This window comes from Nannobrachium achirus, assembly GCF_963921795.1.
Source record: "Nannobrachium achirus genome assembly, chromosome: 16".
Lineage (NCBI taxonomy): Eukaryota > Metazoa > Chordata > Actinopteri > Myctophiformes > Myctophidae > Nannobrachium > Nannobrachium achirus.
In genome coordinates this window covers 41,946,860-42,198,965 of record NC_137823.1, presented here as the reverse complement: position 1 = coordinate 42,198,965, position 252,106 = coordinate 41,946,860, and the positions used below count along the sequence as shown (strand labels likewise).

At 43.4% G+C, this 252,106-nt stretch overlaps 6 protein-coding genes across 6 annotated transcripts; 3 read left to right on the top strand and 3 right to left on the bottom strand.

Annotated features, from left to right (window-relative positions):
- Positions 1-33,435: 33,435 nt before the first annotated feature.
- On the top strand, positions 33,436-87,132 carry bach2b (BTB and CNC homology 1, basic leucine zipper transcription factor 2b; the record flags this gene model as incomplete). Its single annotated transcript, XM_080744183.1, has 5 exons — positions 33,436-33,684; positions 61,961-63,208; positions 63,893-64,204; positions 81,924-82,130; positions 86,605-87,132. The coding sequence occupies exons 1-5, from the start codon at positions 33,442-33,444 to the stop codon at positions 87,130-87,132; spliced, it is 2,538 nt and encodes an 845-aa protein (XP_080600309.1). The 5' UTR covers positions 33,436-33,441.
- A 10,006-nt stretch (positions 87,133-97,138) lies between these two features.
- gja10b (gap junction protein alpha 10 b) lies at positions 97,139-100,290 on the bottom strand (the record flags this gene model as incomplete). The annotated part of the gene is made up of 2 exons (XM_080744947.1): positions 97,139-97,177; positions 98,908-100,290. The coding sequence occupies 2 exons, from the start codon at positions 100,288-100,290 to the stop codon at positions 97,139-97,141; spliced, it is 1,422 nt and encodes a 473-aa protein (XP_080601073.1).
- Positions 100,291-102,141: 1,851 nt separating this feature from the next.
- On the bottom strand, positions 102,142-116,375 carry casp8ap2 (caspase 8 associated protein 2). The gene is made up of 10 exons (XM_080744946.1): positions 116,039-116,375; positions 113,836-113,919; positions 113,519-113,590; positions 113,100-113,200; positions 112,334-112,408; positions 111,749-111,864; positions 108,222-111,259; positions 103,760-106,580; positions 103,492-103,591; positions 102,142-103,390 (listed from the first exon to the last, which is right to left on the bottom strand). The coding sequence occupies exons 2-10, from the start codon at positions 113,873-113,875 to the stop codon at positions 103,328-103,330; spliced, it is 6,426 nt and encodes a 2,141-aa protein (XP_080601072.1). The 5' UTR covers positions 113,876-113,919; positions 116,039-116,375; the 3' UTR covers positions 102,142-103,327.
- A 653-nt stretch (positions 116,376-117,028) lies between these two features.
- Positions 117,029-213,406, top strand: mdn1 (midasin AAA ATPase 1). Its single transcript, XM_080744022.1, has 104 exons — positions 117,029-117,283; positions 118,026-118,252; positions 120,979-121,203; positions 121,686-121,793; positions 122,319-122,511; positions 122,774-122,983; positions 123,988-124,119; positions 124,958-125,061; positions 125,505-125,619; positions 126,078-126,271; positions 130,488-130,569; positions 130,958-131,053; positions 131,885-131,997; positions 133,472-133,620; positions 135,257-135,317; positions 135,871-136,082; positions 136,463-136,566; positions 136,690-136,834; positions 137,164-137,260; positions 140,689-140,802; positions 141,209-141,356; positions 141,461-141,568; positions 142,072-142,223; positions 143,623-143,801; positions 144,846-145,054; positions 145,321-145,467; positions 145,561-145,702; positions 146,680-146,814; positions 148,308-148,446; positions 148,978-149,110; positions 150,911-151,041; positions 151,352-151,490; positions 151,905-152,019; positions 152,158-152,418; positions 152,840-153,037; positions 153,475-153,683; positions 154,178-154,300; positions 154,635-154,832; positions 155,074-155,181; positions 156,154-156,342; positions 157,500-157,589; positions 157,875-158,138; positions 158,726-158,984; positions 159,514-159,673; positions 159,890-160,006; positions 160,149-160,357; positions 160,652-160,800; positions 161,267-161,466; positions 161,940-162,163; positions 162,728-162,841; positions 163,360-163,489; positions 163,708-163,814; positions 164,339-164,481; positions 164,885-165,051; positions 165,214-165,334; positions 165,547-165,760; positions 165,962-166,205; positions 166,771-166,894; positions 167,323-167,487; positions 168,105-168,319; positions 169,824-170,211; positions 170,496-170,608; positions 171,733-171,916; positions 172,435-172,629; positions 174,657-174,962; positions 176,190-176,351; positions 183,529-183,805; positions 184,694-184,938; positions 185,527-185,622; positions 186,338-186,432; positions 186,589-186,713; positions 187,215-187,382; positions 187,786-187,895; positions 188,133-188,206; positions 188,793-188,976; positions 189,540-189,687; positions 190,169-190,315; positions 190,573-190,699; positions 191,014-191,119; positions 191,247-191,362; positions 191,690-192,115; positions 193,040-193,266; positions 193,769-193,912; positions 195,536-195,726; positions 197,623-197,784; positions 198,324-198,461; positions 199,535-199,670; positions 199,810-199,988; positions 201,352-201,486; positions 201,868-202,018; positions 202,395-202,699; positions 203,019-203,186; positions 203,478-203,579; positions 204,022-204,220; positions 204,796-204,966; positions 205,556-205,710; positions 205,843-205,932; positions 206,406-206,521; positions 206,780-206,954; positions 207,222-207,295; positions 207,837-207,951; positions 208,919-208,985; positions 211,008-211,150; positions 211,654-213,406. Exons 1-104 carry the CDS (start codon positions 117,188-117,190, stop codon positions 211,837-211,839), a joined length of 16,677 nt encoding a protein of 5,558 aa, XP_080600148.1. The 5' UTR covers positions 117,029-117,187; the 3' UTR covers positions 211,840-213,406.
- A 528-nt stretch (positions 213,407-213,934) lies between these two features.
- lyrm2 (LYR motif containing 2) lies at positions 213,935-219,177 on the top strand. Its single transcript, XM_080744628.1, has 3 exons — positions 213,935-214,025; positions 214,978-215,118; positions 216,577-219,177. Exons 1-3 carry the CDS (start codon positions 213,981-213,983, stop codon positions 216,655-216,657), a joined length of 267 nt encoding a protein of 88 aa, XP_080600754.1. The 5' UTR covers positions 213,935-213,980; the 3' UTR covers positions 216,658-219,177.
- Positions 219,178-219,519: 342 nt separating this feature from the next.
- ankrd6b (ankyrin repeat domain 6b) lies at positions 219,520-250,046 on the bottom strand (the record flags this gene model as incomplete). The annotated part of the gene is made up of 15 exons (XM_080743958.1): positions 219,520-221,865; positions 222,239-222,533; positions 223,946-224,059; positions 227,484-227,636; positions 228,479-228,652; positions 229,052-229,165; positions 230,533-230,637; positions 234,818-234,895; positions 235,478-235,576; positions 236,522-236,620; positions 240,130-240,228; positions 241,040-241,138; positions 242,366-242,464; positions 244,694-244,792; positions 249,921-250,046. 15 exons carry the CDS (start codon positions 250,044-250,046, stop codon positions 221,270-221,272), a joined length of 2,349 nt encoding a protein of 782 aa, XP_080600084.1. The 3' UTR covers positions 219,520-221,269.
- Between the last annotated feature and the right edge of the window lie 2,060 nt (positions 250,047-252,106).

Here is a 252,106-nt window from a genome sequence, read left to right as displayed (position 1 = left end):
AGGGGCCTGGAATTATTTTGTACTTTAGCTATTGAAAAATAGCAGATTATACAAGCTTGCAGCGCGGCACCGAGTGCTGCGTTGCAAGCTTGTGTATCTGCTATTTTTGAAAAGTCGTGAGAATGTGTGCAAATTTTTGATTATATGTATTTTTTTGGGTGAACATTTGTAACTCAAATTTTGCTTCTGGGGGGTCCCTGAAAAGGTTTGAGCACCACTGACATAGAAACATAGGTTTCTACAAAAACCTTAGAAGGATTTGAAATATCTTTGAAAAATGCACACATTTTCCCAATTTTTCAAAAATAGCAGATCTACAAGCTCGCAGCACGGCACTCGGTGCCACGCTGTGAGCTTGTATATCTGCTATTTTTCAATTGTTAAAGTACCCAGGGCCCAGAATTTGAAGCGACACCCCTGACAAAGAGAGGTGAGAAAAGTTCACCTTAATGACGGGGAACGGTACAGAACAGACCAGAGGTGCTGTCGGGTCACAATCATAATACTGTTTCGTGCCCAGACAGCTCTAGCGTATTACTATAGTGTTTGTTACCTTTTTGATAGGGAATCAGGTGGGCTCCTAAAAGGCCAAATCTAAATGACTGATGTACATTTATAAACTGGTGGTTATTACAGTATATTTAATTGAACCGTGAAGCAGTTACTTCTTTGAAAACCGATCCTGATATGAAGGCCTTGCATTGGGTTCCGCAAATTCTGTACATTTTTAAATGTCCAAATTGTTTCCACCCATTCATAGAATTTTTGTCACCAGACAGACGTATTAGTTGGCGAGGATCCCCGATATGTCTGGCTACACAAGGCCTAATTGTAATGAGGCTGTAAGCAGTGTATGTCACTCTGTCCAAAATGACTCAATAAACTGTCAAATCCCAACACAAGACGATGAGCACCATGTCTCACTCCATATCTGACATAGGTTGCAACAGGGACGTGCAGAGAATGTTAGAGAGGCAGGGGCTGAAATGTCTAAAAGGGTCTCTTGGTGAAAATATTGAAAATAGCAGACCTAATAGACCTTGGCTATTTTCAATATTTGATACCACACTAAACTAAGCATAATCAAGTCAATACTGGAGATATGTGACGTACAACTTGGATTTCTACACAGAGAGGGCAATTATTTCAACATAAGATGCTGCATTCAAGTTCAGGAGAGTTTGGACAAGGCAATTCTCTTGAATGCTGCCTTCAGGTATGGCATGGAAAGAGGGCATTTGCATTTCTTTCACCAAAGTGAAAACTGCATTCATGGTCTGGAGAGGGCACTTTTTACAGACGGGTAAAAGGGCAGGGGCTCAAGACCCCTTTGATGTCTATGTGTGCACCTGCCTGGGTTGCAATATAGAGGTGAAAGGTCAAGGTCGAAGATGAGCCATGCAGCTCAACTATGCACACCTCTAGTCTGCACCAGGTCCTGTACTCATAATGTATAGCGTAATGTATGTCTACTTATCCCTGCATAGATGTCAATATGTTAAATTCATGTGTGGCCACTGTACTTGGCAAAGAGCTTGATTACAAATAAGCCCCATGTATCAGTCCTCTTAACATGAAACTCATATTTTGAATGGAAAAATGGAGTGAATCACACTTTCCAATTCCATAATAGTTCAATCTGGTAGTTCAATTCACATACTGTACCATGTTGTAGCATATCACTGTAAAATAAATCATCTGTTATTTTATCCATTTGTAACTCTGAGAGCGTGCAAATGTGACCAAATTAACCCTCCATTTGGTTACATTTTGCATGTTCTCAGAGTTGAACACAGAGTTTTACTGTAGCACGTGTGTCCATCCCCACAGTGGCAGAGTGCACTATTGAGCCCATACAGGCTGCAAATCAATGGCCGGCGTTGCATTAGCTCCCATGTACATGAGCCATGTGGGCTGGTTGGAACTGGGGTGACAGAGAGCAGCTTTCTCCACGGACAGAAGACAGGGCACTAGCCAGAAGTGGTGGAAAGTAACTACATTTACTCAAGTATTGTACTTGAAACATTTTTGGTACATTTACTCGAGTATTTCCATTTTGTGACGCTTTAAAAACACTACATCTCAGAGGCAAATATTGTACGTTTTACTTCACTACACTTAAGTAGGCTATTATTACAATTTTTTGATTGATTGATTGATTGATTGATTGATTGATTGAATACTTTATTAGCATGTTGCATAGGAAAAGCACAAGACTGTACAGTTCAGTTACAAGGTCTACCAATAGGATTTAAACCCAAGAAAGCATTATGGCTTGTATACACATTGGGGTGTACTCATTTAATTGAGAAACATGAGAAACATGTATTTACCTCCTGGCACTACATATACATATATTTTGATGCCAATAGTTTTGTTTCACTTGTTCCTGAGTATTTCCACATTGTGCTATGGCTAAGTATTAAAAAAGACATCTGAGTATTTCTTCCACCACTGGCATCAGTCAGACAGAGCAGCTTTCTCCCAAGGACAGAAGACAGAGCACTAGCCAAGTTCTAGAGGCTCAGACAGGCTTCCTCGCCGCTGCCCGCTGGCGTGCGGAAGAGGGTCCATTCATCAAAACACGGGGCAAATAAGTCACCCACTATCAGAGTCATCTCAAAGCGCGGGCTGTTATCAGCAGATGCAGCGTGGAGAGTTTAGATGAGGCTTTTCATCCCCAGGCTATCTGATCTTCTCTCTGCCGCTTCGGTTTGCCACTGCTGGGCCACATGGTGTCAGAGCCCCTTCACGTGTCCCATACAGTGGATGCAGATGGATTTGTCTCGGTGACATTAGTTCAGGGATATATCGACACTCACGTAATGATACAAGTACATATTGATGTGTGTCGCGAAGTGACAACGGGACCTTACATTTAGTACTTAGTATATAGGGTAGAGTGCGGGACATGGAGTAGAGTAGACCATTGATCACTCTTTCTCTCCATATACAGCACTGTATGTAGATCATTCAGTTGCAATGAGTGACTTTGCAACAGCTTTGTCGTCATGAAATAGTCTGACTTTGGCTGTATTTTTATAACGTTTTTTGGGGGGGATATAAAATGCATGAAATAGATGTCTAATCGTTGGCATGTGTTAATGTTGGTTTAGTACCAGTTTCTCCATGAGTGTGATCCTGTGAGATTAACAAGGAGATGTGAATGAAGGCCAACATCAAAAATGAGAATGATCCGCATCTGGCTTCCATGATACAGGTCTGTGCAGCCAAAAATGTTTTCAGATGATTCATTAAATATTGAAAGCTTTTTTGCTGATACTTCTATACCCTGCACCTGAACCCAGTTGGCTTGGATCAGCACCACACCGGTAACCTTTCTTCAAGGCCAATGGTTGATAAAAAAAAAGGGATTTTGTTGCAGGAGGGCAATTCATATCCTTGTTGGAAAAATCTGAGTTTGGAAAATTAATGACACAGGATGTCCCTTCCCTCCTTCAATAGCTACCATTAATTTGAAGACAACCAGCAGAGATGCCAAGCCACTTAAAAGGGGCGGTAATTTTGTAGTTTGTGAAAACTACAACATATTGCATACATTGCAAATGTTCTGCCAATCAGGAGGAGAGAGTACCCATTTATCAGCTTCAGTTTTATAGTGTTCCAGTTCCAATTTTGTCTGCTCATTTCTTTGCATCATAACTTCCAATTACACTTGTTTATCCTTCCTGTACAAGTTCTCTCTCCTGATGGGATCAAATTGGTATCCTGACCTGAAAATGCATTTTCTGTTTTTTTAAAGAGGATATCACTTACCCTACCTTTAATGAACATAAACAAGCTTATACCGGTAATAATATGTCCCAAAATAGGGGCGCCAGGTTGAAAGAGGCCGGGGACGATGGGTAGATCAGGGGTTCCCAAACTTTTTGGGCTCAGGGCACCCCTATAAATATCTTTTTCATCCAAGGCACCCCTACATTATATTATCACCCACTTTGAAAACCCCTGGGGTAGATGACTGTGGTCATACCAGACTGATCCATGATTGAATCAATGAACGTGTGAGGCTAGGCAGTAGTCACTGCTGAAAAAGGAGTGTTTTTTTGCAATTAGCATGCAAATCATTTTCCCTGGGTAAATAAAGGTAGGAAAAAAAGAAAGAAGCATGTTTACATCCCCGTGCCCGGGGGCTGAACGGATTCATAGGAGGGAGGGGGAAACGATTAGAACAGTTAGTTCCTAATAAAGGCCCGAGGAGGACAAAGCTTGCACGCAGTCTGTGTGTGGTCATCTTTATCCCTCGCCCTCTCTCTGTCTCTCTGTCTCTCCACTTCAATAGGGACACAGCAGATTAGCCGCACCATTACAGTCTAGCGGGGCAGAATGTTCAGGACCTGGGGATGGGGAGTGGGCTGGATGGATGGATGGAGGACAGTCAAAGAGACAGTTATGAAAGAAAATTAATCAGAGGCTGGACTGGAAAGGCTCTCTGTGGGAGAGGAAAAGAAAGAAATCCCCCCCTCCAACCCCCCCCCCCCCTCCCCCCCTCCCCCTACAGTTATGATTAATCATACATAATAGTCATCATGGTCGATGTCCCAGAAATGTTCTTGAGTTGGATAATATGGCTCACACACTGGTTTTTGAACACTTATACTTTGTTGACCGGGGTTGCCCAGGGATCATTCCTTGGCACCCTCCTTTTTTCCCACTGCACCAAATCTCCACAAGTCTACAACATGTCACGTGACATGTTGTGAACCTTGTAGGTGGGCTATTTTCACCAAATGTTAGACTATTTATTGCCAATTTTGACATTCCCAGAATAGCGACGCTGGGGTTCAAGTGGTTAAACATGACAATGTTTTTATCGGTGATTAGTCGTTGGCACTGGCCCACAAAAATGCACGTATCTTTCTGCCATTCTTTTCTGAACAGAGGACATTCAAGGCGCAATGACAGATTAAATTAAAACCTAGTGAACCCACGTTAACATGAAGCCTTTTGATGTTGTCGTCTTTTTTTTCATATGTTAGTCTGGTCCATTATAAATCCATTGAAGGATTAAAGCAGGCTAAAAATAGCCTCTTATGACTGTGTGTGTGTACAGTATGTGTGGGTTGGGGGGGGACTTAGCGCATAGCTTAAACCATAAACAAACAAACGTCCGTCTCTCCAGCGCTGCCCTGTCTGCCCCGGCATTTCAGGGAGTAATTTGCGGCATGCCAGAGGATGACCCCGCGGCCAGGAAACCGGCGGGTAGGATAAAGATTGAGGCCGCCTAAATCCCCGTTTTGGGAGCTTTTTAAGAGTGGCCCTCTCTCTCTCTCTCTCACGGGCCACGTCTAAGCCTCGTGGAGGAGGGCAGCTGCATGGCCGCAGACACAGGCTAAAACGCTTTAAGATGCATGGACGTGGCTCGGGCCAGCGACGTGCATCAATCACAGCTTTCCAAGAAGTGCCGTTCCCGCTATAGGGCTAGGCAGCGAATGTCCTCCCCAGACCTTCATCCTGTCCACAAACAACATGTCATTTCAGCCGGCCGGGCCGGCCCGGGGCCGAGCCAGAGCTCGCCTAGCAGCCTCTCCTTGTCTGCAAATAGCAACAAGTCTGCATCTGCGTCTGCCGTCTGTGCCTTTTCTTTTTTCACCTTTATTTATCTGGGGGAAAGTTGACTTGAGAACAGATGCTCTTTCACTCGGGCTGTCTGTTCATTCATACAGTTAATATGCATTAGGGTACATCCGTTCGAGCCTGATGATATCAGTGCTGCTGGCTGGCTATAGCGAGCAGCAGCTCCACAGGGGCAACTGGGGTTTAACCAATTAACCCCTGCATGCATTGTTTTGGAGGGGTGGGGGGAAATTATGAATACATTTATTTGATTTGATTTGATTTTCTATTTGATTTTTTATTGATTTCTGTGCGTGCGTGTGAACCTTTTAACCCGTGTGGCCCGAACTGTGGCGTGTCAGTCGGGGCGCCTAGGCTCTCAAGTAGCCTGACAGTGCATTGCGAGTTAATTTTCCGGGTTACTGCATTGTGTATTTCTCGCTTCAAATGTTTTCAAAAACATTCCTTGATTAGACAGAGGTCTGTTGTTGAGGTCATTATCCAGAAATAACACGCATGTAATGCATATTTAAAGTACTTTGAAGGAAGATATTTTATAATGTGCAATTTACCAGTTTAGTCTTCCTTGGTTTCTTGGACGAACTCTCTAGACCAGTGTTTCTCAAAGTGGATTTCAGGGACTCTCTAGGTTCCTTTATGGGGGTCTAAATTGACCTTTACAAGTCTGTAACTTTGGAATAAATGGAACCTAATGGACCCTAACGGGTCCATTTGGTTCCATTTGTACACTGTCAAAGTTAAGGGGAGACCTTCACATTTCAAAGTTTGAGAACCACTGCTCTAGACGAAAAGCCAGCATTGGTCTGTAGTCGTCATTGTAGTTTTTGCTCTGCACTTGACTTCAAATGGAGAGGCGGTTTATGGAGAGTGACCTTTGAGGAGCATGTCAGGTCAGCCTGGCCCTGCACTACTACTCTACTGCCATATCTGTTCCATGCATTTCTTTCTGCTGCACGTCATATTCATTTTGTTTTGAGCTGCAAGGGGCTAGCAGTCTGTAAGAGAGTCTGTGTGTGTGTGTGTGTGTGTGTGTGTGTGTGTGTGTGTGTGTGTGTGTGTGTGTGTGTGTGTGTGTGTGTGTGTGCGTGCGTGCGTGCGTGCGTGCGTGCGTGCGTGCGTGCGTGCGTGCACGTGGCAAACTTCATTAGCACACTGCCAGTAGGCCAATTTAGTACATCCACACATTTTCTTTCACATTTTATATTTTCTTGCATTAACATTCATTTTATAATGGAAGTGGAGGCAGATTTGGCTGAGAACTTTCATCATCATCATTGAAATATTTAACTTGATCCATTTTGGATTACGTCATTGGTATAGATTCTTTCAGGGACAAGCCATCCATAAGGAAGTGAATGGCGGTCGAATCGGGCTGAAACCTCTGAGACACTCTGAGAGTGTATGGACCCCTTGCAGTTGCATTTGTTTCCATTTGTACACTCTGAGTTACAGACCCGTAAAGGCCCATTTGGACCGCTGGTGGTCCCCGGACCAGATGTTGAGAGCCAGTGGTTTAACTGAATATCTCACCTCCTCAGTGATTCTGAGGAAATGGCTGCTTCTTTCTTTAATCGTGTTGAGATCAGTTGCTTTGCACTTCTTGTCATTCTTAACACCCACTACCTACCACTACAGTTTGCTGCACATGAAAGAAATGATTTGAATATGAGTAGGCTTTAATTCCCCCTTCATTGAACAGTGAATAAAACATTAAGAAAAATTCCTCACTCTTGCTTTTTCGCACATGGGAAATTTGCGTGCAGAAAGAATAGATTTCAAAGAATCATGTGTCGACTGCAAGATTTCCCCTCTCCAAATGTATGTTTGCGCGTGGAAACTACACACTAAAAAGAAATGTAAACGCTATAGTTCTTCCAGTTTATTTAGTTTTTTTTTCTGTGATCAGAATGTTTCCTTTTTTCCTCGTAAAATGAATGAAGGTGCATTAAAAATGAAAATAAATCAAAACTGCACACCATTTATTGTTTAGTTTGAGTAACGGCTCAACATTTGTTTATTCATAAACATCTGCAAACAGGAATAATCTGGTGTGAGGATTTTGTGTATTTTTCTTAAGAACATTCACCAATTCAGCCGATCTACAAGCTTTATTTGTAGTTGAGTAACATTTGACCAGGAGTGTGTATACAGTATACGTACACCTTGACTCAAGTACTGGAGTACTGAGTGCTTTGTCCACCTCTTATACTGCCTCTCACGCAACTTATAGCTCATAATATCCAGTTGAGTACGGCACTTTATAGAGCTGCCAATTGGCCTTGAATATGATTGAAAATGATTAAGGATCATGTGATTATGGTAAGCTTACATTTCATATCACACTCCCCATACCCATAACTTTCACTAGCCCCCCTCCTAAAAGCAAAAAAATAATAATAATAATAATAATTCTAATATTAATTTTCATATTCGAATGTACATATTATTTCCATATTCGAGGAATATTCAAAATTTGTATATTAATTTGTCAGCCTTAGCGCTTTATTGCTGATTATTCAGGTCGGGCCCTTCCAGACCTCAGTCAATTGACACAATTTCAGCCAAAGGTGAAACGATAATATGCAAACAGTCAGCTCTTAAATGAGTGTCAGATAGAGCCGCGAGGGCACAGAATGAAAGGTCATGGTTTGAGAGTCTGCACAGATGTGACATAGAATGTGGTTTAGCGGCTTAGGGCTGCAGTTTTGATGACTCAATCCAAGAAGAGAAAGCCGTGCCTATTGATTAGACCTATTTGCACGCCCAAGCAGCTTGAGTCATGCTGGAAATATCCGCAGGCACAAGAGCTACAGTATATTACTGATGATGAGTCATGAAAGAATATTTGCTACATGTGAAATTACAATACGTATACTGTATACTGTATATATACTATAGAGTAGTACTGTATAAGAGCATTGATAAGAGGTGATAATGTGGGACTTTTTCTTGTGCAGTCTTCACGATGATGTGCGTAATTTGATGGGTTTGTATCATAACTCAACATGTCAAATTTCCCCCACAGGACAGTAACCACTCGTAAGCCCTATACTGTATATATTGTTGTGCATACGACCAATAGTGAAAACAGCTGATCTACAAGTTCACAACGTGTCGAAATGTGATGCATTGTGATCTTGTAATATGCTATTTTCAAACATGTTGAACATTTAGATTTTAGCTTTTTTTTTTTTTTTTTTTTTTTTTTTTACTAAACTGGCATTTACTATATTAGCATTTAATATTTTTGGAATAAGCTGAACTTCAGTTCATTTTTGTCTCAATTTCAGCACCTTGACTCCACACAGAGGATTGCGTGGTTACCACCACCCTGTTGAGAAATCATTCGCCTTCCTTTCACTTGCTGATATCGTGCTAGACGGAGGAGAGATTCTGTTTTTACAGCATCCAATGACAAATAGCCTGTCTTCTCATTATCAGTGATATGCGGCGCCGAGAGCCGGGAACGTAAAATTTGATCTCTCTACACATGATGCAACGCAGAAACATGTAATTCCATAAAATACTGCCCATAAATTTACACTAAAGAATGCATAGCCCTTACAGGTGAACCTCTCCGCTGTTATTTCAAAACATACAGCTGTGTGCTTGCACAACCATGGAAGATGACCATGTATGCAAAGAAACATGTTGTTACGGTCTTGGCTCTCTCCAGAGATCAATATTTATCTTCAAGGCTATTGATTCCCTCTTGATTAAAACACTGCATCTTAACAAGTTCAAGGAGAGAGGGCATGGAGTGCAGGCCAGATCCTCTGGACTGTAATGCAAGTGGAAAACCAAGCCAATATCAATACAACACACAACACAGTAGTAGCAGCACAGAACAGAAACTGGTAATGCAGCTAGATTGTGTTTACCTACGCATTGTGTGCGTGTGTGTGTGTGTGTGTGTGTGTGTGTGTGTGTGTGTGTGTGTGTGTGTGTGTGCGCGCGTGCGTGCGTGCGTGCGTGCGTGCGTGCGTGCGCGCGCGTGTGTGTGTGTGTGTGTGCGTGTGTGTGTGAATGATTTTTCCATCATGCTTGGTTGAGATGACTGTAATCCAATAATCAGCAGAAAGTGCCATATGTACAGTACTATAGGCGGTGCTGCAGAGAGAGAGAGAGAGAGAGAGAGAGAGAGAGGCTGTGAAGTTCTGCGTTCTGTATCGATCCGCTGTGTCTGTAATGTAATGCTTTTCACACTGAAGACACCAGGCACGTTTCAAGGAATTTCTCCCGGAAATGAGCAAAAAAGGCTTAAGTCAAGTGTGCTATCAGATATAATACAGTATAGAGATGTTCTCAACCATTTAAACACTACATTCTTTGTTGGCCTTTCTGATTACCAGACGTACACTCTACCCACTAAGGTACAGCCTTGTACACCGTAGCATACATAGGTTGATAGGTGAAAAAGCTGAAGTGTTCCCAGCTGCACATGCAAACACAAGCGCAGAACCTGATTATTTATTAAGAGCCGTGAAGTTCAATTTATTTTCAAGGACCCTCAGTTAGGGTGGCCTATTAGGACACAGGCCCCCATTTGATACCATTTGTATTTAATGACTTTGAGAAACAGCGGATAATTGCGACCGTAGGTCGCACTTACTACAGAAAGCTCCACCAGGTGTCCGTGCGTCAGTCAGTCAGTCAGTCCGTCCGTCACACGTCAGACGTCACACTTTTGCCCTGCTCATATCTCCGCAACCGTTGCCCCGATCCATGCCAGATTTTGCACACACACACTCCTTACCTGCCAAACTACCCCCGGAGTTCCAGGGACCCCCAGGTCCCTGGGGGACCCCCAGGTGTAAAAAAAATACCAAATGTGCAAAAATGACCAAATGACCACCCCCACGGGGCTGCTCACGGGGAATTCCCGGGGACCACCCACTCCTGCTACTCCAGAACGGATGCAAAAGTGGTGGCGCCCCCAGTGGAGGACCCCCTCCACTGCAGCTCACATAAAATGCCCTAACTCGGCCTAGGAGCGTCCGGGAGAGCCGGGGCCGGTACCTATTCGTCCGCCAAGGCAACGCGGAGACCCCACCCCTCATTTCTCACATGGCCCTCTTCTAGCGAGACCTACGGTCGCTTATCTCCCGATTAGGGAGTCTTACTGGTAAAATGTTGTTATGATCATCAGGATTGCAAGTCAGTGGTTCTGTTGAGGTGACTGGCTACACACAGAGCCCGCTTCCCTCTCCCTTCAACACAGACACACACGGCTGTGTGTGCACGTTATGTTTTCACCCTCACATCACGTTCCTAAATTAGCTCACTCTCCTGGCTTGCCTGTGGATCACCTAACCCGCTATGGCCATTCCCCTAGGCTGGGTAATGTGAGCTAGCTTTAGCTGGAGCTGGGGACACTTCACGGGTCGGAATGTGTGAACGTGTCGCAAACCACCTCACACCCCAACCCCCCCTGGGGGCAAAACCCCTCTGTTGGCAAAACCCCGCGCCCGCGGGCAGTGAACTGGCAGTAGCCGGTGTGAGAGTTATCCCCTGGACAACCACACTCACCTGTTGGACATAATTATGTGACCATATTCAATCACCTTGAGATGGTCGAACCGACCCCAGTGCTGCCAGGATGTGCCCCCTCCCCACCACACATGAGCCTTCATTGTCATTCTGTGAATTACATTTTGAGCAAGCCGGAGGTGTTAAGTCTTAATCTGAGTTAGTCTAAAAGAGGAAATGCTGGTTCCTGGCTGCGCCGTATTTATGAATCAGAGCTGAAGAGTGTATGAATAGCCCTGCTTGTCCACTATGCGGTAGTGGGAAAACAAGAACTGCAAAGTGCTTTGATGAGTGAGATGAATATGGCAGCTTGCCTTTATTTTATGTGTCAATGCCTGAAAGACATTTTATGAGAATCGCTTCAGATGAGCACAGTGGTTTCCCTCTTTACCAGAACTGTTAAACAAGGCACAAAATGACAGCCGTATGTACGCTAAATAAAAGGTTTGCTGCTGTGAGAAACGGCGTAACTGTCGTGTCGCGTTTGGCTGGAGGCCTTCTCCCGTGGAAAATTATGCATGTTTCTGGTGCGTTTGTCAGTGATGCATTACAATCAATCATTTTAGTGGATCGTGTCTTTTCATCTTTCTCCCGGCTTGGCTTGCCAGCGCTTTGATCTCAGCAGGATATCTACAACATGGTCCTGCTTTGCACATTTATGCATGCAGCTAACAATAGCAAGGGCATTCTGACAACTTAGATATGATCTCCTCAAGCGGTGTGCTGCCTGTGAGACAAGTCCAGGTGCGTCTTGGTGATTTTGTAACAACCACACATTATTATTGTAATATAGATCGGTGGTTCTCAACCGATTCTGGATCAGGGCCCACTTGAAAGTCTCCAGAGTGTTCGCGGCCCACCCATCTGACCACATGGCTGCTTACTGACTGCCGTGTTATGTTGTAAGATGGGTGGGCTCACTGGGCTGCATGTATTTTCAGGGCATGTTTTCTTTATGATCATTTAATGAATTGCATTCCGGCTTGGATCAATGGAACTAATATAGTGTACTTAAATTCCTATTCCTATTTATTATCACAAATAATTTTGTTTTCAATGTTTAAAGAAACATACCATATGATTATTTATTTGGTTATTATTTGGGGGCCCGCTTATATATCCTCACGGCCTTGAGAATCACTGATAACTATACAAAAAGTGTATTTGCTATATCAGTACTTTGTGTGTCACACTACAACGTGTTGTGAGCTTGCAATTCGGCTATTTGCCTTGTTTGCAAAATGTGTGAAAACCATACTGACGTACACATGTCACAGCTTTTTCTTTCTGCCATATCACAAGATATGTCCCTATCAGCCCACTCACACACGCACACACGTGCGCGCGTATGCGCACACACACACAAACAAACACACACACACACACACACACACACACACACACACACACACACACACACACACACACTTGTGGCTTTTGGGTTGACGTGGGAGGTGTCTGTGTGTCAACGCTTTCCTGCGGGGAAACTTTCCACTTGCTCTTTTTCCATGAACAAACAAGTTTGATCTCATTGTTTAAAAAAATACAATTTATTTTCTTATTATTTAGTTTATGAATCGTATGTTTTGTACTATTATTTTGCACGAAACCCCTTACATTTTCCTTGGATTGCACAATATTGATCTCAAATTGATCTAAATTACTATATTGACTAATACAGTCAGTATCCATATAGCAACACTGATATTTCATAGAAGGAAAACGTTAAAAGGAAACTTTCCAAACAAAGCGTTCTGGTGCTGCGTGTAGTCGCTAACCAATTTGCATGACAGAGGAAATCTTTCATCTTTATTCAAATTGTGGCGATAAACGTTCATGTTCCTCTTCTCCCAAAACATGGAGATAACACTGTAATGCACAGTACAGAAACATGTGTCAGAGTTCATACAACCACAAGACAATATAGAAAATATCACTATGTGGTTTTTGTACTGTTCAGCAGTGGTTCTCAAAGTGGGGTACGGGGACCCCCCCAGGGGTCTCTGAGGGGGTTCCAGGCGGTCCCCTGCAAAACGAGGAACAGTTTAACCACTTTAACAGTTCAGTATTTTATGCTTTGGCTAATTGAAAATAGCGATCCACAAGCTCACAAAGTTTTGCATTGTCAGCTTGTAGATATGCTATTTTTGAAATTAACAATGGATTGACAATCTTGAAACAATCGTGGAACAATATATAACATTTCCAACTAACATCTCTTATTGATTTCCCTGGCATGAAGTCCTTTCAGATGGGGATCTGCAGGTAAATGCATATAAATTTGAGGGTCCTTGTCAATGTCAGTGCTTTACAGTATATCTTTCCCTCCTCACTCCAGCCCCCCCTCCCTCCCAGCTGCTTCCATTGTGGCCCCATTAATAATGCAACAGATAATCCCCATCTTGGACACGTTTCTGTGGTGGCAGCCCCTCGCTCTGCCAATCACCGATCTAATTAGAAGGAGAGCTCCTCTTTTCTTTGGCTCTGGTGGCACTGCAGAAATACCTCCAGATATGCAACCCCCCCCCCCCCCCCCCCCCCCCCCCCCACCACCACCACCACCACCACCACCACCACCAGTGCAGCTCCTCGAAGTCCCCCTGTCCCTCCTGGCAGTTTCCAGGCCTTCCGTCGAGCTTCAGTGAATCACGTGTCTGTCGCCATGTGGTGGGAAATGTACTCTGTGGTGTTTTACTTAAGTAAAAGTCCTGTATTCAGATGTTCACTTGGGTAAACGTACAAAAAGCATTGGCATCCAATTATACTTACACTACCAAAGTAAGAGTAGTCAAAACATTTTTGTGCTTTTTTAGATTGGGTATTTTCAAATAGCCAAAGTATAAAGTGCTTAAGTGGTTCATGTACGTTTTGAAATAATAATCTAAATCTGCAAGGTAACCAGTTACTAGAGCTGTCAAATAATTGCGGTGCAATAAAAAGTACAATATTTGTCGCTAATGGAAATACTCGAGTAAAGTAAAAGTCACCTCAAAATTGTACTTAAGCAAGTACTACAGTACTTGAGTAAATGTAGCGAGTTACTTTCCACCTCTGATCACGTGTCACAGGACGTCACTGGCGTTCTGAGATTGCCCGCCTCGGTCGAGGAGGGTGTCTGGTGGCCTGAACATTGAAATTCAGGAGGATGGATTTCTCATCGATTTAGCTGGGTAGAAGTTCAGGCGAGGAGACGTGCGTGCACGTAGAATAGTGCTCGGTTCAGCAGATCGCTGGAAGGATAAGCAGCCCATTGTTAAGGCAAGAGTACAAGGTTCAGCGGCGTTAGAATAATCACGTCTGGAGAGTGAAGTGCAGGTACAAGCGGTCAATAAAAAAAGAAATAAGCAAGGAGAAGGTTTCAAAAAGTACAGATGGTCATCTGCCGGTGTTTGCAAGCTAGGCGTGTTTTCATGTGATGTATGCATATGTGTGTGCACTGTAAATTATCTGTGGCATGGCTGTATCATTGGCTTAATCAAAGCCACCTCTGTCAACCGAGATGGTGGGTGGATGGTGACTTTGGTCTCTGTAAGCAAAGGGCCACCAAACATATTTGAGCCTAACCACTTTCAACCCTGAAAATAGTAAGTACACAAGCTCACAGCTACAACTTCACAGCGTGGCACCATGCGAGGCACTCTGAACTTGTAGGTATATAGGCTATTATTATCGAAACACAACACCATCGTAAGACAAAAGGGCCGGGGACCAGTTAAACCCTATATGCTTAGTTTTGTCTGCACTGAAAATAGCCAGTCTGCAAGTTCACAACTTGACGCAGCGAAGCGGTTTGTGGGCTTGTTCATCTGCTGTTTTCTCTGAATGTGTGCCCCAGAACAGGGACGCTAGGGTTCGTGTGGTACTGTAGTTAATGAAGTGAAGGTAGAACAAGTTGAGATCAACACTAAAATGGCGGGTAGATTCATTCCAAACCTTTCTGGAAAATAAACACACACACTGAATATGAGAATTAGCTGGAGGCAAACTAGACCTAAGGCCGAGGCCTAAACTCATAGCATTACAGCTCTGCCTCAGACATTTGAAAGAGAGAGCCGAGTCTATAGATAACCAAGTGTTTCTATCACATGTGCAGTCTGTTACCATATAAGCCGGCAATATGACTCACTGCTCCTCGCTGACCTACTATGTGGGAAGTCATGATTCATGCTAGCTGCATTTAAGCAGGCAGGACCCAAAAATACTCTGGCATGCGCTGTCACACATAGACGACCACTGAAACGCATACACAACACAAGCGGAAGCACACACCCATACACACACACACGCGCGGGCACACGCACACGTACCCACACATACACACCTCACTTGCTCTGTCATTCTCAGCCACCCACAGACTCTGATATGCTCAGATGCTCTCTGTAACATACTGTGAGAGACGTTGACAAAGTTGCTACAGCGCTGTTTGGAGTTACAAGGATGATGACTAGATCTGCCTGGATGAGGTAATAAATCTCTTGGCAAACTTCTAAGGCTTCTTGAAAAGGGGTTTCTCTAGGGCTTGGTCTGGAACTTAAGTTGAGTAGTTTGATGAGCATGCAGTATTGTACACGGACGGAGAGCGTTGCACAGCATTACGCAATAGGGTTCTGTCAGTCAAGCATTCTGACTGGTCATTGATTCCACCCGTGCGGAATGATAATACCCATAAAGCATGACTTGTCAACTGCTGCAGGGGGACATATTTAGTGTCCATCTCCCTTGTTCTTTGTTGTGTTGTGTTGTGTTGTGTTGTGTTGTGTTGTGTTGTGTTGTGTTGTGTTGTGTTGTGTTGTGTTGTGTTGGGGTGGGTTGGGTTGGGTTGGGTTGGGTTGTAAACAGTGTGTTTTGCATTTTTTTACAGTGTGTCTACAGTACTTACTGTGTATTATGTGATCTGTTAACTGCTTTGAATTATGTGTTAGATCTGCTCGGTGGCAGTTTTTGAATTTTTTTGTTTAATTGAATTTTGAGGTGATTACTCAACTCGGTTTAATTTCGCTGACGGATTATTCCAATTAATACTTGCAGGAATTTGTCAGGCAGTCCATGACATAATGAAGACATCAAAAGACCGTAAACATCGCCGTACAGGTAGCAGTCCTGCTGATAATGAGCGTCTTAGAATAATAATCCAGCCGTCTTTGATGGCTTCCCATAGCATCCTGCTTTGCTCTAATTGTTTCTCTTAAAAGGCAAATCCCCCAGGTGGTTTTACTATTGATTCACATGGGTGAGGTTACGGCCTGGATAGTATACCACTCACTAAAAGAGACATACTAGGTCTGCTGTTAATTAGAGGCTTTGCAGACCTGCACAACGTGGGTTTTGCTGCTCTTGTGGGTCTTGTGGACCTTTAGACTGAGGCGAAAATCTCAGCTGTGCTGGCAGGAGACAGACGTTATTATAGGCCCATTCACAGTGGTGGAAGAAGTATACTCCATTTAAGCCCTATTTTATATTTAGGCTATTGTTGCAACATTTAGATTTTTGATTAATAATTTGATTAGTAATCATTTAAATCCACAAAGTAACTAGTAGAAGAAACGGAAATACTCAATCAAGTGAAGCATAAGTACCGTCAAATTGTACACATTACTTGAGTGAATATACTTACTAGTAGTTACTTTGCACCATTGCCCATTCATCACTGTCTAGCCAGGAAGAGCACCAGGGGCCTGGTTCCTCAGGCTCAAAAGGGGCCCCCAGGGGACTCATCACAACCCAAGTGCCTGTATATACCCAAAACGCCTGCTTGCCATTGCATTGCATATATCCCAGGGTCACTAAGGACATATGGATCACATCGAATGGACTGTAAAACAGTCCATTCCAAAGCCCCTGCTGCTCACACACATTTTAATTATGAACGTGACACATTCCTGGAGCCCCGTGGAATTCCCTCACATGAATATTTCAGGTTCAGGTTTGAGCCCTTTTGTCGGGCCGGGCATAAAAATTGATGATGTGCTGTTTTTACGCCGGCTCTGGGCCGGCCGGCGGCGCGATCGAAGCGAAAAGGGAGACGTTATTGATTTCCGCGCTCGGTGGAAGGGTGGCTCGATCCATTTGCGGATGGACTGCGGGAGGGTTTAATGACTCCGAAGCCGTAGCCTCATTTGACTTCCATGCCGGGTCTTACCTTGAACTTACCCGCGCCCCCGCCAACCTGCATGCCTCAGCCCCCCCACCGCACCGCACCCCACCCACAACCCCATCCTCGCTCATCCATCTTAATCGTTTACTCCGCCTGCTGCTCCTGCAAGCACTCAATATGACCTGGTGGAAGGGAGCCAGGGCTTTCGCCTCATGGCTGCCTCATTGACGTCGCACACTGCTGCTCCCTTATGTCCATACAGCACAATCACTTGATGAAATGCCTTTGGTCTTAAAGTGGAATGTAGTGATCATCAAAGTGGAATACAGAAGGATTTTGTTGCATATAGATTGTATATCGTCGTTCTCCGGTGGAAACCTTGTATGTCCAAATCCGTTCGTTTTGTGTTTATCATTTTAAAAATTGTGTAAACTGGTGAAATGGTACAAGACGCTATTTTCAATAGTGTCGTGTGACAGTCTTGGATGATGAAGCAGGAGCAACATTTTGGTACGATGTTTCTGCTGACAGTGACGGTATCTTAAACCACCAGCCGATCTACAAGCTCGCTGTGAGCTTGTGCATCTGCTTACTTTCCAAAGATGTGGGGACAGGTTTGTAAAGAATTGGAACATGTTCACCTACAGTATGATGACATGCCCAAAACATGGACACCAGGCATGTTTCAGTCATTTTAAAATAATTACATGTCCAACTTTATCGGCTGCACTAGCACACATACCGCTAAAGCTAAAGGCATTTGTTTGCTCATTATTTTGCAAAGGGCAGCATTGTGTCTCAGCTGCCTGAGTTCTGCATAAATTATCTCTCAATCAATATTAGCAACCCGCTGACCTCCTGAAAAAGCCCTAAAGACTGTCTTTCCATCCTTTATCAGTAGCCAGGCACTGTGAGTTATCTGCGGTCACTATCTGTTGGAAAGCCCCACACGGCGTGTTGCTTTTAATCTAATAATAAAGCAATTGGAAGAGTAGCCCAAAAACTGTCCGCAAGTTACTCCAAAATAACAATGACTCAAGTACTGTACAGGAGAATTAGTCTTCAAATGTAGCCAAATCGATTTGAACAATGTTACTTTTACTCTGGAGTAAACTGGAGTGGACTTCTTCCATCTTTACTGGATGATTGGGCAGATTTAGCTATTCAGACATCAATTCACTGCTTGTCACATTATTTAAATTTCCATTCCATTGAAACATTATGTATTTTTATTTGAACTGTATCAAAACAAGTAACAACATATGACCCCCATGGCATTTTCTTTTACCGTTCTTTTAATGTTTCAAATACAGCTTTCCTTACATTCACTGGGGATTATGAGTCTACAGTGCTTTACTCTTTTCTGTCTACTCAATATGTTACTTGGTCGTCATGGTTACATAAAGTACATCAGTAGGCTGGTAAAAATGTCCCTGCTGGGCATTATGGCATATGCCGGGAATAATGGTTCTGCGGCTATACAGTATGTGTTAGACCGTGACCGACAGTCTTACACTGTTACTGATAATCCGCTGATAATGTTTCAGTTCGGCATTCTGAATTTTAATAATCTTTTCATTCTGTATCATTATATACAGTATATACAGTATAGCCATAAAACATGGAGTAGGGTTAAAAAGGCAAAGGGAGAGAGAGAGAGAGCGTCTAGAGATAAGGAGCGAGCAAGAGAGAGAGAGAGAGAGAGAGAGAGAGAGAGAGAGAGAGAGAGAGAGAGAGAGAGAGAGGCGGCAGTGGAACCACAAGGTTCCCAGTTCAATCCCGGCTCCCCCAGAGTTAGTGTCGGAGTGACCTTGAGCAAGACCCTGAACCCCTCATTGCTCCCGATGAGCAGCCATCGGTGTATGAATGTGTGTGTGAATGTAATGCACAATCTATGTAAAGCGCTTTGGATAAAAGCGCAATATATATGAACCATTTATAATTTTAGAGAGAGAGGAGTGGGTAAGAATAACAGTGTATACCTATGTGCATGTGTATACAGTATACCGTATATCAGTGGTGCTCAAAGCAGGATCCAAGGACCTTAGGGGTTCCAAATGGCCCCTTACGGGTCTGTAACTCTTGAGATTGTAGAAATGGAACCTTACAGGTACATTTGGTCCTACTTTATTTTGCTTACTCTCCGAGTTACGAGGGTCCTAAACTCAAAAGAGAGAGAGAGAAACTTTCATCCAAAAGTTTGAGAACCGCTGGTATATTATGTGCGTGGAAGCCAGGAGGGTCCCGTCCTCTCTCTGACACTATAATACAGACACAGAGTCATCCCCTGTTTAATCAGCTCCTATCTCTGATACCCCACCATGTACCTCCCCTCTGGTTGTCATAATGTCATATAATGAAGCGTTGATGTCGCTGTATTATGCAGTGGACCTGATTACCACTGTGTGTCCCGGGAATGAACGTCCTCAACGTTTTGATTAATATTGAGGAAGCTCCCTCGTGTTCCATCAAATGTATGACCTATATCTAGATCACTCGTCTCTCTCTCTCTCTCTCTCTCTCTCTCTCTCTCTCTCTCTCTCTCTCTCTCTCTCTCTCTCTCTCTCCCTCAACTCTGAGAATGTTGTACATTCTCAGAGTTACAAATGGCTAAATTGACAGTGATGAGTTCACTGTGTAACTCACTCTCTTTTTCCTCCTCTTTCGCTCTCTCTCTCTCTCTCTCTCTCTCAACCTCTCTCACTCTCTTGATTACATTTTCTATGCACACTGACGCAAAACAAACCTGTAAACCTGCCGGATTCCGCTGGGGAAGAAAAAAACGAATCCTCGTGAGTCGTGACAGAAGCTTGACTTCATCACCTATCGCGTATTATTGACGTTCCTGCGTCTCTCTCCCTCGCTCAGCTCCAAGGTCATCTGTTGCCGTGGCCTAATTTGATCATTCCAATTAAAAGCGTGTTCATCCTTGGAGTAATTACAGTCATCTGGCTGGAATCCTCCACCCCCTTAATTGCACACAGTGTTCATGTTTGTCTGCCATTGACTGTACCGACCGAGCGGATAATGTTATTAGAGTGTGGCCTAACCTTATTTACTCCAGGCAGTTGCAGAATATGTGTGTCTAGACTTTCTTTTTAATTTATATTTCTCTAACATGATGCTCCGCTTGGGCTGTGTGATGAATGATATAGGGAAGTAGTAGGGAACAGTTAATCGAACTAATCAATTTAATCGATTATAATAAGAAAAACAATAATCAATACGAAAAGTATCAATCCATCCCTATTTTGGGCATGCTATTTTAGGCAAAAAAGCACACAAAATGTTTCCCCCAAAGAATCTGAAAATAGCCGTGTAAGCTACCTCTACATCTGATTCCCAGATGATGCCCTATTAGGGCAACCACTGCGCGACCTCGCCCTTTCGCGTCTTACATTATGTTGCAATAATAACATTTATTTGTCACAAAATCCTTATAGGCACACCTGCACTTGTCTCGTGGGAGTCACGGCACACCGTTTGGAAACCACTGGTATAAACCATTCTGTCAATTCTGAATCCCATTCCGCTTATCTAATCAAAATCTTTTCGGGTGAATTTGTCTAAATTGTTCTCCCTTTGCAAAATTCTCTACAGCCCAGGGTTGTTAATTGACACGGCACGACAAGCAAGCACCGAGTGAATATTCCCAGAGCGGCTGGGCTGAGCGACAGCTAGGTACAGAGGTGTGCGTGCGTGTGCATTTGTGTGTGCATGTCTGTGCGCGCGTGTGTGTGTCACACACAGCATTGTCAGCATTTAAATCACCTCTCTCTACTCTCATTTACCACTTAAATATTCTATGTCGCTTACGGCAACAAACAGCCTGCTCATAAGAGTGCAGAGTAGGCGAGAGGTGCACGTAAAGGCCGCACTGCGGGGCGCCAGCTGAAACGTTTACATACTGTAGGAGATTTGACTCTGAACTTGTCGAATCCGGGTCATCCGCTCACTTGGAACAGGTTCCTCAACGGCAGTCCTTTTTGTATGTGTTTCCTTTTTATTTATTTTCATGCATGGATTGGACAACCAACCAACTTATATATTTAGCCCTGAACCCCCAGAGTTTGTGCCAGCCAGGGACCTCGTGAGGACATTTGTGTTTTAATTCTGAGGTTCCTGTTTCTGCTGTTGGTACTACCCCCCCTCATCCCCCCGTCCTTTACTCTGTTCTCTGCGTCACACTTTTCCTTCATCTTTCCCCTCCTTCCCCTCCTTCCATTATAGTTCTTTCCTTTATCCCTTCCTCCCTCCCCCACTGTCGCTCTCCATCCATCCATCCATCCATCCATCCATCCATCCATCCATCCAACCAACCATCCATCCATCCATCCTTTGATTCATCCGCATATCCTTTGCGCTTCTGACAACGTTTTACACAAGTAAAATTCACGCTTAGGATTTCACTGTGTGCTGCTGCGCTGTCCCTCTGGAGAGAGACACAGAGAGAGAGGCATGGGACACACATCACAGAGCCTGTGATGATGCTGTCATTCAACCCCCTCGCTCTCTCTGAGCACCAGGGCGAGTCACGTACTGCGGTCACGTCACCAGGGACTCCGATGAGCTGCTCCTCTGTCCTTTTTGCTGCCACATATCCTCAAGGAAACGTTGTGGTGTGTGTGTGTGTGTGTGTGTGTGTGCGTGTGCGTGTGCGTGTGCGTGTGCGTGTGTGTGTGTGTGTGTGTGTGTGTGTGTGTGTGTGTGGAAACATCCTGTTGTTGTAGGGTTTTCCTTGCAAAGCTGCCGTTTTACACCACAGCAATTTAGTTGACTGTCTCAATTCACGTGGACGAGTCCAGAATCTTCCTCAAGGATATTGTACTTCAACGGTACACCCATCGGTGCTGAGTTGTCCTCAGACTTTTTCATTCTAAGTTTGGTATGTATTAAGACCATGGACCCCCATAAGTCTGAGAGTGTACAAAATGGAAGCAAATCCATTTGGTTCCATTTGTACACGCTCGGACCGGAAAGGGTCCATTTGACTGATAGGATAGCTTATCATTAATTTAGCTGGGGACGCCCAAGAACCTACTCAAGGACCCCTGCTGGGTGTCCCCCGGACCCCACTTTGAGAACCACGGCCGTAGGGATCGAATCTGTGACTCTCTCATTTACAGCACGGCCCCTTAAGAGCACCCTATGCCTGTCAGAGCGAGGAACAAGTTTGACCTTCTGGCAGGTGGGCTGCTGTAGCAGTGGTAGTTTGTTAGCACGTAATCAATGGCTAGTGCCTGAGGAGAAACAAGCCAGTACAGTCAGCAACTCTAAAACATATAGTCAGTGCTGCTGACACAGACTCCATTCAGCCATACCGGTAGGTGAATAGGAAAGTAACTAAATGGTAAATATTGCATTTATATAGCGCCTTACATTTCACCCATTCATATACCGATGGCAAAGGAAACCATGCAAGGCACAAACCTGCTCATTGGGAGCAATTAGGAGTTCAGTGTATTCTCAAGGATCGAACTGAACCTTCCATCTCCCAAGTAGCCGCTCTACCTCCTGAGCCATTTTTTAAAAATTTCAATAAATCAACAATGAGGATATAGACTGAATGCGAACGTGTAGATTGTATATTTTCTAAAAAGTTGTACAACATTTTTGAATAATTTGACTACTTTTACTTTGGTTCTGTAAGTATATATTGATGCCAATACTTAAGTACTTTTACTCAAGTATTTTTATATTGTGGCATTGATCCTTTTAGTTAAGTAAGAAATCAGAGTACTTCTTCCACCGCTAGCGAATAGGATGAAAACACAATGCATATTTCATGTAGTTCTACCTGCAGCTGTGCAGCCATCATGGTCTACTAAGCCAGGCGCTGTAGCGTAGCTCCATCAGCATAATATAACCAGAGAGAAGAGGATCTCCTCCTTAGCTTACCCACTGAAACCCTATATACTAAACTACTTTAACTGGGTTTCCCCCAAGAGTCTATAGCCTACTATACTATGCTCTTTGTCCCTCTACGCACCAAATGTATTCGCCAAAAATAGCCATTCTATAAGCATTGTGATGCGTTGTGCGCTTGCAGAAGGGGTATTGTCTGTCTGTTTACTTGATTGTTCGCCTATTATGACATGCTATAGTTCATGTGGTTAAAGGTGCAAGTCATGTAAATGTATTTTCTGTCTGAGCTGAAGATGGAGAGACCCCTGTTATTGAACACATGATGGTTACGGAGTGTCATCGGAATATAGAGCTTCAACTATTTAACAAAACACTTTTTATTTTTTGAGCGGTGCTAACTGCTCCTACATCTGGCTATGTCCGCAGAGCTCAGCATTCGCCAAGTTTCGCGGGACGCTTAATGAAATTAACTCATAGAAGGCACCGCTCACTTCACACTGGGTGTGTTTTTTACAAAAAAACGTATCACTTCACAGCGATGAGGCTCTGTAGTGGCCGATGCTAGATGACTGTTTTGGCTCTCTGCTGTAGCAGCTGCTGGGTGTGACTGTGTGTAACTGTGAGTGTGAAGCCGCGTGTTGCTGCTATAAGAGCTTCCCGGCTCTGTCACCCTCCCCCCAGACACATGTATTAAAAATAGAACAGTTGTATGAGTGGTAGGTATGCGTTGACAATACGGGTCACTAGACATGCTTCACTGGGGGGCAACGATATACTGTAGCCACGACACAGCAAAATCCACTCTGGGAGGGCTCCCAGGGCTAGGTTGAAATGGCTACGAAAATTGAAATGACGGATGCTCGGGTGGCACAGGGGTAAAGTATAATATACCTAGGACATGAACCCTAGCGGGTTCTCAGGGCAGAGCTACTTCAGAAATCATTGTGCAATTTGTTTATGTTTTTACATTAACTTGAACCCTTGCATCCCTATCCTGAGGGGAACATTAGCAGATTTACAAGCTCTCAATTGAGAGCTTGTAGATCTGCTATTTTCGGCAAATACGTTTGGTATATCTGCTTTTATACAAGTAGTGGGGGTCTCTGCTTATAATCTCTCTCTCAGCTAAGTGGTCCTTGGCCTGAAAAAGTGTTGGAGACCCCTGGTCTAGGGCTTCGCATCCATGGCAATGCATTTGGTTTGTCTGAGTGTCTGTCTATACAAACATAAGGAGCTGTTGAACAGGAGGAGTAGGATGGAGGCACCACGTTCATCCCAGTGGGGGCTCCTCACTGGCAGGTGAGCCAGGCCCGAGGCCCTACCCGCCCGACTAGTTAGCATACATTTTATGCCCTACCCGGCCCGAAAACGTCGTGTCGGGTATGGTCGTGTTTGGAAAGAATTTGAGAACTCTATCACAGAGTAATAGTAATAAAATAATAATGAAACTATATTTTCTTTTTTCATTGAGCCCAAGGCCCTATCCGGCCCGACTAATTAGCATACATTTTAGGCCCTACCCTACCCTAAATGTCGGGTCGGGTTTGGGTATGGTCGACTCAAGTTAGGGCAGAATTTGAGAACTCTAAATAGCAGTGGCAACATAGAAATGTGTGAGGAGGAATGAATTGGCAAAATGACTAAATTGGGGTAAAAGAAAATATTTGCTACTGAAAAGAAAAAAGGAAAGAAATCCAAAATGGGAAAAGAAACCACTTCCTCTCACTCAGGCCATTCCTGAGTGAGATGTGCACCGTGCGTAGCACATACTCGGACACCAGCTCCCCGTGGCTTTCACGTGGGCATAACTGCTGCATCAGGGGATTCGCAGAGGAAACATTAGTTTTCATCAGCGTTGCTCCAGCCAGCAGGGCTCTTTCCAGGAGGGACCAGCAATACAGTGAGCCAGTGATTCTCAGACCTTTCAATTTCAAAGAACCTCTGTTTGGTGAGCATTACGGCCACGGACCGCCATAATGTACAAATGTACATTTGTACGATCTCAGAGTTACAGACCTGTACGGGTCCATCTTGGTTCCTAACTATCAACCGTTTAGCTGGGGACCCCCTGGAACCCCCTCAAGGACCCCACTTTGAGAAGCGCTGTGGTAAGCAGCTGACGTCAGCTCTGGTGGTGGCTGGAGTGAAGCCATGCTGTTCTTTTGATCCATGGAATGTGGTACGGCTACCCAGTCATGGAACCATTTAGATGCATCAATATTAGCACGCCGGGGGAAAAGAACACAAAAAAGCAAAAAGGGGGGAAAAAACAAGCCGAGCTGCGGTAGCCAATGAAAAAACAGTTTTGCGTCCTTCAGCAGTTCTCATCAGAATGTAACCATAGCCTGCTATCTTGTGGTTTGCGTGTGTTTGTCTGTGTTTGTGGATGCGCGCGTGTGTTTGGGAGGGTGTCTGTGTGTGTGTGTGTGTGTGCGCACAATTGTGTTTATGTCTGAGCGTGGAGGTCCAAATGTGTGTGTGTGTGTGTGTCTGTCTGCATGTGTATTCACTTGTCTGTGTGTATGTGCGCACGCAGCGTGCGTGCGTGCTTCCTTGCGGCTTCTGTTAGTGTCATCCTTGCATTTTCCCTCTCGAAAACTGCAGCGTGCCCGTCCGAAAAGTCCAAGCGAGCGGCACATTCCGAGGGGGCAGAAATAGCATGTTTGGATTGCCGTGAACCTTGCAACCGCATCTGGAAACATTATTCTTGGAAGACAGGTCATTATCCCAGGAAGCCGACTGAGAAATGCTCGATGGAAATAAGCAAGCTATACAACGATTGCAGGCCGAGTCCACTCAGACAACCACTGCTGGAGCTGTCTGGACAGAAGCTGGTGGTTTCTGTCTGGCCCTGCACCGCACTCTGTAGGACCGGAAACACAGCTTATGGGTCTGCAGCGCGTTGACTGACCAGATGTCCCGGTTTGGCCGGGGATTGTTCCGGCCTCAAGCCGGGGTGTCCCGAGTTCCGACAAATTGAAACCCGGTTTTCAAGGTTCAGTTCAATTCAAAGGAGCTTTATTGGCATGAGAAAACATACGTTTACATTGCCAAAGCAAGTGTCACTGTGTCACAAGTGTTCACTCTACCAAATTGTCCAGGCTTTCACCCCAAATTGAAATAATACTACTTGTTTTGAGTGCGTAAATAGATGTGCTTAAGTAGATGTTTACAGACATGTTCTGTTCTATCACCAAAATAGCAGATCTACAAGTTCACAGCGCTATTTGTTTTATCGGATCGGAAAATAATGGTCACCCTATTGTGGGCCTACAGTGCCACTGTAGGCTGCTGGTTTAAGAGTGTTCATCTCGTGCCTGAAGCATATCAGCTTCAATACCCATCAGTGGATGTTGAATGTTGCTGCAAAAACGCCTGGTTCATACTTGGATTGCGCCCTGTGTTGTGCAGCGAAAATAGCTGAAAATAGCTGGATTTGCACCGACACCGGCATATGACAGAGTGTGCAGGCATATGTCTCTCTGGATGAGTCTCTCTCCAGTGTGAATGACTGCACTGTCATACAGTATAGTGAGCACTGTCACTAGCTCTTACATAATACTTGTTCCCATAATACCAATTCAAGCAAGTACAAGAGAGAATGTGAAATATTAGGGTGTTACTGTATGTTAGAGCCATCAGCCTAATGCCCAGCTGTGCCAACTTTAACATAAATCATGGTTTACTCGTCTGAAGACTAAACCACATGAAGTCTAGCGTATTCTGGGCATCTCATAATAGACGAACATACCGCGAAAATATCTTGTAGGTTGACTATTTTCAGCTACTGTAAGTGATTTGGTGTAGAGGGAAAAGAGAAGGTGACCAAGTATAAACCCAGACAAAGTGCTTAAGTGGTTAAAAGCCCTAAGACCAGTGAAGTATCCTTAAAAATTCCTGGACATGGGTATTGCAACCAGACTTAATATTTTGTCCGCTCCGCAGTGGTTTCTTTCTTGGAAATTATTTTTGGCGAGCGATGAAGTATAAATTAGGGTTTACACTGAGGATGAGGAAATGGAAAATACTTAACTCCTCCGTCCAAACCTCTGGCTGGTGAAGTCGAGTGTAGCACTCCTCTTGTCTGACAGTCTGACCCAACAACACTGATCACAGCGAGAATGGTGAGAAGTGTGGAGAACTGTAGCTCGCTGCGTAGAACCGCATGAAGTCTAGGGCTTTGTTTTATACTGCGGGCAAATCTTGAAATCTGATCTTTTAGTACTGACTGTGATCAGTGATCAGATCAGAGTTGTGTATTCAGACGTCGCCCACCTATCTGCATTGGTTGCTGTGGTAACGACCACGCAATGTGTTCCGAGCTTGTAGATCACCTTTTTCGGGGGAGCGATACTGGCATATACAGTACAGTTAGATGAAGTATAAACCACTAAAACCAGGCTTCTGTTTGCAAATATCCAGACTAAGACTCATCTTTAGAAATTACATTTAAAACACATTTCAAACCACCTAGGAATGTGGCTCAAATCTGCTGCGCAAAAATCTGTATCCATGTGTGTGTGTGTGTGTGTGTGTGTGTGTGTGTGCGTGCGTGCGTGCGTGCGTGCGTGCGTGCGTGCGTGCGTGCGTGCTGCGTGTTTTTGGGCTGTTCAGACTCAATTCAGTCTCATTCCTGCAGTTGGCCCACCCCGGGTCTTGAATCAGACCCGAGGCTCTTTGCTGCATGTCATCCTCTCTCTCTCTCTCTCTCTCTCTCTCTCTCTCTCTCTCTCTCTCTCTCTCTCTCTCTCTCTCTCTCTCTCTCAATCTCCCTCTCTCTCTCCCTCTCTCCTGCCTTTCCTGTCTCCCTGCTCACGGTGAAATAAATACATAAAATTAACAAAAAGAATGGTGAGAAGTCTTTTGGGAAATGGTGAGACTTTCCATTAGCTGGAGGGACTCGGGTCTCCATTTCCAGCCGTGGACTAGAAGTATCCCCCTTTGTGTGTGTGTGCGTGCATGTGTGCATGTGTGTGTGTGTGTGCTTGCGTGCGTGCATAGTGTGTGTGAGGATATAGGATCCATTGGCTCCTGACTGTCCTGGCGGATGGGAAACCGATCCCGAAAAGTGGCAGTGAGTCAGAGGCCGTTGAATGCATCGTACAATCACAAGGTCTCATGTGGTGAGATGTGAAGTGATTGCTGTGCTGTGCTGTACTGTATGCGCAGGCACTATCGGCTGTGCCTTTCCAATACCCTTTTTTCCCACCAAATTCCTTCATTTGCTCCCACACAATCAGCGGTGGAAAGTCTCCAGTTTGATCCCCAGCTCCCCCTTAGTTAGTGTCGAAGTGTCCTTGAGCAAGATGCTGAACCCCAAATTGCTCTCGATGAGCAGATAAGGTGCCTTGCGTGGTTTCCTCCTCCGCCATCGATGTATGAATGTGTGTGTGAATGGGTGAATGTAATGCACAATCATTGTAAAGCGCCATGGATAAAAGGCGCTATGTAAATGCACCATTTACCATTTATATAAAGGCACCATTTACGGCTGGGGGATATACTGCTACTGTACATGAATGCCTCCTCACGCTAAGGAGGCAGCTTGACTCGGAGGCCCCTGACCTGTGGGCCACATGGCTCACTGACAGTCACACGGACCATTGGGTCCCAACTAGGCTACCGCTCACAGGGGCACTCTGTAGGTGTTTAACCACATGAACCCTAGCATCCCATGTCATAATTGGTGAACGACTCATTTAGAGCTTGTAGATCGTCTGTATTCGGTGAAGAGTTTTGGTGTTGGTGGCGCTGAGGGGAAAAAGGGAGGAGACCAAGTAGACCCCTGTTCAACGAAGTATACAGTATACTGGTAAGACGCCTCATGGCGACATGCGACCTCGCCCTAAAGGGCGAGGACGCGCCAATTCTTGGCCATCTGGCCAGTGATGTATATCGGACCAGTTACCCATATATGGAGACCCCTGCATGATAGTCAACAATGTCATTTCAGAACATGCCCATTTATGGGCATTAGCAAATATGGGCATTTCAAGATATGCGCTTGATATTGATGGGATCTCCATATGGGCATAAAACGGACAAGGACGTAATTAATTTGCAAGTGTGACTCGTGATGACATCAGCAGTCTCCATATATGGGCATAAAAGGGACATCAAGCCAGAGCGTGATGCCAGAGCGGAAAACCCATTCTGTTAAGAGTGGTTCCCCTGACATCACAGTGACATCAGAGCATGATGTCAGAACGACAAACCCATAGAACCACAGACAAACCCACAGAACCACAGTGTCAGGCGTGACGTACAGACAGACAGAGATGTGCAGACAAGATGTGCCGGTTTTCATAGTAAACTTGCGGTCGCAATAAGTGGTTAACAAAAGGTAGGGATAGTTTTTGTGCTCACACATTGCACCAGGAATAAGCCCAGCAGAGTGCTGCTTGGTCCTTATTATTATTCATGTATTCTTCCCTCAGGTTACCTTGCTCAAACAATGATGCAGGTGAAGTGTGACGAGGAGTTAAAGTACTCCAAAGATGTCCACTAACGGTCTAGTCAGCACAGACCTGTAATACACTGGCAGTTGTTTGACTACAGTAAGTGCTGTGTGTGCAGAGTGTCTCTTGTGAGAGCTCTCTGGGAAGATGGCCCTGCGTCTGTCATAGGGCTGGCCAATTAACCCAAAATGTACCGTATAACTGACTTAATCTTGCTCATGTTGAATAATCGAGAAGGAGTTATTTTTTCCATTATTTCTTTAATTGATTTCCTATGATCAATTAAATCTATTAGACTAATTATCTACTTAACCCAAGTATTAAACATTATTGTACAATAGTGGTGTACAAGAAATAATGAAAATAGTATATCTGCAAGCCCACAACTGCTGCATCACGTTGGGGTCTTGTTGATGTTCTATTTTCACTTATTTATTTGTGTATTTTATTGTGCATTACTCATAAAGCAAAAGTTTGACATAATGGTGATATTGATTTGTAGTCATAGCCCTAACCTAATAGTACAGTGGCAGATGTTTGAGTCCAGTATAAGTGCTGCGTGAGCAGTGTGTTTCTAGTGAGAGCTCTGGGGAAAGATAGCCCGCCGTCTGTCATCACAGGCCCAACAGAACGGAAAGTTTGGCAGGGGGGAAAAAAACATGGCACGTGTGCCTGTTATTTTCCCCAGACCTGGGTTTCTTGGAGTATGTGTTTTGATGGAACTGTGGAGTTCTGCAGCGCACTGACTTAACTGAGAACAGCCCTGTGGAATGGGAAAACATAAGTGTTTATCGTCATGTTGATTTGTAAATGTATTTTAAATTCCGCATAGCCGTAGACAAAAGTTGCAGTGGCGGTGTGTTTTCTTTTCCTCGCAGTACGCTTCTTTCAATTATCCTTTCACCTTTCCTAAGTGTTTATTGCTGTGTTGATTTGTAAATGTATTTTAAATTATGCATACTCGTAGACAAAAGATGTTGTCGGGTTTTTTTCTTCTCACAGATACAGTACGCTGAGTACGGTTCTTTCAATTATCCTTTCACTTTTCCCAAGTGTTTATTGTTGTGTTGATTAATTGTAAATCTATTTTTAAATCCTGTATACTTGTAGACAAAAGATGCAATGGTGTTTTTCACAGATTGACAGTTAGGGTTCTTTCAGTTGCTCTTCAGTTTCACCTTAAAGGATTCTTTCTGTCATCAAATCAAATGTTATGCAACGTGCATGACATTTTTGCTATTCACGTTTACTCAGTCATACCAAGGGGCTTGCATCCGGCTTGTAAGTTGAGGCATATATAGAAAGTGACAGTTCATATGAATGGCCTCTAGTGTCGCTGTTTATCAGAAACAATAACTCTCTATTCAAGTGGATGGATTTTTGCAGAACTTTACACTTGATTGTATTACCTTAATAAACATTGTCATAAATACGTTATGCTTCCAGTCGCTAGTTTAAAGCCTTCTTTCAATCACCAGGATATGCGTTGTGTTAAATTATGGTCCCATTTATTTTAAAATTGATAATTAAAGTAATAATGCTGGAGAATGGGCGTGGCTAGCTTGATTGACAAGCTCCCAACCAATAGCATTTATTGACCCACACCCGCTCTGTCCTAACCAATCCCAATGTAGAAAGTAATCGCTCCAAATGAGGCTTCATTTACGGTCTGTAGAGTCTACGGGCGTAACACGGTCCATTCATTTTTATGGTCTATGAGTCATACGGACAACTGACTTTGGACAGACTATAATGTACTTGTGTTTGTGCGCACTCTGAATTAGCATACAGATGCATGCACTCTGCGTGCCATACATAACAACAGCTTGTATGGCTGTTGTCCTTATCTTTACAATGAAAACACATGTGGGCTTTTATTCTCCTCTAGAGTGACAACACCAGGAGCTGATCGAGTGCCTTTTATTGCAACGTCTTGAGAGCGTGTGTAGTGCGTCACAGTCTACGTTGTGTTTACACGTTTGCAAAAGCAGATGTGAATGAGCGAGAATGGAATGAACACTCGCAAACTGTGTGTACGTTTTAATGGGTGTGAGGATGTGTGCCCGTTTTTGCACATGCAGGTACAAATATAGATGTACAATTTACAGTACAATCTAGCTGGCATTTAGCAGATGCTCTTACGCAGGGCAGCAGGCAAGTGGAAGTAAATGTCATGAGCCCTAAAGAAAACAAACAACAAATATTCACATAAGTAGAGTGTAAAGAGAACAATGCATTTGCTTCAAAGAAACTAGGACACCAGGTAAACATGAAAACATCAAACCTAGCATCTGTCTAAACTCTAAACGACCTGCTATATGAATAACATTCTTAGCATTTGTGAATTGTGATCAATCATCAAACAAAAACAAATCTAAACTAACGTGTATTATAATAGTTGACAAAAAGGGATACAAAGGAAAGATACTGTATGTCTGTCTCAATACTGTCTGTTATACATGAGTAACATAATCATTATCATATTGTGTCTTGTAGAAACCTTGTACTACCAAAACTGCTACTATTCAAGAAATGGGAAAAATAATCTGTCTTCCAATAGATCCAATGTAGTTATTTAATCTTGTTAATACTTTTCCGTTGGTTGCATTTCTTTTTTAACCACAAAAAGAGATACAAGGTTTCCTCCCGACATCAAGGAGTTCGTCTCTGTCGGGCGGAAACCTCCAATGTCCAAAACTGTTAACTTTTCAGGATTCAAATTCCAAAACAGCGATTGTGGCAGATCTACAGGCTCGACACGTTTGGAGCTTGCGGATCTGCCACTTTTGATGCTTTTTTGTGTGACGCAAGATCTGCTATTTTTGAAAAATGATATGTATTTGGCCACGGACCCCCATCTCAAAATATTTAGTTCCAGGGACCACCCAAAATTTTAGTTACAAACGTTCGCTTTGAAAATACATATATTCAAAGATTTGCACACATTTTCACGACTTTTTTTCAAAAATAGCAGATCTACAAGCTTGCAGCGCGGCACTCGGTGCCGCGCTGTGAGCTTGTATATCTGCTATTTTTCACTGGTTAAAGCATCGAAAAAAACACAAAAACGTAAAGATATGGAGATATTAGGTTTCGGCCCGACAGCGACGATATTCACATGGGGTCCTTTCAGGGGAGAAACAGGGTAAATGAGCATGTGAATGGCAGTGGAGAGGAGACGGGCGGTCAGTCACTGCTGCATTGTTGAATCATGGGACTAGCTGGATGGCTGGCTGGCTGGCCGTAGTGGGGAGGTGATGTCACCCCTGCGGTATGCGCGCCTGTGCGTGTGTGCGTATGTGTGTGTGTGTGTGTGTGCGTGCGTGCGTGTGTGCGTGTGTGTGTGTGTGTGTGTGTGTGTGTGTGTGTGTGTGTGTGTGCGTGCGTGTGTGTGTGTGTGTGTGTGTTTGTAATTGCATTGGTACACTTGTGAGGACCAAATGCCCCTACAAGTGTGGTAAAATGTGAGGAATAGCGGAATTGTGCAGAAAGAATGTTCTGGTCCTCACAAGAGAAATGGTTGTTTTATGGTTAAAAAAAAAGGATTTGGGCTCAGAATTAGGAAAATTAGAATTAGGAGAATTAGGGTTTAGGTTGTGGGCTTGTGGTTGAAATTAAACGCCTGAAATGTACTTTTGTTGCGTACCGGTGCCATGCACAATAGGCGATCTCTAAGCGCGTGAGTTTGTATTCTCGCCTCTAGGGTTACGTTTAAAAATGTTACACTAATAAAATCAGCGGCCTAAAATGTTGATGTCCTCACGAGTACAGTAACACAAACATGTGTGTGTTTGTGTGTGTGTGCACTCGCCAGACCACTGCTGAAAGCTAACCAGCCCCCCCCCCCCCCTCCCTCTCTGTGTGTTGTGTTGCTTCTATTTCCAGGGCGTAAGCGGAATGTCCGTGGATGAGCAGCCTGAAGCCCCCATGTATGTGTATGAGTCGACAGTTCATTGTACCAACATCCTCCTGTGCCTCAACGACCAGCGGAAGCAGGACATCCTGTGCGATGTGACGGTGCTGGTGCAAGGGAAGGAGTTCCGCGGGCACCGGGCCGTGCTGGCGGCCTGCAGCGAGTACTTCCTGCAGGCGCTGGTGGGCCAGGCGGAGAATGGCCTGGTCGTCAGCCTCCCCGAAGAGGTACGTATCGATTAATGGATCGATGTTTTTTATTTTTTTATTTTTTTTGTAATAATGGGATCCCACGCTTTTGTAGTCGTAGACCGTTTTTTTATGGGTCGGGGTCCTCGGGGAGTATATCGCCACTGTAGGGCAGAAACCTTGTGTCTCCAAGTTTCAAATTTGTACATTTTTAGCCTTGCTTCATCATTAAGGCTGTTGCACAAAAGTAGTGAAAACAGCAGATCTACAAGCACACAACGCCTCGCGGTGCCAGGCGTTGTGTGCTTGTAGAACGGCTGTTTTCACTAGTTTAAATCATTTTTAAAATTAAGACAAACGGTTTTGGACAAGGTTTCCACCCGACAACGATGATATCTTGTCTGTATTTTTGAGCAGTTCTAACCTCTCCTACTGTACATATGGCTTTGTCTGTTTGTCCCACGTCTGTTTGTACGTATGTCCCGCCCCATCCTATATTGGCCAACAAGCTTTAACTCACTTGACACTGGGTGTAATTTTTAAATAGCTAGAAGCTCACAACACATCGCGATGCATTTTGAGCTTGTAGATCGGCTGTTTTCACTCGTTGTTTTTACTGTATATACTGTATATTGTAATTTTGCGTCCAGGGGAGACACCAAATGTATCTTTTGGGTTTTGTGCTGAAAGCTTCGGGAGAAGCTAGGATAGATGGATGGCATACAGTATGTCAAAATCTTGTCAACACGGAAAAAAGGTGACTTTCCTGAAGAAGAAAACGTCTCCCCCCCTCCTTGTACATTTCACACATCTCAATCAAAAACATTTTCATTTCAAGTGAGAGACAGTGGGTGGGAATCCTGCCCTTGTAGACAACGCAACAGTCAAACCCCTCTGCTGAAACCAATACAAAGGACTATGCTCTCCTCTTGGCAGGCTGACAGCTCCTCTAGGCGGGGTGCCCGCTTCCCTCCTTTCCTGCTCGGTTTTGAAGGGAAAACATTGATACACACATCCATTTACCCTCCCTAGCAGTGTCACTCGCCTCCCCCTGTTCCCTTCTCCAACACTGTTGTATCACCCGTGTTTTTGTTCGCTCTCGACATTGCGATCATTTTTCTGGGACCTTGATTCTTTTTTTTTTTGTTATTTCCCTACCAACTGTGAGAAGTTCCTTTTTTCTTTTCTTCTTTTTTTTTTGTCACACGAGAGCGTGAGAGCGAGCGTTGTCAGCCTGGCAGTGTTTTAATTTGATCTGTTAAAATTCTGATTGCCTCGGGGATGCAGTGTGTGTGAGTGTGTGGAAAGGGGGGTGGGGGGGGGGGGGTGGCTGCATAATACAGGCTGTTGGGAAAGTGATTTGCCAATTAGCACGTCACCAATTCACCTCCATCGCCGCTAGCAGGTCGCACTTCACCGCGAGATTAGCGCCGTCAAAGCCTTCAACTCCTCAACTCCTCAACCCTTCCGTAGCAGGCTTCGAGCCGCCTCACTTTGGCGCTATGGCTTTAAAACCTGTGCCGCGGCAGCCGCGCCCCCCTTTTCTTTCGGAGCCATACTGTACCCTCGGCTGACGAAACAATGAAAGAGATCCTCTGATGGATTGATGTCACACAGCCAACTGCCGTACTCACGCATGCATAGAGGAGCACATACCGGTATACAGTACATGTCACTGCTGAAAAAAGAAACCTTCTATCTCCACATTTCAACTTTATACATACATTGATATCGCCTCACTTCGTCGTCCAATAATGTCGTGCGAGAGAAGCGTCAGGCTCACGACACATTGCGTCGTGACGCGTCGTGAGCTTTTGACCGAAAAACACTGGATCCATCGGAACACAGATTGATTTCCTGAAAAGTAACGGTTTTGGACATACAAGGTTTCAGCCCGACATCGATGACATACATGTGCTGTGGAAGAAAAGGAAAAAAAAAGGAAACTGGGGCAGGCAGGCGCCACACGTGTGCGGTGGAAGTTGTGGAGCTCCTTCCAGGGCCGGCAGCATGTATTAATAAAGCGCCAGGCTGTCAAACGTCAGCGCCAGTGCCGCCCGCTGCACACACAATGATATTGTTGATGTCGAAATCCTGTATCTAGAGATTTATAACTTTTATGTTTTTTTATTTATTTTTTATAATTAATACCCTACTTCAGAGAAATGAAATGCTGGACCGTTTTTTAGCTTGTAGTTCGTACAGATGCCTGAAGAAGGTCTATGCGACCGAAACGTTGCTTAAATAATAAGTGTTCATATTGTGCAAGTGCAGACGGTGTGCGGGTCATTTTGTTTTATTATAAGTTGATCCCTGCCTAAGCACTCATCTCTGAGCTGATCAGCATAAGACTTTGTTTCCTATGAGCTTGTAGGTCTGCAATTTTTGCTACTTTCAAATTTGAATCCTGTAACGTAACAGTTTTGGACATATGAGGTGTCCACCTGACAGCGACGATATAGAATTTGCTGTCTAAAGATCCTTCCGGAAGATTAATCAATTTTAGTCTTTAAGAAAAAAAGAATGTTATGGTCTTTTTTTCTCTCTCCTCTCCTTAACTCAAAGGATGACTCCAGGGAATGGCTCACCCACGTTCAAAGCGCAAAAAGAAAAAAAAGGAAAAAGAAAATCCCAGCATCCCTTTCATTCACTCTTTCCAAGGCCATGAATTATGCATGAGCTGCTGTGTATTTCAGGTGTGAGAAGGGAGTGACATATTGCGAAGGGCTGGTTCTTTAATATGCCTAGGAAAGGAGTTTCTTCTGCTGGGGGGTATTTCTACCCAGAGCCCCCCGTTCTCTTTGTCCACGCTGCTAGATTTGACAACATTCCAGCGAAGCTGTATCGTTTAGTATAAATAGACAGCAAAGCGGGATATAATGAATATTGGCTTTGTTCTCTCAAAGGCAACAAACTGCACACATGTGACTAAATCCTATTCCACTATGAAACATAGTGGTTAGGCCTATATATATATATAAAAAATAGAAAATCACTTTATATATCGTCGCTGGGTGTAAACCATAATGTGTGTCCAAAGCCGTTACCTTTCAGGGAAAGAGCCTGTGTTCCAATGTAACCGATGTAGTTATTATTTACTCACAAGCTCTTGTTAATACTTTTCATTTAAAGGTAAAGTAATATTTTTTTGTTTAAAACAAACAAGCTAACACACAGGAATCAGGAAGAGAGTCCCAGAGGAGAGTCTCAGAAACTAGCTGTACTACAAAGAATTGTGCCTGTCCCTCAGCGCTTGGAATGCCTGGAAATTAGCTGGCAGTCAAATTAGTTATTAGCAGTTAAATTAACTGATTTAACTCAGAGTTAAATTCATTCTGAGTTAATTTAACCGAGTTAAATTAGCCACTTAAACCCTATATGCTGTATTTTTCGTTGACCTGAGTCCCCCAGGGCAGAAGTCTATCCTAGGCGCCCTCCTTTTTTACAAGTGAACTTGTAAATCTGTTGTTTTCGGCCAGATCTTTCAGTACTAGTTGTTCTCAAAGTGAGGTCTGGTGACCCACAGTCCCAGGGGTCCTTGAGGAGGTTCCAGGGGGTCGCCAGCTAAATATGTTAATATAGCAGAAAAATCAGTTTGACCACTTCGATCAAAATCAAATTCCTTTTTACATCCATTTTTCATTTTACATCAAGAGCAACCCATTTTGCTCAGCAATTTAGAATAGAATAAGTTACAGTGCAAGGACAATAGGACATACATATATTGCCTGCATAGGTGCAGAACACGTGCACGTATACATCCACAATCACCCCTACACTTCCTGTCACTTATTTCCCTTTTCTCTTTTTGTAGTTGTACACCAGTTGTACACTTTAATCATATATACATCAGCTTTTCGAAAATAGCAAAGATCTACAATCTCACAGCCTCTTGTGAGCTTGTAAATCTTCTATGGGGGGATGTATTTTCAGATGGGGCGGTCCTCTGGCCAAATACATTTGGGGGTCCTTGACATGAAAATGTTTGAGAACCACTGATCCATCTTCTCTGTCGGGTGGAAACCTCACATGTCTTATTACTTTTCAGGATTCAAATTCAAAAGTAGCAGATCAACAAGCTCAAGCTCGAGCTTGCAGAAAAATATGGAGATCCCGACAGCAACAATATATCGTCACTGTCGCCTGTCGGGCAGAAACCTTGTATCTCCAAGTTTCAAAGTTGTATGTTCTTTTGCAAAGTAAAGCCCTGCTTCATCGTACAGGGCCGTCGCACAAAAGTAGTGAAAACAGCAGATCTATAAGCACACAAAAACCTTGCGGTGCGAGGCGTTGTGTGCTTGTAGATCGGCTGTTTTCACTAGTTTAAATCATTTTTAAAATAAAAAATGCAAAACAAACGGTTTTGGACATACAAGGTTTTCACCCGACAACGACGATATGGTATTACGTATCTGTACCTCTGCCCTGGGAAATGACATCTCTGTCAGCGTGGGGACGAATCCCACTCTCAGCTCCTCTCATAGATGGCTGTCATATTGTTGATGTGGTCTGTGTAGTTTGATGGTCCCCTGGTGCCCTGTGCGTCACACACACACACACCCCATGACTCATACCTGCCCGTGACACATCTCAAGCCTGATGTGTGTCTTCTTCCTGAGTGGCCCCACTGCACCAGACCTGCCAAGTGCCAGCCCTCCTGGATCCTCAAGGAGACTCCATGTGTCTAAGAAGTGATACATTGTAATTGAAAATGATTGCAATCATAATCATTTTGCAATCATAATCATTCATGTATCGCTTCAGTCATCTAATCAGTTTCTGTGTAGGCCTATATTTAGCTTTTTAATGGATGTTAGTAAAGCCTGGTAAAAATATAAAACTCCCAATACTGTAACATAGTATTTCTACATTGCAGTATTGATACTTTTACTTAAAGGACACCTATCTTCATATAATTTGTCCTCACTAATGTTCATGGTACAATAGCAACAACATTAAATCTACTCTGTCTGTGTCCCAGAGGAGGGCTGTGGGCAGGTCCGAAACCCATCGTCTTGTGACATCATCGATGGAGAATCCAAGCTAATAGAAAATGCAGGCTTTCTATTCCTGAAAAGTTGCAATGTCAAAGTGGAAGCCATTGTTCTCGCGATAATAATATATAAAAAAAGCAATTTTATTATGAACATTAGTGAGGACCTATTATGTTATATCTATTGAAAAGTGGCAAAGTAAAACACGTGAGTACTTTTTCCACCACTGCCTGCTGCCCTTCTTTGGTGCCCTTGAGAACATCTGCAAAATAACCATAAAAAACAAAAAGAGTAAGACGCTGCTGATGGCTGCCACCTACGCATGACAAAAGGTCAAATATGAAAAGGGTCTTAGAGAGAAAAAAATGGGGGCAGATATTAAATATGAAATATGAAACAGAGACCACCCTCCTGACCCCACACCTCCGCCGTGCAGCTTCATCTACATCCCTCCTCCTCCCTGATATGACCTCGCTGGCCGGGCCGGGTCTCACCGCGGCCCGGAGCCCGTGGGTGGCCCCGCCAGTGACATCATCCATATCTAATGAGATTGTGGTTTTCCACAGAGAGAGAGAGAGAGAGAGAGAGAGAGAGAGGGAGGCATACAGAGAGAGAGAGAGGAATACAGAGAGAGAGAGAGAGAGAGAGAGAGAGAGAGAGAGAGAGAGAGAGAGAGAGAGAGAGAGAGAGAGACGTTTACACAGTGAAATTATCAGTGTCAATTCTTAACTCTGAGAATGTACAAATGTAACCAAATGGACCTTTACATTTTGTCGTTGTCGGGTGGAAACCGTATATGTCTAAAACCTTCCTTTTTTAAAAAACAATTTAAAATAGTGAAAATAGCCGATCTACAAGCACACAACACCTCGCATCGCGAGGTGTTGTGTGCTTGTAGATCGGCTATTTTCACTACTTTCGTGCGACACTTCTATATGATGAAGTAGGACTTAAGTTACGAAAAAACATACACATTTGAAACTATTTGCACATTCTCTGAGTTAAGACAAAGAGAGAGAGAGCCTGTTAATCAAGGCTTTGTTGGGGCATCAGATCAGGGAAACAGAACAATCCTGTTTTGTCTGTCTCCCTCAGCAAACATACCGCCCAGCTCCAGCCAAGAGTGAAGGGGAAGGGAAGGGAAGGGGGGGACACTTGGTTTTGCCTGGGACGATAAGGGATGGCTATACGCTCGCTTTTTCCCTCTACATCACATTTCTCGGGAGTCTCCGCAAGAAAACAAAAACAATAGGGGGATTCATGGGACGTCCTGCGTAGATGTGAGACCGCAGCGAGGTCGACAGGGAGGGGATTCAAAGGGAGCCCTCCACTGGAGAGAGTGGACACCACCAGGGTGGACTTGACAGATAATTCACGACCACACCAACAATTCACTGTGCTGTCTATGTGATTGATTGATTGATTGATTGATTATTTTATTAGACAAAAATGGAGAACAGCACAGGTAGTCAATACAATTGAAATGTCGTACAGTACAAGTACACTTAAACACCCTGCCTAAAAGGAACATCCCAAATAAGACTTTTTACGGTCTTTTTTACATTGGAAGCCCGAGAGAGAGAGAGAGTGTGTGTGTGTGTGTGTGTGTGCGTGTGTGTGTGTGTGTGTGTGTGTGTGTGTGTGTGTGTGTGTGTGTGTGTGTGTGTGTCTTTCTCTATATATTTGCCTACCGTAGATGTACAGTAGATTCTTTATTGTAAACTGTGACTTTAGTTCTACATTTAAGAGCATTCAGTTCCAAAACGAAATCACAGACCTACGGCTCTAAAAAAAACACTATATGACCTGCGTGGCAAAAGAAATACGATCTGCAAGCTCATAACGTGTTGCATCGCGGCACATTGTGACCTTGTAGATCTGCAATTGTCTATGTGTGACACTGCCTATAATGACATGCCTTAAAATAGGGACCCCATAGAAAGTTACTGTCACTAAACATTAAATAGTTCTGTATATTTTGCGAGAACTTGCAAACGATTATTTTACCTAGTGCTTTTTTTCTATAGCTTTTTTGCCAGACCCAGGGGGTCGGCCTACATAAGGCTTTGTCGGTCTGTCGGTCTGTCTGTCGGTCGGTCCCTCTTTTCCTCAGTGTGCCTGTGTTTGCCTCTGACTGCTCATCTGCCTCTCCCTTCCCTTGCTCGGCTGATTGCCTTGAGTGCCGTCACCTGTACGGGACCAGCTGAGTTGAGTTGGCTGACGAGCTGCTGAGACTATAAATTCCTGTGTGTTCATGTGTTAGTTCAGTGCTGCAAAACATTTGCCCCACAGCCATACTAGTGAAAACAGCCCATCTACAAGCTCACAAACATTTCCAGCTGCTCAGCCTATAAAATCCTGTGTGTTCATGTGTTAGTTCAGTGCCATACTAGTCAAAACAGCCGATCTACAAGCTCACTACGCTTTGTTGCTGAGACTATAAAATCCTGTGTGTTCATGTGTTAGTTCAGTGCCATACTAGTGAAAACAGCCGATCTACAAGCTCACTACGCTTTGTTGCTGAGACTATAAAATCCTGTGTGTTCATGTGTTAGTTCAGTGCCATACTAGTTTTCATTGCGGGTCTGGCACAACCAGGTGACCTGGTCTAGTTTCTATAGCAATGTTTTTTTCATTGTCAGTGATGGCACATGGTGTGCATTTTCTTCCCATCTACTGTAGGCCTCAGAGGGAATTACTCCTTTCAACTGCAAAACATTGCCAACACCGCTGTTCATGGTGGTGTTGTGCAGGGTGTGAATCTGCTTTACCCTGGAACAGTGTGGTCCATTCACTATAATAATAATGCAATAATGCACATGGGTCTGCATATGGAACTACTATATGCAGAGGTTACTACGGCAGATCAATTCAATAATGAAGTGGTAGACCGCGAGAGGGGGGAGTGTCACAGTACGTGCAATAGCATCTTGACTCTGATTCGGTTGCAGGCTTGACTCAAAGCCACACTCGTCATCCCTTCCTCCTTGCCCTCCCTCCCTCTCTCTCTCTGTCTCTCTCTCTCTCTCTCTCTCTCTCTCTCTCTCTGTCTCTCTCTCTCTCTCTCTCTCTCTCTCTCTCTCTCTCTCTCTCTCTCTCTCTCTCTGTCTCTCCTCTATGTGATGAAACCGTATGTAAATTGCCGGGGCGTGCTTCAGTCCTCAGCTCCCATGGATCGGAGCGCCCTGCTGTCACGTCATTGACAGTGATGTCAGCTTAGCGATTGGGCTCGGTTCACACTGAGCAGTGGGACTCTTTGCTTTGTGACTTTACACCACGCCCCCCCCTCCTCCACGCCACTGCACTGTACCACGCTGTACACTGGAGTGCAATGCCTCCACTTGCAGCACACTGTTTGTAGAATGAACATTTACAGAGTAGCTGAGACGACGAAATAATTGATTGCTTAGCACACCGATATACAGTAGATAGGTAGATACATACCGGTAGATAGATAGATAGATAAATAGATAGATAGATAGATAGATAGATAGATAGATAGATAGATAGATAGATAGATAGTGTAGATTACAGATATACACATTCAGTTGTAAATATTCATGGATCTATACAACGTTGTGTTTCTTTGGTTTGTCCAAACGAATGGGCTACTTTGTTCAGTAAATGTAATGGTTCAGATGAACATGGCAGTGAATAACGGCCAGATACCAAACACTGTTTCTCAGTGTCAGAAGCAAAAGGTGGTTCTCCCAGACAGTGCTCTAGTGTTAGTACAGCTAAGCTAATAAAACAAGTAAAACTGATTGCTGCAAGGGGGGAGTATAACGGCGGATGGATGGAAAGCGTCATCCTGGGTGACAGTGGCAGGAGTAGCTCAGACAGTTTGTGGTGCTGAGCTGTCAGTAAGTATACCTTCCCCCCTGACAGGGGATTCAATCAGATAGTGTACTTCCTAATCCTCTCCTAGTGGAGCTTACGCGACGTGACCAGACACTGGGGAGGACATGACCCTGTACCGTAACTCTCCATCGCTTCACTGCATGAACCACACCGTCCCTATTCTGGGCATGTCATAAAACAGGGATCTTCAACGTTTTCAGGCCAAGGACCCCTTAGCTGAGAGAGGGATGAAGCAGGGACCCCCAGATTCCATATAGTTTAATCATTTGACAGCACAATCATCAGTGTATTTTGGATTCATGTCAATTTGTGTCATCAGATATGTAACCACTTGAAACGTCAATACTTAATACATTTGACCTTTCACTCAGTACTTAGTCTGCTCCCTCTACATGAAACCTCTTTGCCGAAAATAGCCGATCTACAAGCTCACAACGCCTCGCAGAGCTTGTAGATCTGCTATTTTTGACTAAAGTTCTCAGAATATGGACGCTAGGTTTCAAGTGGTTAATAAAAAAAAAGTGAAAACGTTTCTATCACACAAAGATTTGGAGGACCCCCTGTAGTAACTCTGAGGACCCCCTAGGGGTCCCGGACCCCCTGTTGAAGACCCCTGTCATAATAGAAGAACAATTCGGCCAAAAGAAATAGCCGATCTATAAGCTCATGTGTTGCAACAGATGGGTGGGCCACAAATGCTTTCATTTCTTTTCAAGTGGGCCCTGATCCAGAATAGATTCAGAACCACTGGTGTAGAGGGAAAAAAACGGAGGGGGACCCAGTATAGACCCCTGGGGGACCCCGGTCAGCGGTTGAATTAAAGACACAAGGCTTACACTGCATTACAAGCACCGGTTTCCCAGACGATAAGCCACTAAAACAAGAAGCCGTTCTCGAGAATCAATGAACGTTGTTATTCAGCGAAGCGTATTTACTTGCACTATAACAACACCTGTGTCAAAGTGTTCAAGAGGCTAATTGTGTGCGTTCTGCAGGGTTAAATACATAAGAGCGCAGCCAATGCAGGGATCATCCCGCGGCGCGCTCTTCTCGACACGCAGGCTGTCTGCGAGGAGAGGAGAGGAGAGGAGACGTGCCGTTTCAGAGGGCGCCTCCTCTCCCGTGCCATCCCTCCTCTCACGCTCAAACAAAGACCCCTGGAATCCTTCCTGTCAGCTTAGAGAGAGGGGATGGGACCTGCCCTTGCGCTGGCAGAGAAAGAGAGACCCCCTGCCGCTCCGAGAGAGGGAAGGGGGTAGCATGAGCAGCAGCAATCTCACCACAGTGTATCCAGCTTCCACCCCCTATCTCTCTCTGTTTCTCTCTCTCTCTGTCACTCAGTGGCGTCAGTTCAGAAAAAGCTAAGGTATGGCAACATGACTGGTGTCTTGCACGCGCACCTTCGCGCGCGTGCAAGACACCAGTCATGTTGCCATACCTTAGCAACAGGTACATGATACATTTATTTTAAGAAGTACATTTTATTTTCCCCCCGTTTCTACGGTTTCTTGGGCTGGATATGGCAGCCTGGTACGGTTGTTCAAGTGCAGCTAAACTTGGCATGTTAGTAAACGTGCCACAATTAACAATAATGAATTGCACCTGTGCAGCTGACCTGCGGAACCTGCGGAACCTGGGAATTTACCATTTTGTCAAGATGGGGAGAATATACTGTAATTATAATACCTTGTTAAAGTGACCATTTTGTGAAATTTTGCATTTGTAGTTATTTTACTGTAATTTAACAACATAATAACCAGCACAGATAGACAAAGAGACATTCATGGATTTATATTTAAAAGTAACTTTTATTTTCCCCCTGGACCCAGGGTATGGCAGCTGCATACCCCTGCCATACCCAATTGACGCCCCTGATACAGCTTCCCCCCTATCTCTCTCTGTTTCTCTCTTTCTGTCATCTCACCTCCTCCTCCAACTCTTCCTATCTTCTTCTTCTCCCCCCTCCCATGTTCAGCAGAGAGGAGGCTGCAGCTATGTGCCATCTGCTCTAATAAGCTGTGTGTGTGTGCAGATATTCTCCGGTCGGGTGCACTCAGCCAGAGCCAGCAGCATCCTCTCTACTCCTCCTGAGGCTGAGGCTGAGGCCCAGCCCAGCCCCCCCTCCCAGATTAGCCGCCATTGTGCGGGAGCCGAGACCTGGACAAGTGTTGCGACTGCAAAGGTGGGATGTGGGGGGTTGTCGGTTCTGCCCTAAAACCTCAGAAAGTGTAACACTTTTTCGTTTTCCGTCTCTGGGCAATTTAAAACTCACTCTCTCTCCAGTTCAATTCAATTCAATTCAATTCAAATTCAATTCAATTCAATTCAATTCAATTCAATTCAATTCAATTCAATTCAATTCAAAGGGCTTTATTGGCATGAGAAAACATACGTTTACATCGCCAAAGCAGAAGTGTATCAGGGCCCACTTGAAAATCTCAAAAGCGTGCACAGCCCACCCATCTGACTACACGGCAGCCTTAATGATCCGGCTTGAATTATTTGGAGGCGCACACTTGCGATATCCTCATGTCCCACATACTGTCTGTATGGGTTGAGAACCATGACCTAACCTTGCTTGTGACAAATCCCAGCCAATCCTTTTCTGCAAGTGGAGATACAGTAAAACAAACGATAAGCTGCCTGTGACTCAGTGCCTCACTGATGGCACACTGGTTGATACGATACCCCCTTCCTGGCCAGAGCTTCTGGTCCGGCCCTACACACACCAGGAGCTCCCAAATATTTTGACACCAAGGACAACAAATTGCCATGGCCTCTGGCTCGTTGTCAAATACTGTATATCGTCACTGTCGGGCAGAAACCTCGTATCTCCAAGTTTCAAATTTGCATGTCTTTTTTGTAAATTAAATCCCTGACTCATCATACAAGACTGTCTAGTGAAAGACCAGTGACTCGTGACTAGTGAAAACAGCCGATCTACAAGCACACTATTTGTGCGATTTTGGACCGACAACGACGATATGTATACAAATAGCTCACGTATATTATGCTCACAATGTGTCACGGTGTTGAAAAAGTTATTGTTATTGTCAAAAATGTTCATGACCAAAATAGGGATGCCAGTTTGAAAGTGATTAAACTGGCACAATAATCTTATGAACTTGATTTGATTTATTGATTAATTTAATCTACCTCCTCTGTTACCAATTGGCCCCCATGGCAACCCCGCTGTCGGCCGCGGCCCCTATTCTCGAGAACCACCGCCCACCACAGGCCAGTCCCGCAGCTCGCTAAGAAAAACACCAGAGAGAGAGAGAGAGAGAGAGAGAGAGAGCGCTACAAAATATGCAGTGCTCCCTGGCCCGTGACTAAGGGAAGTGCTCGCAAACAGGAGGTGGTTTGAGGTCTGTGAACCAGCCCTCTGCTGAATCACAGGCAGCCACCGCCGCTCCCCTTGTTGTTTTTTCCTCCGTTCCCTCACCGGGTTTTTCAGAAACCAAGAGGAAATCAGGGCCAGAAGATAGTTAGGGCCCACCACGCCTCGCTCCTCCACCAGGCGTCCTCAAACGTCCCCTTTCTAAGTGGTCTGGAATCAATCACTCCACACAGCCCGCTGCACTGTGGAGCCCCGGCGCAGGGTGCGTTCCTTTCCCATATACTGCCGGCGACAGACGCTCTGGAATGTGCAAACAAGTGGAGAGCGCGATCAGTCCAATGAATCCCCTCTGTATCGAACATTTTAATTTCATTTCAAGGACCTTGGTATGCATATTCTAGGCCACAGACCCCCATAACTCTTGACAGTGTGCAAAGTGGAACCAAATGGACCTGTAAGTTACAGACGCGTACGCAGCCAGAGCCTTCCCATACTGCCGGGAATAGGAACTCTGCAATGTGCAAATAATCAGAGAGTGTGATTGAAGTTTAGTTCTATGTGGGTCCTTAAAATTATTTTAATTTACCTTAAAAAATGTGCAAGAAAGAACCCTGTATTTGCTGTGTCTGCCTGGCTCAGTCTTGCTAAGCCAGTGATTTTCAATCTTTTTTTATTCCCATCCCAGTTTCATATGCATTATGCACCGGACCCCCATTTGGATCGAATGTCGCAGTTGTTCAGGCTGTCACTGCAGTCCGGCTGTTCCCCTGAGCTCAGCCACACAAGTCTCCCTTTATTCTCATTCGCTGGCAAGCTAACTCATACACCCGCATCAATCCTAATGGTTCTAATGAATCTTAATGGTTCTAATGAATCTTTTGAGCTAATCACTGTTCACTCTTCATATACTCTAAACACCGGTCACAGCGCCGCTCCCATCGTTTTGTCAGTGATCAAACTCCCTCCGCCTCCCCAGCCTCCTCATTCTTCACTATGATTCTGATCTAAACTTATGCCCTTGAAGGGTTCAGTGTTATGTCCATGTAATAACTCTGCTTCATGCTTTGTCATGCTCACGCAGATAATCTGTAGTTAGGGCTGTCACGATATGACATTTTATCTGACGATTAATTGTCACTCAAATAATTGGCGATTAACGATTTAATTGTGTTTTTGTCGTTGATAATTACATTTCTGTTTGGCGTTTAGGCTTTGAAGTTGTACATGGTAGATATGACACATAACCTAAATATACAAAGAAATTACTGACATATTTGACAACTTACTACTTAAAAAATAACTTTGATGGTGGAAATAGCCGATCTACAAGCTCACAACGCGTTGCGATGCGACGCGTTGTGAGCTTGTAGATCGGCTATTTCCACTATTTCGGACATTTTTCAACATTCACGATTATGACGATTATGACAAAATAATTGCGATAATGTGAAATAATCACGATTAGACGATTATGTAATAATTGTGACAGCCCTATCTGTAGTATCGCAGGAGCAGCGGAGTCATACCACTAAACCCAATACAATAAATGGTTCATCTTGACGAACGTATCAAGACTGAATACAATTTGTTAGGTCTGTCTGGAACCCCCGACTCTACACTGTGCTAATTTAACTCTGAGGGCATACTAATGGAACCAAATGGACCCGTAAGGGTCCACACGGTAAGAGCACAGGAATCTGTATTGGTCACACAAACTAGTGCATCAGAACAATGTAACAAGAGCATTCTTGGTCATCGTTTGATTGAATAATTGATTGATTGAAGACTTTATTAAATTTGCATTGGAAAAGGTACAGTTTCATGACAGTACAGTACACTTTATGTACCTCATATAACATATGCAGAGGATATCATCAATAGCAAAAAGAAAAAACGGTCGTAAAACAAAAAAATCAAATAAAAATCAAATAAAAAAAATCAAATGTTTTTACAGTGGTGATCTTGTAGATCCGCTATTTCAGCTGACTGTCCTCCTCTTTATTTTATGACGTGGCCAGGATAGGGACTCTAGGGTACATGTGGTTAATAAATTGTATGCCTGCCCCAAATATTATCAGCAGGGGGCCTTGGCTTTACATTGGCGTTTTGTGCTCAGTAGCCATGTTATTATCGCTGAGCGTTCCCTGCTGTCTCCCTTCAGCCCCCGCACCCCCCACCCTTTATATCCTCGCTGTCCAACAGAGAAACCTTAGATCTCCACCTTTCAACTTTCTGTGATTATTATTTATTTTTTTTGTAAATGATTCCCAAACACTGGTTTGGGACCCATTAAAGGGTCACGGACCAATTGTTATGGGTAAAAATCCCATTCTTTTACCTAATAAATATTTATTTCGAACCGTTTTTTTTTGTAATAAAAATATACAAAGAAAATGATATATGGCCTATGTTAACACTTATGTTGCAATGATTTTTTCTCTTCAATGTCTCGCGTTGCCATGGTTACCATAGACTTCCATGTAATTGTGCAATTGTGTAAAAAGTGCACGCCCATGCCTAGATGATGCACCACGTGTGTAGATGCTGTTCACAGCTTTCAAACAAAAAAATCCGCTTGGAAATCCGTTCAGGCATTCATGATTTATGGGCCATTATGTTTTCTTCAGATGTAAACAAACATGGCTGCCATGTTTGAAAGAATGGGTTGGTATGGGGGTTAAACATGCAATTTCGCGATCGCGATCATGCCTAATACATTTCTGGAGGTCCAAAAAAAAATTTTGAAAAAAAAAAAAATGATTTTTTTATTTTTATTTTTTTTCAAAAACGGCCCAAACTCGGGAAACTCGGGGTTGGCACAGCGTTGGTATCAATACAAACTCGGGAAACTCGGGGTTGGCACCAGATGTGTTAAAACAAACAAACCAACATCTAAAAAAATACAAATAAATCAAGAAGTAGTGAAAATAGCCGATCTACCATCTCACAACGCGGCGCAATTTTCTAAATAATAGGAAAAGGGAACAGTTTTGGACTTAAGAGGTTTTCCACCCGAGTCACTCCCAAGTCCCAACAGCGGCAATATTCTAATGGCCCGGTGGTGACATAGTGTAATGGACTCATGGAGATAGCCTATATACAGTACTGTACCTACATTATAGGACCGTCCTTTTCCATTAGTGCCATGACTCAGCTGACTCCTTATTCTTTGTCTGTGTGAATGCGAGAGGTTAATGTCAGGTTAGTCAGCATAGAGAGCTCTCTCTTTCTCTATCTCTATCCCTCTGTGGTGTTTTTCCTCTCAGCAGCCATTGTCACCGAAGCCATGTCCCCTCATTAGGATGCATGACATGCAGGAATTCGCTGGAGAACATTTGCATAAATTAGCCCTCTCTTGCGCGGAGGCGAGAAAGGGGCCAACGTGGAGAAAAAAAGTGACAGCGCTCCACGAGAGACAGACAGACAGACAGACAGACAGACAGACAGACAGACAGACAGACAGACAGATAGACAGACAGAACCGAAATTCGTTTGGGGAGGAGGAGGAGGGGCGCAGAGGGGCCCACAGCCTGTTTATGAAAGGATACTGTATTTAGCAGGGCTTGTTATGAAACAAATAGGAAAATAAGTCAAAGGCATTATTGGCCAAAACATGTCTCCAGCCGGTCAGGCGCTTGCTTCTCTGTTCCTACATGTCTTGACAATTCATCTGTTGTTCGTCAGAACGAACACAACAGGCGTTCATCTCCCAGTGAGGCAACGGTCCACAGTACCAGGCCTCTATGAGAGAGAGCAGTGGTAGATATAGTAACTAAGTACATTTACTCAAGTAGTACTAAAGTACAGTTTTTCTTTTTTTCTTTACAAATTTCTTTATTGTTTTTTGGCAGATGAACAAGGTAAAAGATTAATCACAAAAATGTACATATCTGCATTTTTTTTTAGTAAAGTACAGTTTTGAGATATTTTTACTTGAGTATTTTCTGTCCCGCCCATCCCACATTGGCCAAGCTTCACGGGACGTTTAATGAAATTAACTCATAAATAGCACCACTCACTTCACACTGGGTGTGATTTTTTTTTATACTTTACACTTCTACTCCACTACATCTATAAGGTACATGTTGTACATTTATTTTATTCGACTATGTTTATTTGATAACTTAAGTTACCAGTTACTTTGCAGATTTAAATTATTCAAATTTAATAGGATTTTTAATTTAAAATCTCACAATGCTCGCATCGCGTTGTGAGCTTATAGATATAGCTAATTTCAATTAGTAGAAGTATAAAATGAAGTCTAAAAGTGGTTGATGATCAATACTTATATTCAATAATTATATACATGATGATTCTGAAATGTCCACTCTCGTGTGGCCATTTAAAAAAACAATAAAATAAGTTATTATTTATGACAATACTTTTGTACTTTAAGTAATATTTTTAATTCATGACTTTTACTAAATAATATATATTTGTTTTGGCTACTTTCACTTAAGTAAAAGTTCAGAGTACTTCCTCCACCAGCGAGCGAGAGACACAGAGAATGAACAGTGGTAGTTGGCGGGGCTCCCAAGAATGTCATGTGAAATGTGCGGGCCCCGCCAGTGCGACACAGCGCAGGGCCTATGATTTCCTGTCCCATAATGATATCGCTCACTGCCTGTCTAACCCAGCCAACCCACACGACGCAGGGCCACCCGCTAGCCTAAAACAGCCGCTGACGAACTGTCACGTTGATTAATTCATCTCATTGTCTTAAAGTCGTAACAATGAGGGCCCCCTGACAGCCCAAAGGCTTCTTGTGTCATGGCTGTCCGTCGGCAGCCAGGAAATACGTCATACATATACAGCCTTTCCCTCTTTAAACTCCTTCGCTGAGTCTCTTCCCAGAGTGTCTGCTTCCCCCCAACCCAATGAGCAGTGTTTCTCAAACATTTTCATGTCAAGGACCCCCAAATCCATTATGTATAGGACTGCGGACCCCCATTTGAAAAGATATTGTGCCAAGGAGAAGATTTGTGTACACATTTTCACAATGTGTGCACAAATCCTGTTTGGAGCTTTGAATAGCCAAAAAAAAGTAATAGTGTTTAAACTGTTCCATATTTTTGTGGGCACGCCCTGCAACCCCTTCAAGGACCCCTGGGGGGGTCCCCCAGACAGCTCTTTGAGAAACACTGACCTACAGTACCACGTCCTGTCAACCTCATAGGATGGCTATTTTTGAATAGCTAAATAACTCATAACTTGACTGGGATGGGCAGATTGGAAGAAAATATGTGAATTATGTTTATAATGGTGTGCTGAGGGGAGTGGTTGGAGCATGGCAGCAGGTCCCTGGTCCGATTCCTTGACGTTTCCTTGCCGTTTGCTCCCCTGCTCGCTCTCTCTCTCTCTCTCTCTCTCTCTCTCTCTCTCTCTCTCTCTCTCTCAGTGTTCACTGTCTCTCTACCCTGTGCCTCCCAATCAAGGCTCAGAAAGAAATACTTTTAAAAAGGAAGAATACAGCCTGGACTGCTGGCCTAGCGGTCCGGGCACCTAGGCTCCAATTTAGTCTGTCAGCTTGTTGTGGGTTCGAGTCCCAATCCCGACGGCCTTTGCTGCGTGTCACTACCCATCTCGCTCCAGTTTCCTGTCTAAATAAAAGCATTTTTAACCCATATTCTTAATCTCTAATAGCTGAAAATAGCTCACCTACAAGCTCACATTGTGTTGCAACGCGGCCGAATGTTAACCCCAGAACAGGGATGCTAGAGTTCAAGTGTTAACCAACCGTTCATGCCATTTTTCAAAAGATTGTTCAATACATTTCATGTGAGCCTGTAGATGGGCTACTTCCCCACAATACACAAACCAAAGGCTTTCTCCTTTCTCCCTCCTCATTTCCCCTCTCTCTCCTCCTCCCTGCCCCTGCCTTCATTAGACCATGCTGTGCGGCTTGTAACAGTGCAGTAATCACATATGGTGCAGGGCACACACACACACACACACACACACACACACACACATAAAGATGCGCTCCCGCGGGCGGCAGCTGCTGATACTAGCTGAAAATAGATCCCTGTTACGCTCAGCACTTTTTCCCTCCTGCGTCCCGTCTCCGCTGGAGGCAGTACTGTATGGTATGGTACAGCACGGCACGGTACGGTACGGTACAGCGTGGTGAGATGTGGTACCTTACGGTGCGGTGAGGTGCGGTGGCTCGCTGTTTATCAGCAGCGGATGCAGCGCAGGGGCCCAGAGCTACAAGGCATGCATGGCCTGCATGCATGCCTCATGTCAATGCAACATACCACGTCACCCTCATCCAACAACTGGCTGGATCCATATATCGAGTGACCGTGTGTGTGTGTGTGTGTGTGTGTGTGTGTGTGTGTGTGTGTGTGTGTGTGTGTGTGTGTGTGTGTGTGTGTGTGTGTGTGTGTGTGTGTGCGTGCGTGCGTGTGTGCGTGCACACGTGTGTGTGTGTGTGTGTGTGTGCGTGCGTGCGTGCGTGCGTGCACACGCGTGTGTGTGTGTGTGTGTGTGCGTGCGTGCACACGCGTGTGTGTGTGTGTGTGTGTGTGTGCGTGCGTGCGTGTGCGCGTGTGTGTGCGCTCACACGTGTGTGCCTGTGCCTATAACACTGCAGACATGGTAGAGCAGATATTGCTGTGCTCATCAGCCGAGCAGATTGTCCACTCAAAGCCTCTCTCCCCTCCCCCAGTCTGCTACGCTCAGCCTCCCACCCACCCACCCATACACACACACACACACACACACACACACACGCACACGCACATGCACACACACACACACACACACACACACACACACACACCACCCCCACACAGATATGGAGTCAGCAGCTTCCTCTTAACAATGACGGATAGGCCCAGCGTGGTTGTACTGTCTGTTACCTCGGCTGGGATGGATGCCCGCAAGACCAGCGAAAATATAGGTGATCCACAAGCTCGCAGTGCATCAACGCAAGGACGCATTGTGAGCTTGTAGATCGTCTATTTTTGTTATTTACACTGTACGACAAAGTTCATACTATACAGTACTATAGGGCTTTAGGGGTTAAAAGCATTCTAGGGATGCAAGGGGAAATAGAGATCTTCGGCTTTGTTTACCGATACAGGCCTAAAAAATACGATGTATTATTTTGCAAACAAAAGAAAAAAGGCATTCCCAAACAGAGTCTGGCAAGGAGTCTATGTGGGTTTCTAGGAATTGAAGATGAATGAACGGATTGTTTATACGATGTTAACATTTTCAAGAAAAGGAATAGAATAAAAAAAGCAGTAAGGGAAAAAGACCAATTTTTGCAGGTGAGAGCGAACACAAATTCCCATAACACTGCGAGGAAGGCAAAGTAAAGAGCCCAGCAGTCTGCAGTAAACTCACTGCTTTCAAGGAACAGAGGGGCAGAATACATTTCACTTTGGGTTTATTTTCACAATGATAAAGCATGGCAGCCCAGAGGAGAGGCGAGAGAGAAAATACAATAACACACAGAGAAAAGCATGAACGTGAAAAAAGAAATAAAACGAATGACAGAGAGTTTGTGCAGGTGAGATAGAAATCCCATGGTGCTGCTGAACAGATTCAGCCTGGGACAATGCACACAGTGTGGAGATATGTTTGGTTTATTTATAACAATGGCAAAATGTAGCCAACGATGCAATTATTACATACGATGATCCATTGCTGTTAAAAAATGTATAAAATAAAAACACACAGATAGATTAGAACAGTTGCTCTCAAACATTTTAGGTCCCCCATAACTCTGAGAGAGTACATATGGAACAAAATGGACGTGTGTTGGTCCATTTGGTTCCTTTTGTATGCTCTCAGAGTTACAGACCCGTAAGGGTCCTTTTGGAACTCAAGGAACCAACCAACCATGTGGGTTGCTGCTTGACTGCACTTTGAGAACCATTGAATTAGAATTAACCACACAATCCTTAGCATCAATATTCTGGGCATATCGTAATACGTCAACATTCTGCAAAAATACAGTAGTGCACATTCGGCAAAAGAATTGCTGACCTATAAGCTGAGCTTGTAGATCGGCTATTTTCCGAGGGGCCCTTGAGGGTGTTCCAAGGGGGCACCCAGACAAATTAGTTAATATATGCCTAGCACAGTGACAGAGCATCCTCTATAGCCCATTACTATGCTGGGAACAGCCTATTCAAAATATGTTTGTATGCGGACAGATGTGTATTTAGCATAGCCAACATCTGCTTAGAGGATGTAGGGATGATGCCTTAAATCATAACAAACATTCAACATATGCCTCCCGTTGTTCCATTTGTATCTAATGATGTAAAGCAATGTCGTCAAGTTTCTAAAGATTTCAACTCAATGTAGACAGGCCTACACCCTGAGGGAAACAACAACTCAATACATTGTAATGTCATTTGTATAAAAAGATGTATTGCTGCTGCTGCTGCTGCTGTTGATTGAATGTTGTCTGTACATGAATGTGCAACTTGTACTTCACAGTCACAGTCATGAATACTGCCTGATTTATGTTTGGTTGCATACTACATATAGCAGATCCACAAGCTCACAACGCTCCGTGCTGTGGCTTACAAATCACCCTAACAAGTGTTGTATTTGTTAGTACAATAGTCACGTAATACACATCTTGATTCTTAGATTTGTTTGCACAAATGATCCGAACGTGATTTTGATAGCATGTTATTTAGACAGATGTTAGGTCCATTGATCACATCGTATCCTATAGTTTCAGATGTACTGATTTTTTACTGACTTATTTAGATAGCATTAATATAGCACCTTAATAGCACACAGTATATGTGCAAATAGCTACTTACAGTATAAACTAGTATATACTGTATAATGCAAACATAGATGCATGTACATAATACATGTGTATGTATTATTTAGAAGTAGGACGCATGCATAGAGCAACTTCAAGCACCTCAAAGTGTGCAATGATTAATGCTTACTATTTGTTATTGTTCTTAATTATTTATTACTTGCGCCAGCAGAGCTCGCAAGTACTGCATTCGGCTGCGTATGTACCGGTAGGTATGTACTGTAGGTAGGTAGGGGTAGCTGTGTGAGTTTGAGCCCGGCTGTTAATGATGGCATCATTAACAGCCAAGGAGGAACCAGCATTCCTGGTGATGCCAGAGGTGATGTCAGCAGAGTTTGGTATATAAGAGCATTCCTGGTAATGTCATCATTAACAGCAGAGCGCACCTCCTGGCACGCTCTGCTGGCGCACAAGTAGTCCATATGGCCTACTTGTGCACAAGACACAAGTTGGCACCTCGACAGAGTGCAGTTCTAGTTTTCATATTGCTGCCATTGCTGCTACAATGTTGAGGAACCAAAAGCAAAACATTTTAATTTTGTGTACTTGTATATACAATGTAAATCTAAATGAGGTTATATTTACTATTTATCTTTAGGTAAAGATGAATGTACTGTAACTTGATAGTGATTCAGAGGGGTGACGTTTGAAGCTCCTTTGTAGTCTCTTCCCATCTCTGCTAAGACTGGATTTGGATGTTGCTAATTGTGTTGCATGTCATTCCCTTTTTTCTTGTCATTCTTTGCAGAAACAGCAGAAACTCATCAAAAGAATCTCTAAAAATAACACGAACAGTTGGTAGATAAAGGACATTGAACAAAGCAATCTTAGTGCTGTATCCTATTCACATATTCTTCTGCATTATTATACAGTAGCCAGGCAAATCTGCCCATCCCACTAAAGTTGTGACTCACCATTGATTCACTGAATCACTATAACTATGTAAGCCCTATGTTATAGTTTAGGCTATTTGGTTAGCACCGCTCAAAAATACCAGGGTTAGTTTGTAGGAGTTTGAGGATATAGACAAGCATGCTTTAATTGATTGTATAAAAAAAAGAAAAGAGCACAGGTCTTCATCAGAATGAAGCTATATACAAAATGATCCATAGTCAGTATGTGTGGATGATCATCACTTCACAGCAAATTCAAGTCGATACTGTTAATCAAGCAAGGGACATTTTTTATCTTTTAGAGGAAAGTGAGCAGTCCATCCCCCTTTAACATTAGTGCTGAGGCAGACAGTGAGACTGACTGAGAGGGAGACAGCATACACACAGTAAGATCCAGAGTGTTACTTTAACTCACAGACTGTGAGCAGAACCGTTCTGACACTCAGTTACATCAGCGCTCAGTGTTTTACTGTGTAGGGTACGCTAGGCACTCGCCAGGAGGCTCGCATGTGGCTTCAGAGACAGCGATCTTAACCGCTACACCACCATTAAACACGGGGGGAATCTCTTTTTCCCCCCTTCATGCCGTTTTACTGCAAATCAAGTTCAGTGGCTCCTGGCAAAACGGTAAATGTCTCACATTTTGACCTTTAATTATACTACCTCCATCTGGTCAAATGGGGTAATAACGCCGACGGAGAGGTGCGCTCACATCCTTAACCACTTAAAGGCTAAACACTTTGTCGAAAATAGGCAAATCTACAAGCTCACCACGTGCCACAGTGCAGCACGCCGTGAGCTTGTAGATCGGCTATTTTCACCCACCCAGCATAAAGACGATGCCCATAATAGGAGACGGGATGCCAGGTTGAAAGGGGTTAATCTTGTTAAAAAATGTCAAGCCTCCAGTATAGTAAATCATGGGAATGGAAACAAAGCCGTGATGGGGGAAAATATAAATGGGGGGAAAAACAATAAAGCCTTATAAAGACAAGGAAGGGGAAGAACTCAAACCCAAACATTTATCCTTTTTCCTAGAGGATCCTGTTGAAGCCATCCATTCAGACTCAATCAGACGACCTCAAGGGATTTTATTTCTCTTTCTTTTTCTTCTTCTTCTTCCTCCCGACATATTTGTGTTTCCTCATACATGCTGCGTAGTTTTGTTTTTTTTCCCAAACGGAAAAATCCATAAAGCAAATCCTGTGGTTTTTGGAAGCTTGATTGCTAAGCAGGCAAACTCCTGTTTTACTAGCAGGGTGTCTGGTGGTGTGTACACTTCTGGGACCACTGGAAGCCACACACACACAAACGTGAAAACACACACTTGTGCACACACACAGTCACACGCACACACACACACGCACACCACCTAGGATAATTCATCTTGTGTTGTCCCCCCCCCCCTCCTTCCCCAACACAACAAAAGCAGCTAAACAATCAGTAAACAGCAGGCTCATTAAAATGCCATCGTGCCCCTGTTCTGCACACCTACATCTGTGCCTTCACTTGTTATGTCTTGTAAGGAGGACTTTGCATCACTCAGCCCCTGAAAAAGGTGCTTTGAAGGATGAACAATATCTAGCCCCGAGATTCAAAGTGAATCCACTGTAATTGCTTTTTCTAGTACACCTTGATGGTGTGTGTGTGTGTGTGTGTGTGTGTGTGTGTGTGTGTGTGTGTGTGTGTGTGTGTGCGTGCGTGCGTGCGTGCGTGCGTGCGTGCGTGCGTGCGTGCGTGCGTGCGTGCGTGCGTGCGTGCGTGCGTGCGTGCGTGCGTGCGTGCGTGCGTGCGTGCGTGCGTGCGTGCGTGTTTGATCACGGTCCCCCGCTGTCTTCACAGACATCACCCAGTGGCAGGAGCCACTGCGGGAATGGTGCATATTGTTGCTGTTGTGAGCTTGTAGATCGGCTATTTCCATGGCGACCCAGTGTGAACCCTATGCACTGTATGCAACCATCCAAACAGTGAACAAGCTCCAGTAATAACCTCTTCATCCCTGGAGCACCTATTTCCAGCATGTCATTATTAGTCTCACGTAGCTAGCCAGACAATGAAGCAATATTAACCAAAATTGACGTCACCAGATGTAACAGTAGGCAGAGGTCTCTGATCGTATGCAAGTGACGCTTTGTAAGCTTGTAGGTTGGCTATTTCAGAAGATTTTGAATACCATTTTAAACTTGTGAAATGGGACATTCTGCACAATACTTGAACTTGGATGTCACCGATTTGTCCCACTTTGTAGTGAACCTTGGGTTGAATTGATATCTGGCTGTGATATTTAAGCCCAAACATTGATATCTGGCTGTGATATTTAAGCCCAAACATCCAGAACTGATAAGGACAATATTTGGACATACGATAGCCAGTTACCCCAAGGTTCCACCAAGCAGTCTTACATCAAACTATGGTGCTGAACAAATTTAACTTTAGAACCTTTAAACCTGGTGTTTTTTTAACATTAGAACTTTTAAACCTGGTGGTTCTCTCTCTCAACATTTACTTTTGGTACTTTAAGTACATTTTGATGCCGATACTGTTGTACTAATACTGGACTTACTACTTGTAACAGAGTATTTCTACATTGCACTGCACTGATACTTTTACTTAGAGTAGAACATGTGAGTACTTCTTCCATCCCAGGTTAAAGCCAGCACTGCCCTGTTGGCCCTGCTTTCTCTCTGTTGTGTCTCTTTGTAGCGGAGAACGGTGGCCAGCAGCAGACTTGTGCAGGCTCAGGAGTTTACCTAATTATCTAGCATTAAGTCCAAATGGAAGGCTTCCCTTGCTTCCCTCTCATCCCGTGCCACATGGCTACAATGAGGATAAGCCGCATTATTACAAACCGTTAGGCTTTACAGCCACTTTGTCTTGGGGCTGTCGGCCTGCGCTGAGGCAGACAGTGGGACAAGAGGTACTGTAGGTGTGAATCTTCCGTTCAGGACATCGGAACCAAACACAATCATAATTTACTTTTACTTTTCGTCACTGTCGGGCAGAAACCTCGTATCTCCACGTTTCAAATGTGTATGTTTTTTCGTGAAGTAAACCCTGCTTCATTCCAGGCCGTCGCAACACAAGTAGTGAAAACAGCCGATCTACAAGCACACAACGCCTCGCACCGCGAGGCGTTGTGTGCTTGTAGATCGGCTGTTTTCACTAGTCTAAATCATTTTCAAAATGATAAATACAAAATGAACGTTATTTGGACATACAAGGTTTCCACCCGACAACGGCGATTTGCTATTTATCTTTATGTGAAACTGTACTGTAGGCCTATGTACTGTACTGTAACATGATGAGGGTTTCAGAGAGGTTGTCTCTTTCTATCAACTGTATTGTCACATCACAAGATTGCAGGCGTAAAAGAGTGCCTTTGCAGTTTCGGGAAGAGAATAGGGAAAGCGGGAATAGAGAAGAGAGCCACACCGAAGTGCAAGATGTTCATATCAAAAGATGTTTTAAAACATTAAATGAAATGTTTTAAATAAAAGACTGAGGCAGAGATAACTTGCTTGCAGGGATCTCAAAACAGGAAGGCACAGTCAAATCAAAGTCCAATACACAAGGTGCATGAGCAAATAATACACATACATTTCAATGGAAAGATGGCACTATGGAATCTGAAGTGCTTCTTGTGCAGGTGGAAAACATCCAGTTTCATGTGCAGAAAAAAGAAAAACAGAGCAGCAGGTGTAAAATCATCAATGTCAACATGGAGAAGCCATATGGGAACAGAATAGACTCATAATTATCTGCTGTGGATGATAAAGTGGAATTCTGCTCTTTTCACAAACTCACAGCGATAAAAATGTTATGTTCCAGTTCACATTATAGCAGAAAATGCACCCATAAATGGTCCTAACAATATACTATCTTCTGTAGCAACATGTCATCTTCGTAATCCAACAAAAAGACAAAACTTCATTGTCTCTCAGAGTCATTTTTTCACCAGAAGCGTAATTTCAGAAAATAAAGTAGGAAAAACGACATGAGCCCTATTTCAAACATAGCGAAAATATCACATCTACTGTATAAGCTCACAATGTGTCACATGGCAATGTGTTGTGAGCTTTTGTGAAAATGTTTGCATGCCCAAAATAGGGACACGAGGTTGAAAGTGTAAACGTATGGTTGCAGACAAGAAAACACGTGTCTACAGTATATCATAATGGTACATGTCAGATGAACTGTAGATGGATGGGTGTGCATTGAGATGCACTCGGCACCAATCTAAAATCTAATTAATCTGTGAAAAAGTTTACAAAGGTGGAGAAAATATGCATGAACTAATTGAATTTGAGGTTAGGGTAAATGCGAATGCTAGGGGGTGGCAATTTCCATCTCCTGGGACCCCAAAAGGACGCCCCTGTTTTTTCCACTACCGGACCACTAATGTTCTCACTACTGTTGTTGTTTGGCTCTTGCAGGGCTGTGTGGGCTGCTGCTCCCAGATGGGATTGTGTAACTGAATTAATCAAAGACACAATGAGAATATGTGTGTGCTCACTGCTCACATGACATATCTTTGGCCAACACAGTTAAAAACTAAATAAATAAATACCCAGCACTGCAGTAAAGATGGTTTTTAGCATCCGTCTGTCTGTCTGTCTGTCAGTCCAAAATGTTCAACCAGATGAACCCTAGCATCCCTATCAAGGACATGATGTAATTCTGTGAAAATAGGTGAACATTTGGCAAAAAATAGCCGATGTACAAGCTCAAGCAAGTTGTGTGTTTGTAGATCAGCTATTTTTGGTGAAGAGATTTTATGTAGTGCATGGGTCTTCAACAGGGGATCCGGGACCCCTAGGGGTCCTCAGAGTTACTACAGGGGGTCCTCCAAACCTTTGACAGTTTTTTTCTTCTTTTTTATATTAACCACTTGAACCCTAGTGTCCATATTCTGAGAACTTTAGCCAAAGATAGCAGATCGACAAGCTCACAACGCCTCACAGTGCGAGGCGTTGTGAACTTGTAGATATGCTTTGGTGTAGAGGGGAAAAAGAGCAGACAGAGTGAAAGGTCAAGTATTTACATATACGGTTCAAGTGGTTAAATATCTGAAAACTCAAATTGACGTGAATCCAAAATACACTGAAGATTGTGCTGTCAAGCAATGAAACTATATGGAATCTATGATAAGGTTGCTTCATCTCTCTCTCAACTAAGGGGTCCTTGGCCTGAAAACGTTGAAGACCACTGATGTAGTGGGAAACAAAGAGGGGGCCAAGTATAGCACCCTGTCAGACCGGTGTCAAGCAAGGCTTCAAGTTCCTAAGTGCAAAGAGAGAGCTGGTGGGAGCTCATCACAGACATGCTTGATTCCACTGGTCTCAGATGGAATCCCACCACAGCCCCTCTCTCTGCTCCCGAGCCTGACTCCCTGCTCGCATTCCAACTGTCTGTCGGAATTAATAGAAATGGCAACGGGGGAGTGTGCCGTGTCACTCATGTTATAGATGAGAACATCGGATTCCCTTACATAGACAACTGAACGGAACAGAATCTTGGATGTTGGACAAAAAAAAGTCAGTGAGAATCACGAACACGCGTGAGACATGAAACAGATGACAGGAGGGGAGTAGATTAGAAGATTAACCAAATAGAGCCTGACTGATGCATTGCTTTGGCCGATATACAGATAGTAGCCTTTATTTGACTTTTTGGACAATTAGCGATATTGGTGATCGTGCAGCCGATTTTTTACTGATAGCTATTTATGAGCATTTCTGAATAAGCGGTAAAAAAGAAGAAAGAAAAAAACGAACCAAAAACCTCAGTCGGGTGGAAACCTTGTATGTCCAAATACTGTTAGTTTTGTATTTATCATTTAAAAAATGATTTAGACTAGTGAAAACAGCCGATCTACAAGCACACAACGTTGTGTGCTTGTAGATCTGCTGTTTTCACTACTTTTGTGCGACGGCCTTGTGTGATGAAGCGGCGCTTTACATCGCGAAAAAACATGCACATTTGAAACTTGGAGATGCGAGGTTTCTGCCCGACAGTGACGATATATTCAGCTTAAATGTTTCAGTATTTGGCATTTAAACAGAAAATGGGGATGGGCATCAGAACCTAAAGTGGGTTGGGTTCTAGTACCATTATAAGGTCTGAGCTGAGAGGAGAGGCCAGTAGACCACTACCTACAGGACAGACAGGGGTGTGTGCGCTTGAATGAAAGGGTTATTGTGATGAACATGAGGCTGCAGTAGTGCATACACAACCTGCCAGTAACCCACAAGCACCGTTTTTATTTACCATTGTAAAGAATGTTCGCTGCTGACCCGATGAAAGATTAAATGGTACTTTACAGTGTTTGTTTATGGTCATTAGAGCTGTCGGGTTGTCTCAGCACACTCCGAGGGCCGCGAACAAAAGCTGCGCTGATCGTAATGCTGGCAATTTCCCTGTTTTTTCGCAGGTCACTGCCAGGGGATTCGCCCCATTGTTGCAGTTTGCCTACACCGCTAAGCTGTTACTCAGCAGAGACAACATCCAGGAGGTCATCCGCTGTGCCGAATTCCTGCGCATGCACAACCTGGAGGACTCCTGCTTTCGCTTCCTGGAGGCCCAGCTGCGGAGCGAAGACGACGGCCTCCTGCTCTGCCGCAAGGTCGCCGCGGGCGAGGCCAACAACTCGGAGGACGAGGACATGCAGCCGGAGGTGGTCAGGCCTCCCATCACCTCCTCCTCCTCCCCGAAGTCGCGGCGGCGAGCGGACGGCCTCGCGTCCTTGCGGCGGCCCGACGACGAGTTGCGGCTAGCGGCGTCCGCGCCTTCGGGGGGCTTCGGGTCCCCGGACGGACGGCTGGACTACGACCGGCACGGGGCGTCGTCGGACCTGCCCCGCTGCCCCAAGTACAGGAAGTACCAGTGGGCCTGCAACAAGCACAATAACGACACCTCGTCACACACCAGTACCTCAGGTTTTCCAAGCACATTAAAGGAGAGCGGTGCGGGCGACCCCTCGGCGCTGGGCCCGAGCCGGCTGCCGCTGACCCAAATCAAGGTGGAGCCGCGGGCGGAGGAGGTGGCCATCTCGCTATGCCTGTCCGGGGACGAGCAGGAGGCCGGGGACAGGGACGGCGTGACGGCCATGGAGATGGACGGCCCCGCGTCGGCGGAGAGAACCAAGAGAACCAAGTCTCCCTCCTGCCTCCGAGCCTTCTTCAAGAAAGGGGCGGACCTGCCCGGCCTGCCCAGCGTCCCGCAGCAGCTATTCGCCAACAGACTCGTCTGCCCCGCCCAGGACAAGGGAACCTCTCAGGGAGATCACAAAAACGACTCGGGGCCCTTCGCCGGGGAGCTGGGCCTGTCGGTGCCCTCGCCGCAGGACGTGGACGGCTTCCCCGCCGGCCTGTCGCTCAGGTCCGCCTCCTGCGACGGCGTCTGCAAGCAGGAGGCGGAGCTGGACCGCCGCAGCAGCGTCATCTTCTCCTCGGGGGCGTGCGAGCGCCTGGGCACGCCGGCGCACTCCTACCCCGGCGGGAACTCGCTGGAGATGGAGCTGTCGGAGCACCACGCGCCCAAGGGCCTGTGGGCCGGCGCCAGCCACTCCCTCCCCAGCACCCAGACCTACTCCCCGGGCGGAGGCGTCACCCCCTCCTCCACCGACCCCCCGCTCCTGTGCCGCCCGCGGCCCAACACCAGCTGCCCAGTGCCAATCAAGGTCAGTGGTGTGAAGTAACCAAGTACATTTACTCAAGTACTGTACTTCTTTTTACATTTTTGAGGTATTTTTGCTTTACTGGAGTACTTCCAATTTCCAGTCATCTCGGAGTAGACTTTGAATTCCTTTGAATTATTTTTTACTGGTAACAGAGTATTTCTACACTTCAGCATTGATACTGTTACTTAAGTCAGTGGTTCTCAACCTGTGGGCCGGGACCCCCAGAGGGGTCCCCAAATTACTTTGGGGGTTCCCCGAGTTAATGTGCAACATTGTTTTCTCACTCAACAGTAAACAAACCAACATAACGTTTCAAGTGTATAGAGGCTATCTACACATTTCTAAAGTGACAATTTAAGGACATTTTAATACCTCTAAAATGACAAATGAATCATATTTTGTTCAAATATTAGAGGCAGAAATTGTGAAAATAGCCGATCTATATGCTCACAACGCCGCGAGGCGTTGTCGCGAGGCGTTGGGAGCATGTAGTTCGGCTATTTTCACAATAGAACCGCGTTATAAAAAATGTAACGCCTCAACTCTTAGTGCTCGTGAGGGTGTGTGTGGGGGGGGGGGTCCCCTGTTAAAATATGATTATGTTGGGGGCCGGTCTGTAAAGGTTGAGAACCAATAACTTAAGTAATAAACCTGGGTACTTTTTTTTCCCCCACCACTGTCCAGGTGTGCCCGCGCTCGCCGCCCTGCGAGACGCGCACCCGCACCTCCAGCTCCTGCTCGTCCTACTCCTACGCCGAGGACGGCAGCGGAGGCTCGCCGTGCAGCCTGCCCCAGTTTGAGTTCTCCTCCTCGCCGTGCTCCAACAACGTGGCACGCTGCCTCAACCCCGGCGACCCCGGCGCAGAGCAGATGGGGGTGGACGCGCTCTTCGGCCGCCCCGCCAAGATCAAGTGCGAGCAGTCGTACGTCACCAACTCCAGCGACGAGTCGGGCTCCTTCTCCGAGGGAGACAGCGTACAGGAGCGCGGCCCAGAGGTGAGTGTGTCAAATAAATGCCTTCTTACGTCAGTGGTTTCCCTAGCACAGTGGTTCTCTTCTCAACCCGTGGCTTGGGACCCCAGATGATTAACTTAATGTGCAACATTGTTTTGTCACTCAACAGTAAACGAACCAACATAAGGTTTTAGTGTATAGAGGGTATATGCACATTTCTAAAGTGTCAATTTAAGGACTTTTTAATACCTAATGACAAATTAAACATTAGCCAAATTGGCAAATATTAGAGGCAGACATTGTGAAAATAGCCACTGTCTGCCTTTATGTTCTCAACGTGATAGCAGTCCAACTAGTAAGTATAGTATTCAAAAAGGATAGGAAATAGCGACCTACAAGATCACAACGTGTCATATCACACAATACGTTCTGAACTTGTAGGTCGGCACGATCATTTATTCAAAGCATTTCTGCACCAAAAAGTTGTACAAAGAATATAGCATTAAGGGTTAACATGTCTGAAAAACAGATGTATGCGTGCGCACGTGCATGCACGGGTGTGCATGCTCGCACGCGTGGAGGGTCTCCGCTTTTGTCCAATGCAAGGAGGGGAGAGCTCAGAGGAACAAAAGATTGAGAAGAACCACTGTCCTGCCATGTTAATTAATATATAACGTAGCTGTGGCAGTCTGTCCCACCTCGGCTAATTAGAACGGCGGTGGCTCTCCGTGCTCTCCAGGTCTGCATTAGCAGTCATTAAATCATCGTGTAACAGACGAGGGGACTGTTAGGTATGAGATTTACAGGCACCACCAAAGGGCACAGATGTGCTTTGATATTATTAATCTGCTTTATGCACCGCTGGATATCTGTGTAATGAGTCTGAATGTGTGAGAGATTCCAAATGCAGCCAGAGAGGATTCTGAGGCTGCACAGCACACACACTCACCGGAGAGGAGGCGTGTTCCCTTCCGAGGAACGTGATTGGTGGAGAGAGGCGTTTGCGTGCATGCGTGCGCACGTGTGCTGCGTACCGTATGTGTGTGTTGTTGTGTTTCTCAGCCAGAAGGGTCAGGATTCTCTAAGGGACAGACTGGCCCTCTGATGTTCTTCCCCGCATCGCTCTCTCCCTCTCTCCATCCCCCCGCCAGTGCCAGCCCACCCCTAACTAGCTCATGTCGGCCCCCGCCACAGACCCTGACATCTATAATCCGCCTCTCATAAATATGCTCCTGATCATCCTCACGGTAGCTGCAGCGTGCCAGCGTTGGGCACTGACATTTGTGTGGTTGATCACCAATTAGCTGCAGTGCTGCAGTCGCTGCGAAGGTGTATATGGCATGTCACAAAGAGCGCACAGCCTTTGAATTATTGCAGTGACACGTATGTTCGCCTGTCACAATTATGATATAGGCCTATAAAAACGTCTGGATGAAATGAACATAATGTGTCATATCAAAAAAAAAAAAAATTTGGGGGTCACAAAATCTTTTGTGAGCTTGTAGCTTGGCTATTTTCGCAATTCTTTTATGGGTTAGGGTTTGAAAGTAAGTACAGTATGTATGTGGCCTGTTTTGGTGATAGTACATGAGGCCTATTCATTTGAATTATTTGTACCAGTCATTGTCATTTCTTTGTATGTTTCAGTAATCAGCTTTTTATATTTAAAGCTTCACTGTGGACTGTGTAACTTTCCTCTTCTACCGCAAGTTCTGAAATGTGTAGCATTGAGCTAATAGAGCCCATGCCTGCCTGTTTGCTCCAGGGATAAATTGCCTGTTTGCTCAGGAGATAAAGGAAAAAGTAACATTTAATACAGACCTTTTACTTGTATTTTTCTATTATGGTATTGCTACTTTTACTTCAGTAAATTCCTCCACCCCTGGTGAGTGGGCAGAGAGGTGTGGACAGTGTGGTGACCAGAGCGCAGCGCTGTAGCACACGTACGCTACAGTGCTGACGAGGATGGATGGACGGCCAATCCTCTAATCATCATCCCACTAATCCTGGCAGGCCAGACATGCTCAGGGCTGCCCGCTCAGCCAGACGACTGTTGTTGTTTACTTGGGGAAAGATCAGTGCAGGACAGACTAAACAGGCAGTGACAGTCACTTGTGTAACAGTTTAACGCCTTTCCCTTTGCCAAGGGAAAAATGAGAGACCGGCAAATTGTCGAGTATGTTGACGGGTTATAGCGCTTTGATGCCCCCGCTCGATTCCACCTTCAAAACGACATTACATTTACTGAGGGGAAATGAATTGGAAATGTAATTTAATCATTTAAATCGTTAGAAGAGCCCTGATACTGATAAGGCATTGGGGTGCGTACCACACGGGTGCAATGCCCTGATCAGAGAGACTGGTTTGATTCCCGGCTGGCATGGACGATTGGCTTGCCTTTTCCCCTTTTCCCTACTGTCTCTCTCCACAGCTCCTGTCTTTCTCTCCACTATCGCTGCCTTAAAGGCTTAAAAATGCCTCTCCCCTGTTAGGGTTGGGGGGCGGGGGTATCCCTGATAAATAAGAGCTCAATTTTACAGTGTGAAACGTAAAGGAAAACTGTAGGTGTTTAATTGATGCTCTCGAGCAAGCAGGTACACAGAAGAGTGTTCATTTACATATGAGTAAATGTTTGCACTTTTCAGAATTAAGTGAAAAATCGAACCTCTGTTCGAAGTGGAGCTGTGTGTGTGTGTGTGTGTGTGTGTGTGTGTGTGTGTGTGTGTGTGTGTGTGTGTGTGTGTGTGTGTGTGTGTGCAACAGCGCCCCTCCCTTAACATGTGTGGTCAGAAAAGGTTACTGCAGGCTACAGACAGACAGACAGACAGACAGACACGGAGACAGACAGACCCACACACACGGCCACGTATAGGGAGCTTGTGTTCCACACAGCTCCAAAAACCCCACAGGATATCTGTTGTATCGGGAGGGGAGGTCCACCCGTGCCCGGTGTATTCCAGAATGACTTACCATGACGAGCAAGCAAGTAGACATTCCTTGTCGTCACTGTCGGGCAGAAACCTCGTATCTCCAAGTTTCAAATGTGTAAATTTGTTCGCAAAGTTAAAGCCCTGCTTCATCACGCAAGGCCCACAAAAGTAGTGAAAACAGCCGATCTACAAGCACACAACGCCTCGCGGTGCGAGGCGTTTGTGTGCTTGTAGATCGGCTGTTTTCACTAGTTTAAATCATTTTAAAAACAAACGGTTTTGGTCATAAAAGGTTTCCACCCGACAACGACGTTGTCTTAGCTCAGTAGGACACACTAGAGACATGCTGGACCGTTTTGGGTTTTCCGACCTCTTAACTGCTAGTCTATCCTTCCATCCCATAATTACGCCGACCAAGCCCATGTTTCATTCGAGGTAGCAGAGATCAGAATTAGTTTTGATGTTGCCTGGCTGCATGGCGGAGAGGCGAAGGATAAGGTGCTCCGCTTCTCTTGGCTAAAGTGCACAGGGGGTTCTGAGAATAAAGACAGAGAGAGAGGAGTGTGTGGGGGGGGGGGGGTGGATGAGAAAGAGAGAGAAACTGGTGCGTTGCCATGGTGATCAGATCTCATAGAGCAAGTCCCCCACTTCACCAGGAAGCCTGGTTTATGCTCCGTCGGCACGGCGGTGCCGCACGGCGAAAATAGCCGACCTACAAGCTCACGACGCGTCGCGGATGCGCCGCGTCGTGAGCTTGTAGGTCGGCTATTTTTGTTGCGCGACAGAGTATGAAACCTGGGTAAAAAAGTGCTGGAGAGGCATGACAGGTTGGTGCCTCTGACCGCGGGGAGAATTGCACAAACACTAGCACACGCACACACAGCACTGCCAGATATAAAAGAGATAGAGAGAGAGAGCCCCGCTGGTGATAATGTAATTATTACCTTCATAGCCACGCTCGCAGGCATGCGTTTAGATTTATAGACCTTTTGGAACAAGCGGCGGGGCCCCTTCCTTGCCTTGCTGAATGAATGCTGCCACTGTGTGTGAATCACACACCGGATTGATTTACACAAGAACTGAGCTGTCACCAAACCCAGGAGACCTGCCATGCCCCCACCACCACCGCCACCCCCAAAAAATGACTCAGAGACATCTCACTTCCCTTTGTCATCCCTCTGTGTGTGTGTGTGTGTGTGTGTGTGTGTGTGTGTGTGTGTGTGTGTGTGTGTGTGTGTGTGTGTGTGTGTGTGCGCGCGTGCACGTGCGTGCGTGCGTGCGTGCGTGCGTGTGTGTGTGTGTGTGTGTGTGTGTGTGTGTGTGTGTGTGTGTGCGTGCGTGTGCTTGTAGGGCTGCAACTTTTGATGATTTAGATTTAGATGACTTTCTAGATTAATCGAATAACCGAGAAGCCCTTTTTTCATCAACAAATCAACCTGAAAAAACAAAACAAAAAAACAAACACAAATTGATTTTTATAATCTATTAAATTGATGAATCTGATTAACCACTTAAGCCCTATATTTTGTCCTGCAACAGTGCAGCACAACCATAGCAATTGTTGATTAAATCGTCAATAGAGGGTATGCGCGTGACATCATCATCATCATACCTGGAAGTTATGCGGGAACGCCTACTGAGTGGCAAAAAACTACTTTCTGGCCTTGACAGCCCATACATGCAAGCAGAAACGTCCTATCTGATTGCACTAAACGACGTTAAACAACGTTAAACTCACTCTGCCACTCGGTTTGCCACTCGATGTGCCATTCACTTTATGCATGCGCATCCCTCTATTCGGTTAACGGTTGTACACCGCGCGTGTGCGTGCGCCCGTGCGTGCGTCAAAGGGCACAATCCCGTTGTTGGCACTGCGTTGCCACGCACAATATCCTGCTGTCCAATATGTGTTGACTCACATGCAGGGTTATCTGCCAGCTTTCCACTGTGCTATCACTGGGGCCGCTGATAAGATTTATTATGAATGAACGTTTCCCAGGTCTCCTTGCCTCCACTGCCGACGCTGTTTGTGGCCTTATAGCGGAGGTCAAGGCAAGGAAGGTGCTCACAAAAGTGAATAAAAAGGAAAGAGTGACTGTACAATACACGAGTTCCCACTTTTTTTGGTGATATTTTTGTAATGTTTTTTTATTGAGTCTACTTTTATAAATCCTGTTTTATCCATGATAGTGGAGCTGTCCAATAATATGTACTTGACCAGTGCATCTAATAAGTGTCAATTAAACTGAATGTGGTTGTCAGTGAGATCAGTGTCAGGTTACCCTCCTATGCTCCTTCCTTTTAGCCTTTATCTGCTGCAGTGCTTTCCAAACAAGTGGATCGGGACCATTCTTTGGGCTGCGGACCCGTTTTTAGTTACATTTTGCATTATTATTTTGTTTTTAAATAGATTGTTATTTAAAAAGATTTTAAAAAGACAAGCTATCAACACATTGCTATGTTGCACTTTGGGTGCTTTTAGATCAAGTATTTGAAATATTTTCAAATACTATTAATTAGGGTTTGAGTGGTCAATAATTATATTATTCATATCTTTATTTTGTCTTTGGGTCGCGGAAAGACACCAAATTTCTCTTTTTGGGTCTCGAGCTCAAATGTTTGGTGAACTGCTGATCTGGTGAAATAAATGCCGCCTCATGCTTCCTGGGTCTCTCTTTTTTTCTTTTTTTCTCTGTCACCCCTCTGAACCTGACTGTAGGGCTGTACAAACAAGCTCAGTGCCCAGGGAGAGAGCTACTCTCTGGGTGTGTTTGCAGAGTAAATGGCAGGGCCCCTGGTCCTGGCGGGGCGGCAGATACAGCCGCTATCGGGAAGCGGTGAACTACATGTAATTAACCACTTAAAGCCTACACTTGGTTGATCGGAATCCCTCCGGGCTCTGTTTTCGCTTTACATTAAATATCTCTGAAAATAGCTGAGCTACAAGTTTGTAGATTGGCCATTTTCTGCTAAAGTTTGCTTAGACCTTTTGACTTTGCCGTACGATCTTGGTGTCGATGTCGCATGGCGGAATAGCTGATCTACACACTCACACAACATGTCACAATGCAGTGCGTGAAATGTGGAAAATACCTCACGTTCATATTTGCATAGTGATTCAAGTACTTAATTTACTTTCTTTTTTTGCCATGTTTGTGCAGTTAACTGCGATACAATATAACATACCTTACTAGATGGGACTGTTTTGTTAAGGACTGGTTTACTGTCGGGCTCAAGGGTATTCCTGGAAGCTGTATTGCCAGCTATTTTGTTTGTCAGATATTTGGCTATTAAGTTTAGAATGTTTTGAATCTGACAGGCTATAGTTTAGAATGTTTTGATATTAGTCATAAAGTAAGTGATTATTGTTATGTATTAACAGTGTAGATGTTGCATGCTATTTTACCTGGCTAACTGATATAGAAAAGTTGACATTCCTTGTTAACTTTATTTTTTATTTAGTTTTATGTATGAGCTGAGAACAAGTGGGCACTTTTGGCAATAAACCAAATTGAGTGGCATTTTCTGCTGCCATGTCCCTTTTTAATTTCATATCACATACATTGTCAATTTGACCTTTTTTTTGTTTAATTTTTTGGACAATGTAGTATTATATCAACTCCTTGTTCCAAGTAGCAATAGTTAACCAAATTATCTTTCTCCAGAGCGTTGCTCTGCTGTAGTTCAACATGCTTCTAGTGTGAAATAATTGGCGTTTTTTTACAAAGAAAGAAAGCTATTCTTTTTCAAAGTAGCTTCCCCATTTCACTGGAAATAAGGGCATGGAGGCGCTGATAAAAATAGCCGCTCTGAACTCACTGGACACAATGAATCCCCCTGGACGGGGAAGGAAGTTGTTAAACCGAAGCCTGCTTTGACCCAAGCAGCGCAGTTCGCTCGAAGGTGGCCCGAGTCACGTGAGGTCTGTGGGGTGGCGTGCTTGTTGTTATGTGCCTTTTGCTTGAGCCACATAATTATGTGTTAAGCCTATAGTTCAGACCGAAGAATTTGCGATGAGACAGAACTCTTTTAAGCCCGATTTATATGCTGTGTGCTTTAACCACTTGAAACCCCATGCATGACTATTCTGGGGAGGGGGGGACATTCGCAAAAAATAGCCGATCTACAAGCTTGCAATGCACATTGTGAGCTTTTAGATTGGCTATTTGGTGGAGAGATTTGGTGTAGACGGAAAAAAGTGGTCAAAGTACAGCTGTAATTCAAGTCCGGTTCTCTGAGACTAGAGGGTTGGTTAAATTAGCAGATCTACAAGCTTGTAGATCAGCCATTTTCAGTGCACAACACCGCCATCTCTGTTGTCTGAATGGATACAGGATAGACATCTGGGCACCTCAATGTAAAATTGGCTATTTTGCCCAAAATGTAAAAAATAATAATAATAATAATTAAGTATACATGATGTGAACATGCACGGTACTTCAATTTCAGACTTAATTTTTTCCTTCAACTTCTTGCTGATGCCCCAAAATGAGTGAATATTCAGGTTTTGTAGCTATTGTAGAAATATTAGACCTTAATTGTCGAATATCTTTACTTTACTTTACTTAAGACCATTTTTCAAATATTAAATGTTTTAACATTTTGGACAAAACATCCAATTTTCCATCGAGGTGCTCCGATGTCCCTAGTGTCCCCCCACCTATCCAGTTACCATCTGAATTAGCCCTGCAGGCCCCTTACACACACGCACAACACAGAGAACTCCCATTGCTCAGGAGTTTTCGCGCCCATGGGAGACCAAACATCAGCCTAAGGGGATTCCCCCCCGCCCCCCTGGCTTAGGGAAACATTAGGCCTCTCTGGGCTTCACAGTTGCATTCACTCCCCTTTGGCCCGCCACCTCCATGGAGCAACCTGATCCCCGAGGAGGTCCCCAGTGTCACCACCTGGATTCAAACCGTAGTCTCCCTCATGGGAAACCAGACGGCTACACCCTTCCCCCCTGTAGGGAGATGGAATACAGCAAGAGAGCAGAAGGAAACAAAACAGTCAAGTAAAACTGTATGAAATAAACGCCAATCTAAAAAGTGAAAACAAACGTCAGCACTATAAGGCTACGTATGCTATAAGATTGAGGTTCAAGTGCACATGTGTGTATGTAAATGAACAAATTATATAGTTGCTGACTGTCGGGCAGAAGACGTGTATCTCCATATTTCAATTCTTTGATGCTTTTTCATAAATAAATGAATGTTTTCTTTTTCACACAAGAGTTTTACGCAAAAGTAGCAAAAAATAGCTGCTTTTCTCTCCCCTTCTCCCCCACATATAATTTAAATATAGTGTCGTTGTCGGGTGAAAACCAAAACCATTCGTTTTGCATTTTTCATTTTAAAAATGATTTAAACTAGTGAAAACAGCACACAAAAAGCACACAATGCCTCGCGGTGCGAGGCGTTGTGTGCTTGTAGATCTCCTGTTTGATCACTACTTTTGTACGACAGCCTTGTCTGATGAAGCATGGCTTTACTTTGCGAAACGTACACGTTTGAAACTTGGAGATACTGTACAAGGTTTCTGCCCGACAGTGACGATATATATATATTTTTTACATACAAGGTTTCAAGGTTTCTATGCGACAGCAGCTACATATTGCTGTGTTGTGTTCCGGGCGGCATGCTACAATACATGTGTGAAGACTGACCTCCACAGTGACTGCCACTGTAAAAATGTAATGGCTGTGATTCTTTTTATGGCCGTGTTTGAATGGCGTCTGAGCTGTGCCCAATGTCAGGTCTCTGGGTCAATGAGGGTCAAGAGATCAGAGACGTTGACCGGCTGAGAGGTCAGTCAGTGTGTGTGACAGACTCCTTCAAACCACCCACACACAACACAGTGCTCTGAATACTGCAGCAAATCGTTGTTGTCGGGTGGAAACCCCGTAAGTCCAAAACCGTTAGTTTTGTATTTATCATTTTAAAAATGATTTAAACTAGTGTAAAATAGCCGATCAGCAAGCACACGTTGTGTGCTTGTTGATCAGCTATTTTCACTAGTCTTGTGCGACAGTCTATTATGATGAAGCAGGGCTTTAATTTCCGAAGAAAAAAATCATATGTTTGAGATACAAGGTTTCTGCCCGACAGTGACGAAATACTGCATGAACCTCACGGCGACGAGGAGAACGTAACCACTTAAACCCCTAAATAGGTACTATGTGTAAATATGTAGAGGATTTGTTTGTTTTTCACTGGTTGATCTCTCTTCTCCCTTAATTGCCTCCCCTAGCTGCTTCTTTGTCCCTTTATTCCTTTATGGAAATAACAAAAACTGTGGAGCTTGCACAAAATTGAATTTCACCCACTGTTTTACACCTGTAAACCTGTGATGTGACAATTAAGTTGTCTTCTGATTTTGATTTTGATACTTGAGCCCCCCTAGGGGTCTACACCAGGTCCCCTCCTTTTTTCCCTCTACAGGCTAGGGCTGTATTTTGATTGTCTTAAGTACCAGCTCTTATGCCTTAACTTAAAGGCCTGTCCATACTGTCTCCGACCACCAAACTTTTCGTCAGAGAGTTCACACTTTCCGACGTGCAGCTTTACGAACTCTAATTCGGGGTAATGCTTTTCAGAAGATGCGAGTGACGTCATTTTGTAGTTCAACCGGACCTTTACGACAAAGGTTTGGTGGTCTGAGACAGCATGGACAGGCCTTTAAGTTAAGGCATAAGAACTGGTACTTAAGACAATCAAAATAGAGCCCCATGATGATCTAGGAGCTCACTTTTTGTTCTTTTTGCTAAATGTTCACCTCTAGAATATGGACACTATATGGTACACTGTGGTTCATTTGGTTAACTGGGTCCGTAAGGGTCCCCTACTAACACTGAGGGTTTTGCTGTGCAGTGCAGTGATGTCTATTCAATCAATCAATCAATCTTTATTAGCGGACTCAGGTCCATAAAACAGGGTACAAGACATAAAACAGGGTACAAGACATAAAAGAAACAACAGGCAATAAAAATCAATAAGAAAATGTAAAATAAATAGTACATAACTTAGCCCACAGGAAAAACACACAGGCATTTTAGCCAGTGTACCCTTAGTCTGGATGATAGTGTGAACTGCTCATAAGGGGGCTTAAAAGCGTCTTAAAAGCATCTATTGAGCATCTCTTAAGTGAGTCTATTCTCTCCCTGTCTCCCTCCATTCCTCTGCATTTCCCTCCTCTTTCTTGGTTACTTTCTCTGTATCTCTTCCTTTTCTGCTTCTCTGTTTTCCTTTGCCTTTCTGCAGTGCTCTCTCTCTCTCTCTCTCTCTCTCTCTCTCTCTCTCTCTCTCTCTCTCTCTCTCTCTCTCTCTCTCTCTCTCCTGAGTTTCTTCTCGTATTTCTCTCCTAACCCCCCCTCCCTCCCCACCCCCTGCTCTTATCTCTGTCTCTCGGTCTCTCTCTCTCTTTCACTCTCGCTCCCAGTGCAGTGTGGGGGCGTTAAGCTCGTTTCTAAGCGTATCGTCTGGCGGTTGCAAATATTGATCGCAGAGCAGAGCCGAGTGGGAGGAGGAATGAGGAAGCAGTCCTGAGAAATCAGCACATTGTTCTTTATCAGGCCAAACATGAAACAGAGCCAATGTGTGTGACAGGAAGCTCACAAGGCCGGATCAGTTCCGCTGTACAACAGACCCTTTGCTCTACTCACTGATATGATGCGTCTTGTGGCCTATATATATATATATATATCGCGTGAGGTTCTCAAACGTTTTCATGTCAAAAAATTGATTTTGGCTGCAGACCCCCTTCTGAAAACATTTTGTGCCGGGGAACAAACATTCTCAAGACTTTTTGAAAATGTTCAAACATAGCAGAGGTATAATCTCACTGCGTGTCACAGTAGCCAAAGTATAAAATATGAATAAAGTGGTTAAACAAAAGTGATGCTACCGGTATATTAACTAACATTACTGGGGACCCCTGAGAACCACTGCACTTTGAGAACCACATGCTCTGTGTCGATTAGCATTAGAACTGAACCAGACCGATGTATCGGTTTGGACATATTGTCCATTATTTTACTTTTGTGATGATATATATTGGCAGCAGATGTGATTCTGTTTTATTACTTTCAACCTGGCATTTGGGCATGTAATTATAGGTGACATTTTTTTGAATGTATTCATAACGATTTCTACAATAGTCGATCTTGAATCAAATCTATGTTCACTTTTTGACAATATATCGGTCAAAACATCATAAACTCTCCAAAATTGAGATCGGCATAAAACGTAAAAATCCCGCATCATTGAGTCAGACTCTAATTCATAACGTAGCCACTCTTACCATCTAGGTCGTGGCGTATAAAGTATAAAGTGTTTTTGTTTGCACGAGTTTGAGTCGCCTACCACTATTGGTTCCGAAATTGACTTTGTGGAAAATACAATGGCCATTTGAGACTGTCTTGCAACCTCCTGATTGACAAACTATTTTATATACACAGTGAATGTAAAGCCTGAAGCCTTAGTTAATGATTATTTCAACAACAAAATGCTCTTAATACTAATGAGCTCCTTCTTAAAGTTATCTCCTCCCAGATGAATGCAGGGGTGAGGCATTTATTGTATAGCTGTGAAGAAGATAAGACAGAGTGCATCTAGCCTTGGGCCCTGTGTGGACTGCCCTGTGTGCAGGTCAGAGCAGGACTGCATGTTAGCATCTGCAAATGAGACAACACAGAGCCTTGTGATTGGTTCACACAGCTGGAGTTCAGTTAGAGAGGCAGGGGGCTGACATTTATAAAAGGGCCTTTTGGTGCTTGATACCACACTGAACTAAGCATAAACAAGTCAATACTGGAGATGTGGCGTAACGGCATGGATTTCTACACAGAGAGGGCAATTCTTTCAACATAAGATGCCGCATTCAAGTTCAGCAGTAGTCCGGATTTTCTCTTGAATGCTACCTTCAGGTACGGCAGGGAAAGAGGGCATTTGCATTTCTTTCACCATAGTAAAAACTGCATTCATGGTCTGGAGAGGGCACTTTTTTACAGACGGATAAAAGGGCAGGGGCTCAAGCCCCCTTTGATGTCTATGTGTGCACGTGCCTGCTGCTCCCTCCCAGGTCACACCAACTTCCACTACCACTTCAGCATCACTTTTCCACGCAGGGTAGGGTAGGGAAGTCCCATACTCATTTGGTAAACATTTTCAACTGGAGCCCAACAATGTGCAAGCTATTTTTCTCTTTTTTTTTTTGTAAGTTCATTGTGTTGTTTTTTTTGCTCAGCAATTGCTTCATCTGGGATTGGATGTGTGTGTTCTTGCTCAACAACTAATTGAGAATGAGACAATGTTGCCATTAAAACACACTGAAAATATGATCAAAAACTAAAAAAGATGGCAGCTGCAGGTCAGTCATGGAGAGAAATCTGGTATACAAAGATGAACGACATGTTTGCCTAGTGCGAGTTGACAATAATTGTCAACTGTCAACAATATTATTGTCTTCTAAACATTTCTTTTTAATATTATTATAAAAAAAAAAAAAAAAAAAAAAGAGAAAATGAGGAAGAGTTCTTGGTAACAGACGAGCCCTATTTTCTTTCTTCTTCTTTTTTCTCTTTCGGACCCCATTTGCAGCATAATGACCCAGTGAAAGGGAGAGTGAGGGAGGGAGGGAGGAAGAGGGATGGAGGAATGAAGAGAATGGCTGGGGAAGAAAAAAAGGGCAGCGGCATAAATCCGGAACAGTTGGGAGTGAATTTATGACCAGTGGTGAAGCGTACTCTGTCATCTCAGCCCTTGATGCCAAACTGCTTCTCCTGGTGGAGTGACTAAATATAGACCCACCGTCCCCCCCCCCCCCCAATCCCCCTGCCCCCCCACCGCCGCCCCGCATACGACTGACTGCTGAATGAGGGGAAGAGGAAAGAAAATGAACCACACACATACGCATACGTTTGTGTTACTGGTACTTCTGAGAACGTTGCCATTTTAGGACGTCAGTTTTCTGAACGCCACTTTTTGTTGTTGTTGTTTTAACCCTATTCCTAAAGCCGAAAATAGCCAACTTACATTATTTTCGGTGCGCGACACACATTAGAGGCATAGCTCCGACACTAAAATCTAACCTCTGAATGCCTAAGCCTAACACAAATATTTTCCTAATTGTAAGCCGAACTCCCCAAATATTTTATAGCCATAAACAAATATTTCTCTTGTGAGGACCAGGGAAGCTGTCCCCACAATCTCCACGTAATCTCTCAAATTCTGCTACACTATTTGGCCCTATACAAGTGAGTATTCTGAGTAATACAAGCACACACTTTTGAAAACAGCAGATCTACAAGCTCACAATGCGTCGCGATGCGACGCATTGTGAGCTTGTAGATCGGCTATTTTCAAATGGTCGAAATGTAGGGCTGAAGTGGTTAATGTGTGTTTTGTACTAATAATCAAAATCTACAAAGTAACTAAAGTTGTCAAATAAATGTAGTGGAGTAAAAAGTTTGAGATGTTGTGGAGAAGAAGTAAAAGTATTGGAAATTGTAAATACTCAAGTAATGTCCAAATACCTCAAAAAAGTACAGTACTTAAGTAAATGTAAACACACACACACACGCACACACAGCACACACACACACACACACACACACACACACACACACACACACACACACACACACACACACACACACACACACACACAGCACACAGCGCACACACACACACACACACACACATACACACACACACAAACACACATGGTCGTCGCTGCGAGAAGTGGCACCTGCCTACTGCCCTGCGCATAATGCCCCCCCTTTGCCCACCTGCCCTCATGGTTGCCCGTTTCACCAGCCCTCAGCGGCCATCAGTAATTTAATCGCCAACAGAGTCATCTTCTCCTGGGCTCGAGACGGAGCTGGCAGCTTTAGTGTGATAGTGTTTTATGGCCCCCCCCCCTCCCGCGCCGCGCGCGTGGCTCCCTTTGATGCCGCTGGAGTAGTTATGATGGTGATTGTGGCGGTGAGACAGAGAGAGAGAGAAAGAGAGAGAGAGAGCCCGCTCGTGGCCTTGAAAGCTCTGTCCATTATTTATTCATGTGTCTGCATGCAGATGTCAAGTCGAGATGAGAAATAGGGCTCCTGGGCCGAGATAGAGAGAAAGGGAGAGAGAGATAGAGAGAGAGAGGGGGAGAGCGAGAGAGAGTGAGAGAGGAAGAGGGGGGAGAGAGAGAGACAGAGAGAGACAGAGAGAGGCCCAGAGAGCTTCTAATGAGGAAACCCAAGCTGTTGTCTCTCCCTCTCTCTCTCTGGGATAGATTGACATCTAGATTTGCTTTCTCTCTTCTTTCGGCGGGCGGGAGTCATTTCGATTCTGTCATGAGTAGGCACCTCGGTTTATCTCCCTGGAGTGCGGCGCTTGCACCGGGGGTGACGCCTTCCCTCCAGTCACCGTCGCCACTGTGTGTGTGTGTGTGTGTGTGTGTGTGTGTGTGTGTGTGTGTGTGTGTGTGTGTGTGTGTGTGTGTGTGTGTGTGTGTGTGTGTGTGTGTGTGTTTGTGTGTGTGTGTGCGCGTCTGGCTTTCCAGAGGGAGGGAGAGAGAGAAAGAGAGAGAGAGAGAGAGGGAGGGAGAGGGAGGGGGAAGAGGACGGCGGCTCCGGTGTGCGATTGTCCTCTACTGCAGGTGTTTCTTTTTCTCTCTCTCATCAGCCCTACAGGCATTCAGAGGATGCTGGGAGTCTCCCCAGGGACCACCTGGCCCCTGCTTTAGTCAGCCAGGTACACTGGTACAAACCCCCCACCCACCCCCTCTTCCTCCTTCGTTTGACTTTGTTCTTCCCCGAGCTCCAGAGACGGAGGACGGAGGCAGCAGCAGCAGCCAAGGGGAAGGGAGAGAGAGAGAGAGAGAGAGAGAGAGAGAGAGAGAGAGAGAGAGAGAGAGAGAGAGAGAGAGACAGAGAGAGAGAGACCTGAGAGAGTAATTGTTCTTAAATGCTTAAATGTAAAAGGATATATCGTCGTTGTCGGGTGGAAAGCTTGTATGTCCAAAACAGTTTGTTTTGTATTTATCATTTTAAAAATGATTTAAACTAGTGAAAACAGCCGATCTACAAGCACACAACGCCTCGCACCGCGAGGCGTTGTGTGCTTGTAGATCTGCTGTTTTCACTACTTTTGTGCGACGGCCTTTAATGATGAAGCAGAGCTGTACTTTGTGAAAGAATGTACACATTTGAAACTTGGAGATACAAGGTTTCTGCCCAACAGTACATGACGATATGGTTCTTCATACGAAGGACCGTCACCTACTGAAGAACCTTTTCATTCAGTGAATGGTTCTTCATGTTCCTCATATGGTTCTGGAGAACCCTTTTTTCCATGGTTCGTTGAGCCACCTTTAACCACTTTCAAACTCTAGCGATCCCAATTTTGGCCATGCATGTACAGTAGTGGGCGGACATATACAAGCTCAGCACGTGCGTCGTGCCGTGATGCCACGCGTTGTGACTCGCGAGGTTGTTGGTCGGGCTATTTTATACAAAGACATTTGGTGTGTAGAGGGAGGAAAAGGAGCGGGCCAAGTGCAGACCCCTTGGGGGACACTGCTCGATGAGCAAATGCCTAAATTGTCATTTGAAGTACAGTATATCGTTTATATCAGGGGTCTTCAACAGGGGCTCTGAGTTTCTACAGGGGGTCCTCCAAATCTTCCAATCCTTTAACAACTTGAACTATAGTGTTCATATTCTGAGAACTGTAACCAAAAATAGCAGATCTCACAAAATAGCAGAGCTCACAACGCCTCGCACTGCGAGGCGTTGTGAGCTTGTAGATCGGCTATTTTCGGCAAAGAGGTTTGGTGTAGAGGGGAAAAAGAGCACACTATGGACAGAGTGAAAAGTCAAGTTTATTAAGTATTGACGGTTCAAGTGGTTAAATATCTGGAAACAAAAATGTACATGAACCGATGATTGTGCCGTCAAACAATGAAACTGTTATCTATTGTGGGGGGTCCATGCTTCATCTCTCTCTCTCTCTCTCGACTAAGGGGTCCTTGGCCTGAAAACGTTGAAGACCCCTGGTTTATATAGTTTAGGTCTCTCTCTCTCTCTCTCTCTCTCTCTCTCTCTCTCCCCTCTGACTCTTTGTTAAAGCCTCCGCTCGGTGCTACTATCCTGTTTCTCTCTCCACTCGCCCGCCTAAAGCGAGTCGACAGCTCCCTGGTGCACACAGATACTGCTATGGGTGGATCTGCCTGTGATGTGCTTATGAGAAGGGTTGCCATCACCTGAGGCACAGAAAAGAGACCATGCTATTGTTGCTCTCTGAAATGGGCTGTGGAAGAAAAGAAGGAAAAAAAAGAAACCCAGAATAAACAAACACTCTAGATGTTTTTTATATCTAGGGGAAATCACATCTCTTTTTTCTGTTTCTTCACATCTTTATGTCTTCCTTTTTTCCTGTATTCCCAGCGCTGAATTCATTGTTGCGTTGCATTTTTCCAGCCACAAGTCTTTTGTTCTCCATCCTCCCCCTAAAGCAGCACTGCTGGTACTGTAGTTGCCATTGGAGATAGTCATGCATTTAGAGATCACCTGACATGGGCTTGGATGAGGCTGAGAAGTCACCCGCCCCCCCTTCAAAAGAAATCTGTCATATTGGCCAGGGGTGTCGCACCAAATTTTGGGCCCAGGGTACAAGGATTCACTCAAATGTTTTGCTTTAACTATTGAAAAATAGCAGATATACAAGTTCACTGTGAGCTTTTAGATCTGCTATTTTTGATAAATCTATTTCAAATCCTTCTAAGGTTTTTTGAATGTTTCTATGTCAGTGGTGCTCAAACCTTTTCATGTGAAGGACCCCCAAAATGATATGTATTTGGCTACGGACCCCCATCTCAAAATATTTAGTTCCAGGGACCCCCACAGAAGCAAAATTTGAGTTACAAGTGTTCGCTTAAAAAGTACACATTCAATTGACGACATTTAAAAAATAGCAGATCTACAAGCTGTGCTTGTATATCTGCTATTTTTCAATAGCTAAAGTATAAAATAATTAAGGCCCCTCCACCTTGGGCCCTGGTAACACAGTCCCACTTTCCCCCCCTTGTGACACCCCTGCATATTGGCACCTCGCCAGACTGGAGGGGACAGATGGAGAAGGAGGAGGTCTCTTTTATCCGATCACCTCTTTCTACCCCCCACCCCCTCCTTGCTTGAGAACGGGCCAAATGTTAAATATGAGGTTGAGAGGAAAGCTGACAGCTCACCAGTTCTGCTGTGTGTGACTCACTCGAATTGAGAAGACAAGCGTGCCCTCTTTCTCTCTGGTGGTGTTTTCCTGCCATCTTGTGGTGAAATGTAGGAATTGTCTTGATTACAGTGATACAAGTCAATAGAGTTGTGTCAACAGACAATGTTATAGTATGAATAGGGCTGGGCAATATATTTATAATCAATATTGTCATATGAGACTAGGAACTAGATCAGTTGAGATTTGGATATAATAATATTGTGATATGGCATAAGTGTTCCTGGTTTTAAATCTGTAAACCCGTTTGTATATTTTAAAATATTACAAAATGTTCAAGAGAGATTTTTTTTATTGCGAAAATAGCTGATCTACAAGCTTGTAGATAGGCTATATATATTATTTTTTACATTTTTGAGGAAAAAAGTATTTTGTAAATAAAAACATTGTGATATATTTTGTCCATATCATCCAGCTCTGGTAATGAATAGAGTTGTGTTGATCAACGACCCTCAATGAAACACATTTTTAAAAGATTGTCTCCTCTTGTCCTCTGCCTTGCACCTGCCATTGACCTGCAATCTTTCTATCTCTCTCTCTCCCTTCTTTTTTTTTTAGGTGAAGCTCCCTTTCCCTGTAGATCAAATCACGAATCTTCCACGGAACGACTTCCAGATGATGGTAAAAATGCACAAACTGACCTCAGAGCAGCTGGAGTTCATCCACGACGTGAGGAGGCGGAGTAAGAACCGCATCGCGGCCCAGCGCTGCCGCAAGAGGAAGCTGGACTGCATCATGAACCTGGAGGTGGAGATACGGAAACTGGTGAGAGGCAACCATGATCTGGGAGAAAGCCTGCAAATGGCAGATTTCTCAAAACATCCGCTCCATTCCCATTGAAATGCACTGGCAGAATCTGCTTATCAACTGGCAACCATACTGGTCCGGTCCCACCCTAATTTACAGTACAGAATAAAGCCATAATAAGAAATAATGTGTTTGTGATTAGAAATAATATGTTTTCATTAGACAGAAACAAACACAGTTATACCTTAATTACCCCTACATTATGTTCTAATCATTTAACACGGATCTTCTCAGGGTGAGCAACCTCTTTCATACTGTATGTCCAGTTTGCAACAGAGCCAAATATCAAATGCTAGATATCTAGAAACGCTCGGGAAGAAATCGCCGAGCGCTATAATCGCAGCCAGATCTTCTCGCAGCGCTTTTCACACACAACGAGCAAAACCTTGGCGAGCATCCCGATCTTGCGGCAGATCGGCGTCTTTGTTGGCAAGCGCCAAAAATGGTCGGCGACAGCGCAATCGGCTCAAAAAGTCGGGCAGTGTGTTCAAGCCCTTATTCGAATTCTAATTAGAACATAATGTAGGGATAATTAAGGTATAACTGTGTTTGTTTCTGTCTAATGAAAACATATTATTTCTAATTACAAACACATTATTTCTTATTATGGCTTTATTCTGTCTTATTCTGTACTGTTGGTCTGACCGGTATGAGAGTGGATTTTTTCATGGTAGAATAAAAGTGCGGTGTGACCGTGCTCTATAAGTACAAAAGTACTGGTATCAAAATGTACTTAGTGGACTAAAAGTAGAAAGTATCTATTATGCAGAACGTCCCATTTCATACGTTTTCAAATGTATAAAATCTTTTGAAAATAGCAGATCAGCTTGTAGATTGGTTATTTTCAAATGGCCGAAATGTATATAGGGAAGTGGGTAATGTATTATCATAATAATCTAAGATTCTAAATCTACAAAATAACTAGTAACTAAAGTTTTCAAATAATTATAGTGGAGTATAAATCGGTATAATATTTGCCTCTGAGAAGTATTGGAGTAGAAGTACTGAAAATTGGAAGTATTCCAGTAAAGTAAGAAGACCTCAGAATTGAGTACAGTATTTGAGTAAATGTACTTATATTAGTTAGTTTACACCACTGGCCAATGGTTCTCAAATTGTTTCATGTCAAGGACCCCCAAATTGATGTATTTGGACCCCCATCTGAAAATATCTTTTGCCAGGGACCCCCCACAAAATAGGGCTATTTGTTTCAAAATGTTATAAAATCTCTCACATTTAATGTGTATAGGTTACTGATTTTGATGCTATATTACCATATTTTGCTGGGGAATGTTCCTTTCCTTGCACAAGTGAGTATTATTATCACACAGAAAATAACAACGTTTCCAGTCGCACTTGTGCTAAAAATGTATGACCTCACAATAGGTGGTCCGGATGAAAGTGACTACTCAATCTTACCTGATGCAATACAGCCCTGTAGGGGATGAAACCCTACCTAGCCGTCAGTTGACTATTCCAAATGACTGCCCCCTACCTGCCATGTTGGCAATGCACAGTGGCTATCAGTAGGAGCTGGGAGGAGCTGACAGCTGATGTGTTTTTTGTCACTGTCGGGTATCTCCAAGGTTTCAAATTTCTATGTTTTTTTTTGTAAAGCCCTGCTTCATCATACAAGACTGTCACACTAAATTAGTGAAAATAGCAGATCTACAAGCACACAACGCCTCGCACTGCGAGGCGTTGTGTGCTTGTAGATCGGCTATTTTCACTTGTTTAAATCGGCCACACAAGGTTTCCACCCGACAACGTGTTGTATTGGTGGAAGCTGCAATGAGCTGTTTACCAATACTATACATTGTATATTGTCACTGTCAGGTGGAAACCTTGTATGTTCAAAACCGTTGCTTTTCAGGAAATGGAAAAAAAAAAGAAGTGTGTTCCAGTGGATTTATATCCATTCATTTGGACCTTGTGATGGAGGCCCACAACCTGTCAGGCAAAACCATTTGAAAGTGGTGGGAGGCCGGGAGCCAACACATGTGTCTCCATAGACTGTCTAGTAGCCAACATTAGGTCATAACATCCTGTCGAGATTTACCTCATAAAACTGTTTGGCAAAAGTAGCAATGATATCCAGTTCTACATTTCCCTGTTTCCATTTACCTTTTATCTGTCTTAGGGGATCGTTTGAATAGATGATGAAAATGAATCTGTGAAATAATCATTTTGGGGGGAATGTGTCCCCCCCAAAATAAAAAATAAAAAATAAGTGTTTTTAATCAAATCAAATAAACTTAGCAGATATACAGGCTCACAAGGTGTGACATCGGGAAGTGTTGTGAGGTTGTAGGTCTGCTATATTCAGTATTTTTTGCCTCAAACCATTGTAGGACGAAGAATAAAATAGGGTTCAAATGTTTCATCAGACGAACTGATCTTCCCATCGATTCATTAGCGTGCAAAATAGAAATATAAAAAAACATACTTTATATTATCATTATTATTATTTGATTCGTCAAAAGAACAATCTCTAGACTAGAGCAGTGTTTCTCAAAGTGGATTCCAGTGACTTTGTGGGTTCCTTTATGGGGGTCTAAAAATTGACCCATGCAAGTTTGTAACTCTGACAGTATACGAATGGAACCAAACAGACAATTGTACAAGTCCCTCTGATCCGAGTCCAAGTCGAGTAGCAAGTCATTTGGTCCAAGTCTCAAGCAAGTCTCAAGTTTTTTCTGTTGTGGGCAAGTCAAGTCGAGTCGAGTCACAAGGTTATGTCAAGTCAAGTCGAGTCGAGTCACAAGGTTGTCATGTCAAGTCGCGTCGAGTCAAGTCGCGTCGAATCAAGTCACAAGCTTGTCAAGTCAAGTCACAAGGTTGTCAGTTGAGTAAGTCACACGCTTTTCAAGTCGAGTCACAGGTTATATCTCAGGTTTATATCTTGAAGAGAGAAACCTTTCTTCCTAAAGTAAATGTCAAAAAATAGCATGCAGATTAGTCTGCAACTCTGCATGAATTAAACCAGTATACAGCTTAAAAGCTATTCATTTATCCATTACATGTCTGATCATTTAGAACCTAGGTAGATGGCAAAGGATACACATTCCATTAAAGAAATGGCATGTTTGACAAATGTTTATTTTCAACATTTTGCAACATTTAATACTTCTACAGGCCTATTGCTTTAAAAACAAAAACAAACAAGACACAATAATCTTAACGTGCATGCTTTGTACTACTAGTACTGTATATTAATGTCATTTCTCATCAGGCACAAATTTAGCTGCCTATACTCCACTACACATGCATTTGTTTGGGGTCCCACCATGTTCCAAAAGGATACGGGGAAATCTCACTTTTCCGAACGGACATTATTTCGACCATAGAGTCGGGTGTCGAAAAGATGACATGTAGTAACAGCGACACGCTCCAGCGACAAACTGGAAAATAACAGAGAGTGGAGTGAACTAAATTCAACTCTAGCTAAGCAAAACTTGTCGGAGGCTAAATGAGAAGGAATAAAGCTTTTGCGTGGGAGTTATTTAGTGAAGTTCTTAACCCTGCTGACGACTGGATGTATGTTATGAAAAGTGATAAAGTGTTGGAAGACGGAGGCTTGCTACCATGATGGATAATTGGATATTATTATTTATGCAGTCACAGATCAACGTTCGTGACAGTGGTGAGTGACATTGTTGTCTTATTATTAATGTTCAAAATTTTTTCGACCGACAGTATATCACCAACACACACATGCACACGCGCACACACTTCTAATAATGTTATGTTCTTATGTTTGGTTTCACTTCTCTTCATGCGCCGTCTTCAAGTGGCGGACAAAGTTTGACGTCGTTCCCTCTTTGTCTTTGAGTTTAGCGTTGCATATCTTGCATTGAGTGTTCCTCTGTTTACCATCGGAGTGGAAGTTTTTATATGGAACTGCAGCAGCAGAACCGGTAGTAGCTGTATTAGGCTGGGGGGCAGCAGTATAGCCATTCGTGCTGTGTGTGTGTGTGTGTGTGTGTGTGTGGTGCCTCCGTGGCTGCAATCAATCAATGAATAAAAGTGTGAACCTATAGCGTGGCGTTCACGACTGCTTTGGTGGGTGGCGTAGCGGCAAGTCGTCCGAGTCAGCGTGTCTCAAGTCGAGTCGAGTCGGAAGTCATTGTCTTCCAAGTCAAGTCAAGTCTCAAGTTTTTGTCCAATATGTCCGAGTCAAGTCCAAGTCGTCAAAATATGACTCCCAAGTCAAGTCAAGTCGAGTCATCATGACTCGAGTCCAATTGTCTGGAACCAAATTCACCCTGACGGGTCCATTTGGTTCCATTTGTATACTGCCAGAGTTAAGAGGAGACCTTGAAATGTAAAAGTTTGAGAAACTGCTCTAGAATAATAATTGTAATAGGAAAAGAGTCAATAGTTGCTGACCGTCCGTGGGACCTCTGCTTGCGTGTGTGTGTGCTCCACACAGGTCAACGAGAAGGAGAAGCTGCTGACGGAGAGGAACCAGCTGAAGGCGTGCATGGGCGAGCTGTGGGAGAACTTCTCCTGCCTGTCGCAGGAGGTGTGCCGCGACGTGCAGCTCAGCCCCGAGCAGGTCCAGTCCCTGCACCACTACTGCCCCGTGCTGCGGCCCTCCTCCGCCAACAACTCCACCACTGCCAGCAACAACAACGTCCTCAGCGCCGACCCCGCGTCCGCCGCCAGCATCGACCTCACCGCCGCGCGCTCGGGCTCCGCCACGCCGGAGCCCGGATACCTCAGGTCGCCCGGCCCCTCGGAAGGCGAGCCCGAGCCCGCGGCGGTGAGGAACGGGGCGGTGGACGGCGCCGGCGGCGCCAGGGAAATGGACGGGCGTCGGGAGTCGTCGTCGTCGTCGTACATGGAGTCCGGCGGCTCGGAGAAGGTCAACAGCCCGACGGTGACGGTCGATTTTTGCCAGGAAATGACTGACAAGTGCACGACCGATGAACAGCCGAGGAAGGACTGCGTGAAGTAACGGTGTTTTTTCTCTGTGTTGGTGGTTGTTGTTGTTGTTCGTTGTTTGTTGGTTGTTGGTTGTCGTTGTCGTTGTTGTTGACATTTTTTTGTTTTGGTTTTTCGATGTCATTTTCATTTTTTTATTTTATTTTTAATTATTTAATTTGTGTTTTACTCTTCTGACAAAAGAGGGGGGGTCGTCGTCGAGACGGTCAGCCTCCGCCAGTGTTCATTGAGAAAAAGAAAAAGAAAACAAAAAAAAGCTTTGTTTTGTATTTATGTATTTTTGTGCTGTTTTTATTTTATTTTTTACTTTTTAATTTTTTTTAAAGGTCGACACTAAAGTTGTCTTAACAGCAGCAATACTGTTCTCCGGGTATATTCTCCTCAGTCTTCATTGACAGAGTGGGATCTTCTCTCCTCACCAAACCCTTACAATGGTGCTATGTATTCTTCTCCTCGCCCTCGGCAGCAAACCTCCGCGGTGGCCTCACCGCTCCTCATGTGTATAAAAGCCTAATTTATGCTCCGCGGCACGAAGGCGTCGCGAGTGGCGGGAATAGCCAAGCTAGTACAAGCTTGCGCCGCGTCGTGAGCTTAAAGCTCGGCTATTTCCGTTGCGCAACACCGTCGTGCCACGTGGTATGAATTGGAGTTAAAACAGTCGTCTCTCAGTGACACAGGGATGGAACACGGCTTGCATCTGCAAGTCGCACCTCAACGGACCTAACAGACAGCAGCTCACTTTGTCTCCTATCTCTCTCTCTCTCTCTCTCTCTCTCTCTCTCTCTCTCTCTCTCTCCATCTACCTGTGGTGTAAGATTCTGCCTTTTTCTCTTTTACCACCTCTTGTTTTCTCTCTGTCTCCCACTCTTTCTCAATCTTCTTTCTACCTCTATCGCTCTCTCTCTCTTTCTCTCTCTCTCTGGCTTTGTTCAGACTGCAGGCAAATCCGTTTTCTTTATCAAAATATGTTCTTTAGGACTGAACGTCCACACTGTAACTTATAAGTGATCTGATTGGATTAGTGGATTCAGACATGGTGGATCTGCCTGAACTGGTTGCTGTGGTGGGGACGTAACAGCATATCGACACTGTCTGGCCAAAAGCTCTTAACTCCATTTTTGAGGTTTTTGATTTTTTTGGCATAAATCAGGGCTATTGAACACCCTTTACATCTGAGTGTTGGTTAAAATAATATTGACTCCACACTTTCTGCCAAACCAGCTAACTCCACCCGATTGGCCCTCTCTTTTTTCATAAATATGTGCTATTGAACACCCTTTACGTCTGTGTGTTGGTTAAAATAATATTGAACCAACGAAAAGTAGTACAAATCCCTGCGGTCAAAACCTAACTCCACTTGAGCTAATTTTCCCGAAAATGAACATTTTGGAGTTAGGAGGTTTCGGCCCGACAGCAAAGATATGCACTTATACTCTGTCGTATGATGGCATCACTCGCCGAAAATATCCGATCTACAAGCTCTCTACTAGAGCTTGTGGATTACGACAAAGTATTAATCAGGCTTCAGTGTCCAAGCGTCCAGAATGAGACAACTCTTTAGACATCAGGTTTGAATCCCTCTTCACAGAGGAATAGATGATAAGCTAAAACCTCACTGTGGGGTTTTTGCTGTTTAGACTTGATAAAAAAACAAATTGATTCCAATCTGGATAGGCCAACATTGGGATTTGGACTGCCATTCTGAACACAGCCAGTTCTCTCAACTCTTTCCTCTCTCTGGTTATCTTATTATCTCTCAGTGGCCACTCGTCACCGCAATTCAAACTCAGGAATATAAAAATAAAAAAAACACACAAACAAACAAACAAACAAAAAAAATCTGAATGTTCAATTCATGGAAGTACCGTGAGAACACAGCTTCTTCTGTACATGAGAATTTTCTACGATGCAGTCAGACTGTAAAATGTTCATATGCAAAAAAACTACAAAAAGAAAACGAAAAACAAGAGAAGAAACTGTCTTTCTTTCAGCGTCTCACATTTGTATTTGTGTACGGCAGATGTTTTGTACAGGGCGGTTTCCCCAAACATTCCTCCTCTTGGCCTTGCTCTCAGCACTGAATCGAAAAGGGGAAAGAAAAAGAATGCATCTTTTTCCTCCCCTCCTTCTTCTTTTTAACCACTTGAACCCTACGTCGTCTATGTTGACCATCGGTGTTCCCCAGGGCACTATCGTAGGTCCGCTCCTTTTTTCTCTCTCGTCTAGACCAGTGGGACCCCTGGGGGGTCCCCAAATTATTTTTTTGGGGGGGGGGGGGGGCTCCCCAGATGATTAACTTAATGTGCAACACTGTTTTCTCACTCAAACGGCAAACAAACCAACAAAGTTTAAGTGTATAGAGGGTATCTGCACATTTCTAAAGTGACAATACCTCTAAAATGACAAATTAAACATTGGCCAAATTGTCAAATATTAGAGGCAGAAATTGTGAAAATAGCCGATCTACATGCTCACAACGCCTCGCAACGCGAGGCGTTGTGAGCATGTAGATCTGCTATTTTCACAATAGTACCATGTTATACAAAATGTAATGCTTCAACTCTTCTTAGTGCCCGTCAGGGTGGGGCAGGGTCCCAGTTAAAATATGATTATTTTGGGGGTCACTGCCTGAAAAGGTTGAGAACCACTACCCTAGAATATAGGGACGCTAGAGTTCAAGTGGTTAAAGATGTCAGTTGAACGTTCCCACGCATCATCAGCAATACCATTGTATTTTGGATGTTGTGAAGGTGACTTTGAAGTGCTCTACATGGCAGAACGTGTAATGTATATATAGTATGAAGCATGATGACTGTAAAAGTAATGTTGTACAGGTAGAGGCTTTAGACGTATTTTTCTTTTTTCACCCGGGGGTTCTTATCAAAGCACCTTTTTGCTAAGGGAAAGAAGAAAAAAGAAAAGAAAAGATTACATTATTTTACTTTGCTGTTTCCTGTCCTGCCTACGGAATATTTGCCATAATGGTGGGTGTTCTTCTACTCAGGAAATCAGCTCACACATACGTGCGCACACACTCACACACACACACGCACACACACACACGCACACACACACACGTACATACGGATAACACATAGCCTACTTCAGCGTAAAGATATATTGATTTCGGAGCCCCCACGTGCATGTATAAAAAGAAAGAAAAAGAAAGTTGACATTCATAGCGAGGAAGTGGGTGTTTCAAATCTGTTGAACTCCTCCTCGACTCCTCTTTAAAATGTGAAAAAGAGTTTCCCGCCTTGTGTTTTGTTAGAAGAAAATCTTTTTTTTCTTATCAGTATTTTAAAGATGCTATTATGTGTACACTCTCATGGAATTTCTCCAGTGTTACTGTTCAATGTCTTTAGATGTTTCATCAGGAAAGGCTGAGGGAAGAAAATATATATGATATATTATATCATTGAGCCCAAGAATAGAATTTGAGCCCAGTTCAGGCACTTTTGTCTACATGCCCCAGGCGCCCACAACCAGATAGCACTTCATGAGGGTCATTTGACGTTTCAGATCCCTTAAAAAGTCTGAGACCCGAGCACTTAAATTGGCACTCGAATAAAGGAAACATTGAAACATCAATATGATTATTATAAAGCTATAAAATGTAATATCTCTGTGAAGAAAGTTTCTTTAAGAAACAAGATTTCCAAAAGCATAAAACAGATCTTTTAACACCCCCCCCCCCCCCCCCAACCCCCCAAACGAAAAGAAGCTACTGTTTTTGTATGAGAGTGTTCACAACTTATAATCATATTTTTTAGGATTCAAATAAGCTAATTCAGAATTCAGTTGACGTGCAAGCAGTGTATGTGTTGTCAGATGATTGGGTAATTAATAATCATAAGATAGTAATGCGTTTTTTGCCCTAATTGTACATTTGTTGAGTCATCTTATTTTGTGATGTGCATGCATGCTGCCTAATAGCTATAAGCCTAGTTAGTTTATCTAGCTTATGTTTGCCTCGCAATTTCTTGCAAGTTCTCTCTGGAACTGTCTACCATTAAAAAATAAATAGTTTGCATTTTCTATGTGGAAAACAAATCAATCAAATTATCTTTATCTTGCCCTCAACAAAGATGTGCTTCAAAGTACAGCATATTTAAAAGAGAGCCATAATGATATATGATGAAAAAGCTTTATCTAATAGCTCTTTATATAACCCCAATCCTTGATGGGAGTATGGCGCCTCCTGCTGGAATACTGCCCTAATGCATTGGATATACAGTAATTAATGTGTTCCCCTTCACTTTAAAATGGTGTAACTAAGCTATCATAGAAGGTTGATACAGTATATGGCAATGTAATTATGTAACATCAGTTTTACATATATTTCATAGCTGTAAAAGGTTTGTTAATATTGGTTCATGTTTCCAAAAGCTATGGTATGGCAACCTGTGTTTTGAGTCACTTACTACTCAAATCTTGTGAATATGCATAAACTTGACCGACTAAACCTTTAGGTTTAGGTTTGGAACAAATTCTCTAGTTGTGAAATGACTAAACTATTTTCTCCTCCCCCTATTCCTATATTCCTATTCCTATAGTTGTACATTTCTATTCTATACCTAGCCCAAACGATGCTCTCACATAAGTACTTGATGACCCTGTTCTCAAGGTTTTCTATAGACTAGAATCTCAGCTGGTCTAAACCACACACGCACGCACACACACATACACACACACAAACACACAGTCACACACACACACACACACACACACACACACACACATATAAGACACTCGCACGCACAAATATTAGTAGGCCTATAAAACAAAAACATACAGATTGTATACCTTTTTTGGGGGGGGGGCATCTTTATCAAGACATGGTCTGAGTACAGAGCAGTTGTGATCCTTGTTTGACTGGTGTAATTTCTTGTGTAAAGGCTTATTTATGCTTCAATGACCGTTAGACACACTTTCAGACATACCTATTTTCAGCTGAAATTAAAAACAAATCATACAATGCTATAATAGGTTGTATTGTCGGTCAGCAAAGTATAAATTCTGCCTTAGTGAGGCCCTTTATCTACTTTTATGCTCTGTTCTTTCTTGTGTGCATTATTACTGAAACGGAACAGTATTCAACATTCTAAAATACTATCAGGTTCAAACCAGTAAGCTAAAGAGAAAATCGATCTATGTTACAGAGTTGCTTTCCTGCAAACAGTTAGCAATTCATAGTCTAGTGAAAAAAACGTTGTCTTTCTTGTTTATGACATTGGTTCTCAAACCTTTTTTTATTTTATTTTATTTCATTTTAATCAAGGACCCCGCAACTCTGAGAGCATACAAATGGAATGCTCTCAGAGTTACAGATCTTTAAGGGTCCATTTGGGACCCCCTCAAGGAACCCTGAGGTTTCCCTTTAGGGCCCCACTTTGAGAACCAATTATGGGGAACATAATTTGGAAAGCCTGATGTCCTATTGGAAAAGCACAGACCGAGGTTTAGCTTGCTGAATATATCTTTGTCTACATAGTCAGGGAAACGTAATATTCATAATGTCCTCCATTATAGATCATTTGTTTTAAATGCCATTACAATGCTTAGGTTTTCAACCTTTATCCCAGCTGACTGTACTAATGGGCGAAGGAGTGATAACTAAAGGACTCGATCTGGTGTGTTATTTGTTCGTATTGAAAACCTGTATCGTGAAAATCTGCACCACACATTTATACAATGTGTAGAGGGGGTCCCTGCTTTATCTCTCTCTCAGCTAAGGGGTCCTTGGCCTGAAAACATTGAAGACCCCTGCCCTAAAGTCACTGCTAATCACCCTCCACACCTTCCGTGACAGGCCACCAGTCCATGAGAGTGACAGTCATCAACATGAGCATGGGTGGACAGATGAGTTTGTTAGTTATCACCTCTATTGCGCCTCTGGTTTACACCATAATTATGACTATCACTTCTGCACTTGTATATCGTCTCAGGTTTGCCAAGTGTTTTGACAGACAGTCATTCTTTGCATCATCCACTCAAAGAAAGATGTTTCTGGTTCGTTACTAGTTAACTTGATCTACAGTATAGATAACATCTTTGTATGGACTTGCTTTGTTTGAGAGCCTGAAAAAAGGTCATGTTGATTTTGGTAGAATTATTAAGCTAATATAGCAGGAATGATACAATTCAAAACATGTATACCTAGAAAAGTCCTTTAAAAATGGATTATTATCATTGACAATAGTAGCCTATATGAAGAATCCCCAGGTTACATAATTTTGTTCAAGCCAAACGTGCACAGGACATGCATTGGATCTCTAGCTATGGCCCTCACAACAGAGTGGTTTGAGTGAATTACCTTTTCTGACCATGTGATATTGAATGCTCTTATCCTTTTTTTTTCTTTTTTTTCTTTTGCTGTGTTATTTGACCTGTTTAGTTTGACGGTTATCGTTTTGTTTTTGTTGCTGCTTCTCTGAAACAGACACTGGTTCTTCAACTCCCAAAGGTTGTTCAAAAACGAACATGAACATAACTTGCCTTTCTCACATATTGCTCTACTTTATAATGATACTGATACACAGGCTGAGATCATTGCATTTAAAAGAAAAAGAAAAAGAATGGGAAAAATATATGGAATGATATATGGAATATGTTTACAAAAAAGGTGTCATGTTTGATCAGTTTTGCCATGTAAAATTGCTTAGGTTCAATTGGATTGAATATTGCTGTTTGGGTTTTGTTTAGTTTTTTTTATGTAAGGAGACAAACAGAGTTTCCTCAACTTTGTCTTTTCATCCTAACGTTTGGGATGTCTCAGCATTAAGCTTAAGATTCATACTTCGTCGCACGGTGGCAGTTGCACGTCGAAAACAGCCGACCCACAAGCCCACAACGCCTCGCAGCCGCAACGCGTCGTGGACTTGTAGGTCTGCTATTTTTGACACACGACACAGGTCGTGCGTCAGAGCATAAATCAGGCTTTTCATGGATACAAGTGCACCTCCGATATTTGCCTTAGAACTTTCAGAGGCCATAGATCACATACAAGTGAAGTGAGTGTATGCAGGGTCCCGGACCCCCCATCCCTGAGTCACCAGTGCAGGACTGTCTCACACTTATCTATCTGTGAATTCCTTCATACCTCTCATAACTGGTCAATGACTGTATCAGCAAACTGCATCAGGTGTTTTTTCTACATGCTTTTTACACAGATTCTATGGATTATTGTATTAGTACATTTTTGGTGCATCATTTTTAATGTAATAGCTCTTAAGCTTGTAGTCAAAAGTTGTTTTTTTTCCTCTCATTTTTCTAGATGACTGTTATGTGTTAATATTGTCAATTTTTGAAATAGCTGTTATTTGCTTATTCTCTACTAAGAGTTCTTACCTTTATAATTTTTAAAATGCTACATGACCCTAATGGATTAAAAATGACTTAATAACCATTGTAAATATGGTATTGTGCAAACCCCATTTTCATTCATTTCAATTGCTAGTGTTATATAAATGACATTTTTGTCTAGACACCATTTCTGTTTATGAAATAAAGAAACATATCATGCATATCATGTTGTCATTCTGTGAGTTTTAAGTAACAAATGTCCATTCATTAAAACAAGCAAGGAAGTGGAACACATATCTCGGCCAGGAGGCATCACACGGGTGAGAAAGGTGGGACTGAGTTACTAGGGCCCAAGGCGTAACTCCGACCTTAATTATTTTATACTTTAGCTATTGAAAAATAACAGATATACAAGCTCACAATAATAATTAATCAAAATGGGTTCAAGTTCCACTTTTTGCTGCATAAAGTTTGATAGACATCATGCTAAAACATCCAAGAGAACCATGTTATTAAAGAATAGAAATCAAAGACCATGACAAACCGGTACTGTAAGTGCGATTGCAGTCAAACCTCATGAAGTATCAACCTTAATGTTAAAAATACAGTTAGGATGCCAGTGGCAAAGGTTGTTCCATACCAGATCCAATTAAAACAAATTAATTATATTAATAATATACACACACATACTGTATATATTTTAATTGAGAAAAATCGATACAAATAAAACAAGAAAACACCAAACATTCACAACATAATTCAAAATAAACTTTTAAAGATAGGCAAAGAAAACAATTTTAAGAGCCCTTCTGCTCATTCTGTGCAACACATCCTCAATGTTGTTCTAAAGAAATCTTTTTTTGTGGTTCCTCTGCCCACATTTTGAATCACTGGAATGATCTTTTGCAAAACTGCTCATTTTATGAGCACTGCTATGGGCTTTAAGTCAAATGTAATGTCTGATTTGTAATGTTAATATAATTATTGTTTTAAGAGGGTACCCCAATGAGAGCAGTGCTTCTCTCCTGGGTGATGCCAGCTGGTGTAGGGTAAACCACAGTAAACAAATCGATATTCCAGCTTGGGTTCATTTTGTAAAGAAACATATTTTAAAAAGATTTAGGCCTCAATTATCACGCAGGACTATATACACCACACATAGTGAAAATAGCTGTGTTAGAAAAATATAGAAAAAAAAAAGATTTTTTTTAAATATTTAGAAAACTTTACCCAAAATAGACAAGTCATGGGTGATGTAGTTAACATAGCGTTTTAGTAAAAAAGAAAAAGAAAAAAGTGATATTATCAAACATGTCAGTCTACATTTCCCAAAAGGAAATGCATGTATTTAATTGAGTCGGACCAGGGGTGTCACAAGGGGGGGGGGGGGGGGGGGGGGGAAGTGGGACTGACTTACTAGGGCCCAAGGTGGAGGAGCCTTAATTATTTTTGAAAAGTTGTGAAAATGTGTGCAAATTATAAATATATGTATTTTTTAAGCGAACATTTGTAACTCAAATTTTGCTTCTGGGGGGTCTCTGGCAAATAAATATTTTGAGATGGGGGTCCGTGGGCGAAATACATATAATTTTGGGGGTCCTTCACATGAAACAGTTTGAGCACCACTGACATAGAAACATATATATTTTTTTTTTTAAACGTTAGAAGGATTTGAAATATTCAAAGATTTAAAAACAAGAAATAGCAGATCTACAAGCTTGCAGCACGGCACTCGGTGCCGCGCTGTGAGCTTGTATATCTGCTATTTTTCAATAGTTAAAGCACAGGGGCCCCACAGTGAATCCTTGTACCCAGGGCCCAGAATTTGGTGTGACACCCCTGAGTCTAACCAGAAACGGGAATAAAACAAATCCCCACTGTCCAAAGGGGGAAATCAAAAGCAGAGGTATGCCCCTCCCCCACCAGCAAATCCAACTCTGATTCTAACACACAACAGGACACACAGATTGACATTATTTTACATTATTAACAGATTAAATTCAAATCAAGAAAGCAAACTATGTGATTAATTCACACATTTGTTCTAAGAAAACCACACGTTTGATTTGTGTCTACCCCCACAGCAACCTCCAGTACAGTGCATTAATATAAACATAAACACATTAATAGAAAATGTATCAAATCCAAGACATTCAGGTGGGTTATAGGCTGTAACAGCATTGGATAAATTAGGCCTAATTCGTTAAAAAGTCTCCTACAGTAAATTTTTTACGACGTTTCTTTGTTGTTAAAAACAATACTTCTTAGTGCCTAATAGCACATTTTTATTTGGAACCCTCTGATCCCTTCCCAAAGAGCACCAGTAAAGGTAATAAATAACTTGCACTTCTTTGTTTGGACCTATAATAATATACCAGTAATGTAAAACATACTTGATACTTCATACTGCAGATATTTCTTTTACGTTTTGTGTTACATAAACATTGAGTGTTGTATAGTAGCCCTGCCTGAGGACTAGAAGCTGAATGTTTCCTTGGTCATGGGGATTCCCCTTTGGATGAATGATGTTTGGTATCACAGGCTTGAATCCAGGTTACATCCGTTAAATATAACATAATTGAAGTGAAGCTTTCCACACCAATGCACAGTACATACTGTAATATGTCATCATCAAACAACCAATAAACATGATGGTTCAGACTCCAGGGTCCCTTGTCCCATAGTCTTCTAGCTGGGTTCTGACATATTTCTGTTTACCTTTTCATGATGGATGACAGCTCCAGAATCATGCTCTGAAAGAGACAAGCATACCCAGCATACAAGTTATTGACCACACTCAAAAATATTTTGTCTCATTTCGTATCGATCTGCACCAGACAGACAGATTTTGCAACATTCAAATCAACTCTGGACAAAATGGGTCAAATCAGATTATACTAAATATACCCAGACCAAAATGTATTTGGTTCCCTGGTCTTCCTGAAATGATGGAGGATTGCTTTTGTACAACCTTCAAATATATTTGTGTTTAGCTCTGCTAGTGCCAGGGATGGCTGCTGGTTTACTGGTCGGCCATCCAGGGTTCCTTTACATTCCTGTAATTTGGTCCCAAACAAGATATCGTAACTGTGCACCTTCATTTGAAGGATGAACCCTACTGATTTTGGTGACCACGTGGCCTTTCTTCTTGTTATTTGCACACAAGATACTGTATATCTAATCTAATACTATATTAATGTCATTAAAATTGCATTCATGCACCCCAGAGGATGTACCCAGCTTTTAATGACCCTGTGACCACCTTATACACAATTTTTTAGTTTTTAAATTATGGTACTTATTTTAACTTAATTGCTTTTGCTATTATTTACAATATGTGAACATACAATAGTCATGGCGACCGTGGGTCGCAGTTTAGTATGTGAACGGTCACAGCTTGACTGTATCTCTGTCTGTCTATAACGCCTGACACTGTGGTTCCCCTGACACATCACTGTGACATCACTGAGTGTCAGGTGAACCACTCTAACAGAATGGGTTTGCCGCTCTGACATCACACTCTGACTTCACTGTGATGTCAGGGGAACCACACTGACAGAATCCCTTTTATGCCCATACATGGAGATCCCTAATGATGTCATCAATATTGAGCCCATATCTAACAGGACTTCATATGGGAATGCCCATATATGGAGGCCACATCGGCCACATACAACACTAACAGAATCCATATATGGCCAAGGCAGCCCATATCTGTGTGGCTGGTTCTACAGACAGGGTTCTCCATGTATGGGCATAAAATGAATTGTATGTATGATGTCAGATGTCATAGACGTCATAGGAATTTCACATAACGAATAACTGAGTAAGCATGTTTGGGTTCTCACAGCATTTCTCCACATACAGTACATGGATCTCCATATATGGGTACCAGGGGTCTCCATATATGGGTAAGTTGTCCGATATACATCACTGGCCAGATGGCCAAGACATGGCGCAACCTTGCCCTGAGGCGTCTTACTAGTAAAGTCAATATTCTATATTCACTATGAAAGCTTTTAGATCCAGAATTGGCACGAATAACTGTCCTAGGCGCAAGCTGGGCTTTTGCACTCATTCTTGTTTATTTATACTTTATTGATCTCCATGGCTGTTGACCCATCTAACTAGTGAGGAGCAGAGGGCTCTAGGGTCAGCGCGCTGGCAGGAGCATGTCCCTATATTCACCTCTTTTGTTGTGGGTGAAATGTCTCCGAGGTTAGCAATGAAGCCCGAGTTCAAGGTCCCGAGTTCAAATCCAGTTTAAATGGGTCTCCACTGGAATCCCATTTCTGAACTGTATTTGAACTCGGGACCTTCTCACGCTATCGTGAGTCACACGTGAGTCACGCTACCGTTTGCAAAACCCCATATTTAGCAAAACTCTTTGTTTCTAACATTGCAAAATATCCTTGTTGTTGAATGATGCACCTGCTATAGTCTGTGAACAGTGGCCTATCTACAAGGTGCTATAAGTGCTTACCATCCTTCTGGTAGAAGGTGGAGGGGGGGTCATGGGCGGGCTCTCCCCTTGCGACAGGTGTTGGGCCTCAATGTCTTTCCCACTCTGGGTCTCACCACTATTAGATGAACTTGTGACATTGTGCTCAGACATTCCCCGTGACATGAAACTAGCTTTCCTGGCAGTGGGGAAGGGAACACTGTCCCCAGAGTCACTCAAGTCACTTAAGTCCTTGCAGGCCTTGACCCTGCTATATTTGCGCTGTAGGTTCCGTAGGACATCTCCATGTGGTATCTCCATGTGGCCGGCCGGCAGGGATGGACGCGGCTGTGCCACACCGCAACTCGGCTGAACATTGCTGTGAGGCACATTGGACTCATCGCTGCTGCACGAGTTGTTCCTGTTCTTCTCCAATGTGAATCGGCGCCCCGCGGGTCCCAGGTGCAGACCCTGAATGTCAGCATGGCTTTGCAGCCGTGATGGTCTGGACGGTTGCTCGGCCTTGGAGGACGCGTTATTGTTGATGCTTGGCCTCCCCTGATGTTGGGGCAAGGACAGGGGGTTGGGGAGGGCCGAGCAGGAAGAGTGCGAGACCTGCGTCGCCCCCGGAGGCGAGGATTTTCCGAGCATGCAGACCTGCTGCACCAACGAGGTTGACTCGTCGTCTCTGTATTTGTATCCGTACAGATTCCGCTTGATTTTCTTCACCCCGAGGTGGAATATCTCCAGGAGATTCAGGAACAAAGACACCCCTGCAATGACGAGCATGAAGATCATAAAAATGTTCTTCTCCGTTGGCCTCGACACAAAACAGTCTACGGCATTGGGACAAGGGAGCCTCTCGCATTTGTACAGAGGGCATAGTCCGATGCCATACATTGCACACTGGCCAATAATGAAGCCCACTTCCACCACAGACCGGGTCAAGATATGGAATACATAAGTGCGCAGCAGGGAGCCCCTGAGTGGCGCTTTCTTCAGTTTCTTCTGCTCATCCAGCCTCTTGAGCTCCATCCTCTTGTTCGCATCCTGGACGGGGTCTGCCCCCTCCGGCTGGGCCTTTAAAACGACTTTCTTCCTGTGTCTCTCCTTGTCCAGGGCCCGCAGATTGTACAGCGCATGGCCCATGTACACCAGCGATGGTGAGGACACGAATATGATCTGTAACACCCAGTAGCGGATGAGGGATATGGGGAAAGCCTGGTCGTAGCAGACATTCTTGCACCCGGGCTGCTCCGTGTTGCAGACAAACTCGCTCTGTTCGTCGTCCCACACGTGCTCGGCAGCCACGCCGAGGACGAGCATCCGGAAGATGAAGAGGATGGTGAGCCAGATCTTCCCCACGATGGTGGAATGTATGTGGACCTCCTCTAAGATGCCGCCCAGAAGGTTCCAGTCTCCCATCTTGTTGTCACATAACTATTTCGCTGTAAAGTGCCCGAGGAGAAAGCGTAGTAGTCATTTTAAAGGGGTTTCCCTGGGATCATGTTTTGCTCAGTTAATCAGTAATAGATAGATAGATAATTAAATTATATCAAATACTTACAGTGTTTCGATGACCTTTGCTCCACTTCACTCAACCTTGTTCACCTTTGGTAAGCCTACATTAGGGTTTCTTTTTGGTCCATGGAAGCCAGCTGACACCCCGCTTCACTCTGTGCATGACAGCAGAATATTCAGTACTGTCCTCAATGCAAACTAGGGCTATGGAATGAAGTAATTGATTGACCACGTGATAATGCCCCAAGGTTAACTGCCCCCCCGACACTGTTAACAGCAGGATATCAAATCAATACACAGTCATGTACAATATTTTTAGCCTTAAAACTATATTATTATTATTATTATCTAGTTATTACTATTTCTCAGCAAATACCTATAGTGACCTTACAAACTTGAGTCTTTAACCCCCTTAACCATGTCATTATAGGCAAAACTCTTAAAATATTTTAAAAACGAAAGATTTAAATTGCAACAATAGCTGATCTACGGCTATTCCTGAACATTTATAGGTATGAAATTGTGCTTGAGTGGTTAAAGTGCTATGACTATTTTAATGCAATGTCAGTGGCTGACACTTTTGTCAATTATCAACAGTGGCCTAGCCTATATTTCATTGATGTTGTCTAATGGCCTATATTTTATGTTTTTTGTAGTTTATTTCATTTATTTTCTTTTTTAATACCTGGTATCGAAGCCAAATCAGGTACACTGACTGAACCCAAGTTTGGTTGTTTTGACAGTAGTAGCGGTTGAATCCAGCAGGTCTACTGACTTTAGTGAGTTTCATGGCACCCGCAGGCGGTGGCCTCAATTTCCATGCTTGGTGGCCCACTTTGGGAATATTTATGTCATGACAATACTGTACCCATTGCACTGCCTACCAGTGGCACGTCAGAATGCTGTGTTGTAGATATTTATTATGCTGTTTTGACCCACAACTTATCAGTTTTTTTCTTAAATTAAATTAAATTCAGTTTATGGCTGCAGCGAACAGTCGTTTCCATTATTAATCTCTGATTGTATTTGCCTTTATTCAGTTAACCTCTTGAATCCCTCTTTGACCGGTAGTCCCCCAGAGGTCTATAGTTGGTCCCGTCCTTTTTTCCTGCTACGTCAAATCTACAAGCTCATAATACCTCACTTCATGACCTGTTATGAGCTAGATAAGCTATATTCAGTGAATGTTCAGGCAATTATGACGTGCACAGAATAGGAACGGTAGGGTTTATATGGAATCTGTGCCATTCATCTTACCTTGAAATTATGGTAATTGGTACATAGTAATAAAGTCCAAAAGATGGTCATGTTATCTGAACCCAGATTTTAGATTGCTTAACATTTACACAGCAGTCAAAATATAGCTCATTTTTTATATCAAAATCCCTCATATTTTGGTTAAGTTGTGGGCTAAATGGCACACATAGGAAATGGGACATTCTGCATCACTAGACCCCTGATTCAATTACTGAAGTATAATTGCATTTATTTTATTTTATTAAACCTAGTTAAATGAATGAACTATAATGAGCACTCTCAAGGATAAATAAATAAATGTTTATTTTCAGTGAAGAAATATGTACAATATTCACATTGTTGATTCAACTTTGTTTACAACTGAAGAGATAATTACGAGAAACACATTCATTTCTATTAACATATAGACATGAATTATTAAATATGAAAAGATTATCAAACTTCAGCAACACCACACAACACAGCACACACTATATTACATATTTTTACAGATCGCTTATAAAATAGTATTTTGTCATATGGTCCAGACTGTCTACGCTAAGGCTCACAGCTCATAGCATGTATTCGGGGGGAAAAAAGCAAAGCAAATCAAACCAAGAAAAGAAAATCAAGTAGAACAGGTTTCTGTTCTTTAAATGAGGACAATTTAGACACCATCAACAGAAATGACTTTATGATTATTGTACAAGCTTGCATTAATGAAAAGTTTCCACAAACTTGTATGGTAGAAAGAAAAGGAAAACTGAGAAAAAAAGGAAATTAAAAACAAACACTGAAAACACTGTTATGTTAAAAAGGTTGTCAGGTAAATTAAGCATGCAATTAAAACACGTAAAACGCAATTATGCAAGTCAAATAGCCCTTTGTGTTGACTTCACCAAGTCCCATTTGAACCTTATTACCAAGTTCTAACTTAATTTTCCATAGTGTGCTGTGCACCAACCTTTGAGTATCTTATGTTCCTGCAGGTGAACACAACCCCCTGGTTTTTTGTGACTGGACACACACACTGAGCATGTAAATAAGAGCCTGGTTGTTATTGCAGCTAGGAACAGTCATTCTATTCTCACTGCAAGTCCTTTTCCAAAAGACATAAGCATGTGATTGTTTAATTCACACAATTCATCAGTGAGTAGGAAAAAGATATGCATAGGTGACTGACTTTGTAAAGAAGCATGGGTCTTATCTCTGAAGGCTAGGGAAAGCATTGACCCATTGGTAATTAATGGCCAGAAACTTGGAAGTCCTCCTTGAAAATCTTGCAAAAGAACACTTGACAGGACATATGATATGAATGATGCTCACATGTGATTTAACACAAGCCAAATTAATTAGGTCACTGTGCATTTAGATCTGCTTTCATTCTTTCAATAACTTACCATAACTTCGTATAGCCTAATTTGTGCTCATTATAAGATGCAACCATATCTGTCTACTCACTCTGTCTCAGAGGGGGGCTGTGGACAGTTCAGAAACCTGCCTACTGTTTGAAATTATCACAGATCAGAAGGCAATTTTACAGCATGACAGAAATGGCACTACACCATATTGAGCATTAGTGAAGACCCATGTATGGAGATGTTGAAAAAGGCAAAACATTCCTGTGTGTGAATTGCCCAATACACAGACAACATTTTATAATTTAAAACACTTTTTCCACATTGTCCGTTCATTCTCATAGGAATCAGCTCTCCATCGTCCCTCGCTTCTTAAAAAGCTTCATGAGTTGAGAAAACCTCTCAGCAATCTGAAGAGAAAAAGAAAATAGTTAGGCTAGCTCTCATCAGGACTACAAACTCCAGTACGATTATGCCATGAAATTACAAGAATACTCTGTCATGGACATACCTGACTCGCTGGCTTGTTAAGCTTTTCGGCCAATGCAGAGAATGTCTCTCGTGAGGCCCCACTCATTTTGAGGTGAAGAAGAATGGCTCGATCTTCATCTCTTTAAAAACAACAAGACAGACAATTAGGACTTTTCATATGATACTCGGATGTTTTAAACCCATTTTCAAAGTAGGTGAAAATTACACATATACATGGACTACTTTAGTTGATTCTTTTAAGACTCAGAAAACATAATTTAAATATGCATAACCAGCTGCTCACTAACCTGGTCCATGCCATCACTACTTCTCCCTTTTTCCTGACGACATTCTTGGCTGACAGTGTGTTGGGCGATAGTGGTGGAGATGGGGATTTGTCTTCACTCTTCTCTTCCTTTGAGCTTTTCTTCCTTTTGTCCTTTTGTCTTTTGGAGACCTTCTCTTTCTTGTTCTCCTCCTTTTTGGCTCGCTTTGATTTAGATTTTTTATGGTGCTTCTTTCGTTTTTTGCCAATCGCACAATCCCTCTCGTCACTCTCTGACATGCTGCTTACTTCCTTTGAAATGCTTGGGGTTGTTTCAGCCATCGTTGGACGTGGCATGTTGTCGCTTGATGAGTCTGACAGACGTGATGGCGGGACCTTGTTGCTTTTTGTTGATTCTGAATGTGGAGGAGGAGTTTTTGAGGGGCTTTTGGTTTTCCTTGTGGAATCACCCGTGACCTTCCCCTCCTTTTTGACTCGCTTTGATTTAGATTTTTCACGGTGCTTCTTCCGTTTTCTGCCACTCTCAGAAGTCTTTCTGTCACTACTCTCTGGCGCACTGCTTGCGTCCTCTACAATGCACAGGGTTCTTTCGGACAACGTTGAACTCTCCATTTCGTCGCTTGAGGAGTCTGACAGAAGTGATGGCAGGACTTTACTGCTGCGCTTTGATACAGAGCTTTCTGTGAGGATGTTCATGCCGTTAACTGAAGGTGTAAGAGTTTTTGAGGGGCTCTTTGTTTTGCCTGATGCATCGTCTGACGTAACACTTGATGAGGAATTGGTCATTTTATGAGACGACTCATCTGATGACGGCTGTGAAACGCCTTGCGGTGTGGGCGTCACTCTAGCGCTGGCTTCTTCTTCCGTTAATGTTCGACTCAAGCTGTCGTCAGCGGTGATGGTGACATCAGCGTCGGCGGCTGCCTGGCGGATCTTCAGGATGAAGTGATCGTTGGAGTTCTCCATCACCACCGCCTGCATCGGCAAATGAGGCTTGAATTTGAATAAGGGCGTGGCCAGAGTCTCCATGGTCACACTGCTACTGGACGGCGTGGACGCACAGCTGGAGTTGTCCGTGTCGAGTGCCAGGTGAATGTCCTGCTCCGAGGCGTCCTCGCAGTCCTGCATGGCGTCCTCGCTCAGGTGAGCGCTGATGACGCTCTCTGGAGTGGAGATCAGCTCCATGGTCATTGGACAATCCTGCAGGAAGCTGAGGTGACTGTCAGACTTGAGGGGCGACGGAATAGTGAGAGAGACGGCCAGATCTTCGGCTAGAATGGAAAAGGTCCTCCGTTGTGCCATGCTGGACTGTGGCATTGCCGTGCTGCCCGAGGGCACCTCTAATAAACAGTTGTCGTCAAACAAAGCCGGATTTAATGAGCTCTGAAGCTTTGACTGTGGGGAGACCATCCTGCGGGGTGAAATGCTTGGCCATCTCGGGATAAGTTTAGAGGGAGTGGTGAATTTGGATGGAGACATGAATTTAATTGGGGTGGTAATGCTAATGAGACTGTCTCCGGGTAGAGAATCTTTCCTTGGGGTACCGAAGGTCCAGGCAGCACCGTCCCCAGCAGACGCACTAGACTCTAGCAGGTCAGATCCTTGTAACAGACACTTAAATATTTCCCCCATTTGTGAGTCCCTAGCTAGGTTGAATGTTAGGCTGGACGCTTGCTGTTCCGTGAGTATTTCAAAATCTGCCCTGTCCTGAAAGGAGCTATTTTGAGAAAGAACCAGAGATGTCCTTCTCCTTTTCTCTGGAGTTGAATGAATATTTTTGAATGTCACCACAGATTGTGTAATAGGCGGAGCCTCAGGATTACCGTCTTTTCCCACCTGGGTCATTCTGATATCTTTACCTCTACTTCCAAGGCCTGTCTTGCAAGGGGCAACGAATTGAGGCGTGATTCTCCTCATGGCGGTTTGAACAGGTCGCTTATCCTTTTGTGGACTTCTAAAATTTGGAAGCACGCGTGAAGGAGAACGTTTGGGTGATTTCTTCTTTCTGCTCGGCTCCTTGCCCTTAGTGTTTACTTTTGCTGGGTGGTCTCCTCCTTGTGCTCTATGGTTTCCCTCGGTTGGCTTACAATAGCTGACCAATGTTTCATGAATGTCCTGGAAAAGGTAGTCAAGTTGAAGTTGAACAAAGTCCCACAATTTATGCTTCAGATCAGCGGCCTGTAGATCAAAAATGCGGTTGACAATACCATTGTTTGACAATTTCATAAAGACAGCGGTGATCATATTCCGGAGCTTGGATTTCAGCTCTACCACTTGACTGCATATGTTGTCAAGTGAGGCGCGGTCCAAAAACTCTAATAAAGATTTGTGGTAATTCTCCATTCTCCCTTCGAAGCTCTTCTTTGAGAAAGCTTTGGATTGCTTCATGTATGTTTTTCGGATCAGAGTATGCACAGTCTTGAAAGCAGCCATTACTCCTTCGATGCTGGAGAAAGAGGTCAAGAAAGCTGTTGGAACAACGGGTTTGAAGCGCCTACCAATCGTTGTGGGGCTTTCTGTCACGGCGGCCTCGGCTTCACTCCTTTCTTTTGAAAACCCCTGTTTGCTGGACATCATTTTGGAAGACCTAGAGGTGGACTGGTGACCCTCCTCGTCCGTGGTGGGCCTCTTGGGAGTAACAAGTGGAGAAGGTGTAGAAGCGCCTTCCTCACTTTCACTGATGATCTCTCCTTCCTCCAGTTCCGTGTCAGAGAGACTGGAAGGAACATCTGAGATGTTGTCTGTTTTTTTGGGAGATTCATGTTTAAGAAAACTCGGATGCTTGTTCTCCTTGTTCACGCCCAACTTCCTGGAACTGACATCATCATCTGTGCTGGAGAATTCTGTAAATGGGAGACAAAGCCATTATTTTTATATTGCTACCAAATTATGTAATAGTAGTACTGCAAAATAGCTAATCATGATATCTTGTAAGAATTGTATTAGGGTAGGGTGACGTGAGTGCTCTCATGACATTTGGTGACCAAACATCAATATTTGATATCAATACTTCGGTTATATAAATTCAACAATATAATATCTCCATGTTGTTTTATCTTATTCAAACAAAAATAATATGATCGGCCAGAGCAAAATTATCTTGAAAACTGGATTGCCAATGAACGATGACTCCTACTGATTCTGGTCGCTATTAGGCCAACATTTCACACACAAGACACCTCAAATTTAAATGGCCAGATTGGATAAAAAAATATATAAATTAAAAGATTATAACAATAATAATCTGTTTACAGCAAAAAAGATTGATCATTTCTCTGACAGGGGTATTTCTTTTTTTGCTCTTTTTTTTAAAGATTAGATTTTTTGGGGGCTTTAATGCCTTTATTGATAGGACAGTAGATTGACAGGAAATGGGGGGAGAGATGGGGAGTGACACGCGGCGAAGGTCGTTCGGATCGGGAATCGAACCGGCATTGTTTGATTCAATATTTGATATTAATTTGACCAGCCCCTCTCCTATATACTGTAAGACAATTCAAATTCAGCTTTATTATCCACAAAGGATTTTTTTGGCTCGGGTCAATGCATACATACATTCAATTTCAAGACAAGAATAGAAAACATGAATATACACCACAAATAAAACACCCAGCAATTACTGTCCTGAATTAGAAGTAAAACACCAGGGACCAGAACCAGGGAAGTGTGTTTTCAATGAGTCCTAGGTTCCCAGACCGCTATGCCAGCCGTCCAGGGCCAAATATCAAAATATTGAATCGAGCAACTTAAAAACTGTCTGGAGTAAATGCAATAGACCAGAGATAGGCAACCTTAGGCACGGGTGTCAACACTGGCACTGGGCGGCATAGCTCAGGGGTAGAGAAACCGTTATTAGAGCACGAAGGGTTCCCAGTTTGAATCCGGGCTCCCCCTGAGTTAATGTCGAAGAGTCCTTGGGCAAGACTCTGAACCCCTAATTGCTCCCGGTGAGCAGGTTGGTGCCTTGCATGGTTTCCTCCGCCACCGGTGTATGAATGTGGGCGTGAATGGGTGAATGTAATGCACAATCTATGTAAAGCGCTTTGGATAAAAGCGCTATATAAATGCACCATTTACCATTTACTGGCACAGGGGAGGGTGATCACTGGCACAAGTGTGAGGGAAGATTTTTAAATTTAAATGTGGTCAATTAAATGAAGTCAACTAATTTACAGATAATTACATCCTGCACACAATTCTACATTCATTAAAACTCTGAACTCTGACCGGGGAGGGCGTCGGGGAGATTATGATTGTCTATTGATTGTTATAAATATGTCAGACTTTTTTTGTGATGTATGTTCACATGGCACACTGACTATAAAGAAAATAAAAACATGGCACTTCATTTCAAAAAGATTGCTGACCCCTGCAATAGACTGAGTAGACATAACAATGAACTGAGAAGAGAAAGTGTTTTAAAGTGAAATACCCCTTCAATATTAACCATATTTTAATGTTAAAATAATCTGATATTTTGTTACCTTTGTGAAGACTTTTTACGTGAGCTGGCTTGCCAGGACAACGCAGCTGACTTCTTCTGGTTAGCTGAATTGGGCTCCGAAGCGGGCTTATGGCATCAGGGATGCTCTTCAGACCCGTCAGCAGGCGCATCATGGAGTCTTCATCATGGAGCACTGGCTTGTAACTGGAAAGCTCAACATTCTTCTCTTTCTCTAGATGACCTTTGCTAAAACTGCTGTCCTTTTTCGGTGTCACAGCAAGAGTGTTTTTGAGAGTTTTTTGCACCTTTTGAGGTGCCATCTCCTCTGTCGTGCTGCTTACTTTGGATACACCAATGCAGCCTGTGGACGAACTGGGCTCACTTGCAATAGTATTGACATCTTTCTCCAGCTGTGTGAAGACATAAATGGCCTCATCTAGACTCACACTGGCTGCCTTAGGGACCTCTTCTGGGCTTACTGAACTGGACACAGCATCCACATCTTTGGAACCATCTTCCATGTGTGTGTCTTTCTCGTGGTTTAAATTTGATGAGGCGGATGGAGGTGGGGGTTGCTGGCAGACATCGGGCAGGACACAGAGTGAGGCATGTTGAGGTTCTGGGTCGACCTTTCCAGTAGCATCGTCAAAAACTGGATTTTCCCTTGAACACGAGTCAACTGGATCTTCTCTGGCCATATGCACAGGTGAAATTCTGTCATCTGTAGTTGTAGGGCTCTCCACGCTTGTAGGGCTCTTCACGCTTGAACCACGCTCAATGGGCTCAGCAAGCCCAATATCCTCCACATTTTGACTTTCAGGGATTATTTGTGGTGGTGATTTAGCATTTTCTGTGGAAGTGTCGTTTTCTGAAATGCTTTGACTCTCGCCAGTGAGACGAGCTGCAAGCACCACATGTCCAGAGTCTGCTAATTTCTCATCTGCAGCCAAGTCCATATTTTCTATTTTTGAGCTACTATGACTATCTGGAGCATTCAAGGTTACATTCTCAGTGCATTGATCATTTGTGGCCTTGGACAAAGGAGTAGACACTGAGGTAGTTTGAAGATTACCATCCTCGAGTTGCTCACTGACCACATTGCTTTCAGTCTGAGCTTCGTGCATTTCTGTGGCTGCTTTTTTATCATGTTTTGAATCACATTCTCCATCAGCCATTTCAGTAGTAGCTGGGCTAAGATTGTTTACACCTCCAGGGACCTTTGGAGGTTCGTTAACTTCCATATCTGTCTCCATCTCCAAACAACTGCTTTCTACTACTTCATCTAACACATAACAGTCGTCAATATTGGGCAGGTCACAGCGGTCTAATGGTTCAAATTGTGGCAGTTCATCATGGGGTGGCGCAGTGTCTTGATGGCTGCGGTCTTTGGGCAATGTTTTTTTAACTGGTGAAACGGTGAGGTTCAGTGTTTCCATGAAGCACAATTTCCTGTTTGGACTATTTTCCTCCGAAAGGCTTTTCTCTGCCACCTTGAGATCATCAGAATGCCGATTTGTGCGGCCTTCGTGCCTTTTCTCTTTTTTCTTACTGTGGACTTTGATTTTATCCGGGCTGCGTTCTTTCGATCTTCTCTTTTCGCTCTCTCTGCTTCTCCCCGATGAGGTGCTCCCGTGTTCCCCCTGTCTGGCCTCATCACTCTGCCCTCGCCGTCTCTCCTCTTTCCTCTGGTGGTCCCGCAGAGGACTGGCCTTGCTCCTCTGCTTGGTGGACCGCTCGCTGGACAGCTTCCTCTCCTTAGAGTCTGAACTAGTACTCCTACTGTGTCCATCCGCATGTCTAGTTCTTCTGGGATCTCGACTCCTAGCGCTATGTTCAGAAACTGATGGCATGAGTTTGGCTTTATCACGCCTCCGCTCTTCACTTCTAGCAACTGTGTCTTCAGAGGGCCCTTCACATGCTATGCTGTGTAAGCGATCTACCACTGAGCTTTTAGGCCTCTCGGATCTGTGGAGCAGCTTGGCGTCTGTGTGGTTTCTGCTTGTATGGGACTTGAGGTCATACTTCTCTGCATCCTTCTCAGCTCGATGAGACCTGGTTTTCTCAGACATGTTACATTCCCTGTCGGGCCCCACGTTGTCCTTCTCTGCTCGATGACACCTGGTTTTCTCAGACATGTTACGTTCCCTGTTGGGATCCTCTTTGTCCTTCTCTGCCCGATGAGACCTGCTTTTCTCAGGTATGTTACGTTCCAGGTTGGGCTCTATGTTGTCCTTCTCTGGTCGGTGAGACCTGGTTTTCTCAGACATGTTACATTCCCTATTGGGATCCATGTTGTCCTTCTCTGCTCGGTGAGACCTGGTTTTCTCAGACATGTTACGTTCCAGGTTGGGCTCTATGTTGTCCTTCTCTGGTCGGTGAGACCTGGTTTTCTCAGACATGTTACATTCCCTATTGGGCTCTATGTTGTCCTTCTCTGCTCGTTGAGACCTGATTTTCTCAGGTATGTTACATTCCCTGTCGGGCTCCAGGTTGTCTTTGCGTCTCCGTTCTGTCGACTCAGATGTTCTTTGATTTTTACATTTATCGTCCCTGTGCTTAGGTTGCTTCAGTTTGTCCACCTCACCGAGTGCAGATGACAAACTGCATCTGGATTTGCCAACAGAAGAATCTGCCGGTTTCCCCACAGCTTCCCTCGATGAACGGGTGTAGGATTGCGGCCGTGAGAGTTTTGCATCGATGCACGAGGGTTCAGGTTGATGGGTCGAGCCTTCCGTTCCTCTAACAGGAGGCTCAGGTAGACTCCTTTGACGTAGTTTTTGCCTGGGGGGCGACGTCGTTGGAGGTGGAGGATGCCGGGGTGGAGCAGACGATGGTGACGGAGCAGGCTGGGGTGGAGGTGGCGGAGGAGGTGTGGGTGGAGGATCTGAAGGTGGCAGGGGAGGCAGGGGTGGACACAGAGGAGGAGGTGGCGGAGGAGGTGGCAGAGCTGATGACGGCGGAGGAGGCTGGGGTGGAGGAGGCTTGCTGGTGGAGCTGGTTGAAGAGTTCCTTCTGGTTGAGCCTGGATCCATCCCTCCATTCATACGAGGTTGATAATGAGAATAATCTCTCCCTGATCTGAGGAGACATTTAAACATATTAAATTCAGAGATACCAAATCAGTGCAGACAGCAAAGTTGCACGATTATGAAAATAATGTAATTTAGATCAAAATAATTGTAAATACACAATCATTTTGTAAAGACAAAATTCATTCATTCCAAATGCCATTAAGGCATTGAATGATGTCATGTCTCGTTGATCTGCCTGTTTCTTCGCCTTATATGCCACTGTTGTCCTTCTTGTTGCCTTAAGATGTTTTGTGTGTAAGTGTTGCTGTTTATCTGTCAATTTAATGTTGTCTAAATGTATAGAGACAAAAGACAAATTTCCACACTGTGGACACTAAATGAAACTAACTAACTAACTAAGACAGTTCCCTAGGTCAAAATTGAATTTTTCACATTACAATGTATTCCAATCTCTGAACACACTTCCTTAGGTTAATATAAAGGGCAATTCAATGTAATTGGGCCACTGTAACATGTTATAAAAAAGAAAACGTACCTATTGCTCAACCTCCTAATTTCCTCATCCTTCCTGAGCACCTCCTGCCTGGCAGTTCTCAACAGCGCAGAGATGTTCTTTTTGAGGCGGTTGTTCTCAGTGTTCAACCCTGTATTCTACAGAGGGAGAGAAATGAAAAATCATGTCAATATTTTAACCACTGCAGACATATTTTTATACTTTGTCACACAGTGAAAATGGCCAATCTAATGACCAATCTATACAAGCCCTCTCTAGGCAGTTAGCTTGGACATCAGCTATTTTCACGGCTTTTGAAATGCTGAATAAAGAGTCAGGCCCCAAATAGGGACACCCGGTGCAAAGTGGTTAAATAACATAAACAAAACATTTTTCACAGAAGACATTCAACTTACAAAGTATTTTTTGACATAGTTACAATTTCTCATTACAGTATTATGATTAGTGCCCTAAAGGCCTGCTGATGAGGCCTCTCCATGAACATTATTCCTCACAAATTACATGTGAAATAACAACAGATCTATAAACAAATCACTACATATGTATTGGGAGTGAACAGTATTCCATACTTCAGGTGGAGTTCTTTAAGTTTCAAAATAAGCAAACCTTTGTTTCCACCTGCTCTAGTCTCTGACGCAGCTCTTCAATCGTCTTATGAGCTGCTTGAAACCTCGCCTTCAACTGGAGAGAAAAAACAAACATAAGATGTATGGTCACCTTCTAGTGCAGGGGTTCTCAAACTTTTTTATACCACGACCCCATATTATGATGGAAATTATTTGGCGATTTGGTGGTCTGTCATCGGTTGTATGTCAGTAATGTTACATCGCGGTCTAAATACATCGCGGTCTAAATTTCACTCCGTGAGGGTGCAGATGTAACCACATGGATCCAGTACCATCTCGCTCCAGGAGTAACAAAAAATACATATTGAACATAATTCGTTTATGAACCGCTGAGCTAAATCAGCTCGTGTGTGCCTCTGCCTAGCTGCTTGAGTGCTTGTGTGTGTCTTGTTGTGTTTTTGCTGCATGCAACAACACTTGGTCAGTGTTGGAGGCGGACCTGTGTATGTGTGTGTTAGGAGTCAAGGCGTCCTCTTCACGTTGGTTGCAACGACCTTCCTTTTTTTTCCTTTTTTACCGTTTCTTGATAAAAAATATATTTCTTCTTTTTTGGTTGCCAATTTGCGACCCCAACGGCACCTTCCCGGCCGCGACCCCACTTTGGGTCGCATCTTATAGTTTGAGAACTGCTGTTCTAGTGCATGTAGTTTTGCCCTTTTGAACAAAAATAATATACCAGAGCAATCATGTTTGTGACATTTAGTAGTGAGGTTTATGACAAAGAAAGAAACAAATAAATGACAAACCTCTTCGTAAGAAGAGTCTCTGCCCTGCCGTTCCTCTGTGATCAGTTCTTCATATAAATCCATGGACTTGTTCAGCCGAGGAGAGAGGAGAGAAGGGCTCTCTAAAATAAAACAGCATCAAACAATCAATTGGTGATTGATTCTCTGTTGTGAAGGGGTTCTGAGCAATAAACCCATGAGATAATCAATTACCAATAAAGTGTTATCATTATTTTTTGATCCAAGAGGGGTATCCATATACCAACAGTATTGTATAACATGTATGAAAATCAATCCTCACAATCCAATATCCAGAAAAACACAGCAACATTTCAGCCCTTCATCGAAGCATCTTAATCTTAAATAATTTCCGTTCTTGCCAGAAAAAGGTTTGAGCTCTATTAGAGAAAATGGATTAGGTTAGATGGTAGTAGTTTTACCTGCAACAATGCTCGGACTATCCAGCCCAGAATATATATCCACAGAATCCTCATTGGGCATAGTGGTTAGGACTGTGTGAGGGCATAGAAGAAAAGTTAATAACACAAATAAAAGGAACAAAAAGAGTAAAACATATATGCATTACACATTATTTAGTCTTCCCTTGAACAATTGTTCAGATGCATTTGACCATGGAACAGTGTAATAAGCCATTTATTATCTTACAAACTGGAATGGCTTCATGCGGAGTTGTGGAATGCGTCCCATTAACTGAACTAGACACTAAATGTAGCGTTAAATGTACATTATTACTTACGGCTGGGGACAGCATCCATGTCATCGTACAACTCATCCATTCTTTCAAATCGGTCTCTGGTCACTTTACTTCACATGGAGGTACCTGGTAAACACAACAGCAAAAAGTGGTCTCATGAGCAAATCCACACTACTGCACCCAATAGAGACGTTTTGAAGATCAGAGGTGTCAAACTAATTTGGGGTGGGGTTAAAAGGTGACTTGATGTAGGCTGCAGCAGAGTTCTCAACGGGTCTGAAAATTAAGGCCCGGTCCTAACTGGGCCGGCCCGAGGCCCCGGCCCAGCCCAAATAATTTGCATTCATTTTAGGCACCACCCGGCCCGAAAGCGTCGGGTCAGGTCGGGTCCGGCCCGAAAGCGGTCGGGTCTGGTTTTGGGAAGAATTTGATAACTCTATCACAGAGTAAAATAATAAATACATTTCTTTTCTTTTTTAATTGAGCCTGAAGCCCGGCCCGACTACGGTAATTACCATACATTTTAGGCCCTACCCTACCCTAAATGTCGGGTCAGGTAGAATTTGAGAACTCTAGGCTGCGGACAGTTGCAGATGCGCGCTCATGCGCATTCAGTTATACAGCTAGCGGTACCTGTTGTCTCAGTCACTTCTATAACAACAGTATATCACTTAAAATTGTTAACATGAAGAAGAATGGCTTCTCAGTTTTCAGCTATAGACCACCAGAGAGCCAAAATTTAAAATCAGATTGTAAATAGGCCTGCCAAAATATCAGATTGTAAATAGGCCTGCCACAATTATTACATAATCGCCTTAAAGCAATTATTTGTGCATAGTTGTCATAATCGTTTCCATGTTGGAGAAATGGCAGATCTACAAGCTCACAACATGTGGTGTTGTGATGCGACGCGCTGCGAGTTTGTAGATTGTCAATTTCCACTATTAATATTTCCTTAAAAGCATAAAGTTATTAAATATGTCAGTCATTTTTTTCTTAGTATATTTAAGTTATTTGTCATATTATCTGCCCTGTGCAAATTCAATGCCTAAAAGCCAAACATAAATTAGTTTTTTTAATTCACATGTTCCTGTGTCACATGTTCCAACAACAAAAATACAATTAGTTGATTTAATTAATTGACAATTCAAGTGAAATGTTATAATCATGACAGTCCTGGATTGTAAATAGCTTTAATGTAGGCCTACTTTCAGCTTTCTATTATCTAGATACTAGATTTATTTAATCTAAAGATCTACAATATCACCAGGAAAAACACATGGCTGACTGACAGCCTAATTACTGTAGTCTGAAAAAACATAATTAAGGCATGGATAAGTCCACCATCCAAACGAAATACAGACAGCAAAGAACAAAGACCTTGAATAACATAAAGATACAATGTTCATAATGATACAATGTCAGATTCATCTCAGCAGCAGACCTTTGGTCTAATTCAGTGGTTCTCAAAGTGGGATCCATCCAGGGGCCCTCGGGGTTACTTGAGGGGGTTCTAAGTGGACTGTGGACACTACTTACTGAGGTCTGTAACTCTGACTGAGCATGTTTGAGAAGCAATCTAATATTGTGTTAGTTTGGAGCATGACAACCAAGCTAGCTTGGCCAGAAATGGGGTGTTACATTGTCAACAATGGAATCTCAGTAAGCTAAAAATGTTATATACTGTGTCCATAATCTAGTCTGAGGACTGCTAGGCAGGCAGTTGAACATAAATTTGCATTTCAATTAATGCAGCACAGCCACTTACCAGACACAAAGAGAATAGAGAATATAGATCAGTACAAAACGACAGTGCCACTGTGCCAGTGAACTTTCACTTGTGTTATTGTATTTGTATCATGTTAATTTGGACGTCATAGACACGGCTGCGCTTTCATTTTAAAAATTAAGAGAGCTAAAGTTACTGTGTGCACAAGACAGGACAGGACATGTCCTCCATTTAGAACCCATTGAACTTTCAAACTGGCGTGGCGTCCCTTGGACATGACATTATTATGCAGAATAGGCCTGTACACATAAAAACAATAACAATATTTGCAGCTTTACAAGCTTGTAGAGCGTCTGTGTTTCCGCTAAACATTTTGAAAGAACAACACCATGGCTAAGTGGTTAACTCTGCTCAGGACCCTGACATTTACAAATGCACATTAAACGTCACCTAAACTCAAACACAAGAGAACAGCACCAAACCACAGTGTGTGCATGTGTCGGCCAGGGAACTTACTGTTATTCATTATAGCACAAATGACGATCCAGCTCCCACCGTGCTGCTAAACAGTCGTTGTGTTCTCCTTATTGCTGTTATTGTTGTTTACAAAGGGCTGTCTGTCGCGCCAACTCTTCATTGTACAGGAAGTAGCGACATTTTCCCGCGGTCTGCTGTCAGCAGCGAGGAGGAGGAATGATGTTTTCCATCAGGATTCCACCCGAAAACAAACACTTAAACACTGAAATAACCGAACCTGGCGGCTGGATCGCCTCGCTCGAACCCTGTCGGATGCTAAGCAAAAAGGACAAACGACGATCAAAGCGTCTCGAGCTTTAAAAAGGGCGTCTTTTGGGGTTTTGTTTTGGTTCAGTTGTAGTTGCTTTTGCTTCCACCAAGCAGCCTAGAGAAGTGAATGTACGTCGCCTGTTCACGGCGTCACTGGGTGGTGGAAAGTAACTAAGTACTTTTACTCAAGTATTTGTACAATTTTGGGGTGCTTTCACTTTGCCGGAGTAGCCTATTTCCAGTTTTCATTTCTACTCCACTGTGTCTCAGATGCTGATATTCTACTTTTACTCCACTATCATTTGAAAACACTTGTTAACTTTGTAGATCGATTAATATGACAATTTACAAAACATACATTAAACACTTCAACCCTATACATTTATTTATACATGTAGAACATTTAGAAAATAGACGAACTTTTTATATTTTTTCAAAATGTTATACCTTTTGAAAATTGTCTACTTTTGGCACTTTAAGTACATTTTCATAATATTATTATTAATTTATTTAATTTTAAAATTCTACTCAAGTAAATTCTGAATTGATATAAAAGGCCGACACCTGTCGTTTACTTGAGTATTTGTACATTTTCCCTACCTCAGAGCGTCACCCCAGCGCGACGCAACAAGGCAGGACCTCCACAGCAGCGACCCGGAAGGGCTTCTGCCCTATACTCACATGTGGACAGGATTTTAACACTAGGATCATAACGTGTTGTGTGTGTGTTGTGTTGTGATCGGACAGAGCAATAAGCCAGCGATGCGCCCTCTTTATTCTGCCTTACTTCAAGAATATTAGATCAACGTACGTTCGCTCCATCCGATCCATAGCAGACCAGTTTGCAGATCGGCTCCTCCACAGACGACAAATGATACGATGGAAAACCTAGAACTGAGCCTGTCATCTCTGGGCACCATATCCAGACATGTTGACAAAAGTCACAACGAGCTGAGCCAGTATTTGGCAAAGCAGGTAAGATTTAGAGCTCTTTACAGACTTGGTTATCAAAGTGGGGGTCCTGGGACGCCCCAGGGGTCCTTGAGGGGAGTTCCAGGGGGTCCCCAGCTAAATGATAGTTAGAAACCAAATGGACCCTTATAGGTATGTGACTCGGAAAGGGTACACATGGAACCAAATAGACCCTTACGGGTCAATTTGGTTCCATTTGTACACTCATAGTTAAATAACCATTGATTTTTTATAATATAAATTGTGGTCTCAGAGATAGAAATGCCATTAAATGGGGGTCCATAGCCTAAGGCATGTCAAACTGGGGGTCCTTGAAATTAGAATGGTCGGGAATCACTGCCAGAGCTGTAAAAATCTTCTCTTATGGGAGTCCCTGGCATATCTTTTCAAATTGGGGTCTAATAAGTGTCAATTTGGGGGTCCTTGACATGAAAAAGTTTGAGAACAACTGCTTTACAGACTTGTGATCCCAATATTTTGTTTTGTCTTTTTTGCCTGTGATTCTGAGCGCATCTTCCATATAGTATGTACATTTCTCCTCTCCACACATTTATAAAGTACATTTTCATGCTAAATAAATAAAAGCGCAATGTGTCTTTTAATGTATGTTGCAGTGTTGTTTGGACAGCGAGTGGAAATGAGTCAAGAGAAATGCTGTTTAATTGTACAGTACCTGGCTTTGTTTTGTTTCACTGCGAGCAAAGAATGTTTCATTCTGGACCATTTTGACTCCTACTCTGTCCAGATTTGGAGCCAACAGGACAGGCAGTGCATTCTGGGATGTCTGGCTAAGTTACTGCTGGAGAAGGACTACACCTTGCTCATCGCACGGCATCACAGACCCCTGGTTCTGGACCTTCTGGAGAGGAACGCAGACAGGGTCAAATCAGGAGTCAGGATCAACCATGATCTCCACGAGCGCTTGTGTGTGGCTCTCAGCAAGCTCCTCGGTGTCAGTCCGGATGCTCAGGCGTAAGTAGGACCAGGTTCACCCTCACAGTACTAGGGTTGATCCCCTCTTAAAGATGCAGTGCCATGACCCCCCCCCCCCCCCCAAAACATGATTATCATGTATTATGATTATACTAGGAGGGAGATTCTTTTCCAAAAAAGTGTACAGAAAGAGTTAAAATGTGTTTTTTATGTGGCCACACCCACCAGTTCATTAAGTATGCCTGGTTGTCATGGTGGGTGGTGACCCAGCTTAAGTTAGCCACACCCACAGTGTTGGGTGAATGGTAAAAGGGGAGGGGATGATTATATGATGTCATTAAATCAGTATTTTTGGATCGGCACTTTTGACCCACAAGGTGTCAGCCTCCAGGAAGAAACGTCAAATACAAAGGGAATACATAATTGCTCATGACAACCACACCAAGGGGTCTAATGAAGTACTGTCAACCTCCTAGACACATGAAAACCAGAAAAAGTACAAAACTATGGCACCGCCTCTTTAACGGTCCGATTCTACCGCAGCTACACGGCAGAGCTCTGGAAAAAGGTCTATAGCAGATGTGAAGTTTCAAATGTGATGCTGTGTGAGACTAGAGATTGTCTGGAATTTTGGATCCTTTAATTTTCATGGTTTTAGTGGCAACTTAACTGACTGTTCTAGCTGCTGTTATTTTCCCTTACCTTATTATATGGATATTAATGATAATTATCAAGAAAAGTTTGTGAAAGCATGAATGTTCATCCCCACAATACCAACGTTTTAGTAAACTAGGACGTTATCGTTATGGCCTCATGGTCCACATGGGAACGGAATGGTTTGGATCTGACCAGCCTGTGAGATCAGATGACGTATATGACTCGAAAATTTGGGCAAGGTTTCAACCATAGACTGTAAAAAGATATGGACGGTGGAAAGCCATTGGTTTCTATTCTGCGCAAATGAAGCTTTTTTGTCCGTTGTATGGCCATCATTGTAGAAATCAACGTTCATTGGTAGAAATGGTACCATCTCGAATGCTATTGGCTGCCAACGGTCACGTGCAACCGCAGGGATACATGGGACATTGTCTTGAGCTTGCCGAAAATAAAGCACACGGAGAAGAATCATAACAAGCCCCTCCTACAGCATACCCTGCTATAACATCAAATATAACATAAATTGGACCATATTTTCAGAAAACGCACATCATGGTGATTGAAACGAGGCTTTAAACTAGCGACAGGAACCATAAAGTATTTATGACAATGTTTATTAAGGTAAGACAATCAAATGTAAAAGTTTGGGGGAAATGGATGGAATCCTATGGAGAACATGTTGCTTCTGGTGCCAGAACAGCGCAACTAGCAGCCAATTATAGGAACTTTCAGTTCCGTGTTGCTTCATTTTAAATCGGGACAACTACACCCCTGGTTTCAACATGATAACAGCCCCATAGACTTCCTTTTAAACATTAAAATGTAATATTTCAGAAAGTTTAAAATTCACGTGAAAACAATTGAATCAGTGGAGGTACTTCTGTTGGCTACTGGCAACGTGTTAACTTGTGGATATAACGTTTGGCGCTGATCGGCCAAACGATTTGTGAGATTTGTTCCGGAACACCCCCCCCCCCCCCACACACACACACACACACACACACACACACACACACACACACACACACACACACACACACACACACACACACACACACACACACACACACACACACACACACACACACACACACACACACACACACACACACACACTCTGTCATGACCTGACTCAAATCATGACAAATATGGGAGACGACACACAGGATAACAATGCAAAATGTATTTATTTATAACTAAATCAAACATAACATAAATGTAAATGTGGAATATGTTAGGAATAGTCAGTAAGATCAGTAATGGAGTGCATGTGTGGATGTGTGATAATGTAATTGCGACCGTAGGTCGCACTTACTACAGAAAGCTGCTCGAGGTGTCCGTGCGTCCGTCAGTCAGTCACACCTCACACGTCACACTTTTGCCCTGCTCATATCTCGGCCACCGTTGGCCCGATCCATGCCAAAATTTCCACACAAACTCCTTGCCTGCCAAACTACAACCTCCAAGGACCCCCAGAGTTCCAGGGACCCCCAGGTCCCTGGGGGACCCCCAGGTGTAAAAAAAATACCAAATGTTGCCCTATTTGTGGAGATAAGTGACCTACGGTCGCTTATCTCCCGATTAGGGAGTCTTACTGGTGTATGTGCAAAGGCAGAACGAAGAAAGAACCCAAACTCAAAAAGAACCAAACAAAACCATTGTTCCCTGGGTAGGAGAGAGAGAGAGAAATGCTCTGACCAGCCTGCTTAAATACTCTATATGGCTGATTGGAGCCAGGTGTATCGCCTCCTCCAAACACACCCCTGCAGGCTGGTCCCCTCCTCCTACACATTAACAGAAAAGGCCATTAGAATCACAGTTAAGGGATGGGTCATCACACACACACACACACACACACACACACACACACACACACACACACACACACACACACACACACACACACACACACACACACACACACACACACACACACACACATCCTTTTGAAAATTACAAATTCCATTTGTATACTCTCAGAATGAAAGACCTGTAAGGTTCCTTGTGGTTCCTATCTATCAACATTTTTAGCTGGGGACCCCCGTGGAACCCCCTCAAGGACCCCACTCTGAGAACCACTGTATTAAACGAGCGCTCTCTGCCTCCAGCTTTGCCGCCAGGTACTTCAACGATGCCCCGCCAGTGTTCCAGAGACTCTTCTTCACCAGTGAAGAGTCCTCCTCGGTCCAGTACGGGCCCAGGAGGATGAAGCTACGCGACCTGATGGGTGCTACCCTGCGCTTCCTCCAGAGTGACTGTGCCAAGTTCCGCGTGCTCTGGGACTGGAGTGCCTGCGTGTCCCAGCTACTCACTAGTGATGTCATGGTTCGAGGGTGCGTGGCTGCTTTTTCCTTAACCACGTTAACCCTGGCGTCCCCTTTTTGGACATGTTGTTTATTATTGGCAATGGGAAATCTCAAAAATAGCCAATGCCTGTAATTTATACTCGTGGTATAGTGAAAATAGCCGATCAACAAGCTCACGATGCAATGTGTTACTTGGGAGCTTGTAGATTGGATATTTTCTTTGTGAATAATTGTTGTTGTTGTTTTATTGTATTTTATTCAGAGCATATGTACAGTTGTTGTTTTGAATTGGTAGAAAAGACCTTTTGCGACACGAAGAAGACAAATGTTATACGACACATTTGTGTGGCTTGGCTACATGACACAATGTTTTTTTATTTAACTCTCACAACGATAATATAATTACTATTTTATTACTGTTACTGCTACTTAAAGTACTGTTATAGATTGCTTTCATTTCTTGCTTGTACAGTCAACTAATAATAATGTCTTGTCTTTGTGTCCAACAGGTACACAGCCCATTGTTTAGCCCTCATCTCTCACATGACAGATAATCAGAAAACCATCTTTCTAAAGAAGGTGCTGACAAGCGACGAGATCCTGACCATGAAAATAAAGTACGTTCACATGTTTTAATGGTGGCTTTTGAATCTTGAATGGTGGGTGATAGTAAAGGAATACCGGCTAATAAAAAAAGGCTGTTACCCGTATTTTCCGGACTATAAGACGCACTTAAAAGCCTTTAATTTTCTCAAAAAACTACAGTGCGCCTTATAGTCCAGTGCGCCTTATATATGGATCATTCATTGACATTGACATTCCCTTTAGCATAGCTCCATCTGTTGGATGCATAACGCAACGGTAGCGTCTATTATGTGCACCTTATAGTCAGGTGCGCCTTATATATGAAAACAGTTTGAAAATAGACCATTCATTGACAGTGCGCCTTATAGTCAGGTGCGCCTTATAGTCCAGAAAATACTGTATTTTAAAATACTGGCTACCATTTTCCAACGTTTTTGTAAAGTTTCTAACATAACAACATGTAGAGAATTAAGTTTTGTTTTATAATTGATTAGTTTGATTAACTGTTGCACCCCTAATGTCTTTGTTGTTCATGACTGCTATTCATCTGTGTTCAGGTCTTTGGAAGAAACCCAGCAATTGGAGGTAGAAAAGGCTCTGGTGTTGGCCAATCAGGGCTCGGTGATGTGGCGCCATGAGAAAGCCAACAAGTTCACCAGAGGTCAGGTGGTGTCGGAGGACCTGTCGCCCAATGTCGTGGCAGTGTGTGGCGTGGTACTACCCAGGATATCACCTAGACAAGCAGAGCAGGTCTGTTCATGTGAATTTCAATAGAGAACCTGTTATAACAAAGTACACAATACGTTTAAAATGATTAAACTGATTGTGGTGCTATTATCAAATGCTGCTGGGCACCCCCTGGAACCCCTTCAAGAACCCCACTGCCCTATTTTATACTTTGTCATATGACACTATTGTGTGAAAATAGTCAATCTAATCTACCAACACAAAATTACTATACCATCAGCAAGTAGTGTTTTTGGAATTACATTACATTGTACGTTCTCTGTAGATCAATCCAAGAGATCTGGTGCTTGTGGACTCGACGTGCCGCAATCTAAGGAGACTGGCGTTGGCGGTGGCCTCCCAGAGAGCCGTTCTCCTCGAGGGTCCTATTGGATGTGGTAAAACCGCCCTGGTTGAGTTCATGGCTGCTGTCACAGGACATACCAAAGCTACAGAGATTCTCAAAGTCCAACTCGGGGATCAAACTGACAGCAAGGTAAGGGGAACACTGAATCAATGTCGAACTACACCATAACATCTTTGGTGTTAATGTACTGTAGTTCTGGCAGTTTACAATGAAACAACATGGACCCTTATGGGTAATCTTAATTAAAATAAGTAATTTTGGGGGTAAACTACTCATTTAAAGGTACTACTATGGTACTATTTTCTTGTTAAAATAAGAGAGTAAGAGAGTAAAACAATAGGTTTTTTGTGGGGCTTTTATGCCTTTATTGATAGGAAAGTAGACAGGAAACGGGGAGAGAGACAGGGAGTGACACACAGCAAAGGTCGTCAGGAACGGGACTCAAACCTGCGACACGCTGCCAGGCATTTGATCTTACCTTTTCATCTCAGAGACCCCAATCTATTAAATCTAAAAACATCTGTATTGTAAGACATGATTTGGAACAATATGGTATGTCATTTGGTCCATAATTACTTGTAGGTATAGCGATAAAAGTCAAACTGATCAAAATAAACCTTCTTGTACTTGATCAAGTTGTATTTACTTGTACATGCAATAATGCATTCATAAATTAATCTGGCTATCATTCATTTAGCTGGAGATCATGTGAAACTGCTCAACTTTTAGAACCACTGCTGTATGTATAGATTCACTAACTTACCTAGCCTAGTAAACTAGATTCCTCCTGCCTTCTGAAAGGAGAGTCTGGTTTACAAGGCTAGGGTTTGCCCGTCCCTAAAGCTCTTTAGTAAACAGAACATGCATTTTCAGGTCAGGATAACAATTTGTTGAAGCAGGCTAATGATCTTTGTGGGTTTCTCTCTACTGATTGGATCAAATTACAGTAGTCCCAACCTGAAAATGTGTTTTCTGTATACTAAAGAGCTGGAGAGATGGGGAGACTGCTATTACTGAACACCCCATAGCAATGATTATCAGAATGTAAAGCTTCAAACAGAACTTTTTTTTTTCTAACAAATACATATCACTCTCAGCCTCTTTTAAACGAACATTCAACTGTTGTGTTGCAGATGCTGCTGGGGATGTACCGGTGCACAGACATACCTGGGAAGTTTGTGTGGCAGCCTGGGACCCTGACGCAAGCTGTATCCAAAGGACACTGGATCCTCCTGGAAGACATTGACCATGCACCACTGGATGTGGTCAGTAACTGTACCATTCTCACTGCTCATTTAACTCTGAGAGGGTACCAAATGATGATGCCAGCACTCAAGTTCTGTCCTTCAGGCACTTGCTCATTTTAAATAAAGGACATGACAAATCAGATGGATTTTGCCTTCGTCAGCTTAACGATGAAAATTACCACTTGCGCTAGCTTTAATTTATCCAGAGTAATTGCTTAAATATATATATATATATAAATATATATATATATATGTTACAGTCAGTTTGGGTAACTCAGTGAGATTGTGGTAAGAGAGCTCGTTTTGTAGTTCACCACACACCAATCACCACCAGATGGCGACAACAGCCAGTCAGCCATTCACTAGTGCAGGCGCTGACGTCACTCGTTTGCGACTCTCTTTCGTTTATTTACTAGCCCAGCTCGGCTGTGTTTAGCCATTAGCTTACTATGCCTTACTCTAACCCTAACCTTAACCTCAGTAAAACTATGCCTAACCCTAACCATAACCTCCGTGGGGTGAGGCTATCATTCCTGCCGACGCCACGTTGTTGTTGCTCAAAGCGACCGCTTGTTCCACCCCGCGCCGCACGACGAGCGCTCCGTTTCTCGATCTAACAGTTTCTCTATCTAACCGTGACATATATATATATATATATATATTCTTTTTTTTTTTTCTTTTTTTTTATATTTGAGAAGTCAATTCTTTTTATGTTTTGGGGCAGAAATATGATCAGCTCAACTAAAGAAGCATATGTTTGTAGAATTAAAATAGAATCTAGTATATGTAGATGTATTTTTAGTCACTTATTACTTGTTATTGGAACAGCGTATCATTTTAATGATCATATCTACAGATCTCTGTGCTGCTGCCTTTGATGGAGAATAAAAAGCTGATGATTCCAGGACGGGAGGATTGCATTGACATTGCTCCTGGATTTCAGTTCTTTGCTACACGGAGGTAAGAATGTCACTTTTTTTTTCTTCGATTAGTCTGATTGACCACTACTGTCATGTTTCTACAGTACAACCTTACATGTCCAGTTGAAACATTGATTATTTGATGATTATTCATCAAATGCGCACCAGATTGCCCCTCCCAGTCTCGGCAGAGTAGTTCTGGAGCAATGGAGTGTGGCCCTGTCTTTCCCTAATGGGACTGATCGTGGGTAGCTACTGGGACGTAAAGTCAGGACTTGATCACCCTGGCTGGGTCACCTGGGCAAGGGGTATGATGTTGCGAAACCCCTATGACCTTAGGCTAAGGATCACTGATGATATGTCCCAAGTGCATCCATGCAATGTTTTTTCGTTCCTATGATAATTGATTAAGTCTTTTTATAATGGATGAAATGAATTAGATTTAATGTTCCTAATTGAGAATGTACTGTGTTTACATACTAGAATGTACTACAGTGGAGGGAGTTGGTACAGACCGCAGAGCACCCATGCAGCTCTCCTGGACAAGTACTGGACCAAGCTCCAAATGGGCAACATGACACGAGACGAGCTGAGAAAGGTTTGAATTCATAATGACATTTAAAAGCCCAATCTTCAAAAGAAATGTCTTACGGACAAATTCTGTTGTAACATTTGAGTTTATATTTACGGTATCTGTTGCTTTTGTAAAGGACAGCAGATTAGTGTTTTGTGTGTTACACTGATCGTAGCCTAGCCTGCTATGCTGTGTTTCATGGACGTTATGAATGAAGCATTGTATCTTTAATCACAGCAGTATCTTTAACCTAGCTGCAGGCGAACATTTTCCAGAAATCTAACAAAAATATCAACATATTTCAAAACTTAAAATTATTACGAAAATCTATAAGATCTACTAGACTGGCTATTTTAGCTGTTTGTCGTATAACGAAGTAGGGCATATAATGTGTTGTTTAATGGTGCCTGTTGCTGTGTATTCATTTAACCTGCTATGCACTCCCCTTGTCGGGAGCTTATGTTTGACCTGTGTGTGTGTAGGTGTTGTGTAGCAGGTATCCAAAGCTGGCCGTGGTGGCAGACCGTCTCCTAGACATCTACTGCCAGCTGACGGGGGACAGACACCCCGATCAAGAGGCTTGCAGCAGCAGCAGCCTGCAGCCCCCTGAGGCGGAGCAGCAGCCCACACAGGACAGCAAGAGCACGTCCCTGGAGGGACGAGGCCTGTCACTGAGGTGAGGCACAGCTCAATGTTACCACATGAACCCTAGTACCGCTCCTATTCTGCGGTAGAACCTTTGGCGAAAATAGCAGATCGACAAGCTTGTGCTCATGTAACAACATAACGGTGTGAGCTTGTAGATCGGCTATTTCTCTATTTCTCTGCCAAAGTATAAAGCCCTGGGGGATTCCATTAAAGGTCAAGGTTTAAGTGGTTAAAGGAATACTTCACCTCAAATGATTGTTTTCCTCATTATTTCTTGGACAACTGTTGTTCTTGATACAGTGAATGAGGATAATATTTGATGAATTGAAGTAAAATAGGGGCCCAAAGCTATGTCAAAAAAGTATTATGCCCAGTACTGACAAAAGCCCAGTACTGACAAAACACAAAGGTATTTAAAACACTTCATTGCTGTTATAGGCAAACTGTCATTTTGGTCTGAAGTATTCCTTTTAACTTTCTTTGCCAGGTTGTATTTCTTTGTGACTTTCTTCTGTTTTGTTGTGTTCGCTCATGTTCATTGTTTCCCTGTGAACGATATTGTACTGTTTTTGTTTATTCTGTTCTGCAAATAGAGCCAGAGGCATAGCATACAGTGATAAAATACAATAATACAACCTTGCACCGGTGAGATGAAAAGGACCTTGAAGGGCTCATGAAATATTTAATCTCAACAAGCAAAAACATCAAGAAGACCAGGCAAATGTAAAACAAAACATTGAGAATCACAACAAAATGCATAAACTCCCTTCCCCAAAGATACCGGGAAAACATCTGTGTCATTTTAGATCTTAGCATCAAAGCGTGGCACGACATCAGCTGTTTTTGAACAATTTTGAAAACTGTTGAATAATTTTCAATTACAAAAAGGTTTGGGAACTACTGATCTGGAAGGCATTTGTAGAATCAGCCTCATGTCTTAATGGGTTAGACGTTATTAAAGGCCAAACGTTGTGAACGTCTTTGTAGATTGGCTGTTTTTCATCGTGTGACGGAGTATAAAATCGGGTAATTAAAACGTGATTAAAATAAATGAATTGGTGTCTCGTCCCGGAATTGTCACAATTTGCCATTGCACCCACTGACCTAACATATCCACTGTGTTTATACAATACTGAACTCTCTGGGTTGTGTGTCAGTGTGCTAATGGCACATTAACAGGTCTCACTCTCCAGCCACCAGCCAAATGCTGGTAAACATTGACAGTTGTCAATTATTCACCCTGTCACTCTGGCGGCAGGCTACAGTAGGTCATTTTCAACCAGTGTTTTTATTTTTTCCATTTTAAAAAATGTTGCTGGCTAAGAAAAACAAAGTACACGTGGAGATTGATTTGCTGTCTCATAAAGGCCACCCATGACACATTGAAAGTGTCAGTGACGCAAGCGTCACTGAACTGTGTCAAGAAATGAAATGAGGTGACCTTTGCATTGCCCCAACTCATTTTGGAGGATCTGTGCCACATGTTGACGTATCAACAGGTTTTGTCATGTCCAATATTGACGCCTTCAGTTAGGCTGCATCCATTGTTCATAAATGTGTGTGTTTGAAAAGGCTCTTTTCCAAGTATTCGTATACTTTTTTACAATACCACGGTGAGTGTATAAATGTTTAGCATTAGCCCTCACTGGAATTAAACGTATACCGTAAGTTCGGTGCAGTGCTGCCCGGCAGTTCTAAGTGAGTGCGGAGGCGTAGTGTTGCTTCTTGTGTGAAAATACCTCTAGTCATGCTATTGCACTGTTTCCCAAACAGTGGTTCGGGACCCATTTGTGGCTTACGGACGCATTGTCTTGGGTCACGACTCGAGTAAAAATCCCATTTTCTTTTCCTACAATAAAACAATTTAAATCGTCGTATTTATTTTTAACAATTAAAAATGAATACATAATTTTATACATTGTAAAACAAACAAACAAAGAAAGCTATGAAAACTTAATAAATATAAATAATAATTAAGAAGTATTGAAAATTGTTTATCTACAAGCTTGCAAAAGCGGCGCAAAGCGTGCATTTTGTGCTTGTAGATCTGGTATTTTCACTAGTTTGGGTCCCAGGCAATCGTCTAATCTCTCTTTTGGGTCTCGGTCTGAAATGTTTGGGAAACCACTTGTGCTATAATATCTATTGAGCTACGCAGAGCTACACACTCTTTGTAAGTGTCACACGTTTTGCCCCAGCGCTGATTGTCAACGTGGGGTCTGAGGACCCCCAGAGGCCTTTGAGAGAGTTGCCATGGGTTCCCAGCTAAAATGAGCCATAGTAGGATTTTACAATGTAGATCTGGCTTCCAGAGATAAAATATTGTATGAAATGGGGGCCGCATATCAAACTGGGGGGCCGTGAAATTCAAAAAGGTGGAGAATCACTGGATTATAATACAGACCTCCTTGACCCTATTCCTGTCAGATCACTTCCCTCGTGAGACCAGCCAGCCAGTCAGTCAATCAGTCTTGTGGATTTTAATTAGCTGACCACTGGTCTCCGCTGCGTTCGATGGCCCATTGATCTGGACTGTAAAGGGGGAGAGGGTTCACACCCACAGCTTCAGACCACAGGGAGGGGTTGGGATTTGAGGGAGTCAACCTCATTAGATACGTTGATAACAGCCCCCTCACCTGGGGGACACATGCCACTACACATCTGCTCCAATCACTCTTTGAGCCATAATTGCGACCGTAGGTCGCATTTACTACCAAAACCTCCACGGGCTGTCTGTGCGTCAGTCAGTCAGTCAGTCAGTGAGTCAGTCACACTTTTGCCCTGCTCATATCTCCACAACCGTTGCCCCCATCCATGCCAAATTTTGCACACACACTCCTTGACTGCCAAACTACAACCTCCAAGGACCCCCGGAGCCCCAGGGACCCCGAGGTCCCTGGGGGACCCCCAGATGTAAAAAATGACCAAATGTGCAAAAATGACCACATGACCACCCCAACGGGGCTGCTCACGGGGAATTCCCGGGGACCACCGACTCCTGGTGCTCCAGAACGGATGCAAAAGTGGTGGCGCCCCCAGTGGAGGACCCCCTGCCACTGCAGCGCACATAAAATGCCGTAACTCGGGCTAGGAGCGTCCGGGAGAGCTGGGGCCGGTACCTATTCGTCCGCCAAGGCAACGCGGAGACCCCACCCCTCATTTCTCACATGGCCCTATTCTAGCGCCACCTTCAGGCCGATTTTTAAAACACATTTTTGGACACTGCTCCTACAGTTTTTGCCCTAAAATCACGCAACATGGATCAGGAAGATTTGGGAAAACACATTTTTGCCCTATTTGTGGAGATAAGCCACCTACGGTCGCTTATCTCCCGATTAGGGAGTCTTACTGGTAATAATACATCAAACTTAGAGCACAGCTGTACACTGGATGAGATGCGCGGGTGATGTTGCAATCAAGTCAGTGGTGGAAAGTAGCTAAAAATGTTTTACTCTGAGTTAATGTTACTTGACTTGACTATATTCATTTTGAAATATCCTACTTTATTCTTTTACTCCATTACATTCGTACAATACTCAAATATTGTACTTTTTTTCTCCACCACAATTAAACCCTATTGAAGAAAAAAAAAGAAAGAAAAAAGATAAAATAAATATGCCATTCATTTGGTATATTTTAACACCAATACTTGTGTACTTTTAATGGAATAAAATGTAGAATACAGTACTTTACTTTCTACGTGTTGGTATTTGCATTCATGAAGGATCGATGTGTTGACAGTTTTCCATACCAGTGCTCTTGGCTTCAACAGCCCAGCCTACTGTATATATTATTCATGGATCAATGCAATTAACTCACATACTCGATTCTTTGCAGCTATAATGTGGCTCACAGTGCTCTTATGTGGGTCATTAGGATTAGCTTTGCTGGCTGAATTGTATGGGGTATTGTTTTGGGCATGACATTATAGGCATTTCTTTTTTACTTGATAAAAGAAAATCTAAAATTACAACCACACAACAGATTGTAGCCGGGCACCGTTGTACCGCAAAGTATAAAACAGGGCTTAAGTGGCATTTTATGATATTAAAATTGCCCTGTGTCATCCAAATGATAATTTGCACTCCAGCTATGCACATGTTGCTATTTCAAAGACATGAAATAGACTGTGTACGTTCATTGCATTCAGTGTATACTGTATATGATATGATAATGATGCTATTGAGGTCCCAGTCAGATAGATTTCCCTGAATATTAATGTTGAACTTGTTCCCGCTGTGCAGAGACCTGTTGAAGTGGTGTGACAGGATGAGCAGCAGCTTTGACAACAGTTCATCAGCTACAGCACAGCATGTCTTCCTTGAAGTAAGTCACCCACCATCCGCTAGCCTACACCACAGCTTTTCAAAGTGGGGGCCATTGGAAAGGAGAGGGGAATGCCGTGTCATTATTGTCACAAATGTTATCGAAATGTTTTTACATTTTTTAAATGAGTGAAAATAGTCTGTGTACAAGCACTTGTGATCCACAACTTTAGCTATTTTCAGTACGGGAACATTTAGTGAAGCCTGTACTACACCACCGTACACCAGTCACTGCAATCCTCAGTTTATCAGTTACTCTTTAAGTGTTTTTTTTATTCTTTTTTTATATAATTTCTAGTCAACTGTCAAGAAAACAGAAAATGCATTTTATCCAATATATCAAGCAGTGCATGAACCTTTTCTGACCTTTTACTATTTTACTTTGCTAGGCTCTTGACTGCTTCACAGCGATGTTGTCTCGTCCAGAAAGTCGCCTTCGAATGGCCGAGGCCATCGGAAGCAAGCTCAACATCTCCAAAGAGAAGGTACAGCAATAAAACATAATCACATCGAAGATTCACGACCCGACGAAATATTTTAAATTTATGCTTGCAACCACCATTATCTCCCAAAAGTGTACTTTTCAACATTCCAAATTGTATAGTCCACTTCAAAGCGACAAGTGGAAATTGTTTACCATTTCCTCAGCTGATCTGCAACAGGCTGATAGACCAATGTGTCTTTTATCTGTGCCGTTCTAAAATGGGTTTGTCTTGTTGTGATTTTGTGAATCTTGGGACTGAACTAGGCTTAACAGGGAATAAACAGGCCTAGGCCTGTCCTAGGTCGGTAGTTCTCAAAGTGAGGTACAGGGACCCCCAAGGGACCTTGAGGGGGTTCCGGGGGTTCCCCGGCCCCCCAGACTGATAGTCTGGAACCAAATGGACCTTTACAAGTCTGTTACTCTTGGAACCCAATGGAACCTTACAGGTTACAGGTACATTTGGTTCAATTTGTATGTCTCTTAGAGCATTTGTACACTCTCATAGAACCTTATGAATTATGGGGTTCCATGGCCTATTGTGTACCATACTGGCAAACAAGTTGCATTTTTGTACAGTGCCTCATGTACAGACTTCAGTTTATCAATTCGGGAAAAATATTATACAATCATACCGAAGAGCATCAACATTCAAGGTTCTCTCACTATTTACATGTGGTATGTCTTGTGTGTAAAAGCTGTATAAAAGTGAACATGATTTTTTGGCTTGTGTTTAATTACCTTGTTTTGGAGGCCAATTGATTATGCAATGGATTAATCCATCTAAATACAAAATGATTCACTGACTACTGTCTGTACCGCTGTTTGCCTGTAGGCCCAGCACTTCTGCCAGATGTACCAGCCTGGCATCTCTCTGACTGAGCTGGAGGTCTCGGTGGGCAGAGCGTCTCTGGAGCGGAAGCAGAGTGAAACCGTCCAGCTCTTTGTGTAAGTGGGGCAGAGCCCTCCCTACACTACAGTCATCCCCTTTCACCTCCTGCTTATTAATAGGCTGTGCCACCATTAGATCCACTGATAGACCCCCTGCTGGTGGATTGAATAAACATGGGCATTGATTTGAAATCACATTAGGGTAAACAAACCTCACAGATGGTCCTGGCTCTTAGCTTTTAGCACTGATCCAAAAAATACACATTGATTCTAACCATGCTCCGGTCAATGAATGCTTCCTGTCATTAAGCGCATGTAGAGAGTTGCTGTATTTATTTATGCTGGATTTTATTTATATTTATACCATCGGACCAAAGCTCTAAGTTCAGTCAATAAATGTCATGAACTACAGATCCTCAGAAATGTCATTAACTCATTTTATACCCACGACGTGCCAACGCGTCGAACTCTTTGATGTCTCTGTGTGCCCTCGACGCGTCGCGAGGGGTCTTACAGTTAACCCATCTGCCGCCGTTGACGGTGAGGATTGTCATTGAAAGGGTTAATACCATGGCGCCGTTGACGGTGAGGACTGTGAATCTTACTGTATATACAGTAAAGATATTATTACTTACTTAATGTCGCTCCGGTCCCGCTCGCATCGGTAATGTCGGCGATTTGTTTACAACGCACGTTGGGCGTGCACGCGAAGTGAAGCTCCTCAATGTTAAGTCAATGGCGAGGCCCATAAAGAAACTTCATTTAAACAAAATAGCCATTTTGAGACATTTTGCAGCAGATCTAAATGTAAACAAGGCAAAAGGCAGGGCGCAGCCATCTTCATCTTCTTGTCGCACACTGTCATGTGACTAGATGACGTAATCGTTGCCGTCAAGTGATAATCCAAAAAAACAAAAACAACCCCCTTCCGGCCCTTCAAAATAATAGCGGCGGCCGACGGAGGAAACGACGTGGCGCCGAGGCACCAAGCAACCTTCAGATTAAGAGGCAGTAGATGTGTTAACTGAACTTTTCTGTACGAGGCACCCGCCTGTGAAGAGAAATGCTAGGGTTCACGAGGTTAATCTATTGGACTGGACTGCCCCATCCCTGTGGAATTCACTCCCCAAAACTCTCACCCTCCAAACCCATCTCTTCAATATCACTTTCACCAGCTAAACCCCCTCCTTTTCCTCTTTCTGCTGTTTTTATTGATTTTATTTCTTAGTCTTAGTGGGATTTTTTTTTCTCTTCCTCTAATAAAGTTGTTTTTATCTGTTGTTTTCTCATGCCCCCATGTAAAGCGTCTTTGGGTACTCAGAAAAGTGAGATAAATTTGAGATATTTGTATTTGTACACCCTCAGAGTTAAATAAACACTGAGGGATTTCACCGTGTACATTAGTGGTCCCAGAGATGGGGTTCCCTCCCTAGCCTAATGCTTATCAACTTCGGGGTTCTTGGAAGGAAGATGGGAAGGTGCCTGCAACTCCATCCATTGTCACTGAATGCATGCTCCTTCCTGTGACCAGGGAGACCCAGACATTTGCAGCGACGCGTCCTTCGGCGGTGCTGTTGGAGCAGCTAGCGGTGTGTGTGACCAAGGGAGAGGCTGTTTTACTGGTGGGAGAGACGGGAACGGGGAAGACCTCCACAGTGCAGCATCTGGCTGGGATCACAGGTAACCCATGCGTTCATTGCACTGATACCAGGTTCTTAGTAAAAACGGACCTGACTTGCAACTGTATTTGGTCTGCTTTTTGGAGCTGTGTGAAGCACAGGCTCCCTATACGTGGCTGTGTGGGTCTGTGTGTCTGTCTGTCTGTCTGTGTGTCTGTGTGTGTGTCTGTGTGTATGTAGCCTGAACTTCCTAAACTTCGGCACGCCACTAGTCCCACAGTTTTGCCACCACACACTCGCGCCATATGTCAAATCGACCGGCTTACTCGGGAATCGTGGGCTATTACTTTTCTAAGAGAAAGGTTCTATAGTTTTATTAGTGAATTAATTTTCCCCATTGACTTATAATGGGAATTGCAAAAACTCACATTCAATTATTTGTCTCTCGCAAACCATAGGGGCTAGAGTTTCAAGACTTGGAGAGGAGGTTCATAATGATTTCAAGGATTAAATAAAAAATAATTGTGTCATTTGGCCGCATGGTGGCGCCATAACACCCCACTTTACGTTTTGGCCTGTAACTTGAACCGTAGGTCGGAAAATTAAAAATATTTTTCCCTGGATTCCTTGGGTCATGACGCATCTCCCCATATAGGCCACGCCCATTTGCGCCATGATAGATTTTCCGCCATCTTGAATTTTCTCCAAAACACACTTTTTGCTCCTTCTCCTACATATTTTCTTCAAATGTCACAAAAATCGGTACACATGATCCACACACACACACACACACACACACACACACACACACACACACACACACACACACACACACACACACACACAGCTCCACTTCACACGGGTGTGATTTTTTCATTCTTTCTACACCAAATTTCTTGCTTGCGTGTAATAATTTACCCAGAAAATTATTATTAATTATTAATATTATTAATGTATAATGTTTAAATGTATTAATGTATTCTAAAATATATTAAGGATAACAGATCTGCCCAATGCATAGCGATACATTTGCGTTTTTTTTTTTTTTTTTTTTTTTTTTTCTTTTGTCTCTTTTGGTCTTAGGAAACCTCTGAAGTTGAATTATTGTCTAGACAATAATATAATTTACTTGTATGTAATTATGTGGAAATGACTTAAAGCTATACTGTGTAAGATGCCCAACTAGTGGTCATTAGCCCTATAGCAAACCGCGGTCGCGTCCGCGTCTTTCGGCCGTTTTTCGTACCTTCAGACCCCCGCGTCTGCCTCCACCTCGCTGAGATCTATCTTTTGAGGGGTCCAGTGCGTTCAGTAATTCCAGAGATACGGACTCCTTCACCCTGCCTGGTAGGCGAAATTACCTAGAGAAGGGATGGTACAAACGGGCGACAACAAATATGGCTGCCATAGCGACCCCACTTCAAGATGCGCTGTGATTGGCCGGCAGTTGTATAACCCTCGCTGTGATTGGCCGGTAGTGTGACGACGCAATTTTGGCGCGAGATCCGGTCCCCGGCAAGGATCGCAGTTTACATATATAGAGAAGGCTTTACAGGCTGAAATTCACGGAGTGGGTGTTCTAAAACTTTAGCGATTTAACAGTTAGGACAATTTTAAGATTTGTTTTATAAAAAAAGTTACATGGTACAACTTTAAAGTCATTGTTCTAAGACCCACCACTTTGTGTGTTGTTCCAGGACACAGGCTGCGGGTTGTCAACATGAACCAGCAGAGTGACACTGCTGACCTGCTAGGAGGGTGAGCCACTGAACTGGGCCTGCTCCCTTCAAAGGAGTAGTTCACCCCCCAAAAATACTGTTTCTCTATCGATTACACACCCCATAAAGCCTTGAATTCATGGACATTTCTTGTTTTTGTCACATTCCCATAAGCCAACAATTTGATAACCTGATGACCCGATCAATCATAATGCTCTGTATGTACCGGTAGTAGTATAGATGTAGTAGATTTATTGTGACAATCTCGTATTGGACTAAATTTCAATTTATTTTGAAATTTGAGAATAAACCCCTTGAGATGCATCATCTCGTCTTCCAGGGGGTTCTAAGGTACAAGGCACAAACAATAACATGAAACGGTCACACAACAATCCACAATAACGTCACACCATCCCAGACTATTCTACATCTGTTACACTTCTTATCTAAAAACAATCGATTATATAAAACAAGAATCAAAAGCAAAAAGATTTAAGCGAATCAAGAAAATACATTTTGAGAACAGGAAATGAAGTAATTGATCTAAGTGAAATAGTGATAAACTCTACTGTTGTTGTAACTATATTCTGCAGGTACAAACCGGTAGACCACAAGCTGATCTTACTGCCACTGCGCGAGGCGTTTGAGGACCTGTTCTCCCAGACGTACTCCAGGAAGCAGAACCTGACGTTCCTGGGTCACGTGCAGACCTGCTTCAGAGGGAAGCGCTGGCAGGACCTGCTCAAACTCATGGACCACGTGAGCAAGTCTGCCCTCACCAAGGAGCTGCAGGAGAAATCCAACGGTAAGAAAACCGTGCCACTTACTACAGAGAAAACTATATATAAAACTCTCTTTTTTGTTATTGTGCAGTGGTGGCCCGGTATCAACCAGCCCGGTATCAACCAACGGAATCGGAATTGGAAATGATCAAATCCGTAGGCTACCCATCTCTAATCATTCTTCACTGCTGCATGTTTTTTCTTTCCCTTGCTCTGTGTGTGTGTGTGTGTGTGTGTGTGTGTGTGTGTGTGTGTGTGTGTGTGTGTGTGTGTGTGTGTGTGTGTGTGTGTGTGTGTGTGTGTGTGTGTGTGTGTGTGTGTGTGTGTGTGTGTGTGTGTGTGTGTGTGTGTGTGTGTGTGTGTGTGTGTGTGTGTGTGTGTGTGTGTGTGTGTGTACACACAGCTGCCTTGCTCACGGAGCAGTGGGAGGCGTTGGCAGTGAAACTGAGCCAGACCCAGCAGCAGATCAGGGCTTGTGAGACGGCCATGGTGTTCGCCTTCGTGGAGGTAACCACTGGCTAACAATGTCTGCTCAGTCGCATCCTTTCATGTGCACATAAAGACAAAGTATATTAACATACTGTAGCGCTTAAGTGGTCAGTCATTGTGTGTGTGTGTGTGTGTGTTCAGGGAACTCTAGCCCAGGCAGTTAAGAAGGGACAGTGGATCCTACTGGACGAGATCAACCTGGCAGCAGCAGAGACACTTGAGTGTCTCAGTGGTCTGCTGGAGGGAACCAGCGGATCCCTGGTTCTGCTGGACCGCGGAGACACCGGTAAGCATTGTGCATGGATTAAAGCAAGGGTTCCCACACCTTTCAATCCCCAGCCCAAATAATCTTATTTGAGCTGAGGACCCCCCACCCTGACAAGCATTTGGAATTGTAGGCATTACATTTAGTTTTACTCGGTTCCACAGATAAATATTGTGAAAATAGCCGAACTACAAGCTCACAACGCCTCGAGCTGTTGTGAGCTTGAGGACTATCGGATGTTGTTATTTTGCTATTTTTCCTCATGCCATTCTTTTCCTGTGGTGTTTGTCTCTAGCATGTTTCTTTGGCATGATGTTCTGTTGTCTAAACAATCATCTGTCCTCATGCAGAGCCCCTGGTTCGGCACCCAGACTTCCGTCTGTTCGCCTGCATGAACCCAGCTACTGACGTGGGCAAGAGGAACCTGCCTCCTGGCATCAGGAATAGGTGAGGAGCAGAGATGGTGAAAGAAAGCCTAGTGCAGTGATGTTAATAGGTTTTTAATGTAATGAGTCCCGGGACCCAAGAAGGGTCTTTCGGATGAGTCCCAGGGATATTTTATGGGTCCCACAAAAATTCAACGCCGGCGGGGATGGGTATCGTTCACCTCTGAATCGATACGATACCTTTTTCGATACCTGGGAATCGATACGATACCTTTTTCGATACCGTTTTCAATACTTTTTTATGTATTATTATTATTACTAGAAGCTGGGCCGCCCTTCGAGCGGCCCAGCGTCTAGTCGGCGACCTGGCCAACTCGGAACAATGTAAATAGGGAATGAATGCCCCGCCCTTTAATGCAAACCCCATTATACCTGTTTTCATAGGACCCGTTTTGACCATTTGTCTGCCTGTGTCCATTTATGCCCATATATGGAGATATCTGTATCTGTCTGTCTGTCGGTGTCCATTTTATGTCCATATATGGAGATCACTGCAGTTATAGTTCTGGGTCCATTTTATGCCCATATATGCCCATATATGGAGATATCTGTCTATCTGCGTCCATTTTATGCCCATATATGGAGATCTCTGTATCTGTCTGTCTGTGTCCCTTTTATGCCCGTATATGGAGATCTTTGTGATTCTGCATCCATTGTATGCCCATATATGCCATATATGGAGATATCTGTTTATCTGCGTCCATTTTATGCCCATATATGAGATTTCTGTCGCTTTTTCAAACAGATGGTCAAAACGGGTCCTATGACAACAGGTATAATGGGGTTTGCATTAAAGGGGGAACCGGCACTGTGTCTGCAACACAGTCGGTGGCACAGACAGATACAGAGATCTCCATAATGGGAATAAAGGGACACAGACAAACAGATGGAGGAGGAGACAAACTTAATGCAAACCCCATTATACCTGTTGTCATAGGACCCGTTTTGACCATCTGTTTGCCTGTGTCCATTTATGCCCATATATGGAGATATCTGTATCTGTCTGTCTGCGTCCACTTTATGCCCATATATGGAGATCTTTGACCATCTGTTTGCCTGTGTCCATTTATGCCCATATATGGAGATATCTGTATTTGTCTGTCTGCATCCATTTTATGCCCATATATGGAGATCTATGCAGACACAGTGCCAGTTCCGGAAAATCCTGATGTCAGACATCAGAATCCGAACCTTTTGTGCTGGTTCCAGAAAATCGTGTATCGGGTCGGGTCGGGTCGAGGCCGAGCACTGCACTACCTGCTGCGGTGGGGAACGCACGTGCCGAATTTGAAATAGGGAATGAATGCCCCACCCTTTAATGCAAACCCCATGAATGCCCCACCCTTTAATGCAAACCCCAATATACCTGTCATAGGACCCGTTTTGACCATCTGTTTGTCTTTGTCCACTTATGCCCATATATGAAGATCTCTGCACACACAGTACCGGTTGCAGAAAACTCTGATGTCAGACTTTATGCCCATATCTGGAGAACGCGCGTGCCGGTGGGAAGAAGGGTTCTCGAGATACGCGGATTACATACATACATACACATTCACAGAGATTTTGTGTTGACTCATGTGGCGTACGTGATGTCAGAGCCTTTTATGAAGTGATGTCACAATGACTCAGCGCTTGCGCCGATTTCCTCCGGAACAGCCTGATGTCAACAAAGGAGATTCCGAACGTTTCGCGCCGGTTTCGGAAAACCGCGAGTCGGGTCGAGGCCCGGCACTGCACTCCGCGCGGCGGCGGGGAACGCGCGTGCCGAATCTGAAGCCGGTGGGACGAACGGTTCTCGAGATACGCGGATTACAAACAAACAGACAGACAGACAGAGATTTGTCGCATTTATAGATAGATTACTACCCTTATTATTACCATTATTATTATTATTATTATTATTAACTTTTTTCTATAGGCTATTTTACACACCACAATAGGTTATTAAGGCTGTCTAAAGACAGTGGTTCAGCCATTGTCATGTCAAGTAGTAGGCTTACTGTAGTTGATGGAACTACTATTACTGTTACTATGGCTGCTATTTTATATACATATATATGTCTGCAATAGAACACATTCCTTATACAGCTATTCTATGGCTATACTGTTGACGTTTCTATTTTATTATTATTGTTATTATTATTACCATCATCATCATCATCATCATCCCTTATCTTAGTTTTTCTTATTATTATTATCACCTCGATCACAACATTGCATTTTGCTTCTTGTCCCTGTAGAGTAGTGACAATAAGACCTTGCTTCTCTTCATTCTTAAACCTCACATCAACAATTTGCGCTGTTGAATGCAACTACATTGAACGTGAATGCGCGTTCGCGTCTACTGCATACATGAACGCGCAGCATGGAGTTATAGACAGACACAGAGGCAGGGTGGCTGTGCTGGCGAAACAAACACAAACATGCTTAAAACGTTTCTTTCAATCGATCAATTACCTTTTCTAGACGGTCGGAACTAAAGACTCATGTACCATACTACACATCTCTCACGCCGGGACTGTATTCTTTTTTTAATACGACACAGAAAAAGGCTTTCACGGAAAGGGTCCTTTTGCTGCCTGCAGACAGAGCAGCGAGCGGAGAGGGGGAGAGGCTATGGGGAAGAGTAGCTCTGGTTCAAGAGGGGAGTAGCTCTGGTCCACAGCGTAGCGTGGGGACTGGGGAGAGGAGAGGTGACGACGATCGATGCTCACGCTGTCACAAGTTTCAACCGGAGATCATAGCCGTTGGATCATCATAATAACATCATTGGCTATTGTCGGATGTTTTCAGTTGTGGGACATTTTCACAGTAACGCAACTACGCAAGTTTACTAAAGCAATTCAATGTTGTTACGGATGCGAGCGGTCACGGGTGCGTCGTTCGTAGACGTCACGTATCTGCGCCGTGACTTGCCATACACGTTCTGTGGGGGAACACTTTTTGGTGTATCACCTAACACGCTGTGCCACTATGGTCAGAGAGCGGCCCGGTGCTACGCTAAAACTCAGGCACCCATTGAATTCTGTGACCATGCATTGTCGCACAAAATGGCGTCGGTGGAGTCTAAACACACTGTTGTTAGTTCTATCGTCTGTTTTAAGACTTTCTACGCGGATTTCATTTGTGTTAAAGTAGGGTTAAGTAGCATGCCTTCACCCATGAACAATGGTGGCGTCTGTGGACTTTTTAAAATATTTTTTTTTTCGCGACGTGGTAAATTATTTTAACGTGGACTCCAATGGAGGCGATGCGTCCGTGGGACCCCAGGGCAATGACGTGAATGCGTCTCTAGGCAACGTGAATGCGTCAGAGACGCGGGACACGCACGTAATGACGTCACTGCTAGTGTGTTTGTCTTTGTAAACACATCGGCCTGCTGCGCCACCATGTTGTACAGTATGTCTGAACCTGTGTCCCTCCCAGGTTTACGGAGCTGTACGTGGAGGAGCTGGAGAATGACGGGGACCTGCGCATTCTAGTTTCAGACTACCTCAAGGGCTTGAACCCACACCGGAGTGTCGTCAATGGAATCATAAGGTTAGGTCAACAAAGTTATGTTACAGTATGAATAAATTGCCACTCTGACACCCCACCTCCCCTGATTTCGACTTGACCATTGGTGCCTTGGGCACACCCGTCTCGCTATTTCAACTAAGTACGGCTTTATAACTCTTAATTCCGTGTTGCAGATCACTATAACCCACAGAATTCTGATATTAAGTTACTCTTGTAATGGAAAAAACATTTTACTTTTAATTGTATTCAATGGTGGAAATGGTCTTCCATAGTAACCTCATTGTCCGCTTTGATTTTGTTACCTGTTCGAATGGCCAAATCCTTTATATTTACTTTTTAAACCATTTAAATTCCTTAAGTTTAGTTCATGGTGTCTCCATTGTGTACCTGGTCACAGTAGCCATAATGATGATCACCTTGTGTGCAGTTTTTACTTGTCGGTACGAAAGGAGGCCAGCAGCCACCTGGTGGACGGTACGGGCCACAGACCACACTACAGCCTACGCACGCTCTGCAGGGCCCTCAAGTATGTCGCAGTCAACCCTTGTATCAGTGTGCAGCGCTCTCTCTATGAGGTGAGATATCTGTCCTGCAATGCTCCATTATCCTCTAAGCCATTATTATTTTTATATTAAGAATGATGGTACATATTCTCCCTTATTTCCCTGGTGTTTTTCAGGGCTTCTGTCTGAGTTTTCTGACACAGCTGGACAGAAGTTCCCACCCTCTGGTCCAGAAGTTGATCAGCCAGCATATCCTGGGAGGAAATGTCAAGTGTCTCAAGCAGGTGTGTCCCCTGGTGGTTGGACATGGTTCACATTATGGAATTATCATTTCTAGGGCAATACCTGTTGTATCTATTGTCAGAATACACGGGGCCCATGGGGAATACATGGGGCCCTATCTTGGCGCCTCACCCCTTATGCCTAAACTTTTAAAAACATTTTTTACAATTTTGAAAAACATTTTAGAATCCTTCAAATGACCGATCTACAAGCTCACAACATGTCGATGGAGATCGGCTATTTTAAATAATATTTAACATATTATGTTAAAATTGCAGAATTGTTTTTCAAAATGGTAAAAAAAATGCAGAATACGTTTAGGCATAAGGTATAAGGCAGTGCGGCAGCAGAGAGAGAGTAGGCAAATGTAATTTAGCAAAAAAGGTTATTGGGGGTCGACCCTTGTGTAGCTTTGCTTGTTCATCAGTCAACATCCTATTACTATAACGACACGATACCCTATTGCAATGTCAGGCGGTTAATGTTCCATTTGGCCCCCTCCCAGCCCATCCCAGCCCCCCCAGGTCGGCTCTGTGTGCAGATGGAGGGCTACTGGGTGTCCCAGGGAGAGATGGAGCCAGCGCTGGACCCCAGCTACATCCTCACCCCCTCTGTCAAACTCAACCTTCGAGACCTCGTCAGAGTCGTGTCTGCCGGGTATGGAAAAACTTTGCATGACACCAACCCCCGCTGACTTCCCCCAAATCAATCCACATAGATCTATGGGCTGTCTAGGCAGATCTACTGTAAATGCCTAGACAGCTATTTTGGCTGAGCTATTTTGGGGTCTATTGAGGGAGGGCGCATCCGAATTTCGATTAGGAAAATGTGACCGTATTGGATTGCATTTTAATGAGGGGGATAAAGGCCTGTGGTGTTTGGGTGGTGGGGAAGAGCGATCATCAACATTATTTTCATTGTCCTTACATATGCATTCAACTGTATTACCTTGGATTGAACGTACACAATAGTAATGCTGTGTACTCCATAAATAAATATTGAATAAATAAGAGGGCATCAACATAATGTATTGTATTTGTATTTACATTGTGTTGTTACTCTTGTAATGACATTTTTGTCCAAAACGGGTTATATGGAAACTTTGAAGGGTACACAATCATTCATAACTGGAGTGCATATATTTGGTAGAGGAGTACAGTCCAAAGAAGGTTGTCTTTGGTATAGGGTGATTAAGTTGATGTACGCAAGAGAAAACAACTATGCACACTTGTAGAATAAATAAAAAGTGTTTTAATGCGTAGGTGTGTTTTTCATTATGTACATTCTTGATACACATTAGCCATAGCAATTAAGGGTTTTTAATATTTGAAGGTGCCTTTTTGCTATAGTTCATAACAGTCTGCACACTCTGCCTCTTGTGCTAATGGACTCGTGTTGCTATGTGCTGTGCTGTCATATTATTTATGGTTTATGTACGCCAGTGGTTGTCATGGTAACGTCGTAGACAATGCCCTTGTTACACGGGTCACTGGTCCATACCAAATCAACTCAATAATTGTCTGTTCTTTCATAACTTTACATCTGTCCACTCATTACACGTGCACATACATGTACACGGCTACACGCATGCACGCACGTGCACCCTCATCAGAAAGCAACACAGCTTCTCAAAATCATACATTTCATCCATAAGTCTGATTTCCAAATGACAGCTGCTTTTTAAAATGCTTTTTTTGAATAAATGTTGCTTGAAATATTGAAGGATTAATCATAATTTATAGATTACATCTCGATCTCACATAGTATGTAGCCTTTTGAAGTGGGACTTTTGAAATACTTTTTTTGATTTATAGACATTTTTACCATTCTGCAGTGTTACAGAGTATACACTCTGCAAAATATTGATCGACAGTTTGATCATTGTGCAGTGTTTCATTTCTTTCAGAATGAAACGCTGCAAAATAACCTATAAACATTCTACTTTATGCTTGTGCACTGCAAATAAGCAGATGCGTGATAGTTGATCCGATCACTTCTATTGACATGTTCAAAAACATTAAATCTCCCTCTTTGTTGGTGTTTTGTATGTTCTCAGGAGCCATCCGGTGCTTCTGCAGGGAGAGACGTCAGTGGGGAAGACCAGCCTGATCCGGTGGCTAGCTGCTGCTACAGGGAACCAGTGTGTGAGGATCAACAACCACGAGCACACGGACATCCAGGAGTACATCGGCTGCTACTCGTCAGACGACAAGGGCAAGCTGATGTTCCAAGAGGGTATGAGTGATCATTATTTTTTTAAAGAAATGCATGTAGCTATATCTAAAAGCTAAAATGACACCGATGCTTTCCCAGATTGAAAGGTACTAGTCCATACCCGGAAGGTAGTAGCCCATACCCGGAAGGTAATCGTCCATACCCGGGGATGTGCGCAGTCAAAGTATTTGCGGACTTTTAGTTATATATGGGCAAGGCCTGTGTCCGATGTCTGCCTAGTTGCAACAGTTCCAACACACGCACGCGCGCGTGTGAACCGCCGCCACGTCGCGGACACACAGCGAACAAACTCACACATGCATGCACAAGCTGTCTAATAAAGAGCCGACATTTTTGGAAAATGTAAAATTATTTTGTTATTTTGTGAATAATCCTATTGGTCAATCTGTGCAAATTCAGATCAATTGCTTCAGCCACTGAGGAGAGCCAGGCAGAACAGATGGGTTTTGATGACAGAGTTTTCCTTATTTTTATGCAGGATAACAGCTTAGGGTTTCCAGGTCTAAATGGGATAAAGGTGAAGTGTCTTGCTCAGGGACACTTGGTCACTCAGACTGGGTGGGCTGGTCGGGTGAACGAGGGCCCTCATATTTAGGATAAATATTAAGGCTGGGACTTTAACTGATTAATTGCGATTAATTAATTACAGAAAATTAACGCGATTAAAAAAATTAACGCATTTTAATCGCACTTAGTTTTTGCATCACAGAACCTTCAGTTTCGGGCATACCGATCATAGCGATGCACCAACCAAGAAGAGACAACAAACGCAAAGGGAGAAGTAGCCGATCAGAGCGCTTTGCTTGGCCCAGTGGATGCAAAATTTAGATTAAAAAAACTAACTTGTTGATTCACTCGTACAACAAAATGTGTTTTACTTGAAAAAAAAATGCTTCTCAGGTCAAATATTGATGTACGATTAAAATGCGATTAATTGCGATTAATTAATCACAGAGCCTGTAATTAATTCGATTAAAATCTTTAATCGCATCCCAGCCCTAATAAATATATATATTATATATCTAATACCCCCCCCACCCATAGGTGTATTGATTGATGCCATGAGGAAAGGCTATTGGATCATCCTGGACGAGCTGAACCTGGCTCCCACCGACGTGCTGGAGGCTCTCAACAGACTGCTGGACGACAACAGGGAGCTGTTTGTGGCCGAGACGCAGGAAGTGATCAAAGCTCATCCCAGGTTCATGCTGTTCGCCACCCAGAATCCCCCAGGCCTCTACGGAGGCAGGAAGGTACAGAGCTCACTCGGCACGAGAGGAGGTTGTAAGATAACACTAGTCTAGTCTAGGGGCCACCTTGTTTTGTTCTGCACGCTATCCCCTCATCATTCTTCTTTACGCTTCCCTGTCTCATCCATCTCTCCTACACACCTACGCATTATGGCACCTTTTATTTATTCTACAAGTGTGCCTCGAGTCTGTGTATCTTTCTTGACCACGTTCTCCGTCTCACTCGCTCCACTATAAACTGATGGACTGTCTTTCCATCCGTGCTCCAGGTGCTCTCCAGGGCTTTCAGGAATCGCTTCGTGGAGCTGCACTTTGACGAGCTGCCCAGTGCAGAGCTGGAGACCATCCTGCACCAGAGGTGTAGTCTGCCCCCTTCTTACTGTACCAAGCTGGTCAAGGTCATGTTGGACCTCCAGGTGGGTGACTGGATCAACCGCATGTTATCTCCTATTTTTATCAGTGATTGCATCATCCAGATCCATCCATGTAATCCTTGTGTTTTCTCCCAGTCCTTACGTAGGGGATCGTCAGTGTTTGCTGGCAAACATGGCTTCATCACCCTTCGAGATCTTTTCCGCTGGGCCGACCGCTATAGGCTGGAGGAGCAGACGGACGCCTCTCGGGATTGGCTGCAGCATTTAGTTGACGATGGTGAGGCCTGTTTGTGTTATCTGTTTTGTTCTGAAACCATCTAGTACAGGGGTTCTCAAACTATGGGTCTCAACCTAAAGTGTGGTCGCGGGAAAGGTGCCGTTGGGGTCGCGAGTTAATATATATTCTTTATCAAGAACGGTAAAAAAAAACAGAACGGTAAACAAAAAACTTGACTCCTCTCTCTCTCTCTCTGTCTCTCTCTCTCTCTCTCTCTCTCTCTCTAGCAGAAACCAGCTCAAACTCCATTTTCATAAATCAGTGCTATTGAACACCCTTTATGTCAGTGTGTTGGTTGGTTAAAAAGAATATTGAACCAATGAAAATTTGTAAAAAGCACTTCAGCCAAAACCTCCTAACTCCACTTGAGCTGAATGTTTTTTCATTCCCTGAAAAATGAACATTTTGTAGTTGGCTGGTTTCTCCATGTGCGTTATTACCTCCTCCAGTGCACAAGAGCGCATTTTCAGTGTGTTTACCAGGCCCCGCTGGCACAGGTCTGCTGTTGCCTTTTACTTTTATGTACTTGTATGTAGGCCTGTCACAATTAACAATTATTACATAATTGTCTGATCACAATTATTTGACGTAATCACAATTATTTTGTCATGTTGAAAAATGTTCATATATTTTCAAACATGTTCCAAAATAGTGGAAATAGCAGATATACAAGCTCACAACATGACACTTTGTGAGCTTAATGTTCTTTTTTTTAGCATAAAGTTATCAAATATTTCTGTAATTTCTTTGTATATTTAGGTTATGTGTCATATCTGCCATGTGCAACTTCAAAGCCTAAGCGGAACCGAAATGTAATGTAACACACAATTAAATAATCGCAATTATTTGAGTGACAATTAATCGTCAGGTAAAATGTCATCATCGTGATTTGTGACAGCCCTACTTGTATGGAGTAGGTTTTGGGCTTTACCCCTCTTTTCCTTTTAGCCAATGTTGTTGATGTGTTTGTCCACCAGGCTACATGCTGCTGGCTGGGCGTGTGAGGAAGCCAGAGGAGGTGAACACCATTCAGTCCATCCTGGAGAAGCACTTCAAGAGGACGGTCAACCCAGAGAACCTCTTCTCCCAGGCGCAGGTTACCAGCCAGTTCAGTGAGTACAACCATGCTCAGTATTCTATCCATTAATAAAATACCCCATTAAGATCTGTGTCACTTTAACCATTATTTTATGCTTAAACTATTACAAAATAGCACATATACAAGCTCAAGGTGCCACGCTGCGAACTTGTAGATCTGCTATTTTGGAAAAATCGTGAAAAAACTTTTTCATGTCAAGGACTACATCTCAAAATATTTTGTTCCAGGGACCCCCCCGGAAGAAAATATTTGAGTTACTTTTAAAAAGATATATTCAAAGATTTGCCAAAAAAAACTGCGGCACTCAGTGCTGCGCTATGAGCTTGTATATCTGCTATTTTTCAATAGTTAAAGCATAAAATAATGGTTAAAGTGGTTCCAGGTCTAAATGCGATCATCTTGAAGAGATTGCTTGGGTAAATTACCTGCCCAGTGCCCACCACCACAGGGACGAATCCACCATGGTGCATCCGGCTTTGTCGATTGTCTATATACAAACTCAATTGGCCCATGTTGGGGGATAATTGCCACTGCACGCGTTCCTATGGTCACCTGTCAGCAGGGAGTGTTGGGTGGGAGGATAGGGCAGTTGGATACAACAGCAGTGACCACACATAGAAATGTGTGTGGGGAACATTTTAGAAAAAGTTTTTTTATCTGGTTTTATTGATAGATACAGTAGATTAACAGGAAATGAAGAGAGAGAGAGATGGGGAATGACACGCAGTAGAGGTCATCTGGATCGAGATTCGAACCCACTATACGCTGTCATTATCAGCTTAGGTGCCTGAAATTGATCATATGGTTGTATAACCAGAAAGGGCCAGAGCACAGCTGTGTCCACACTTGGCTCCATGACCACACACTGACCCATTGACCCCTCTTACACGCTTCACTAGCAGGTCAAACTCATCGCATGCTGTAGCAGCGTGGGTCAGGACCTCCTGACCCATGTCCATTATGGGTCACCAGTAAATATGTTTTTATAATTTAGATTTGGATTTATTTTTTCTTCTCTTTTTTTTTCTTTTAACTTTTTTCCAAATTCTTTTCAGAAAGAAATGAAAATCTTTAAAAAAGAATTTCAGGGAAAACTGAATAAAAACTAAGCTGTGATGATGACTAAAACTAAGACTAAACATACTGACAATTTTGGCAACAAATGTACAAAAAAAAGAAAATAGGTTAAAATGTTAGGGAGAGACTATTGGATAAAAGTAATTTTATGTTTTGTTGCGCACTGAAAATAGCCGATCTACAAGTATTTTCAGCTTGCATCCAAGTCAGGCATTATGACGCCATCAAGTCCTGCCAAAATACATTTTTGTCAACAGAATCAGTAGAACTAAAAGACAAGTCATTTTATGATATTTAGTCGACTAAAACTAAAACATTTCAGATGGCTAAAACATGACTAAAACTACATTACATTTTATTCAGAAGACTAAGACTATGATGAAATCAAAATGATGCTGTCAAAACGTAACAGCGGTTTGGTGTGTGCAGGTCCCTTCATCGACAGCATCGCTGGCGTTCCTGAGGAGTTCCGCCACGTGGTGTGGACCGATGGCATGAGGAGACTGGCGGTCATGGTGGGACGGGCGCTTCGCTTTGGAGAGTCTGTCCTGCTGGTAGGAGACACAGGGTAAGATCCAGAAAAAACACGTCCTACAGCAGCGCTTCTCAGAAATGTACCAAGGGGCTAGTTTAGTTTGCTGGAAAATAAGCTACTCCCGGGTTCTTGTTGAAATTGCTGTTACTATTAACTCATTCATTGCCTTTTCAAGATGGCCGCCAAGTACTAGGATGCCACGTTCCTAAATTTCTAGTGCACGGATACATTTTTAGTGCACGGAAATCCGTTCAGGCATTCATGAGATAGAAGCCTTCAAAGTCAAACAAAACAAACAAACATGGCTGCCATTTTGAAAGATGTGTTTGTTATGGGGCTAAACATGCAATTTCGCGATTGCGATCATGCCTAATACATTTTAGGCATTTTTGGAAATTATTTTGAAAAAAGAAAATTTGAAAAAAAAAGAAAATGGCTTCCAACTCGGGGAAACTCGGTCTGGGGGTACTGAAATAACTCGGGGAAACTCGGGCCTGGCATTCAATGAGTTAACATGCGCAGGTTCACTGTAGTTTTATCAGCCTCTCTTTGTGCTCTCGACAGATGTGGCAAGACCACCATCTGCCAGCTGTTTGCTGCACTGGCTGGACAGAAGTTCTTCTCCCTGAACTGTCACCTTCACATGGAGACCTCTGACTTCCTGGGAGGCCTACGTCCTGTCAGACACACCAACCAGGTACCCAACCCCACACATGTATTGTGCTATTCACGGCGTGGCCCAGTAGGAGGCAGCGCAATCTACACACCTGAGTCTGTGAGTGTGTCCCGGGATAATCTGTTAAACGGATCGAAATGTCTTGTGCACACTGCCAGCAGGCCAAGGAGCTATGTTTTATATATATATATATATATATATATATTAAAGGTGTCAAAATTATCGCGTTAACTGCGGTAATTAATTATTTTTATTAATTGCGTTAAAATTTTTAACGCAATTAATCCAAAAGCAGAACGACCTGCGGTGGAACACTGTCTGCGGTGGAACACTGTCTTACTGTAGCCTATAGCGCTGCCACTGCTCCTCCTCCACCCCCCCTCCGCTTTCTACACACAAGCATGTCACTCTGACTGCAGCAGCGAGAGACGGAGGAGAGCTCAGAGCTACGGTTTCAAAGTGAAGCAGGATTTAGATCGTTCACTGGAATAATACCTGATCATCATCATACAATACATCTGAAAAATATATAGTCTAGCCTACTTCTACCTCTGTTCCTAAAATCCGCGATGTTGTTAGGGTGCTGGGCTGCTGGCCTGGGTGCTCCAAACTTACTTGGATCAGATGAAAGACGCACGGCACTGCCAGGCATGACATTAGCTTAACGATCGATCGCCTCGTTGAAAATGCGCATTTGACCCAGGCAATCAACAGCACAACATTAATGGCAGCTGTTACAAACGCTTGTTTTCTCTGTCTTGTGCACGTGTGTCAGCTGTTTTATCTGTAACCTAGATGTCAAATAATTCTGTGTTGTATTGCAGTGGTTCTCAACCTATGGGTTGGGAACCCTAGGGGGATCCCCAATTTTATTTTGGGGGGTCCCCAGATGTTAAGCTTAATGTTAACATTGTTTTCTCACTCAACAATAAACAGACCAACATACAGTATAGGTGTGGCATCTGCACATTTCTAAACTGACAAATTAAGGGCTTTTTACTAGGCCTATACCATACCTCTGGTCAAACATTAGTCAAATTATCAAATATTAGAGGCAGATATTCTGAAAATAGCAGATCTACATGCTTGTGGATCTACATGCTCACAAGCATGTAGATCTGCTATTTTCACAAGCAAACAGTCAAAACTAATGTAATGCCAACTCCTACAATTCCAAGTGCTCGTCAGGGTGTGTGGTGTGGGGGGGAGGGGGGTCCCCAGTTCAAATATGATTATTTTGGGGGGTCAGCCTGAAAAGTCATGTGTAAGCCAGTGTTTTAGACGTAGCCATGGGCCTATTGTATAAATATTTGCTATTGCTACACAATAAATGGTAAGGTAAAAAAATGCATAAAGGGTAATAATAATAACAATAATGATAATAAACATATATATAGGCCTACATATTGTATGATTAATCTATCTTTGCCTTTAGCTTGCCATTACCGCAACAATATACATAAAGAAATGGCATATTTTGGACATAGTTCGATTCGTGATTAATCATGATTAATTAATTTTTGAGCTGTGATTAATCTGATTAAAAATTTTAATCATTTGACAGCCCTAATATATATATATATATATATATATATATATATATATATATATATATATATATATATATATATTGAGCAGTGCTAACCACTCCTACATCTGGCTTTGTCTGTTTGTACTTATGTTAGTACAGTATGTCCCACAAAGCTTGTCATTGGCCAAACTTCGCAGGACGCTTAATGAAATGAACTCATAAAAAGCACTGCTCACTTCACACTGCCATGTTGTGCAAACTGAACCCGTTCATGTGTTCTTTGATTGCAGAGAGACGCTGAGGACGGCAGGCTGTTTGAGTGGCATGATGGTCCCCTGGTGCTGGCTATGAAGCAGGGAGGAGTCTTCCTAATGGATGAGATATCCCTGGCAGATGACTCTGTGCTGGAGAGACTAAACAGGTGCGTACATGCACACACAATCACACATGTTTGTATTACTGTGCTTTCAAGGACATTTTGGGACGGTAGTTTTATGAATGTATTTTTTACATTTTAACCCTAAAGCCTGAGTTTAATTTGTCAACCGTGTCACACACCCAAAATAGCCAATCCACAAGCTCACACAAAGCACCACACTGTAGATCAGCTACTGGGTGCGCGACAGTTTGATGTGAAGTAAAGGCGACACATTCGCTGACATGCATATATAACTAAACAGAGAAAGACAGCAGACCAGACCCTGTGTTGTAACCATGGTGTGTGTTCTCAGTGTTCTGGAGACAGAGAGGTCTCTGGTGCTGGCAGAGAAAGGCAGTGGTGACAACGATGACGTGGAGCTGATCACGGCAGCAAACGGCTTTCGTCTCGTAGCCACCATGAATCCTGGAGGAGACTTTGGTAAAAAGGAGGTAAAGAATAATGTTCCCTTTTATTGTGCTTTTCAGAAGCAAAGAAAGGTGAAGTGATGGACAGTAATTTTCTTCTGACCTTTTGAAGCGCCGTTATTTTATGAATTGCCACCAGATGGGCCATTGTGACCTAGGGCTGCAACTATCGACTGTGTTCACTAATATTCTATTTTTTATTTTTTTTATTTATCGAATGACTGATAAGCACTTTTCCCCCCCTTTGTGTTCTTTTATATTCGACTACATTAATTAATCTGATTAACAACTTAAGCCCTATTTAATACTTCACAAAAAATGCTAAAATGGCAGATCCATATGCTTATGAGCTTGTAGATAAGCTCTTTTCAGAAATTTGACTGCGTGTGATCTTATATTCATGGTGGGTGTTCATGACCATTGTGTGTTCTGGCACAGCTCTCCCCTGCGCTGAGGAACCGTTTCACAGAGATCTGGTGTCCCCAGAGCAACAGTCGCAGCGACCTGGTGCAGATCATCCAACACAACCTCCGCTCGGGACTGTCGCTGGACGGTAAGTGATGACAGAAACCAGAACGGAAACGTGTCTTAGCCATGGTCCATAGCGTTCTCCTTAAAACACAAATGTATGATTTTATTTTTCAACTTGGAAACGATTATGACAATTATGATCACTCCACCTCAATGTCAGGTGGAGACCTCGCCGAGCTGATGCTGGACTTCATCGACTGGCTGATGCGGCAGGACTTTGGCCGCCGCTGCATCCTCAGCGTTCGGGACGTTCTGTCCTGGGTCTACTTCCTCAACGTCGTGTGCGAGCGCGACGAGGACGGCTTCATGACCATGGGCACCATGGAGGACGAGGAGGAGGCAGAGTGGGACCTCCGGCTGGACACGGTCACCGCCTTCATCCACGCCGCCTGTCTCGTCTACATCGACGGCATCGGCGCAGGTGAGCCAGTGCTGTGGGTCGGTGGGGGCCATTTTTATAAATAAACCATCAACCATGCAAAATGCATTGACCGCGTCTCCCAGCGCTCTATTACTTGGCTCGGGCTCTATACCAAATCATTGCACAGAAAATAGCCAATCGACAGGCTCACAATGTGTTGTGAATTGATGCAACACGTTGGGTCACATTGTGACCCGTTGTGAGCATGTACGGTAGATCTGCTATTTTAGCTGAATGTTTGCCTATTATGCCGTGCCCAGAATAGGTAAATATGTGTTAATATCCGTTAATCGTTGCAAAAAAAAAAGAAAGAAACACAACACAACGCAAGCATGTTTTACATTCAGTATTAAACTTGGACAACAGGCTATGACGTGATGGGACAATAGGCTATGATGTGATCTATTTGTGTCTATTAAAGGGACTACGGTGTCCAGTTCAGAGAATGCCCTGCATGCTCGCAGGCTCTGTCTGGGCTTCCTGCAACAGAAGCTCAGCAAGATGACCAAACTGGACCAGGATATGTTGGACGCTCTGAGGGTCTATGACACCAGCATGCCCAGAGAGCCCCAGTGGGGGGACGACTTCTTCGGCATTGACCCCTTCTACATAGCTTTAGGTTTGGATTCTGCTATTGTACTTTCTGAATATAAGCAGAGTTGGATTTGTAAAAAAAAAACAAAAAAACCTTATATCAAGCTCACAATGTGTCATGATGTGACTCGTTGTGAACTTGTAGATATGCTACTAGTTTAGCTCCTTTTAATTTAGAAAATGAATAAATGATTATTGATGCCAAGGCTAACATACATTTTAAATTAAATTGTGTCATATTATCAAGCATAAACATATGCAATTTCATATTTATGTGATATTATATAAAATATCAACATATCAGCCAGTCTACATGTCCCAAACATGCATATATATATTCAGTCTTAAGCAGGGATAAAACATATACATATACCCAACCCTGATTATAAGTTACTAAAATGACTGAGAACTCTTAAAAGGCTCTCAGACCAAACACATTAATCTTTAAATTGCTGATTCCAGGACCTGTGAGTGACGGTCGGCGTGTGACGGACTACGCAATGGCAGCGGGCACCACTGCAGTGAACGCCCAGAGGCTGCTCCGTGCACTGAAGCTGCAGAGGCCCGTCCTGCTGGAGGGCTCTCCTGGGGTGGGCAAGACCAGCCTGGTGGCAGCCCTGGCCAAGTCCTCTGGGAACCGCCTTGTCCGAATCAACCTCTCCGAACAAACTGTAATGACATTTGGTTTTTAGTCATCATAATGTAGTATTCAATTATAAGTTGCGATACTGTAAGCGAAGTGATATATTGTGATGCATTTTTTACATTATATTATGCAGTCAAATTTTAGGGAAACTATCATGGTATGAAGAATACACCACCACTGCACACAATCTGAGTGAAAACGTTTTTTTTCCCCCAGTGTGATCTACATTTGTATTTATCTCTCTCACTCACACACACACACACACACACACACACACACACACACACACACACACACACACACACACACACACACACACACACACACACACACACACACACACAAGCATAGCTTAATGTTCTTGCCATATGTCCATGCTTTTCAATTCATCATCTATTCTTGTGTTTTTCTGTTTTGTTATTTTTTTGCTTTTACATTTTTTTATATAATGGATTAAATGGATCCATTGGATCTAACGTTTGCACCCCTACAAATGACATAATTGTCTCTATCATGCAGGATGTGACTGACCTGTTTGGAACAGACCTGCCAGTGGAAGGAGGGAAGGGAGGAGAGTTTGCGTGGCGTGATGGCCCTCTGCTGGCCGCACTGAAGGCTGGTCACTGGATTGTACTGGATGAGGTATGCTGCAATGGACCCCCCATTAATCCATTATTGTCTGATAAATAATTTGAACAATGTTCCAACCTCCCTTAGCGTTTTAATTTACAAGAACAGTAGGTAAGCTGATGGGAACACAGTTTGAGGTTTTGACACAAATATGCCATTTATCCCTTAAGCCCTTAAGACATAGGGAGGTCTACAATATGCTTTCGCCTAGTTGGGGGTTTATAGTAAATATGTAATGAACATACTTTTCATTTTAGCAGAATCCCCTTAAAAAGAATGGTCATTTAAAATAAGGTATCATGACATCAGGAGGGTAATAAACCAACTGTTTCCCTGGCACCTATAGCTGAACCTGGCCTCCCAGTCTGTGCTGGAGGGCCTGAATGCCTGCTTCGACCACCGAGCAGAAATCTACATTCCAGAGCTGGGCATGAGCTTCCAGGTGCAGCACGAGAAGACCAAGATCTTTGGCTGCCAGAACCCCTTCACACAGGGAGGAGGGCGCAAGGGACTTCCTAAGTCCTTCCTTAACAGATTCACTCAGGTAAATAGACTGTATGCACTGCAGTTCAGCTTCTAGTATGTCATTGTGCTTCTGTATATATATATTTATTTCTTCGTATTTGTAAGTCAGCCTTTCTGTCTAGCTAGGTAGCTTTCTGCCTATCTTTTTTAGCTAAGAAATATGTATTTCTCAACCAAAAATATTTGCTATATCCAAACTTATTTCTGTTTTTCTTTTGCATTCACCTTATTCATTTCCTATTGGTGAAATCCAAATCCAGGTGTATGTGGACCAACTCACCAGCAAAGACATGGAATTCATTGGAGACTCCATTTTCCCCAACATCGATAAGGAAATCATCTGCAAAATGGTGGAGTTCAACAACAGGGTAGGTTTTTACATAATTATGCCACAGCGTGCCTCCATGCTTGGGGACACTGTTTATGTGGAATTGGGGACTGATCCTGTGGTGCCAACCAAGGACAGTGCCCACTGGCATGCCCAGCTGTGACCAATGTTCCCCACAGCTGGATGAAGAGACTGTGAAGACATTACTTGCTAGGGCATTAATTCAATGTCACATTGATTACACTTGCACTGTCTGCTGCAATGGAAGCACACAAGACAATCTCCAATGGGGGTAGCTCTTCCAAACAACATGGTCTCTATGTCGTAATACATGAACGTTGTAGGCACACCTGTATTTTCGCTATGAGTACAGGTGTGCCTTGAGATTAGACTTGCCCTTTGGTGTGCCTTGAGCACAAATAGTTTGAAAACCACTGAGATAGAGCAGCAGTCAGTGAAACGTTGACAGACATGTTCCACCTAAATGTTATCTCTAAGGTTAGAGATCAGAAGAAATAATTTATTTAGTTACTTAATTAAATAACTACTACATTATAATTATGCTTTCATGTCATGGAAAGATTTCTTGAAGATGAATGAAAGTAAAAAAAAAAGTTACAAATTCACAGAACCATAGTTGAAGATTCATATAATGTGAGTCACCTTCAGCTAATGTGATCACCTTTCCCCAGTGTCCCCAGACACTGTCAGAATACATTTAACTCACTAAATCGCTCATGAACCTAAGATCTAAATAACCTAAGAAGTCTGTTCTCTTGGTGGATGCTATATGGAATCAGTAATGTTGAGATCTTTGCCACATCAAAAATGTAACTCTAAGATGCGTAATTGTTTTTATCCATTCAACGTGTTTTCAGTGCTCTGCTGCATAGGCTGATTTATACTTAGTTGTGCCGATCGACACGCTCACAACTTTTATTATTATATCATTATTAGTTTTGGTGAAAGATTCAGGAGGCATAACTGTTGTGTTCCTGTCTGCCTCCACCAGCTCATTCAGGAGGTGTCTACAGAGAGGAAATGGGGTCAGAGAGGAGGTCCCTGGGAGTTCAACCTGCGCGACATGTTCCGCTGGTGTCAGCTGATGCAGGCTGACCAATCACCAGGGTTCTTCAACCCAGGGCAGCACGTGGGCCTGGTGTACGCAGACAGGATGAGGACAGAGGTGGACAAAGCTCAGGTACAGGATTTATGATGGACTCTTGCTTTCCATTGATGTGACGGGTCGCAGAGGGTTGGCCCACCTGTTCATCAAACATAAGCAATGAGACCAAGCTAATCAATAAGAAATCATCCATACAACCTGGATCGTTTTGGTCAAAATAACCTGTGTATCCAAAGGATAACCAATGATTAATTGTCTCCACCAGCCGAAGGCTGAGGGAGAGTATGTTTTCCCCTCCGTCCGTCCGTCCGTCCGTGCGTGCGTCCGTCCGTCCGTGCGTGCGTGCGTCCGTCCGTCCGTCCGTCCGTTTGTCCGTTACCAGCTAATCTCCGGCGCCGTTAGCCCGGTCGCTGCCAAACTGTGCACACACACTCCCTCGACACCAATTCAGAACCTCTGCCCCAAATATTTCACATGGGCCTGTTCTAGCGCCACCAGGAGGCCGACTTTTGCAAAACTAACTTTTGCCAGTACTCCTACAGATTTTGTCCAAAAATCACGTAAATCAGTAGACAGTATCTCTACAGTCATGTGATCGACATGGATGTGTCAGATTTTCCATATTCCATCCTGATTGGCTAAAACTGGCTTTCAAAGTTTGCAGGATTGGTCAGTTTTGAATAAAATGCCTGAAATCCTGAACGCAGTGTGCGATTTTGGTGAAATTGTGCATGCACATTCCCAATAGGCAGAGGAATAAATGCCACTTAAGAAAAACCTAATCAGCCTCATGGTGGCGCTATAACAGGCCGATTCATGTTGTCACCTATAACTCCACCGATTAGTGTCAAACTTTGAATGCGCACTCCTTAGAGGCCAAGTTAAAACCTTTTCCCTGCATTTTTTACATCAGCCTTTTATAGCGCCATCAGGAGGCCGACTTATGTAAAACACATTACATGCCTGACCTGGTGGAGACCTGTGCTCGGAAGAGCACTGCTTCTAGTTAGGGATACATCTTAATCTCGTCTCTGTCGGGTGGAAACCTCATTATGTCCAAAACAGTTACTTTTCAGGAGTCAATTAAAGCTTTTACATCTGCTACAGTACGTTTGATGCTTTTGTGTGACCTGTGAAAAAACACAAAAAGTTAGAATATGGACATAAGAGGTTTCTGCCCGACAGTAACAATATGCATTAAAATGTGTTAAAACCTCCTCTTTACCTCCCAGGTGTTGTCTGTGTTCAAGAAGATCTTTGGAGAGGACTTTGAACCCTACACAGGCTCCAGACAGTTCCACATCACACCCCTCAATCTGCAGGTCTGTCACAGTCCTCAAACTTCCCAAAGGGGAACGTGTTTTCAATTGAGTGAAAACATTTTAACTTCTACATGCGCTTTTTGTACATATTCATTGCTAGATATTAAGTCATCTTTATACAGCATTTATATTCATGTTGTTACAGTTTTTGTGACTAGTAGTACTGCTGCTTTGTACTTGTTCTCTATTTTTAGATGTAATGATGCTTCTTCCCTTCTGCTGTGCTGCTATGACAACAGATTTTCCCTTGCCATTCATATTGTGTAATCTTGTTTGCCCTTGCAGGTGGGTTTCTCAGTCCTCCAGCGCAGCGGTGGAGCCCCCGTGGCCCTGGACCCTCCCCTGTCCATCACACACCAGGCCCTCCATCCCCTGGAGTCCCTGATGAAGTGTGTGGAGATGGGCTGGATGTCCATCCTGGTGGGACCCACGGCCAGCGGCAAGACCAGCCTGGTCAGGCTCCTGGCTCTGCTGACGGGCCACCGTCTGAGGGTCATGGCCATGAACAGTGCCATGGACACCACCGAGCTGCTGGGAGGTTTTGAACAGGTACTCTATATGTGGACAGTGACCAGACATATCCGTTTTTGCAAACCTCTGTCTGTTCATAATGATAGGCCCGTAGCACTTGCCGTTGCACTCTCCCTAGCCTCGACGACCCTGTAGCAGGCTTATGCATAGCCTACTATGTCATTTAGATAGCATGTTATGTAGACAGATGCCAGGGCAGTTGTAAACCTGGCATCCTAGTGTGTATAGCTTATCGATTTTTGATCTTATACTGTTTAGACTGATGATAGGTTCTTGGTTTGGTTACATCCCGCCACTCCGACATGTCTCCTTTCCGACATGTCTCCATTCCGACACTAACCCTATCTCTAACCCTAACCCTAAACTTAACCCCTATGGGAGTGTCGCCACTCCGACAATAAGAAGTCAATTTCGGAGTGGCGACATGTCGGAATGGAGAGAGCCTCCCTCTTGGTTTACCTATGATCCTAGGTCACTATTTCTGTGTATTTGATGTATTACCTCGTCTTTTCCTTGCTTACTGTAAGTCGATCTGGGTTAAGAGCGTCTGCTAAATGCCTAAATAGTAAATTGTAATGACTGTCACTTTTGGATTCTCTGCCCAGGTGGACATCATGCGACCCTGGCAGCAGGTGCTGGAGAGTGTCATCTACATCGTGGCCATGGTGACGCGGCGCGGCCTGATGTCGCTGGACGGGGGCATCCAGGACACAGAGTTCCTGCTGAAGACCTGGGGCCTGTTCTGCCGCTGGCTGCAGGGGGAGGAGAGGACGGGCGCCACCGTCAACTCTGAGGCCCTCAACAAGCTGGAGGTCATCATCCTGCTGCTGCAGAAACTCAACACCAAGCTGAAGGTGTTCACAGGTGAGGAGGGCACTCGTACATAGGGCTGGAAATCTCTCTGTACCTGGTGATTTGATTTGATTAGATTCTGAGGTTTACGATTTCATTATGCAGGTATATCAATTAACGATGCATCTCGATTCCAATACATGATTTATTTCCCCCTCACTAATAAAAAGTGTGACTAATAAACAAAGTGTAAACAGATTAATGAACTTCCATATGTTTTATTGATATAAAAACAAATGGAAGTGTCACTGTCAACTGGAAGGTTATATTTGCTAACACCGATAATTGCAGAAAACCAACAGGAAAATAGAGTCCTTTTAGTAAAATAACACTGATTTATACCAGGCTCCTCAATACTTCTGCTAAACAACCAAAACTATGATAAAAACAAACTGCAAATAAACAAAAACATTTAGCCACTTTATTTAAAAGAATAATGAATTCTGTATGAAAAGAAAGCTACAGTAAGACATGCTCATCCACATCCAAGCAAACTCTCGTATTTCGCCCTCCGCTCATCATTGTATTCTTGGTTCTCCAGACATGTCCAAGCTGCAGATGGACTTCACTCTGCTCAAGGAGCGTCTGGCCCAGCTGGAGGACGGCTGGACCAACGGAGGCTTTGAGTGGCTGGACGGCATGCTGGTGCAAGCCCTGCAGGCCGGAGACTGGCTGCTGATGGACAATGTGAACTTCTGCAGGTGAGGAAATGCCTTCGGTTGGTTAGACCGTTAGATCAGTGGTTCTCAAACTGAAACTCAGAATTAATTTCCCCAGCAGGCCTGTAATGCCTACAAATCACAAGCTCCCCAAAAATGTGGTTAATTCGTCAAGATGTTTTCATATACGTCATGGCCAAGAAGAATCTTTATTTAAAAAAAGAAATGTTTTAACTAACTACGTTTGTCTGTGTTCAGCCCCTCTGTCCTGGATCGCCTAAATGCACTGCTGGAGCCCGGTGGATCACTGACCATCAACGAACGAGGCGTCATTGATGGAACCACGCCCAAAGTCACCCCACATCCCAACTTCAGGTAGCAAACAAACCCATCGCAGCTAGGTCGCTAGATGTTGTAATTGAAACCCAGAGCTAGAACTACAAACGGCCTCCATGAATGGCGTTCCCCCTCCACGCTATGACAGCTCTTTATGGTTGTAATACTTGTGATTGTGCAGATTGTTTCTGACCATGGACCCTGCGCATGGAGAGATCTCCAGAGCCATGAGGAACAGAGGGGTGGAGATCTACATCCCTGGGGAACACGAGGGGGTCTGCTGGGACACGCTGGACCTGAAGACGGTGCTCCACACCGCTGGGCTGATCGGTGACTGTGTGTGTGACCTCCTCATCGAAATCCATGGAGGCATCAAAGCTGCTATTTGGGGTAAGCAAATGATTTTTTGGGGGGCTTTTCTACCTTTTAATTGATAGTGTATAGAGGAGATGGACAGGAAACAGGGAAGAGAGAGCTGGGGAGAGACTTGAACCCACGATGCACTCAGACTACATTAGAGCCTAAGTGCATATTTATTTGGGTGCCCAGACATTATGCAGTGGTCATGTTATGTCCTGCCTCTATCGTTCCCATTTGGGACAATAATATTTTGAACTTTTCCTTAGCCCTTCTCTCATTCCTGTCTCCCTCTAAAAGTAAAGTAACCCTCCCTCTCTCTTCCAGACTCCCCTGCCTCATGCGTGGCATCACTCCTTCACGCCGCGGCCCTCCTGTCATGCCAGCTCCAGAGGGGTGTGGACTTGCCCAGTGCCCTGCAGCATGCCTGTGGAGAGGCCTACTCCCTCTGCCAACGCACCACTGCCAGCCAAAGGGTACCAGCATGAATTTGAAATTGTCTTGAATTAATAATAATAATTATAAAACTTTATTTGTATAGCACCTTTAATGACAAGAAATGCAGCTCAAAGCGCTTTACAGAGCAGAAATTAAGCATAAGTGTTTAACAGAAAAAGTACACATGGTTACAATAAAGCAAAAAAGAAAAGTAAAAACATAAAACATTAAAAAACATTTAAAACATCAGTCTCTATCGTAAAAACATTTTCAGAACAGTGCGGACGTGAATAACATCACAGGGATTTAAAAGTTTCGCTTGAAAGCAATGGTGAAGAAATAGGTCTTGAACTGTGCTTTAAAGCTATCCACAGATATCTCAGTCCTTCTGTCAAACAATACTACTGAGCTGAACAAGCACAACTAAAACTGTGCAGGATGTGGTCTTGGTAGAGTATTACTTCTAATAATAAAAACCCTTCGTGTTATGGTGTGTCCGCGCAGCAAGCCCAGCAGGTGATCGAGCAGCACCTGGCCATCCTGGACACGGAGGACTGGGGCAGTGGGCTGCTGTGTGCAGGCGTGTGGCCTGACGGCTTCCCCTCTGCTCTGCTCTCCACCGAGGACTCCTGCTTCGCCTCGGTCCTCAGAGACGGACAGGTCCTCTCCTTCTGTCTCAACACACTCAGCCTGCAGGGCAAGAGGTACGTGTGGAAAACCTATACGCTGTACTTTGTTTCCTTCCTTCCTTCCTCCCTTCCATTCTTCCTTCCTTCCTACACAGTAAAATCCATTGTGTTAATTCAAAGATGCAATCCATTTCATATCCTATCCGTGGTCCGGCTGAGACCACAGGATCTAAATGTGTCAATAGAAGAGCAATGGAGACCAACTACAATCACTGTCGTCAGTTAACTGTATAAACATACTCTACCATACATATTGGTCAAAATATAATTGTATTCCCAAAAAAAAACATATGGATTAACATACCCCACCATACACATTGGCAATATAATCTATTATGTGATAGAAATATAATTTCTATCACATAAAAAAAATACGTATTGATTGATTGCACCTTTATCACACAGAGTATACAAATGCATAAATGAACACAGTGGATCTTCCTATGTGTAGTAGCCTTAATTTGCGGCGATGGCATTTTATTGCACAGGAACCGTCCTCTCAGCCTGACCGACCTGCAGAGGGCGATGCAGAGCAGCAGCGTCCATGACGGCCTGGTGTTCTCCGGAGGCGTGGTGGACCTGGAGGATGGTGACGCCCTCCGCCTCATCCCCACCGCTGTGCGCCTGCTCACAGAGAGGGCCTCCCACGGGGACTGGATCCTCCGCAGCAACTGGCTCTCTCACCTGGGCAAGAGCTACAAATACGCCCCCGGTTGGTTCCCTTTTCACCCTTTGATGTAACTGATGTCTCAAGGACCTGTCTCAATTACAAGTAACACGCCGTAATGGCAAGATGCGACCGCCAGATCGAATTTTGAATCCACCGACCAGAAGTCAAGGGTTGACGTTTGTCTAACTTGACACATGCAGCTGCTTCTTTCTGCCAGATAGTGCGTCACCGCCACCTAGCGACATGCCATGCACACTACGGGTACAACAAACTCTCACTCCCAAGAAGGCACATATTTACTTTTTTGTCAGTACTGTACCTTGCGACGGCATTATGCGCCTTCCGGAGTCGACGGGTATTAGCGTGACAGACGGACATAGGCTCTGCGTTTCGATACTAAATGCTCCCTGACGGTCGCAATTACATAATCGCCTAATCGCAAATTAATCCCCTTTAGGATTGTGCTGTCGAAAAGAAGTTCTTAAAGAAATTCCTAATTTCCAGGAAAGGTTAATGCTGTCAGAAAAAGTGCCTCTGGCGTGTTTGTTTACCATGTGAATTATCATTTTGTTTAGCATGTGTTAAAGTTTAAAGTAAATGTTGCAGATCCAGCGCTGGTGCAGGTGGAGGCTGGAAACCGAGCTCTGAAGGCTGTGTTCAATAGCAAGCTCACTGCAAAGGGCAAGTCCCTCACTGAGATACTGCAACCACACAGCACTGGTAAGACATCTGCACGTTCCTGGTTGTCTCATAACCTTTATGAGCCCTTTAAAGGATGACCTCTGTGAGTAGTATATTATTCACACAGATGTATTCATATTTCTTCACTTGGTTCTATTTTATTTGGATAATCCATCTGTAGCTTCTGAGTGTGAAATAAATTGAAGCTCAATGCGTTTCTTTGGCACAAATGTAACCCTAACCCTAACCCTAACCCTTTAATAAGTGTAGAGATCCTAGAGTAGGCTTCCCCTATGAACCCTTTATGCGGTTGCAATATGCACCATGATAGACTGCAACAACGTTGCAAAACTCACACCATCCAAGTTTATTTTTACGTAGGCATTGTCTTTTTAATTATAATAAATTCTGTGGGCTAATCAACGGTGGCTTGCAGCCAGGTCAGACTGTCCTGTCTGAACTTTTTTGCTCTGAGGTCTGCTTTGACTTTTTTTTAATGTGCTCAAGAATCGCTCCAGTCTGCATTTGTTTAACTTGACCATCTTTGTCGTTGTCAGATGAGTACAGGATTCAGGTGGACATGCGTTGGAACAAGCAGTATTTGGACATCCTGGCCAACAAGTGTAGCTTTGAGGATGAGGAGCGGTACATGGAGTTCGCGGAGGAGCTGAACGCTGTCGCCAACAGGTACGCTGGCCTTCAGTCAATTTCTTATTTATTTAGTCATGTAGAGACATTTTACTGTCCAAAATAATTTACACTGCTGTGTTAGAAAGAATCAACATTTGTAGTAGAATGAAAACAGTCATTATTACTTAACTGTTGTTATAAACACTGACCAAATGCTGTCAAGACATTAAGAACTGGGAAAAGTATGGATTATGACATTGGAATTTGTTTCCTAGAATTGTTCTGATGATGGACAGAGAGGAGAGGTCAGTCATCTGTACCTGTGCCATTAATCTGTCTGCACAGAACTGTGCTCTCCGCCTGGCCACAGCCTTCAGCAAAGGTAGGATCATCCACACCCTCCACATACTGTACTGTAGAGATGTACACCGATTGATTATATTCTGTTGATATACTGTATAATAATAGTGTTCTGGTTTCATGCATGCATATCAAGTCAAATTGGTGTCGATGTGTTCTGCTATCTTGAGTTGCTTTTTTCCCCCAGGCATCTAGAATGGCATGCAATGAGCACTCTTTCTAGACATTTATAGTGTCTCTCTACTCAGCCTATCGCTTCCACTAATCTTCAAATATGACATAGACCTGGTCAAAGTTGAGAACAGGAAGCTGTCCTCTTCTCTTCAGATCATGAAACAGTGTTCACTGAAATGTATTTTAGAAAATGATTTCACAATATCATTTGTATCATTTTCCATACGTATAACTCTGAGAGTTATGGGGGCTACTTGAAATGAAAGAAGTTTAAGAACCACTGCTCTATGTACACAGGGCCACCGGAGAGTGAGGCTAGTGTAATGTCTTCAGTCTTAGTATAAGGCATCATGTTGTGTTGTTCCATCACAGGGACTGTGGACATCGGCCACCTGCCTCACCCTGTGCTGATGCATCTGCGCACCTTCTTTGACCTGTGGGACTCCTTCACTCTGCAAGCCATCCAGAGCGGACTGCCCGGACTGCCCCACATCTCAGACCACATCATGTTTGAGGTGAACCCGCTGTCCTTCTCAAGTCACCCTGGGTTGGATTTCGCGATCTATGCAGACATTGCTTCAACATTCTAAAGACTTGCCGTAGTAATAGTTTACATTAACCACTTTCAACCAGGTGTCTCCATTTTGTGGTGTGTCATTATAGGCATTTTTTATATTAAAAATACTGCTTGCTGCATTGTGTGCTAATACTGTAGGCGTACAACAGAAGTATATATATTTTACCCTGGCTTCCCAATTTTGGGTACCAGTATGTCCTCATTATAAGCGGGAACATTTTCAAAAACTGCAGATCTTGTAGATCAACTTTGAGCTTGTTGATCGGCTATTTTCAAAAGAATTGGTTTAGTGGTTAAAACATGTATATAATATGTGCATGCCATATACCATGCCTTTGCAGATCCTGCAGCTGCTCCAGTGGCGGGACAGGTTCTGGGATGTGTGCAACACTCTGCCAGCTGACTCTCAGGGCGTGTCCATCCTGTCGCTGCACTGGCAGTGGGTCCAGAAACACCTCATCCTCAGGCTGGCCCAGCTGCTCCTGGGAGACGAAGCAGCCACCTTCGAGTAAGGCCTTTTCAGATTCTTTCTGTTGCTGCAGTGGGACCCCATAAACCTTGAGTGTACTTGGGCTCATGGTGGAACTCCATTTCTACTCGGTTATTAATTGAATTTAGACACTTTTACAAATATCATGATAATAAATAACATTGCAATGTGGCTTTCCAGAGGGCACCAGGAACTGCAGACAGTGTCAGCTGCTATTCAGATGGTGCTGTCTACTCCAGTGTCTGTGGCCACTGCCCTGAAAGGCATCCAGAAGACTTTGGGGAAACCGCTGCCATTCAAGGTAGGGAGGCATCAATCATAAAATCTAGCATCCCTATTTTGAAATTCGCTGAAAATCAACTATTTTCGGCCAATCGATTTGGTGTTTTTTGGTGGAAATTCAACACCAATTCAGGGATTTATACAATAATATATAATTGATTGAATAATCACTAAGAAAATAACCGAGAGTTGCAGCCCTATTGATTTATTATTCCCACTGTCGTTCTGCAGCTGGAGTCCGTCGCTGACTGTGCATCACGGCTAAAGGTCCTGAGCAAAGCACTGGACGTGAGTAATCTGCGGCTGGATAGCACCTCTACCCAGTACAGACAGGAGCTGGTCCGACTTCAGGGTGCAACGCTGGGGCTCGACACGAAGGAAAGCCTCTTAGAAGCCTTGGGCCTGGTGCTCCTAGCTAACAACCAGCTGGATCCACAGAAGTCTGGTACGTGGAGGGAGACGAAAGAACATTATTACCTGCATGCTTTTCATGAGACAATGCGGGGCCTTTATTGTGTAACATCTTGTAACTGAATGTTGTCCATTACACCTTAACGATAATTAACATTCCATTTATACACTCTCAGAGTTAATGTGGTCCTTGGAATGAAAACGTTTGAGAACCACTTTTCCCCCCCTACTACAGGTGTCTTAGAGAGGCTGGTGGCCTGCGTAGAGCAGCAGCAGAGTAAAATGAGCTCCCATGGTCTCCTGGAGACGCGTTCGGTAATGTCTATGGAGGAGGAGGCGGGAGACGTAGCCCTTCCCCCCAGACCGGAGCTGCAGCAGCTGAGACGCAGGGCTCAGATCTGGCCTCTCATGGAGGACCTGGCCGTGCTCAACCAGCTACGGCTCAGTGTGGACCTGCTCCACCTGGCCCTCACACAAGGGTACGTCTCTAAACCAGACTCCAATCTTTGGAGCATCAAAAAGTGACTTGCGAGCCCCCGCTTTGTACTACATGGTTCATCTTTTTCAGTTTGGCTCAGCATAAACTGTATATTGTTTCTTTGTACGTCTCTAAACCATCCTTCTGCCTCTTACATGTTGTTATTTAGGTTGGTTTTTCCAGACCACAAATGTTACGAATGTTATTATGCAGTCTAGACAGATGCTAGATTTGTTTACCTGGTGTCCCAGTTTCTTTGAAGCACTACTTGTTGATTGATGTAGAGTTCATGCTTTCTCTATACTCTTGATTTCACACTTGTACGTTGCTCAAATAAGGATGTTTGATTGCTACATGCCTCAATTATAATTGATCTAAACTGTCTTCATTAGTTGTGCAAATCCTGATGTTGTATAACCAAATGCCTACATGTTATTTGTACAGTTATGGTGCATATGATACGTGTGCCCCATATACAGTATATGATCAATTCTTATTTGGAACAAACAAATGAAACAGTGCTGAGTGCTGTAGTTTTGTAAACCAATGAAATGAACCCACCACAGTGACCAGGAGGCTGAGGACAGCTTGCGTCGGGAGCTTTCCAGACACCTCCGCTTCTGCCTGCAGTCTACACCCATGAACGTCAGCCAGCTGCAACCACTCTGGTTCCTGCTCAGCAGTGACAGGGTCAGTACCAAGAACAACCTGAACATCTCGCTGCATTTGGCATCTAGAATAGATTACTTTGTTATCTTTATTGTCTCCAAAGCAGTGGTGGAAGAAGTGCTCGGATAGTTTTTACTTGACTTGAGTGAAAGTACAAAAGTATTGGTATCAAAATATATTACAAAAGACAAAAAACAATACTAAATTCTTCAAACTCTTTTGAAAATAGGCAAAGTATCAAATTGCTTGCAAAGTAACTAGCAACTTTGTAGTAGAGTAAAGGACCCGTAACTGAGTGTACCAATTGTTCCATTTGTACACTCTCAGAGTTAAATAAACACAGATTTTACAGTGTAGATTGTGGTATCAATTGGGGCATGTATATCAATTTTCTTTGTCTGAAAAAGGGTGAGAACCACTGGTCTAAAGCGATGTGATTTCCTCCCCAGCCGACGGAGGAGCTCCAGTTGGTTTGGTGTGATCTGGTGTCAGAGGCCCTGTCCGCCCTGTGGAGCAGCAGTGTCACCTCTGACCCCGACCGCTGGCTGAAGTGGGACCCCCTGTCTCCTGAACCCCAGATGTCTGTCAGGTCCCACCATGGAACAGAGAACATGGTAACTAGCAGCCACACAACTAAATAATCCTCCCTGTCGGGTGGAAACCTCATTATGTCCAAATCTGTTGCTTTTCGGGATTCAAATTCAAAGTAGCAAACGTACAGCTGTGCCATTTCAAAACGTCACGCTTCATGCACTTGGCAAGACAGTAGATTTTCAGGGTATTTGCAGAACATTGAGCTTGTAGATCAGCTATTTTAGCATTTTTATGACCTTCTCTGACTTCGAAGTTTAAATCTACTGGATTCTGCTTTTCAATGGGAATGGAGTGGTTTCTTGACATTTGCGAGTTTCTTAAAAAAACCTCCATTCTCTATAAAAATTAGAAAGGCAAAACAGGGAAAGAAACCTATGGAAAAATGCATTTGTTGCAGTACATTTTCAGGAAAAGAGCAGTAAATACTGAAGGGTTGAAACAACACCTGATCTGCAAGCTCAAAACGCTTGTAGATCTGGTAATTTTTATGCTTTTGTGTGACGCTGTAGTATGATCAAGTAGGGTGTTGATTTACGAAAGAAAACACAAAAAGTTAGAATATGAAGATAGGAGGTTTCTGTCAAACAGCAACGATGTAATATAAATTCAGACTAAACCCCGTCCACCTCCCCTGCAGGGCCCTCCCATGCTGAGTAAAGCGGTGTGGTCGCGCTCCGTGCTGGGAGTGCTGAGCAACAGTGAGACGGGTGGGAATTGGGACCCCACGGAGACGTCCCTGCTCTCCTCGTCCCATGTCACCCTGGGGGAGTGGAGGGAGAGGGTGCAGCAGCTCCAGGACGTCAGTGCCGTGCTGTGGGACAACATGGCCCTCCCTGCTCTGGCTCCGTTCAGGTAAGACCATGCTATAGGTTTATGGTAAAGTCCCAAGAGTCGAGTGTTTATACAAGCCTTGGAAGAGCATGGGAAATGAATAGAATGTTGTTGAAAGAAACAAACATAATGCCTACATGGAAAAACGTATAAAAAATATAGAAATGTTTGAAAAATCGAATCGCTTGGATCTCGAAATCCACTTGGGAACGGCTTCCTTTGTATGTGGATCTCGAACTGCGTGTGGTCAGTCAGTGATGTCAGTCATCTTTGAGGTTCAGTATCTATGACAATATGTCTCCAAATTTGGGCAAGGTGTAAGCCCGATTTGAAGTGAACCCCATTGACTTTTCTGTAAATATTTCAGAAAATAATAATGTGAAAATTGTATGGAGATATTAACACATCTGGTGCCAACCCCGAGTTTGTATTGGTACTACCGCTGTGCCAACCCCGAGTTTCCCGAGTTTGGACCGTTTTTTTTTTTTTTTTTCAATTTTTTTTTTTTCAAAAATATTTTTTGGACCTCCAGAAATGTATTAGGCATGATCGCGATCGCGAAATTGCATGTTTAACCCCCATACCAACCCATTATTTCAAACATGGCAGCCATGTTTGTTTACATCTGAAGAAAACATAATGGCTCATAAATCATGAATGCCTGAACGGATTTCCAAGCGGATTTTTTTGTTTGAAAGCTGTGAACAGCATCTACACACGTGGTGCATCATCTAGGCATGGGCGTGCACTATAAATTACATGGAGGTCTATGGAGACCATGGCATCGCGGGACATTGAAGAGAAAAAATCATTGCAACATAAGTGTTAAGATAGCCTGCTGCCAGTGTGCACACGAAATCAGCGGTTTGTGAGCATAGCTCCGGACAATCTCACACACGCGCCTACAGAACGACTCTTTAATTAAAACCGTGAAAACATCTGTGTCAATATCAGAACTACAAGCTTGTACGAACTGCTATTTTTTTTTTACATTTTTGAAAAATCTTGAAACACATTTGTAAAATCGGCCTTTGTCTTAACTCGTTCTGTGCCAAATTTAAAGTGGGACCTCTTATATTGCCGGTTCGCCAACAAAGGGTTAAAAAAATAGTGTGCACGCTGGTGCACACATTCGTGCACAGATCATGCACTATGCATGTGCATGCTTTTCACAGCTTTCAAACAAAAAAATCCGCTTGGAAATCCATTCAGGCATTCAGGAGAAGGCAGCCCTTATGTTTTCTTCAAATGTAAACAAACAAACATGGCTGCCATGTTTGAAAGATGGGGTTGGTATGGGGGTTAAACATGCAATTTCGCGATCGCGATCATGGCTAGTACACTGTTGGAGGTCCACATTTTTTCCAGAAGACGTCCAGAAGACGTCTGGCAGGGAGGTCCAGGGAGGTTAAAAAGACGTTTTTATTATAGAAACGTCTTTTTTGGCAGGGTATGAGTTAATCTGTTAATGGACGACTAGCCTCCTGCAGAGTTGTAAAAACCTCTCCTCTTCTCCTTTCTAAAGGGGGACAGACTTCAGGCTGCAGGGGGCGGTGTTGCGCCGCCAGCTTCAGAGCATGGCTGACCTGCTGCCCCCCAGTCTTCAGGAGGGCTACATGGATAACTGTGAGAGCCTGGTGGAGGATGCAGACCCCCTGATCGCTGCCCAGGAGATCCAGACAGCCTTCAGGGACTACCTGCCCGCCAACCTGCTCCCCGAGGGCCTCCTGGAGGCATGCATGACCTGCCTGCAGCAGTACGTCCAGAACAAGGTGCAGGGCACCAACCAGTTCCTGCGCTCCGGCGTGTTCTGGGTCAACATGGGCCTGTTGCAGATCAAAGTGTGGACGCCGCAGACCATTTTCGACCCGGCGGTAAAGAGGGCCTACAAGCTCAACTACGCCCAGGAGGAGGTGAGAGGAACTCTTGTAATTTTGGTGTTTTTTATGTATTTAACAAGTCGTATAGGCTCATTCAGTTTGCACCGAAATCCTTTCTTTTTCTATAACCGGACCTGGGTTTCCCCCAGGGGTTATACTCCTTTTTTCTGTCTGCACCAAATCTCTTTGACAAAAATATGTTATACGCAACATGTTATGGTTTGTAGAATGTTAGGCCTAGTAAAGGAACGCTATGGTTCATGTGGTTAAATGTGTTCTTCAGTCGTATACAATGAGCTTCTGTGTGTGTCCCTCAGTTGGCTTTGCTTCAGGAGGAATGGAGAGGACGCAGCCTGTCATCTCAGCTGCTGACCGGAGCAGAGCTGGAAGAGAGCAGCACCACTGACGGCTTCCAGCATCCTCGCATTAGGTGAGATCCAGTCAAAGACGACGGTGTACTGTGCACTGTTAAAACTCATCGGATGCCCACAAGGTGTCAACGCGTCAATCTCTTTGATGTCTCTGGAGGCCCATCGACACGTTTGACGTGTTGTACAGTATTTACAGTAACAATATTAAGTCTTACCCTAACGTCGGGCCTACCCGTGGATGTTGGCCGATGACCGCTGTCTGTTTACATTTGACGCTGAGAGCATCGCGCCGCCAATTTAATCCATTGAATCCAATGCAGCATCCAGACTTTAAAGCTCTTTATCTCTGATGTATGTTTTTATGGCAGAAAATTATGGCAATCATGGCAAAATGGCCAAAATATGATCGGCTAACAGTAGCTTTAGGCTATACAGGACGATTCACAACAACATCCTGTCTATGGTCATGTGACATGTAAACGTCATCACGCACACACGCATTCACTAGAGCCTTGTCTAATACAATGGAAGTGAATCTGGGCACTTAGCTGGGGCTCTGGCGCCATCTCCTGGGCAGTAAATGAGTTAAGGTTAAATCCCAATTCCAGCAATTAAATGGTTTCCAAGACCAACCTGTCCTCTGACAGGCCCATTTTGAATTGAACTTGAGAACTGAGGTGTTGGGAGGTAAAATACACTGGAGAGGGACTTGAGGCCCTCTGTCTTTGGAGTTATATTTGTCTATTTCTGACCTTCTCTCTCTTTTCTCGGCAAAGAAAAAAAAGAAATAACCCAAATAAAAATAACACCACCCACATCCCTTTCCAGGAAAGGCAAGTGGGTAACTGTGTCACATAAGTGGTTCAGTTCCAACAAGAAGTGTGTACTTTCTGTGGACCCTGGGGTAATCTTGATTTACCTATGTTAACTAAGGGTCCATTTGGTTCATTCTCAGATCTCTCAGTTAAATGAAGCCGTCTGTGTGGCTGCAAATACCTGTGGATCCTGTGCTAACTAATATAAGGGTCCATTTGATTCCATTGGTGCACTCTCAGTTAAATGCACCCATCCTGATAGTACCTGATTGTAATACTGGTGGTGACTAAGGGTCCATTTGGTTCTATTGGTACACTCTCAGTTAAATGAACTAAGGTAACTAAGGGTCCATTTGGTTCCATTGCAGGTACCTGTGGATCCGCATGCAGCAGGTGAAGGAGCAGATCGCAGAGCTGTCCAGGAAGCAGGCGTGTCGCCCCCATGACCCCCAGTACGGCCGCCTCTTCCAGGAGCTGCAGCACTACCTGTGCAGCATCGGCCAGGCCTCCGCCGTGGAGGACCTCCTCTCCCACCTGCTCAAAGCCCTGCAGGTAGGCCTGGCACAATGATGGCCTGATCGCACATTATTGGAGATAGTCGCAGTCATATCGCACTATGGTCAGAATCACTTCCATTCACCTGTATGAATTCATCTGTTGAAAAATGTTACTTACATTTTCAGAAATGGTTGATCTACAATGACCATACGTGTCACATCGCTTACTTTTATACCCTTTTGAATGTATGAAATAATTAAAGATTATATATTTATATTTAAGTTTTTGTGTCATATCTGGCCAGTGCAAACTGTGTATACAAAGCCTAAAAGGCAAACAGAAATCAAATGTCATTTTACAGGGACACTTAAATTAAGCACCAGTATTTTTGGGACAAAAAGTTTCAGCACTGACTCTTATCTTAGGTACTTCTAATATACACCGTTTGAATTGGTAATACCGGTAGTTATTTTATGTTATTTAGTTAATGATTGAAAGAATGAAGACATTTTAGATTTTTGACCTCTTTTTACCATTACTGGAATCCTAACAACATCCATGCCTACCTGCAGGGCTCCTCCACCACCTCGTCCAAGTCTCGCTCTCAGATCCAGGGTCTGCTGAAGGAGGAGGCGGTGTGGCAGAACTCCCAGCAGCGTTTCTCCCAGCGGCTGGCAGAGGATTACCCTCTGTACCCGGACGTGGTCGCCCCGCTGCGGAGCGCCATCCTCCAGCTGCGGCACGGCATGAGGCTGGTAGCCTCACAGGTAGACCTCCAGCTATGGATTATTGTCTTAGCAACTAGTACTTTATTACTGTGATTGTACAATATATAATAACTAGACCTTACCCGTTCATGTGCTGCAAAATATGTGCAGAGTGTGGGTTTTGGGGAAAGTAACTGTAACTGCATGGTGCGTGCGTGAGAATATGTGGGAGCATCATAATGTAAGGAGCAGCCCATGGAGGAGTGTATATTTATGATGGATACAAATAATTTAACAGCAAAATTACGTGAATAGAAGTATGAGGATGTATTTGCTCCACATAAGTTTTCTATACCCGTTGGAAGATGAGACACACATCACCCATTGCATGCGTGAGCCATGGAGAGAGAGAGAGAGAGAGAGAGAGAGAGAGAGAGAGAGAGAGAGAGAGAGAGAGAGAGAGAGAGAGAGAGAGAGAGAGAGAGAGAGAGAGAGAGAGAGAGAGAGAGAGAGAGAGAGAGAGAGAGAGAGAGAGACTGCAACATTCCTAACTGTGAGAGAGGTGTGTGTGGGCCTGGGGCTACAGATCCCATGGCCTGGAGGAACAGACCGTAACCCTGACAACAGGCTGTAGAGCTGTAGAGTGAAGAAACGCTAATTAATCGCTAGAATTTGGGAAAAATGAAATTCGGGCTCCGTCACTGTGTGTATAATGCTAATGACCAATGCCATGTTAAATTTGAGATCAGTCGCTGAAGCGAGTGAATAGATAATGCATTTTGTGACTGACTGACCTCTCTCTCTAATCATATGTTAGATATACTAGACCTTACCCGTTCAAAGATATGTGCTCCAAAATATGTGTGGGTTGTGGGGAAAGTTACTGTAACTGGTGCGTGCGTGAGAATATGTGGGAGCATCATAATGTAAGGAGCAGCCCATGGAGGAGTGTATATTTATGATGGATACAAATAATTTAACAGCAAAATTAGGTGAATAGAAGTATGGGGATGTATGCACATATTTTTCCATACCCGTTGGAAGATGACCCGGTGCATGCATGACCCTTGCATGCAGAGAGAGAGAGAGAGAGAGAGAGAGAGGGAGGTGTGTCTCTTCACTGCAACATTCCTAACTGTGAAAGAGACAACAGGCTGACAACAGGCTGAGCTGAACAGAAGTGGTGAAGAAACGCTAATGAATAGCTTGAATTTGGGAAAAATTAAAATCGGGCTCCGTCACTGTGTGTATAATGCTAATGGTCAATGCCATGTGAAAGTTTGGATCAGTCGCTGAAGCGAGTGAATAGATAATGCATTGTGTGACTGACCTCTGACTGACTGACTGACTGACTGACCTACCGACTCCTTAATTATATGATAGATATCAGCAAATCAACTGATGTTAACACTAATGAATTATTATAATCAATTGTTATAGAAAGTAATTAATGTTTCACAAGGATGAAGGATTTGAAGAATTTACAAAGATTTATTCAAAAGAGCAAAAAGTTGAACAGAGTATACAGCATTCACAGCATCAGAGGAGCAGGCCTCCTGGCCTGTCCTGTCAGCCCCTACAGGCACAACCTTCCCCTGCACCATTATCATACAGCTCTTATATTCCATTTTGACAGAGATGCTATTCTAACATGGTAACATGGTCTTATAAGGTTATGTTCTAAAGATAAAGCAACATAGAAATAGTTACACACAGTACAGATTATTCTGACACAGAGAGGTAGAAGTCACAGGAGAATGTCAGCTGTTGGTTTGACAGCTGCAGGCAAATCTACATTAGTGTGAGATTTGCTTTAAGCTAAATTCTACAAAGTTGAATATACTGTAAGTAGGATACACATTTGACAGTCTACATATTTCTACTACAATATTGATTATTATTACTTTTTTTTACCCATTTCATTAACCACTTGAATTATATTTTATACTTAGCGCCTATAATGACATGCCCAAAATAGAGGTTGAAAGAACAGTTGCAGCCCCGTTGGGATCAATTATCGATTCATTGCGTATTATAATCAATTAAAATCGATTCGTCCGATTGACCGTTGCAACCCCTGACTGCAGGTGTACTCCTCACTGGCCACGGCGCCCGGCCTGCCCAAGCTGATCAGCTGCCTGCTGGCCTTCCCCTCCGTTAGCCCCGCGCTGCCCTCCTACCTGGCGCGGGCGGACTTCCTGTGCTCCAGGGCGTGCATGGAGGTGCTGCGAGGCCTGGCCAAGCTGCTGCCCCAGCAGGATGCCTCCTCGGAGCACGTGGTGCCCCAGTCCTCCACGCTGCTGCTGAACGCGCTGCGCTTCGTGCAGTGCCACACGCTGGCCATGGGCCAGCTCAGCCAGGAGACCCTGAACCTCTTCAGGCACATCTGTCAGGTGAGTTGCTTCCGTCAGAGATGTGGAGTTCAGGTGACAATGTATTAGGTTGTATATAGCAGTGGTTCTCAACCTGTGGGTCGGGACCCCCAGAGGGGTCCCCAACTTATTTTGGGGGGTCCCCAGATGATTAACTTAATGTGCAATATTGTTTTCTCTCTCAACAGTAAACAAACCACCATAAAGTTTAAGTGTATCGAGGGTATCTGCACATTTCTAAAGTGACAATTTAAGGATTTTTTAATACCTCTAAAATGACAAATTAAACATTGGCCAAATTGTCAAATATTAGAGGCTGAAATTGTGAAAATAGGCGATCTACATGCTCACAACGCCTCGCAACGCAAGGCGTTATGAGCATGTAGACCGGCTATTTTCACCACAGAACCATGTTATACAAAATGTAATGCCTCAACTTAGGGCTCGTCAGGGTGGAGGGTCCCCAGTTAAAATATGATTATTTTTGGGGTCCCTGGCCTGAAAAGGTTGAGAACCACTGGTAGGGCTGGGCAATTAACCAAAAACATATTGATTGTTGATTGACATGTCGATTCTGTGATACAGAATCGACATGAAGTCATTTGAATAGATTTTTAGGCGTACAAAAATAGTGAAAATAGGGGGCGCCCGCTGGTCTACTGGTCCAGGCGCATACCATATAGGCTAAGTGTAGCCTGACAATGTGTTGCTGGTTCGAGTCCCGATCCCAGCTACCTTTGCTGCGTCACTCCCCATCTCTCTCCCCATTTCCTGTCATTCTACTGTCCTATCAATAAAGGCATAAAATCCCCAAAACATATCGGGGAGGAAGAAAAGTGAAAATAGACAATCTGAAAGCTTACAATGTGTTGCATAGCAACACATTGTGAGCTTGTAGATCTGCTATTTTCGCTATTAAATAGTTTTTTATTGTTCATTAATCGTAATCGAGGCAAACGTTTGAAATAACCAAGGTAGTGTTTTTAACGTCTTACTAACATAGCATTACACTTCACATTTTGGGAACGGCCGTAGCTGAGTGGTTAGAGCAGTTCACCGGTTCCCTTGAAGGTCACCGGTTTGCCTCCCGGCCCACCCATGTCTACATGCCAAAGGTGATCATGCGCAAGATGCTCTAACAGCTCCCCCAGAGCATGACCATCTGAGCAGCCAGCAGCTGGATAAAGCTGAAACTAAATATCCCCAGCGGGATTAACAAAGTCTGGTCTCATCTGACGTTATCTTCAGGCACTGGTGAACGAGTGGGATGAACAGGAGAGACGGAGGAGGGAGAAGGAACAGCTGGAGGCCAGTCTGTACCGAAACCGCAGTCGCCTGCACGGCACGGGCCTCACCGAAGACCAGCAGGATGAGAGAGACTTCAGACGTCGCTTCCCCCAGTTCAGCAAGGTAGCACACTTTGATTCACTGAGCAGCAATAAATTATACATGACTATTTTATGTTATATAACGTTTATATAACGTATATATATATTTTACGCTAGTTTCAACAATGACGCAACTTTCATACTCAAAGTTTCACTTTCACTTCACCAGGTATTTAAGGCTTTATGCCAGAGGTACTACGGACACACAAAGCCAGACGTAGGAGCAGTTAGCACCACTCAAAAACAAGCAAACAACGAACAGCAATAAAAGACTGGCTTTCAAAAAGAGCATTAAATTATAACTCATGATGGTATCATTCGCTCATTAGCTTTTTTTCATCTGCAAAAAGAAATGTGGCACATTGTTAGCTCTTTTTGAGTGGTTACCACTCCTATGTTTGACTTAGTGTGTAGGTCCCTATGTACTGTATGTGTCCCTATGTTATGCAGTACCAACGTTTCAGAGCATAATGCCCAGAAATCCATGCATGGAGATAACATGTCTTTACATCTAAATTAGAACTTAAACAAAGTACCATTTGTCAGTAGAGGAATACCGGTACTTCAGTCTTGTACTTCAAGAGAAATGCTGGATAATTCCACCACTTATTCTAATACTCTATATGCACCACAGTTCAATCATATTATCTAATATTTCACATATCAACTCTTTCCTGTGTGGATGGAAGATAATGATTACGAGATTGTGATGTCAACCTCCGCTGTGTTTCTGCTAAACTGCTCCTCCAGCAAAACCATCATGCAATTTGAGTTGCAATTAAAGGGGTATTTCACTTTAAAACACGTCTGCGGTCATTTTAACACATACTGTTGCTTTTGTGTACACCCCAGACCCTTTTTGCCGGATTTAATATTTAGATAATTGAATATTAATTTAATCAGACATGCTCCTCTTGTGTATACCTATGTTAATCAATAATCATGTTAGACTAATTGAAAACACAGACATCCATGCTTCTGGTGAACATCCATGATTCTGGTGACTAATACTGTCCTTCTAATGTGTGAGGGGACCATCATTTTTGAATTAGTTAAAAAAAGATACTGTGGGTGTGGGTGAGAGAGAGAGAGAAAAAGCTATGACCCATGCACACAGATCTTAAGGCATATTGATTATTTATTTAAAAAATCTGTTATAATGTGTATACAATAATACCTTACACATACTGTACATACTTAATATGTCTTACACTGAATAGAGCACAATGGAGTGTGAGCACAATGAGTGAATGTCAACTGCTCTCTTCTTATTAACTTCTCTCACTTGAAGAGACTGGATCTACAGTGTATAACTTCTGATTGCATTATACAAGTTAACTAGACCAGGTCACCTGGTTCTGCCAGACCCGCAATGAAAATCAGAATGCAAGGAAGGGGGGGGGGGGGGGGGGGGGGGGGGGGGGGGGGGGGTGGATCAATCTTAGTCTGGCCTCTCTCCTTTGACCTGTCCGGCAAGCGTGACGCTGGCAGGAGTGCAAGACTCCAGCTGGTATAGCTCGTGGGATCCTTAAGGAACACACAGGATTGTATAGGCTGAGCAGCTGGAAATGTTTCTGAGCTTGTAGATGGGCTGAGGAATTTATAGTGTCAGCAGCTCGTCAGCCAACTCAACTCAGCTGGTCCTGTACAGGTGACGGCACTCAAGGCAATCAGCCGAGCAAGGGAAGGGAGGGGCAGATGAGCAGTCAGAGGCAAACACAGGCACACTGAGGAAAAGAGGGACCGACCGACCGACCGACAGACCGACAGACCGACAAAGCCTTTTGTAGGCCGACCCCCTGGGTCTGGCAAAAATGTAAAAAAAAGATGATCCCTACCTAACCTTAAATTAGTGAATACCTAATAGCTAAAGCAGCACTTCATTCATTCATGATTCCAGAGCGGGGTGCAATAAGCAAGAATAGCACAACGTAATACATCAAATGCATAGACATGGTATTCTAGGATCGTAGGTAAACCAAGAACGTCATCATCAGTCCAAACAGTGGAATAACCGAAAAATCTATAATCTGTACATTGTAACTAACTATACACACTATAGGATGCCAGGTCAACAATGACCTGGCATCAGTCTATCAGTGGTGCCCAAACTTTTGTCTCGAGACCCAAAAGACACCAGATCTACTCGTTCATGCCGCATTGTGAGCTTGCTATTTTCACTACTTCTTAAGGCCCATTCCCACTGGGCCAGATAACAGATATCTGGAGATATTTCTCCAGATATTTTTCCATTCAAAGTGGATGGTAGATACAGATAAAAAAAATATATACCACAGATATTTGCCACAGATACTTTTATCTGTGGCAAAACATGTTTTTATCTGTATCTACCATCCACTTTGCATGGAGAAATATCTGGAGAAATATCTCCAGATATCTGTTATCTGGCCCAGTGGGAATGGGCCTTAAGTTAGGGGATTTCTTTGGTTATTTTTTTATTCTATTCATGAAAGTCCTTCAGAAAAACATTAGAATCTTTATGGAAATATTTCGAAAATCTTTTAAAATAATAATTAAGTGTGGGTGGTGAATGGGGAGACGTGAACATTTTTGGCTTGTTGAAGACCAATCATGCTGGCATTCTGGATCATTTGGAGAGGCTTAAGTGACTGTGGCATTCCTGCGTGCCGCCCTGTCATGAAAATCAACAATTACGGTTATTTCAATGAATTAATTAATTAATTAATGTATATGCTAGTGAATGATTGTCTTACTCAATTTCTTTGATCTTGCGCAGTACCCAGGGAGCTTTCCAATAACTGCAAAAAATTCCTTTCTATGTCTCAAAACTGCAAGAACAAAACAGTTTAGGCAGGGAAGTGACTGACTGACTGATCTTACATAAATAATAATAATACAACTTTATTTGTATAGCAACTTTCATGACATGAAATGCAGCTCGAAGTGCTTTACAGAGCAGAAAATGAAGCACAAGTGCTTACATGATAGCTCTGACACATGGAGGGTTCCTCCTCTGGACCCTATATCCTCTGATAGGTTCGACTATCTCCTCTGTGCTTACACTAATACAGCAGGAAGACAGCTTATGTTTCCCCCCACCACCTGTAAGAAAACAACAGAGGGGTAATGTTTAGGTCATTTTGTTCTGATCCATTATGTTTTGGTTTCAGTACCCATAATGCAGTGGTACTAATACCTCCAATATCATTGTTCCAATACTGTCAGTCACCATCAGTCCAATCAGTAAGCAATTAGACGTGAGGACCTGGGTTGTGAACCACTGCTGTAATGCTATCATAAACAACTATTACTTGTAATAATTTCCACAAGGGTTGAGACCAGAATGTGAGGAGTTATTATTTGATATAGAGCTCCTAGAGACGGCAAACTAAAAAGCATGCGTGGCAGACATTGTACAGTATCAACAAAATAATTTACACAACTTATTTATACAATTATTGGTTAATTTAAGGTCTGGTTGAAGGTAAAAGCAATAGGACACTTTGGTAGAGGTTTGGGTTGTGTATGATGTAAGTCTAGTCTAATTGGCAGGATATATTTCATATTGCTCCATTGATTAGACATTTATAATCCAAAAATAGCTCCTCATTGACTTACATTGTACAGTGAGAAAGCTCTTTGTTTTTAACTAGATCTTTATGCCTATGCGGCCTTCAAATCCAGTCCCATATTGCACTGATCATAGCAATGGTCACCTAGTTATGGCCATTTGAAATGTTGGTGTGCCTGAGGCCACCAGGGGACCCTGACGTGGCCCCTGGTGAGACCATTGTCATGGCAGACCCCTGAACAGTATTTGTGGCAAGTTTGGTGCAGATAGGAGCAACGGTTGGGGGACACAAAACCAGCGCTACAAAGAAATGTTTTAATTTTGAGGCCTTATCCATATCCCCTTATGGTTTAAATTCTCACCTGAGTTCAATTTAAGCAGGCATTCCCCTTCTTTCAGGGTCAGGTTGTCATAGCTGTTCTCTAAATGGTTTCTTTCCAGGGTCAGATTGTCATAGATGGTCTGTAACTCATTTTTCTCTAGAGTCAGGTTTTCATAGCTGATCTGTAACTCATTTCTCTCCAGGTTCAGGTTTTCATAGCTGGTCTGCAACTCATTTTTCTCCAGGGTCAGGTTTTCATAGCTGTTCTGTAACTCATTTTTCTCCAGGGTCAGGTTTTCATAGCTGATCTGTAACTAATTTCTCTCCAGGGTCAGGTCGTTGTAGTTGATCTGTAACTGTTCATAAGCTAACTTATCTGCAGGGGACGGAAACATTGTGAAGAGCAATAAACAAGGTTTATGATTAGATCAAGCATCTGTGTAGAAAGGTTGCTTAGAGAAGAAGAAAACACAATATCATCTAGGGCAAGCTAGAAGACTTTGAAGACGGGTGTTCTTTTATAGCAGTTTTGAAGGAGGGTAGGGTGTCAAATCTTAGGGGTTAGGTTGAGTGCGTAATTATTATATGCCTAGTCCACACTCCGCTACACCCCCTCCATCTCACTCACACGACTAACCACATACTTGTCATAACTGAAGTACGATTTTAAAAAATGGGGGATAGGGTCCTGAATTGTAAAAAGAAAAATGAAGTTGCATCAAGTTTGGGTTAATGCTGTGGTGGCTTTTGTAGTTGTTAGAGCACAGCTAGAAACTGACAGGCAACAAAATACCAGAACAAGTTTTTTTTGTTGTGACATGGAATACTCACAGTGAACGGCTAGGCCAGTGTTGAGAGCCAGCAGTATAAGACACGGCATCCCCAGACATACAGCGACCACTCTGAAATACCTTCTCGCTGTATTAGAGCGCTGTCCTGGAACAGAAAGTACAGCTGGTAGGTGTGTAGTGCCTAAAAGATGGTAAAACAAGACTTATGTCCAAACCACACCAATGATTCGCCATGCAACTCCTTGTAACTAAGCAGTTTTAAGGTCAACCGCACCAATGCAACTCCTTGCAAAAAGCCATTGGGGATAATGGTTGCACAAGTAGTTGCATGTTGCGAATCATTGGTGTGGTTTTGGGCTTTAAGCTGTAAGAATCCAAAAGCACCATTAGCTACACCCAACCGAAACAACATGGTTTGAGCTCAACAACATTATTTGCCATTCTTACCTAGCCTTGCACTATCAATAGTGGGCTAAAAATATTAAAGAAGGTACATTTATTTGACGTCTTCAGTGAAAATCGAATAATACATTCCCGTAACCGATGGACTTCCAGGGGTCATTGGCATCACTTTTCTGGCCTGCTATGCCCCACCATACCACTTGGCCAAAATGAATCTCACCCTGAGAATGTCCTCCTGCTGTGTTCTCCGTCATGTCCTCCTGTGGTCCAGGGACGTTTTCATAGTTCCTGACTTGGTCCACACTCTCGTAGATGTGAACCTCTCCCTCCTCATTGACATCTCTTCTTTTGGCATATATCACTGTCGTCGTGGGGTCTTTGTGGGCATAAATATTTCTTGCCATCGTACAAGTTTATATGAGAGACTTGAAGTAAGTATTGACTACAAATAGTAACTATGTTGTATATTCCTCCCCTGGCCCAAATAACGAAATTCCTACATTACATTATTACGAGGTAACCGTCATATACTAGTGAATAACTCGTTTAAAGTGTGAGCATGTCTGTCTGTTGCTGATTGAGTGCAAATCTGTAGCAGTAAGGAAGTGTAAAGGGCCCTACACACCAAACTGATGTCAGCGTTAATGTCAGTCGATAAACAAAGGTACGCAAACAAACACACACACACACACACACACACACACACACACACACACACACACACACACACACACACACACACACACACACACACACACATAAAGTGTGGTGATAATGATGGTGATATCTGTCACTCACTGTAGGTCACTGCTGGGGCAGGAGAAGTACTGTAGGACGAAGGACGGAAACATTGTGAAGAGCGATAAATACGGTTTATGATTAGATCAAGCATTTCTTTGAAAAAGAATATGCTAAATCTTCTAGGCAAGCTAGATAGATAGATAGATAGATATCCTTAAACTTCCTTACTGCTACAGATAAGAGCGAGGTTCCAGTATATTGCTTGTTTTGACCGGTTTTTTTATGGCCAAGACCGAAAAATAGAATTCCCCCGAACATTCTGACCGATTAAAAAACGCACAGTCATTTATTATTATCACTGTCTGCAAATCATTTCATCCTCTGCACCTCCACTGTCACCACCATACGACCATATATGGTGAGCGCAGACCCGACATTCAGACTATTGATCGTTATTCTGAAGAACATGTTTTACCATGAAACTAATGATGCAACACCTTGTTGAGAAATCATTAGGCTCACAGCCAGTCATGGACACAACATGCATGATTTCAGTCCCAAATATAATACTTTTTAACTGTTATTATTGGCTCCAATTACGCACCTACCATTACCTGCACCTGTCATTCATGCATAAAAAAGTGGGTTAGTAGTGAGCGTTGCATTTGAGCAGTTCATTTCATTAAGCTATACCCTGCGTGCGTGCGTGTGCGTGCGTTTTTCTAGGCTGCTCAACAGCGCCACTTGGTGACCCAGGCCTGTCACTGGTCATGCAGCGGTATTGCAGCTCATACTCATAGAGAGTTACATAATGCTATACACAATTACATAGTTACACACTCAGTCAAGCCTTGGAGCGGTGTGCACCGCTCAGAAATTATGTCCGTTATTTTTATGAGATGTCCAATGAATTGTAATGTGCAGTTTAAAATCTGGGAAAAGAATCCAAGATAAATGGATTTTTCTAAATCTGATAACATTGAGCCGGACAGAGTTTTATCCATCTGCTAGCAACCTAGCACCATCCATACTTTGGTAAAGAGACGGAATCACAGAAGACACTAACTTGACGTAGATTCAACGTCAATGGCGGTGAAGCATTGGATCTGACATGATGTATATCAACGTCAATGGGGTTGAAGCATTGGATCTGACATGATGTATATCAACGTCAATGGCGGTCATTGTGTTAAGCTTGAGATTGACATAATGAAATACGAATACTGCATTATGAAGTGAACTAAGATGAACAATTACGGATACTGTAGCTGCTCTCAGACGTACTTGCATCTTGGGTCTTACATTGTATTAGATTTACTCGTCGTCAACCCAATGACTACTATAATAAGCCATCCTTATCAGCAGTGACCCTCTCTCCATGTCCGTCCAGGACTTTGCAGACATCACGGCCCAGCCCAGCCTGGAGGGTCCAGCAGATACAGAGGATCAAGACGAGGAAGGACCTGAGGAGTCGGCGCAGACATTCCTGTCTCCTGCTGCGATGAGTGCAATAGTCGACATCCACCAGCGCCTGTGTCTGGGACACGCCCAGTCCCTGTGGTACCAAAGCACAGCTCCAGCCAACCACAGCAAAGAGCACATCAGAGCCCTCATCTCCTCCTATCAGATCGCTGCCCCTGTGATGTCACGCTTCTACCATCTAATGGGTTGGTCAACCTTGTTTTTACACAGTATACTGTATATTTTTCACTTGACACTGCAGAATGAGTGTCATTTAAAAACAATTTATCATGTAATGAAAAACATTTTTTATTTTTTATATACCCTAATTGCTGGACTAATAAGCCGCACCTGAATATAAGCCGCACCAGCTAAATTTAGAAAAGAAAAAAAATGTTTACATATATAAGCCGCACCTGACTATAAGCCGCAGGTGTCCTTCCTGCTTCCCGCTAGAGCGCCCCTGGTGGCCGTTAGCTGTATAAATCTACATATAAATCTACATATAAATCCTTGTTAAAGACCATTGTAAAACTAACTAACTGGCCGTTAGCTGTAAAAATCTTTATATAAGCCGCACCTTTGTATAAGCCGCAGGGTTCAAAACATGGGAAAAAAGCCGCGGCTTATAGTCCGGCAATTACGGTAGCTTTTTATATACCATACATCGAGTCCTACATCTCATTAGTCCTACTTTGGTTAGGGTTAGGTTTTAGGGTTAGGTTTAGGCATAGTTTTATGAGGTTAGGGTTAGGTTTAGGCATAGTTTTACTGAGGTTAGGTTTAGGTGTAGGCATAGTATTTTTCACCAGGTTAACATCACCAGATTCGGACTAATGGGATGTAGGAACAATGAGATGTCGTACCAATGCAATGGCACCGAATTGTGGTCAACATTTGATAAATTGGTCACTTGGGTAAGCGCCACAGATTCATGATTCTCTTGAAAACTTAAATCGGGTAATTTTATTTGGATTTGTATCAGAAATTTCTCAGAAGAATATAATTCCATAATGAAGGAATGAGTTGCATTCTGTTACATTGAGATACCATTTCAACACGGACGCCAACCGCTCCTTGGTTTCCTCTCTCAGATGCTGAGCTGGAGCCTCAGCTGACCGGCAGCCAGCTGCTGGTGGGTTCCCTCCTCCAGAACAGCGTGCTGGGGGGGTCCGCGGCGGGTCCGGACAGCCTGGCGGTCCACACGGACGGACCCTACGACTTCTACCAGCAGCCCAACATGAGCCAGGCCCGGCTCTGTCTTCCCGTTCTGGAGCAGCTCAGAGTGGCGGTCAAACACCGGCTGGAGGACTGGCCTGATCACCCAGCTCTAGTGCAGGTCAGTTTATAGTTCAGTGGTTCTCAAACTTGTTCTTCTCAATGGTATCAGCGGTCCAACCAAATGCAGCACTCCACCAGTGGTGGAAGATGTACACACAGTTTGTACTCTAGTAAAAGTACCAATACCACAATGTAGAAGTACTCTGTTAACCCATTTAGGCCTGAGTCCGATTTGAAAAAAGCCTTAAAGACCTAAGTCCAATTTGAAAATTACGTATTACTCAGCCTCTATAGCAGCTAGAAACAAAATGCCAAAACTATTTGATAGCTTACACCTTTGGCTTTCATAGAAAAAAATCAAGAAAATGTCAAATATTTTTTCAAAAATTACTGTACTACATACTGTAATACTCTAAAATGTGTTCCTGGCCTGAGGGGGTAATACACTTTAATGTAACCCGTCCAAAGTAAAAGATCCTCGAAAGTGTACTTAAGCACCTTACTTGATTAAATGTAATCAGTTACTTTACACCACTGCTCTCCAGGGTAAAAAAAAGGGTAATCTCCCTTGTCCTCAGGCGGAGGCTCTGGTCCACTCTGTTATCCTTCTATAATCTGACACTTGCCTGTGATGTTCTTTCCCCAGCTGACTGTAGTGATAGATAGAATCTCATCCTTCAGTCTGGCCAGCCCGCTGGCCAAGTTCCTCAACGGCATGGAGATCCTACTGAGTAAAGCACAGGTGAGGTGTCAGTGCTGCCTCTCCCCAATGTCATTATAATGCATGATGTGTTGTTCAATGTTGTAGCTGTTGGGCAGAAACCTCTTATCTCCATATTCTAACAATTTGTGTTTTTTCGTAAATGAATGCCTTAAATACTTTTGCTATTTTTGAATTGAAAAGTAACAGTTTTGGACAAAGGAGTTTTCTATGTGACCGAGATGTTATCCTACATATAATTTTAGAGATCGCTCAGTCGTAGGTCAGTCACAAATGCATTTCTACCTTTATCTCTTCAGCAACTGATCCCAATTTTCACATTTTTCATTGGCCATTAGCATTAGACAGAGGCTGACGGAGCCCGATTTCCATTTTCACCAAATTCAAGCTATTTATTCGCGTTTTTATACCACTTCTGTTCAACTCAACTTCAGCCTGTTGTCAGGGCAACGGTCCGTTCCTCCAGGCCATGGGATCTGTAACCCCACACCCACCAATCTCTCTCTCTCTCTCATGTGGTTTGCCTGCATGCACGGGTCACTCATGCACCGGGTGCATTTGATGTGTGTCTTATCTTCCGACGGGTATGGCAAAATTATGTAGAGCAAGCGCATTCTCACGCACGCACCAGTTACAGTTACTTTCTCCATAACCCACACTCTGCACATATATTGGAGCACATATCTTCAAACGGGTAAGGTCTAGTTAATGTAAGTCATGATAATCCTCTTGACAGGACTGGGAGAACAACGCCAGTCGCTCAGTCTCTCTGAGGAAGGAACTGGAACCAGTCACACAGATCATTATCCAGTGGCGCAAACTGGAGCTCAGGTAAGAAACCACATATATTTATACTTTATTGTGTGCCTAAAATAGCCAAGCCTAAATTAAGCAACAGGCTGCTTTGGCAGAAAAGTCATTGACTCTCAAAACATATACTGTATTTATACACACACTCTTTTCTGTCTTGTTTGCTTGGTACTGCAGTTGCTGGTCAAGCAGTCTGGACAACGCCATGAAGCGTCACACAGAGAAGTCAACCAAACGCTGGTTCTCTGTTTACCAACTGCTGGAGAGATACCTGGAGGAGCAGAGGATGGATGCCAACGCTGGTATGTGGTTTGATGCGTGTCCATTGTTAACAATCATCATTGCACTGAACTGATCTGTGGAAGTATTTGCTTAATTTGTTAAATTATCAAGTTGTGATCAAAATGTTCAGTGTGCCTGTTGGATCAACCAAACAATACACAGACCATATTATGCTCCTAGTGAGTATTAGAACCCGAGTTAAGATTGTACAATTTTTTAGCATGTCTCTCTTTCTCTCTGCCCTTGGTTTCATGGTCCTGTCTGAAATAAATAAGGACACATGATATTGCTGTTCATTAAAACCATTAGCTACAGCTAGCTGCAAGCTACAATTTGCTTGCTTCTCGCTATCAGTACTCACTGTTCTCAATCAGAGAAAGGCTTATTATGTTTTGGAAACATAATTGGAGATTTTCTTATATTTTTTACGTTGCTCATTAACCTGCGCTTTAATTATCTACGTACATAAACCCCACTAAAACCTAACCTTACTTTACCGATGTGGCGGTTGCGATCAGCAGGTGATGAAGAGGAGGAGGAGGAGGAGGAGCGTCTCTCGCTGTCGTCGGTGTCCTCCACCCTCCAGGCCTTCATGGAGGGCTCCACCCTGGGAGAGTTCCACCCCCGTCTGGCCATGCTGCTCGGCTTCCACTGTCACCTGCTGCTGGTCCCCAGCCAGCCAGGACGAGGTCTGTAGTCATGCTACTCACACACACACCGTTTACATACTGTACAGTAGTGGTTCTCACTGTACGATCACAGGGACACCTAGGCTAGGGGTCCTTGGGGGAGAGGGGTTTCAGGGAGTCCCCAACTAAATTATTGATAGTTTGGAACCAATGGGAACCTTGAGTGCAAAGTGCAAATGGAAACAAATGGACCCTTACAGGTCTGTAACTACGAGAGTTGTGGCGGTCCTTGGCCTAATGCAGTGGTCCTTGGGGGGTTTCCAGGGGGCCCCCACCAAAAGTAGTAGTAGTAGTACTGTAGCATCACAAAGAACAACAATAATAAAATATGTTTATGTATATATGTTGGCTATTCAAAAATACCAGTTCTACAGGCTCTAAACAGTATTATGTGCTTTTGCAGAGTCATTGTGCAGTCTGCTGTGGAACCTGCACACCTACTACAGACAGTTCTCTGAATGCATCCAAACCAGAATCACACAGCTCAGAAAGCCTCTGGAGAAGGAGCTCAAGGTGAATACATTTCATACATTTAGTTGTCCTGCTTCCTGACCTTTGGATTTTAATGAATTTAATTACTACAGTTTTTCATGGCCGTCAATGTAGTCTAAAAACATATTTCAATACATATTCAGTTTTAAGTGTTTGAGTATGCTCTGAGGGGAATCAATCATGTCTGTCTTATTAATATTTGATGTGACATCTGTCACCATGATGTGTACTTATGTTACGCTTTGTATGGTTCCTCAGGACTTTGTGAAGATCTCCAAGTGGAATGATGTCAGTTTCTGGTCCATCAAGCAGTCAGTGGAGAAGACACATCGGTAAGGTTATAACTCGGCCCAGAACCTCTCTTTACAGTGTGTCCTGTCATGTCCAATTAAATGATAAACAACCCCCCCAGGGAGCAATGCACAGGCAATAAACATTCAACTCTACCTTTTAATGCACGTTTTCAGGCCAAGGACCCCTTAGTTGAGAGAGAGATGAAGCAGGGATCCCCACAACCTTTTCATAGATTCCATACAGTTTAATCGTTTGACCGCACAATCATCAGTGTATTTTGGATTCATGTCAATTTGTGTTTTCAGATATTTAACCACTCGAACCGTCTACTTAATAAACTTGACTTTTCACTATGTACTTAGTCTGCTCTTTTTCCACTCTACACCAAACTTCTTTGCTGAAAATAGCCGATCTACAAGCTCTATCTACAAGCTCTACAAGCCGATCGACAAGCTTGTAGATCATCTATTTTTGGCTACAGTTCTCAGAATACGGACACTAGGGTTCAAGTTGTTAATATAAAAAGGATTGGAATATTTGGAGGACCCCCTGTAGTATCTCTGAGGACCCTCTGGGGGTCCCGGACCCCCTGTTGAAGACCCCTGTCTTATTGTTCATCCCCAGGACTCTCTTCAAGTTTGTGAAGAAGTTTGAGGAGGCTCTGAATGGCCCCAGTGCTCCTGCTCTGGTGGAACAGGGATCCGACGCCAACCTGGACAGCGTGGACGCCAACCCAGAAGAGACCCCCATCAAGAGGGTGCACCAGGCCCTGAAGAACGCCCTGCCGGGGAAGGGCAGAGACCTGCAGGTAGAATGCTCTGACAAACTCATTATGCCAGTGGTTCTCAACCTTTTCAGGCCGCGACCCCCAAAATAATCATATTTTAACTGGGGACCCCCCCACCCTGACGAGAGCTAAGAATTGATGCATTACTTTTTGTATAACACAGATCTATTGTGAAAATAGCAGATCTACATGCTCACAACAATGGGTGCCATGGGACTCTACTAGGGGGGAACGTTTAAATTAGCCGTAATAACCATTTTTAAAGATGTACTTTTCACGGCTTAACCAAAATGTGAATGCAAGGAAATGGTATAGATAATTTCTTGACTTATTTTGCTGGCATTTCATAAAGTTTAGACAGGATACAAGTGATTTAGACTCTAAAGACTAAATTAATCGATTAACTGAATATCTACAGAAATCGGTTGTGAATATAATTGCTAGTTGCAGCCCTAGTCTCTTCTAATGCTGATCTGAAATCGAGGCACGTGTGCACTGGTCATTAGGACGAGTTGCTCAAATGTACAATGTAGAATGAAGTTAGCTGTGCTTTTATAATGGTGTTTATTAACGTGTCATTTCAGAGCGAGGTCCCAGAGGAGGAGGCGGTTGACGCGTCCTCTCTCCAGGCTCGTCTGCCCGTCCTGACCAGGAAGATGAAGAAGATGTGTGTCCAGTTGGTGAAGAAGAACCCAGTGCCAGAACTGGCTGAGGACCTGGACATATTCACTGGTAAGAGAACGGCACTACCAGCCCTAGTCCAGAGCAGTGGTTCTCAAGCCTTTTCATGTCACGGACCAACAAACTAATTTCTATTTGGCTACAGACCGGACTCCATGTGAAAAGGTTTTATGCCAGCGACCCCCATGTCAGTTATATAATTGCTTAATTAGTTTGGTTAACCTCTCAAGCCCTATTGTAATAAATGTGTTATGACGCACAATGCATCCCAACACCTGGCGAGCTTGTAGATCTAGATATGCGATTTGTTGGATTAACTGTTTTAACCAGCATCATACAGTATATGACTGTAGGTGACTATGTGAGTTCGAGAAGAGTGTTAGGTATTTGCCTCTGCCCCTAAGATATTGTTGTTGTTGTTGTATATTGTGTTGTAATAATGCTGTAAACTAAGTAAATCGAGACATTGGTGTGATTTTGCAAATAGAACGTGAACTTGAAAAACTAAATGATGTTTGTGTGATTCATCCAGGTGAGATCATCAGTAACCTCCGCGACCTGCAGAGTCTCACCATCGACGCGTCTGCAGAGAAAGAGAAGCAGAAGTCTGAGGTCAAACACATCCTTCAGCAGAAACAGAGAGCTCTCTCTGAACTCTTCAAGCATCTTGCAGAAATAGGTGAGATATATCCTTGAGCCTGTGACAAGTGCGAATTGTACACGGAATACATAGACAGATTTGCTTTATTTATGAATTACTGAAACAGAAACTGTAAAATATTCTGGGTCTTTTATTTTTTTAGTAATTCTATTTATTTATTTTGCTTGATTGACTTTAAATACTGGTGTTTTATGTATTGTAAATCATGTTATTAACCATATTAATTAATACACAGCTCGTGAATCAATTAATTATTATGAATTCTGTCCCTTCAGGTCTGTCCTACCGTAAAGGGCTGGCGTGGAACAGGACGACGGACCCAGAGAAGACTCTGTGCATGAAGCCTCTGGAGATGACAACGGCTCTGTCTGCTGCCAGGAGCCAGGAGCACGCAGAGAAAACGTAAACCCACAAACTCTCCCACATTTAAACACTTTATACTTTAACGTAGGACAAATAGCTAAAATATCCAATTTAGAAGCTCGCAAAAGCTTGTAAATGTGTTATTTTCACCATTTCTATTTTCTGTTCAAAACAAATTGAAACCCCTTTATTACCAAATGGGGAATTTGTTGAAGAAAGTAAGGTGGAACTCAATTTCATCTCGACAGTCGATTTTACCTGATGAAATGGATTGTAGTCACCGACAGCTTTGGACATGATATCTGCTATGATATGTACGGAACCAAAGCCTGATTGTCATTGTACTTGTGCAGGTTGTTTACGGAGTTGACAGCAGCATGGGAAGGATGTCAGACGTACTTCTACCGTTCATGGGCCAGGAGAACAGTACTGCTGACGGCTCTCCAAAGTGCTGCCAAGGTAGATTATTTAATTTAATTTTATTTAATTTAATTTAATTTAATTTAATTTAATTTAATTTAATTTAATTTAATTTTATTTTATTTTATTTTATTTTCACCATTCTGTGCTTGTGTTGTGTGTTTAGGAGCTTGGTTTGGGGAACATAGACCGCTGCCGTGGTTTCTCCTCTCACCTGTTCAAGCTGCTGCTCAGACAGAGACGACGACTGGCCAAACTCACTGAAGAGTGGATCCACCTCAGGTCTGTCCAATGTATATGTAACAAATGCATGTCATTCTGAGGGTCCACTGCCATGAAAACGTTTGAGAACCAGTGATTTAGAAGAAGGATTTAGAAGACATTTATAGAATCGGGTCAAAAATATTCAAAGAATGAACATTCAGGAAAAATGGCAGATCTACAAGCTCGCAGCGCGGCACTCGGTGCCGCGTTGTGAGCTTGTATTTCTGCTATTCTTTTAAATAGTTAAAGCATAAAATAATGATGCGTAATAATGCGTTCCAGGTCTAAATGGGTTAAACTGTAAAACTGACTAATAATAATAACATTTTTACTTTGACCCTTCAGGAGGCTAACGACGAGTGTCCAGGGAATCCGCGACCACATCCACGGCCACCCCGCCGGGGAGGACACCGGCTGCAGCCTTCCCCCACAGGCCCCGCTCAACGACTGGGTGACCCGGGGCCAGGCTCTGGCCGCCCAGTGCGCCACCCTCCTCCAGCAGCTGGCCTGGCTCCTCCAGTGCTGTCCAGAGGACCTCCAGGAGAACCAGGAGCCGCCGGGGGGCGGGGGCCAGCAGAGGCAGCCCACCCTGAGGTGCCCGTCCCCCCTGGCCGCCCACCGCCAGCCCCCCGGCTGCCTGCTGAGGAGAGGAGACGCGGCCTGGTGCCAGCTGAGCCAGAGCGTGGCGGCCATGGTGCAGCAGACTCAGAGCCTGAGGGAAGAGCTGGACGTGGTGGCACGGGAGTCCTCGCACAGTGCCCTTCACACGTGGTAATTATATACCTCTCCACTGTCAGTGGGCCAAGCGTTTGTTCTCTTTAAAACAGTGGGGAAGTCACGATGGGCAATGCTGTTGCTGTCATGGATTTTTTTCTGTAGTCATTATTCGATTGATTACATTTGTGTTTTTGTAATTTTATATGTTAACTCTTATACTGCTTTGGACGTTCCTGTTCGCCCCAATTCTCAAGGGACCTCCGCGCCAATACGGCGTTCGTTCGCGTTCGTTCGTTCGTTCGTTTACCTTGTTGAAGCTGATGAGGGGTCGCGCCGCCGTGTACTGTAAACACATTTTCCGCGGTGATGGTGTAAAAAATCCATTATGCGTTAACATCCTTGTTGATTCCCTCTGGCTGTGAGGCTCTGTGGCCAGTGACTGGTCTGAATGTACATAACAGGCAAATTCACATTCATTCTCGCATGACGCCGCCCTCTGCTGCCTGGCAGACCAAAGTGCACTATTGCACAATCAAAATAAATAAATAATAATAAATAAATAAATGTCTGTCTATCTACTATAACGTCGCAAAGGTAAGCCGCTTTTTGATGGCACCAGACCCAATAAATAAATAAATAATCTGGCAGTAGGAGAGTTAACGAAATGAGGTGGGTAAAGTTGGAATAGATTTTTTTTTATATCGACTAAAATAAATCCATTAATCTGATGAACCACTTAAGCCCTAAACTGCCTCACAACAATAGCGAAAATATGCTTTCTACAAGCTCACAATGGGTCGCATCGCCACATGTGGTGACTGGTGAGCTTGTGGATTTTTTTGTAATCAATCGAATCTATTCGTTTGATGAACTATTGCACCCATACTTTCTGCATTTTACAAAGCCGAACATTCTTCTCAGACAAAACCACCAAGCAAACAATTCCAAACCAAACTCAAACTCCCAACATTTCCTCAGGAAACACTTCTCGGCCTGCTGCTCTGGTTTTGACCGGCTGGCGGCCGTGGTGGGCCAGATGCCCGCTGTGGAGCAGATGTTCAGCCCTGCGGTGTGCGTGGGCGGTCCAGACAGCCAGCCGGCCCTGGCTCAGGCCCTGCGGTACGTCAGAGAGGAGGTGGAGGCCAGTCTCACCGAGTTCACCACCTGGAAGACCCAGCTCCTCTCCCTGGGACACGGTCAAACAGGTTAGAAGCAAAGGCTACTACATCAGTGGTTCTCTCAAACTTTGTTTTATTTCTGGGACCCCCAGCTTTGTATGGGCTAGGGCCACAGACCCCTGATAACTCTGACAGCGTACGGGTGCATTTGGTTCTATTTGTACGCTGTCAGTTACAAACTAAACGGTCCCGTAAGGGTCCATTTGGTTCTATTTGTACACTGTCAGAGTTACAAACCAAACAGTCCATTTGGTTCCATTTGTACGCTTTCAGAGTTACAAACAAACCAAGTAATTTGGTTCATAACTATCAGTCATTTTGCTGGGGACCCCCTGGAACCCCCCTCAAGGACCACTGGGGGTTCCTTCCCTGACGGACCCAACTTTGAGAACAACTCAAACCACATCCACATGGTGTGTACGGCTGAACCGTATCTCTTTGTTTATGCTCTTAGTTTGTTTTGCTGTTTTCACACACACGAATTGGTGGTTTTACAGAAACCTGTATGTGTGGTTGTTTCTCTACGCAGGTCAACAACAGCATGCCTTCTGCTCTGAGTTCTCTGCGGACCTGGAGAAAAGCATCACCACGGTGCTGTGTGCCGTACAGAAGCTGGTGAAGAGAAGAGAAGAAAGACAACATAGAAGAGACCAACATGGGGACCGCCAGAGAGGTTAGAAATGATTAGTGAGACAGTTAATTAATTAGTCATAGACAGTTTAATAATGTCATCTATTAACACTCAAGATGCCATAGGTTTCCCATAATAATGGCAGTTGACTGCCATAATCTGCCCCACATTTCTTCTTTCAAGCAGAGAAAGAACGGCGATCCATGAGTCAGATATAGTCCACAGAAAATGGGGCCGTTTTGACCAAACGAGCGATGTGGGAAAACAAACAGAGAAAAGGCCATTTACTCCGGAAGAGCACTTCTAGTTTCTAGTTATTGATTCGTCCTCGTGACATCGTTTGGATGACCCGAGTGGATATGTAGTACCGCTTATAACCTCCTGATTCAGAGCGGTTCCATCACCAGTCATTGAGGTTGCAGGAACACTACCCAGGATGCTGTCTTTCATTGGTGCCGGTGTGTAACATGTTCCACTGGGTGGTTCGTCGGGACAGAGTACCAAAGGGACACGGTCATGCTACGGTGGCAGTGGGACACAGGGGGTACCATTACAATCACACTAAAATGAACACCGTCAATCAGATGGCTGTGTGCACGTTTTCGACACAGTGACATTGCGCTGGACGAAGTTGCCCCAAGCGAGGGACAAGTTCAAGCGAGTTCCCCCCTTGCTTGAAGGCCACAAAGCCTCGCTGATAGGTCACGTCGTCTACATCTGGGGTGGGCTAGAGGTCAGACAGAAGAACTGCAGCCGCGTTCTTTATGCAATGGACGTCAACACCCACAGATTGTTAAAGCCCAAGGTATCTGGGACCGTTCCAGAGGCGAGGTACAACCACCTGTGTCTTGGAGAAGGTCATGTTTATCTATGGCGGACGCATCCAGAATCTGAATCTGCAGACTGGGACGCATCATCTTTTATGCATTTACAAGTTGGACACCACCACAATGATCTGGTCTTTAATTAACACCAGAGGCACTCCGCCAGCAGGTGCCATATTAGATGCTGGGACTGACACCATCACCGGGATAAAGCCGTTTGTGTTTGTCTGGTACATGGGGAGAAACTTCAGCTTGTTTGACACAGAGACCAACTGCTGGCTCATAACGCCTTCTGCCCAGCTTCCAAAAGGATGTTATGGTCATGGAGCCTTTGCATACAATGGCGAGCTGTATGTTTAATACGTGTTGTTGCATGGTGGGAGATTGTATCATCGTCTTTGGAGGACAGAGCAAACCCGATGACCTGTACATCTTAGACGTATGTCCTAGTCTTAAGACTTTATGCAAGCTAGCAGTTATTCATCACAGTCTGATGGGAACTGGCAGCCATGACTACCAACAGCGACCTTATACAAGCTAGCAGTTATTTAGTACGGTCTGGATAGGTTGCAACTCCCACACATCAGGTGGGAACTGGCAGCCATAACTACTCATCAACGGGTACAATGGGAAATCTACTTGCATCAACCCTGAGTAGCCAGCCTACTGACTAGTAACAGTAAAGGCGCGTTGCTCAGCTTTGATCATTTATTTACGTTCAACTCTTACAACTCCAAGTGCTTGTCAAGACACTCCTCAGTTCAAATATGATCATTTTGGGGGGTGTACAGCCTGAAAAGGTTGAGGACCACTGGATTAACCTGCCGTCTTCACCTTCCAGAGAGCGATGCAGAGGAGGAGGAGGAGCCAGCGGAGGACCTGATAAAGCCAGGTCATCTGGGTGCTCTTCTGGAGGAGGAGCTGGCGGCTGAAGTAGGCTCTCTGGGTCTGGAGGAGGTGAGCTCCGGGCTGCACGCTCTGCTGGAGCGTCTGAGGACACACAGGGACTCCTGTCTACCACAGCAGCTCCAGGTAGGAACCAAAGATAATTAGCGATTTAAGGCCTAGAATGATTGAATGCTTTAAACCAGTGAAAAATAGCAGATATACAAGCTCACAGCGCGGAACCGAGTGCCGCACTGCGAGCTTGTAGATCTGCTATTTTTGAAAAAGTCGTGAAAATGTGTGCAAATCTTTGAATGTATTTTCAAAGCGAAAGTTTGTAACTCAAATTTTGCTTCTGGGTGGTCCCTGGAACTAGATATTTTGAGATGCGGGTCCGTGGCCAAATAAATATCAGTTTGGGGGTCCTTCACATGAAAAGGTTTGAGAACCACTGACATAGTAGTCTCTCAAGAACAGACTAACTGAGCTCCAGTAAAGTGAAAAGGACCTTTTCTTTGACGATGGCTAGCCAGATTGCTGACATAGAAATATAGGTTTTTCAAAAAATCTTAGAAGGTATTCAAAAGACACTTATAGAATCGGGTCAAAATTCTAATTTTCATGTTTTTTCAAAAATAGCAGATCTACAAGCTTGCAGCGCGGCACTCAGTGCCGTGCTGTGAGCTTGTATATCTGCTATTTTTCAATAGTTAAAGCATAAAATAATGATACACAATAATGTGTTACCGTTCTAAATGGGTTAACAATATTATCGCAATAATCTAAATAGGTTTCAATTTAAAGATGACACTTTTGTTAACCACTTGAATCCCCATCATTCCAGATCTACAAGCAATGCATTAAATTCAAGGTTATGTTTTTGCCTGATAGATAAATACTAGGCCTTACCCGTTCAAAGATATGAGCTCTGAAATGATGTGCAGTGTGTGGGTTATGGGATGAGCACTGTGCACACAGTATATGAGGGATGGAAAGTAACTTTAACTGGTGCTTGCATGATAATATGTGGAGCATCAATGTAAGAAATACCCGTTTCGTTTAATGGCTACAGAGATACTGTGTCCACCCCCCCCCCCCCCCCCCCCCCCCCGCCCGCCCACCCGCCTGCACACACACCCGCCTGCCTGCCTGCCTACACACACACACACACACACACACACACACACACACACACACACACACACACAGAGAGCTGGTTAAACATGTTGCCTCATGCTAGATGCAGAATAGATATGCCTCATGCTAGATGCAGAATAGATAGTAGATACACCATAAAAATGCTAATATACAGCATACGATTTGTGAAAGTGACAAACGGGCTTCACAGTTATGTCAGGTGTGTTCATATGCTAATGGTGATGCGATTTCAGATCAATTGCTCCAGCCACTGAGGAGAAACGCTGTTACAGACAGACAGATACACCATAAAAATCATAAAAATGCTAATATACAGCATACGATTTGTGAAAGTGACAAACGGGCTTCACAGTTATGTCAGGTGTGTTCATATTCTAATGGCGATGCGATTTCAGATCAATTGCTCCAGCCATTGAGGAGAAACGCTGTTACAGACACTCAGACAGACAGACTTTTGGAAAATTATATGTTAGATAAAGAATTTGGATTCAAATTACTTTTGACATTGTTCTTACAGTATGCTCTCTTTATATTTTCAGAAATAGCGTATGTTCTCTTTTTTTTCATGTTTGAAACTTTTTGCATAGTTTTTGAATTATATATTTAGACCTGTTGTTCTAACCTATACGTTGTTATACCTTTCAATCCAGGAGACACCTCTGTGTCACATTAGTTGTTGCTATACATACAACAACATCATTTATTTAACATTTTTCAGAAGGTTAGATTATAGAACGCGTTTTGAGAATCGGCCTCAGGTCTAAATGGGTCTAAAAAAAATTGTATCTAGGCTATTATAACATGCCCAAAGTAGGGTGGCCAGATTGAAAGGGCTTAAGGCCAGTGGTTCAGTGTGCTGTGTGTTGTGTGCACGGTGGTCTTCAGGAGGTGGACGAGGCGTGCAGGCTGCTGGTGCGTGTGGAGCCCATGCTGGGGGTGTACTCTGACCTGGTGCGCTACTACCTGGCCATCTCGCTGGGAGCCCACAGGAGCACCGGAAAGCTGCTGTCTGTGCTGGCCAGCATCTTCACCCAGCTCGCACAGAAGGTACAGTGCAGTACGCAGAGGATATGGTCCAAAACTGTTGAAATCTCCAAACAATTGACGATTTATAAAGTCACAACAACGCTATTTTTGCTACTTTTGTGTGACACTGTAGTATGGCAAAGTAGGGCATTGATTTAATTTTGTATATTTCCTCCACAGTGGTTACTAGGACCCCCAACCTTTTACAGCTGTTTATTTCATAAACGTGTATTAGGGTTTGAATCAGGCATACCTGTCTCCCATGTGTGCCGTCAGTCTATCTTATAACATTTACAGTATAAGTATACGTCTTCTATACAATATGAGACGCAATGAAAACAAGGCATAGTATAGCTTGAGTTTGTTTGTGTTTTCAGTAGCCTCTGGTGGACAGAATGACCCAACTAATATACCTGTACACAGACAGTACCATAGATTTGCTTCATGGACTCAACTATTGTAGAACTGTCAAACATGTGTTTTATTTCCTAACGCATGTTAATAAAAATGTAAGTGAGCTGTTCCATCATGTTTGATGGGTGTGTTGTGTTTGTTCTCAGGGTTTCTGCCTGCCTCAGGAGCTGATGGAAGGCGGGGACGGCGAAGGGGCTACGGAGTTCCACGACTACGAGGGGGGCGGCATAGGAGAAGGAGAGGGTCAAAAAGATGTCAGCGACAAGATTGAGAATGAAGACCAGGTGATTAACCCTTGATATGGGCATCATTTTTATTTTTGTTACACTGTAGTAATTGTATTTTTTGATTGCCAGACATCCAATTTGGCTAGTGAATTTTGGTGCAAGCCTTTTTTCGTTGTGTTTTGCACAATGATTGTTTCTTACAGCACAAATGTTTTTTTTGGAGCGGTGTGAAACACAGCTCCGCTATGGGCAGCAATGTGTGTCCAGTGTCCCACAACTGTCCGGTTGAGTTTGAACAGGATCTGCGCATGTGCGACTTTACCACACACACACACACACACACACACACACACACACACACACACACACACACACACACACACACACACACACAGAGCTGCAAGCTCACAACGCCTCGCGCAAGACGCACATCGAGGTGTTGTCTGCGTGAAGATCAGCTGTTGTGTGTGTGTGAGTAGTCTGTTAATAACAACTAACAAGCATGGTATGTTGGCGTATCTCGAGTCGACCCCCTCTGCTGTCTGCGTCTGCCCGTGATAGCCGCTAGAGTGGAGGCTCACGAAGCATGCAGCCACCGTAGCGAGCCACGGGCAATCAAGAATTGACACATGTCAATATATAAATAGGTGAAAAAAGTCAGGGACTTTGAACAGTCTATCCAAAATATCTCTGTTCCATCTATTCAGCATGCAGCCACCGTAGCGAGCCACGGGCAATCAAGAATTGACACATGTCAATATATAAATAGGTGAATATATTTATATATTTTATATATTTACCTGGAACTGCTCAAATTCACCGCTCCACTTCGAACCAAGGTTTGATTTTTTTAAGAAAGCTGCACTAAAAATATAGTCGCTAATAGTAACTAAGACCGATTGGCTCCGTCGTATGACGGTGTCATAGACCAGAAATCCTTAGGGCTCCATCCGCTAGGGTTTGTCTATGATTGGCACATCATTAGTCTGGTCTGGAGCAGCATCTCAGACTCTTACTACTGAAAAGCATAAATTAGTTAGCTACAAGCATAGTTGAGCTGCTGGTCACTGGGAGACAGACTGGTGAAGACAAGACTGTAGCGCATCATGTCTCTGTCTGTGTCTTGGTAGGTGGAGGACACCTTCCAGGAGGGCCAGGAGAAAGAAGAACAGCAGGACAAGGGGAACATCAAGGAAGAAGACAACGCTATCGAGATGACGGAGGACTTTGATGGCCAGATGCACGACGGTGATGAAAGAGAGCCAGGTGGGTTATCAACGTGAAATACTACCAAACACATGATCTCATCCTTCGTCAACATGACTAAATAGAGATGATTATATGAATGTAGTGTACTAGATTTAGCCACAAATCTACCGATTTGTGTCTCTTTGTCCGTTTGCAGGTGAAGATGAAGAGTCAGAGTCAGACAAGGAGGATGAGGAGGAGCTGGACAAGAAGATGGGCGACCTGGGAGACGGCCAGACGGACACTCTGGATGAAAGGATGTGGGGTGACGATGAGGACGATGAAGAGCAAGATGGCAGCGACAAGGAGGAAGAGTCTGGCAACGGCATGGACCAGGTAAGGGTTTACCATTGTCAGGATATATTGCCTGTTATTTAACCACATCAACCCCTAGCAGCCCTATTCAGGGCAGGTGATAATAGTTGCGACCGTAGGTCGCATTTACTATCAAACCCTGCACAAAGTGTAAGTCCGTCAGTCTGTCTGTCACCCTGCACAAAGTGTAAGTCCGTCAGTCTGTCTGTCTGTCACACCTCACACGTCACACTCTTGCCCTGCTCATATCTCCGCAACCGTTGCCCCGATCCATGCCAAATTTTGCACACACGTTCCTTACCTGCCAAACTACAACCTCCAAGGACCCCCGGAGCTCCAGGGACCCCCAGGTCCCTGGGGGACCCCCAGATGTAAAAAATGACCAAATGTGCTAAACTGACCAAATGACCACCCCAACGGGGCTGCTCACGGGGAATTCCCGGGGACCACCCACTCCTGGTGCTCCAGAACGGATGCAAAAGTGGTGGCGCCCCCAGTGGAGGACCCCCTACACTGCAGCTCACATAAAATGCCGTAACTCCGGCTAGGAGCGACCGGGACAGCCGGGGCCGGTACCTATTCGTCCGCCTTGCCGGCGCGGAGACCCCACCCCTCATTTCTCACATGGCCCTCTTCTAGCGCCACCATGAGGCCGATTCTTGCAAAACACATTTTTGGACACTGCTCCTACAATTTTTGCCCTAAAATCACGCAAATCGGTACACAGTATGTCTACACTCATCCCATCAACATGAATCTCTCCCATATAGCGCCACCTCCAGGCCGATTTTTAAAAACACATTTTTGGACACTGCTCCTACAGATTTTGCCCTAAAATCACGAAAATCACTACACAGTATGTCTACACTCATGTCATCAAAAGATGACATGAAAGATTTTGGCAAAACACATTTTTGCCCTATTTGTGGACATAAGTGACCTACGGTCGCTTATCTCCCGATTAGGGAGTCTTACTGGTGATAATAATCTACATATAAGCTGCAAGCACAGCTTGTAGATCAGCTACTTTTAGTATAGAGATTTGATGTACTGGGTAAAAAAAGAGAGGCCCAAGTACAGACCTCTGGGGTAGTACATAGGGTTTAAAGTGGTTAAAGGTGTCGACTGAGATCTATTTAACCATTTTACTATTACCTCACAAAGTGTAAAGTTTTTGTGACAACCAGTCCATCTAAACCTGTGCTTCTCACACTTGAGGTGGTTTCAGGTGGTTCCCAGATAAATGTCTGTTAACTGTGAGAGTGTGCTTGTACAACCAAATCAGAGTTATGGGGTGTGTGGCCTAATGCAATACAGAACTGGGAGAGTCCATGAAATGCAAAAGTTTGACAACCACTGATCCAATCCTCGTTGGTCCCCTCAGGGAGAGTCTGAATTGGTGGCCAAAGATGACAACCTGGACGCCGCAGATCCCAACAAAGACCAGAAGAAGAACCAGGACAAAGACGATCAGATGGACGAGGAGGACAAAGAGAAGATCCATGAACAAGGAGATGAGGTATTGTTTTGGGGGGGTTTACAGACATTTCTGGAATGAATTCTATTATTCTCCAGTTGTCTCTTTTCTTGCCATTGCTTTGCCCTGTCTAAAACCTGATTGGTACTTGGTAGTACGGCGGTGTTGTGCGCCGAAGATCGGAAATTTTTCGTCTATTTTACAGTGGACCATAAATTAGGCATAACTCTTATTACTGCCAGTCTATAAAAGCTTCACTCAATTAGAGATTGGTGAGAGAATGAAACTTCATATTGGGACGGTATCAGAATTGGTTTCAAATCTCTAGGCACAGGTTTTTCAGGTTTCTCCACTGTTTCAGCAACTATTGGTAGGCTGAGATCTAGAAACACAAGACTAAACTAATTGCCTCCCATTTTCCAGAGGGAGTTTGACGAGAACGAGGTTGACCCCTACTACGGCAAGCAGCAGGAGAAGAAAGCCGACCCAGAGGCCATGGACCTGCCTGAGGAGCTCAACCTGGACCAGGAGGACGAGCAGGGTGACCAGGACGAAGGGGAGGGGGAGGGAGACGGTGAGATTGAAGTCACGTAGAAGTCACGATTGATTGAAGTATTTATTAGAAGTTTGTATAGGAAGAGGTAAAGTTTCATGACAGTACAGTTCACTGGTACGAGTCAAAGGTAAAAGGATAAGCTTAGGTAAGCCGTGGCTTATTTCCATTGAAATCCTTTTTTTAACTCGTATAACATTGAATGACAGACAGATCGAACACAGTACTATGTAGTAGATATCATCAGAAAAACAGTTGTAATGTTGTAATGTCGATGCATATTTTATCCAAAAGATTTTATCCAAAGGATAAAATAGGAGGTTTTGTTTTTATCCAAATGGATAAAATATGTGCTGAAATGTTTAATTGAGGTTTTGTTATCATCTTCCACTTCCAGAGGAGAACCCCTTTGACATCGAGGAGAAACCCCCGAACCTGGACGAGAAGGAGGGTGGGGAGAAGGACGGAGAGGAGGAGGACGGAGCAGAGGGGATGGAGGAGGAGCAGCCTGGCCAACCGGGCGAGGAGAAGGACAAGGAGGCCCAGCCTGAGGAGACAAAGGAGGAGGGAGGAGGAGAAAATGCAGAGGAGGACAAAGATACTGCCCAGAAAGAGGAGGACGAGGAGGAGAAAGATGAAGGACAAGAGGCTGGAAAACAAGAAGATCTTGCCATTCCAAATGACAAAGGACAGAATCCTAAAGTACGTTTTTTTGAGCTTGCAGATCGTCTCTTCGCTATTTGGGTTTAGGCTTGGGCAATTTGATTTTTTTTTTCTCGAAATATTTACAACAAATTGACTTCTATCATGATTCATGTTACATTTTATAACTGTTAAAAAGCATTTGCACATTGTCTTGACTTGCACAGTACAAGAGAAAACGTATTATTAAAACATGCAAAGTATTGGTCATGTTGGTATTATGCAAAATCATAGCAATTACTCGGTGGAACATTTGTAATGCGTGTGGGAGTTCTTTAGCAGCTGTTTATGACTCTTCCCTGGTCCTGTGTATTTCCAGGAGGAGGACAAAGAGGAGGAGGAGGGCCCCGGTGAGGATGAGGAGCAGCCGGAGGCTGTGGAGAGGAAGGAGCACAACACAGACGGTCAGACTGGAGAGGAGAACGTCCAGAGTGACACGGCAGTGGAGCTGGCAGGAGAGGCCTCTGAGAGAGACCAGGCTAAGGAGGTGTGATGACACCAAGTGTTCATTTAAAACCCATTAAGACCTGAGGCTGAGAATTTAGTCTTCTAAAATGTTTTTGAACCAGTGGTTCTCAAACTTTTTTATGTCAAGGACACCCAAAATGATATGTATTTGGCCGCTGACCCGAAATATAATCTGAAAATATGTTGTTCCAGGGACCCCCAGAAGCAAAGATGTTTGCTACAACAGCTTGAAACTGTGAAACATCCGTAGTTCTTATTTTTGTGTCATCCATGCTCAAAGACTTACACAGATGGTGTTTTTATTTATCAGGAGCATGGCAGCGGGTCAGCCGATGCCAGCCAGTCAGAGGGCCACCAGTCCAAGCTCATGGCCAGAATGGCTTCTCAGAGACACACGCAGAGCAAGACACAGGTATGTACAGTACATCCTCCTGGGATTAACGCTGAATTTCTCACTAAATGCATCACTGTCTATCATCAATCTACTGATTAAGTCTTTTATACTTCACTGTACAACAAATATTAGCTATTTTAACAAGAAAAGTATGAATCAACATCAAGGACAAAATATATAGTGCCCTATTTCCGTCCACCCCTTATCCCTAAAACTTTTTTGCCATTTTTTACTATTTTGAAAAAATATTTCAAGTAGCTGATCTACAAGCTCTCCATGTGTTGATGTATTTGAGGTTTTTCAAAATAGTAAAAAAAGGCAAAGAAGTTTAGGGATAAGAGGTAAAGCATGGACAAAAATATAATGTATAATGTATTATATAATGTATAATGAAAATATAATGTCATAATGTCAAACCCTGCTCACTATTTGTCCTGGTTCTCTGTTGCCTTCACTCCAGAGCTTCAAGAGGAAACCTGGCCAGGCTGACAACGAGCGCTCCACCGGGGACTACAACGAGCGCATCAACAAGCGCCTGCGCACCGTGGAGAGCTGTAAGGACCGCACGGAGGACACCAGGCAGGGCCAAGCGCAGCAGGAGTCAGACCTGTATGAACACATCAAACAGGGAGAGACGGCCTACGACACTCAGACATACGGTCAGTGATTCAGCGTTCATTTGGTCGACTTAAGCTATGACGAAAAATGTAATTTTATTCAAAAGCCAATGATTAAAACTACGTCAAAATCTGCTCACTTCAGTGATTATATTATAATGTTGCAGCTTGGCCTTTTCAGCCTTCAGCCAGAAGAGAAGTTCTTAAAGGGAATGAAGTTATATGGTTCAAGGCCAACCCAAGTCACTGTGTGTGTATTTCATTGTGTAACACAACTACTGCACAGGTGTGTTCAGAGCCAGTATCTCGAACCCATAGACTCTGGTTTTACCTCACCACACAGCAGCAGGATGGTGCAAAAGACGAATAAGAATTACAACAATACGAATAATAATCCCAGACCACTATCTGCACAGTGGCTGGACTAGCACTTCCCTACATTTTGACCCTGTACTTTGTACTGTAAGTCTCTCTAGATAAATAAGTAGCCTTGGGAACAAAATGGTTCTGAGCTATGTGGCCCATTGATCAGGAACTACTACAGGTGTCTGAGGCATCCGGGGCACACAAGCCCCAGTGGCTCAACGGGTGTGTAAAATGTGTGTTGCTGTGTGTAGATGTTGCCAGCACAGACCAGCAGAAACCAGCTGGGCCTCAGCAAGACCAGGACAAAGATGACGACGATGACATTGCTATGGATACCGGGGAGCAGGAAGAGGACCTGCAGGCCGTCGACGCACCAGAGCTGAAGCCAGAACAGCTGGACTCCTCCAAGACCTCCCAGAAAGGTGCAACATTTATTTATACACAGTATACGTACGTCATTCATTTATTAAAGGAAGGTTGACCAAGCGTGTCCTTTCTTAGTAGCTCCCTTCGCCACACACATCAAGTGATTAATTGCTGTACATGAATGGAACTTTAATTATGTGGTAGTAAGCATTCCTCCTTCGCTTCCTGTGACCAGGTTTCTCAGCCTGTGCGTGTTCACTTAAACTTGTATATTCCATTCTTCATCATACTGGCCCCGGTCTGGAGTTTGAACCCCTCTTTGTGTCGGCACTGTTGCATACCGGTTCACTTTGTCCTCATATTTGTCATACCTCCGTACGAGACAATATGCCCTCGATAAAACCGCATCTGTGCTTTATTAATAACTTTAAACCTGGCATTGATAATCAGGGCATGTTGTTATAGGTGAACCTTTTAGAAATAATTTTGAAAATGGATCTACAAGCTCACAACATGTTGTGTCACGACACATTGAGAGGTAGTAGATATTATACAGCTATATTATATAGTATATAGAGCTATTTCCGACAGGAGTATATAGGGCTTAAGTGGTTTAAAGTCATATCTAATTGTTTGTAAATGCAGTGAGTGTGGACGGTGGAGAGATGGAGACCCAGGCGCACACAGAGGAGGAGGAGAGACGGAGAGACAGAGAACAAGGAGAGGATGAAGAGCATCCAGAAAGGAGCAATCAGTCCACCATCCACACTGTCCCAGAGCTGCTCATGGAACTGGAGCAGGTACTGAAGGATGAGCATGGATGGAACAGATATAAACCATTGATGGATATGGAACTGAATGATGGATCATGGATGACAATAAACTGAAGTTGAAGTGTGTGTGTGTGTGTGTGTGTGTCTGTCTGTGTCCAGAAAGCGGAGGTGGACCCAGAGGAGATTAGAAGAGAGATGGAGCTACAGTTGGAAGCCTGGCAGAAACAGGCCCCCGGAGCAGCAGAGGAGGTGATGTCACCTCTTAATGCATTTTAATCAGCACAACAAAGTTAAAATCACAAAAAACGGAAGAATACACTGCCGGATACTGTGCAGAAATTAGAAGCCCATGGTATTCTCTCCAGCCAGTTACACAATCGGTTACACAATCTTCGAATGCTATGCAATCTGTAATTCCATCCCAACAAAGCTGGAAGCTGTCTTCTTGCTCGTCAGACCAGAAGGGTATTTGACCAATCACGACACGGTGTTCATGAAAATGTGTATCATTTATGTATTTTTTTTTTCATATCTGCTAAGCAGCTAGCTAGTTTGAGAGACTACTCTGTCTAAACAATATTTCACCTGCACAACAATTGAGTTGGAATTAGATCAAAAAGAGTTTTCTTCATAAATAAGATATCAACCATTCAGAAAACGTGACCAAAAGGAACATTCATTATTAAAACATCTCGTCTTTTTTTATATCATGTGTGATCCAGGAGAGTGCAGCAGCCTCCATGTGGCATCAGTACCAGACGCTGACCTCTGCCCTGTCCCAGCAGCTGTGTGAACAGCTCCGCCTCATACTGGAACCCTCTCAGGCTGCCAAGCTCAAGTCAGTACACTACACTACAGTACCACTTACTGTAGCTCACATGCCTTCATGACTAGGCTCACAAATCAAGATTACCACAGCAATACACTAATGCGGTCGAATCACTTGCACATAACCGTGTGGAAAATATGATTAACAAATCAGAATTACCTGCAGCCTGAACAAAGCCCATGACATTCATCCTGACAATACAATGCATAAGGCTCCATCACAGCATTGTCTGATAATGAATGCCTTGTACCTTCCACGGTTGCACAGGGGTGACTACCGCACGGGGAAGCGTCTCAACATGAGGAAGGTGATCCCCTACATCGCCAGCCAGTTCCGCAAAGACAAGATCTGGCTGAGGAGAACCAAACCCAGCAAGAGAGAGTACCAGATCTGTCTGGCCATCGACGACTCCTCTAGCATGGTGGACAACCACTCCAAACAGGTCAGCAGCACACATCTACCTCCAGTCATGTTCAAACAGAAGAGGACTGCATTAAAACGTTGTTGACTATCTACTTCACAATGGTCTTGTCCCATGATGTACTACATAGCAGATGCATACATACATACAGGACATTCTTTGTTTCTTTGATTATTCTATCTTGGTGTTCTTTCTTATAGCACAGACAGATAAACGGTTCACTCTGAGTGCTTCTTAACTCATTACAAACTGATGAAGTCCTGTATGTGTCCTCTGTGTTCCTTCCAGCTGGCCTTTGAATCCCTGTCGGTGATCGTCAATGCCCTCACTCTGTTGGAGGTGGGCCAGGTCTCTGTATGCAGGTAAGAACATTCACCTCCACACATACTGCACCAGGCTTATACAGTATGATGGATTTGCTCATAGGTGATGAAACACAAAGAATCTAAAATCACATCCTAGGACCTAGCCTACTTTACCTTGAAAGATAGAAAAGTGTTGTGGAGAATGATTGTGTCTGGTAAGTGACTGAGAGATAGAGATGCTGACCACCAGAACTGTCATACATTTTCCAAAATGTGAAGGGAAAAGAATAGGAAGTAGCCGAGCTTGTATATTCTGTATTTTCTCAACTTGTGTGTGTGACACATACTCCACTTTAAGAGCCGAATTTATTTCGGTTCGGCTGTCTAAACTGTCTAAACTACAATATGACGTCATTCAGAGGTTCGGGGCGGGCGCCGGGCGGGTACCGTCATTCATTTGTCTGTCCGGTGCTGCCGAGATGTTGTGATTCCCCAAACCAAACTGAAATAAATTCAGCTCTAAAAGTGGAGTATGCATCAGCCCTTAGTGTCTGACTCCCTAACATGTCTTTGACGAGGAACTAACGTGTGTTTGCAGTTTCGGGGAGTCCGTGCAGCTCCTCCACCCTTTCCAGCAGCAGTTCAACGACGAATCAGGAGCCAGGATACTGAGACTGTGTCAGTTCCAGCAGAAGAAGACCAGGATAGCACAGGTACTATAGGAGCTACACATACACACCACTACAAGCTACAGGTACTGTAGGAGCTACACATACACACCGCTACAAGCTACAGTTACTGTAGGAGCCACACATACACACCACTACAAGCTACAGGTACTGTGGGAGCCACACATACACACCACTACAAGCTACAGTTACTGTAGGAGGAGCTACACATACACACCACTATAAGCTACAGGTACTGTAGGAGCTACACATACACACCACTACAAGCTACAGGTACTGTAGGAGCCACACATACACACCACTACAAGCTACAGTTACTGTAGGAGCCACACATACACACCACTACAAGCTACAGGTACTGTAGGAGCTACACATACACACCACTACAAGCTACAGGTACTGTAGGAGCTACACATACACACCACTACAAGCTACAGGTACTGTAGGAGCTACACATACACACCACTACAAGCTACAGGTACTGTAGGATCTACACATACACACCACTACAAGCTACAGGTACTGTAGGAGCCACACATACACACCACTAGTTTTGCACATATGAGGTTTCCACCCGACAAAACGATACATACTGAAATATTATGGCCACAGTTTAAAACAAATCTGCCCACAAGGCAATAATTGCAACAGTTTCACTCCATTCCTTATTTATATTTTTCCAAAAGGCTGGCTATCATTCATTCATAGCATCATATGCTAGCTATGGTTCTCTCTTGCATCTATCTTAGCAAAGTGTTATTGTCGGGTAAAGTGGGTACATGGATTCAGAACCACAGCGCAGTACAGTACTATACTTTACTTTGTATGTCTTCTGTCTCACCTCTATTTCTATACATTTCACCTGTCTAACTGCAACAAAATGTCCCATTTGAGCCTATTTTTGGTTTGAGTCATATAGTATATCAAATCAAACAATCATATACCGTACTGTAGTTAAATGACTGATTGTGATTGTGTGTATGCTCTGCAGTTTTTAGAGACGTCCGCTAAAATGTTCGTATCAGCCCGACAGACGACGACAGGATCGGCAAACTCAGGTAACTTGTCACGTACTCAATAATGTGTTTGTTCATGTACCGCCCACTGTATAACGAGTTGAAACCACACAATACCAATATAGAAGACGTTTGGAGATTGTCTGTCTATTAGTTAACCATGGACAGTGTTACTGTGCATATTTTCTAGCTGGTTGCATGGCAACTCATAAGGTTTTCTGGAATACATGTATAAAAAGAAGAAAGCACAAACTTACTTGTTCAAAATGCAGCAGCCAGAGTTTTAACAAAAACTAAGATAAGAGAACATATTACTCCAGTTTTAGCGTCGCTACACTGGCTCCCGGTTGTTTTTAGGATTGATTTTAAAATTCTTTTACTTGTTTATAAAGCTCTAAATGGTCTGGCACCTTCGTACCTCTATAACTGCCTGCATAGATATGTTCCAACCCGCCCACTCAGGTCCTCTAGTGCAGACCTACTTGAGGTGCCAACAATGACATATAAAAAATATGGTGAAGCAGCTTTCTGCTTCTATGGACCGACAGCTTGGAATAAACTACCACTACACCTAAGACAGGCAGCCTCGGTGGATAGCTTTAAAGCACAGCTCAAGACCTATTTCTTTACTCTTGCTTTTAGCTAAATTTTTTAATCCCTATGCTGCTATTGACGTCCGCACGGCTCTAAAATTGTTCTTCAATGTTCTATGCTTTTATTTTTTCTTGCTTTATTGTAATCATTTTACTTATCTCTTTTTTTTTTTTTTTTTTTTTTTATGTATTTTTTATTTCTATTTTACTTTTTCTCTGTTAAGCACGTGTGCTTCATTTTATGCTCTGTAAAGCACTTTGAGCTGCATTTCATGTCATGAAAGGTGCTATACAAATAAAGTTTTATTATTATTATTATTATTATTACTTACTGACTAAGAATGTGTTTACTAGATAGCAGGAAATCATTTGGATTCTTTACTACACTCAAACAGCTTGTCAGCTGTTTATTTCTATTTTTTATATTTAGTATGTGATGAATGGTCACCTATTCTCACTGAATGTTCAGCTAGTCTGACATGCCCAGAATCGGGACACTGGGGTCGACGTGGCTAAAGGGACTAGTGAAGGTTGTAACATCGCTGTGTGACTGGTTTACCTCTTCACGTAACGTTCCTGCCCCTAACTAACACAGACGCACTCATGAATGCCCGCTGATTGAATCCACCTCTGTGCTGCTAAGTAAAATGGGGTCCATGCCCAGATTGTATCTCAGGTCCAACAAACAAGCCTTTAGTGTGTCACCATGAGACCCGGATCAGAGCCAAGTCCTCCGGGTCAAAAGCAGGCCTTTGTTGTGTCTACAAAGGCCCCGGTGGAGCAAATGTTAGCTCTGTATGGAGCTGGGCTACAGGCCATGTCAGAAACCCAGTACCATTCTCCTGGTCCAAGGTGGCTTAGCAACCTAGATCTCTTTAAAAACAAACAAGTTAGAAGCCTTGTAGGGCAGTAGAGGCTCACCTGCGTGTACAGATGTGAGCATTTAGTCTTAATAGTAGAGACAGGTCAGTGAGACAGTAAAACAAAAAAAGTAAAAACACCAGTAATTAAAAAAATTGGAATTAGAATTTAGTGTTACTGTGACAGCTTCACAAGTTAATGTTTGATTTTTGTTTAAAAAAAGCAAAAGCTGTATCAGGATACAAATGTTATCTTGTACCAGCTTCAGTGTTTTAGTCCCAATTTAGCATTTTCTTTATTTCGTCACTTCCAATTTCACTTGTCTATCCTGTATACTGTATGAGTTCTCTCTCCTGATTGAATTCCTGCCTGAAAATGTATGTTCTGTTCACCAAAGAGCTGGAGTGCTATAGAGGAATATAGAAATACTATCAGAATAACAAAGACATTTCACTTAAACCCCCTTTTAATTTTCATCAGATCAGCAGTATGCTACCTTAGGTGAAATGTTGTTATTGGTCTCTGACAGATAGGTAAAAAGACAATTATATTATCGTATTGATGGTTTTCCGTCTCTTTGTGTCTGACAGTTGCACTTCTCTGTCCACAGAGACAGCCCAGCTGTTGCTGGTGGTGTCGGATGGACGCGGTCTCTTCCTGGAGGGGAAGGACAAGGTGACGGCTGCTGTGCAGAAGGCGCGAAGCGCAAACGTCTTTGTCATCTTTGTGGTGCTAGACAACCCCAACTCAAGGGTAAGGGCAGGCAGTCCATATGCATGTTGATGTTGTTGCTTTTTACTCTGTAGATCATGGCAAAAGCTCAAGGCACGCCTGTATTCATAGCGAGAATAGTCAGTCTACAGCGCGTTTCATCGCAATACGTTTTTGTGTTCGCCTTTTATTTACCCATTAAAACCGGGAAAGTGTGTGTGTGTGTGTGTCATTTTAGATTTTTGCGTTGGCTATTAAAAATAAGTTCACGGCACGTCACTTGGTGCAGCACTGCGAATCTGTACATCTGCATTTTTTTACTGTGAAAGTGTTGAGCAAAGGGATAAAAGACACCCAAAGCCCATACCAGCAGGATTTGTTAATGCTTTTTAAGCTGATGTTTATGTTTTTATGGTAGTGTGGAGCTTCCCAGCGTAAGATTTTCACCCGTTTGTGCCTGAACAGTGCATCTAAGTGACAGCTGAACTGAATCTGCATCTATTCTAGACATGTCTCTACCCTCTGGTATAATTGACTCCCTTTAGGACTCCATCCTGGACATCAAGGTTCCCATCTTCAAAGGGCCGGGGGAGCTGCCAGAGATCCGCTCCTACATGGACGAGTTCCCCTTCCCCTTCTACATCATCCTGCGTGACGTCAACTCCTTGCCCGAGACTCTGAGCGACGCGCTGAGGCAGTGGTTCGAACTGGTCACAGCCACCGACCACTAACGCCACAACGAGAAGCCATTGTTATGTTATGTTTTGTTTTTTTTTTAAAACAGGGAGGCGAGGGCTGCAGCCAGCCAGCCAACTGCACAAATGCCACTCTTCAGGCTGCTACGCCTCTCGAAAAACCACAGAACTCTGAAAGAAACACACAAAATAAAACGAGGACTAAAAAAAAAGACGGATTTGCCGCTGTACATGTGCCTTTATTTTCTTATTTTTACTCTGATTTTGGTAGACTCTGTAGAGTTTGATAGCGAGAACCCTTTTTGCCGTTTTCTGTCTTTGTCTTCATCAGGGGAGTTCTGGAAGTTCTTTTTTTGTAATGTAACGAGGATTGCTTTAACTTGCACGTCTCTTAAAAAGAAATGATAGAAAATGAAATGTGATTCCCTTTGCGTATGAATACACCTCAGTGAAGAGTCAAGTAAAATACCTCTTTAACCCCACCTTGTACTATAAACCCCCGCCTTCCCCCTCCTTCACGTCTGTGTGGATGTTTTAGTCGGTGTTGCAATTGCTCATCAGAATCACTCATCTTTCAATGTGAACACATCATACAGTGTTGTGAACTTGTTTTTCTCCATCACTGTTTGTATGAAAAAACAACCCCCCCTTCATGATGCCATGGCTAGGCCTGCAACTATCATTTATTTTCTTAGAGATTATTTTATCGATTACCTTTTCGGATAATCGAATAATCGAGAAGCGTGTTTCCTTTTTTTTACAAATACAAATCGAGAATGAATTTCGGTTTGAGTATTTTTTCTTTTTCAACAGTGTTGTACAATTTCGCACAATATTGTCACACAAAAGTAGCAAGAATAGCGGATACAGTATATAAGCATTGTGAGCTTGAAGACTGGCTATTTCTGAACATTTTTGGAAATTTGAATTGTCGGTTACTATTATAAATCGATTATTTTTTTATAATCAAGAATTAAATCGATTGGTTTCGATTAACTGTTGCACCCTAGTCATGATGTAACTGAAGCATGTCGATTGTGGCGTTTACGGACACCTAGAGTAAACGAAGAGCTAATTGTGCCTTGGGAGAGGAAAACGGTATTGTATCGGTGTTGCATCTCACTTTCACACCCAAATCATCTGTTGTTGTGACGGTCGCCTACAGACCCGACCACGACTCTGTGAAGGTCAGTATTTTTAGAAAATTTCAGTCCTCATGCACTTTGAAGCATTGGGACTGCGGACTTATCCAATTTTGATATAACGCTCTAATAACCCAACTTTTTGTGGTCTAAAGACACATCTGCCATTTTCATTTTATAAGCATACTGTGTGTGTGTGTGTGCGCGCTAGACTTAGAGCTGTTGAAGGAGAGCTTAGGAATTCATCACATTGTCCCAGATTAGGACAAGACTCAACGGTTGTTTGGATTGTGCATTGAAATGTTAATCACTGATGTGTTTTTTTGTTATGATTTTGCATTATGCACATAAATGTAAGCAGGCATCCGTTATATTTAAGAGGTTGTTTCTTCATACTATCCCATCCATTAAACTATAACATAACACGTTACACCATGACTCTGACAATAAAAGGTTAAAAATACCACCGTAGCTTTATGCTGGTAAATCATGTAATGCAGTGGTTCTCAAAGTGGGGTCCAGGGACTCTCAGGGTTCCTTGAGAAGAGGGTTCTAAATTGACCCTACGGGTCTGTAACTCTGAGGGCTGATTAATGTATTTTTCGTAATAATGATCAAAATCTACAAAGTAACTAATGTAACTAATAAATGTATTGGAGTAAAAGTGATATTTGGATCTGAGAAGTAGTGGAGTAGAAGACGTAAAAGTATTGGAAATTGGAAACTCTCAATTGCAAGTAAAGTACAAATACCGGAAAATTGTACTCAAGTAAATGTACTTAGTTACTTTACAGTTAAACCAGTGGTTGGTTAAGGGTGGGTCTGGGGTTGAGTCAACTGGTCCTTGAGATTTGAAAGTTTGGGAACCACTGATGTAATGTAATGTTCATTCCTCTCCGGCCCACTAGAGGGAGACAGATTCCACATTTATTTTCTTTCTGGGGGCAGCAAACGGACCATATCTTAACTTCCGTCACAACATCCGTTCTTAAACCAGCCTGGTGCCAGAGAAAAGAACGGTGCTGTCAGAAGATCATGTCTGTCTCAAGGTTACCACCGGCAGCTTTATCTTTAAAACAGGTGAGAGAAGCAAAGAATTAACCGCATATGAGATGATGTGTATGAACATTCTGTGTTTTCTGTGGGTTTAACGTTAATGGCAACTGCATGGTCAGTGGTGAGACAGACGCCTGTCGGTCACCTCATGCCTGCAGCCTGGTGGTGTTGAGTAATCTGCAAGAGTCACACTGACATCACAAGAACTGATTCTTCAAGCTAAATTGTACTTGGTTAAGAAAATGTACTTAGTTACTTTTTTACACCACTGAATGTCATTCCATTCATAGGCCAATCTTTTCCTAAAATAGACTATCAACATACATGCTCACAACAACGCGGTTGTTTGTACAGCATATTTTCATTCTTTGTTAGGTTTCATAATCATTACGTTAATGACTTAAGTTATTTCTATACTAGTAGTATCCTAAGATTCCTAATTGTCAGCCTACACTAAGACATGAAATCAAAGGTTATTTTTTATTTCACTGGCTGCAGAGACGTGTAACACTGGAAATCAGCATATAGTGTTTTTTGTGCCTGAATAGTTTGCCCACCTGCTTATCCCACTGAGCACTGTCTATAACTATGAAAATATAGTTTTAGTCAATTGTTAGTCAAGTGGATGGCAGAGTTCAACACCAACTATATAAAGAAAAGGTGAACAATATAGTTTTATTTATCTTTATAGTTCTAGTGCTCACTGCTCAGTGTGAATGGCAGTTTGTGTTTGTAGTATTTTTACAGAAATTACATTGTTGTAGAACACTGGTCCTTAAGGTCAGGTCCGGGGACCACCAGGGGTCCGATTGGACCCTTATGAGTCTGTATCTGTGAGGTTGTATAAATGGAACCAAAGTCATCGTTAAATGAACTGTCACTGTTTTAGAAGAGCTGTGCAGTATGTTGTTAGCCTCGTAAACCAGTCTCCTCCTGAAATATGTTGTTGACCCTGCTGATGGCTGTCCTGCATCAGTTCCTACAGAGGCAGAGGGTTCTGGGCATCTATAGGACCATGCTGAGGACCATACGACGGGTACCAGACGAGGCAGACCGCAAATACCTCAAGGACTGGGCTAGAGACGAGTTCAAGAGGAATAAGAGTGCCACAAACCAGGTGGGCAGGTTTATGGGTAATGGCACAGTGGTTCTCAACCTGTGGGCCGGGACCCCCAGGGGGTACCCCAATTATTTTGTGGGGTCCCCAGATGATTAGCTTAATGTTCAACATTGTTTTCTCACTCAACAGTAAACAAACCAACATAAAGTTTTTTTAAGTACGTGGCCTGAAAAGGTTGAGAACCACTGGTTCATGATTTAGCACAAGTTCAAAAAGATACTTTGGCCCTAAACTATTTAATGCCTTATAAACCAGTAGTGTATTGAAATACATTATTTGTCATACAAGGAAGACCTGAGAACCGAAGTGATATTATGATCCACTTTCTTGTTATTACTAAGGACTCAAGCAGCAGTCTGCTGAACAAATGAAATGTCTGGGAAACAAGGTTCCATACATACACAATATCCTATGTACAGTATAATGTACAATAGTGAATTATTCTTTACAAAGCCTAAAAACCAAACAAATATGTTTATATGTTCCAATGTTCAATTCCAAAAACACAATTACATCATTAATCAATTATTTGTATGACAATTAAGGTCTACACACCAGGAGCCCTGAGCACCATTATAACAAGGTGATTAAGCGACATCATTATTTTTCAAAACAAGGTCAAATTTTCGTTTGAATGATGCATCACCAAAATATTAGCATAGTCATTTTCGTATCATTTATTCACGTTGCTCCTGGTGTTTAATGACCTTTAATCATCAACTAAAATTGTATGATCATGACAGCATTCCATGATTCCATTTGAGCCTCTGTGATTGTGAAGGTTTAACCACTTTCAACGTTGCATCCCTGTTTTGGTCATGTCGTTGTAGACAATATCTTTCCAAAAATAGTGACATTTACTAGCTCACAAAGCACCGCAAACACTTGTAGATCAGCTATTTTCACTATTCATCGTACAAAAAAGTATATACTGTAGGGCAAGGGCCTTCAGCAGGGGGTCCGGGACCCCTAGGGGGTCCTCAGAGTTACTACAGGGGGTCCTCCAAATCTTTGTGTGATAGAAACCGTCTCCTTTTTTTATTTTAACCACTTGAACCCTAAGATCCATATTCGGAGAACTTTAGCCGAAAATAGCAGATCTACAAGCTCACAACGACTCGCACTGTGAGGCGTTGTGAGCTTGTAGATCAGCTATTTTTGGCAAAGAAGTTTGGTGTAGAGGGCAAAAAAGAGCACACTAATTACAGAGTGAAAGGTCAAGTTTATTAGGCCTGTGTATATATGTATTGACATGAATCCAAAATACACTTATGATTGTGCTGTCAAACGATGAAACTATATGGAATCTTAGAAAAGGTCGTGGGGGTCCCTGCTTCATCTCTCTCTCAACTAAGAGATCCTTGGCCTGAAAACGTTGAAGACCCCTGCTGTAGGGCTCAAGTGTTTTTTAGAAAGGACCTTTCTATTGCTGACCTCTTTCTCCCATCTCCCCAGGATGCCATCCGTATGATGATCACACAAGCCAACAACCATCTGGAATCGCTACAGAAAACACTGGCACTGGCCGGGAGTTAAAGACGCTCAACTGGGCATTGAAATGACTGACTTCTTGCCAGAATTTCACTTGTTGGTTGGACCCAGCATCTGTTCATCTGTTTTTAACCCCCACCGCCCACAGTAAATCTCAAACCTTACTGGACACATTCACTTTGAAGCAGAACCTCCAGATAGGCAGCTGGCAGAGTTAACCAACCGAAGAGACTTAGAATGTCCCAGCATTTAGTTTATAGCCATCTTGAGGCTTATTAATCTATACTTTGTCTCAGGACAGTGTCACTTGCCAAAACTAAAAGATCTTTCTGTTTAACCACGTGGAACTCTACCATCCCTATTCTTGGGCGAACAAAATAAGCAGATCTACAAGCTTGTAGATTGGCTATTTTCCCCTCTACTAAGTCCAAAGAGATTTGGAGTGGACAGAAATACTATTGGACCTAGAGCCCTGGGGGTCCTATGTCAACTATATAGGGTTTAATTGGTTATGCAAGGGATAATTGACAGCACTGCGGTCATTATTGAGAAATAAACCTGACAGGATGATTAAACCTGAGGCGAATCCAGGGGGGTTAATCATCCCGAAGGGGTTTATTTCTTAACAATGACAGCCACGGTGTCAATTATCCCGCTTATTAAACATCTACTTAATTAATACATTAATAAATTGACCCAAAAGTAACAATAAAACGAAGTATTTCCTTGCTTACAGTAATGAAAGTATTCCATAAATGTATGCCAGGTGCAGCATTCCTTGTGCGCAACACAAGGAACAACAAGGAAGTGTTGATCAAATAGAATCGATTTTCGGATACTGCATTGACTTTTTCTCGCTTCAAATGTTTTCAAAACATTCTTGAGGGCAATATTTAGCTGTAAATGGCATTGTCACACTCGGCAGCACATATCTGACAGTCCTCCACCAGTTACTGTATCCCGGCCACAAGATCATTTCAAGCCTTCTGCTTAGGGCAGTATGTCTCAGGAGGTAGAGAGTGGCCGTCGATTCATTCCCTCCTCCCCCTCCTTGCTTTGTGTCGGTGTCCTTGAGCAAGACACTTAACCCCTAACTCAGTGTGTGAATGGGTGAATGTAACGCACATTGTGAAGCGCTTTGGATAAAGGCACTATAGAAACACAGAGTATTTCCCAGCACAATGGGACAGCAGAAGTTGATTACTCACTCATATCCAGTATACTGATCCAGTTCAAGTGGCACAGTGGGAATATTGATACACAAAGGGGTTCTATCATTCAATATCAGCCATGATACACTGCGGCTTTCAGATCTGTTTTCCCTGTCAACTACCCAAGATTTGTGTGGATGAATCACTGGCTTAAAAGCACCATGCAATAATACGTGTTTGTAACATAAGCAACCGGTGAGACCTCTATCAACTACGCCTGGTGTTAAGTAATCTCTCAAGACACTGACAGGCTCATACCACTTAATTTATTTATTTTACAGTCAAAAAGTTAAAGCTCTATATTCTGATAGTAAGCATTGCTGAAAAGCAATGCTTCTGTTCAGTAACGGGTTTAAGTGAACAGAAGATACATTTTCAGGGTGGGATACCATTTTCAAGTTGGAAAACAAATATCTCCTCATAGAGATCTCATACAGGAAATATAGGATAAACACTAAACAGTGATAAAGTGATGAAAAAACGAAACAAAAAAACAATTATGGTGCCATGGCATTGCTCCGAAGGTTCATTGTTCCGAAGGTTCATTAGTCCGATGGTTCATTAGTCCGATGAGTTCTCTATGATGAGATATTGGTTTTCCAACTTGAAAATGGCTTTTTGGGGAGACCCCTATTACTGAACAAACACATTATAGCAATGATTATCGGACTATAGCGCTATTTAACACTTATTTGGTATGCGGTCAAGTTTAGGCCTGGCTCAGGGAAGAGGACGCCCCTGCCATGCATAGTCCACCATGGGCACTGTTTGAGGTGCAACTGTCCCAAGGAAGGCCTAGCCCCATCTCTATGTATGAAATAAAACAAAGACACATCACTTACACCACCCTTAAAGGTGATACACCATGCATTTAAAAAGTATTTATGTCATATTGTTTATGTCCCAAAAACGTTTTTCAAAAGGTTTGAGGCTAAATTACCACTCCTGAATAGAGAGCCTCTCATTTTTGAATGGCTCTCAGAGCATTTCAGCTGCAGTACCACCTTTGGCCTGAACTTTTTGATAATTTTTTTTGATGATGACGTCACAATCGGCAGATGACGTCACAATCGGTAGCAAATCTGGATAGTTTTGAGAACCCGTGGGATACTTTTAACCTTCGCCTTCTCAAAACCAGAGAAAGACACAACGGTCAGAAATGGGACTTTGTGTGGATAGAAGGTGCTAGTGGGACCCCAAAAAAAGGTTTTAAAATAGGAAAAGTTAAATTTCATGGTGTATCACCTTTAAACTACAGCAGTGACATTTCTGGGTACTGTTCCTGTGATGGGAAAACCATGTTTTAAGGATGAATTGCAATTTCAGCATTATGTGTGTATACTGTATATTTGTCCAGTTGTCATCACTATCTTTATAAAATGTATTAATTGAAATTACAGTATGGACTATAAACACTGTTAGAATCTTGACTTTTTATTACAAAATACATTGTCTGGCGTCATTCCACAGAGTGCATTAGTCATATCAACAAACTCATTCATGTACAGCTAACATCCCAAATGAATGCATACAGACTACATACTACTACATACTGTACAATATACACTAGACACGTAATACTGCCACACACATCTGCATATTCTTCATGCAAAATAGTTTGACACTGTTATTTATTTTCTGACTTGGGGGAGAAGGTGAAATTCAACAATTGAAATTAAATAAGGGTGGAGCCATTGTGTGACACTAAATCATTCTGGTAGGCAGCCAGTAATGCTTTTAAGGCTGGGCAATATTGTGATGAGTGACTAGATATATCCCAGAATAATCAGCTATTTTGGCTATTTATGATTATATTTCAAGAAGGAAAAAGGGAAATTGATATTATTGTATCAATATCGAGGTATTTGGTCCAAAATATTGTGATATTTAATTTTGCCCATATCGCCCCAGCCATACCATTCTTGAACCTTAATGGTTTGTCCTGATAAAGGTCTAAGGACCAAAACATTGTTTTTGAATGAACATTTTACAAGTTCCAGACATTGGGTCACTCACTCCTTTTGTTCACGATGGCCAGCTGAAATGTACAGATACTAAATGTTTAATACCAAATATATTTCCCATGATTGGATGATGAGCATTTAATTGGATTTTGGACTGTTCCCACACAGTAAAATCGAATGTATTCATTTATCCATTTGTAACTCAGATCTAGAACAAATACAACATTTGTTCTCTCTCTAAGTCAAATTAACACACAGTAAAGGCTGGCTTGGATTTCAGAGGACAAAGGCAAGTAACTGGCATTTGTATAATTAAATTCTACCCTCAAAGAATGCTTAATATTCATCAGCACTGGTGGACTGGGCTTCAGTACTGTGTTGTTTTTGGCCACTTTACCTTCAGTGGTTTGGCCTTTTAAACCACATGAACCCTTAGTGTCCCTATCCCGGGCATGTCATAATGGGTGAGCATTTGGTGAAGAAATTTAGGGGGGAAAAATTCACAAGATCACAGAGGTACAGCACATTGTGTTGCAAGCTTTTAGATTGCCTATTTTTCCAGAGAAATGATTTGATATAGAGGGAAAATTGGGTTTAAGTCACAAGACTGTTTTCCAGCATGCAGAATAACAATAAAATAAAGCTTATTATGCTGATATTCTATCCATCATTGCTCACTTCCAGAATACACATTTGTGGTGTGGTAACAGATTCTTCTCAGCACAAAATGTACATTTAGAGATGACATGTGTGTCCTTATGTAGAAAACGGTAGGCTATTTGTGCTTGTGCAACACAAGTGTCATAATGCCCTTTCATGTTTTACGGTGTATCTACCCTACTGCAAATGGCACAATAGATCCATTTGAAATATCTAGCTTTATCTACAATGCACAGTGAGAGCTGCCCTCAAAAAAAAAAGAAAAGGAAAAGAAAAAAGTTAGCTTGGTGGGTCCCAACATGACAATAGCTTACAATTAAATGTGACGGTAAGGGTGCTTTTGAAGAGTTTTGTTCCAAAACGAGATAAAAACAACCCAAAATGGGTCATTTGGTGGTTAAGACCTTTGCCCCTCATGATAGCATATTAGCATAATATGGTATTTTGGAATAAAACCCTTTATTTATACAGGAAAAAATATACCGGTAGTTTATTTATTTTCTTTTTATTGTGGCACAGAGGTGGCTGTCTAAATTTGATCAGTTCTATGTAATCTCCTCCGTTTAGAACAGGTGTGTTAGTATGCAAATAGCACCTGATCTATAAGTCTTCATGATCACACAACCAGACTTTCTAGACATGTTCAATCCAGTTCTGTCATGATTCCTCTCCTATAGACAGCCAGGTAGCTCCGGTTCTTCCAAGTCCTAGCAGTGGACAATGTTCCAGTACTGTGTGTGTGTGTGTGTGTGTGTGTGTGTGTGTGTGTGTGTGTGTGTGTGTGTGTGTGTGTGTGTGTGTGTGTGTGTGTGTGTGTGTGTGTTAGCAGTCATCCTGGCGGTTAGTCCTCAACATACGCAGCTCGTCCTCCAGATAGGTGATCCTCTCTATGAGGGAGGCCCTGTCCGCCTGGGCCCTCTGGTCCGCCTGCCAGTGGGCCTCCTGGATCTTTCTCTCGTACCAGCGCTCCATCTGCGTGGACACCGCCTCAAAGAAGTATTGAGTCACCTCCAGGGCGTGCATGTTGTCCTTCTCCTGTTCAAACGAGTGCTCCGACGGCCGGTCCCCGAACACCTCCAGAGTTTGTGTTTTACCCCCTGTTGAGGCACCTTTGGACTTAGACCTGCCCTGGGGGTGCCTCTTGTGGTGTCTGGTTCGATCCCGGTCTCTGTCCTTGTCCTTGTCCTTGTGCTCCTGTCTGCCGCTGCAGCGGCGTTCTGTAGCAGGGGACAGACTGCTGCCTCTGTTGGCCCTACTTCTGCTAGTTCTGTTTTCTATGACATTGTCCATTTCCTGCAGTTCCTTGTGCCGCCTCTGGGGGCCAGTAGAGGTCAGGGAACGCTCCTTGGGCCGGACCACTTGGATGGACGGAGCTGTAGCCGGAGAGGTACTTTCTGCCTTCTGGATCCTCTCACCGTCTGTTGGGAGGCATTGCTTTATTTAGTGCCCGCGTAATTTCTGATGAAACCACAAAACGGCACAGCTCACGCTTGAATCATTCTCGATTATTCCAACCATGCTGTTAATATGTGGTGCATACATGCATTCATGAATAATATAAAACATGCCTCCGGCAACTCAAGGGAACATTTCACAGATAAATGTTCTGCCTGGCAGCAGTCGCTAATTTACATCACAGGGGTCACGACGGAAGCATAACGTGCTCAGATTACGCAATGTTAAGTTACATAAGCATGAAGTGTATGTGCTAAAACAAGTCTCTGTTCTTTGAGAGTGATCGTGTGTGTGTGTGTGTGTGAGATTAGTGCCAAGTTTTTGTGACTGCCATACCTGGGGAGCTGTCTGCGTGCACCACAAAGTAGTGGTTGCTCGAGCCTCCCTCTCTCGTGGCGGAGTTTCCCTGGGTATCGTCTGGCAGTGCGGGGGCGCTGCTGGTGTCGTCTGGGGTCAAGCACTCGCCGCTGCTTCCCTGGCCGACGGGCAGCACCGTGAGCCTGTCTACATCTGCCTCGCTCAGGCCGTCCATCATGGAGGTGGAGCGCTGCAGTTTGTCTCCGGTGAACCTCGACTCCATGTTCTGAAGCTTGGTCAGGCACCAGCTCTTTAGCTCGTTGACCATCGAGGCCTGCTTAGTAAAGGGCAGAAAAAGACATGACAGTTCACAGAAGGCCAGATCGCACTGATCTGATGAAACATCTTGCAACAAGAGGCTTTGTTCAGACTGCAGGCAAATCTGATTTGTTTCTCAAATACGATCTGTAGGACCGACACACTGACACACAATTTGCAAGTGATCAGATCGGATTTGTGTATGTGTACAGACGTCATTTGTTGGTCTATCTGTTCAACTTGACAAAGTGTGTATTGTACCTTATAGTAGCATAGGGTGGCACTGCTGGAAGCGCAAAATCACTAATGTGTTGAAGGCAATTCACTCATCCATTGTCTTTCGCATGTATATGCTCAAATCCCATCCTTGTTGATGCCAGTCATATTTTTAAGTGTGGAACACTACAAGTAATCCTAAATTGAGTATTAACCGGAAGTAGTATTCTGTTCTTGGAAATAACATACAGTAACAGGCTCTGTGCAAAACTGTAGTCCCAGGTTTCCAGAAGGTGGCGACATACAGTAGGTGCCGATCCTGTGGGTATCGACTGGGAATGCGCCTGTCAAGACGGTTAAAATGCTATGTGACTTACGCATGCAGGGTGCATGATACACAGTCTTATGCCATTCAAACTCTCTCTCTGTAATCTACAAAGTCAGATTATTAATTCCTTGTGCCAGTTGTTATCAACAATCAAATTGCACAACCTTTTTCTTCTCTCGCTTTCTCTCTGTTTCTCTTTCTTACTCTCCAACTTGTCTCTCAAAGCCGTAGAGACTAGAGAGAGAGTGAGTGAGAGCAAAGCAGACAGACAGACTGTGATGAGACAAGGTAACAGCCTTCATCAACAGTCTTTCGGGAGGGAGGCTAAATCCTTTCTACTGACGTGTGGATTACCATGTGTCTAGTATATCAACCACGATTTCAGATCATAAACAACAATGATTGAAACTTACTTTGGAGTTAATAGCCTAATAACTCGATTGCATGGCGGTCAGAAACATTGTATATGAAGCATATACTGTATGTTGAATGAATCCAACAGGATAAAGTAGGCCAAATGAAGCACTGCGGCATCTGTCAGTCTGTCTATTGTCTAATCAGTGTGTGTGTGTGTGTGTGTGTGTGTGTGTGTGTGTGTGTGTGTGTGTGTGTGTGTGTGTGTGCGTGCGTGCGTGCGTGCGTGCGTGCGTGCGTGCGTGCGTGCGTGCGTGCGTGCGTGCGTGCGTGCGTGCGTGCGTGCGTGCGTGCGTGCGTGCGTGCGTGCGTGCGTGCGTGCGTGCGTGCGTGCGTGCGTGTTAGACCAAAAATTGTTTAGGCTGACAGTCTGAACATAGCCTAAAGATCCTGGGAGCTTTCTCATATGAGTAATTCAACTTGAAACTTGGATGTGCTGAAGATGGCTGCAGCTACAGTATATACTGTACCTGTCTCTTCTCCCCTTCCAGTCGTTCCTGCGTAGCCCGCTGGTCGATCCGATGGAGGCACTCGCCCCGTTCAGCAGAGACCCTCTCCACAGTCATCTTGTCAAGAGCCCGAATCTGAGATATAACACGTCATGTAATGTTTAACATGTTGTTTAGAGAGAGAGAGAGAGAGAGAGAGAGAGAGAGAGAGAGAGAGAGAGAGAGAGATAGATGTATATAGGCCCAAAATGTGGGACATAATGGACAGTGTATATTCACTTCTGAGACATTAGGAAGGTCATTTCAGCACTGGCTACTATTTGAACCAGAATCTCTCACACTACATGGTCTCCAATGACAGGTGATTAGACCACTGCACCACCAGAAAAAGAAACAAATGGACCTCTCGGAGTTACAGACCCGTAACTACTCAAGGTGCCCGTGGGGGTCCCTGGACACCACTCAGAACCACTGACATAATCAAAACAACACAGCAGAAGAAATAAGGTTATATATCACATTTCACTGCATTTCCTATTAGTTGAGCAATTAAAGCAATTTGCAAAACTTACATTTACTGCCCGTACATTTGTTGATATTTACACCAGCCCCCATAAGTCACATCTGCCCATGAAAGATTGCGGTGCATCTTGAGAATGGGCTTATGTCTAAAAATACATATTTAGCCACTTGAATGCATGCCATGCATGCAAATCAAAATCGTTAAAATCACTAAAACGATAAAAAGTAAGTAAATGAAAACATTTTAACACTCATCTTTTCTTTTCTCTAGTGACTATCTAAAATATGAACCCTTGTTGTAAAAAAAAAACTAAGTTGTCCTTTAAACAGAAGCCTGGTATTGACGAGGATGGGATTCGAACCCACGCATGCAGAGCACAATGGATTAGCCACTGGGCCGCCTTGTCTGTCTTCTGCCTCCCCTGTAGCAGTCTGTCGACACGTTTCTAATAAGTGCTTATTTATAAGCACTTAATAGTGAAGAAATGGTTACAATGCAATTATTAAGACTTATACACTGTAGCCTTATTGACACATAATAAGGTTCATATATAATAATATATGTCCTTATTAATAATATAATATCCTTATTAACTATTCATTCATGCTTATTGCGTTCTTATGAAATAACAATACATGTCATGTCACTATCATGTCAGTACAACACAAATCGTTTATAGGGTCCCTGGCACAAAATGTTTTCAGATGGGGGTCTGCGGCCAAACATATGTATTTGGGGACCCTTGACATACTGTAAAAAGTTGGAGAACCACTGACATACATAATGCATGCATGCAATATTCCACATCGTATCCTCCCAGGTAGGAGTGTGTGTGAGAATGTGTGTCTAATGTGTTAATAGCTTTTATCCAGAGGACCATCACAGGACCATCCCCCCATACATTATTCATATATGGATGACTTCGGCCCCTGTCAGGATTAACCTCTTAAACGCAATATACTTTGTCGTACAACAAGAAATACAATCCTATATGACATGCCTAAAATAGGGACACCAGGTTGAAAGTGCTTAACGCTCTGTTTGTCCTCTTCACAGGAAATAGAACCAGTAAATCCTCGCCACGTTAGTCCAATGCTCTGCCCACTGGCGTACGCATGACCACGATCAAAACACTTAGAGCAACATCTGCACTCAGCTGGAAAGAACACACATCCCTGAGATGAAGCTAATCAACTGGATGAGCTTGCTGTTCTATATGAGGGCTGCTGTCCCTGGAACCAAAACGTTATGTCACAGGTTCAGTTCCCCCTACAGGCAATGTCTCCATAAATAGGCCTATGTCCTGTCAAAAGAACACGTGAGCAAGACACTCAAGTGCCCCTACTGTTGATAGATATCGTAACATTGTTATATGGCATACGTGTTGTCTTTTCCTGGTTTTAATAACATAGGCAAATGGATCCAAGATTTCGTCGAAGCCTAATCGGAGGGAACTATTCTACTGTGTATGGTAGGTGGAGAAAATACTGTGGGAACCAAAGGTGGCTGAGTAGTTAGGTTGACAGTCTGCTACAGATGAGACAGAAGACAGACAAGGTGGCCAAGTGGTTAAGGCGAAGAGCTGGCCCAGCCGGCAAAACAATAAAACAAAAAATCAACAATGATCTGCTTAGGCAGCAGGAAATTTACAAGGTGGCTGAGTAGTTAAATAGACACAGTGATACTTCACTGTGCTCTGCATGTGTGGGTTCGAATCCCATCCTTGTTGATGACAGAGAGTGGAACTCTACAGTAGAGGTCTTCACGGGGGCCCCGACCCCGAAATTACCCGAGGACCCGAGAGACCCGTATCGGGTTCGGTCTGTGTTTTATCATAGTCACTCGGAGCCGGGTTGGAAACGGTCGCATTTCCCCCCGAACACTTCGGAAGTTCTGTTTAACGTGTGTGCTGTGCTGTGTTTAGGCTGACCTAGGATCAGATTCAGGTCCGTTATTAGCCGCAAGGCAGCGACATGAAGAACGGCTGTAACTGTGAGATGATAATGCTGGTCTAAGATCAGATTTACAGCGGGGAAAAAAGAGCTTGGTGCGTGCGTAATGCATGCGTGTGCGTAGCAGCTTCTCAAGTTAAACCAAGACAAACAAACCGAAAATGACATACCTCTGTTGATAGAAAATAGTCTAAAAGTATTCCTGTATCCCTTGCATTTGTTTCTTCTGCCTGTAAAGCGCACGCCACACAGCTGCCGTGAGTGAGGGATCTCGGTACATGAAAGGGGATTTTAATAATGATTTAATGGTCGGGTCTCTCGGAACCTCGGAAATAAAAGGATTTCGGGACAACATGTCACGGGTTTCGGTCTGTAAAAAAAGAAAGAAAGTCGGAACGGGACGGAATCGGACGAGACCAAACGGGTTTGGTTTTTTAATTTGATTATTATTTCGGAACGGGCCGGAAACGGACGAAATTTGACGGTTCGCTTTTTTGGACCCGTGAAGACCTCTACTCTACAGTATAAGCCAGTGGTTCTCGAAGTGGATTCCAGGGACTATGTGGGTTCCTTTAGGAGGGTCTAAATTGACCCATACACGTCTGTAACTCTGACAGTGTAGAAATGGAACCAAATGGACCCGTTGGGGTCCATTTTGTCCATTTGTACACTGAGTTAAGCCCTTTGCACACAGGACAGTTGCGTTTCTTCCGTTTGCTGTATGAATAAAACGCATTGGATTTGGTGTGCAATGCTGTGCGGAATCGGCGCTGCGGATCCCAAAAGGAGTCATAAAAGGAGTGATGAGTTTTTTACCTCATGCGACAAGACGCACGAATCGAACTGGGTTCGATCGAGAAAAAAACGCACGGACGCAGCCACTCGTCGCACGGCTAATTCGGATCCGGTGTGCATGGTCGTAGAGAATCATTGTTTTCTTTAAAAAAAATTAAATTGTCCGTTTTATCCGTGCGGATAAACGCGCCTGTGTGCAAAGGGCTTAAAGTGGAGAACTTCAAATATAAAAGTTTGAGAAACACTGGTATAAGCCACCCTATGTGCATGCTATGTGCATGTGTGTTACCTGGTGTTTGTTCTTGCGGTCCAGCTGACCCATCTTGTTGTTCATCAGGTCCTGGACGGTGTGGATCTCCGTCTTCATCTCCTCCTTGGTGGCCTCCAGCTGGTTCTCCAGTTTGCTGATCAGAGGTTCACAGCGGCAGCCGTTCAGAGGAGCCTGCAAACACAGCCGTCAGCTCAAATCCAAGGTTCGGCACACGTTGTCTGAACGGACATTAAGACTCAAGACATGTCGGTCGGATCGGTGGTGCGATGTAGGTGTGAGTACTGCGTAGCGGCCCAAACCTCTAGATAAGAGGGCAGCTACGCACGCTGCCCTAACATCTAGTATCCACAAATAGCAAAAACATTCTCACATTCGTAGCATCACAACGCTTTCTGAGCTTGTAGATCAGCTATTTTCGTAACTTCATAGGTCAAATTATAAAATAGAGAATTCGTTTATGAAAAAAGATACAATTATGAAATATGGAATATAAGGTCTCTGGCCGACAGCGAGGATATATAAAACACAGCATAACAGCATCACCTTCCTTGTTGGAATGGAAGAGCTACAGGCTCTGGGAAACTGGGTGCAATCCAACATTGACACACAACAAAACTAACATGCAATTTGTCTTTGGGTGGTCAGGAACAATGCTTTAGCTGCTGTTTTACAGCGGTGGAATTTACTGTACTCGAGTATGTCAATTTACAATACATTATACTTTTAGTACACTACATCTCATAGGAATCCTTTATAGTAGTTACGTTACTTTGTAGATTCATAAATAGCAGGTCGCATTGTGTGCTCTTTGAGCTGCTATTTTCTTAAGTTTCAAAATTATTATTATTATATAATTTTAAAGGACATGTTTGTATAGAGTACTTCTACTTTTAGCAAAGTATTTTCTACATTGTCGTGTAGCTACTTTTACATCCACACCACTGTTGTTTCAAATGCATCAAGTCACTGCAGGGGAAAGAATGATTTGCGGAGGCAGTGAGTGTTCTTCTCACCTGCATGATCTTGCCATCCTTGCCGCGGTACAGGGTGTAGAGCTGGAAGGCCTTGTAGTTGTGTGGCGGTCCTGGAGGCTGGGGGGAGGAGGACCCCCGCTGTTTAGACTTCCTCCTGTTCGCTGCCTCGCTGTGCCTGTTCTCCCTGCGGCGGAGGGGGTCCGACAGAGAAGGCTGCCCATGGAAAAACCGCCCCATTTCATTAAAGTCCTTTTATTTTACTTTCACCCATACATATAGTTAAAAAGAGATCACACAGTCATCGACTTTGAAGATGATGCACATTGCTATGAATACCGTAACCAACGCATCATCGTGTCATACAGTCCCTCATGGTTTAATTATTTCCACTGTGTTTTACACAGTGTTGGTATTAATGGGAATGTCCATTCTATAAAACTGCAATTCATTTCATTTTTAGAGAACGAAACATTATTTTAACCAATCTTTAAGGTGTGGAAGCGCCTGGTTATTGCTGGGTGCATGTTGTGTAGGGCTATGTGATCTACCTACAATGACCGTATTTTAAAAATGTTCATGAATCAGGCGACAATGACAACTTATTTACTGTACCTTTTCTTTGTGTTTCCTGTTCCTGCCTCTCTTGGTGTTGGCGTCGGTGGTGTCGTTGTGTTTGCAGGCCAGCCGCTCACTGCTCTGGGTGTCCTCAGCAGCAGACACACTGTTCTGAAAGAACCACAACAACCAAAAAATCGTCACACATACTGTAGCTTCGCTATAGGACGTGGAATCTTCTTTTTTAAAGACAGATTTTGATATATCTTGACCAGAACAGGGACAACAGGGTTAATGTGGCTAACATACATTTCAAATAAGTTGTTAGTCATCTCAGAGATGTGGAGAAAAACACCTAACCCAAACGACAGAGAGAGTCATAGTCATCTGCTGGCTTCTTTAATTAGGCTGTTGCTGTGGTGGTATAACCACATCTATCTATCTATAAATGCGAGAAGTCTCTGCATGTCTGTAATCCGCGTATCTCGAGAACCGTTTGTCCCACCGGCTTCAGATTCGGCACGCGCGTTCCCCGCCGCGGCACGGAGTGCAGTGCCGGGTCTCGACCCGACGCGCGGTTTTCCCGAACCGGCGCGAAACGTTCGGAATCTCCTTATGCGGGGTTGATTGTTGACATCAGGCTGTTCCGGAGGAAATCGGCGAAAGCTCTGACTCATTGTGACATCACTTCATGAAAGGCTCTGACATCACGTACGCCACATGAGTCAACAAAAAATCTCTGTGAGTGTGTATGTATGTATGTAATCCGCGTATCTCGAGAACCGTTCGTCCCACGGGCACGCGCGTTCTCCATATATGGGCATAAAATGGATTGCAAACAGACAGATACAGATATCTCCATATATGGACATAAATGGACAGAGGCAAACAGATGGTCAAAGATCTCCATATATGGGCATAAAATGGACGCAGACAGACAGATACAGATATCTCCATATATGGGCATAAATGGACACAGGCAAACAGATGTTCAAAACGGGTCCTATGACAACAGGTATAATGAGGTTTGCATTAAAGGGGGAACCGGCACTGTGTCTGCAACACAGTTGGAGGCACAGACAGATACTCCATATATGGGCATAAAATGGACCCAGAACTATAACTGCAGTGATCTCCATATATGGACATAAAATGGACGCCGACAGACAGACAGACAGATACAGATATCTCCATATATGGGCATAAATGGACACAGGCAGACAGATGGTCAAAACGGGTCCTATGAAAACAGGTATAATGGGGTTTGCATTAAAGGGCGGGGCATTCATTCCCTATTTACATTGTTCCGAGTTGGCCAGGTCGAGCTTCTAGTTATTATAATGGACAGAAGAGATTTTTACTTTGGGGTGAGTCAATACTTTACTTTCATAAAGTACTTTGATAAACTTCAAGCACACCCCACAGTGCCTGTTGCTGTGATGAAAAAAAGATACTAAGCTGTCTTGTGTCAAAAATGGCACAAATATCAAGCTGTGGCTGCTGTCACTGTCCTGTACTGGTGCTGTGCTGTGCTGTACCTTGCTGGGCAGCATCTCATCTCTGGGTACGGACTGGGCTCTGCCCTCTGCTTTTAGCTTGTCTCTCCTCTTCCTTACACTCCTGCCACGTGTGAAGCTCTGGACCTGAACACACACACACACACACACACACACACACACACACACACACACACACACACACACACACACACACACACACACACACACACACACACACACACACAAAGGAAATATTCAGTAGCTGATTAGAACTTAATTGGGATGGCATGATTGTTACATCCCTATGTAATTTACTATTTTTCTATATTACTATTTTCTAGTTATCCTTAGTATTACGTTACTATTGTTCCCAATATTGGTTGGAGTCCACATATACTCATACTAGTGTCAGTTTAGGTCTTGGCCTTGTGTTGGAGTGGGAGGAGACGAGACCTGAACTTGGAGGAGACCTGAGTGAGCTGAGCTTGATGGAGAGTTACACCCTGATTCCACCTGGTCCAATCACCTGCGGGGCCTCCCTACAAAAGCCTTGCCAGCCCAGAGCTCCTCGTCAGTCTGTTTCTCCCTGCCCATGGGGAAACATGCTGTCCACCTGCATAATGTCACTCACATGCTGCTGCAGCTTTGGGAGCTACTCTCTGTAGTAGTTTCCCTCTGCCATGTTAGCGTTGTAGAACCTGCTTACTGCTTAGCGTATAGCATTCTTAACTTTGTGAGCTTTGAGAACATTGGGAACTTGAACTTGACTTTGTTTAAACCCACAACTAGGTTGTGGCATTCAGCTAACACGTAGCTACCACTGCCTGCTTCTTGTAATCGCTCATGTTTTGATAGTTTAGAATAGTGTAGTTATGTTAGTTTAGAAATCTCCTGTAATTTTGATTTGGTCTAGTTTAGTTATTTAGTGTTAAAATACAAGATTAGGGTTTAGTTCTTTTTGATTGTTTCTTTGATTTGCGTGGTAGTTATTCATTTGATTTATTGTTAAAGTTGTTCCTTTTGTGTTTTCATTCATTATTTTGTAAACCGTTCCCTAAATACTCACCTAAAAGAAGTTATAATAAAAATACTTCTTCCACCTACCCTTTGCCTTACTAATGTTGCATAACCTTGTACCCCTAGACTGGGGCATGTAACATTAATAAGGCAAAGGGTTTACTGCAAAAAAGTCGGGCATTTGATTGCTGAGTGTCGTAAGCGGCAGTCGTAAGTGACAGTTTCGCGAGTCTGAAGTGGTTTCTTATTCTGGTTAAAAGTAATTGGCCCATCAGTGGGTGGATCAGTCACAAAATGGCGATGCAGGTTTTTGTGGTAGATATCACTACTTGTGAATTTGTTAATGAAGTGATATCTACTTGGTTTTGTATGTGGCGATAGTGCTATTCAGTTTAGTAATTTCATTCTGGTTAATGATCGAAGGGTTGGGTATCACGTACTAGCACTATCACTACTTGGTATGTGGTGTTATCATTACTTGGGTGCTACAGTATATGTAGTGGTAACATTACTCTGTATGTGGTGATTTCTTCACTACTCGATTATGTTGGACTTTGGTGGTCTTAGTATGTCCAACCCGGTGTTAGGTGGTTGCTACTTGGGGTTATGTAGTAATATGCATTACTCAGGGGTCTTGTGTTTTGTAATGATATTGACTACTGTTATGTAGAACTACCGTATCACTACTAGGTGCAGGGGCATCTCAATAAGGTGTTCCCTCACTAGAGAGTAGTCGAGGCTACTTCTCTGAGTATTAGGTTCTGTCTTCTGTCCATGGACAAAGTTCTTGAATATATATACCGGTCTTGAATTCTTGAACCCGCAAATGTTCCGTTTTGACCCAACTAACGGTGGGTGCTAAATGTTAGTAACTCTCCGGTTGTGAAATGTTGAATCTGCTAAGGTGACAAGTTAAGATGAAGATTTTCGGGGCAGCCTTTGGTTGACAGTTAGTTGGATTAGCTTCTGTCAAGCGATTTAACTCAGATTTTGGATTTTGGTAACACAAATCAGTGCAGGGGGAGTCTTAAACCCTAGCCCTAACCCCTCACTAGAGTGTAGTTGAGGCTCACTCTTTCGAATTTTGTGAACAGGTGGTTACTTAAAAAGGTCTGAAAGAAGCTTTTATAAATTCATACATCAATGTAAATCCTCTTAAACTCGGTACATTTAAAATCCTTTAAATTATACAAACATCAGGGGAGATGTTTGATTTTAAGGGTGGGGGTGTTACATCCCTATGTAATTTACTATTTTTCTATATTACTATTTTCTAGTTATCCTTAGTATTACGTTACTATTGTTCCCAATATTGGTTGGAGTCCACATATACTCATACTAGTGTCAGTTTAGGTCTTGGCCTTGTGTTGGAGTGGGAGGAGACGAGACCTGAACTTGGAGGAGACCTGAGTGAGCTGAGCTTGATGGAGAGTTACACCCTGATTCCACCTGGTCCAATCACCTGCGGGGCCTCCCTACAAAAGCCTTGCCAGCCCAGAGCTCCTCGTCAGTCTGTTTCTCCCTGCCCATGGGGAAACATGCTGTCCACCTGCATAATGTCACTCACATGCTGCTGCAGCTTTGGGAGCTACTCTCTGTAGTAGTTTCCCTCTGCCATGTTAGCGTTGTAGAACCTGCTTACTGCTTAGCGTATAGCATTCTTAACTTTGTGAGCTTTGAGAACATTGGGAACTTGAACTTGACTTTGTTTAAACCCACAACTAGGTTGTGGCATTCAGCTAACACGTAGCTACCACTGCCTGCTTCTTGTAATCGCTCATGTTTTGATAGTTTAGAATAGTGTAGTTATGTTAGTTTAGTAATCTCCTGTAATTTTGATTTGGTCTAGTTTAGTTATTTAGTGTTAAAATACAAGATTAGGGTTTAGTTCTTTTTGATTGTTTCTTTGATTTGCGTGGTAGTTATTCATTTGATTTATTGTTAAAGTTGTTCCTTTTGTGTTTCCATTCATTCATTATTTTGTAAACCGTTCCCTAAATACTCACCTAAAAGAAGTTATAATAAAAATACTTCTTCCACCTACCCTTTGCCTTACTAATGTTGCATAACCTTGTACCCCTAGACTGGGGCATGTAACAGATTATGCCAATTTAGTGTGTGTTTATTCATCCTAGGAGATAAATGGACTCTGCATAAACAACACACACGCATGCACACACGCACTAGCCACACAAGCATGCACATGTGCGTAAACACACACACACACACACACACACACACACACACACACACACAGTAATAAATGCATCATTTGATGATAATTATTCCTCTCAATACACAACTGGCTAGTGGCTACAAGGTTCTTGAGTTCCTGCATTGAAAACACGTCTGATGAATTTAATTATGCATGTAATTTAACATCTCTTCCCAAACTATGTTGTTTTATAATTCATTTTTTGGAGACTGGGAGAATTAATGAGTCTGGTGCTGATCTTGGAGTGAAGTCATGTGGAGGACGTGTATTCTGTGTGAACTCAGTGGAATGATGAATCTGAACATGAGCTAAACGCCTAAAGCCTCATTAACCATTTAAAAGGAATGTCCACACGCCAAGCACTATGACTGTAACTACAATATAACTGTGTTCACACTGTCATCCTTATAATTGTGGTGTGGACTCAGACATCCACTTAAAATAGAAAGCTTTTTACTATTATATTCAATGTAGTGCATGGTGTGGATGGCCCTTATAAGAACTATATACTTTACTTGGTTATACAAGAAAATACCAGGATACAAGCTCAAACATGAAGGTTTGAAATAGAAAATATCCCACCATTTCTGAATATTCAAGCCTATAATGACCAAAATAGGTATGCCAGGGCTATAGTGGTAAATGGATACTGCTGAGAATATACAAATCCATCTAAAAATGTTTTACATTGTGTAAGCATGCAGATGTCATAGCACCCCAAATCATAACTGACTGCGGACACTTCCCACTGGACTTCAAGCTACTCAATACTACTACTTCAATAGTGTGACATTTCTCTATTATAAATCCTTGTTTTGAGTGTTCTCGTGTAATATTGTAATATTTTGAAAAATCAACTTTTGCTATTCATGAGCTGTATGCCATACAAATTAAATGTTTTAACAAAAAAGGTTTGGAATAATTCACTGCATGTGCAAAGTATCTAGAATATATCTAGAATATATTTTTTAGATGGATCTGTAATATACAATGCAATGACGTAATGAACACAACACAGTCAACGCAACTGGTCCAGCTGTTGGTAGCCCTGGCACTAGAAGGTGATGTCAGACTGGGAGGCATTGGTCTCACCTGAGGGGCTTTAGTCAGGAGCAGAGCTACATCTGGATTGTTGTGATCTCTAGCCTGGTCCAATGCTGTCTGGCCTGCCTGCAGATAGAGAAACACACACAGTCAGCTTGCTATATAGAAGGATATACAGTGCATAAACCGAAAAGGCAGAGTCAGAATAAGAAACAACTTTATTATCATATCACTCATGCTAACAGACTCAGACAGAGTGTAAATTCTTCTTTTTGTGTGAAAGCTTTCAACATGACAGTTACAAGAACAGTTAGGGAAAGACAGAATAGAGTAGAAAGGAAAATGGAACAGAGATACTGTAACAGGAAGGCACAGTCAAATTAATGTCCAATATAAGGTGCATGCTAAAAAAAACTAAAGCAATGGATAGCTTGCACTATGGAAGGAAGAAATGCTTCTTGCACAGGTTGAAGACATATCCAGGCAGCATATAAAAACAGCAGCAGGTGTTTAAACAGATTATAGACCGACAGAGTGCTAAATAGAGTTCTGCGAGATGAGTAGTTGGTTGTAAAAAGCCCTAAAGAGGATAGTGCCTCCGCTGAACAGAGATGTGTGATGTTAACATTAAGTTATTAAGAGAACAGAACAAAGCTGCGGAGCATTAAAGGATGTAGAACGAACGGGGCCCGCAGGCACTCCACTCACATTGTTGCAGATGCTGCCGTCTGCTCCAGCCTCCAACAGCAGCCGCACTGTCTTCTTGTGGTTCAGAGCAGCTGCCACGTGTAGCGGTGTGTCCCCAGACTGAGACAAAACAACAGGGACAGAGAGAGAGAAAGAGAGAAATGTGTGCGCCGTAGAGAATTACTATTAATGCCTCCATGCGTCATGCTACACTAAATGCTTATATAAAGATGTATAAGCTGTACTTTAAGTAAATGCAGCAGATGCTTGTTGTTTCGAGTGACTCATGGACAAGAAAAGAGTGACTAAGAAAAGAGCATCTTCACTCTAAGATCCTGAATTTCTTTTGCGGGCGAGTGTGTGGATGCTCTTTTCTTTCCTTTTATATTTATATTTTATATATATGTTTTTTTTTTAGCTAATTGTTTTTTCTCATTAGGCCAATTAACTCCTCCCCACTCATTTCTGTCTTGTCACTGCTGTTGCACCCTACTGGCTCACCTACCAGTGAGGAGCCCCCACTGGGAGGAGAGTAGTGCCTCCATCCTACTCCTTCCATTCAACAACCCCCGCTGATGGGCGCTGCCCCAGCCCTTAGGGGTATGTGCATCGACATAGTGTACCCTCCCCACCCGTCTTCCCTCCTCGAACACGACCAATTGTGTCCTTAGACGCTTGGCCAAACTGGATGCACCACAGAGGATTTGTTAACTAGCATTTTTGAGCGGTGGTCACAACGCTCCTATACGTGGCCGTGTGTGTGGGTATGTCTGTCTGTCTCCGTGTCTGTCTGTCTGTCTGTCTGTCTGTAGCCTGCAGTAACCTTTTCTGACCACACATGTTAAGGGAGGGGCGCTGTTTTTCAGGCCAGGCCAGACCAGGCACACACACACACACACACACACACACACACACACACACACACACACACACACACACACAGGGGGGAAGGGGGGGGGGACCACCGCTCAGTTCACACGGGTGTGATTTTAAGTCCCAGCGCTGCTCGGCCGAGCCTCATGGTGAGTGGTGTGTTTTTAATCGTACATTTCAAGCCTTTCTTACCAGGTTCTTCTCTGACACGGAGCAGAAGGCCCCCAGGAGGATGCGGAGCATGGCCACATGGTTGTAGCGGGCCGCTACATGCAGACACGCATCCCCAACCTGAAACCAACCACAACATCCACCAGTTAGAAGAGGTTAGCTCCAAAAGGACACAACATTCCATGTTCATCTATTACAGTATTTAACCACTTAAACCCGACTTTGTTGAGCGGGGTCCCCAAGTGGTCTGTCCTTGGCCACCCCCTCCTTTGTTTTCCTCTACAAATCTGTTCACCAAAAATAGCAGTTGTACTGCTGTACAAGCTCACAACGCGATTTGAGTTTGTAGATCTGCTGATTAACATTTAGCGGCATGCCCAGAATAAGGACAGTAGAGTTTTTAAAAAAAATAAAAAGGATAGACAGTATGTCAATGATGGATCACAACAAATATCTTACATATACAGTATTGAACACTAAGACTGCTTCTCTTTTTTGTATTTTCTCCACAATGTATTCCAATTCCCCCATGTCTCTGTCGAGCCAACCCGTACTTGTTGTTCTTGGGGAGGGTGTAGACAACCACAGGTCTCCTCCTATACACGCAGGAGTCACCAGCCGCTTCTTTTCACCTGACAGTGAGGAGTTTCCCATGCTATCCCTCCCAGTTCCGCTCCCTGTTGAACAGGCGCCAACCTGGCTTGTTAGTGGCCGTGCAGGGCTGGAGGAAACCTGTGTTGTGGTTGTTTAAATGTAAGGGTGTCTATATGTCTGAGTGCATAACAACAGAGCTATGGAAACAAAAGGGTGTTCCCATAGGGTGGGTCCTTTGTTTTTATTGGGCGAGCTATCTAAACGCACCTTAATCCAAAGCGCAAGAATGATATAACGAGAGAGATTCACAGGTAACCCATGCCATTATTAGACCCAAGCCGGTGCTGCTTCTCAGTTTGAGACAGATTGAAGGTAGTTTAAACCCAAGTTTATTTAGTTAATTCGTTTTGGGAATTTTCATCTATAACGATGAAAACTTTAAATACTGCATCATGGTTGTATGCCTTTGCCAGCCAGTTGCATTTACATTCGTGTCTGGCCAGACTCATATGCCGAAGTATACCGGTATGTAGTGAATGAAGCCTTTGAAGGTATTTAATGAATGTGTTTGTGGGGTCACAGTGAACTTGACCTTTGACCTTTGACCACCTACTTCTAATCACTTCCCCCTTGAGTCCAAGTGGACGTTTGTGCCAAATTCCCAGCAGGCGCTCCTGACCATACGGCATATTCAGGAGGGTGGGACATGCAGACATGCAGACATGCCTCCAGCCACGGCTGTTGGCAGACAAAGGCATGAATAGGGATGCCAGGTGGAATGTGGTTCATTAGCCATGGTTAGGTATTCAAAACAGCACACAGCTGTCACAGGGGGTATGCACTGGGATTCCTTTTTAATTCAAGGACCCAGGATTTTATATACATTAGGACAGACCCCCATTTCATACAATTGTTTCATCTTTGAGATACCAATCTACAAAAATGGAAAATCCTTTGTGTTAATTCAACTTTGAGAGTGTACAAATGGAACCACATTTGTAGACCACTGGTTCCCAAACATTGGGTGGGGACCCATTTGTCGGTCGTGGACACATTTTTATGGGTCCCTTTATTTTTGGTTTCCTACTTATTATTTCAAAACATGTTCTGATATCTACAAGCTCACAATTGTGGCGTGAAGTGACGCGTTGTGAGCTTGCAGATCTGCTGTTTTCACTAGTTTGGGTCCCAGGCTAATTTCTTTTAGCTAAAAAGTTTGGAAACCACTGAAATAGACCCGTATTTCTGGACCCCTGGTGGTCCTCGAAACTGATGTTGAGAACCACTGTCTAGGGGACAGTGCAATCCCCCCTAGACCAGGGCTGTGCTGCATGATTACATTCATGCGAGCACAGGCAACGTTTGAAGTTCAGATGCACCACAAGGTGTTTTATAATGAAGTACCTTTGCAAAAGGCACTGTGTGTGCAGTGGGCTGTGGAGAGGAAGCTGTCAACCTGGATTTGCGGGATAAAGGCAGCCAGGCGAAGGAATTGTTTTTTCACATTTGTTTTGAAATAGTTTTACATTAAATCACAACATCCTGAACATGCTATTAACCTTGCCAGGATTTTCCACACAACAGAAAACCTGGTTGTCTTTGCAGACAACAGACAACAGGCAACAGACTAGCGTGATCTGGTCTAGGCCAGGCCTACTAGTATGGGTGTCACAATGTTATAGTTCCCCCACATGAATGCCAAATTGAGAAGCCTGGTAAATGGTATACCATAAAACATGGGCATACGCTTACACTTTTTTTTTTAAGTTGAGCTAACCCTAAAATTATGACACATCTGACAGAGGGGAATCATTTTGAGGAGCACGGGTGCTCTTATTTCCACTCTTGTTTCTGGCACCCTGGTGACGCAAAATGATATCCACTCGAGTTTAGACCATAATATGGTCAACTCGTTTTCAGATATCATTTTGACAGGACAAGAGAAACTCTGCCCTTTGTCTCAACAGGCACTCACTCAGTTCTTAGACTGGTCCATAACCCAACATTGCTCAGAGCCCCTGATTGCAGGAGATACAGTGTTCATAAAAGATGATGTCTATATTTAAAGAAATTGCACTGTGTATGCAATCTCTGCATCCCTGACTACTGTAACTGACAGGTTGCTCCACACCAGCAATAAGGCTGCTTACATAAACACATGAACCCTCGAGTCCCTATTCTGGGCATGTCAGGCTAGGGCTCCACCAAAAAGACGGCGCCGTGCCTGCGTCAGACGGTGTCAAATAATGAACCGGGCGAATTTGAGCGTCCGACGTCAAGCAGTGGAGCACCCTTCATTAATTCAAACTGGAGCGTTCCCAGCGTTGATGTTGACGAGACGCTCAACACGCCCGATGGAGCCAGAGGGTTAGGGAAGACTTTCTAGAAGTTCTGTGCCTTGCTCAAAGACACTTTGAACATCCATATGACTGATGATCAAACCTTTGACCTTCCAGGTATGACAATGTCTCCAGCCAACAGGCCTTCCCGCCACCTTACAGCAGTGATTCTCAAAGCGGAGGGGCGGCGTCCACAGCTAAATTGTTCATACTGTACAGTACCATATATATTTCCAAATAGTAGCCAAGGCGTTTAATACTCAAAGCCTTTAAAATAACCTATTTGTAGCTATTTGCAACAGGCTTTTATTTATATTTGCCCCGCCTGCGCCGGGCCATTTATTTGGTTACAGTTCGCCAATTGGTGTTAAGAAGTGGGATTATTAAACGCCATGGAAAGGATCGAAGAAGAAGTCAGAGAGATTGAAGGCTTGCTGGCACATCTAATAGTGGACATTAAACAGATAGAAAATGCTTGACATAAAACATATGCCAGCCAAAATTACACTCCCAGTGGAGCATATCTAATGTGTCCATTCAATACAGGACCCGCGACAGGAGGGGCTATTCCGTTTGTTTGCATTTGTACACTCCCTCAGTTATGGGGGTCTGTGGCCTAAACTAAAGCATAACAAACTAGGGATCCGTGAAATTAAAACGTTTGAGAACCACTGCTTTACAGTACACGGAACTTACAAGATTCTTGCTGTCAGGTCTGGAGCCTCCCAGTAGCAGCACCTTGGCACTCTGAGCATGTCCGTTCTGACAGGCTAGGTGGAGCGCTGTGTTTCCTGCCTGAGGGAAGGACAGACAGAGAGAGAGAGAGAGAGAGAGAGAGAGAGAGAGAGAGAAAGAGAAAAGAGGGAGAAGGAAGAAGAGACAAGGGAGAGAGGTAGAAGAGACGAGGGGGAGACAGAAGAGAAAGAGCGGGAATAAGGGAGAGCAGGAAGAGAGACAGCGGAAAATACGAATCAGCAACAGGAGAGATGAACGAGAGAGAATGGAGTAGAGAGCAAATAACGGTGAAAGGAAGAAGAGGTGGAGAAAAGGGATGACAAGAAATAAGAGTGACGACGAGGCAGAGAAAATGGACAGAGTGAGAGATCAGAGAAAGAAAGTAAAGCCAGAATGCATTAATTGCCATCCAACTATAAATCCATTTGACAGAAACAGGCTTTCACTGGGTTATGATTATCCAGAATACTTACTACACACATCCAAATGCATCCATTTAATCATAATGACATAAACCCATTGTGGCATCATGGCATAATTATGATATGAGACTAGATATTACCTGGGATAAATAAATAAAAAGGTAATTGTAATAATATTATCATGATATATTATATATCCACACATTATGTATTATTTATTCCAACACATACACACCCTAGTCTTAAGAGTAAGGTTTGGTCATCATAGCCATATTACTAATCATCTCTCAGCATTTTCTTCTGAATTTCTTCTGAAAGCACCATAATATTGTGACATTATCGATTATGGAGGTATCCATCCAAACTGTTTTGGATATACCTGTATATATTTCTTTTTTTCAATAAGGCCCATTCCTAGCAGAATCCAGTAGCTGACGCTGTAGAATTACCTTGTTCTTGGCATGGACGTTGGCACCAGCCTTCACCAGCAGTTTGACGGACTGACTGAAGCCATGCCAGGAGACCTCATGCAGGGCAGTGTTTCCATCCTGTCACAGCACAGGCTGAGTTAAAAACACTCCACTGCCAACAACCAAGCACACACAACTTTTTAGCTTCAGACCCAAGAGAGAAATATGGACCCAAATTGAACAAAGAATCCATTATGAATTAACGATTTAAGCCCTATTTAGTAGTGAATATGGCTGCTATATCTCCTATTTTCACAAGTTCTTAATAGTTCTTTAATTCAATTGATTTGTTAGGCCTGTGACTTCCTGAACAGTGTCCTTTTGGTTCAATGTGTCAAGGATTTTATTGACACATTGAAGTGAAATTCTTGTGTTTCGAGGCTTCCTCAACAGTGTGGAGAACATTGTAGTAGTACCATTAATAAGAATAGACGACAGGGAATAAAATAGGCTTAAAGGATGACTTCGACACTTTTCAACCTTGTCTGTGTGTTTTTAGTAAACTGCATTCATGCCAAAATGAGCCACTTTACTTCAAATTAAAAAATATTTTAGGGATATCATACTAAAGGATGACAAAAGCCTTGATATAGTGGCAAAATGGTCCTTTGAGTGGTAAATAATAATAATTAAACCAGTGTGTAAGGCACTGTAAGAATGAGTCCAGGCTGTGCTCTAGTGCACTGAGCACACTACTCTATTCTGTTGCACTATCATGTTCTAGAGAGTCTTTCTGCTCAGGGAATGAGGTTAAGCAGATTATACACACAATGTTTTCCCTACAGCTTGTCAAATAGCTCTGATGCCAGCTGACATTCTGATGGCTTTCCAGTTCCGTCATTTCCCGCAACGTAAAAGCCAACAGTGTACGTGTGTGTACGTGTACGTGTGTGTGTGTGCGTGTGTGTGTGCTTGTTTCTGTATGCCTGTGCAACTGACTTTGGTGTGGGTCTGCGTATGTGCGTTTGCCTCTGTGTGTCTGATTTCATGCATGATTGCGTTTACGTGTGATCGCAATCGCATGCATGGCATTGCTATCGGGCAGAAACCTCCATACAGTAGTTCAACTTTTAATGTTTTTTTTTTTTTTTTTTTTATATAACTCAATTCCTTACTTAACTTTTGAAATACTATAGGTTCAGGCCTACTGCACCGCCCAAACCTAACAAGAGCTTATGACTAAATAATAATAAGTACTTTGGATACAGTGGAATACAGGTTATTTTTCCCATTTCCTGAACAGAAACTGTTTTGGACATACAAGGTTCCCACCCAATGATGTTTCTCTGGCCCATAGATACGTACCTTGTCCTGTCTGTCCAGAGCACAGCCTTCCTGGATGAGGGCAGAGATGACATCGTTGTTTCCCACCACCGCGGCCCGATGGAGAGCCGTCTGCTCCCCCTAACCAGGTAGGAATGGGATAATAATCGTTATTATTGTTTATCCTGATAAAAAACACTCACAATAATCGCATCGTAGAGATCTAGATTTATTGTAAAATTATCCTCCGTCATGCAATGGGATCGATTCACCTTTTATTTGCAGAGATGCATATCTAGTAGCACTTAAACCCTCTAACCCTATAATTGGTCAAATGGACCTGGAAATAATGTTGACACTGTCTTTTCTTCACTCTCTACCAAATCTCTTTGCCAAAAAATAGCTGATCTACAAGCTCACACTGTGTCGTGTTGCGACACATTGTAAGCTTGTAGATCTGCTGTTTTTGGCAAATGTTCCGCCCCAGGATAATGGATGCTGGGTATATTTTGATTATCGCGATAATATCGTAAGTCGCAAATTCTTTGGTCATAATAATCGTGACATGAAATTTTCATATCGTCCCATCCGTATAACCAGGAGCAAAAAACAACAACACAACCGCTCAGCCATGCTGCACGTGTCAAAGTCAGCTACTCAGCAATTTATGAATATATGAAAGCAGCAGTGGCAAAATCAACTACAAACAAGTGTGCAAATGGAACCAAATGGACCAGAATTAAATGACCACTGAGGATTTTACAGTGTACTGTCGATTGGTGTCCCAGAGAAAAAAAAAAGAAAAAAAAAAGATCCTATCAAATGGGCGTACGACGTACATGGCCTAAAGCGTGATTCCCTCCGGGCGCGATAACTATAAGTTATAGTCATTGTGAACACTGCCATCCACTTGACAATTTAAAACTATACTTTTTATAGTTATAAAGTGAATGGCCCTTAATAAAGTACGTACTTTATTAAGGGCTATAAGTAAGGGCCTAAGATTAGATGAAACTAAAATAAAAGAGAAGGTTCACATCTAGGCCCATGCCTCAATAAATGGAATCCCTGGGCATGCAGAGCAGATTAGCGGTGAGTGACACTTAGCCGGCCAGGTTCGCCGGGAGAAAGAGCAAAGAGTGATGCTTTCCGTGAGAGAGTGGAAGAGGAGGAGGAGGCGCAGGACGCGAGGTTCCCTCATTCCAAGCTAATAAAAGAGGGCTTGCTGAAACATTTGACGTGTGCAGCTGCAGTAGTAATAGTAGCAGTATTTTTAACCACTTCTACCCTATAGCGTCCCTATTCTGGGCACGCCAAAACTCAAAGGAGGTGAACATTCGCCGCAAAAATATGATCGACGACCCTTCACAGGAATCACAGCGCTTTACAATGTACCTCACATTCACCCATTCACACACTGATGCCGGAGGAAACCATGTAAGGCACCAACCTGCTCAATGGGAGCAGGTGTTCAGTGTCTTGCTCAAGGACACTTCGACATGCAGCCTGGAGGATCCAAAGATCAAACCTTAAAGGTGATACACCATGCATTTAAAAAGTATTTATGTCATATTGTTTATGTCCCAAAAAACGTTTTTCAAAAGGTTTGAGGCTAAATTACCAATCCTGAATAGAGAGCCTCTCATTTTTGAATGGCTCTCAGAGCATTTTCAGCTGCAGCAAATCTGGACAGCCTGTTTTGAGAACCCGTGGGATGCTTTTAACCTCCACCTTCCCAAAACCAGAAAAAGACACAACGGTCTGAAATGGGACTTTGTGAGGATAGAAGGTGCTAGTGGGACCCCAAAAAAAGGTTTTAAAATAGGAAAAGTGAATTTTCATGGTGTATCACCTTTAAACCTTCTGTTTCCCAGCCTGGAAACCAGACTAATCTGCCATTGCAAAAAAAAGGGGCATAAAAGAATGCCCTCACCAGATTTGGTCTGGCTCCACTCAGTTCTGATGGGATTTCACTCTCCAAAGTAGTGAGGGACCAATCAGGGCCCAGTATGCAAATATGGGGAAGGTTTATCACCAGAGGCATGTTTTCAATCCGCCCCTTGAAAATGAAGGTTCCATAAAGCAATTCCAGACTAATATCTACACAGTGATTTCCTGGTTTGGTCAAAGCAGAGACCATATACAACGCACCGATTTCCTTCCGCAGCAAGGGTGGCTCTCCGTGTCAGTTTAGCGTGTGGTGCCTAAAAGTCAGCTACTCCCTTATCAAGTCTTAGAGTTGATATAACAGGTATCAGCCCTATGGGCTGCTGTATCAGATATAACCCTCTCTGCCCTTTTAGTCAGAGTGGTGAGTAAAGTGCAAGCTTGCAGGATGGGAACGTGGAGGTGAAAGGCAAGGCTACTTACGTCGTCTTGGATGTCCAGGTCACAGCCGGCTTTGAGGAGGATACGCACCACCTCGATGTGACCCTTGTAGGCAGCCAGGTGCAGGGGACTTCTGCCATACTGCACAAATACACAGACAGGACGCTCAATCAGCTGATGCTATCATTGTGTGTGTGTGTGTGACACACACACACACACACACACACACACACACACACACACACACACACACACACACACACTAGGGATGTGACAATAATCGATCACTATTATCGTTTATCGTGATAAAAAACACTCCGTTATGCACTGGGATCAATTCACACACACACACACACACACACACACACACACACACACACACACACACACACACACACACACACACACACACACACACACACACACACACACACACACACAGACACAGCAAGACCTACCAACCCCGTGTCACAAACAGAGTTCCAGTGTGCAAGCGAGTCAGATATTGCCATCTAGTCATGGCTGGCAACACAGAAGTGTTCAATGTGATGCGATGTGTACGTAATCCATTGTAACAATGAGCATGGACTGAAATACTTATGCTTAATCTACTCATACATGCTACGGCATGTCAAACATGCACATCACATCTGGTGACGTTTAGCCATGCAGGGTATAAGCCCCCCTGCATTCAGTGGAGGATGAAGTAGTACTCAGATTATTTTACTTAAGTAAAAGTACCAATACCACAAATTACAAAGATACTCTGTTATAAGTAAAAGGCCTGTGATCTTAAGTCAAAAAGGACTCAAATTGTTTTACGGTAATTATAATCCACATCTGCAAAGTAACTAGTACCGGGTAACTACATTTTTCAAATAGCAGTAGTGGAGTAAAAAGTACAATAATTACCTCTGAGGTGTAGTGGGCTAGAATTATAAAGTACTGGAAAATGGACATACTCAAGTAAAGTACTTAGTTACTATCCACCATGCAGGGGATAAGCCCTGTATTCTCTTGGTCTTAGGCCAATAACATATGGATTTGTGGGCGGGCTGTAGAAGAAAACAGGGTCACTAAACTCGTGATGAGACCTTTATCTTCCTATAAATATACATATACCACAATGATCTGCCTCTGTACAGTCACTTTGGTCTATCTCTGTCTCCTGTTTGTCTCTGCCTGTGTTTTATTTTCTGTTAATGTTCGATTGTCTTTTCGGTTTTATTTTGGAAGTTATGTTTTGTGTTTCCCAGCTTTTGTCATTAGATGTCTTGTCTTTATCCACGTGCAATTGTTTCCAATACGTTGCTGGCAACTGCGAGGTGGGTATAACTGCAGTAATAGTCTACCTGTATATATACCAGACCATTCAGTGTTAGTTTCTTGTTTTGTGGATTGTTTTTACTTGACACTTGTTTCGGATACGTTTTGTATTTTGCGGATTACCTGCCTGGATTTCCTCCCCGCCCGTATCATCTCCCTGTAAGCTTTGTTTTCTTTCTGTGCGTGAATAAATAAATACACATCTACATGCACAAGCAGTATAAGGTGTATGAAAGAACAAATGTAAACACCAGTGAATTCATCCGTAACGCATGCCCTTTCTTCCAGATTACAATTCTCCTTGACAGGATTAGCATCAAGTGCTCCGAGCACATCCTGACATCCTGAACGTCATATCCAAGTTAATGGACTCTGCTTAACTAAATAAAAGGAGACTGATGAAGCAGGATGTCAGCGTGCATAGCATCCCTTGAAACATGAAACGGCATTCCTGCCCGGATTGTGGCAATCGCCGGTAAGACAGTGTAAATACTCTTTAGTCACGCGTCAAGTATATATTCCCACAAACGATCAAGCACAAGACCCATGACACCAGGGGTTCTCAAAGTGCAGTCCGGGGATCCCCAGGGGTCCTCGATGGGGTTCCATGGGGTCCCCAGCTAAATGTTTTAATATAAAATAACTACTAAATCTGTCAGTATCCAGTGTGTTAACCCTATTTATAATTTGGCTTTTTGAAAATAGGTGATCTATAATGTCACAAAGCGTCGTGATATAACATGTTGTAACTTTGGAGAACATTTTTTAGAAGATTTGAAGAATTCAGAATAATGTATTTAACACATGGGGGGTCCCTGCCAAATACATATTAATTTGGGTGTCCTTGACGTGATAATGTTAGAGAAAGCACTTCATTACACCTTGTGTAATGTGTATAATCTCAGTGAAGGGGTTGGTGTTTGAGGGCGCGGCGTGGCTCTGCCTGGCATTCATGTGGATCCCGGGTTGAGTTACACAGGGCCTGTGTTGGACCACTGCCATCATCCAGTCTCACAACAGCAACAGTCAGGCCAGCGGGAGGGAGGCTTTACTGTCTCATACACCACTGAAGATTTAACCGGTGTGCTTGACTTTATATCTTTTTTATTGTTTTAATCATTGACATACAGTATATAGAGGTAAACCTTTGCACCTGAGCTTTGTGTGTGTCTGTATGGCAGAACGTGAATTGGTTTAATACAGCCTCCTGCTTTATACTGTAACTGATTCCATTTTAAGCCTGATTTATACTTAAAGGGAGGTGTAAGTCATGCTCTTGTTCAAATAAGTGTTTTCAGAAACAGAGTCTATCCATCTCTCCAGCTCTTTAGGAACTAGAAAATACATTTCAGATACCAATATCATCCAAGCAGGAAGAATTCATACAGAATACAGGATAACAAGTGAAGATGAAACCAAACAATAATCAGACAATTGGAACTGTCTGGAACAATGTACATTTTAACTTGACGTATGGGTTCTCTCTCCTGTCCTGACTGGATGAAACCGGTGGCCCACCCGAAAATGTGTTTTCTTTATACCAAAGAGCTGGAGAGATCGGGATATTTGTTTTACTACCAAAAATATCACTTACACCTCCTTGTTTCATCTATCTGCTATTAGATCTTGTATTTTCTGCTTTCAGCGTTGCCGTTCAGTGTATTTCGGACAGCTTCTCAGACACAAGCCATGATGATGTGACAGTCAGTTTTACACCAGATTTCCCCCAAAACAAGCTCTTTTCATCCCTCTTCCAAAGCAAAGGAATGTTTCAGCTCAGTCTTTGTGGGTGGATTAAGCCTTTACGGTGGCCTTCTGCCAAAACCAAGGCCAGAACCGAAACCCACCGGAATGGAACAGAGCCAGATGGAATATTGTTTTACCTGTTAAAAAGCCAATAAACCGCTGATTCATCTGTCTGTCTGACTATCCATATGCCTGTCCATCTATACTTACCTAACTTGTTGATAGCTTTTAAAAGAAATACATTGTACCAATAATGTATATGAGATGGGGGGAAATAATTGCATTGAGGTAAAGATAAATAAAAGATACTAAAAACATTCTAACCATTTAAACTTTATCTATACTTTGCTGTGCAACAGTGTGGCGAATATAGACAATCAAGAATTCAAGCTAAGAATGCAAAGATTCAGCAAAAAAATAGAACATTTTGCAAAAAACTGAAAAACATTCAGTTAAAATAGAGAACTTGTACAATGTGCTCAAGCTTGTGCTACAAGCTCACATTGCAATGTGCTGTAAGCTTGTACAGTCTCCAACTTCTGCTATCTGACGTACAACAAAGTATATAGGATTTTGTTAACACATTGGGTGCCCCAAGATTGAGCCCCATTTATCCCCTCTCGATGCCCAGACCCACCACCATTGTATTGAATACGGCCCTGCTGCGTCAATGCATGCGTCATGACGTCACTTGGTCACATGACCAAGTGACGGATGTTGTTGTGTAACATACTGTAAGGGCTAGTGTTGATCATAGCTGTTGATTGCCGATCAAAAGTTGGTCATTTTGCCGCAGCCTGCCACAGTTTTAGCCATAAAACAAACATCAGAGATAAAGGGCGTTAAAGATGGGAAATGCATTGGAGTATATGGAGAAAAACGTCCGCGCAATGCTCTCAGCGTCGATTCGAAGCAAACCGCGGTGAATGAGCTACATCCCGGCGTAGCCCCGACCTTACGGTGAGATTTAAAGTTGTCACTGTAAATACAGTAAACGCGGCAAACGCGTCGTGAGGCTCCAGCGACATCAAAGAGTTTGACGCGTGGGCACCCGCTGAGTTAATGTCGTCATCAGCGCCCACACCATAGGTGGGGTTGGCGATAGGGCCTTTCTGTGTGGAGTTTGCATGTTCTCCCCGTGTCTCCTAGGGTAGATACCCTCACAAAAACATGCAGTAATCCTGGTCTCTATAATGCCTCCCCCTGGCCAGCCCAGGTTTACATAGGCAATTGGCACTGGGTGAAAATGGGTTACAGAGAAAACACCAGCTCCTTAAATTGGTTGGCATCACACTGGCGGATGTAAAGATAAGGAGTGAGGAGATCAGAGGGATTGACCCACATTCTAGCATTACTGCTTCAGGTTCAGTTTTAGGTTACGTTGCTACTGCACATACAACGTCACATCGTGCACATCTGGACATAAACATAAGATAAGATAAGATAAACCATACCACATTGTTACAGATAAAGCCAGATATGTCCTTGGTCGTGTGACGAAAATAGCTGATCTACAAGCTCACAATGGGTCACAGATGTGATGCATTGTGAGCTTGTAGATCTGCTATTTTCACTATATATTTTTTGTTTGCCTATAATGACATGCACAAAATGGGGACGACAGGTTGAAAGTGCAAGTCCAATTAAATGTGTAATTTTCTACCGAATGTGAAACAAATGGTTGTGTTCTGCTGTGCAGCCTGGCTGGCTGAAGTGTGGCCTGTGCAGCCAGCTGTGTAATAGTGGCACAGCTGACTTTTAGCTGTTGCCCAGATGGAAGGCACTGACAAAGCCTTTCGCACACAAGTGCCACACATAACACACACTGCCTGGAACAGCCACAGAATCCCCCTGTGGCCTTGTGCTGGACTCCAGGTCCACAAGCAGTCCCTTTCATCTCACCGTCCATAAACATGTCAACTCTAAAAGGTCCATTGCCCAAACATGTGAACGTGATGATGTAACTTAACTATCTCCTAGACCTAGGCCATTTAAGGTGAGTGTCCTTGTAGGACCCTGGCTTGGACATCAGAGTTGAGGTGGGTTAGAACGGGCACTGAATATTAACCACTATCAACCTGGTGTGCCTATTGGGGGCACGTCATTGATTAAAGGCTACTGTAAGGATCTGGTTCTAGATTGGCTGCCGGTATTTCTGCAATTTGTTGATATGCACAACTCAGTCTATTCCACCCACCTTGGTGACGGCTACTTTGGCTCCCTTGTTGATGAGCTGCACCACATTGTCGGCCTGGCCCTTGTGCGAGGCTATGAGGAGGCGCTCGGAGAGTGCGAGGACCGCCGCCGCATCCTGCTGGCTCATGAAGCACGCGCGGGAGTGACGCTACCGCTGTCTCCAGACGCGCTGCGACCACGGAGGGCGGGAGAGGGGAGGGAGGGAGGGAGGGAGGGGGAGGCTGTGACGGAGCTCCTCCGTCGACCCTCTAACTCATGATGAAGACTTCCAGGCAGGAGAGGTGCCCAGCGTGGAGACCAGCGGAGACGGAGACGAGAGACTCCTACGTCTGATCAGAGTGCTGCCGTTAGAGTGTCCAAAAAACGCCCAGGAGTCCTCCTCCCCTTCATCCTCTCAGCGGCCTAGGAAGAGAACAGGAAGCACATGGAATGATAACATGTCCGCACGTGCTCCTGGTAGCCTGGCAAACAGGAAAGCACGGGGGGAACAGAGGCATTGTGAACCCAGTTTCTAATAACAGCCCGTTTGGAGAATGGTTACCAACGGCTACGCGACGGAAATGCTGCCTCTGGGGGATGAAAGATGGTGAAATGAATATGAGAGCTTGAAATGTTATCACATAACCCCCCCCCCCTCCCCCCATGGCGTCTGCCATGGGCAAAATGGATGATGTTAAATTACTCTATGAAAGTGATGAAAGAACAGTGACAACAAATGGAGAGATTGCAATCATTATTATTATCACATTGGGCAGGCAGAGACCTTGTACGTCCAATAAATAAATGGAGAAAATATGTTCCAATGGATCCAATTTATTATTTAGTCAAGTTATTCTTAATATTTTTGATTTGTGAAATATTTATAAAACCCAGAGACATACACTTTGAAGATACTTTGATGACAGGCTCACAAGCTGTAGATCTGCTATTTCTGTTACTTTTTCACAACACTGTCATACAACAAAATATAGAGCATCGATTTATGTGGGGGAAAAACAGATTGAAATATGGAGCTAAAATATATCTTCCCAACAGCAATGATATGCGTACCACTCCCTGATACTGTATATTCAGATCAAACGTTAAATATTACAAATGAAACATCATAAAAACCGTCTTTTGTAGATAATCCTCCACCATGGTGCCGCGTCCCCACATAAACCTGACAACCACTTTATAGCCATTTCGTGACAGGCCTCCAAAGCGTCTGCATCAGTATGAACTATTTTATGAATACTAAATCCATGCACAGTCTTGTCTGGTCCACAACGGCGGCACAGAGACCATCTGTGGTAGAGACAGACCGACACCGTTATTGGCAATTATGCAGCTGGTGTGTTTCGATTTTTAACCACTTTCAATATGGGGTCGTTCCTATTTTGGACATATCATTATAGGCGAAGATTTTCTAAACCTTTCGATGGCTTTCTTCAAAAGATTTTCAAAAATAGCAGATCTACAAGCTTACAATGTGTCACTTTTTTTTTAAATACTTTATTGCAGGTTATACAATACATGTCATTCATCTTATCCACAGTAGCTTACAAGATTTTCACTTGTTTAATATATCCTGCATTTTTTTCTTTTTTTATACACAAACAGAAATTATCACAAAAAGAAAATAGAGAGAAAAAGAAAAGGAGAGATAGAGTAGAAATAAGAGAGAGGGGGGCAGGTTTCCTGTATACTCCTGAAACTACTTTTACCCTTCATGTAAAATTTCTGAGTCCAGTTTCTTTGAAATTCATTTTCACAATTTCTAGTAAGTAATTCTTTCCATCTCTTAAATCTCTTCATTCAAGAAATGGAATGTGTCACATTTTGAATTTATGATTTTTGAAAAACTTGAATCATTCAAAATATTAGTCAAAAACATCAGTAATCAGTGGACTCACTGAAATCGCGATCGGCTTCTGCACAAAACCCTTTCTCCTTTTTTATATTAACCAATTGAACCCTAGCGTCCATATTCTGACCTTTAGCCAAAAATAGCAGATCTACAAGCTCTGCCTGTGTGAGGTGTTGTGAGCTTGTAGGTCAGCTATTTTTGGCAAAGAGGTTTCGTGTAGAGGGGAAAAGGAGCAGACTAAGCATAGAGTGAAAGGTCAAGTATTGACGGTTCAAGTGGTTAAATATCTGAAAACACAAATTTACATGAATCCAAAATATACTGATGAATGTACTGTC

Coding starts and splice junctions, on each gene's coding strand:
- casp8ap2 (XM_080744946.1), bottom strand. CDS start 113,875: ATGGATGAGTTGTACGATGACATGGATGCTGTCCCCAGCC. Junction 111,260..111,748: donor ATTAGGAGGTTGAGCAATAG/GTACGTTTTCTT, acceptor ATGTCTCCTCAG/ATCAGGGAGAGATTATTCTC. Junction 106,581..108,221: donor CGTAAAAAGTCTTCACAAAG/GTAACAAAATAT, acceptor TCCCATTTACAG/AATTCTCCAGCACAGATGAT.
- lyrm2 (XM_080744628.1), top strand. CDS start 213,981: ATGTCTGTCTCAAGGTTACCACCGGCAGCTTTATCTTTAAAACAG. Junction 214,026..214,977: donor CAGCTTTATCTTTAAAACAG/GTGAGAGAAGCA, acceptor GTCCTGCATCAG/TTCCTACAGAGGCAGAGGGT. Junction 215,119..216,576: donor ATAAGAGTGCCACAAACCAG/GTGGGCAGGTTT, acceptor CCATCTCCCCAG/GATGCCATCCGTATGATGAT.
- mdn1 (XM_080744022.1), top strand. CDS start 117,188: ATGGAAAACCTAGAACTGAGCCTGTCATCTCTGGGCACCATATCCAGA. Junction 160,007..160,148: donor ACCCCACATCCCAACTTCAG/GTAGCAAACAAA, acceptor GTGATTGTGCAG/ATTGTTTCTGACCATGGACC. Junction 162,164..162,727: donor GAGCTACAAATACGCCCCCG/GTTGGTTCCCTT, acceptor TAAATGTTGCAG/ATCCAGCGCTGGTGCAGGTG.